The sequence below is a fragment of the Sus scrofa genome, chromosome 14 (assembly GCF_054392235.1).
Source record: "Sus scrofa isolate SSC_HxYL_T2T_F1_AM1 chromosome 14, Sscrofa_HxYL_maternal_Yorkshire_Landrace_v2.0, whole genome shotgun sequence".
NCBI lineage: Eukaryota > Metazoa > Chordata > Mammalia > Artiodactyla > Suidae > Sus > Sus scrofa.
In genome coordinates, this window is record NC_139396.1 from 143,325,181 (window position 1) to 143,613,538 (window position 288,358).

The 288,358-nt window shown below is 44.6% G+C and overlaps 3 protein-coding genes and 4 long non-coding RNA genes across 14 annotated transcripts in view; 4 read left to right on the forward strand and 3 right to left on the reverse strand.

Moving 5' to 3' along the window:
• The first annotated feature begins 15,104 nt into the window (after nucleotides 1-15,104).
• Nucleotides 15,105-94,093, forward strand: MXI1 (MAX interactor 1, dimerization protein). Of its 4 annotated transcripts, none has more exons than XM_003133181.7 (6): nucleotides 15,105-15,643; nucleotides 34,191-34,323; nucleotides 55,226-55,255; nucleotides 87,782-87,896; nucleotides 88,775-88,946; nucleotides 91,537-94,093. In XM_003133181.7, exons 1-6 carry the CDS (start codon nucleotides 15,382-15,384, stop codon nucleotides 91,698-91,700), a joined length of 876 nt encoding a protein of 291 aa, XP_003133229.5. In that variant the 5' UTR covers nucleotides 15,105-15,381; the 3' UTR covers nucleotides 91,701-94,093. The 4 variants fall into 4 exon arrangements, with proteins under 4 accessions (XP_003133229.5, XP_084850396.1, XP_020928857.1 ...); XM_021073198.2 differs by lacking the exon at nucleotides 15,105-15,643 and adding an exon at nucleotides 32,377-32,693; XM_084994272.1 differs by lacking the exon at nucleotides 15,105-15,643 and adding an exon at nucleotides 32,534-32,769.
• Nucleotides 25,442-28,783, reverse strand: LOC146397054 (uncharacterized). Its single transcript, XR_014826220.1, has 5 exons — nucleotides 28,688-28,783; nucleotides 28,285-28,362; nucleotides 28,081-28,155; nucleotides 25,772-27,864; nucleotides 25,442-25,696 (listed from the first exon to the last, which is right to left on the reverse strand). It is a non-coding gene; the product is annotated as an uncharacterized LOC146397054 (long non-coding RNA).
• Nucleotides 93,272-97,088, reverse strand: LOC146397055 (uncharacterized). Its single transcript, XR_014826230.1, has 2 exons — nucleotides 97,031-97,088; nucleotides 93,272-96,394 (listed from the first exon to the last, which is right to left on the reverse strand). It is a non-coding gene; the product is annotated as an uncharacterized LOC146397055 (long non-coding RNA).
• Nucleotides 97,089-97,177: 89 nt separating this feature from the next.
• SMNDC1 (survival motor neuron domain containing 1) lies at nucleotides 97,178-111,145 on the reverse strand. Of its 2 annotated transcripts, XM_005671451.4 has the most exons (7): nucleotides 110,948-111,122; nucleotides 109,631-109,750; nucleotides 106,253-106,442; nucleotides 104,020-104,162; nucleotides 102,980-103,141; nucleotides 101,704-101,857; nucleotides 97,178-101,004 (listed from the first exon to the last, which is right to left on the reverse strand). In XM_005671451.4, exons 3-7 carry the CDS (start codon nucleotides 106,253-106,255, stop codon nucleotides 100,867-100,869), a joined length of 600 nt encoding a protein of 199 aa, XP_005671508.1. In that variant the 5' UTR covers nucleotides 106,256-106,442; nucleotides 109,631-109,750; nucleotides 110,948-111,122; the 3' UTR covers nucleotides 97,178-100,866.
• A 103-nt stretch (nucleotides 111,146-111,248) lies between these two features.
• LOC102164743 (uncharacterized) lies at nucleotides 111,249-137,515 on the forward strand. Of its 4 annotated transcripts, none has more exons than XR_014826217.1 (5): nucleotides 111,249-111,314; nucleotides 111,561-111,659; nucleotides 119,436-119,583; nucleotides 132,661-135,873; nucleotides 137,018-137,515. It is a non-coding gene; the product is annotated as an uncharacterized LOC102164743 (long non-coding RNA). The 4 variants fall into 4 exon arrangements; XR_014826219.1 differs by having other exon boundaries at nucleotides 111,561-111,638; XR_014826218.1 differs by lacking the exon at nucleotides 137,018-137,515 and having other exon boundaries at nucleotides 111,249-111,376; nucleotides 132,661-134,852.
• LOC146397056 (uncharacterized) lies at nucleotides 121,895-132,197 on the forward strand. Its single transcript, XR_014826233.1, has 2 exons — nucleotides 121,895-121,940; nucleotides 128,755-132,197. It is a non-coding gene; the product is annotated as an uncharacterized LOC146397056 (long non-coding RNA).
• Nucleotides 137,516-277,873: 140,358 nt separating the features above from the next.
• DUSP5 (dual specificity phosphatase 5) overlaps nucleotides 277,874-288,358 on the forward strand; it is a 13,060-nt gene continuing 2,575 nt past the window's right edge. Inside the window, exons 1-3 of the mRNA XM_003359366.5 lie at nucleotides 277,874-278,445; nucleotides 282,667-282,815; nucleotides 285,919-286,138. Of these exons, the coding sequence (XP_003359414.1) occupies nucleotides 278,067-278,445; nucleotides 282,667-282,815; nucleotides 285,919-286,138 (748 nt within the window). The 5' untranslated portion in view covers nucleotides 277,874-278,066. The remainder of the gene's footprint in view (nucleotides 278,446-282,666; nucleotides 282,816-285,918; nucleotides 286,139-288,358) is intronic.

Genomic DNA, 288,358 nt, shown 5'->3' on the forward strand with positions numbered 1-288,358 from the left:
ATTCCTTTTTTTCCCCTGACCTATTTTTTTTCATTAAATGTTTTATTTTAATGTAATTATAGATTCTGTCTACCCTTTACCTGGTTTCCCTCAGTGATGACAAGAAATTTGTGAGTGTGAAGATTTTATTGTATATATATACATATATATATATATATACACACACAAAACTTTTAAAGTTTTATATATTTACGTGTGTATATATATACACACATATATATAAAACTTTTTCCCAAGCTTTATTGAGATATAATTTACATAAAAATTTAAGGTATATAGTATGATGATTTGATTGACATGTGCATATATATAGAATACATATAGATATATAGAAAGAGTTACCACAGTCAGGTTAATTAACACAGCATCACCTCACACAGATACATGTTTGTATGTGTGTTTGGGAAATACTTCTAAGATCTACTCTCTTAGAAACTTTCAAGCATACAGTACACTATGATTAACTACAGTCACCATGCTACATTAGATCCCTGGAAATTATTCATCTTAAAACTGGATGTTTGCACTCCTTGGCCACATTTACCCATTTTTCCCAAACTTGACTTTGGCAACCACCAAAGCTACTCTCTGTTTCTATGGCTTTGGGTTTTTTTGTTTTTTGCGGTTTTTTTTAGATTCCATATATAAGTGAGATCATATAACAGAGAAAGACAGTATTTAGCTCTCTCTACATGAATTATTTCATTTAGTATAATGCCCTCAAGTTTCGCCCATGTTGTCACAGATGGCAGGATGCCTTTTTTTATGGCAGAATGGTATTCCACTATATATGGAATTATATATGTGATATGTAATGTGATACCTATATCACATTTTCTTGATCCTTTCCTCTGTTGATGAGCACTTAATTTGTCTTCATGTCTTGGCTATTGTAGATAATGCTGAACATGGGGTGGAGAGATTTCTTTAAGATGGTGATTTTATTTCCTTCATATATATACACACATACACACACTCAGAAGTGGAATTGCTGGATTGTATGGTAGTTCTATTTTGAATTTCTTAAGGCATTTCCATACCATTTGCTATAGTGGCTGCGCCAACTCACATTCCCATCAGCAGTGCACATGGGTTCTCTGTTCTTTTACATCCTTACCAGCACTTATCTTTTCAGTAATAGCCATTTTAACAAGTGTGAGATGATAATCTCATTGCGGTTTTGATTTGCATTTCCCTGATGATTAGTGATGTTGAGCACTTTTTATGTACCTGTTGGCCACCTTCTTTGGAAAAATGTCTATTCAGGACATTTGCCCATTTTAAAATTAGATTTTTTTTTGAGATATATGAGTTTCTTACATATTTTGGTTATTAACCCCTTATCAGATATATGATTGGCAAATATTTTCTCCAATCCTGTAGGGTGACTTTTCAGTTCATTGATTTTTTTCCTTTGTGATGCAGAAGTTTTTCAGTTTGGTATAGTTCTATTTGTTTATTTTTGTTTTTGCTGGTTGTACTTTTGGTGTCATATCCAAAAAGTCATTACTAAGACTAAAGTCAAGGAGCATTTTCCTTGTGTTTTCTTCTAGGATTTTTATGTGTTCAGCTCTTACACTTAAGTCCTTAATCCATTTCTAGTTAATTTTTGTGAGTTGTACTAAGATAGAGTTTATACTAAATCTTGATATCAAGCAGATGAAGTCAAAATTGTTTTAGCTATTCTAATTCACTTGCTTTTCCATATAAATTTTAGAATAATCTTGTTTATACTTTTCTCTGGTTGCTTTCAAGATTTTTTCTTTGTTTTCATTTGTCATAAGTTTAATTGTGGTGTGTCTTGTCAGGGATTTCTTTGGATTTATCCTGTCAGGGCTTCACTCAGCTTCTTGAATCAGTAGTTTATGCCTTGACAGACTTGGAAAGTTCTCAGTCATTATTTCTTCAAGTATTTTTTCAGCCTTTCCCTCTTTCTCCTCTCCTTCTGGGACTCTAACCACTTTAATCTTAGATGATTCTCTAGCCATGTTCTGAGGCTCTGTTCATTTTTTGTGAAGTCTATTTTCTCTCAGTTTTTTAGACTGAATAATTTCTATTGTTCTATCTTCTAGATCATTGATTACTTCTTCTGTCCTCTCCATTCTGCAGTTGAGACCTTCCACTGAGATTTTTATTTTGGTTACTATACTTTTTAGTTGTAAAACTTCCTTTTGGTTCTTCTGTAGCTCTTTGATTTCTGTGCTGAGCCTTTCCATTTTTTAATTTGTTTCAAGCGTGTTTGTAATTATTCTCTGAAACACTTTCCTCAGGGCTATTTCTCTAATATTGAGGTGTTGGCATCTATTGATTATGTTTTTCCATTTGGTTTGAGATCTTCCTGGCTCTTGGAATAATTTTTTTTTTTTTTGGTCTCTTTAGGGCCGCACCCATGGCATATGGAAGTTCCTAGGCTAGGGGTTGAATTGGAGCTGTAGCTGCTGGCCTACCCACAGCCACCGGAATGCCAGATCTGAGGCTTGTCTGCAACCTACACCACAGCTCACAGCCATGCCGGATCCTTAACACACGGAGTGAGGCCAGGGATCAAATGCATATCCTCATGGATACTAGTCAGGTTTGTTACTGCTGAACCATGAAGGGAACTCCTGAATTTTTTTTTTAAACCTGGACACTTTCATATTATAAGACTCTGCATCTTTTTTTTTCTCTTTAGATTTCCATTCCATTAAAATAAAATTTGTTGGTGTGTAGTTAATTTACAATGATGTATTAGTTCAGGTTTACAGAAAAGTGAATCAATTACACATATACATATATCTGCATCTTATTTAAACTGTCTGTTGCATGTGGCTTCCTCTAACACAACTGTGGCAGGGGAAGGAGGGTGCTGCCTTGTTACTACTAGGTGGAGATAGGAGTCTAGGTTCCCCTCTCAGCCCAACTGACACCTGATGAGGATGGCCTTTTGTTCAGCTGTGCAGACACGAGAACTGCCCATGTGATCTGCATGAACACTGCAGGGGGAGGGCCTCTTTCCCAGCTGGTAGGGGTGAAAGTCTTGGCTCCCTGTTCTGCCATCTCTGAGACCATTCTGGCAGGGGATGTTGGGGAGCCTTATTACAGCCTGGCTAGGGTGGAAGTCTAGTCTCCCCACTTGGCCTTTACTGGTGTGAGTGTGGGTGGGGTCAGTTTTTCTGTGGTATTTGGCTGAAACAGAGTGGTTATTATCTAAAGTTTTTTGTCTTGCCAGGCTGCCCCTTTCCTGGTGCTTTGGCTAGAGAGAAGAGACTTTTGTTTGTCCTTTTTTCTTTTTTGTCTGTACTTGGCGTTTCCAGGTTGCTGGCTTCTTCAACTCCAAGTCTGGGATAAATGAGGCAAAAATAAAACCCAGAGAATTCACCACTGTGTTGTTTCTGGGATCCTGAGGTCCCTAGCTGGTCTGCCTTTCTCTCATCACCTCTAAGAATCTTCTTATGTTGGATATGTATGCACTGAGTATTTAGTTGTGCCTAGCAGGAAGAATAGAGAAGCTTGTGTCTACTTCATCCTCCTGGAAGTGGAAGTTCCTTCCTCACTGTTTTCACTTACACCTCTTAACTGAAGCAAAAACCCACTGAAATGTCCATATCATGCTGACTTTTAGCATGACTTACCAACACTTTAAAAGTGTTCGAAATCCTTTGCTAATAGAATATCGCTATGAGATAGTTTGGGCCCATCTTGCCAAAGATATAATCAGTCTCAAATTAATCAAGAATCCTCTCTGGGTAAATCTATTATCATAGTAAAATTAACTCCATCAAAGGATGTTAAATTTTGATAGTTCCATGTGGGGAAGTGGAGATAGATTTACACCCAGAATGGCTGTCCTGAAAACACCAAAACTTCATCACGGCAAAACTCTGACTGGTTGCTGACAAGTTTCCCCCAAATTAATTATCTGCAACCACTCCCAACTGTGAGGGTTTGATTTCTCAGAAATATTGCCCAAATTCCTCTTCTGTTTCTTTCAGCAGAACAAGTTACCAAAACTAAATCAGGAACAAATCTCTGAATATTATTAATAAAGGAGGAGTTTCCTTTGAACTAGAGTCTTTTAAACTGTGTTTCCCAGAGATTTCCTGTGCAGTTTCAAAAGGAGCTCATGGCCACTTTGATTAGGACTTTATCTCAAGGCCTAATGGGAGTAGGTGTGTTCTTAGTCTGTCCATCAACATGGATGTTAGCCAGCTATGTCCCCTTGTAAAAAAGCAATACAGCCCCTCCTTGGGATCCAAACTAATAAAATGATCTTCTTCATCAGAAGTGAGAGTCTGCTGTTTCTCTAACTCTGAGCCTTGTGGCAGGAAAACTTCTGAAAAACCAAGGAAGACTTTTCTGTTGTTACTTTGTTCGCTTGTAGGTCCATCCTGATACTGAACACACATGAGCAAAATGCCGTCTGCTGCAACCATGTTCTTTTATTGCACTATTATTTCAGTCATTTAGGGGTTTGGAGAAAGATGGTGGGTGGGGGAAGGCTAATAGAAACAGATGGCTAGTGCAATTATCACCTGAAAAACAGGTTTGTCCTTCAAAAATGACAACAGCAGTGGACTCTCAATGGCAGGTAAAATTTGAAAAAGGATTAGTAAGGGATTACATAAGAGAAAAAGAACAGGTGTATAGGGTACTCCAGTTGGAGGGGGTGCTTTAGCTTTTGATGATACCCTCAAAATTTCCCCTTCATATTTCAGTTCCATTTGTGCCCAGGGATGTTGGCAATGGCCAGAGGTGGTGAGTTTGGGGTCATCTAAAAGAAGAGCAAAAGATAGAATAAACACTGAAGTTTGCCTTCAGTCTTTGGAGAGAAAACCTGACTTAAAGGGGAGGGCATGTTGGACTTTTTAGCAAAGTATATATGCACCTGAAGAGAAGGCAAGAAAGCCATAACTCTCAAGAATCTCCATCCTTCATGAACCCTGAAGCTCCACTTCAGAACCCTGGGAATAAGTAGAAAAAGAATCTTAATTCTTTGAGGAGGGTGGCCATGGAGTCAGTGCCAGAACTTTTACAAGTGAGCTGATCACAGAGCATTATGGCTGGAGGTGAACATCTGGTCTATATCCATTTTATAGATGATGAAACTGAGCCCTGGAAGTGCCATGACTTGCCTAAGATCCTGACCAGTTAGTGACAAAGCCACAACTGGAATTTAGGGAGTTGGGTCCCTTTTGTGCAACAAAGTCCTTTCCCTTATGCTATGAATGATCCTGTCTTATAAGGCTTATCCAGGGCTCAAAGCCAGAAGAGTGAGAAAAAGGAGATCTGAGCCCACATTCTGTCCAGCAGAGGGTCTTCTTGGGAAACTCTGGGTTGTACTGAACTATACTCTTCTATACTGTAGCACCACCTGTATGATCTTCTTTTGCTAAGCAGCCTTGAAGATCTGCAGGGAGCATCTGGGAAAGGTACAAAACAATACCTATTGAATTCTTCCTCCATGGTAGGCACTGTGCTAAGCACTTCCTCCACGGTAGGCACTGTGCTAAGCACCCCAGCTCTGCTACTTGCCAGCTGTGCCATCTGAGGCATTATCTCATTTGATCCTCACAATGACCTTGTGAGATAAGTGTAGTTATAGTTTCCATTTTGCAGATGAAAAGCTGAAGTTCAGAGAGGTTATGGAACTTGCCCAAGCTTGTATACCTGAATCAATGACCAAAAGAGAATTTGAACCCATCTCTTCTTGGCCGTGAACCCCAAGCTTCTAACTTATTCACGGTTTCACTTCTCAAAGGTAGACTATACTCTGAGGTGCCCAAGTCACAGTAGAAATTTGTGCCTGCTTAATTCAGATACACAAAGGAAATGAAATCTGATGCATGCTAGCCTAGCTGTTTCAGGATGGAGGTGGTAGGGGGAAGACTGGTATCTCTGGAGAATACTAAGCTCTCTAGAAATGATGCTGAACACACCGGTGTGGCTCTGAAGACGCAACGCTGGTTGCACAGCTCTGCTCCACTCTGACTCTGTCTGGCCTGGTGGCTGGGATGTGATCCAGTGGAGCTCCTTCAAGGCAGGCCATTGGATAAGTGAAGCTGTCACATGTCTCCACCACTTTCGGCTCGGGGATTGCCCACCCTGGGCCGAAACCCATTTCCCCTTCTTTACCCTTTAAGATATCAGACCCCTCCCATCAGTGACGCTCAAGCCTAATTGCACCTGAAAATCACCTAAGGAAACTTTTAAAAGTGTTGGTATCTGAACCCTATTTCCAGAGATTCTAATTTAATTTTACTAAGCTAAGCTCCCCAATCAAGGTTTCCAGATAAAACACAGGACACTCAGTTAAATTTGAATTTCAGATGATCAACGAAAAATTTTTAGCAGAAGTATGTCCAAATATTGCAAGGGTCATACTTAAACTAAAATTTGTTGTTTATCTGAAATTCAAATTAAAGTGGGCATCCTGTATTTTCGTTTGATAAATCTGGCAATGCCATCCCCAGGTCCTTCTAAGGCACGGGTCCAGGCTGAGAACCTCTTCACTGTGTGAGCAACAATTCTTCTAAATGTACTTAAGTGTTGCATTCAGCTTCACCATCTCTGGTGTGAGTGATAAATATATGTGTTTTCTTGGGGCCTTCTGTGGCACGGTGTCGGTCCTCCAGCTCAGCAGTGAGGCTAGTTGTGTAAAAGGGCAGACAGATCATGAGAGGTTAGCTTGGGTGCCAAGGGGAGATTGGCAACGTCTGGTAAATAACACCAAAGTGCTGCCTACACCCCGAGTTGGTCCTGTACACAGTTCCTAGTGATCAAACAATGCGTACTTCACAGTTATTTTATGCAGGACACTTGTTAAGCCATGGAAGCTGTGGCATGCAGGAGATGCCATGGAAGCTGTGGAAGAGCTCACAGCCTGGGGAGGGAGAAAACTTACTGGAGAAATTTTCATCCTACCATCAAATGAGGATTTGGAACAAGTACTCTTGTTATGTACATAAACCCAGTTAGCAAGACTGCATAGGAGTTCCCTGGTGGCTCAGCTGTTTAAGGATTCAGTGTTATCACTGCTGTGGCTCAGGTTACTATTGTGGCACAGGTTCGATCCCTGCCCAGGAACTTCCACATGCCACAGGTGCAGCCAAAAAAAAAGATTGTATAAACTTACACCAAAACACATGTGGCTGGACAGAACTGAATAAAGGTAAGTGGGTTATAAACAGGAAGAAGGAACTATTTTTTCTTTCTCCATTTCTTCACCTGTAACATGTGAGGGCCATGATACCAGCTCATGGAGGGATGATGAGGGTGAAATAAAATTGTGCTTGGAGGATGGGGCCTGGGATATTAAGAGTTCCCACTGTGGCTCAGCAGGTTAAGAACCTGACATAGCATCCATGAGGATGCAGTGATCCCTGGCCTCACTCAGTGGGTTAAGGATCTGGCATTGCTACAAACTGTGGCATAGGTCACAATTGTGGCTTAAATCCTGTGTTGCCGTGGCTGTGGTGTGGGCAGGCAGCTGCAGCTCTGATTTGACCCCTAGCCTGGGAACTTCCACATTCTGCGGGTGTGGCCGTAAAAAGAAAAATAAAATTAAAAGGAATTTTAGTTCTTACACTTACAGCGGCTCTGAGATGATATGGGACCCCATTACACTTACGTATAATGCACTCAAAACTACTCATGTCCAAAGAATGTAAAATTAAAACTAACCGAATGAGAAGACATTTTCCTTAGCATCAGTTCAGCCTAAGATTTGACAGAGACCAGTTCTTCCAGACTTTGAAAAGTGAACCAGGAAATGGAGAAGAATTTTCCAGTTCTAGCCTCTGGGTTTGGGACTTTCTATTCAATTCCACTTTAACAATGATACAATTAAAAATCAAAAGTCTAAGGCAGATTCTTGCAACCATAGGCCAACATGTTATTCTCATGTGCCTGCCTGTCTGGGATGGGTGTTTTTAGGGTGTAGTTATATGGAAATAGCCTCTGATTAGGTTTCTGACTTTTCCAGGTAAGTTATAATTTTAGACAGTTGTTTTGACGTGACTCTTTGGCAGGCCACACGTATCTGTGAGGTTTTCAGAACTCTGAGAATTAGAATAACATACGATTTTTTAAAAATTCAACTGTTCTGATACATAATATAGTATGCCTTAGTATATGGAAACATGCAAAGGGTCAGTGTATACAAACAAAAGTCAATTTCCAATGTAAGCAAGAGAGAAAGGGTTTCCAACGAAGGCAAACCCTTCCTTAGTCTCTATTATGACTATTTCCGTGATGCCTAAGATGGTCCCTCAGTATGAATCCCTATTGCTCTGGTTCCAACTTCCAACATGGGATTGACATTTCTTTCTTTTTTCTTTTTTCTCTTTTTTTTTGGTCTTTTTAGGGCCGCACTCGTGGCATACGGAGGTTCCCAGGCTAGGGGTCTAATCGGAGCTATAACTGCTGGCCTACACCACAGCCACAGCAACGCCACACCTGCAACCTACACCACAGCTCATGGCAACACCGGATCCTTGACCCGTTGAGCGAGGCCAGGGATCAAACCCGCAACCTCATGGTTCCTAGTCAGATTCATTTCCACTGTGCCACGACAGGAACTCCTGGAGTTGACATTTCATTTTCTGAAAGACACAGGGGGGAAAGGGCCTTTGTGTGCATGTCTGTGCCTGTGTGTGTAGCTGCATGCATACCACTGATCCCATGTCACAGGTACACCTGGGTAAGAAACAAGTCCCATGAGGGTCGGGGTTTCGGCTCTTTGCTCACTGCTGTGTGCCTACACCTAGAAGAAGACGATGTCTTCTGACACATGGAAGATGATGACTTCTGATGGAATGAATTAATCTGCATGCTGAGTATGTGCTCATACATCTGTTATTCCTGATATATAAACCCACTGCAGTGCTCTTCAACCTTTTCACCCAGGAGAACTGAGCTCTGGTCAGGAAGAGAGAGGGCAACCTGCAGGCCTCATGCAGGAGAGAGGGAAAAGGAAGAGAAAAAAAAAAAAAAAGGCTTCAGAGGGGAGGAGAACATGAGTTCTGAGCAGGTGTCCAGGCAGAAGTTCAGGAACTAGAAGCAGCACCATTCTGGGATGCTTGCCTGTAGATTTTGTGTATTCCCTGATGTAGGTGCTGCTTGCAGCATGTGGAAGTTCCTGGACTAGAGGTCAAATTGGAGCTACAGCTCCTGGCCTACACCACAGCCACAGCAACATTGGATCCAAGCTGCACCTGAGATCTATACTGCATGTTATTGCAAAGCCAGATCCTTAATCCACTGAGTGAGGCCAGGGATCAAACCCCATCCTCACGGATATTGTGTTGGGTTCTTATCCTGCTGAGCCACAACAGGAACTCTTGCTTCCCAGATCACTGAGTCCAGTGGTTCACAGACAGGGGTCCTGGTGCCCTAGACCTCCTTGAAGACAGGAATAGGTCTCTTCCAATTGTTTTTTGTTTGTTTTCCAAAAAAAGGATCAATGGGAAGCCAATTTTTCCCAGAGATAAGGCAGATTGGGTGACCTAAAATAACAGTTTCTTTATTTTTGGCTAGAATTTTACCAGCCCATGGGGTCATCCTGTTCGCCCATGCTGACCTAAAAATTCCCATGGGTAGTGACATCCTCATCTGTGATTAATGAAGATAGGGGAAATGAATTAATGATGCTTTTTGGAATGGGGGAGAGGTAGACTATACCAGTGGAACACAACCATCATAGATCAGGACATTAATACTGCAGATGGTGAGGTTATTTCTCCAAAATTACACAGTAGTGCAGTGGAAGAGGTGGCCCCAAACTCTGGGGTTCTAATTCTAGCTCCCACTTTTTTGTCATTGCTTTTGTTTTTTCCTGAAAATCTTCCAGGACTCTCTCAACCTCATACTATCCTTACATGTGCACAACACTTTACAGTTTCCAAAGTTCCTTTATATATAACCCCTCAGTAAGACAAATATTGTTTTTCCCACTTTGTGAATGAGAATTCTGAGGCTCCGTGTGATGTACACAATCAGCCAGCTAATCATCAGGTGGAAGGTCCTTTGCCATCTGCCTATTTTCCCTTCCATCTCCTGAAGCCTAACATTTTCCCTTTAGACCTGCATTCCTTTAGCTAAAGGCATTGGCCATCTTTTAATTCCAAATGATTCTGGAAATGGTCATATTTGAGTTAGTGTCAGTCACTGGTACCTTAACGTAACTGAATTTAGAATCTTTATTGATCATTTTTAAAAAGGAGATGTTGGAGTTCCCATTGTGGCAAAGTGGAAATGAATCTAACTAATATCCATGAGGATGCGGGTTTGATCCCTGGCCGCACTCAGTTAAGGATCCATCGTTGCCATGAGCCATGGTGCAGGTTGCAGATGTGGCTTGGATCTGGCACTGCTGTGGCTGTGGTGTAAACCGGCAGCTGCAGCTCTGATTCGCCCCCTAGCCTAGAAACTTCCATGTGCCTTGGCTACAGCCCTAAAAAGGAAAAAAAAAAAAGAGAGAGAGAGAGAGATTAAAGAAAACAGAGGTCTGAAGGATTCCCCATAGGAGACCCCAGAATAGGAACTTGTGAAAAAAGTAAGTTCTGTATGATTTTCACTTTGGTCTCAGGCCACTGCCTTCATTGCCTGATGATTCTGGAAAATTCTACATTAGCGGTAATTTATTACACTGGAGACCCATCTTGTCACCAGATATGTACAGCAGTAAGAACAGGGGCAAGGGTGATTGAGCCTCTGAACTTTTTAGGAAAACTTCAACCATCTGATGCAGTGGGTTTCTGGCTTCTCCACAGAGGAAGCATTTCAATATTTAAGCTTCAGGGTGAGTGACTCAGGAATAGCTTTGCAGACAGTGACAATTGCTTCTTCTTGCCACACTGGAACAAGGAAGCCATGAAGGGCTAGCACCATGGTTCCGGCCAGGCAAGGAAAGGCCATTCATCCCTATTACCCTCCTGGCCTAAGCCTTCCTTTCATGCCATACTTGTTCCATGCTAGGTGCCAGGGGCTGGGATGCTGGGGGAGCGAGGTGTGCTTCCTGCCCTTGATGAGCTCATAGTCTAATGAACCCTGTAAGTACTGGGCGTTGCATAGGAGAAGCTTAGGAGCTGGCTGAAACAGGAAGGGCCTGCCAACCTCAGAGGTCCAGGAGAAGGTAGGGCAGAGTCCAGAGAAGCAGAGATAATGCCCAGGAGCAGGTGACATCTGTTTGAGCTCCAATGTAGGGTGGAGGCTCTTTATCCTCTGCCCATGTCTACACCCACTGGTGAGTGTGTGGGTGGGAGTGGGGACATGGGGAGTGGTTGAAGGAGGCCTGGTCAGCACTTTGAAGCCTATGCCAGGAGCCAATGCCAGAGTCGGACTCTGGGAAGCAGAGTCCAACTGAGTCCCAGAGTCCTAGTTCCTGCCATTCTGCTTGGGCCTCATCAGTCCCTAGTCCCCAACTCTTGGGCTTTCCTTGAAGCCACTTCCCCCTTCTGATAGATGAAGGCAAGATAAAGGCTCCCAAGGAGAAAAGGAGCCCTGAGCCAGCTCCTCAGATCATTGCCAGACAATCCCTTTCCAAAGGGAAATGTGCCCAGGAAAAACTTGGCTGGGAAAGCCTGGAGGATTAGGCCTCAAGTGACAATGCAGGGGACAGAAGATCTTTTGATGGTGTTTACGAAGCCTTAGTGCAAAGACTGCAGGTCAAAGAGCAGAGAAGAACCTGACCTAGCTGTGCTGAGGTCTAAGGAAAAGCTAGATGTTGGAGGGTAGCCTTAGGCAGAAAGAGTTAGCGAGGGGAGAATGGGTAAGGAGGAAGGCAGGGCTAAGGACCCCAGGAGAGCTAAAGTGGTCCAGGATGGGGAAGAGCATCCCATACAAATGCAGGATGGGGAGGTCTGGGGGCAACTCCCATATCACAGCCTCAGTAATTAACCAGCCTCTGTGTACCTGAAGACATAATTACAGGTAAAACAACATCTTTGATGTAAGAGTGTAGTGGAGTCTGGGGGGAAAGAGGGACAAATAAAAGAGTGATTTTACTTTAATATGCAAACAAGGTTGATGGAAAAATAATACTAAGCAAGCAAATAGGCCAAACAAAGAAGCAGAAGGTTGGGAAAACGAGACCCAGACTGAGTGGGAAACCAAGACATCTAGGGCCCCTACAAGCATCATGGCCAGCCTCACCAGGCACCTCAAGAAGTTACTGCCTTCCTTTCAAAGAGTTCATATGTTCTCTTCATGCGGGTTGCCTTCTCATCCCTACCTGTTCTCTGCAGAAATTCTCAGCAAGTTTCCAAAGAGCCTGTTTATTTTCAGAGCCAAAGCCCCAGAGAAAGAGGTGCAAAGGGTTTGAACAGCCACTTCTGGGAAGCAAAGGTAATTGGGAATGGAGCTGAACTAGTAACCCAGCATCCTGGATGCCTGTCCCATGATATATAAACCCTGAAACACCACTCGTTCTGTTAGGGCCAACTTTATTAGAGAAATCTATTAATTGAGGATGGTGAGGCAGGTGGAAGAGACCAATACGATGCCAAGATGATTTAACACTTGATGGGCTCTGAAGCAAAAAATACGGAAAGGCCTTTGAGCTTTAGCTCAGCACATTGATCGTTCCACAAACATGCTACCAAAATGAATATAGGTAACTCATACTGTATGTGAGACTCTCGGGCACAATAGTATAGACTTTGTGAAACAAAAAGGCATTTCTCCTCCTTCCACTGTGTCTCTTGTGGTGCCATTGTCTGATGCTCAGAACTCACATAATAACAAAAAACAATGCCCTTATGATGGGGTGGGGGGAGAAGACTTGATCTGGCACCAGCAGTGGTGTTTTCCATGGGAATGACGGTGGGGGCTGTGGCTGACTGTGGGAATAGTGCAAATCAGCACTTTTTTTGTAGATTTTCTTCAAGCCATTGTTTATTTTGGCTTTGGTCAGATCCGTGGCCCAGCTTGAAGATTCCCACTGGGCTTTCTGAAGCTCGCAGACCTATGAGACATGAAACAGGGATTAAATAAATAATGGCAAAACACCCTACCCCCACCCTGGCACTCCTGTGAGGGGTGTGCCTATCTCGGTGGGTATGTATGTACATATATGAAGGTCGCAGTGCTGCATATGTGCACATTTGGCCCGTGCCTCTACCGGAGAGTTAAAGAGACCAAAGTTTTCTCCAGGCTTCAGTGGTTCGTTGCCTCTCTATCATCTTTCATCTGGGGCAAAGGAGATCAGGACTGTCTCACACAAGCGCCAGTTTGTGCAAAACAGCACTGGATAAAACTTGTCTGCAACTGTACTTCCTAAAGTCCTTAGATGTTTATAGATTTTTTTTAATAAAAAAATGTTTTTTAGGGCCTCACCCACAGCATATGGAGTTTCCCAGGCTAGGGGGTTGAATCGGACCTGCAGCTGCCAGCCTAGGCCACAGCCACAGCAACTCGGAATCCCAGCTGCATCTGCGACCTATACCACAGCTCACAGCAACGCTGGATCCTTAACCCACTGAGCAAGGCCAGGGATCGAACTCATGGATACTAGTCGAGTTCATTAACCACTGAGCCGAGAGGGGACCTCCTATAGATTTTTAAACATGAGTAACTCAAATTATGGTTCCAACAGAACAAAAAGTAAGTAATTATTCTGGTAGTGGAAGGTGAATTTTCATCTCATAGCTTTATGAGAATCTCCTTTACCCTAACCAAAGGGTGCAGAGACCAACCAAGATGGAAAATGAGCAGAGGGTATGGGTAGTATGATTATATTATGGGACAAAATGTGAATATATTGGCTATAAAATGCCAGTTACTGACTGTTCCTGTTATATCAGCAGTGGGTTACTGTAGTCCAAAATCACACAAGACTTTCCTGAGAGTGTGTGTACTGTTCTACATGGAAGGGGCTTCACAAAGAAATGTACTTTCTCTCCTTTTTTTCCAAAAAGTTTCCATTTCCAGTAAAATTCTTCCTGACGAATGTGTACAAAGCTGTCTCTAAGTAAGGTAGCTGGGTGGCACAAATCCATGGGCAGCATTCATGATGTCTTCTATGTAAATAGTTCCCCTGCAGGAAAACTCCAGGTGGCCTTGCAAGGTGACAATATTTAGAAGGGCTTATTGCAAAGATGTTTTCCAACAAAGTGCAGAAAAGTCTTGCTTCCTGCAACTTATTTTCCTGCTTAGGTGCAGGTAGGGGACTCAGCCTCTTCTCTGGATCTATACTGCAAGCAAAAGCTCTTACTAGGGGCCAGGCAGCATCCTAAGGGCGATTATAATTTAATTAATGCATTATTCTTATCAGAGTTTTCATGGATGGGGACACTTAGGCCAAGAGAGGTTAGAGGACTCATCCAGGCTCACGCAGCCTATACAGAGCAGAGCTGGGACTTGAATCCTTCTCTGTGGCACTTCCCAAGGGCCCTGACTCCCACCACACACCCCAGATCTGGAAAGCATCAATGGTTCCTGTACACCCTAACTGTTAGCTCTGCTGGAGCAGTGAAAACTATGTCAACTTGGGTGGGGCTCTTCAGAGCCAAAAGGTGGAATTCAGCTGCGGTAGAGGTGGGAGGTTCCTGGGCTGCCATTTCTGCCTTTCTGTCAAATAAAAGAGGGCCAGGTGTGGAGGCATCCTACTGTGAGCTTTGCACAGCTGGACTAAGGCTGGGAAAGAGGAGTGTAGATAGAGATGCTTGCATCTCCTCCCCCTTCCTGGAAAATAACATTGCATTTGAAGGGAGACAGAAAGAGTGAGTAAATCTGTAACTGGGATATGGTGGCCTGGGGATTTCATTTGGTCCTGTGAAGGCAGACACCCCGGCCTCTGTGAATGAGTGTGTGGATTGGGGGGAGAAAACTGAGGATTACATATGATGATTTTTTGGACTTTTTTTTTTTTTTAAGTCATAGCAGCTACCATTTATTGGAAACCTACTATGTGTCAGGCATTATTATTTTTATGTAAAGAAAAAATAGCCTAGTCGTTTGTTTTTTTGCAGGTGCTTTCAGAGCCATACGTTCTACACTGTGGTGAGATTTGGGGAGAGGCGGGGAAGTACGCAGGGACTAGCAGGGGGCGGTCCCCGCCGCGCTAGTCTCCACCTTTTATTTTGACCGGTCCGATGGCGACAGGCTCGCACTAGGACCCAGGCGCCAGAGCGCCTCCGTCCGTCCTGTAGGTTCATTCAATCTCCCATACACACAGACCCACTGCGAGACCGACACACACACACACACACACACACACACGCACACACACACACACACACACACTCAAACACACAACTGCACGCAGAAGGCTCGGGAAGTCAGGTCGCCTCTTCGCCTCGGCGCTTTAGTTGCTTCAGCCAGCCGGGTCTCCCCTGGGGCCCGGAGCTCGGCCGAGCCGCGCAGCCCCAAAAGAGGACGAGCTTGGCGGACCCCGGTCCCTCCATGGGCAAACGCGGGCGGCCGCGCAAGGAAGCGCGCTGCGAGGGCGCGGGGCTGGCCCCCGCCGCGCCCCCGGCGGTGGCCGCGCCCCAGCCCCCGGCCCAACCAGAGGAGCCCGCGGGGGCCAAGCTCAGGTGCCCCTTCTCGGACATTTTCAACACCAGCGAGAACTCGATGGAGAAGCACATCAACACTTTTCTGCAAAACGTGCAGATTCTGCTCGAGGCCGCCAGCTACCTGGAGCAGATCGAGAAAGAAAACAAAAGTAAGTTTGGGGGCCCCGGCTCCTCCTCGGCGCCTGGCTCTTTCTTCCTCGCCCACTTGGGCAACCCCTGTCGCCTGCTTGGCCCCCTCCCTCCAACACACACATCCAGCCCTCGGCATTAAAGCCGATGACACCGGAGAAAGGACACGCACGCACAAAGCTGCTAAAGATGTAACAAAGACGAGCGGGGGCGGGGGGGGCTGTCGGTGCGTCTGTCTGTCCGTCTCCTCTAGGCTAGGAGGACCGCTGGGCCGAGGAGCCGGGGGAGTGTTGTTGTTTGCTGACAACTGAGCCGAGAGCTCATCTCTTCGAGGTCGCCTTTCTTCCTTTTTTTTTTTTTTTTTTTTTTTTTCCGGAGCCTTCTCCGGCAGACAAGTGTTGTTTTTCTGAAGCTCGTTCTTGGGTGGGGTGGGGATTAGAAGCCGAAAGTTGGAAACCATAGGCAGAGCTCAGCGGTTCCAGAAAGAAAACACACAGACACACACGACAACGATAACAACAACAACCAAACAGCCCTCCACAGCGTGGGCTCGGGCTGGCACGGCTCTGCTTCTCCCTCCTGTCTACTTTGCTTTTTCCTCTCCTCTCGCAGCAGGGCTGGGCTCACGCCATCGCGTCCACGGATACAGTCCCCCTGCGCCTCTGTTGCCCTGGGGTGTACCCCCCAAAGAAACAGGCCGGTAAAGCCAGGCAGAGCCAGCAGCTTGCCCCGGACCCGCCATCCTACGCCCGGGAAACTCGACGAGGGGGAGGCAGCTAGAAGGAAACTTTGGGATCTCTCAGGAAACAATAGTTGGGGAAGAAGGTGTGGGCTGCTATGTGCGGTTTCTTTATTTTCCGGGAGACGGCTCCCTAGTGAGCGCGTTGGGCGAGGAAGGCAAGTGCCTTGCTGGTGGATTTCTGCTGTTCCCCCCACCCCCACCCCAGATTCAGGTGGAGAGTGATGTGGGGTGGGGGTGTTGGGAGTTCCACACTGGCCTGGCCTTCTTTTTTGTATTTGTTTGATTTTTGCCCCCGCCAGCTGGGTCCCCCAAACCTCCCCAGGCAGTCGACTCAGCGCCCTAACGGGGGCACGCGTGTGCGCCGTCTCCAGCACTATCCTCACAAATAATAGCTGCGAGAAGGGGGAAGGGGCTGAGGCAGATAGACAGACGGACTAGAGAAAAGCAGGCTGTTTAATCTGTCCGAAGAAGTAGGAAGATCAGTGAGATGGGGGGGGTAATGGAGGGAGAGAGAAAGAAGGGGGGGAAATGGTCCGATTGCAACGTGTCAGATCTTGCAGCCTCCTCCCCCCCAAAAAACACAACAACCCTCAAACACAAAAACACCTTAGCTAACCAACAACCCAGGCCCTCGGGGTTAAAGTAACCGTGTGATGGCAGCGAAATCGTGCAGCAGCTTAAGGCAAAACAAGGATTTGTGTTGGGAGGTCGGCGGTGCGTTCTTTTCTTTTCTTCTCCCCTGTTTTCTCAGAGTCCCTGGTTTGCGAGAAAGGCGCATCGCTGGCGGTGTAGCCGAGTCAGTTTGCGATTATTCACGGGGCTTGGGGGGGGGGCAGTGTGCATTCGTCAGGAGGGTAGTTTCTGAAAAGCCAGAGCTGGTGGGAAGCTGGGTAAAGACGTGGTTTTGTTTAGTGTGTTTGCTTTTGTTGGAGGGGGGAGGGGCGTAATTTCTTTCGCTATCCCCTGCCCGGGTCCCCAGAGTCTGTCCCGTGGCGCCGACTCTGGCGGGGGAGCGGGGGGGGCCGGTACACCCAAAGAGGGCACCTTGGCAGTGTGTGGCAAACCTGGTTTGCCCCCTGCCCTCTCCCACCCGTCACAGAGAGGTGTACTAAGGAGGCGGCTGGAGCTTCCACCGCGTCCCGTCCCCCCCACCTCACATTCGCAGACAATCGGAGACCTCCGCCCCCTACCTCCCGCCCCCGGCCGCCTTGGCCGCCGCCACCTCCTTGTTTACCCGGTGCCGGAGCTCCGGCGTGGCCACCAGTCACGTAAGCAGAGGGCCGGGCGCGCCGGGCCGGGCTGCCCCTCACGGGGCGGGCCATCGGCAGTGGAACCGGGCTCCTGAGACCTTGGAAGCCAAAGGGCTTCCTCCAGGTCCCTTTACCGAGGCGTGTGCGCTGCAAGCCCCCGAGAGGGGCTCGGGAACCTCAGCGCCCCAGTCAAAGTCAACTTCGTGTGCGTAATCAGCCCCTCGGCCCCGCTGCCCCCCTCCTTCGGCCGGCTCCCCGCGGGAGTATTTTTAGCTCTCTTGCTTCTTTTCGCCGCGGCTGTTTGGCTCAGCATGACGTGATGCCAGCGGCCCCCAGATTTCCCCGAGAGCGTGGGGCGCCGCGCTCGGCTGGACTGCGGGGACCCTGGCCTAGGCCCTCGCCCCCTCCCTAACCAGCTCACGCAGGCAGGGTGACCTCCAGCAAACTATGGGCGACCATCACCATCCTTTATTATCTTCCCTGCAAACAGGAACGGCCCACGGGGGCCAGTTTATTTTTCCCAGACTCGACCTTCCTCCCTCCGGGTCTGGGTCTCCTGGTATGGAAAACAGCGGGCTCTACGTCTGTTTCATTTTACTGGGGGCTTCTCTTCGAGCTGGCGGCGCTCGCCGTTGTTTTCTGCTCGCTGCACACAATGCCCGCGCGTCACGGCGGTCCGCGTGTGCACAGCAATAACGCGAGTCGGGGGGCGGGTCGTGCGTGCGCCGGGCTCGGGCACTGCGGGTCGCTCCGCGCGCGCGGGGCTTGTTTTGCTTCAGAGCCCCGCTTTCTGAAACGCTGACATCATTCCGTCGTTGGGGGAGGGAGGGGAATCTAGGCTTTCTGATAGGATTCCAGCATTTCTCAGGTCTCTGGTTTTTGGAAGAAAGCAGGGACCCTAGCTTTTTTATTTTTATGATGAGGGTGGAGGGTTCGAGTTTTGTTTGTTGGGCAAGGGTTTTTTTTTTTGTTTTGTTTTGTTTGTTTTGGTTTTGTTTTTGTTTTTAGGTCACTACTGCAAAGGGCATTACTGGCCGACTCAGGTGCACAACCTCCCCGCCTTCATTTCAGCCAGTTCTCCAGTAATCACTTGATCTCAGTTTCTCCGCCTCCTCCTCTTCCCCCTCCCAGCTAGAGACACATGGTTTCCACATGGAGACAAACTTCTTTCCTCTGACTGGACTTGACCTAGCGGCGTCGCTCAGCCAATCGACAGCTTCAGTTTCCTCTGACGTCACGCGTTGCTGAGGCCAGAGACTGGGGGGTGGAGCCAGGAAGCAAGCCAGAAAATCTCTGGGAGCTGTAGTGTGGCCAGCTGGTACAATTCCTTCTTAGAGGGACGCTCTTTACCCCGGAGGTGCTTGTTGAGCCTCATTTCTCCATTTCGGGTTCTGTGAGACATTCTCGAAATGCACTCTTAGAACCTGGTCACGAGTTAACACGTTCCGTTTCTACTGTTTGCAAAGTACTTACTTGGCAGGAGCTGGCCTTATTTTCCATTGTCGCCAGAACTGCTTTCATTGCCTCCTTGAGGTTTCTGAACTAGGAGTGCTCCCTGAATGGGTCTACAGTACTGAATTATTCCCATCTAGATATGATGAGTTTTCTTGGGGGTTCAGATTAAGTCACTCAGTATTGACTGACCGCTATGTGCAAGGCAAGGATTTTTAGGATATGCAAATACATTCTCCCAAAGTTCCAACTGATGTGAGTCCCTAAGAATCTCAAATTAAAGGCCTCCAGAAATATTCATCGTGGATACTGTGACCATGTTATCACAAATTGTGTATAAATAACCTGACATAATCACCTATATCCATTTGAGGTGCAGTGGAAGGTTAGCAATTTAGAAATGACTGTTTATTAGAACAAATATTTACTTCCTGTTTTGGTAAAGATTAAAACTGAAAGAGGAAAAGAAAGAAATTCACAAAGGGGTGTTCTGTGCATAAAACTTGGTCAGCAGGCAAGTGGAAACTATTGTAACGGGTAAGGTCTACAGGACAGAAATGGGCTTCCCAGTGTCTAGGGAATGTGGGCTTTGGGGCAATGCTTAAGATAGAGAAGAATGATTAAGTGGGAGTAGAAGCCATGCATTTCTCTCTGGAGTAGACTGCCTGGGTTTGAGGGTGAGGTGTTTTCCTAGGGACGTGGACAGGCCAAAGAGCAGCTTCTTCCTTCTGATGGAGTGAGCTGCTGCTGTGTGGTGTCATTTGGCCCCACCCTGCCTTCCTGACTTAATCTCTGCTCCCTTCCAGCAGGCCCACCAACGAGCAGGCTTCACAGTCATGGTGCTTGACTCAGACTCTTCCTTCTGTCTAGAATGCCTTCATTCTCTTGCTCCCCTGGGGTTACATGCATCTTTCCCACCCTTCAAGGCCTAGGTCAGCTACCACCTCCTCCAGGAAGCCTCCCCTGGCTGTTTCTTAAGTCATGGTAGTTGAGAGAATGAAAGTTTCACAGCCACCCAGAGCAGGGCCCAAATTCTTCCTTCACTGCTTACTAGCTGTGTGACCTTGGGCATAAGCTACTTAACCTCTCTGGGGTTTCATTTCATTTTGTAGTACAGAGAGAACAACAGCATCAGCTTCCTGCCTACTGAACAACTAACTGAGGTGCTCCATTTAAAGTACCTGAAGGAGTTCCCATTGTGGTGCATCAGAGGTGGATCTGACTAGGATCCATGGGGATGTGGGTGCGATCCAGATTCAAGGCCAAGCTCAGTGGGTCAGGGATCTGGCATTGCCGTGAGCTGTGGTGTAGGTTGCAGACTGGTCTCAGGACCATTGTTGCTGTGGATGTGGCGTAGACTGGCAGCTATGGCTCCAATTCGATTCCTAGCCTGGGAACTTCCATATGCCGTGGGTGCGGCCCTAACCTAAAAAGAAAAAAAAAGAAAAAAAAAAAAACCCAAAAACCTGGAATAGGAGTTCTTGCTGTGGCACAGTGGGTGAATGATCCAGTTTGTCTCTGTGGAAGTGACCATTCCATCTCTGGCCAGCATAGTGGGTCAAGGATCCAGCGTTGCTGCAGCCGTGGTGTACGTTGCAGCTCCAGCTGGATTTGATCCCTAGTGGGGGAACTTTCATATGCCTATGGGTGTGGCCGAAAAAGAAAAAAAAAATTAGCTAAAGTACCTGGAATATAGTAGTGCTCAATAAACAATCACTTCTCTGAGCTTTGATCATCAGTACCATGAAATTCTCTACTTGTTTGCTGTGCATTAGCTTTATCTCCACAGGGAGATGATCAGCATCTTAGGGGAAAATATCACCTACAGTATTTCAGTATATGTCACCGTGTGTATAGCGTAACAGGCAGCATACAGTAGTCACTTAATATACAAACTTTGGTTGGATTTGTCACTTATTGGCTATGGCACAGCAGATTTGAAGGCCAGGGAACACATGACAGACTTTCTGAAGACCTGGAGAAGAGTTGGAAATACTGATCTCTTCCAAAGAGGGAGGATGTCTCCCATAATCAATACAGATTGCCCTTGGCCCATAAAGACCCAGGGCCTATGAGGAGATGGTAGGTCAGGCCTGGAGAGCAGAGACTGCATCAGTTGGGACCCTGAAAATGGATCATTTATTGGTTTAGAGAGCAGGGAACCAGGGTGACTTATGCTAAAATTGAGGGCTTTGGTGGCAGCTAAATGTTTATGCAGGTCACACTTTTGCATGGTGGGCATCTTACGATTCATTCATTCCACAAATACATATTAAGCATTTACTATGTGAAATTTCTTTTTTCCTAAAACTCTGTGGGTTGACTTATGATGGGCGTGGAATGGGGGTGTTTGCTTTTGGTGGGGTTGTGTAAAGGGCATTCTTAAATCAAGCTTCTATTTCCTCTGCATCCAAACTTATGTTCCCCAGATTCAACTTTTTTTTCCCCGGTTTTAGATATGACCTCTGCCCATTGGTAAATGCCAGAAGTAGACTTTTGAAGATACAGTTGTGGCTTTCAGAGTCCCAGTGCTCCCAGGGACTGTGGATACCCTGTGGAGGGGGCCCAGGAAGAGCAGCTGGACTTTAGGAAGTTGGAGAAGCTTAACTGAGCCATTCCTGGTGTGAGGGGGAAAGAAGCTCCATCAGATACAAGACAAAACTACAGCTGCTCACCTACCCACCCTCTCGGTCCCAAACACTCTCCCATTGACATACCCAGAAATAGGGGCTTTCATCTGAGGATGGCCATTATAAGTCTGGAGGGAGAACTGAGGGAAGTGAAGAGGGGTGCCAGCATTCAGCAGTAGCAACTAATTGTGTTGCATAATATTAATCCTGGCTGCCATTTCTTAAGCACTGACTATATGCCAAGTATGGGGCTAACCGTGCATTATTGCCTCCAATCTTCACAACAACCCCATGAAGTATGCAGTTTTATTACCCCTGTTTTACACACCGGGTAACTGAGGAACAGGGAGCTGAGTAAGTTGCCCAAAAGTCACATGGTTAGTAATGGCAGAACTGAGTTTGAACCTAGGCCTCTGATTCCGGAATGAGCCTGTGGTTTTAACCATATATGTGTATACACGTGCATTTTCCAGCCAAGGAGTGAAGTCAAGAGGTAAAATGACTTGCTCAAGGTCACCCAACAACCTGAGGCAGAGCAGGTGTTTGAGACACTCTGTTGATTGTCCAAGGCCTTCCAGTACACACCCTGCTTTGAAAGGGTTTAGAAGTGAGGCTGGAGGCAGAAGAGCCAACCAGAGAGGGTTTTTGTTGTTGTTGTTTTTTCAGAGTCATTCAACTCTCCTGGCCCTAACTCAAGTTTAGGCTCCTAGGAAACACCACCCCCCTCCTGCTGCCTTTCCCTAGTCTGTCCTCTGGACATATTAGAGGACTTGGGGATGTTGCTATGGTACTGGGGCCAACAGCAGGTTCATCAAAAGCTGGGTCTTTTGCCTTTAAAAAAAGCCTGGCCCTGCAAAAACGAATTGGCCACAAAGATTTGCATCAGTCATTGTGGCTTGTTCTGTTTGAGATCCCCCTGCCTCCCCACCCCACCCCCTCTTCCCTACCACCACCACTTTCTATAAATACAGTTGGATAAATATTGATTTAAACTGGGTTTCTGGAGGAGAAGCACATGGTTGCCCTGGCCTGGTCTTCACTTAGATACTACCAGTATGCCAGGCCTGACACACCTAACCTCTGACAGTTCTGGCTTCCAAATGACCCGTTCTGGGGAGGTGAGTTGTGGTTTTGTGGCTTTTGAGTTGAAAAAGAGAGAGAGAGAGAAAGAAAAAGAAGTATAAAAAGCAACAACCCAGCAAGAAATGGGAATGTTCCTGCAGAATGAAGAAACTGATTTCCAGCAGGCAGGGCTGGGGGGAGGCTTATTGGAGCCTGGCTTTTGGAATCAGCTCTCTTCCCTTTCCCATTCTTCCTTCCACTCCATTTTGGGTTTTGTTTTGAAAGGAGGCAGGTGGTAAGACAGAGCTTCAGGGTCAGAAGGAGCCCCAGAGGTCACAGAATGTCCATCATCCTCATTATATAGACAGGGAGATTGAGGCCCAGAGAGGGACAGTGGCTTGCCCAAGATGACACAGCAGAGGCAGAATCAGGTCCTTTCTGGCTGTGTTCCCTCCCAGCTGACGTGAGAATGGGTCCCAGACAGAGCCCCAAACTGGGCTTTTGTTTTACAGGTCAGGTGCTCATAAAGTCAGCAATTTTCAACCCTGGTTTACTGATCCCAGGGTGTGTCCGGTTATTGCAAAGGTCGTTGCAACATTCTAAATAGTCTTTCAAAATGAAGCTAATTTGACTTTGCCATTTAGAAAAAAACATTTTCTTTTACATTTGGGGGGTGGGGTTGGGAGGAGCCCGAAGGAGGTGACAGTGACAGGATGGCTATGCAGCCTAAACTGAGGAGGAGGAAATCCAGTCTTCTCAGAGAGGCCTCCTCCCGGGGGTGGAGGGTGGAGCGCTGGCTTACTCTGGAGAGAACCTTCAATTCCGCAGGAACAGACACCTGCTCTCTGGCTTTTCTGCTGAACTAAAGGGAAGTAATTGTCTCTGATATTATTGTCCCTGAGTGGCCTGGCTGGAGGTGTTAAAGCTGTCAGCAGCTGATTTGATCTCTCTGGCCAAAACAAATGGGCATTTGCCACCACCTCTCCGGAGCTGAGCTGGAGGTTCTTTCTTTGCTTCCCCATCTTGGCAGAGTGCTGTGCTGGGCCCCTTGCTTGTGAAATATTTTTGAAAGTTCAGGTGACCCTTGTTTTGAGCAATACATCTCCAGGAAATATATGTAAATAGGATCCCTTTTTTAAAAAAAAATTTAGGTTAGGGAACTTCTCTTTAAAAGACCCTCATGGCGAATAGTTTTATGAAATATGGAATTATGTTGTGTGCCAGGAATTCTCCCTAAATGTGTTGTGTGAGTTTGTTCGTGCATCTATTCATCACAGTGGTATTTAAGGAGTGCATACTGCTTTAGGTCCGGCTCTGAGCTAGGACCTAGAGGCACAGTCCTTGCCTTCATGGAGCTACGTACACTCTATTCCATTGCCAGGGTGTTAGAAATTCAGTAGTCTTAAAGTAAACTCCAGCAATGTGCGACTGCATCTGATTTGGGCTTTGTGTTTTTGGTTCTAGCCATTGCTATAGACAGAACAAAAATCTGTGTTGGGCACCCTGCAAAAAGGAATAGTCCCTCCCCTCCCTGCATGCACCCAGCCACCCCTAGCCTGGTATTTAAAATCCTTTGTGTTTTGTGTTTATCCTTATAATTTTTACAGATCTGACTCTCTCTCTCTTTCTTTTTTAAGCCGCCTGAGCTTAGGAAATCAAGTACTGTGTAAGCAACCTTGTAAATAAACACATTCCACTCTTAGTTCTTTACAGATGGGGGCGTTCTGCACTTGCAGGATTGTCCATACCAGTGTTCCTACCAAGCCTGCTCTCCCCTATGACATGCCCTTGGCCTCATACCTCTAAGATCCAACTCCAGTGTCTCCTAAGGAAATTTAAACACAGCAAAATTAGAAAGATAAACACAGTGTCCTGAGGGAGAGAAAGATTGGGACGTTTAAACTAAATAAACTAAAGCTAATAAAAGGGGATTTGGATTACCTGCTATTTGAGAGAATTTTACTCTGTATCTTTATTGCCATTAGCAAGGATAGTTGAATAAAGATGATTTGGGATGATTTTAATACCATTGTATTAAAATGGAGGGCAGGCCCAGGGTCTCTCTGTTTCCGTTGTTGGGTGGCGAGTGCGAGCTCACGTGGCTTGTGTTTTTATTTCTCCAGGGGCCCAGAACTACCTTATGGCGTCCCTGTGTTACCTCCCTCTTACCTCCACCCCACCCGAGCATCACTGCCTTTTTTCTTGACTCTCAAGACTGAGTGCCTTGCTGACAACTTTTTTTTTTGTTCTTTCCACCAGCTGTAACATTTAGCTCAATAAACACATCATTTTCCATCACCTGTGAGGAGCCAAGCACTGGGCTTGCTGCTTCCAAAATCCAGTATGTGTGGTTTCCAGTTCTAGGTCTCTATTCTAGTGCAAGCAACAGACAAATAGAGACCAATAAATAATTCTTGTCTCTCTCAGCCCCAAGGGGGCTGCTGACAAGCGTGATGTTGTCTCTGTTTTCCAAAGAAATAGTGACAGTGGTCCCCTTTTACTGAGCAGTTACTAAGTGCCAGCACAATGCTCAGAGCTTTATATTACATCGTCTCAATCATCCCAACAGGAGGGTGCTGTAATTATCCTCATTGTACAGATGAGGAAAGCCTCAGCTTCAGCAAGGCTAACTTTCCCTAGTCTACCTGCTAACAAAGAGTGGAGCTGAGACTCAAAACCAGGTTTTTTTTTTGGTTTTTTTTGTTTGTTTGTTTGTTTTTTCTTCTGAGGAGACTTCAGGGCTCTGAGGAAAGTGTCAGAGAGCAAGAGGCAAGAAATGGAATCTGGAATGTTTGAAGTCCAGGCTGAAGATCCCCTTGGGGCTGCCTCCCTGGAGTGAGTTCTTTTATTTCCTGTTTATTTTAGGGTGGAGATAGGGCAGCCCAAACCTTCTGGTGCTCTTTAGACGTGACATCGAAGCCAGACAGGGCCCTTTTCCTGGAAGGCAATGGTCGAAGGTGTTGCCATTTGCCCTTGCGGTACCACATTGCCCCACACCCCCAGGAAACTCACCCAACCAGTAGGGCTCCTGAGACTGCATGCTATGGTGTCAGAGGTGTGATCCACACCCTGTCAGGCTCTACTAGGTTTTCTGAAGGTGCCTGAGCTTGTATAGCAACTGGTGTGGCCCATGCTTGGCAAATGTGAGCTGCACAGATGAGCTTCAGGCCCTGGCTGCCACCTTGACAGGGTGGGCCAGCTGGTTCTGGTCAAATGGGTGGGTCCAGCCTCTTCCTCTCCTCCATCAAGATCTAGGAAACAAGAGTGATCTTACATATAACTGGTTCTGTGTCATTTACTTGGTGAAAACCCTTCAACTGTTTCTTTCCTGTCTCACTTAAAATCTAAGTTCCCTGAATGGCCTTCACCCTTACTGTTCAGTGTGAGCTCTGAAGGTGGGCAGCCTCAGTGTTTGCTGAGAGCTTGTTAGAGATGGGCCTCCCAGGTCCTACCCCAGAGCTGCTGAATCTGAATCTGCATTTTGCCACAATTCCCAGCTGATCTGTACGCTCCTTAAAGTTTGAGAAGCTGGCCTGCGGGGCCCTTGTGAGCACGCTGATTCCCCCACCTGACCTAAGCTACAGCTGTACCTCATTTATTATTTATCCCTTATCTCACTTATTACAGGTTACCATGATTTTACTGGTTCACCATTAGTCTGTCAGGCTAGAGTACAAGCACCTTGAGCGCAGAGACCAGTAGTTTTGTTCATTATTTCCTTTAGCATCTAGGTTAGTGCCCAGCACATAATGGATGCTTGAGGAATATCGGCTGAGTGAATGATGAGTTCTCTGACTTTTAACCTTCTGATCTAATGTTTTATCAACAAGGGGACTATTGAAAAGACAGTTCTTCTTGAGCAGATTAGTCTAGAATACTGCAGGATTTAACATCCTTGGTGCCTACTCACTAAATGCCAATAGAACGCCCCAGTCATTGTGACACTCAAGAAACACACCCCTACAAATCTCCAAAGCCTCCTGAGAGGATAATATTACCCCAGTTGAGACCATTGCCCTAACCAATTTTGCTTGACTATGTCTGATTGACATGCCCCGATGTATGCTAAGGGGTCCAAGAGTTAGAAACTCCAGGTTTGAATCCATTTGCTACATGTGTGACCTTGGGCAAATCACTTGACCTTTCTGAGCCTCATCTGGGAATCAGGAATCTCAGAGGTGTGTTGAGTGAGAGTTAAATGAACTGGTTGTACGAGTAGCACCATGCACATAGTTGGCTCTCATTATATAGCAGCTAGTAGGCAAATGGAGGCATATCATTCTAGGATCTCTGGAGAATCCCAGAATCCTCGAATCAGAATGCTGGAGCTGGAAGAGATGGCAAGATCACAGATGTCTTTGGGCAGGCAAAGGCCTGGTGTTTTACTCTAAACAACGTTACCTGAGGCTGAGAACTCAGCCACAGGCAGCAGGACTTAGTATGATTTCGTGTCCAGGGCCTGGCTGGGCCTAAGAGTGACCTCCACAAGTTTCTGCTGCCTGGAAGGGAATGGTGATGCCCAGAGGTAGAGGCAGCACAACTGTAGGCAGGCTCCTGGCAGAGGAGGGAGGATTACCCAGGGCTGTGGCAAGAATGTGGGGCATTCTCTTAGCAGCTGGGGAAAGTCGCTGATAATTGTTTTTTGTTTTTTAAGGCTTTAGGATCAAGTCGCATCTAACTTTAAAAGAAGAGGTCAGTGCATCCAAAACCTGATAAGTGCAACCAAAAATTATCGTGTGTTCTTGCTTTTGAATATAGATGCAAACATTCTAAACAAAATAATAACTCATGGAATGAGCAGTGTTTTCAAGAACAACATAAAATGGCTGACCAGAATACATGCCAAAATCTATCAGTATAAATGATTATAACCACAAATTAAAGGAGAATAACACATAACTACAGCAACACATGATGAAATGTCATTTGAAAAAAGTATTCAGGAGGCATTCCTAATGAAGAAAACTACTTCCATGCAACAAAGATCATTTATCTGTGGTGGTATTTTAATTAAAGCGGTGTAGCGAGGTTGGGCCCCTGGCTTGTGGTCATCGCCAGCAGAGGCGTTGATTCTGAGACCAGCCTTTCCTTAGGGAAGAAGGAACCTAGAACAGAAAACAAAACAGAACAGGCTTTGGATCCCTTTGGAATGCAACTTGATTTTGATATTTAAAGGATTGGGGCTCTACACATTTAAAAAAGCAGAGAATGTATTTTACTTCATTTATCTACTTATTTTTAAAAACAAAAATCAGCTAGAAAAAGAATTATTAGATGGGTCCAGTGCACAGGATGAGAGTCTGTAGGCTTAAGTCTTAAACCTTGCTCCATCGGTTTGAGGAAGAGCTGTGTGGCCTTGGGTAAGTTACCATACTTCTCCGAGCTTGTTTTCTCATCTGAAAAATGGAGGTTGGATTGAGGAATCAGCTTAATGATACAAACTTCTATGAAACAAACCATGAAATGTTTTTTGCGGGGAACATTCACTTGGCATGGTCCTAGCAAAATCCTCCTGAATATCTTACCATTTGCCCCCAAGTGGGGTGCTCCCAGATAAGCAAGTCTTAGATGTGCATATTAATTGAGTCCTGCAATGCAGATTTCTTCTTGGATCCAAGTTGATGCAAAAAAGAGGGAAAGGGACTTTTGAGAGATTAACACATCCATTCTAATCACCCAAGTAGGCTGCTGTTATAAGGGCCATTTAATAAAATGTAAGAAGCCCTTTTCTAAGGGGGAAGAGATAGGCCAGGATGGAAGTCAAGTGCAGCTGTTTGAGCCTCTGCCAGTGGCCTGATCTCACCAGAAAACCGAAGTTAAAAAACAACAAACTTCCAGATTCAGTGATCTCAGATTAACACTGCCTCCCCCCCGCCGTTTCCTCCCAGCCCCCTGTCCTTCCTTTCCCTTTCTCCCCAGCTCAGGCACCTGGGTCGTGGTGCTTTTCCATGTGGTTGGGATGTCAGCTGGCAGCCCTGGCGACAGGAGCCCTGGGAGGCAGCAGCTACCTCTCGGGTTTAGCATTACGTCATCCCTTCTAGACCCAAATTTATCTCGGCTGCACACAGACCCGCAGCTCTGAGCTGCCGCTGACTCGAGGAGAGCTTACGCATGAAGTTAGGCTGACTCACTCGGCAGAAGGAAAGGTTTTCTGCTGCTCTTCACGTTTCTGGGATCCGAAGGGAGAGGCGAGGAGGAGGCTGCATTGTCCGTTTTGGAGTGGGGGATGGAAAGATGTATAACTGTTTTGGTTCTTATTTAGGAGCTCAGGACTCACTCTCCCCTGTTCTCAGTCTTGATTATTTGAAGACTCCCCCCCCCCACACACACCCTTATAAAGATAATTACAGAAAACTGCCCTGCGTAGTAAGCACTTTGCAGTTTCAGGGAAGTTCTCTTAAGCACCGGGTGTCACAGCACAGTGACTTTGGACGTGTACCTTAACCTCATGGCCCGGTATCCTCTTTTCATCTTCCCAGTCTGCAGAAATGATATAACACAGACCAGCCTCCTCCATTGTTCATAAATGTGCAGTAAATCCTCTGGAAATGTACATTGAGTAAATTGTGCAGGGAAAGGACCCCTAAGAATGGAGAGCTTTGCCTGTTTCCTCCAGAAGGCAGGTTGTCCCCATCCAGGGGACAATTGTAAAGCCTGGTTTAAAAAGGTGTACTTGAAGACTAGTGAAAGACCTGTGCCTTCTGTTTGATTAGCCCAATTAGCACTATTACCAGTTGCTGGTAGCAAAGCTCATTGTGGGTTTGCCAGCACTTCAGTTTAAGAAAAATATATCTGATGTACCCACCAAAATATATCTAATGTACCCACTAGTTGTAGGGCTGGGGACTCTGGAGGACTTTTTCCATCTTGAAATGATACTCCTTGGAGAGAGACACTTTAGGGAGAGGACAGAAGAGACTGTGGGTAAGGTTCCAGACTTTGGAAGCCTTGTTTTTCCTCAGATTCCCCATTTGCATTTGTAGTGCACATTAGATTTATAAGAACAAAAGAAAGGCCATGGCTGCCTCTGGGTTCTTCCAGGCTAGGCTGGTGCTGAGGGGTGGTGTGTGGGTAGCATCACTCTCCCAAGGCTAGAGCCCCAAGCTTTGTGCTGTTGGGAGACCCTTGTGGCTAATGTCCAAGCAAGAGCTCAAGGAGTCAGCCAGAGCCAGAGAAGGACATGGCACCTGCAGTTGCTCTTAGAAAAGGCTAGATATTTCTGTACAGAAAGGAGCCCTTATCATTACCTCGTCCCTTCTTCAGCATATGCAAGTTGCCTTTTGGTAATTCTCTCACTGCTTTCCATCTCCTCATCTCTCTCTTGGCCATGGCTTTAAAAGAAGGGTTGGTTAATTCATCTGAAGGTCAGCTGTGAAAGGCCAGGCACATGCAAGCACCCTGCTTTATCTTAATAACCTGTTAGGGCTAATGATGTTGGATTTAGACCCATCTTGAACCTGTGTGTATTTTCAGTTTGTACTTTTTTTTTCTTGATTGCATGTCACCTGGTTTACTTCCCATTGGGTAGACTTTCATTTGTTATAAAGCAACCTCTTTTAAGTTCCTGGGGTAGCCCTTGGCAGTTTGGGATCTGAAGCTTAACGGGGTTATGCCAGTGGTAGAAACTAACTTTCAGCCTAATAATTTCTATCCTCAGCCTACAGATGTTCTGAGTGAACAAGTATTCTTTTTAAATACTTCCATTCTTCCCCTCCCCAACATGTCCCTTGGTGAAATGTGGAGAGTGGTTGTTACAAACACCCAATGGGAGAGACCAGATCTGAAGCGACCTAGCCAACAGCTGAAAAAGCACAGTTCTCTGTTTCAAAGACTTTATAAAAAAAAATTTCTCTTGTGGCTTGTGAGCATTTCTCATTTTTGGTCTCCCCGCTTTTGATGGAACATCTATTTGGTTCTTAAATGTGGTGCCAAGTGTAATATTTAAAAGGGCTGGCAGAATTTTGCAGCTTTTTGACCTCATTGGAAATTTTGTTCACTTTGGAAAAAAAAAGGGGGGGGGAGAGCATATTAAAATGCAGCATGAAGCCCATGACATTTTTGAGAGTAACATTTTCATCTTGAGATGATATTTTCTGCAGTAGCCACTGGAATGACCACAGGGAAGGGGAAATTGTCCCCTCACCAAGAGTTTCCTGTTATTCTGGATGTCTACCAGCAGGTTAAAAAAAATCAGCGTGGGGGAAAGTTATAGATGTTTACACAATTCCCAGCTTGCTCCTAAAAGCATTCAACAGTTATGACCCTCTTGCCCCTCCTCACCCTAGACCAGAGGTTCTCAATCAGGGGTGATTTTTGTGCCCCAAGAAACATTTGGCAATGTCTGGAGACATTTCTGGTTGTCACACCTGAGTTGGTGGTGTGCTACTGGCATCTAGTGGGTAGATGCCAGGGATCTTGCTGAATATTCTGCAGTGCACAGGTCTTCCCCCCCCCCCCCCCCCGCCAAGTAAAATTATTCACCCAAAATGTCAACAGCGCTGAGGTTGAGAAACTCTGGTGTAGACTTTGAGGACTTGTTGGATTGGGAACTTGGAAAGACAGTGGTGGTAAGAGCAGCCATTGGCAGTCTTTTAATGTGGTCCTGCTCTCTTTAGCCTCTGCTTTCCGTTTCCTCTCTGTGGAGGAGAAGGAGAGGAAGCAGTCATGATAGCTTCCATTTATTGAGTGCCATGTACTAAGTGCTGGATTTATTTCAGTTAATTTTCACAATAAGCCCTAATGACTATACACTCCTCGAGAGCAAGGTCTATATCTGTTTCTTTCATTACTGTATACATTATGGCTAGTACAGTGCCTGGCACATGGCAACCCTCAATGTTTGGATAAACATATACAGGAGAATGATGAGGCCTGACAGGTGGTGTAAGTAGCAGAGTCAGGATTTGAACCGATCCCTCTGTGGCTCCAGCACCAAATCATTTACTCATTGAATTATATCCTTCATTTGCAGCACCAGAGAGGTTTTCCCAGCCTCTGAAATCACGAGCGAGGGGCTGCGGGAGGAGAAAGGAGTTTTTAAAAAGTAAGATTAAAAAAACCAAAACACTACCTTTGTGAAAACTGAGGTATTAAAAGAGCCTTATGGAAGCCCTCTCTGGCTCTTGATAGGATCACCCCTTGTTTCTGAACAGGGATTTCTGGTTTTTCAAGTATTTCTCTGTGTGGTGTCCAGGCCGCGCATTCTGCAGATGGGGAAACTGAGGCACAGAAGGTACATGAGAAAGGAGTAGATAGGAAAAAAAAAGAAAGTAGCAGAGAACTGGAATGTGGCACTTCAGATAAAGAATGCTTCAGTTCCTGGGCGCCCATCGGGAGTCCTTGAGAAAAGGGCTTCCCCGGGAGTACACTCAGAGCGCTCTCAGTTCTTACCAGTGAGGACTTAGTCTTCCCACCTGGTTGGGGAAAAGTCGAGCGGGACTACATCTCCCGGCGGCCACTGCGGGATTTGGCAAGGCGCATGCGCATTGAGAAGCGTGTGTACTACGACTCCCGGCGTCCAGTGCGCGGGGGCGGGACTACATTTCCCAGGGGGCAGAGGAAGGGGCGGGAGGGGGCGGGTCGCGGCGGTGCTCCCGCCCCTCCCCCGTGCTCGGGCGGAGAGGTAAACAAACCGCGCGCGGGCAGCCAGCCGGGCTGCGGGGCTGCTGGGCGGCCGGGCGGCGGGGTGGCCTGGAGGAGGGGGCGGTGGGGGCGGCAGAGAGCGCGCCTAGCTGTGGCGGGGCTGGCCCGCCCGCCTCCCGCACATGTCCCGGGGCGGTGCCAGACTCTAGCCGCCTGCGGCGCCTCCTGTCGGCTGGGGAAGGGAGCGTGGAGAGGCCCCGCTCGTCACCCGCGGTGCCCATGGAGCGAGTGCGGATGATCAACGTGCAGCGCCTGCTGGAGGCGGCCGAGTTTTTGGAGCGCCGGGACCGAGGTAACGGCTGGACGCCGCCGCCTCCTCCACCGTCTGAACCCGCGCACTCCTCCGCGCGGGGCATGCGGTGCGGCGGGTGAGGGGTGCTTGTGTGAGGAGGGGGTGCGTTTGTGAGAAGTGTGAGTGCGTGAAGGGGATGTGCGTGTGAGCGGTGTGTGCATGTGTGAGGAGGATGCTCGTGAGTAGGGTGCGCGTGAGAGGGGGATGCGTGTGTGAGAGGGTGCGTGTGTGAGCAGAGTGTGTTGGGGGGTGTTGTGTGAAGATGTGCGTGTGAGAGGGGGTTGTGAGTGTGAGGGGGGCTGTGCGTGAGAGAAAGTGCATGTGTTGGGGGAGCACGTGAGGGGGGTGCGTTGAGGGGGGGTGTGAATTTGTGAAGGGGATGTGCGTGTGAGGGGGGATGTGTGAGAGAGTGAGTGTGAGAGGGTGCACATGAGGGGTACGTGTGTGAGGAGCCTGTGCGGAGCGGATGAAAGGGGAGTGCCTTGTGAAGGGATGTGTGTGAGAAGGTGCATGTGTGAGGGGGTGCATGTGAGAGGGGTATGAGTGTGCGGCTGCGTGTGAGTGGAGGGGTGCACAAGGCAGCACCTGTGTGAGGGGAGGACTATACACTAGTGCATGTGTGTGAGGGGGCAGTGAGGGTATGTGTATGTGCTTGAAGAGGTGCAGGGAGGCGCCTGTCATCTGGGGGAGGTGGAGAACAGGGGTCAGGCTGAAAGGGGTAAACCCGAGCTGGCTCAGAGGGAAAATGGACTAGAGGAGAGGGAAGGAGTGTGTTGAGGTTTGAGGTGATCTGAGGTCCTGGGAGGAAATGAGGAGGAAAGAATGGATGGAAAGGGGTGGGAGCAGTGCAGGTAGGGGTGGAGAAGACAAGGCTGAGAGCAAAGGAAGGGAATGCTTGCTGAAGAGCAGGGAGGAGGACAGACATTGGTGGGAAAGAGACCACTGTGAATTTGAAGTGTGATGTAATGAGATCCCTTTAGGAATGGAGACTAAGGGCAATACAGAGATTGGGGTATGAAGAGTACGATTCCTGGGAATTGTGTCAAGAGAGAAAATGCCCTCCTAAGAACAGGTGTTTGAATTATTTGAAATACATGAAAATGTGGCGTTTAGAAAGATATCTTCTAGAATGGGGATGGTTAAAGGAAAAGGGATTTGGAGACAAGTGAGATAATTGAGGTGAATGATAACTGGTCTCAGAAATGAGGGTGCTTGAGTCACACATTCTTGAGAAAAGGATTTTGGAGAGGGGGAGAAATTACTTGGTTTAGAAGAGGTGTTAATACACCTTCCAGTATAGGTTGGGTCTGTAAATAATGTCATAGGATTGATGTCCCAGCAAGGACTGGGAATTTTATCTTCCAGCAAGAAAGAGAGGAATTTACCTCTTTTCTTTCTCTTATTTTCAGCTACCTGTTCCTGCAAGGATTTCAGGTCTGAGGATCCATGAATTTGGGTATAATTCTCTTATATCTTTTTTTCATGTTCTCTCTTTAGAGTGTGAACATGGCTATGCCTCAACGTTCCCCTCCATGCCGAGCCCCCGGATGCAGCATTCAAAGCCCCCACGGAGGTTGAGCCGGGCACAGAAACACAGCAGTGGGAGCAGCAACACCAGCACTGCCAACAGGTAGCAAGCTGGGAAGGTTTAGAAAGGGTAGCTGGAGGGAGGGAGTGCATACTCAGGCAGAAGTGTGGGCCCTACTGATCTTAGTTCTCTAATACCAAGTCTGGAGCCACACAGAACATCCAGATGGCTGTCTTTACCACTATCCTTGGGGATTTGGCCTTTTTATTTCTTCTTTTTCTTCTATTTTTTTTTAAATTAAAGTGTAGTTGATTTACAATGTTATGGGAGTTTCTGCTGTACAACAAAGTGACCCAGAAATACACATATATACATTCCCTTTGGGCCCTTTTAAAATAATAAAGTCTAACATCACTTTGTGTAAAAGGGAAGGAATAGAAGCTGGAAAGATAAGCAAAGAAGTTCTTGCTGGGATTATTCAGTGGAGATGTCTGTAACTAAGAGGGATAGAAAGTTTAGAGACTTGGCAGCATGTATCTGTGCATGCAGCCACATGCTAAAAGTAATCCTGGGCCAGCTATAAACTTGGATGATCCAAGAATTTTTAAAAATAAGAAATATCTCAGGCAGGATAAAGGAGAATCAAGGGTTTTGTTAAAGGAATAAAAATATTTAGGTAAAGGAGGAAGTTGGTGGGCATGGTCTTTTTTTTTTTTTTTTAGGATGATAAAATTGAATTATAAGGGAGCTTTTAAAGCAAAAAAGAAAAGAAAAGATCCCTATTTGTTGATCAAAGTAGATACCTAGAAAATGCTTGTCTGGGTGTATGCGGACATAGGTAACTTCTGTTGTTTTGAAAATTTTTGGTAGTGTCCGTCTAGTCACTGTTTTTATTCTAGAGGGCCAGTAAATTCTGAAGATTGATCTCATATGAAGTTTTCAAAAGGCCATCCTTAAAAGAAAATCACAATCAACAGATGCTTGCCTTCTCTGTTGATAGAGTAATTAAATGAGACCTTTTCCCCCCAAAGTTTTGTCTAGAGAATATAAGCTTTCATTTTGGAGGGGTATAGAGCATTATCTGGGTTGATAAGTTTGCCTGAAGACTTTGGAGAACTCCAGATAGGTAGTTGGGTAGTCACTGGGGGTGGTAGGTTGGGGAGGGAGCAGGAGCAAGGGCTCTTACTCATCCATGCAGAAAACCTGAGGTTCCTGTAGACAATAGAGCTCAAAACCTTGAATTTTCCCACTCTGCATTTCTGACATCACTAAGACAAATAAAATATATTCTTTGCTATATTTTAAACAGTTTTTTAAATTATAAAAATAATTATCTATGGCATAATATGCTGTATTTAAATGTTTATGTGTGGGTCTAGAGGGTTGTTGTGGTATAGCAGTTTTGGGATGAAAGTATGTAGTATGATATAGAGCATTTAAAAAACACATATAAAAGACACATGAATTTTCTTGTTCTTCCTGGTTTCTCTGGTTAAAGTATGAGCAGTTAAGATCTGTATTCAGGAATTTTTGCTGTGACTCAGTGGTCATAAACCCAACTAGTATCTGTGAGGAGTGGGTTCGATCCCTAGCCCCTTTCAGTGGGTTAAGGATCCAGTTTGCCTTGAAATGTGGTGTAGGTCACAGATGCTGCTTGGATCCTGTGTTGTTGTGGCTGTGGAATAGGCTGGCCCTTAGCTTGGTAACTTCCATATGCCACAGGTGCAGCCCTAAAAAAAATTTTTTTTTAATATATTTTGAGATATGAGAAGAGTATCAGTTAGGAAACCAAACCTGGGTTCTGTCATGCTAGAAATATTTATTGATTGTTTCCTACTTTCTAGAAATGTATGATATTATTACATTTTTTCTCTGACTTTTACTGTTCTCATAGTAAATTGAGGATGAATTACATGCTAACCAAGGTCCCTTCTTCTAAAGTTCTGTGACACTGATTTAACAATTTTAGAAATCAGTTACTATATTGGTTATTCAGTATACCACCCCATAATTGCAGATGTGACATTTTTTCTGACAACGCAAGGATTATAGAGGTGTAAATAAGATGTGTATTTCTAGATTTTTACCAGTTATGTTACAGGTCATTAATATCTTTGTTACCTGTTGACTTATACTTTGTTCACCTTGGGGTTTTGACTGAGTGATAGTTCTCTTTCATGCTAGTGTTCCTGTTAGGATTCTGCTGTTGTTTGTGGGACCACATTGCTGTGTGTTTTAACACAGCGTATCAGAAAAGTTGTAAAACTACAAATTTGCCACGTTGTTCTTAATATGCAAGGGAAAATAATTATGTATACATTGGACCACCTACGACTAAGTAAGGTAATTTTTCATGGGATTATAAGTAGTAAGAAAGAAAGAGAGAAAGAAAAGGATATTAGAATATATTATGTCAAGGTCCGTGTATGTGTGGGGTTTAGGCTGGAGTCTTTACATGAGAAATAGTACGTTAAAGTGGAACACAAGAAATGATTTCTCCTCACCATTTAAGATTTCTGCTTCATGGAGTAGGGGGGCCAAGGATCAAATTCCAGTACTGGGGTACTTGGGAGATAGTGCTGTTAGTTTATTTATAAGGGAACACTATAGACTCTTTATTAATTTTAAGCCTGTTAATGGATTTATTAAGGATTTTCTTATACTGATTACATAAAGTAGAAAGTAAGAAAACAGTAAAGTTTGCATTTATTAGTCATCTGAAACAAGGAAAGAAAGAGAATTGATGAGTATATATGTCTTATTTTCCTGATAACAAAGCTACCTATGTGGAAGTTGCTGTTCCTATGATGCATCTTGAACATTGATTTCTTGTATATCATAAAATGACATTTATTTCCCTGACATTGTAGAATCTTTAAGATATAATGTTGGTTGACTTTCCCCCCTGATGTTCTCAGGTATAAAATGATATTCCTGTTATAAAGTTACTTTATAAATTTATGTTGGCTCATAATATTATAAATTCCTATTCCTCCTTTCTCTCAAGTCTTGGCTCTTACTTTCATAGTACAAAGGAGAGAAAATGGGTGATATAATGTGATATTGAAAATCCCAGTAATTTTAGCATTTGGGATCCTTTTGACAATTGGGAGGTGGGATCTATAATGCATAATTATTTTTTAAATTCATGATTGACTTTATTGTAGTCTTGGTCATGGTCTTCTGCCACACTTCCTAAAATCACCCTTGCTTAGATGTTACTGCTGTTAGAAAACTGGCTGCAATTGCTGTCTGGCTTATTGAGTAGTGTCAGAAAACCTGAAATTCTCAGCTTCTTTATTGTTTGATTTCACAGCTGAAAAACATAAAGATTTGTCATCTTTAAAACTCTGCTAATACTACATGGCTTCAGTACAACACCAGTTTCCTCCTGAATATCTCTTGAATCTTTTCTCTTACCTACATTACTACCCTCTTGGCTCAGGATACTATCACTTCTCACCTGGACAACTGTCATCACCTCCCAACTAATGTCCCTGCAACCACTCTTGCTCCAAATACAATTCTGATGAAATATATTGGCTGGCTGTCTTTCAGGTCTTTCAGTACACCATATTTCCTCCTACCCCAGGGTCTTTGCACCTACTCTGTTCTCTTCTGAGAATGGTTTTTTATTCCCTTTTTCCAAGTTATCTCTATTTAATAACATTCTTACTTCAGGTCAATAATAACTTCTTCAGGGAAGCCTTTTCTCATCTGCCAAAGTAGATCAGGTATTCCCATACCTTATGACATCCCTACTTTCCTTTTATAGTGTTTTTCACACTTTGTAGAAATGTAGTTAGCTGATTGTTTGATAAATTAATGTCTCAATTTATTGGACTAAAAATTCCATGAAGGCAAGGACTGACCCTCTTCTGCCTAAAGATTTATCCTTACTTCCTATCACAATACCCTGTACACAGTAGATGTTTCTTGAAGGATGGAAGGTTTTCAAACTCCAAATAGACTATCCTAAATTGGAACTGAGTTTCTCTTTTGTGCTGAGTATCATATTAGACTCTGGAAGTAGAAATAATGGAAGAATATATAACTCCTGCTTTTGCAGACTCCTTGATTACTTTGTATTCTAAAGGATATTGATGATAGTATATTTGGGAAGGAAAACAATATGTAGTATTTGAAGAATAAAGATCTTCAAACTGCCAGTTCTTTTAAACCAGTATATCAGAGTAGACTGTAGAATGCTACAATCAATTCAAAGAACATTCTTGTCATCTTGTGTAATGAGAATAAAATGATAGCAAAACTTGTGTATGCAACAATGGGGAAAAGACAGTCTCTTCAGAAAGTGTGTTTGGAAAGTTAGACAGCTGCATATCAGCCAGTAAAGTTAGAACACACCCTCACACCATACACAAAGATAAATTCAAAATGGCTTAAAGACTTATATAAGACATGACACCATAAAACTCCTAGGAGAGAACATAGGCAAAACATTCTCTGACATAAATAATACCAATGTTTCCTTAGGTCAGTTTACCAAAGCAATAGAAATAAAAGCAAAAATAAACAAATGGGACCTAACCAAACTTAAAAGCTTTTGTATAGCAAAGAAGTCATAAATGAAATGAAAAGACAACCCACGAACTGGAGGAAAATGTTTGCAAGTGATGTGACCAACAAGGGCTTAATTTCCAAAATAAACAAACAGCTCATACAACTCAACAGCAGAAAAACAAACAACCCAAACAAAAAATGGACAGAAGAGCTACATAGACATTTCTCCAAAGAAGACATACAGATGACCAACAGGCACTTGAAAAGATGCTCAACATCGCTAATTATTAGAGAAATGCACACCAGTCAGGATGGCTGTCATTTTTTTGTTTGTTTTTTGTTTTTTTGTTGTTTTATTTTTGTTTGGTTTTTTGATTTTGGTTTTGGTTTTTGTTTTTTGTCTTTTAGGGCCGCACCAGCAATGTGTGGAAGTTCCCAGGCTAGAGGTCAAATGGAAATTGTATCCGTTGGCCTACACCACAGCCCTAGCGATGCCAGATCTGAGCCACATCTGCGACCTGCACCACAGCTCACAGCCACACTGGATCTTTAACCCACTGAGCAAGGCCAAGGATCAGACCTGTGTCCTCATGGATGCTAGTCAGATTCATTTCCATGGAGCCATGATGGGAACTCCCAGGATGGTTATCATTTAAAAAGCCTACAAATAACATCTGTAGAGGGTGTGGAAAAAAGGGAACCCTCCTGCACTGTTGGTGGGAATGTAAGTTGGTTGCAGCCACTATGAAGAACAGTATTGAGGTCACTCACAAAATTAAATATAGAGTTGGTGTATGATCCAGCAGTCTCAGTCTGGGCATATATCCAGATAAAACTGTAATTCAAAGAGATAACGCACCCCTGTGTTCATAGCATCACTATAATAGCCAAGACATGGAAACAACCTAATGTACATTATAAATGAATGGATATACACACACCCACACCCACACCCCCACACAATGGAATACTACTCAGCCATCAAAAAGAATGGAATAATGCCATTTGTAGCTGCATGGATAGAAGTAGAGATTATCATACTAAGTGAAGTAAGTGAGAAAGAAATGCTATATGATATCACGTATTCAGAATCTAAAATATGACACAAATGAAAAAAAAAAAAAGACAAAAAAAAAAAAAGATTAAAAAAAAAAAAAAAAAAGAGTTAACGATCCGGCGTTGCCGTGAGCTGTGGTGTAGGTTGCGGACGCGGCTCGGATCCTGCGTTGCTGTGGCTCTGGTGTAGGCCGGTGGCTGCAGCTCCGATTCAGCCCCTAGCCTGGGAACCTCCATATGCCGCAGGAGCGGCCCAAGAAATAGCAAAAAAAAAAAAAAAAAAAAAAAAAAGGATTTAAAATATGACACAAATGAACTTATCTATGAAATAGAAACAGACTCACAGACATAGAGAACAGACTTGGAGTAGCCAAGGGGGAGGGGGAGTAGAAGAGGGTTGAACTGGGAGGTTGGGACTAGCAGATGCAAACTATTATATATAGAATAGATAAACAACAAGGTTCTATTGTATGTAGCACAGGGAACTATTTTCAGTATCCTGTAATAAAACATATGGAAAAGAAAAAGAGAAGTAGGATCAAATATAGGAGTAGGAGAAACATAGCTAAAAGGTTGGAACAGATCTTTCTGGACATTAAAAAAAATAAAAGGCTTGAAGAGTAAAAAAAAAAAAAAGCAAAAAAGCCAAAAAAAAACTTGTATGTGCAAAGAACCATAACTCTGTCAAATGCTTGAAATAGTGGTATGAGCCTGTAACACACGTATAATAATTGCATTATTTTAAGGTGCTCTAGAAAGTTATTACGTGAAGGCGTACCTCATTTTAACTGCACTTTATTGTGCATCACAGATAATGTGTTTTTTACGAATTGAAAGTTTGTGGCAATCCTGCATTGTCAGATAATGGTAAGCATTTTTAGCAATAAAGTTTTTTGAATTAAGGTATGTACATTGTTTTTTAAGACATAATGCTATTGTACACTTAATAGACTATAGTATAGTGTAAACATAACATTTATGTGCACTGAGAAACCAAAATTTTGTGTAACTCACTTTATTGTGATAAACACTTTATTGCAGTGGTCTGGAACCAAATTCATGGTATCTCAAGGTACACCTGTACCAATTTATGGTTAGATTTTAAGTTGAAAAATGTCCTCTCTTTACTATCCTTAGATACTAAAGAATCTTGCAATAGTAGCAATATTCAGTACCATCTGCTAAGATTGAGGTTATAAAAAAAAAAACAATTTTCTTTTTGCTTGTAAGGCTTTAGTTTAACTTTTCTTAAACTACAGAATAATGAAATGTTTTAGTCTTATTTTAAAGGGAATGATTGTATTATATTTTCAGCTTTATAATCTTTTTGGCTGTCTTCGTAGATTTTTAGGTTTTTTTTTCTGCAGGAGGGGAATGAATTATTTTTCTAGGATAGTTATAGAGGGTTTTTTTTTTTTTTTTCCTGGTGGAAGTAATTTCAGGAATATCTTCTATTTTTTCTATTTTTATTTTATTTTTTTTGCTTTTTAGGGCCATACTGTGGCATATGGAGGTTCCCAGGCTAGGGGTTGAATCAGAGCTATAGCTGCCAGCCTACGCCACAGCCACAGCAACACAAGGTCCCAGCTGCGTCTGCGACTTACACCATAGCTTTTGGCAATGCTGGATGCTTAACCCACTGAGCAAGGCCAGGGATCAAACCTGCAACCTCATGGTTCCTAGTCGGATTTGTTTCTGCTGCGCCATGACGGGAACTCCAATATATCTTCTATTTTTATTCTTAAACATATACTGGTTTGTTCACAGAATGAAGACTTATTTTTATTTTTGTGAAATTTCTTATTAGTTTATATTTTTCAAACTTCCATTATTAAAGAACTAGTTTCTGGGTCTCAGTCCAATAGAAAACTCCCGAAGTTTCAGGACAAAAGTGGAAATTAGTAGCAGTTAAATTCTTAATGATATTAGTGTTGTTCTTCAGTATTTTCCAGATGTTAGGGATATGATATGATATATTCAGTGATATTCTGTCTTCTACTAAAACTGAGTTTGAATGAAAAATTCTCAGGAATTATTAGTATACCTCCGCAAACTCAGACTTTCCATTAAATGCTTCATTGAAGCATAAGTTTGCTGTTGGCTGGATTTCTTAAGAGTATATTCCCCTACAGAAGTATCTTTTGAAGGAGACTTGCATGATCATTCCTTGTAAGTTAGTAGGAAAACTGCTTCTGTTCCTACTTGATGAGAGGCCTTTTGCCAGAACATTGATGTGATACTACGATATAGATCACAAATCATAGAAGGGAAATTCAGGATTTCATCTAGTATAGTTCTCTGCTTTATAATGGTAAGATACACATTTTATAGTTGAAGCACATGTGGCCTAGAGATAGTTAAATAATTTGCCTAAGCCTTATAGCTATAAGTGGTGGTTGAGTCTAATATCAAGTGGACTTTAAGCAATATATGCATAATTCTAACCAGGCAGGACAGTTGACCTGAAGAAAGCTTTCTCTTGTAGATTTCTCCTTACAGATGAACCAGCACTGCCTCCTTTTGGATATAGCATGATTCTTTGTCATTTCTTGAGTGAAGACAGTAATCTAATCAAAGAGGTTTTGTAGTGTAGTTTGGCGAAATACTTAACCTAGATTTCATTTCTGTTCAGTAGTGCTAATGTAATTTATGCATGCATATTTTTTCTTGTTCGATTGTTTTTACTTTCATTTCAGCTTCTGACATTTTAAAATACTAGCAGACTTTTTTTTTCTCTTCTGTGCATGCACATGTGTGTACATACAAATACAATATCTTCATTATCATCTAACAGATGTTATCAAATAAACATACAAATACATTATTTCAAACTGTGATGAGTTTAAAAGAGAAAAAATAGAGGATCTTGTGAGGGCCATAATGGAGGACCTGATCAAGTTTGAAAGGTGAAAGAAGGCATTTCAGCTTGAACCTTTTGCAGTCTTGCTTTCACTTATCCTGAACATTGTTTCAAGTTCATACATATCTGTTAAATCTTTTTAATTACAGCATGATATTCTGCTTCATGTGCATGCCATAATTTGTCAAGCCAATCACATCTAACATTTGAGTTAATGTTAGATTATTTTTTCATTCCAAACAGGTCTACTATGAACACTTTTGTACAGACACTTTTGTGTATTTGTCCACCTACATCCTTAAGATGAAGAATTAGAATTGTTGGATCAAAGGGTAGAATCTATCATCAGTAATAATAATATTCATTTGATATACTAAATTTATACGAAGCTCTTTAAAATATATTGTTATTTCATTTGAATTTCAGAACAATTCTGTGAAGTGGAATTGGTTTCTATATTCTTTTTTTTTATTTAATTTTTGTTTTTTTGGGGGGTTTTTTTGTCTTTTTTAGGGCCACACCTGTGGCATATGGATGCTCCCAGGCTAGGAAGCTACAGTTGCTGGCCTACACTATAGCCACAACAGTGCCAGGTCTGAGCGGCGTCTGCAACCTACACCATAGTTAAGGGCAACGCCAGATCCTTAACCCACTGAGCAAGGCCAGGGATTGAACCCTAAACCTCATGGTTCCTAGTCGAATTCATTTCTGTTGCACCACGGCAGGAGCTCCTTCTCTATTCTTTTGATAAAGAATCTGGACTAGCGGGCAAAGTAACTTTTATAGGTACAGCTATGTAAGAGAAATCTGTGGGATTTGTTTCTTTGGGATCAGCAAATAATTCTTAGTAATAATTTACCTAAAAACTAAAACTCAGTGACTGTACCCTGAAATTTATGTGTTTTCGTGTTCTCCTTTTTTTGCTATGCCAAATGCCTGAAAGGTGTGGTCTGTACCTGCTGTTTTAACGTCTTTCTACCAGAACTCTTTTTTCACCCTTTGCAGTTTTCTTCGTTTTTCACTATTGAAACCACTCTCTTAATGTAATTAGTAACCAAATTTGTCGAACTTATATTGTCACATAAAACTGTTGTTATACATGCTTCCGTACCATAGAGAAGTTTATGGAAACTTTATTGGAAAGATAGTATGTATAGTAAAAATAATAAGTCAGTAAGATGTTATAGACAGGGTCCTTTTTATTAAGTCAGATGATGGTACAGAGAGTAAATTACTTAAATTTGTAGAAAAAGAGATTATAATAGGTTATTGTAGAAATGCTATAGATTCGCAATATATACTTTTTCATTGATTAATTTTAACATGCATTCAAAGAGATATAGGGATTCCATAGCTTGGTTTTAGAGTGAAATTCCTTATGTTTTATCTAAGTAATAATTTCTTAAAAGAGAAAATATTTGGTTTAGTAGAAAATTTTGTTATTAATATTGCTGCATTCATTTTAGGAGAAAGTGTTATGGATTTTCCTTTTAGTTTTATGACATTGGATTAAAGGGTTTCCATGTGGTATTTATGTCCTTGTCTTTGTTTATCATGGCAAATATTTTTAATAGTCTTTTGAGAACACTATGTAAACAACATTTGTGGAGGCCATATGATGAGAGCTTTGAAGCTATTTGGAATGGGCATTTTTAAATTATAGAGGAACATAATTTTAGTCTTTAGTCAGTCATATATTTTGGTAAAGCAACAGATTTTCCTTTACTTTTATTTTGATTAATTAGATGAGCAATTTAGGATTTTCTTTGAGGAACTATAAAGAACTTTTTCTTTCATGTAATAAAAGAGACCAGAGGGTAAAATGTGGTGAATTTGCCTTAGTATTAGAAGAAATGTAAATTTTCAGGTTTTTAATTTTGATCACCATGGTCCTGTGTGATAGTATATGTCTTTTGTATGAATAACAGAACAAAAGTGATCCTCAGTCACCACAAAAACCCCCGGATAATATATTGTCATTAATACTTAGTCTGTTAGGATTGGTTTCTATAGTCTTTGTTGGTAACAGTAAATGTATATAAGTTACAATTTAAAATTTAGATTTTTAGGCCTGGCTCTAAAGGTTTGTTGTAGTTAATTTTATCATTTTATTGTGTTACCCAGTCAGTTGTCCTTTGGAAGGCAGATTACATTCCTGGAAAGAGCACTGTAAGTCAAAAAGAAGTATTTGAATATCATTTTTGTATAGAATCATTGTTTATTGAGGGATCATCAAAAGCTCAAAGTCTAATATGTTAATGGAATTTATCAAATACTGTATTTAATCCACACTGTCTAAAAAACAAAATTATTTATTTGTATAAAATGTAAACATTTTTAGATATGTAGAAATTACTTTAAAAGAATTGGGAGTTCCCCTTGTGGCTCAGTGGTCTTAAACACAACCAGTATCCATGAGGATGCGGGTTTGATCCCTGGGCCTGCTCAGTGGGTTAAGGATCCGGTGTTGCCATGAGCTGTGGTGTAGGTTGCAGATAAGGCTGGGATCTGGCGTTTCTGTGGCTGTGGTGTAGGCCTGCAGCTGTGGGTCTGGTTTGACCCCTAGCCGGGAAACTTCATATGCTGTGGATGCAGCCCTGAAAAGACAATCAATCAACCAGTCAATCATCAAACAAAATAAAAGAATGACATGGTGGTTATCTAACATTGTTAAGGGCATAGTGCCATATGTATAGTAGGTATATAGTTGCAATTTTCTTTTTTATTTTTGGCCACCCCATAGCATATGAAGTCGTGGGCCAGGGATCAGATCTGAGCCACTGCAGTTACAGTGCTGGATCCTTTAACCCAGTTTGCTGGGACCTGAGCCCTGGTGCTGCAGAGATGCCACTGATCCTATTGCACCACAGTGGGAACCCCCAGTTTTCTTCTTAATAAGTTCTGGCTTTTTTATTTTTTGCAAAAAATGGAAGATGAAATGTGAGCCACATGAGGGCTTATAGAGCACTTATATTCCCAGTGTAGATATGCAGTAAATACTTACTAAATGGACGAGTGGCCAAATACTGTGAGCACAGTTCTGTAGACCTTAAGGTACTTTTTAATGAAATGTTGGCATAATTTTGAGGAGTCTTTTAGAGAAACTTAGGCTTAATTGATTGCTTTGTATTAAACTGATCTAAAGATGTTTAATATCTTTATTATTGTCGTCAGTTTATTTGTAACAGGTATACTCATTGGAGACAAAGTTGTGTTTTTTTGTTTTTTTTTTTTAGCATTTGAAGTTAAGACCCATATTAGAAATAGTTGAGTAACATGTTTCTTTTATTCTTTTAACAAACATTTAAGTATCAGTAGGAATTTAATATTAATTTTGCTGAGTACCAGTATGTACTTCATACTGTTTGCTATTTTCCCAAATGTGAAAAATAACTTGGACGTTAATGGTAAAAGGTAGCAAGTGGGAGGCACTGTCCTTTAAAACGAAGGCCTTCTATGCTATAGGAGTCCACAGGACGACTTGAACATGCATGCTGTATCAAGTGAAGCAGTCTAGATCATTAGTGGTTTGTCTTTTTATTTATTTATTTGCCACACTGGCGGCATGTAGAAGTTCCTGGGACAGGGATTGAATCTGAGCTGCAGCTGCGACCTATGCCACAGCTGCAGCAATGCTGGATCCTTAACCCACTGTGTTAAGCTGGGGACAACCTGCACATCTGCAGCAGATCCTTAACCCACTGCATCACAGCAGGAACTCCTGGTTTGTCTTTTTAGATGTCCTGTTTTAACTTGAAAATATGCTCAAGAGCAGTAATTTTAGAAGTTCCTGTTGTGTCTCAGTGGAAATGAACCCGACTAGTATCCATGAGAATCCAGGTTCGATCCCTGACCTTGCTCAGTGAGTTAAAGGATCTGGTGTGGCCCCAAGCTGTGGTGTAGGTCAGATGTGGCTTGGATCTAGTATAGCTATGGCTGGCAGCTGCAGATCTGATTTGACCCGTAGCCTGGGAACTTCCATATGCCACACCTGCGGCCCTAAAAAGACCAAAAAAAAAGATTAAAATTATGTACTTTCTAGTAATTCACTCCTTCCTTTCTCCCTCCCTCCCTTCCTTTTTACTTTTTATGGCCAGCCTTACCTGTGGCATACAGAAGGTCCCAGGCTAGGGATCAAATTGGAGCTGCACCTGCAGTCTGTGCCACAGCCACAGTGACACCAGATCCAAACCTCATCTTTGACATGTGCTGCAGCTCGTGGCAATGCTGGGTCCTTAACCACTAAGTGAAGCCAGGAAATGAACCCTGGCTCACAGGGACAAGGTTAGGTCCTTAATCCATTGAGTGACAACAGGAACTCCACTTTCTAGTAATTTCTATTATTCTAGAATAAGGAATTGGTATTTTATTCACTTTCCTGGGTCCTTTGTAGTAGATTAGATTATTGCTTCAATTTCAGGATGAGGTTTATTTTGTGAGTTTAAGGAAAACAATTATCTGCTATAGTCTTTGGAGGGCTATTTATATGCAGGAGCATCCCCTGTGTAGCATGTGAGGGCTTATTACTCTTTTTTTTTTTTTTTTTTTTTTTTGGCATGAGGACTGCTGTTGATTTGAATGCTTGCTGTCTCTTTCCTCAGTGTGTGCAGGCCATTATCCTCTTGATAGGGGGTTAGAATGAGATTTATAACCCACCATAGAACTTTTCAACCCAAGCTCTATTGACATTTTGGGCCAGATAATTCTGTTTTGAGCATCATGGAATATTTAGCAGCATCCCTGACCTCTCCTCACAAAACGCCAGTAGTATCTCCATAGGGTGACAACCAAAAGTGCCTCCAGACATTGCCATATCTTCTGGTGGACCAAATAGACTGCAGTTGAGAACCATTGCACCATTGCTCGCCTCCTTTTCATTTAGTTTGCTTCTTTTTCTACTTCTGAAGGTGGAAGGCATTGATTTTGGACTCTATACCCACCCCAACACAAAAGGGTTTAAAACCGTAAACATTTTTCTCTAAGCACTGCTTTAGCTGCATCCCACAAATTTTGAAATATCGTATTTCTTTGTCATCCAGCTAAAGAGAACTATTTTCTTTGAGATTTATTCTTCAACCTATGACTTCTTATTTCCTTCCTCTTTTTTTTGGACTTAATTTCCTTTCTCTTTGTAGCTTCTTTAGGTGAGAATTAGAGCATTGATTTCTGAACCTTTTTTTTCTAGTAGAAGAATTTAAGTCTAAAAATTTCTAAGAACCACTTTAGATACATCCATCCATGATATGTTGTGTTTCCATTATCATTCATTTCAGAATATTTCCTAATTTCTCAGTGATGTTCTTAGATTTGTGGTTTGTTTTCCAAATATTGCTCTTTTCCTAGTTATCCTATTATTGATTTCTAATTCAATTTCATTGGGCTTAGAGAACCTACTCTGTATGATCTTAGTACTTACAAATCCTTTATTGAAAATTATGCTTTACAAAGTACATAACTTTAGGGATGTTTATATAGTTTATCAAAAGATTTATCAGAGACTTAGAGTGTTTGCTATATTTGAAATAAGAATTGATTTTTTAAAACCGAATTCATGTGTAATTTTTTCACTTTTTCCTGTTGTTGTTTTTTTTAATTTTTTTTTTTTTTTTTTAGGGCTGCACCCTTGGTGTATGGAGGTTCCCATATAGAGGTCAAATTGGAGCAGCTGCTGGCCTACCCCACAGCCTTAGCAATGCCTGATCTGAGCTGCATCTACAACCTACACTGCAGCTCACAGCAATGCCAGATCCTTAACCCACTGAGCAAGGCCAGGGGTTGAACCTGTGTCCTCACAGATACTAGTCAGGTTTGTTACTGCTGATTCATGATGGGAACTGCCATTTTTTCCTGTTTATTGAAAATATACATGCAGAAAAGTATATAAATTCTGAGTGTACAGCTCAATTAATTTTCACAAAGGTGAATAAATAAAATATTACAGACATGCTGTCACCCTGTCTGAGGTAACCATCAATCTTCTTTTGATACCATTAGTTTTGCTACTTTTTTTTTTTGCTTTTTAGGGCTGTACCTGCGGCATATGGAGGTTCCCAGGATTGGGGTCGAATCAGAGCTACAGCTGCTGGCCTAAGCCACAGACACAGCAACGTAGGATCCCAGCTGTGTCTGTGACCTATACCACAGCACATGGCAACACCGGATCCTTAACCCACTGATCGAGGCCAGGGATCAAACCTGCAACCTCATGGTTCCCAGTCAGATTCGTTTCCACTGCGCCATGATGGGAGCTCCAGTTTTGCTACTTTGTAACTTTGAATGGAGTTATGCAGTATGTGTCTTCCTTTTTTTCATTCAGCACTATTTTGAAATTAGGAAGATTCATCCATATTATTGCATTGTAGTTGTTCATTCTCTGTGCTCTATAGTATTACATTATATGAATGTTCCACAGTTTATTCATTCATTCTACTGTTGATGGACATTTGAGTTATTTCCAGTTTTTAGCTAGTATGAAAGGAATGAATATTCTGTGTCCTTTGATAAACATATATATGTATATTAGTTTGGTGTGTACTTATGAATGGAAATACTTAGTCATAAGGTATGCGTATATTTGGCTTTGATATGTAAGTTTTCAGAGAAAACTTTTGATTGTAGTTATTGTTATGCATCCTTTTTAGATACTTGCTTTTTTTGTGGTCTTAGTTATTGTGGTGCTGTTTTTGTCATTGTTATGGAAGAAGCAGTTCATTTCTTATGAGGCATTTGTCCAAAAGCCTGTAGTATTGAAGTTTTACTATCTTTGATGCTTTTTTTTTTTTTTTTTTGTCTTTTCTAGGGCTGCACCTGTGGCATATGGAGATTACCAGGCTAGGGGTCTCTGAGCCGTGTCTGCAACCTACACCACAGTTCATGGCAACACCGGATCCTTAACCTGCTGAGCGAGGCCAGGGATCGAACCCGCAACCTGATGGTTCCTAGTCGGGTTTGTTAACCACTGAGCCATGACAGGAACTCCTCTTTGATGCTTTTTTAAAATATATACTTTTGATAGAAACAAATGTACAGAATTTCCTCTTGGAAAGAATTACTTTAAAGAATGAGCATGATTTTCTTCTATTACAGTGTTCTTCAAACTTTATTGACCACTTTATTATATACCACTAGCAGCAAAAATTCTATATCTCTGATATATTTGTATACATTTATAATTGTGTTCATATAGCACTATACTAATATTTTATAAATATAGAATAAAGTTTAAGAAGAATAATAAGCATAAATAGAAGTTTTACAATTCTGCTAATTCTTTTTCAACTGCTTTTAGGTGTATACTTCAGAGATCCCTGCTCTAATATAACTGAAGTATATAAGCTTTAGGATACAGTTAGAAAATATTCATTTAGGTTCACTGAACGTGCTCTTTTCATTGTGTAGAGTTCAACATCCATTAGGCACTTTAGTATTAGAAAGTAAGTGAAAGGAAAATGTTAACAAATTAGAGGTTGGTTCATTAATTCAACAAAGATAGAGGTCTTTTCTTTTGTTGGAAGAGAATATTAATTCTGGCTATGGGGGCTTTTATTTTCCTTCTATGGTAGCACAACTCTTGGGCCCAAACAGTACCATTTTGTGCAGTTTCAGTTCTATGCTTCATTTCATTGACTGCTCCCAAACTGCACCTTAAAGAATTAAAAGTTTATATATTAGAGCAGTGTTGCAGTCAATGAAAACTCACAGATCTCGTTGAGATAATGACTCCCATTCAAATAGGAAATGTATTAGCATGTCTCTTAAAGGGATGTTACTTGTGAAAAAGATTACCTGTGATTTGATAAAATGATAGAAATGCCTTTATCTCTGTCCTAGAAGTTGTTAGGCATTCAGAGTAAGGGTGTCTGAAAGGAAATCAGTTCATTAGTGTTTGCTCCCAGTGGTGCATTTTTGTTTGGAGAAGATAAGTGTGCTAACCAGATGGATTATTCAGAACATATAGGGAATTTATTGTAATGAAATACTTCAATGGCATGTTATTAGAAGAGCTTGGTTGGATACAGGCTCAGAGAAGCAAAGAGGTTGTTTCTTTTTATTTATTTATTTATTTTGCTTTTTAGGGCCACACATGTGACTTATGAAAGTTCCCAGGCTAGGAGTTGAATCAGAGCTACACCTGCCAACCTACACCTCAGCCACAGCAACATAGGGATCCTAGCTGCGTATGTGACCTACACCACAGCTCAAAGCAGCACCGGACCCTTAATCCACTGAGTGAGGCTAGGGGTCGAACCCTGTCCTCTTAGATACTAGTTGGGTTTGTTACCACTGAGCCACGACGGTAACTCCCAAAGAGGTTGTTTCTGAATGTGCTAGGATGTGATGTATTCAATTATTATGTTCATTAGCACTCTCTGGGTTGTTTTCTCCATGTACATATAGGTAAGCATCATTCTCTCTGTCATAACTTAAATCTTATAGTGTCCTCTCAGCTGACTAAATGACCAAAACACCTGTCTTTTTCTCAGTTTCTTTTTAATCATTATGGTTGGTTGGTTATTCGTAGGCTAACTCCAAGTGTTACTGAGAACCCTCTCAGTTTGGTGCCCCATGTAATACATGTAACATTGTTTCGGGTAGGATATTTTCAGTCTTGTTAAAAATAATAAGACTGTTTGCAGTGGCTAACATTTACTGAATACTTACCGTTTGCTAATGCCCTTACTTTGTTCTCTAATTCTTACAGTAACCCCACCAAGGCATGTGATATTCCAATTTTACAAATGAGGAAACTGTTCATTAGAAAAGTTAAATAATTTATCCAAAATTACACAGCTAATGTGAGTGATAGAGCTAATATTTAAACTCAGGATTTTTTTTTTTTTTTTTTTTTTTGCATTGTTGGTCTGTGCTTTTGCTTTGGACTTTACAGCTCTGCTTGTTTGTTTATGCTGTATCCTTTCCACTTGGAATGCCCTCTCCCAACTAGATCTAGTCTCTAGTAGTGGCAAAGACATCATGTAAGCCCCAGACCAAAAGCCTCCTTTTCTAAAACCCCATTTTCTGATAGCCGCATTTGTAAGTAAACTCTACCTCCTTTAAATTCCTACAGCACTTTGTACCTTTCTTCATATATTAATTTGCCTTGAGTTACAATTATTCCTATATATGTCTTTTTTTTTTTTTTTTTGGTCTTTTTAGGACTGTACCCACGGCATATGGAGGTTCCCAGGCTCAGGGTTGAATTGGAGATGTAGCTGCTGGCCTACGCCACAGCCACGGCAACATGAGATCCGAGCCACATCTGTGACCTACACCACAGCTCATGGCAATGCCGGATCCTTAACCCACATGGATTCTAAGCCAGATTTGTTTATGCTGTGCCACAGTGGGAACTCCCAATTCATATATATGTCTTAATCTACCACTAGAGACTGCTTTGATTCCTTGCCATCTAAGACAGTTTTGAGTACTATAGATACTCAATATTTGTTGACTTGATATTGGAGGCAAAAAGATCATCAAAATAAGAGTAAACACTACTGATGCATTTTTGTGTTTTTTTTTTTAAACTGAAGAACATGTCAGTATGATGAAGATTAGTTCATGTCTGATCAGTTTTGCTTCTTGGTATTTGGAAATCTTGTTAAATATTACTAGTAGTATATATAACTAGATAGGGCATGCATTTTCAGTTTTTTGTGAAAAAGTTCATATTCTTAGCTATCATTTTCTATTTTTTTAGAAAGAAGATAAATAATAAAAATCTGAGAGAGGTGGGAAGAACCTGCTGTTTTAATTTTGTTCACAGCAGTGGTTCAGATTATGTTCTTTTGGTGCTAGCTTTGATAATAGCCTCAATATAATATGGAATTCAACAATTCGTTATTTTTGGATGTATATCTTTTACATTTAGTGCCAGATGTAGGATGCCAGACTGTTTTGAGTAGGTATATGGTAAATAGTCTACTTCTCTTTAAACAGATTATTTCCATTTATTACTTCAGTATTTCATTATTTTGTTTTACTTATTCTGAATTTTCTTTTAAGATAAAGACAATTAGGAGTTCCTGTCATGGTGCAGCGGAAATGAATCCGACTAGCAACCATGAGGTTGCAGGTTTGATCCCTGGCCTTGCTCAGTGGGTTGAGGATCCAGCGTTGCTGTGAGCTGTGGTGTAGGTCACAGACGTGGCTCGGATCTGGCATTGCTGTGGCTCTGGCATAGGCCGCCAGCTATAACTCGGGTTAGACCCCTAGCCTGGGAACCTCCATATGTTGTGGGTGTGGCCCTTAAAAAAAAAAAAAAGACAAGAAGACAAAGATAAAGACAATTAAATGAAAACTTACTAAGAGTTTGTGGGAAATTTTATTATTGATTACCCATTCAAATTTTGAACATTAGTTTTTGCTTTAAATTTCTTTAAAACATACCTTTTCATCTTCTAAATTACTGATTTATTTTGACATTTCATTCAAACAAAAAAGAACTTCAACTTTTTAATAAATACTTATGAGGTGAAATTTATTTATTGAGTTTTGAACTCTCTGTTAGACTAGAAGTTTTATAGTTTTTTTAATTTATTTTTTTATGGCTGCACCTGCAGTATATGGAAGTTCTGGGGCTAGGGGTTAAATCAGAGCTTCAGCTGCAGGCCTATGCCACAGCCATGGCAACACTGGATCTGAGCTGCATCTGCAACATACGCTGCAGCTTGTGGCAAGGCTGGATGTTTAACCCACTGAGCGAGACCAAGGATCAAACCCTCATCCTAATGGATGGTAGGTCAGGTTCTTAATCCGCTGAGCCACAGGAACTCCACTTATAGTTTCTTCCATCTGAGTCATGCATATCTTTGCCATTAATTTGACTGAACTTTTGAAGCATCCCAAGATTTTTTTTTAAAACCTCCTTTGAGAGAGATGTTTTCTTATTAGGATAATCTCTTAAAAGTGAACATCAGTCTTTTTCATCCCATCACTTGTGAAACTGCTAGGAATGCAAAAGGTAGACAATGGAGAGTAACTCGAGGAAATCTTTTGGTCTTGAAGTAAGTGGGTAAACTTTCCACAGATTCTAATCTGTAAAATTTCCACAGATTCTAAATATTCTTTTTGTTAAAGTTTAGAAATTTGATTATTAAATGTCCATTGGAATAATAAATCAGATTAATTAGTAATCTAATATTCTGAAGGCATTTGATATTAACCAGAATATATTAAATGATTAAAGCTCTAGTTCTAATGATAGGAATTTAAAATTTCCTTGTAAAATTCCATTATTTTTAATGCTAAATAAGTGTAAAAATAATACATTTATTCAAGAGAACTTAGTATAACATAATTCTAATAGTAGTTAACTTTAGAGTTTTGTTATATTTTGCTGTTCAATGTAAACTTGTTTATTCCTCATAAGGATGATACGAGGCAAATACTGTTGTTTTTCATCTTTCATAGATGAGGAAACAGACCACAGAGAAATGAAGGGACTTTTAAAAGGCCATACAACATTTGAACTCAGGCAGTCTGGTCTTAGAGTCTGTGCCCTTAACCTCTCTTCAGTATTACTTGTCACCAAGTGGGCTTTGGGAGTTCCTGCTATGGCTCAGTGGGTCAAGAATCTGGCTACAGCAGCTCTGGTTGCTGCAGATGCTCGGGTTCAATCCCTGACCCTGGAACTTCCTATATGCTGTGGGTGTGGCCATAAAAAAAAAGATCTTGGGGTTTGGAGTAAGAAAGACCTGGGCTTAAATCATGGCTCAACTTATATTCTTAGAACAAGCGCATGCATCTTGATCTTTTTGAGCCTCAGTATTCTTGTTTATAAAACAAGGGTTATTTAGGGGTTAAAATGAGATGATGTATATTAACTGTTTAGCAGACTCTTGGCTTGTTTAGTAGATGGTAAGTATTATAGCAAATACTGATCAGCAAAATAAAAAAAAGTCACATGAAGAAAATAACTGTTGTTAGTATTTTGAGGTGTATTCTCTCAGTCTTTTAAAAATGTGTTTTTTATTTTATTAATATATCTTCTATTCATGTCATTTTTTTTTCCTTGTATAGCTTTTTTGGTTAATGTTTCACATACAAGGCAAGAAGACCTGACTTTGTCTGTATCACTTAGCAATAAGGCAAGCCTGTTTCAGATTCTGTGCTGGCCAAAACTTTTTATCTCCTTATGTTTAGGAGTGGGTAAGTGGAGATGAAAGGAGACACAGAAGTACATACACTTTTTTTTTCTTTTTAAACCAAAAATAGTATTATGTTTGAATTAAAATTTCTGGCATAATGTCTACAAATTAGTAAAATGTAGGACACTAGAAAGAAGTAGGTAAGAGAACATGCACTAGTATTGATTTTATTAAAAATAACAAGGACATGCCAATTTAAAAATATTTAGAGTTAATGAAAACACTGTATCTGAATGAACAGTCTTAATAAATGTATAGACTATTTCCTCTTGATTATAGAAGTCTGACCATATTGTATTGTTAAATAAACTCACTGGGTGTGATATAGCAGTACCTACACTAATCATCCTTTCCATAGCCTTAACAGCAAAACATGGCTAATGCTCTTTTTTTTCCCCCCTCTCCCCCCCTTGTTTAGGTCTACACACAATGAGCTGGAAAAGAATCGGTGAGTCAGTGATGAGGTGCAGCTTTTATATATGTTAAAAAGTAAACTCAACATTTGACTTATGAAAATAATACTGTAGTGCATATGTAGTTATAACTTTATTTTTTATGTATCATGATCCTGATATATGTATATTCTCTCCAAAAATTAGTAAGCTTACCCTATCTAAGCTGGAAGACATAAGTACATTTTAAGTTCATTTGAATTTTGAGTTTATGTTAAGCCTTCTTTATTTCTGTCTCTGAAAACAGGTTAATTGATAGACTCATGGTTTAAATCCTTGCTAAAGGATTAGGTTTCTGTAGTGTAGCTAATAACTATTATGATAAAATTGTTAAGACATTGAATTTCTCTTCCTTTGCACTTTGTTCATTCATTCATTCACTTATTCATGCATCCAACAGATCTTTATTTAGCACTATCTATACGTCAGTGCCAGGCAGGCATAAAGCTTTACATAGGAACTACAAGAGTATGTAAGGTAGTTTCTGACCTTAAGGAATTTATAGCTTCCTAAGGGAGACAGACAAATAACTAAAATACTGTACAGTGTGGTAAACATGGTGATGGAGAAGCATAGGGTGCCAAAAGATCATTTTGGAAGGTCCCCTGATTCTCTCTTGAGGAAGTCCTGGAAGGCTTTCCAGAGGATAGTGAACACTGTTTATTGAGGCAACTGTAAGAGGTTCAATATGAATATAAAAGATTGTAGCATAAGGCAAGTCAGAGCAGCTGTTGACAGTTTTGCTGAAGAGTTTGGACTTTTTCTGAAAGCAGTTAAAGAGCAGTTGGATGACTTTAAGGTGGCTTCTCATATGATCAGATTTGTGTTTTGGAAAGATCACATTGGCTATAGTGTGAAAAACTATAGGGATCTCAGGGACAGGAATACTCTTTTGGAGGTCATTGGAAGCCTCCAAGGTGGTAGTCATTGGAGATAGAAGTAGGCAAAAATAAAGAAATGGTATGGAATAGAATCAGTAGAAACTGATGATTAGTTGGCTCTGGAAGGTGTTAAATTTTGGATGGTATTAGAATTTACCAAGAAAAGGAATACAGGAAAAAGACCAGTTTGGGAGAGAAGATGAAATGAATAAAATACTCTCTTCTTGATGCAGAGGTTAAATGAAGCAACACATTTGAATTGTTTACATCAGCCATTTAAAAAAAATCATGTAAGTTTCAGGTGTACAGCGCTGTAATTCAACAGCTCTATACACTGTAAAGTGATCAACATACCGTTAACCTCCTTTATCCATTTCACCCTGGCCCACAAAATCCTTTCTCTCTGGTAATCACTAATCTGTTCTCTGTATCTGTAAGTTTGTTTTTTGTCTGTTTTATTTTTTAGATTCCACATATGGTAAAATCATTTGTATTTGTCTTTCTCTGTCTGGCCTACTTCACTTAGCATAAGGTCCATTTATGTTGTCACAGATGGCAGAATTTCATTCATTTTTTATGGCTGAATAGTATTCCATTACACGCACATACCCCCTCCACATTGTCTAGTCATCTGCTGATGGACACTTAGGTTATTTCCATATCTTTGCTACTGTAGATACAACAACATAGGGGTGCATATGTCTTTTCAAATCAGTGTTTTTGTGTTCTTTGGATAAATACCTAGAAGTAGAATAGCTGGATGCTATTTTTGACAAGTTTGCCCTTTTTTATTTTATTTTATTTTATTTTTTTGTCTTTTGTCTTTTTTTAGGGCCACATCAAGCCATGTCCTGCTCTTTTTTAAATAGAAGGGATCTTACAGATTGACTAACCTGCTTCATTGCAGATGAATTTAAATGTCAAATCCTCTTGAACAGGCTTAGTTAGGATTGTCCTCCAGACTGACTTAGTGGCTTTTATCACTCTATTTGCACAATGTTCTGTTCATATCTCCTATTGTAAGACTTAGTTAGTATTATAATTATCTGTTTATATGTCTTTTCCTACTGAATCATTATGACCACCCCAAAGGTAGGGATTCTGTTTTGTTCATCTTTGTATCCTTGGTGTCTAACATTTGATGCATAGTAGATGATAACTTTAATATTAAATTAAGGATAAAACTGGACAAAGTTTGGTGGTCTAGTCAAAGACATTTTTCTAGATTGAAGCAAAGCAGTTTGGCAGAAAATGCTTTTCTTTAAAGACCCTCTTTCAGCCTTATATTTCTAGTATATTAAAGGAAATATCTGGCTAGTTTAATATTGTAAAAAGTCCAAGAAATGACAGCTTCAAAGATTCTAGAAATAAAACCTTATATTGACCTTTAGATCACAAAGTATATTTGGGGGCATGTTTTTAAATTCTGATAAACATGTGGGATGGTGGGGGCGGTGGTTTGTCTTTTTTAGGGCTGCGCCTGCAGCATATGGAGGTTCCCAGGCTAGGGCTTTAACTGGAGCTGTAGCCACTGGCCTGTGCCACAGCCACAGCAACAAAAGATCCTAGCCGCATCTGCAACCTACACCACAGCTCATGGCAACGCCAGATCCTTAACCCCTGAGCGAGGCCAGGGATCATTGAACCTGCGTCCTCATAGATACTAGTTGGGTTCGTTAACCGCTGAGCCATGAGGGACACTCCACATGTGGTTTTTATAATTATTTCACCTACCTGAATGTGGTCCTTGGGAGACCTTCCTTGGAAATCTGGCAAAAACCTTTGTTTAATACTAGAGTAGAGACTTGAGTAAACTATTTGGAATGGAGCTTTTTAAATCTTTGAGTAAACTTTGTTTAATGCAGTCTGCACAGTAATTCTGACTTACCGATAACCTTATCACCCATAGTATTACTTTGATATGCCCTCTAAGTTGTTTAACACTAGTTTGTGAGGCTGGTGTCAACATGTGTGGCTTTTGTTGCCTGGACTGTACATGATCTTCAGTGAATGCTTTTTGTTCCCATTTTATTTACTTAGGTCTAAGACTTTCTGGCTGATTTCCTGTTCTACCTCTCTTAAAGCATGGTTCACTCATCCTCTTCTGTCCTCTTCTGATAGTCCTAGATGTTGTTATTTCTCAAATTATGTCTTTTCCTCCCTCCCTTCTTCCCTCCTGTTCTTTCTCCCTCTTTTCCTCCCTTCCTTCAGGTTTAATTGAAAGGTAATACAGAATTAACTTTCCAAAGATGTATTTGTTTTTAAAAGGCGTTTTCTCAATACAAGTAAATAATATAAATAATACTATAAATATTATACATATAAATAAAATAATAAATGTACATTATAAATAAATCTCTAATTTAGTGGAATGTGTCAAAAGATGAGTGTTAAAGGAAGAACCCAATTTAATTATCTGTACTCCACTTCTGAAAAGTTATTGGCTTGCAATCTAACAAAAACCAAAAATATTGATAACACAGGATGATTTAAAGGGTAGGGAGGTGTTTTAGCCAAATAGCAAGAAAGCAAAACAGGAACATTTAAAAAATTTGAGCCTATATTGTTATTACACTTTTTAAAGCCCCCGACCAGTTCTATTTAATGAACCTTTTTTCCAAGGCACCGTTTTTATTTGACATGTTAAAAAAAAAGCTGACCTAGATTTGGCATCCTTTAAAATAAATAGAATTTTGGCTTTCCCTTTCATTTGCTTTTGATTTGAACTAATATGAGGAGAATAATTCACTGTCAAAGGGTGATTTGATTTTGTTTTCACTCTGAAAAGATATTCCTGAAGCAATTCATATTTTTGAAATTTTGCCACTCTACATATAATATATTCATGTCAAAAGTTTTTTTTTTTTTAGTTTAGTTCTAAAATCTTGCATATAAAACTACTCTGAGTTAATGTTTTTTACTAGAGCAATGCATTGAGAATTAGAGTAGATGATTTAAAATTGTTAGTGGATGACAGAGTAATTCCAGATGGCTATCTTTAACAAAGCCCTAAGATTGTTGAAGCCTGGGTCTGGCCTTGAGGACACAAAAGCCAGGAAATGTTGAGGTTCATACTGCCAGATTTCAGAGGACCTGGTGAGCCCAGAATAGTTTTCTCTGGCCCAAAATTACCCCAAGGTGCCTACAGCCCACTACAGAACTTTAGGTAGTTTCAGACCTGATAAAAAAAATTCAGATTCTTTCTTGGCTAGGTCCTGGGATCTTATTTCTGCCCTGATGGTTACACTGAGCCTAGTCTAGATGGTACAGAGCACTTGTTACTTGTATACCTACCCTGTCGCCCTAGACCTACAACAGGTCATAACAGGCTCAGGAAGTAGAAGTAAAGAGAAGTAGAATACCTTTAGATATTCTGCATTCCTCAGGGACCTATGTGAGTCATCTCATGGTGAAATTAATTTTATCTTTGAGTCTTTAAGATTTGAGAGTTAAGTATTTACATTGTCCCATTGGACACTTTTTAAAGCCCCCACCCAGTTGTATTTAACGAACCCTAACCCTAACCCTATAAGTTAGGTCCTTTGCCAGAGAAGAAACCATTCAGTACAGATTTTAGATCACTTCACTGCATTTTCATTTTCTTAATTCAAATTACTAAAGATGTTTTCTAGATTCTATACCTTTAACAGGATTTTAATGGCTAAGAACCTTAGTGCTGACAGTGGGAGAGGCCATTCAACCTTAATAGCTGTTATTCCATTGAAACAAAAGGCTTACTCTTATCCAAACTTTGTCAAAACTAGAAGGACCAAATGAGGACACTGGACTTATAATGCCTTCCTAGATGGAACAGAAGTACCTGAGTTTGTGATAAAAGAAAAGTGTGCCCAGTGAATGATTAATAGGTGTTCTCCATATAGAGACAACTCATGCTTCTCAAGGAAGGACAGACATGATCATTTATGGAGTACTTACTGCATTCCTTACTATGCAGGACTATCATTATGTTTTTTTAAGTGTAGGTGATTTACAGAATTGTGCCATTTTCTGATGTACAGCAAAGTTGACCCAGTCATATATACATGTATATATATATACACATTCCTTTTCCTATGTTATCTTCTATCATAGTCTATCCCGGGAGACTGGATATAGTTCCCTGCGCTCTACAGTAGGACCTTACTGTCTATCCATGCTAAATGTAATAGTTTGCATCGACTAACCCCAAACTCCCAGTCCATCCCACTCCCTCCTCCTATCCCTTGGCAACCACAAGTGCAAGATCATTATTTAATCCTGTAAGGTAGGAAGGCAAAGAGTATAGGTCACAGTATTGTTGGAAACTACCATTTTGACCATCATAACTACAATTTGAAACAAGATGATGGGAACACAAAACAGTCCTACTCATGATCCTATCTGATCTTAGATTTAATGTCAGTCTTTCTCTTCAGTCATGTTTAATAAATACTGTGTTTGGTATTGTGGTAGATAAAGTGAAGTATAAGATACTGACCCTATCCTGTCCTTAAGGTTAAGACCATTGTAGTTTGGTGGTTACAAGTTTCTTCTTTGAATACCAGTTAGGTTACCAATGAGTCTAGAAAGATGAATTTCAAGTATTTTTCAAACTGAAAGTTGAAATCCATTAGTAGTCTATACAACCATTTTAGTGAGTCTTTTGGAAAAGAAATAGAATAGAGAAGAAAATACCAAAGTTCATTGCTTGAAACAAAGTTAAATGTAAAATTGTGAATTTTGTGTGTACCAGTTCATGATGTAAAATACTGTGGTCCAAGTCTAAAAACTACTGCCTGGATGGTCAAGGAGAATGTATGCTGAGCCTTGAAGAAGAGAGACTTCAAATCTAAGGAAAGGGGTCAGTATAAGTAGAGACATGAAAGCAGGAAGCTGGCATCATAAGGTCTGTCCAGGAAAGAGTGAGTAGAGCGTAGAGAGCAGAATAGAGCCTGTCAAATTAGTATTGGGACATGAGGCCAGAAAGGTAGTTTGAAATTGAATGTCAAGGACTTTGGATTTTATTTTGTTGGTAGTAGTGAGTTTTTGAGGCTTTTGAGCAAAGTGTGTGTGTGTGTGTGCGTGCGCGCGCGCGCGCGCGCGCACACACACACACACACACACACACTCTAGCTGTGGAAACAGGGAGACAAGTTTGTATATTTTTGACCTAGCCCAGGTAGGGCTGAAAAATAGGAGAATCACCATTTAGTTGATGGAACTGGGAACAGTGAAGGAGAAAGAGGACTAAGAAGCACTGCAAAGGAAGAATATTATTTTCTGCTAACTGCTACTACCCAGGCTAGGGGTCGAATTAGAGCTGCAGCTGCTAGCCTGTGCCACAGCCACAGCAGTGTAGGATCCAAGCCGAATCTATGACCTATACCACAGCTCACAGCAATGCCAGATCCTTAACCCACTGAGCGAGGCCAGGGATTGAACCTGCAACCTCATGGTTCCTAGTTGGATTCTGCTGTGACACAGCAAGAACTCCCGGCAGGGACTTTGTTTTATTTACCCTTAGCACATAGTAGTCATTCAGTAGATGATCGCTGAAAAAATGGTTGTATATGCTATTGAGCATATCTGTAATGAACAATATGTTATTTATTGAATTAGAATGACAAGTGAAAAATGACAAATACACAAAATACTCTTGAAGACTCCACAGATATATTACTATAATAAAACAATTTCATAGGGGGTAAATGGAAAACTTAATGAATTCTTAAAATGTAATAAACTACATGAAAAAACTTGATAACTGAGAATATACTGAAGGGTTTTTACCATGTGGGACTTTATCCTGCTCATAAGAAGAAAATCAATAACTTTTTTTTGAGAGGCTAATTGATTTCAGTTCATTAAAATATTACTTAGTACACTAAGACAAAGACAGGTAGTGTTGTAAAGGGGAACAGTTTGCCTGATGGAGTTCATGATCAGCTTGTGAGGGCTTCACTCTTTTTTTGTTCCATGAGTTGAAAGTGGTTAAGCATTTTTTTGAGGTAAAGATTTGGAGACTAGGATATCATAAATATTTCAGCTTTTTTTATGTTAGAATTTTTGATGTATTAGTTATGTTCTTCTCAGTGGTTTGGACATGATAATGTGCTTCAAAAGACACCATCAAGAATACAGGGTATTTTTTAGACTATATACATATCCCCATTTGACAGGGACATCTTGACAGAGTGATTGTTTTGGTCTACTTTATCTTAAAACAATACATAAGAGTGAATCTTTGTGACCATGGATTGGGCAGTTGTTTCTTCGTACATCACCCGACTATTTAGGATTCCTTTGCAGGAGGAGCATATCTTAATGGGTTTTAGCTTTGTATTTTGGGTGCTTCAATGACATGTTTAAAAAGAACATACATTTTTATGTACAGTGTACACATTCTAGAAAAAAAATATACATTCGTTTTGTTAGGAAAAAACAAATTCCAAGATTGGTTTGGAAAAACTTTCATTAAAACTCTTACCTCAACTGAAGTACCAAAAGGGTATCTACTTGCATTAAAAACGAGTTATAGGAGTTCCCGTTGTGGTTAACGAACCCGACTAGGAACCATGAGGTTGTGGGTTCGATCCCTGGCCTTGCTCAGTGGGTTGAGGATCTAGTGTTGCTGTGAGCTGTGGTGTAGGTTGAAGATGCAGCTGGGATCCAGCATTGCTGTGGCTGTGGTGCAGGCCTGCAGCAATAGCGCTGATTTGACCCCTAGCCTGGGAACGTCCATCTGCTGCGGGTAAGGCCCTATTAAAACAAAAACAAAAAACAAGTTATAGAGTTAGGGAAACTAAACCTTTATTGTAAGTTTGAAATATATAACTGTAGCTGGATCAAAAGTCTGCAGTTTAGGATTGGATCCAATAATTCTGAAAAGTTTAGCTGAAGTTTTTCTTAGCCTTGGTTTATTACTGAGATATAAATTTCATTATAAAGATACCTTATAGTAACTTCCTTAGCCTGATAAAGGGCATTTATGAAAAACCCACAGCTAACATTGCACTGAACAGTGAAAGACTAAATTCTTTTCCCTCAGATCAGGAATAACACAAGTATGTCTGGTCTCATGGCTTCTACTCAACATTGTATTGAAGGTTTTAGCCAAGACATTTAGGCAAGAGAAAGAAATTAAAGGCATTCAGATTGGGAAGGAAAAGGTAAAACTCTATCTATTTGTAGATATCATAGTCTTATGTATAGAAATCCTAAGGAATACACACAAAAAAGTAGAGCTCATAAACAAATTTAGCAAAGCTGCAGGTTCAGGTTTGACACACAAAAATCAGTTGTGTTTTATAGATCAGCAGTGAACAATCTGAAAATGAATTTAAGAAAACAATTCTGGGAGGTCCCATTGTGGTGAATCCGACTAGGAGCCATGAGGTGCAGCTTCGATCCTGGGCCTCGATCAGTGAGTGGGTCAAGGATCTGGCGTTGCTGTGGTGTATGTAGGTGCAGCTCAGATCCTACATTGCTATGGCTGTGGCATAGGCCGGCGGCTGCAGCTCTGATTAGACCCCTAGCCTGGGAACCTCCATATGCCGCGGGTGCGACCCTAAAAAGAAAAAAAAGAAAACCAGTCTATTAGCAATAGCATCTAAAAGAATAAAATACCTAGGAATAAACTTAACAAGAGAAGTAAAAGATTTGTTCACTGAAAACTATGAAATACTGTTCAAAGAAATTAAAGAAGACTTAAATAGATGGAGAGAGAGCTTGTGTCTGTGGGTTGGAAGACTTACTATTGTAGTACTCCCCATATTGATCTGCGGATTCAGTGCAAGCCCTGTCAAAATCCCAACTTCTTTTTAGCAAGAATTGACAGCTAACCCTAAATGGAAATGCATAGTACCCGGAGGGGCCAAAGCAATCTTGAAAAGAACAAAGTTTGAAGACCCATCATTTCCCAATTTCAAAACTTACCACAAAATTGGAGCTCCCTTTGTGGCTCCGTCGTTAAGGAACCTGACTAGGAACCATGAGGATACAGGTTCGATCCTTGGCCTTGTTCACTGGGTTAAGGAACTGGTGTTGCCATGAGCTGTGGTGTAGGTCGCAGACGAGGCTGGGGTCTTTTGTTGCTGTGGCTATGGCATAGGCTAGCAACTGTAGCTCTGATTCGACCCCAGGCCTGGGAACTTCCATATGCCACAGGTGCAGCTGTGAAAAGAAAATAGAAGGGGAAAAAAAAAAAAAAAAGAAGCACAAGCAACACACCAGAAAAATAAATGTTTGTGCTTCAAAAGACACCATCAAGAAAGTGAAGACAGGAGTTCCCGTCGTGGTGCAGTGGTTAACGAATCCAACTAGGAACCATGAGGTTGCGGGTTCGGTCCCTGCCCTTGCTCAGTGGGTTAACGGTCCGGCGTTGCCATGAGCTGTTGTATAGGTTGCAGATGCAGCTCGGATCCCGCGTTGCTGTGCCTCTGGCGTAGGCTGGTGGCTACAGCTCCGATTCAACCCCTAGCCTGGGAACCTCCATATGCCGCGGGAGCGGCCCAAGAAATAGCAACAACAACAACAAAAGACAAAAAGACAAAAAAAAAAAAAAAAAAGAAAGTGAAGACAAATTACAGAATGGGAGAAAATACTTGCAAAACATGTATCTGATAAGAGATTTGTGTCCAGAATATACAAAGAACCCTTACAATTAAGCAAAGACAACCCAATATAAAAATAGGCAAAGAATTTGAACAATATACAAATGGTCAATAAGCACATGAAAAGATGCTCAACATCAGTAATCATTAGAGAAGCACAAATCAAAAGCTACAAGATACCACTTTACATTCACTTAAATGGCTAATTGCTCACCAACTTTGTGGTCACTCATTCATCATACCATCATCATTGGCTGGGGGAGAGGTCTTAAAAAGTCCACTGACCTCACATTTTGGCACTTAAAAAGTGCTGGTTTCATCATTGTCTGATGGCATTGCACAAATGACTCAACACTTTACAATTACTTAACACGTATAATTAACCACATATAAGTTTCCAGTATTTTGAGTACTTGATCATGAGCAAAGATTGAGTTCCGTAGCATACGAAAAGGAAATATTTAAGATTTTTAAGAGCCTCTAATTAACAGTGACATCTAACAAAATTAAGACTATATACTGAAAGAATATGGTAATCATATCAGTTTCAGTTAAGGTCTACTAAAATATAATTTGATTGTATTTGTTAGGCCTTGAACAACAAAACTTGAAAAGTATAGCTGTGAGGGAAGGAGAAAGAGCATTTGTCCAGAGACCAGGAAATAACTGTTGATCTGGTTTTCTGATTAGGCAAATAAAAATGATGGCTGTTTTCTCTTTTTATTCTAAAGATGGAAAACTGACACTCTTATCTTTCAAATTCATGTAAAAGACCTGAAGAAGTTGATTTTATTCTTTGTATTTTTTTAGGCAGTGGGAGTCCAGTTACAAATTGGAGTTATTGAAGATAACTACAGAACACTAAAAAAGTAGCTATGCACTGGAAAGTAGGGGACACACTTAATAGAATTTGACTATTTATAAAGCTATAGAACCAGATAAATATATAAGTTAACATTTTCAGTGTGCAGAGTAACATCATTTGTCAAAGAAACATGTAAGGGATGCATTTATTGTTGTATGCAAGTAAATGAATATTTTAGCTACATTTTTATAGGAGCAGAAATGCTGAAAACCGTAGAGAAACTAAAAATAGCTGCCCAAGTGCAGAGATAGGTACTTGTTAGAGTTAGAATTGAATGTTACATGAGATAGAGGTGAAGTAATATGTGAGTTTTGGAGATAAAATTTATGGTTAATGGAGGGAGCATAGTCAGGATAAAATTACACATCTAAAATGCAGTCTGTGCAGTGAAGTCATTGCAGTAGTGTCTAGATAGATTCACAGTTTCTGTATTGACCTTTGTCAGAAATAGCTCATTAAGGCCAACTTTTCTGCTCCCTGACCCAGACTAGAAGTGAACAGGGACTGATTTAGATAAGGATTGCATTCTAGAAACTAAATGTTCTCAGAACGTCAGCTACTCAGTTCCTAAAGTTTTAATCAATTCTATAGCTGATACCTGGAAAGAGATGAGATCATTAGGTCTTAAAAATGACCAAGAAATAATATAACTTGAAACTCAGATTTTAACGTTATATTTAGAAATAAGTAAGTCAGACTTTAAATAATTGATATAGTATTACTGTGAAGGTATGGTAACTTTTTTTTTTTTTTTTTCCTTTTTTAGGGCTGCACCCAAAGCATATGGAGATTCCCAGCTAGGGGTCAGATCAGAGCTACAGCCGCAGCAACGTGGGATCCAAGCCACGTATGCAACCTATATCACAGCTCATGGCAACACCGGATCCTTAACCCACTGAGCAAAGCTAGGGATCAAACCTGCATCCTCATGGATCCTAGTCAGGTTCGTTAACCACTGAGCCACAAAGGGAACTCCCATGAGGGTGCAGTAGCTTTTGATTCAGGTGACTGCAGAATGCGTATCTCAAGTGTAGCTGTAAGTTAAGTAAGCACTTCCTCTCAAACTGTAACTTTGTAGTTTAAAAAAGAGAATAGTTTAATTAATAGATTTTCCCAATGTATTTTAGATGATGCAATATACAAAATTTATTTTATATCGGCTCTAAGGAATGTGTTTGATCCATAAAACTGGCTGTACCTTTTACAATGATATTCATAAAATTATACAGCAGCAAAATTCTACTAGATTTTAAGGCATTATGCTATTTTGCTAAATTCTTTTGCTGCATGTAGTAATTAGTACAGTGTATATGCTCTGACAAATGCTGGTTTAATAATAACTGCAATTCAAATACTGTCTCTTAAACTATCATCTTCATGTAAATAAATTTCTATTTTGATGCAAATTTTGGCAATTAAAGCATGCCAAGAGGTACATCAGTAAGAAGTCTTTTTATTACATGGGAGACTCCTTTAGTATCTTGCATTTATTTACCTTCAAAAGTGAAGAAATTCAGACTCTTTGGTATGTTTTAGCTGTTTCAAAGAAGAGGATAGTTTGAGTTCCCGTGGTTGCTCAGTGGTTAATGAATCCGACTAAGAACCATGAGGTTTTGGGCTGATCCCCGGCCTTGCTCAGTGGGTTAAGGATCTGGCGTTGCTGTGAGCTGTGGTGTAGGTTGCAGATGCGGCTTGGATCCCACATTGCTGTGACTCTGGCATAGGCTTGGCAGCTACAGCTCCGATTAGACCCCTAGCCTGGGAACCTCCATATGCCTCGGGTGCGGCCCTAGAAAAGGCAAAAAGACAAAACAAACAAACAGCAAAAAAAAAAACAAAGAAGAGGATAGTTATTTTTTTCTTACCTTTTTCTGTGTGTTCTAGTGAATGATTTCAAATTTGAAGTCCCATGGGTGTTAGGATTGAAAAACCACAGGTCTGGGGAGTTCCCATTGTGGCTCAGCAGAAACTAACCTGGCTAGTATCCATGAGGATGCAAGTTTGAGCCCTGGCCTTGCTCAGTGGGTTAAGGATCTGGTGTTGCAGTGAGCTCTGGTATAGGTCGCAGACTCAGCTTGGATCTGGTGTTGTAGCTGCGGTGTAGGCAAGCAGCTGCAGCTACAGTTCCGATTTGACCCCTAGCCTGGGAACTTCCATGTGCCCAGGATTTGGCCCGAAAAAGAAAAACCACTGGTCTGAATGAGGATTCAGTAATTAGGTTAGAATTTTCTAGTATGGTTATTTGCTAACCAGTTTTTTAAGACTAATTGGCTTGGGAAATAATTTAGCCCTGGGACAAACACATGAAATGTGACTTATATTCATATCTTCTAAATCAAGAAAAGTTGGGAGTTCCTGTTGTGGTTTAACAGTAATGAGCTCAACTAGTATCCATGAGGATGTGGGTTTGATCCCTGGCCTTGCTCAGTGGGTTAAGGATCCGTTGTTGCCAGGAGCTGTGGTTTAGGTTGCAGATGTGGCTTGCATCCCGAGTTTCTGTGGCTGTGGTATAGACTGCAGTTCCAATTCGACCTCTAGCCTGGGAACTTCCACATGCCACAGAAAAAAGAAAAAAGTAAAAAAGAAAAAAGTTGAAACTTTATGAACTCAAATGTATAAATGATTTCCTTGTTTTGTTGTTATTTGGGGGAAAGTTGATAGAGAAAGGTAGATTTTAATATTAAACAGGGTTTAGGAGCTAAATTGTCAAAAAGGATACCTGTAATCCAATATGGTTGACTTCTTTGGCGTATGTAATGCATTGATGAGAGAATTCCACCAGAATTTAGAAGATAATTTTTCTTTTCATCTCCACTACTGGTAGGTTGTGGATGTTATATTAGTTATCTAAATTTTTGGAGTCTCGTTTTCTTTGACTGTTAAAAGGAGGGGATCTAGAAGATTTCTGATTCCCTCCCTGCAAGAAAAGTTTTATATTCTGTGACTTTTGTAAGTTCAATAATTATAGGCATGTTAAAAACTTAAATATTATTTTACTATCTCCAAAGCATTTTCCTTTATATAAATACATGTATATGTATGTATGAACCACCCCCACACACATATAAAATGAAAGAGCAGCTGGACTAATGAGCTTAGAACTTCACCCTATTCAAACTTGAACTTTGTAAAATATCTAAAGATTATTATAATACATGGTGCTATAGCTTTATGATAAATGCTTATTTTGTTAACAAGTACCTACTTTATAATGATAAATAGTAAATGTACAACTAGATTTTTCTGTAAGAAGTATGTGTATTTGTGTATATAAATAATATTAACACATTTTCAAAGCCATATACACATACACACAAATGTAGATACAAATTCTGATATTTAAATGTTAATGAATATTAGAACTTTGTCCCTTTTTGAAAAATACTTAAATTTGACTTACTAAGGAAATGTAACAAGTTAATCTGTAAACATTATTGTGCTAAGTCCTAGTTATATTTTTTTGTGTTTATATTTGCTCAGGCTCCAGAAATCCAGTTTTGTGGTTTTAATTATATTGTGTTGCTGTATCTATTCAGTCATTTTAATAGGCCCCAGTGATCACTACCTGAGGTGCTATACCAGGAGGAAAAAGCACACTGCTGTTACACAGAATTCCAAGGAAGGACAGCTTAACTTATTTAAAACATTTGTCTCTAACAATCTGAAGAGCGAGTAGGCTGGTGTATTGTGGTCTTTCTTTCCTTACCATTTGGACAATCAAAGTACATTTTCAATAATGTCTTCACTGCTTTGATAATCTGCCAAGACCATCCCTAATTTGGGGACATCTCCACTGTCTTTTGTTTGTTTGTTTTTCCTTTTCAGAGTTAGTAAAAGGTGCTGGAAATCAGAGCTGTGCTGACTGAATTCACTAAAAACTTACGCTGTCTTTAAATGTAACTTTATGGATTGGTTATTTTCACTTCTTACTGTCTCTCTATAGCACTTATCACAGTGACTATTTAAACCTTTTTTTAAAAAAATCCTTTCAGCAATGTGGAATAAGAACTCAAAACTAGGGGATCATCAAAATCACATTCTGCCATGATCTCTAGGTCCAAGGTGATGGTGGCCCTGTAGAATGAGTTCGAAAGGTTACTTCCCCTGCAATGTTTTGGAATAGTTTCAGAAGGATGGGTGTTAACTCTTCTCTGAATGTTTGGTAGTATTCACCTGTAAAGCCATCTGGTCTTGGACTTTTATTTGTTGGGAGTTTTAAAACTATTGATTAGATTTCAGAACTGGTAATTGCTCTGTTGATATTTTCTGGTTTTTTCCTGGGTCAAACATGGGAAATTGTACTATTCTAAAAATTTGTCCATTTCTTCTAGGTTGTCCATTTTATTGGCATTTAGTTGCTTGTGGTAGTCTCTCACATGATCCTTTGTATTTCTTTCTTTTTTTTTTCAGATTAAAGTTTCTGGAGTTTTTTTTTTAAGTTTTATTGACATATAGCTGATTTACAAGGTTGCGATAATTCCTGCTGTTCAACAATCCTTTCTATTTCTATAGCGTCAGTTGTCATTTCTTTTTCATTTCTGATTTTATTGATTTGGGCCCTCTTTTTTTTGTGGTGAGTCAGGCTAAAAGATCTTGTAATAAGTCACACAGAGAAAGACAGTCATCCTGTGTTATCACTGATGTGCACAATCTTAAAAAATGATGCAAATGAACTTGGTTCATAAATACATAAACCAGAATAGTATCACAGACATAGAACACAAACTGATAGCTACCAAAGGGGGAAGGGGGGGAGTAATTAATTAGTTTGAGATTAAAGTATCCGCACTACTGTATATGAAATAGATAACCACTAAATACCTCCTGAAGAGTACAGGGAACTAACTCATTATCTTGTAATAAACTGTAATGGAAAAGAATCTAAAAAAATATATATGCATATATGTATATGTATAACTGAGTCACTTTGCTATATACTTGAAACTAACACAATATTGTAAATCAACTATTTCAGTAAAAATGTTTTAAAAATCACATTCTGGTTTACAGATACTTTAGTTTTTCTAAAATATAGTGGCATAACTGAATGATCTTTAAGATCTCTTTTAGTCTGAAAAAAACCTGAGATTTCAAATACTCAGGTCCAATTTTTACTGTCAGATCTAGTTTAAGAACCAAGGGCTAGGACCCATGTCTCCCAGCTCCTAGTCTGAAGATAATTCCCACTATATTATTGTGACTTTCATTTCCTGCTTTGCTGAAAATGGGAATGCCTCGTTTGAACTTCTTCATCTTCCTCTTTATTTTAAGCCTTTGTGCTTTTGACTTTAAGTCCTTACTTCTTCTGCCCCCATGTGTACTCCCCTTTTGCACTTCTAATGCACAGAGAGGTATGAATAAGAATAACAAGAAATGTTTATAATAACCAAAAATTAGAAGTAAGCTGAATTTCTGTCAAAAAAAGAGAATGGCTAAATAACTAATAATAAATCCAGACCTTATAGCAGGTGAAAACAATGATATAGATCTCTACGTGCATATGTGGGGAGATTTCCAAGACATATTTATTGGAAAAAAGCAAATTAAAAAATAGCATTTCCAGTATGATCTCACCTCTATTAAAAATACTGCAATCAAACATGTAAATACATTGGGAAAGTTCTAGGAGTTCCCATCGTGGCTCAGTGGTTAATGACTCCAACTAGGAACCATGAGGTTGCGGGTTCGATCCCTGGCCTTGCTCAGTGGGTTAAGGATCCGGCATTGCCGTGAGCTGTGGTGTAGGTCAAAGATGCGGCTGAGATCCCGCGTTGCTGTGGCTCTGGTGTAGGCTGGCAGCTACAGCTCCGATTAGACCCCTAGCCTGGGAACCTCCATATGCTGCAGAAGCGGCCCTAGAAATGGCAAAAAGACAAAAAAAAAAAGAAAAAAGAAAAAAGAAAAGAAAAGTTCTAGAAAGATACATGTCAAACCAATAAAGGCTTCTTGCATTTGTAAAGGGAATGAAAGTCAAGAGAAACTATCATGTCGATTTTATTGTTAGAGTTTTTGTAGTAAGAGTGTAGATTTTTTTGAAAGGCAATAAACAAGTGTAATCCTATCCATACATTTCCATAGATAATAGAGCACGGAGGATCCTTAGGAGATCATCTAGTGTTCTTATTTAATGGATAAGGAAAGCTACATCCCTCCAAGTTTTATTCTCCACCAAGATGATTAATGACAGAGTCAGGATAAGAATCTAGACTTTCTGATTCTCAAACCAGAACTTTTTCTTTTCTTTCTTTCTTTCTTTCTTTCTTTCTTTCTTTCTTTCTTTCTTTCTTTCTTTCTTTCTTTCTTTCTTTCTTTCTTTCTTTCTTTCTCTCTCTCTCTCTCTCTCTCTCTCTCTCTCTTTCTTTCTCTCTCTCTCTCTCTCTTTCTCTCTCTCTCTCTCTTTCTCTCTTTCTTTCTTTCTTTCTTTCTTTCTTTCTTTCTTTCTTTCTTTCTTTCTTTTTCCTGTCTTTGTGTCTTTTTAGGGCTGCACCCACAGCATATGGAGGTTCCCAGGCTAGGGGTCTAATCGGAGCTGTAGCCGCCAGCCTACGCCAGAGCCACAGCAACACCAGATCTGAGCCGAGTCTATGACCTACATCACAGGTCATGGCAACACCGGATCCTTAACCCACTGAGGAAGGCCAGGGATTGAACCCGAAACCTCATGGTTTCTAGTCAGATTTGTTTACAAGGGCCACGATGGGAACTCCCAGAACTTTTTCACATTGCATTTAAGGTATATCTAAAATACGTTTTTCACAAAGCCTTTTCTGTTTGTCCAGAATGATAGCTGTTCTAAATTCCTGTTAACTGTTTATGTCACTTATATGAACTTTAACCCATACTACCTCAAACTGCATTGTCCTCCCTTTCTGGATCATGTATGTTCCATGTGGAGAGGGACTGTAACTTTCTTTTCTCTGTATCTGACACAGTATCTTGCACATAACAGGTGCTCAGTGAATTAGTAATTAACATTTTTGTTTGATTTTTGTAGCAGACTATACCTTATGTTAGATTAAGAGGAAAAAAAAGTTAAATGCCAAGTCATACCTGGGGGTTTTTTGTTTGCTTTTTTTTTTTTTTTTTGGTGAAACTTGCAGCTTCAAGATAGAAAATATTTTAGGAAGGCACATGGTGAGATATTTGCTACCCTGAAAATATCTTCCCTTTCCAAGGAAAATACTTTTGTTCTCCACTCCTGCTTCAGAGAGAACAGTTTGTCCTCATAGGATATTCTAGGTAATATGACCCACTTAGGAAATATGTGGTGATTGCGCTTCATAATGGGACCTCTACTAAAGTTGTACCATTGCAAAGTATCTCTTGAGTGTGATGATTTTGTAGATGAGAGTACAAGACTCTCTGTGTCTGGATTGGGTACAGCAGACCAAGAAACTCAATTGTGACTTAAGATTTTGCTATAAGTAGTGTAGAAGTTGTGACAGATCTTTTTGTTGTTGTGAAAACATTTCCTCAAAATATTTAGAATTTATACAAGTGTCTTGCCCTTGATGTGGTTACCTTGTTCTGTCTACATAGCTCTATAACTTAAGATATTAACACCTTATTACATTTTAGTTTACTTTTTGAGATACAGACTCTTTCCTGTGATTTTTATCTGCAGTTGTGTTAATCCTGTTTGCTTCTGAATTTTTGGTAACTTGATTTATTCTGATAACTGTTTAATTTGACATCATTAAAAGCCTGTAGAATTATCTAAATAGACAACATGAAAGTTTCTATGATCATTTAGAACATCATTCTTGGGTAGTGCCTTGGGAAGACATTCTTTTTTGGAAGGCTAATGTCTTTCTTAGTTTGGAATTAATAGCTTTAGGAAAACATCATAGAATGCTGAGAATTTCCATAAATGCTTTGAGCCAAAGAGATTGTTAATGAAATGGCCAATTGGTGCTTATAGGTATTCATTTAGAGCCATTTCTTTTATGCTAGAATGTGTGTTTAAAAAAGCAGCTATGAAAGCTCTAAAATACTTAAAAGATAACACGAGTTTATTAAATAGAAAGTGAGCTATAACTCTGTTAGTGAATTTCAGATATGGTATCTTGAAACTTGTTCTTGCTCTGCTGAGCATTTAATCAGAAATTTTAAATATAATTATGTTTATTTTAGCACACTTTGATCTGCTGTGCTTGGAAAGAAAGATATTAGTAGTTAATTTTTCCCTCTTCTTTTTTTTTATGGCCACACTTGCGGTTCATGGAAGTTGCTGGCTAGGGATTGAATCCAGGCCGCAGCTTTGGCAGCACCGGATCCTTTAAGAGACTGTGCAGGGCCAGGGATTGAACCCGCACCTCCACGGTGACCCAAGCCACTGCAGTCTGATTCTTAACCCACTGTGCCACCATGGGAACTCATACCCTATTCTCAAGAATATAGATTTTTTATTTTCATACAAAGATAAATGGATTAATTTACTTGCGACAAAGTTAACAGACACTTGCTGTTGTTTTCTAAACTTTTAATTGGCCTTAGAATTTGCTACAATAAAATTCCTTTTATTTAAAAATTGTAGGAGTTCCCACTGTGGTGGGAGTATTTTTAGAAAAGAATATAGAAACACTTTTGGAAATGAATAAAAGAACTGTGTTTTATTTCTGTCTAGGATTTCTTGGTTCTAGCAAAGCTGGAGCTCATACTGACAGCTTCACTTTGCACATTGGCCCTACTTTTGCTTGGCAGGTGAAGGTTAATTGTAAGTTTCCCAACATTTTTGGTAGAGCTTTGAGTACATTGAGGACCTGGTTGGATGCTAGTATAGGTCCAACAGATAGTGGTTAGGAGAAAACAATTTAAGTCATCTTTTAGCAGCAGTTTTACTGTTTCCACTAAAGCACAATTTGGCATTTCTCTCTCTCTCCCCCTCCCCCCACCCTTTGCATTTTTACTTCAGATAACTAGAAAATATATTGAAAATTTAGGGAGTACCCTGGTGTCCTAGTGGTTAAGGATTGGGCTTTGTCACTGCTTTGCCTTGGGTTTGCTCCCTGGCCTGTGGACTTTTGGTTGCTGTGGAAAAAAAGGAAATTTAGGTTTAAGATTTGTTTCAAACTTCCTTGATCTTGAAAACTTAGAATTTGTTTTGAACTTCCTTTGAATATCAATCTAGAATGACTCATAAGTTATTGGTAATGGTCACATGTCTTTGCTAATGTCTCTTGACAGTCTTACATACTATTAACCCCAAGATCATGTTTTGTAATTTAAAATCTTTGGTGGAAATGGGAGTTCATTTGAAGTGGCTTAGTTCCTGGCTCTGACAAAGGCCTCCTAAAGATAATTACAAATCAACTGGCAAGCATTTACTGTGTGCTAGGTACTGGGGTTAGGACAGAAGAAGGAGAAATCCCGGGCCCTGCTTTTGAGGATTTATAGTCTAACTAGGTAGAAAACAAAATAAATTATAAAGCCCCTACAAACAGTATATAATTACCTGCTAAGTTGTGTGTGTTCCACATGGGAGTTGAAGTAAACTCAAAGCAGGAGATTCTCATAGGTTGAAGCTTGTATGAAAAACTTAATTATAAGTGATTATTCCTGGGACTTATATGATGCGCTGTAGGAATTTGTCTCAATTGGTTTTAAAACATTTTAAGGAGTTCCTATTGTGGCTCAGCGGAAACAAACCGGACTAGTATCCGTGAGGATGTGGGTACAATCCCTGGCCTTGCTCAGTGGGTTAAGGATCTGGCGTTGCAGTGAGCTGCAGTGTAGGTCGCAGATATGGTTCAGATGGATTCTGTGTTGGCTGTGGCGTTGGCCGGCAGCTGTAGCTTATATTCGACTCCTAGCCTGGGAACCTCCATATGCTACCAGTGTGACCCTAAAGAGCAAAATGAAAAACTAAAAAAAAAAAAACCAAAACAATTTTCAGTATGTTTGAAAGGGTTTTCAGGAGAAATGCTGCATCTGAAGCTTTTTTGTTCTGTCTTGTAGTTGTTGAACTATAGCTTGTCACTTATTCTGGGGTGAAACTGGACTTTTAGCTACTTAGCATGGATGAGATAGTTATGGGCCTGGAACTACATTTAGAGAATGTAATAAAGCCTTCTTATTCTCTTAATCTATAGTTGATTTCCTGATATGTCTCTAATGACAGCTAAAACACAGTGTCATTTTTAGTGGCTCTGTTTTCCCTATAAAGGGGTCTCTACTAGGGTTCTCCCTCTTTTGTAGTGGCAATGTAGGTGAATGCCCAAGGGTCTTGTGAAAACAGCCACAAGCTTCAACTGGGGCAGATATATCTGCTGTAGCTTTAGGTAAATAAGGTAAAAACCGAAGCTCACTTTCTTAGCTCTTAAGAGTCTCTTAGATGTCATTTTAGTTTGGAGTCCTGTTGAAGATGAAGCATGGAGTATGAGAAGGGCCAAGTAACTTTTGCGATCATGTATTTCCCCATGTAACTTATATTTCATCTGACTGCATCTCAATTTATCCTTTAATAGAGAACCCCAAACAAGGTATTTCTGTGGGAAATACTATGCCTTTGTAAGCTTTATGCCTGCTTTAGTACATCACCCTTAGATCATTGACATTTAAAAATTGCAGCATTTCAACGTATCTTTATAATTTGCTGAAACACTGATACAGAAGGTTGATATAGAATTTTATGCCATTACAAAAAAATCTATTTTTTATAGAATTATTTTCCAATACTTTTATCCCAAAGTAATTAGAGCAGTGTTGAGCCTTTAATATAATCTAAAGTTAAATGAGAAAAACATGGTCTTTCTAATTGCAAAATGCAATCACTAAATTAGAACAAGAAAGAAATGTGGAAATTAAGAAAGAATACATGGAGTTCCTGTCGAGGCTCAGTGGTTAATGAATCCGACTGGGAACCATGAGGTTGCAGGTTCAATCCCTGGCCTTGATCAGTGGGTTAAGGTTCCAGGCGTTGCTGTGAGCTGTGGTGTAGGTTGCAGATTCGGCTTGGGTCTGGTGTTGCTGTGGCTCTGGTGTAGGCCAGTGACTTCAGCTCCAATTAGACCCCTACCCTGGGAACCTCCATATGCCTTGGATGTGGCCCTAGAAAAAGACAAAAAAAAAAAAAAAGAAAGAAAGAATACAGCTAAGATTTTTTTCACCAAAATTACGGTGACTAAAATTAGGAAGTATACCCTTTTTAAACTTGGAAAACTTGAAGGAGGAACTTTCAGATTTAAAAAAAAAAGGGACAGGAGTTTCTGTCATAGCTCAGCAGTTAACGAATCTGACTAGCATGCGTGAGGAGGCAGGTTCGATCTCTGGCCTCCCCCAGAGGGTTAAGGATCTGGCATTGCCCTGAGCTTCGGTATAGGTCGAAGACGCGGCTCAGATCCCATGTTGCTGTGGCTGTGGTGTAGGTCAGTAGCTGCAGCTCCGATTCAGTCCCTAGCCCGGGAACCTCCATATGCTGAGGGTGTGGCCCTGAAAATGCAAATAAATAAATATTTAAAAAATAAATATAAGGGGACAACCCTGCTTTTACACAGTGAGTGCTAACTATATAGGTACTTATTATCCTAATAAAAAATGAAAATAAAATCAAACTAATTTAGATTAGTTCTTTGATAAAACATTGCTGTTGGGCTTTAGTAAGAAGACATTAGGGGCATGTTTCTATAATGTATTGTATTGTCATGAAGTACAGCCGTCCCTGATCCTATTGGTCTCATTGACAAAAACTTACTCTTTGGCATTTGAATCATTGGTTACTGCATTACTCTAGACATCTAGAGTTGTAATGTCTGTATGGTTTTTCTGTCTTGCTTCACTTTATTCCAGCCTGGTTCACAATTATTCCTTTACAGAACAGCTTGTATTTGGCATGGCTGTAAAAAAAATTCAGTCTCTTCTAAATAAGGTTCTTTTTCAATTGGAAATTCCATTTTCACAGTTAAAACATTTGTAAACATAACACAATTTAGATAAAGCTGAACGACTTTGCAAGACTGCTATTTTTGAAATGGAGGAGGCTTTTCCTAAAGAGCAATTTGGTGATACTAGGCTCTTAGAACTCCTTTGAAAGCAGTTAAGAGTTTACCACTGCATGTATTGGGTCAGATGAGGAAAGAAACATGTTACTTGTTGGCTTGCAATATTCAGAAAATATTGGTGTGTTTAGAAGAATACTGAATGAATTTGGGGTCTTATTTTCCTTTACTCCAAAGGATCCTTCATGTATCTTTTGTCCCCTGAGATTAGAGATGTTGGTGATTCTAAAAGATGTTTTAAGACTTTCATTCTGTAAGGTTTCTAATATATGAAAGGAACTGTAGCCAAGTTGGGCAAACTTATCCTCCAAACTCTACTACCTTCTTTGGTTGAAGTAACAGTTTTTATGTTCTTATTGTTGGAATATACTTGGGCTAGAGAACACACAGCCTCCCCTGATGAACAGCCAGGGTTTTGATTGGCAACAGTAACAAAATGGAATATGTTCCCTCAGCCTAGCTTTTCCTTCTTTTCAAATCCCCAGAACAATATAGATTTTTTTTTTTTAAGCTGTTCTCTTGGAATCAAAGTGTAAGGCCCTTTCATAGCAGTCCTTCTTGAACAGAAAACTGTAATGTTACTGAGCTGAGTCTGGAATCATACAAAATAAATATAAGATCTCTGATTCTTCTCTCATTTAATTTTTTTTCTGGGCTTTTCCAGAGGAGAATTAAACTAAGATTTAGACAAATATAAATAGAAACAAGCCACAAACAAGTCTTAATTTGAACCCAGTCTTTTACTGATAAAAGTTTGCCTTTTAGGAAACTATTGTAATTGTTAATCCTTTGAATACCTTTCCTTTTCAGAAGGCTTTTTAAAAGTAAAATAGTTCTTAAGGCATGCTCACTTTCTACCTGCCTAGAAATGCTCATCCGTCAGTGCCCTAATACAACACTGAAAAAAAAGAAAAATCTGCTTTATCAGAGGAGAGCATGCTCAGGATTGGTGCCAGGTGTTATGCCATGCTGCCTCGAAAAGTAACTCTCAAAAACTACTCTTCAGTTGGGCCCTTTGTGGTCAGAAAAAAATGAGACAGTATAATGAAAGAGAAGGACTGGAAGAGTTAAGTAACTTTGAAATAAGAACATTAATTCTCTGTCATTGTCGGGATTATGGCATGTTTAAAATTCTGTGGATCTTATTTTTCCAGGGGTTCCAAATGCCCTACAAATACCTCAGGATTAATTTATTTAATTACACACAGGCCAACAATTGCTCTTTGTTACCCTTTTTCCTGCCCCAGATTTTACCTCCCCAAAACAAAAACAAAACCAAAAAACCTACGTTTTGATTTGGGGAAATTTTGCTAAAATGGGACTTTAAAAATAATCCCTGGCTGGCTTGACTGAATTGGCAGATGTCCAGCGATGCCAGACTGTAAGCATGGTCACCACTTTTAATCATTTAGCTCTCTATTTCAGGTTGCTTATATTCAGTACAAATTGTGAATATTCATTTTCCAGCGATGCATCAATTCTTAGGCCAGAGTGTTTCTGTTCCATTTAATAAAAGATGTCTTTCCTCCTAAGTGAATACACCGCCTTAAAATAAACTATTATACTAATCAAATCTTAATAATGGGGCCATTTTTAAAAAGGTATTAGGTTATTTTCATTTTATGCTTCTAAATGAACATTTACATTACAAAGCATTTTTGGATTGTGCTGTTGGTGCTGAGTAGTAGGATAGCCATTTTATTAGAGATCAGTAATGCTATTTCTTCATTTCCTTCTTCCGTCCTGGACTGTGATTTGATATAATAAAATGGTTGTACTGAGCTGTGGGTAGGAATGGGGCTGTGAGAGTTAGACTTAAACTTTTATATAATAGTAGACTAATGCTTGTGTGCATTTTGTACACAAAACTAAAGCAGTGTCTTACAGAATGTTATCACTGTATCTCAAATCTGACTTGCTAGCATGTAGGAAGTTTGTTTTGATTTTAAAATGTACTTTACCCCATGGTGGCTGGCAGGGTACAATGCTATTGACATCACTGTGTTTCAAATAGAAAATTAACAAGTAGCTACTGTTGTGATTGCAGATTGCCTTCCCCGTCCCTGTGAGAGAATGCTTTTTCTTTTGGACAGCAACACGTCTCAGCCCCTTGGTACCATTTAATCAGCCATTGGGGGCTGCCAGAATAGGGATGAACACCAACAAAAGACTGAAGAGTAGAAAAACTGTTAATAATGTAAAAATCTTTCATCATTTTCCAAATTGATGTAAAAGATAAATAATTTAAAAAAAATTTTCTCTCCCACCCACAGCTAAGTTTTGACAATAGGCCACGTTCAGAGCCTGATTGCTCCAGAGAGGAGAATCCTTTCCCTCCACCCAATTCCTGGAGAATTGCCAAAGGAAAATAAGCTATTTTGTATTTAGAACAAATTGCCACTGTTTTCACCAGTGATGTAGCCCTATTTCCCAGACTTTGAAACTTGGAATACAGAAAGTTCTTGTGTGACCAAAGAAGAAATATGGTGAACGAGTGATCAAGTTTTTTTTTTTTTCTTTTTCTTTTTTTAAACCAATCCTCATAAACAGATAAGAGAGGGAAGGGGATGTATGCATGGAAGCTAACTAAGTTCAGCACAGAGTGGACATCAAGTGAGCAATTTCTGTTAAATCACTTTGGAGACTGGATTCCTTATGGGAGTTTCAGTAAAAGCACATTATGCCTCTGGAACTAGAGTTTAATTATTTTTTTTCAAATGAGGCTGTCAAAGATCAAGTCTTCCTTAGATTTGAATGCAGGACAATAAAAAAATTTATACTATACTATAAATTCTATACTATGGGCTTCAAGTGATCAGGAGACCTGGGATCTTGTTAAACTATGCAGACATGAGTTTCTTATGTTATCAGATGAGATAAACACTGTTCATTTGGAGTTCCGTTGTGGCTCAGTGGTTACGAACCCAACCACTATCAATAGGATGCAGGTTCAATTCCTGGCCCTGCTCAGTGGGTTAAGGATCCAGAGTTGTCGTGAGTTGCAGTTTAGGTGGCAGACATGGCTCAGATCCTTCATTGCTGTGGCTGTGGTGTAGGCCAGCAGCTGCAGCTCCAATTCAGCCCCTAGCCTGGGAACTTCCATATGCCATGGGTACGGCCCTAAAAAACCAAAAAACCAAAAAAACAAAACCAAACAAAAGAACCCATTGTTCATTTAATTTTTTTTCTCCCTTGCATTTTGAAGTATTTCTTTTTAGACTTTCCCCTCTCATATCTGTGTTTTCTGAGCAATTCTTTTTTCTATTTTCTCCTTAGTAATTACCTTCCTGTCATTATACTTGACTATCACCATTTCTTGAACCACAGCTGGAATGGAGGCCAAACTTAAATCAGTTAGATTTTCTACCTGATAGGAAATCTGTCTCTAAGGTCAGAAAGTTGACATTGGTGACCAAAAAATTGGATTTTAAAAAAATTATCTGTGAATTTTATTTGATAGTGTCCTAGCCCTCCATCACAGTAAATATTTAAATAAGTCACTCTGTTGTGATTTTTTTTTTTTTTAGAGTGGCACCCACAGCATATACAAGTTCCCAGGCTAGGGGTTGAATTGGAGCTATAGCCACCGGCCTACGTCACAGCCACAGCAACACCAGATCTGAGCCGTGTCTGTGACCTACACCACAGCTCATGGCCACACCAGATCCTTAACCCACTGATGGAGGCCAGGGATCAAACCCGGGTTCTCATGGTTACTAGTCGGGTTTGTTACCGCTGAGCCACAACAGGAACTCTTCTATTGTAATTCTTAACCCTCTGCTTCACTATTAAAAGAGATGCCCACTCTAATCAAGAGTTAAGTTGGGGATCGCCAGTTACTCTACATGTAGCCATCTTTGGTGGTGACCTCAGCTGCATATAGAAAAACTCAGTATATAGAGTTCTGGTGTCTATAAGCAGATCTCTTGTGAGTGTTAGCCTGGCATCTGCTTATACTGTTTGGAGGCCCCTGTATTATTACCTCAACTTTGGTGAGTTAGAGAGTCCCAGAAGTATCCACTAGAAATTGTTACATCCCTTCTTCCCACTGTGTGCCAGTCATTCTGTTTGGTATTGGAAGAACTGAAATGATATGGATTCAGTCTTATCTAGAAAATAATTAAAATGTAGTGTAATTAGTGTAATTAGAAAATCAAATTACAATTATCTGTGGAAGGAGTGTGGCACAGAAAGTCTCATTGAAGAAATAGTAGTTTGGCCATGGGGCTGACAAATGAGTTAGATGCCCACTAGGTGGACGGTGGAAAAAAAAGGGTATTCTAGGTATAGAATGGCAAATACAAGCCTTTGGTTTGTGGAAGAGGTTTGCAAAAGGGTATGGATAATGGAAATTGAGGCTGGAAAGTTTGATAGGCAGAAGGTCAAATTACAGCATCTGCAAAGATTACTTCTGACATCCTTTAAAAAACTACAGCATCTATTTCAGTGCCTAGGCATCTAATTGGAGCGACAGCTGGCAGCCTATGCCACAGCCACAGCAACACCAGATCCGAGCCGCATCTGTGACCTACATCACAGCTCATGGCAACGCTGGATCCTTAACCCACTGAGCAAGGCCAGGGATTGAACTCACAACCTCATGGTTCCCAGTCGGATTCGTTTTCTCTGCGCCATGATGGGAACTCTGATTTTATATCTTATTTTGTATATATATGAGCCTTTTAATGCCAAGGTGGACAAGGTGACTGTAGAATGTATTACTATAATATTACATAGCTTATATAATTTACAATTTCATTATAACACTTGTTGATATTCCTGTCTGGTTATTTTACAAGATACCAGTTGAATTAAGAGGAATATTAATGAAAGCAGGTTTTTTTTTTTTTTTTAAGTCAGAAGCGAGCTCTAGCTATCATCTTCAGTTTTTATTTTGTTGTCATTAAGCCCCATGATACCACGTCAGTTCCAGTGCTAGGGAATTGCCCCTTACCAAGTTGCTCACTAGGAGTTAATAGTTTTATTTTTTGTGAAGTATAAATATATAAGTTGTAAGTGAAACATATAATTATCAGATGCCAGTTTATGGATAGCTTATCTTAAGCTTATTTTACAAACAGTAAACTGAGCAGCAAAATATGAGATCATATTTGTTTTTGTAAATACGATTCATGAGTAGCATAAATGTGCTTGATATCTGGATTCATTTTTAATGTCATTTTTCATAAGGAGGCAGGCAGGGGTTTTTTTGGTAACTTTGGAGATTTTCAGAAAATTCTCAACTTGTTGCATTTTAGAGAAATGTTGGAATAGAAAATGTATAGGATAAGTAGCTAGCTGCTGTCATGTGCAAGAGCGTTGTGTAGGGAGTTGGGAAACCTGGCCACAAGCCACTACAGCTTTGAAGAATGTGGCTCAAGGGAGGACTCGCAGCCCATTGCGTAACATTCATCAGAGAGGAAAATACAAGCACTGTCCCTATCACTTGACTTGTTTTCCATTTTTATTTAGTTACTTGGCACAGTCTTGGTCTCCTGTAGTGGAGGAATGAGAGACAAGCAAGTTCCAGCGAAAGACTGTGCCTCCAAGGGCATCAGCCAATGGATGGTTTGTGAGGCTGGGCAAGCATTAAATTTCTTATTGTTGTTGGGCAGAGAGATTAAAGTTTCAAGGGACAACTTGAAAAACATCATCGCATGATACTTGCAGTTTTTTTTCCCTTCTCCTCCCTCAATACCGTGCGCTTCTTATGGTTGATATACCTGTGCTTTAAAATATCACAGCTACTGGCAGAGGGCATTTTATAGCAAAATCATTTCCCCTCATGTTCTGTGATACTTTGGTTTGGCAATAGAGTTTACGTGGTTTGAAATCAAAAGCAGCACTGGTTCCTTCAGAGAAAAATGATCCCAATCTACCAAAATAAAAGCCAAACAGACTCTAATTGTTCCTTGTCCCAGGAGGGGCTTGCCCTTTTTGAAGGTGTGGGTAATTTTGATAGGACCTTCTCTCTAACAGGGTTAGTCACTGGGTAAAAACCTCTTCCCCTGGGTAAAACCTGCTTTTAAATCTCATTTTAAAACAGACCTCAAAGTGTCTTTGAAAATAAAAGTACTCTGGTATTTCTCCATTCTCTTGCTCCCTCTCCCTCTGCAAGGAGACTCCAGTTTCCTCACAGGGCACCTCCTGCTGCAATGTCTAAGCCTACTCCTGCTAAATTAGGAAAGATTTTAGTTGTATAGTTTTTATTGATCTGTCCATATGTTGTGAAAATTAAGTAAATGCTAACCAGGGTGCTAAATTTTTTCCATCAGGTCTAATCATGTAAATTTTACAATGTCAGAGCTTTTTCCTTTTGATTGTTAGTCTAGTATTCATTAGAAGGTTCAGAACAGCAGCCTTAAATTAACTTTCCCCAACCTTCTTACCCTACTTTGACTAAAGATGTAGGACCATGCCTTTCCTGAATCTTTGTTCTTTATGTCAGTTCTTACACTCTTTGAAGATTTGAAAAACATCATCTTATGATACTTGCAAATTTTTTCTCAGTACATAAAGGTTTTCAAGTCAAATGAAGCTTTTTTCCTTCTCTGCCTATTGTCCTCTATTCTTCCCCCCCATGTCTTACAGTTCATGATTTGGCAACTCCATACAGGACGCTCCTGAACCACCAGTCACATGAGAATGAAGGCAAGAAAAAAAAGGACCAGATGGCATCAAAAGATATGCCTTTCTAGGTCATTGGTGGTTAAGCTTGCAATCTGGTTACCAGCAGGGAGACTGGGGGTTAAGGGTGGAGAGCAGCACAGCACCATTTTAAGAATTTTGCCATACAGCTTGTTTTATAATTTGCTGGGGAGAAAAAACTTACACGTGGAGGAGCATGAATTTTCTTATTGAACTTTCCAGTTTACAGTCACAGGGAATCCATCACATTTACCTAAAAGTGGCATATAAGCACATGTAGAAAACTGTGTGTAGTATTTAGATGGTACCTATACAAAAGTGTGGCTCCGCCTTGGTCAGCTGCTGTCTTTCAACTTGCTTTAACCCTTTGTTGTTATTTCTCCAAATGCCTGATTCAGTTACAAGTACAAAAACTGGAGGAAATGATATTTGTTGTTCTTTTTTTTTTTTTAAGGGCCATACCTGTGGCATATGGAAGTTCCCAGGCTAGGTGTTGAATCAGAGCTGCAGCTGTTGGCCTATGCCCACAGCCACAGCAGTGCAAGATCTGAGCTGCATCTGTGACCTACACCGCAGCTTACAGCAATGCTGGGTCCTTAACTGACTGAGCGAGGCCAGGGATCAAACCCACATCCTCACTGATACGAGTGGGATTCTTAACCCACTGAGCCACAATAGAAACACCTAGAAATGACATTTGGCTCCTACACATACACCTGCCCCCACAGAAGAGTAGAGGACATCATTCACCACTCATCCTTCTTACTGTTTTCTATTTTGGAGGGCTATATTTTAAAAACTGGCCTTTGTGGGACATGCTAGCTCAGGGTATGTTTTCTTGGTATAAACTGTATCTTGGAGCGCATTTAAAATTAGTTGACTGAAAGAATGTTCAATAGTGGAACCCTCCTATGCTGTTGGTGGGAATGTAAATTGGCACAGCCACTATGGAGAACAGTATGGAGGTTCCATAATTAACTAGAAATAGAACCACCATATGATCCTGTAATGCCCTTCCTGGACATGTATCCTTTACTCTTCTAATTACTTTGAAGATCCTTGCTTTTTCACAAACAAATTTAGTATCCCTCAAAGTCAAGGTTTAGCATCTTTTATAAGGCTACCTTCTCCAATTACAATCTCTCCTTTTATTCAGATTCTGTTGCCCTTGATATCTATATGACTTACTTCATTGTGAACCAAATGAAATAAAACAATATGTTTTGTTCTGTAGTCTAGATTATAAATTCTTGAAATTTACATTTCTTTTTTTTTGCTTCTCTCACTCAAATATCTGGAACACTGCTGAGTATACAAAAGTCATGTAGTAAATATACAACTGAATATTTTTTTAAAAAGAAAAATCAGACATTTTAATATTAATTGATTTCTGCCCAGATTTTAATATGACCTTAACTTAGATCTCACAAAACAGAAAATCAATCCACCCATTTTTTTCTTTATATGAAACTATACTAAGGAGTCATTCTGAAGTTTCTGAACTAAAAGATGTTTCCTAAATATGCATTGAATTTCTGGGGTTAAATAATTTAAACAAAATTGACAGGTTATTCCTATGGCAAAACACTTCTTTGAGTTGCTTTGTTAACTTTTTTAGATGACTGAATTCAGAGCCCCCTTGGGAGCCTCTAATTATTGCAAGAGAACCACCAGTCTCTCTCTACCCTCCAGTCATATCATATGAGTTCATTTGTTAGGCATATGCTGTAATAATCCTAATGAAGAGTTTAAAGGTATCCTTTACTGTGGATTTTTTGCTTAGTTTCAGTCTGCTCAGCAAGAGCACTCTGTGACCATGAGAGTCCTCACCTGGAGATTTTCCAGTTAAAAATGGAAATTCTGCTAAAAATCCTATGATTTGGGGTAGCACAGCCGGGGAGGAGCATGACTCTGAAATTGTTAAATCTCTCTCCTTAAAGGGAATCCATTGATAAACCCTTAATTTAGGGAAAATTAAAATTTTTTTCTATATCTACATCAGGTATGTCAGGTTTCAGCCTGGAGCCAATTACTAGATTTGAGTTATTGAATAAAGAGATTTGGAATGGAAATGCTAATGGGCCTTTAACTATAGTTGGGCTATTGGGTCTGGGAAGAAATCTTGGCAATTCATCAGCCAGACCTCTGACTTCACTAACCTTAATTGTCTTTGCTTGTCACTGACATAATTGGCTGCTTTCTCCCATCCCTCTTTGAAATTGCCAGCATTTGAGAATTTCTCTTTACATTATTTCTTGTGTATTAAGACAGAAAACACATAGTTTGGTGGGTGAGCTAGTAAAACCATTTTGGCCCTCTCTGAGGAGAAAATGGAGAATGTGTTTGTGCCTGGGGCAGTTGAGACAGTTACTATTAAGGAGTAGGGCTCATCCATTAACACATTTGTGGGTTTTCTTTTCAGATATACTATTAACTGCTAAATTATGTTATAGTTTTTGAAGCATAGGACCAAATATGTGAACTAGTATTGTTTCAGGGTGAAAGTATGTACCCAGAATGCTTATCATGGTAATCATAGTTCCTTTAGGGTACAGGGAATGTAAATCCATGCTCTGGAACATTCCTAGAGAAATTTCTCTAACTTAATGGGTGCATTAAAGAATGCTATGCCATTTAATGAAGAACTTTGTCACCTGGCTTTTTCCATGTCTAGGAAATTGGAGGTGAGTAGTGAGAGAAAGAGAGAGGAAAATGAAAAGCTAATGATAAGTGGTACACTTAGATATTAGGAACTGGGGAACTGTTTTATGGGTTGCTGTTTCAATGGCTGGAATTAATCTCAGGGCTGTATATTTTGCCTAACCCTATTCCTCACTGGTCAAAGAATTTTGCTGTCTCTCTTGCATTGTAGCATATGAAGTTGCCATTTTTATAAGTGAGAAATGGTTGAATATTTTATATGGTTCATCCTAACATAATAACATAGGCACTGTAAGATGGCTGTAATTGCAGAGAGGGGCGTGTGTGTGTGTGTGTGTGTGTGCGTGTGTGAAAGAGAGAGAGAGAAAATGAAAGGTGCAAGGGAGGAAATGGAAATTTGTGAGCATTTTGGGATACTGAAGCTGAGAACATTACTCTAGTCTGTGGTTTTAGACCTTCAGAATCAAATATAGTAGAAATTGACATAACACTGTAAACCAACTATAATGAAAAAAATAAAAATCATTTTAAAAATGAATAAAGAAAAAAAAATCAAATACAGTTGTCCCAGTAGTACTTCTACTTTAATCCAGTTGAGACAGCTTATGGGGCAGGTTAAAATTAAATCACCTCTGACAGAGATTACTATTGGGGATAATAATCTGAAGTGACCGATGTGTGCAGAGTACAATAGAGATTGAAAACCAGTAGGTACACCTGTACTTGCATGTAGATACTTTGTTGAAACTGAAGAATTAGGGGTGTAACATGGTTATAGATTGAATAATGTACAGATTATTATTTGTCTTAAAATAGGTTTTAGAATGTTTTTTACTGGAGTGTTCAAGCTGTGCTTATTTGACTGTTTTGTCTTTCTTAGACGAGCTCACCTTCGCCTGTGTTTAGAACGCTTAAAAGTTTTGATTCCACTAGGACCAGATTGCACCAGGCACACAACACTTGGTTTGCTCAACAAAGCCAAAGCACACATTAAGGTGAGAATTTTTACCATCATAGTTTCACATGATTCTGTCAGTCCTGGTTTCTTTTTTTTTTTTTTTTTTTTGCTATTTCTTTGGGCCGCTCCCGCGGCATATGGAGGTTCCCAGGCTAGGGGTCAAATCGGAGCTGTAGCCACCAGCCTACGCCAGAGCCACAGCAACGCGGGATCCGAGCCGCGTCTGCAACCTACACCACAGCTCACGGCAACGCCGGATCGTTAACCCACTGAGCAAGGGCAGGGACCGAACCCGCAACCTCATGGTTCCTAGTCGGATTCGTTAACCACTGCGCCACCACGGGAACTCCAGTCCTGGTTTCTTTAGCAGTGATTCCTATTCATATGTATCTGCCAGCTCACAATGTCCTCCTTTAACAACTGACCTCAAGAGAAATTTTACGAAAATTTATCATCTAATCTGATGGGAGCAACATAACCTGATTAAATTGTTGTGACAGCATGGCCATTTGAAGAGCTGGGAATACTAGGAAAATAACAATTACTCTACTGATACCCTGAAGTAAGGCAGTTGTGCCCTCTGGTGGAGATGACTTCATTTGGCTGTGTCCCTCAGTATTTTTCCATCGAACTATACTGCAGAGCAAGTCTCTCTCTTTTGTGGAGATAACTTGACAGACTTCGAAAATTCCATACTGTTCTAGTAGCATTCGTTACATACACACACACAGTAAAGAAAGAACTATTTTTGATGTTTAAGAATACCTATTTATGTTTGTTTACATATATATACATGTATTTATATAGTTATTCATGATTTGTCAAAGAAGAAATCTTTTGAAATATTAGGTAGAAATCAATGTTATTGTTTGTACTGGACTACACACAAACCTAAATATTGCTTTTTCATATTAGAAACTTGAAGAAGCTGAAAGGAAGAGCCAGCACCAGCTAGAGAACTTGGAACGAGAACAGAGATTTTTAAAGCGGCGTCTGGAACAGCTGCAGGGTCCTCAGGAGATGGAACGAATACGAATGGACAGCATTGGATCAACTATTTCTTCAGATCGTTCTGATTCAGAGCGAGGTAGGCAGTGTGGTTCTTCTCTAATGAAACACTAATCATCCTTGTATCTGGATTTAGAGGGTAAGTTGGGAGGCACTGTATTTGCTTTCTTCTTTTTCATCAACACTGTATGTAACATTCTAGAATTTTGCAATCACAACATTGTCTAGCAGTGCCTGTGTGAACTACAGAACTTTTCCCCTTGATTTTATTTATATATACATATATATAGTTAAAAATTTCTACTTTGGAACAATTTTAGACTTACATAAAATTTGTAAGTTTTCTGTAGAAAATTGTAAAGTTTTCTCATACACCTTCACCCAGGTTGCCCTAATGTCAATATCTTATGTAACAATAATACAGTCCTGGATCAGACAGAGGACATTATCAGAAAAAGTGATGAAATCAGGTTTTATGTGAAACTCGGTTTTGAAGAACAAAAGTTTATCAGAAGTAGCAGCAAGAAACTCGGTTTTGAAGAACAAAAGTTTATCAGAAGTAGCAGCAAGCAGGAAATGCTACATTTATGAGTGAAAGTGAGATCTAACAAAAATAACCCTGAATTAGGAGGCAACCTTTGGTGCTAGTCTTCTGCTGCTTTTTAGCTGTATGATGTTGTCAGGTCTTCAGACTTTAGCTGCCCCTCCTGCTGTTAACTCCTCCTTGTACACAACCCACTTCCAAATTTCAGAGAGGGTGTGTCTTCATCATTATCGTTCATTTTTTTAGTACTCTCAGAATGCAAGTACCTTACCGAGTACAAATTTTTCCCTCTTTTCCAGTGTTACAGGGACTTTCGTAACATCTCTAGTCTATTTGGCTAGAGCAGTCTCTCATTTTACTGACTTAATTGAGTTCAGAATGCTCTGTTGGATAGGGTGTCTTGATTTTGTTTCCCAAATGTAGGTTGGATGAGTGTTCTGTGATACTGGGAAACACTAAATAGCCTATGAAGCTATTTTTCATATATATATATGAAACAAATTGTTAGGAATTCATGGGATTATTTGTACAGCTTTAGACAACTGCCTACATTTTAAAGACAGCTTAAACTTTTTAAAGCAACAAGCCCTTTTGAAAATTACACTCTTTTTCTTTTGGCTGCCCCATGGCATGTGGAGTTCCTGGGCCAGGGATCAGATCCCAGGTGCAGTTGCACCCTAAGCCACAGCTGCGGCAACACCAGATCTTTAATCCACTTTACCGGCCAGGGATCAAACCTGCGTCCCAGGGCTCCCAAGATGCTGCCGATCCCATTGTGCAACAGCAGGAACTCCTGAAAATTATACTTCTTAAAATAACTTATTCTGTCTTTTGGGCTCAGCAAGAATCCACTTCCGTAAAGTAGCTGTGATCACTGTGAACTGTTAAAGTCAGTGCCAACTATGAAACATCAGACTTCGAGCTTCTTTCAAGAGAACAGAAGAATATTGAGTTCTAACTGTTGTGGGAAAAAACAATTGTTCAAATGCCTTTTTTATGTGTGTTGCTTTTTATATGTTATTGATGATTGTATATGTAGCATTTAACAATTAAAATACCTATAGATAGCTGGGTCATCTGTGTATTTATATTTTTTAAAAATCATGTTTGGTTTATGAAGTTAAATACCATCACTGAAATGCCTTTACTGTAATCTTTACTATAGCCCTCACTATAATCCAGAGACTCTTAAGACTCAGGCCCTCATTTCAAACTATATTTGATGCAAGAAAATTAAATTGAAGACAAATCTCTCAGCATCCACTTTATAATGACTGGCTTATTTTGGATACTAAATAGTCAAAGATCTTTTTTTTGGCCACACCTACGGCATGTGGAAGTTCCTGGGCCAGAGACTGAAGCCGTGCCATGGCAGCAACCCAAGCCACTGCAGTGACAACATGGGATTCTTAACTTGCTGTGCCGCAAGGGAACTCCTCAAAGATCTTTTGATGAATCCTAAAAGTCTGTAGAGAATGATACCACCAAAAATCCAGATGGATATATTTTCTGGTTTGCCTGTATTAAGTTTATGCTTTTTTCCCCCTTTAAGGCAACTCTGGTCAATAAACAACATTGAGAATTAATTTCTAGTTTAATGCAAAACAGATGTTGTTAAACCAGTTAGGTTTGGGACCTTTTAATTAAACACTGGTGTTTCTGCTGTGGCATGATGGGATCAATCAGTGGTATCTGCAGCACTGGGATATAGTTTCAATCCCTGGCCCTGCACAGTAGGTTGAGGAACCAGCGTTGCCACAACTGTGGCATAGTCATAACTGTGGCTCGGATCTGAGCCCTAGCCCAGGAACTCCATATGCCATGAAATAGCCAAAAAAGAAAAAAAAATTAATATTAAGCATTATTTCCCAAACAGGCCAGTTGTTTTCGGTGGGAGATCTTGACAGACTGACCTAAAAGACTTAGTAAACTTGCTGTTTAACTTGAGATCACCACTGTATACCAGACATTTCCCTTTGCAAAATCCCTGTGTCACTTCACCTTTGATTCCTCTGTTCTTCAGAGATCACAGTTAATAGCTTGTATTACAATTATTTTCATGCCCTGTTCTTGAAAGTGCACATATACCAGATTACTAATGTTCTTCCTTTTTTCCATTTGGCAGAGGAGATTGAAGTGGATGTTGAAAGCACAGAGTTCTCCCATGGAGAAGTGGACAATATCAGTACCACCAGCATCAGTGACATTGATGACCACAGCAGCCTGCAGAGTATTGGGAGTGACGAGGGTTACTCCAGTGCCAGTGTCAAACTTTCGTTCACTTCCTAGAACCCAGCATGACATAACAGTGCAGGGCAAAATACTCACTGGGCCAATTCAATCCAAACAATCTCTTAAATTGGGTTCATGTTGCAGTCTCCTCTTTAAAACTAAACAAAACTATACTTGAACAAAAGGGTCAGAAGACCTCTATTTAAGCAAATACTTAGCAAAAAGTGGGGCAGAGCCTCCCCAGCAGAACAAATATTCATAATATTCATATTTGAAAATCACAATTTCTAATGGCAGCAGAAAACTTGTGTGAAATTTTCTTGATTTAAGTTGATTTGAAAGAGGACATTGGAAATTCCATCCTCTTTTTCTTTTCTGGGTTGCTCATACTACATTGATTGAGTAGACACATTTAAGGATGGGATTATGAACCCTTCTAAGTTTTTTGGTCCTAAAAACAAACAAATATCAAACCTATAGTAATGACAAGACAAGATAATCAGGCATTAACCTTGGATAGCTAAAGAGCTATTAAAACTCAGCCTGGGACAGCTTATCATGAAGCCTGTGGATGATCAATTCTTAAAACAAAAAACAAAACAAAAAAACACCTCATTTCATGCTCTGCAAAAGGAGAGACTCCCATGAAGCCTTTTAAAAGGGATCATCATATGCAGCTCAGCTTTCTGTTGGATTCCATGCTAAGCAAGCTAACCTTATCCTGCATTGTTAGCACTAGGGCAACCCAACCTCCAGCTCAACAGTCAGCCGCCCTTAGGCCCATGGGCAGCATGGGGCAGTCCATGTGCATGACAGCCTCTACCACGCAGGGCCTGAGTTTGGATTGAGGGGCCAGAAGGAAAAAGCTCCACGTGCCTCTGTGTCTGCGTGAGCCAGAAGAGTTGTCCACGCAGATTAGCAGGCCAAGGTCTGAGCCACGGCAGCATTTTTATTTTCAGATTTTGATAACTGTTTGTATGTGTTAAAAACCAAAATGACATCTTTTTAAAGCTTGTCCATAATAGACGTCTTTTATAGTGAAAAACACATGGGAAAAAAAAATCATCTATTTTGATGCAGCATTTGATAATGATAAAACACCTCACACCTCACTCTTTATAGTGCACAAAATGAATGAGGTCTGGGCTAAGTAGAAAAAAGGTCAATGCTGTTTTTGTTTTGTTTTAGAATCATTACCTTTTACCATCTTTTAACCATCTATAGTAGACACACTATCATAGTTAACATAGTTAAGTTTGGCACTTGTCTCAATTTATGTGAAGATTTGCTTCCGTTTTCCTACAGGCAGTCTCTCTACTTCCTCACAATCCCACTGTGCAGGTGCTATTGTCGCTCTTGTCAATATTTTCAGAAATGTTATTTTCTTTTAAGTGAAATTTCTAGCCTGCACTTTGATGTCATGTGTTCCCTTTGTCTTTCAAACTCCAAGGTTCTCCCCTGGCCCTTTCCCCGACCCTGGGAAGCCTTGGAAACCTTACCTTGGCTCTTTGGACTTTGTATACTTTAAATAATTTAACTACCCTTAATTACTTAAAAAAGAAAAAAAAAGCTTTATGATTTTCATAACTTATTGCTGATTTTAATGGGTTGTTAATTTCAGTCCTGTAGTTTTATTTTGTTTAGATAGGGCTGGGCAAGGAAAAAGGAAATAAAGACAACCATATTTAGCAGTGCAGATGAGTTGTGTGTGTAATGTTAGACTATCCTTTGTAAGTAGCACTTTAACAGCTCTCACTGCTTCTATATATGAAGTGAACCATCTTGGTCATACACAAGGCCTCATCATATATTTACTTGTCCTTGTGCTCTTCCTGTGCCTCCAAAAATATTTTATCCTTGATTGTGGTATGTATGAGTGGAAGAAATTCTTTGAAATAGATGTGTGAAAAACTGCATGCCTTTAGAAGCCCATTATTAGAACTTGTTACTTCAGGTGCTGGGGACTTAATGAAAAACATGATAAATTCATTTCTGCGGCCCAGGTAAATTATTTCTGGTTTCATTTATAATTACTCCTGGCCAGGTCAAAATGTTGCCCTATATATTTGTTTTCCCAAGGGAGACAGTTTGAAGACTGCTAAGTACCTTGGAAAGTAAATGGAAGCCAATGACAGAATTTCCATTTTGTTGTTCCCAGGGCATTCATTTGCATCACTTGTCTAGGGCTGGAATTTGGGACTTTATTCAGGTGAACTTGAGGTGCTGCCATTTTGTTGTGTATGTACAGGATGGTGGGCTGGGAAGCCTTTGTCACAAACCTATAGTACTTATTTCAACTCCCCCCTAAATTACTCCTTCCCTGGATTTGTTTTCCTTGGGGGAGGGGAATGGATTGTATGATGAGTAAGAAGTATTAATTTTTTAAAAGACAAATCGACTTTGAAGATACAAAAAGTTAACTGCAAGAAATAAAAATTGTGAATGAAAAATACCTGAGTGCTTTTTGTACCACCCTTCTCTATGAAGGAAAAAGTATCAGTGAGCATCCATACCTTGAGGTCCAGCTATCTTATAAAATGTCTGTTGATACTACTTCAGTGGTCCGAATTAATGGCAGCTTAAATCATTGCCACTTCCTAGCCTGTAAATAGATACCTTCTTGACTAAGAATTCCATGTAATTTTGTTATTCCCAGGGCATTCATTTGCATCACTTGCCTAGGGCTGGAGTTTCAGACTTTATTCAGGTGAACTTGAAGTGCTGCCATTTTGTTGTGTATGTACAGGATGGTGGGCTTGGAAGCCTTTGTCACATATAGGTGATTTAATGCACCCGAAATTATTCTCCAGATAACATTTTAGAGAGTCCCTTTAGCTATGTTATTTCTCAAATTGAAAATTTAGTCGCCATTTGGAGTTCCTGTCGTGGCACAGTGGAAATGAATCCTGACTAGGAACCAAGAGGTTGCAGGTTCGATTCCTGGCCTCACTCAGTGGGTTAAGGATCCGGTGTTGCCATGAGCTGTGGTATAGGTCGAAGATGCGGCCTGGATCCAGCATTGCTGTGATGTAGGCTGGCAGCTGCGGCTCTGATTTGACCCCTAGCCTGGGAACCTCCATATGCCGTGGGTATGGCCCTAAACAGCAAAGGAAAAAAAAATTTAGTCCCCATTAACCTGAATTAACTGTGCCCCTTATGTAAAATGTCTGACTGATACATTAATAGGTACAGGTAAATCCTGTATATGTGCATATTTATATTACCAAAGATTCTGATGAAGTTACTGTGACTATTAGAACAGGGGTGAGAAATTCTGTCAGAAATGCCTTTTCCAGGGCCATATCAATGACCCTGGAAGGTGAGGATTGCTGAGGTAACACTAACCTAAGGCCACACTGCTTCCTGGGTCATTTCTCAAGAGAAAACTGTTTACCTTCTTGGAAGTTTTTTCAGTTTTTCTTCCACTTGAAGAAGCAACTAGCTGCCCTTTTTCTTTTTTCTTATATCATCTCTTCAAAAATTCCATACTCCCTTCCAAAAATAGCGTAATAGGGGAAAAACAAGGGTTTTCATCACATTTAAATAGCAGTTCTAACATCTGCTAAGAACCCTGGGCAAGTTACTAAATTTCTTCATGAAGACTGTTTTCTCCTGAAAAGTTGATATAAATACTACCTCTATCTTGAAAGATAAGAATATATATCCACCCCACCCCCACAATCTAGGCGCTTTTAGCACCAAAAGGAAATTAAGAGGTGTTACTTCTGTACTTTCTCTGATGAATGCAACCTTCTAATCTCTTCGTCCTTAATCTTGAATTTTAGTTACCCTGACTCAGACTTCTATTAATAAAATGGTTCATTTTCACAAAAATTCTGTGGCAGGTTATATATATTGTTAAGAAGTCAATTTTGACATCCTATAGAAATTTTTAAATAAAGGCTTTATAAAGATTCATATATCACCGGTTTTAGTGATTACCTGATCTTTCTTAAAGGAAAGGACCTGAGCTTAAGTATGTTATACACTGAGAGCAATTGCTGCATAATAATTGAGTGGCCTAGTTAATATTTTAGTGCTGGCCTTACCAAGAAAAAAAATCTTACTGGCCTACGTACCAGATCTAACTGAAAACTGGTTTTCTTGTGGAATACATCTAATTATTTTAAATAATCAGTGCAGTTAAAATAAATGTACTAGCTGACAGCTTCAGTTTTTCTACCTTTCTATGCAGTAATAAATTATCAGGGGAAATAGCTTCAATGAAGCTCTTTAAAAGTACTGACAACTTTCTATAATTTTGGAGTATTTTCTATTTCCTGAAGTTCTTAGCTCTTTGCTTTTAAAAGGAATGCTTTTAAAATCTTTGTAAGTAGGACAATAATTGGAATATTTTAGATTTTCACACCAGGGCACAGAATAACATTATAAAAACATTAACAAAAGCCATAAAATATCTAAAATGTACATTAAAAAATATAAACTTAAGTAATTGTTTCTAAATTAGCAACTTCATCACACTCTGGAAGCTAGGTCAACTAAACCTGACGGTGTTTTTGGGGAGAAAAACTCTGGGCAAAAGAACCAAAGGGATACTTACTCCTCTTTCCTGCATACTTCTGAGCAATGAACAACTGGACAATTACCATCTATTAAAGACTAGCCTAGCTGCGGATCTCAGGCTTCAACTCTAGTTTTCTCAGGATACAGAGTCAAGGGTTTCCTCCAAGCCTGAATTCTTTGTTTCTCTGGTCAGAAATTCACTGCATCTTGCTAAAGTAAGTACAGGGCTTGAAGGGGGGGAAAAAAGCATATCAGTTTCACCAAGAAAGGAAAATCATGAGCCAGCAAAATAATAACCATGATTTGGGGGCCCCAAGTTGAAAGTAGCTCTTCAAACAAAAAGCAAACCTTTTCCTCTAATGAGCATAACCATGGCTTCTTTAGCTGTGCTCTTAAAAACAAGTAACCGGGGAAACATTACAATTTTAACAATTTAAGTCCATACTCATTTTGTAAAAATGAGCTGGTAAGTTGCTTGATGGAAGTAAACAGTTTTTATTTCCTGGGAACTAAAAGATAACTTAATACCAAATTTGGTATTTTTTAGTTAGTTCAGCTATCAACTATCACAAGCCCAGCATTATTCTCAGATCTGCTTTACCCCACTCAAGGCCACAAAAGAACCTTTATATACGTAAGCTGAAAGGCAGAAAAGGTGAGTGAAGACTCTCACAGAAAATACCTTTATCTGGTTTTTTTACTACTTACTTTTGGCTAGGTCAAAAACAAATTAACATGTCAATATTGGTTTCTGAACCTCTTGAGATGTTTCTTAAGAACATCATACACAAAAGATACACGCTTTTTTAAAAAACCATAGTCTAAGGGAATGAACTTGGGTTTTGTTTAAACAATGGTATTACCTGTTATTTTGCCTGCTACACTCTTCCGCTCCAGTTTAACTTGCAACTCAAAAATCCTAGATATAAAGAATGTTTACATTTACTGTTGAACTTGTAAATTACCATTTATACTAATTGGTTATTTCATAGTATAATACAAGTACTTAATACAATTCAACATGTTTATTGAGCTCTCTATAAATATTTTAACAAATGCAAAACCTTGTGGGTTTTTACAGATTTTCTTCCTTCTTTTATATTTCAGTTAATACCAAGTTGAGGCAAAAAGCCAAATCAAAGCTTTAAAAATATTTTTTGGCTTACTTTGCAAGTGATATTTTTCACCTTATATGATCACAATCTATAGACACACACAACTTACAAAACTATGATTTTCCTTTGTTACCTGATGGTTTTCCCTTGATATTTTAAAGGCAGACACACTTAGCATCAAAATTCCATTACAATGTAAACACACACATACATGCACACACACTCTTTGTTAGGAAAAAATAAGCACTTAAAAAAATGAGCTCTTACAATAAATAGATGTATTTCATTTTGGGTAGAAGCCTAAGTCTTCATAATTGGGCTCAGAAAATTGCCAATTAAGGAAATTTTTACTTCATTTCAAAAATCAAACCATTTTCACATCTAACCTAAAACACGGTGTTCAGTCAGGGATGTACATCAGAATCAACCACATTTGTCAAAAAAAAAAGACATATCTTTGTCCTAGATAGGTCTGGGGTAGGACCCAGATCCAAGAATTCCTCTTCAATTTTAAATAAGAATTGGTGGAGTTCCCACTGCAGCTTGGTAGGTTAAGAATCTGACTACTATCCATGAGGATGAGGGTTCAATCCCTGGCCTTGCTTAGTGGGTTAAAAGATCCAGAGTGGCCACAAGCTGCAGTGTAGGTCGCAGACGTGGCTCGGATCGAGTTGCTGTGGCTGTGGTATAGGTCAGCAGCTGCAGCTCCGATTTGACCCCTGGCCTGGAACTTACATATGCCATAGGTGCGGCCCTAAAAAGACAAAACCAAAAAATAAATAAGAATTAGGGGTTATTTTATGACCTGTACCCCCTTCCCATTAAGAAACAAACCCTAAAATATTCCAACACAAAAATTTAAAACTTTAACCAGCATATACTTAGTATGTCTTACAACTTTGGTAATGGGTAACACTTCAGTAGTACTTATAATTAGGAGCCTCAAATCAAAAGCAATTGGGTAATATTTCCATTATAATGTGAATTGTTTTTCAAGATAAGGAAAAAAGATCAGATATTCATCATTACATCTGCACGGTAGTAGCAAACACTTACCTATAGTGCTTACAATATGCCAGGTACTCTACTGAACACTTTATACATACTGACTCATCCTTAAAACCTAATGAAACAAGTATGAATTTCATGCCATAGCTGAGGAAAGAGATGCAAAGAGTTTTGCACAGAGATAAGGAGGGAGCCAAGATTCAGAGCAGTTTGGCTCCAGAGTCCTTGCTCTTCCAATATATGGCCTTTCTTGATGTTAATTAAAATTTTTCAATCTGTGATTATTAAAATTATTTACTTGTTTTGGGGTGTTAGGACTGTTCTTTCCTTGCAATGGTCAATAACAAAGTCAACAAGTTTTGAGAAGACAGATGCAACCATAGCAACGTGTGGGCCATTGAGTACGGTTCAGTCTGTCAGTTTCAGAGCTTCAAGTCTCCTTTCTTGACAGAGGGGAAACTCTAAATTTTGTAACACAGTTTCTTAAGACCAAGCATCATATTTGATTTTCGCATACTGAGAGCTCGGCCACCTGCATTTGTAAAGTACCAATGGTATGCTTCTCAATAAGCATCTTCTCAGCTTAAGCATCACACTACCACCCATGACTCCCCTGGATTCCTCATCTTTAACTTTAGTCTAGAGACTCTATCATCCTGACAACAGAACTTTTCAAAGGGCCACACCTAGGTCTTTGATACAAAGGCTCTTGATTTCATTCAATACGCCTATTTTTGAGAAATATTTTCTACCACATAGTCACTTTTTTCCTCCTTTTCTCTCCTACTGCAAAGCCCTCCAGGGAAATTAATGTGCAGAAAAGGTAACAGAGCAAGGTAATCTCATCAAAAACTATTTTGTGTAGTCACAGAATACATCAAATTTCTTTTCAGTCCTGTTTAATAGCTTCCCTTGTAATCCTTTAAGGATACTACTGACTTATATAGTTTGTTATACTAGTAAGAAGAATATCAGTATATTTTATTTAAAAGTTTTTCAGGCTAAGTAGCCCTTTTTCTACTGTTATTTGTGACTTGTATTGAAAAACACTTCACCTTCCATTTTGTCCTATATTCTCTACCCTGGCCATAAATTACAGGGGGGAAAAACAGTTGGAGAGAGATAGAGGGATGACATGAGAAGTTCTCTAATCACTGTCCTCCTGTAAGTTTCAATTTACAAAAAATTTAAAATTCATGAAATGAAAATGTTACCTCCCCCTTCTACCAAAAATTTACAAACACCTGTATACAAGTGGCAACCCTTAAAATAAAACTGGTTTGTCTTTTAGGATCCCATTTCTTATGTCCAATATGAGTACATAAGGATTTATCAAAACCTTTATCACATGCTCAATAATCTTTTCTGTGGAAATGATGTACGCTTAATCACTGTATCAGTGATGGCAGCTAAGCCTTCACCTTTTTGTTAACACACCCTGGAGATTTTAAAAACACTTTATTTAATAAAAGTTAAACATACAAAAACTGAATTAACACATCCTAAAAATCTCCATCTTCCATTAGCAGGAATACCCTTTTCTATGCACATATTTGGCTTAAACTCAACTGGGGAAAATTGTGATGTTCACTTATAACCAACAAATGCTGACAACCTGATCTAGTTAACAAAAATTACAAACTCAGCTACATGAACATAATATACAGGGAAATTATGGCCAGATTAATGCACAAGAAATACAGAAAAAATTTAATGATGAAACACTCAGTACTCTTGTTCATTAATTTAGCCTTGGGTTTTTTTGTTTTCTTTTTTTACAAAAATAGTATCTACACTGTATACAGGGCTATACATCAGCTTTTTGTTTTCTCATATAAACATTACACATCCAAAAAATGGTACCACTATCATAAGTGAAAATCAACACAGGAGAAAAGCAAACATACAAACAAAAAAACCCAAAAACCAAACCAAAAACATTAGAACAGGTAGCTGGTCCTAAACATGGTTTGTTACATAAAACTAAAATTCAATGAAAAATAAAGAGCTGGGTCAATTTTAGAGACGGCCTAATAGGCTTAGGAAACAAGTTATCAAGAAAAACATCAAAACAAACTTTGCCATTACTACTACTTTAGGCTTAAATGGGCAAGAGCTAGGTTTATGCTGAATATAAAAAAATTAACAGAAATTCACTTCAGCAGGTTGGTGTTCTGCCTTGATGTCCCAGTGAATTGCTAGAGTATGTGGCAAGGTCAAAGCATCTGAAAATTCCCAGTTAGGACTTTACAAAAAGTAAATGTCATCCACTAAGTGGGGGCCTGATATTAGGAAGATCAATAATTCATCTAAGTGCTGTATTTACGCAGCATCTACCTAGAAAAGTTGCTTTATCCAAGAAACTTCCAGGAAACTGTGGTAGTAGTAATGAAAAAAGTTTAAATGAATAGCAGTTATCAAATACAATTTCTTCAAGTTTCATTCTATTGAAGTCAAATAATGACGACAATGGTATCTTCCTTACTCATCTAACAAATAATTTACCTTTAGAAAAATATAAGGATAAAAAGGTAAATGTAAAGCCCTGCAGAGATGAAATCCAACAGTTTTTCTGATTATTGAGGCATCAAATGCCTAACATTGTATTTGGAGGTATCTTGATATTGTGTCATAGGTTTATCAGCAATTCCACATGTTCCAACTCCAACTTTGCCAGTTACACTCTCAGGTGAAGCAAAAATACTCCTCTTTACCTAGGGAAAATGAAATAGAAATCATTCTTGATTAGTCTTGGAAAAAATTAAAATTCCAAAATATACCTATAAGGAAAAGTACACCAAGGGAGCCTGAGTGCTTATAAACTCTAGCAGTGATACCCAAAATAAGGCATGTTAACAAAGCAGGTAGGATTCAACACACTCTAAGTGGTACGTAAGACAGCAAATAATTTTTCAAATTTTAGTTTATTAAAAAAAAAACAATCTTGGCGTTCCCGTCGTGGCGCAGTGGTTAATGAATCCGACTAGGAACAATGAGGTTGCAGGTTTGGTCCCTGCCTTTGCTCGGTGGGTTAATGATCCGGCGTTGCCGTGAGCTGAGGTGTAGGTTGCAGATGCGGCTCAGATCCTGCGTTGCTGTGGCTCTGGCGTAGGCCGGTGACTACAGCTCCGATTCAACCCCTAGCCTGGGAACCTCCATATGCCTCGGGAGCGGCCCAAAGAAATAGCAAAAAGACAAAAAAAAAATTAAAATAAAAAATAAAAAAAAACAATCTAGATCTTGTTGTGATTCCTGATATAAACTCAAAATGAAGACTGATGAGGATTCTGAATTTGAGATGCAGGTAATTTTTTTAAATCTGTGAACCTTTTTTTTTCATTTTAAAGTTATGTTAATGACAGTTGCACTTTGCAAAAAAAATCTGCAAAAGTATGATGAAAGGATTTACTAACCTGGCCTTTTTTATTTTTAGAATAGGCTCTATTGTTGAACTGTTGCCATTTCACCTTCTGGTCTTCTCTTTCCTGCTCAAGTTCTTTTATTCTCTGTGCTTTTTTCAAAGCTTTCTTCTTTTTATATTCACGCTGCTGGGCAATCATTTCTTTTCTGTGTAGACAGAACAGGTTAAATGTCAACTCTTAAAATTTAGAAGGTGAATTCCTCAAAAATATTTAGCAGTTCAACACCCCTCCCCTTTATGTCCCCAAACCCAATAAACTTACACACTCTTCCCTCCATGAATAAAAGCACTGACATCAATGCCAATCAGTCAAGACTACTAAGGAATAAATGTTATTTGAAACATACAGCATCCTTGGAAGCTTCTGAACATAACTGTAGTAATCTATTATCCATTTAAATCAAATATTTCGACTATGACTTTTTATTTGCTATTTACAAAGCTTTTGCAGTTGTGTTTGAGAAATGAGTTTCAACATTAAAAGCTAACTAAACTTTTATCAGTTTCTAAATGGGCAGTTAGTATGATATGCTACATGTGGAAAAAGCGTTATGAAGAGATTCAATGCAGATATAACTATTCTATATCGGAAGAGCACAGCAGCACAAAGGGCAACCAAGAGCTAACAATTCTTACACACACACAAAAAAGGGGGATTTTCTAAAAACACTTACTCTAAATAGGATCAGAGTCTAAGGCACTCTCAATAATTTCTGCTCAGTTAATATTGACTTATTGCCAAAAGAAGGATGAAGAAAGGGTCTTTAAAGATAAGGCAGTATGATCCAGACTTCTCTGTATCATATAATCACCACTATGAAGTGTGGGTTTTTTGTTAGTCTATTTCTATGTCTGTGTCACAGATACATAGGCAAAGAATGACTGACTGACTGATTCTTTTTCAGCTGCAATGCAGCATATACAAGTTCCTGCAGCATATGGAAGTTCCCAGGCCAGGGACTGAATACAAGGGCTAGGGATTGAATCTGAGCAGGTGCTGCAACCTATGCCACAGCTGCAGCAATGCTGGTGCTGGGCTGGGGACTGAACTGGCACCTCCAGAGACAAGCTGGATCATTATCTCACTGCACCACAGTGAGAACTCCAGGTATGGTTTTTATACAAATTTCAAAGACTAAAAGTAGAAAGGTCAGATCTGACCCCTGGCCCAGAATTACATACGCTGCGGGGCAGCCAAAAAAGGATAAGAAGAAAGCTAAAGTCAAAAATCACTTACTTTTAAAAAAAAAAAAAAAAAAATCACTTACTTTGACATGGGTTTGCTGCCACTGTCCTCCTTTGCCTTCCTTCCTTCTTCTACAGGCTTGAGGTTCAACAGTGGAGTCACTTCAGCATTGCCATAGCCAGCAAAGGTGATTGCAGCGGTGCCGTTTTCTTCATCTATCTCCTCAATCTCCGCTTCATAACACCTGTAAAGATATCATGGCTGTAAGCAGGTGAGTAAAGGTTTGGTACTCAGCCTACAAGACTTATACTGCAGTGATTCAACTATTAAATGTGTTTAAAACAAAACTAGCTATAATCAAATGTCCTTTTGGCAAAGATAATACAAAAGAGTGGCCGGAGTTAGCCATCTGCTATCAAAAAAGGAAATCCTAATCAAAATATTGCCAGGAAAGTATCTTACATGTCCTACTAAATGTGCGTTGGTCCATCTCTTAAAGATACTCCTTACACAAACTGGAAAAGAGTTCCCGTCATGCCTCAGTGGTTAATGAACCTGACTAGCATCCATGAGGACGCAGGTTCCATCCCTGGCCTTGCTGTGAGCTGTGGTGTAGGTCACAGACGTGGCTCAGATCCCTCGTTGCTGTGGCTGTGGTGTGGGCCAGAGGCTACAGCTCCAACTCGACCCCTAGCCTGGGAATCTCCATATGCTGTGGGTGAGGCCCTAAAAGACAAAAAGACAAAAGAAAAAAAAAAGTTACTTCTTACAGGAATAGTTTCAGTGTATGTGCTTCACTGAAGTCTAGGACAGCCAACCTCACTCAATTTTCAATTCAATGAAAAAACAATTTAGACTCTTTTTTAAAACTCTGCTTTCATCTTCCTCTACTTTCATGTTTATTTCCTCTAGGATTCAAGCCATTTTTCTATGCTAAGACTTAATTAAGGTAAAGCTAAAAACTAAACTGTATTACTGGTAACCACCCAGGAATCAAACTGGCTCTTTAAGTCATATTGGCTATACAGAAAGATTAAAATAGGGTAGTTCAAGCTGAATAAAATCATCTTACCATGGTATTTTATTATTTCATGTTATAGTTAGAGTTTTTTCTACACTTACTGTCCATCTTCACTCCAGATTGCCATACACTTGTCTCCTACTTTCCACGAATGTGTGGGCTGAGTAGAAGCAAAACTGTCTGAACTTGCAAGAGTTTCAGAAGGTTGAGTTGACAGAAGGTCTTTGGTTAATTCTATAACTTCCTAAAAAGGAAAAACAAAAGTCATTAACATTATTTTTATAATTCACATTGTCACCTACTTTCAATAAGCAAATTCTTTTAATTTTTGGTAACAGCTCTCATACCACGTAGTACTCAGTAAATACTCTGCACATATGTATTTGAAGTTCATAACAACACTATGATGTACACACTGTTATCATCCCCATGTAGAAACTGAAATAGAGCATTTTATACAGTGGTGTTGGGATTTAAACCCAGATGCCTTTCAATTTAATTAACATCAAACACTTACCAGAAATATAGGGTAGACTTGAATTTATACTGTACATTATTTTTAAACACCTATTTTAGCTGCAGAGATCTCTCTAAAGATGAGAAATCATCAACTGTAGGTTCAAGATTACTTTTGTCTCATATCATTGTCATACATTTCATTGAACTGTGCTTTTTATAGGGCATTACTTGGCAGTAATATTAACCACCTAGCCAACAGATGCCCACCCCCCGACCAAAAAAAACCTTGAAGCAACCTGATTAGTAATAAAAATGTCCCTGCACATACATATTTTTACTAAAATACTATAGGCATGTATTATAAAAAACAGTATAGTCTTCCTATTCATTTATTATAAAACTTACCCCATCTGGATAAGCAAATTACCAAATTAGATTTTAAATATCCTAGTACCTAATAATGTGTTATGTACATTAGCACAGCTTCATTTAAAAGGAAAAAGTAAAATAAACGAAACATACACAGGCAGGCAATACCTGTCTGTGGCAAATCTATTTTCTAACTCAGGCTTACATTTATTGGCTTCAAAAGATGTTCGGCAGGGTTGGTAAAAGGAAATAGAACAAATCAGTAAGATTCTGCTACCATTTTATTCTGATGAAGACCCCTATCATGTATCATCTATCTGATTTAAGAACCCGCATACCTGTTATTCCACTGTTGCATATAAAATACCTTAAATGTCTATGCTTTGGGAGAAAAATTAGTAAAGTTATACTCTGTACTGAGATTCTTCTGGCTCTGATTGAGGTTTTTATAATAGTAGTTCTGGTTCAATAGCCAAGAAAGTTAAATATTTCTTCTCTCCTAAAGATTCTAAATCTTCCTGGCTATTTCTGAAAACCTAATATTTGAGCCTTAAAAAGAGGAGGGGGGAAGCATTCCCTGCTGGCCTCGTGGTTAGGACTCAGCATTTTCACTGCTGTGGCCTGGGTTTAATACCTGTTCTGGGAACTGAGATCCCACATCAAGCCGCTCCATGCTTTGGCCAAAAAAAAAAAACAAAAAACAAAAACAAAAAACCCCCCTAAAAACAAAAAGCGAACAAACAAAAAAAAAACCCCTTTGTAATAAACAAGCCTTCTATTAGGAAAAGAAAAAGAAAAAGGAACATTAAAGCCCTTGGAAAAAGATCAGTTTTATGAATAAAAAAATTTTATTAATAAAAAACTTGAAGACTCAGATTTAAAAATTCATTAGATTAGTATCTTTAATGAAGCTTTTATCAGATGCAAAACAGCCATTCAAATACCTTTTAATTAGACAATCCTTTGCAAATAAAGCAAAGAACTTCCAAATAAACAGATCATGTACTACACAAAGAAGGAGAGTAAATTATCCAGGCTTCTTTTCAATTAACCACTTTTAGGGCCAGGAGAGTAATCCAATAAGCCACTCAAGAGCCCACACAATTCCTGTCATTAAATAATTCAATTTACTTAATGGAACTAGGGATCATTTAACATTTAAAGCATAAAGTCTGCGGGTGTTGTAGGTCTCAGATTTAGAACTCTACTTCTCTTTGGACAAAACATCTTCTCATTATGTTTTCATAAAGAAATACATTTTTACCAAAGAAAAGGTCCTGAAAAGCTGTGCATGTTGTAATTTCCAGAGCCGTGAAGTGAAATGACCCATTAAAAAAAAATCCAGAGCATTCACCCCAGCTGTCTTTTCACTTTGCCATGTTTTACATACCCCTCCCAACCCAACTATAAAGACCCTTCTAAATGTTTTTTTTCTTCATTTGCGCAAATGCACCAAAGTATTAGAGAAACTATTTTATGTATGAGGGAGTTCTTAAAGGTACATACCATTAATTACTTTTCCTCCCCCAAGTCTGAGTTCTGAAACTGCTCCTTCATTGACAGATGGGCAGCAGTTACAGTAATCGGCAATTCCAGGAAGCATCAGATGTTGTGATCTACATATCAGCAGGTCAAAGGGGGTGCACTCAAGCACTCTGCTTACTGAAGGAAGGCGTTTCGGGGATGCAGAGAGCCACTGTAATATATGAGACAAGTGACTTGACCCCTGCCTCCTTTAGAACCAGTTTATTCAGCAAAACAGCCTAATAAATTGACTATTTTTGTGATTATCAAAGACTGTCTGGGGAGCTAGTCAACTAGCTAGGCTGCATTTTACTAAACCGACTTTTTTCTTTCTTTTTTTTTTTTCTTTTTAGGGCCACACCCATGGCACATGGAGGTTCCCAGGCTAGGTCGAATCGGAGCTGTAGCCTCCAGCCTACACCACAGTCACAGCTACACCAGATCCGAGCTGTGTCTATGACCTACACCACAGCTCCTTAACCCACTGAGTGAGGCCAGGGATCGAACCTGCTTCCTCTTGGATGCTAGTAAGATTCATTTCTGCTGAGCCATGACAGGAACTCCCTAAACCCACTTCTTTAAAATGAAAAAGAAAGGCAATTAAGACTTCAGTAGATTAATTTGCTGCCTGCTGAGTAACTTTATTCTGTATGAAAGATAGTACATAAAGAAGTAAGTTGAAAGCCTTGCTGGCAAAATGAAAGTCACTGAAGAAAAATGCAGAAAGAGCATTTTGTCATAAATGAAAAGGCAAACAAATTTTTAACTAGAGTAATCAGGATATTCCATAAAAGGAACAAACAAAAAAAAAATGTGGGCCACAAACTTAGTCATCAGTCTGAACAGACTTTTCAGCAAATATAAAAGGCAGAATATCATGGCACAAAGTATATCCCAGAAAGCTGAGAAGAAAAATGATTTTTGTTTTTAAAACCTATGACAAAATAGCGCTGTAACTATGTCAATGGAGACAGCAATTACTAGATGGAAGCAGGTCGCCACATACTTTTCAGAATTTTATCTAATTTTTTTGTCTTTTTTTTTTTTAGGGCCACATCTGCAGCATATGAAGTCTCCCAGGCTAGGGGTTGAATAGGAGCTGTAGCCACCGGATCCTTAACACAGCAACACCAGATCCTTAACCCACTCATAGAGGCCAGGAATCGAACCTGTGTCCTCATGGATACTAGTCAGATTCATTTCCACTGAGCCAACACAGGAACTCCTGAATTTTATCTAATTTCAAATGATGTCTTTCATCTTTGTTTTCAGTTCAAAACAGAAGATTATCTAGTAATCAAAATCATTTTTTCCCATGATAGAATAAGAGGAAAAGAATCTGTGATCAAAAAAAATTCTGTATTATTGCTATCTGAAGTGTTAGGACTTAAGCTTCTAAATCTGTGCCATCCAATATGGTAGCGACATATAGCTATTTAATAAGGCAAAATTAAAAATTCAATTCTTCAGCCATTCCTAGTCCTATTTCAAATCTTCAACAGCCACATGTGGCTAGTGACTATAACACTGCACAGCACATATAGAACATTTCCATCACCACAGAAAGTTCTATTGGACAATGCTTTTCTAAATGGTTATAGAAAAAAAGATGTTTTACAGATAAATAACCAACCCTCAGGTCATTATTAACTGAACCCTAAGTAAGCCACTTACATGATCACTACAATGCCTGCCAAAATGGTCTCTCTCCCTATAGTACTTCCACTACAGACCACGTCCTAAGACAATTCTGCCCAGACTCTGAGAACTTATTCTAGAAATAAAAAATTTTAAAAAAACCACCTTATAATAATGCTTTCAGTCTTCAGCTCCAACTACCCCCTTCCATCAGTTCCACATATACCCCTTCTCCAAGTGCCCAGGAAACAACACACACAACTTTGGCGTACAATGCTTTATTTCCTTCAAAGAAAAAAAGGACTCTTTTTTAAGTTAGTAAAAGAAAAAAAGATGGATGGGGGCATGCCAGGATTTCTCTGTGAGGCAAGCAGAAAGTTGGCCTGAGAGCGGGAAAAACCACTCCCCAAATATCTCTTTCTTATTGATCAGGACCCTGAAATCCACTGGCCTGACTTATACATATTGAAGTTTCTGTATTTTTTTTACAAAATAACATACTATTGAAACCTCATGCAAGTCTATTCTAAATCTAGAATTTGAACCTGAAAATATTAACTCATCTTAATTTTGCCCAGGTAAGCTCTTTCAGAATCTTGAATCTGGGCCCATTTCAAATAAGCTTCATTTGTCTGCCATTCTAATATCCCTAAAATAGTAACAGTTTAAATGGGCAAGAGAATGATATAAAGGGAAGGAAAGAATTACTTAGATAGAATGAAGATGATTCAAGTTTTGTTTTGAATCAGTGAAGACAGACCATCTAATCAAAACACCTTTTAAAACTTTTCAAAATTCCAGTTCAGAATTTTAAGTTCACAAATCTCTTAAGATGAAAAGTCACACATATTTACGAATATTATATAGGGTGTTTTTACTAATCAACCTAGTGTTCTGAGAAAATACAAATATTTACTATAATTATGGTTTTATGTTTTTCTTGAAACCCCAGAGCAAGTTCTAAAAAACAGGTTTAATACTTACTGAATGCTCCAATGACAAAAACAAATTAAAAATCTCCTTTCCCATAGGTTTGGTTTAATTTCAAGTTGTTAAAAAGGGTCAACAACTACATGTTAAACCTAGCCTTAAGTTCAAACATTACGTAATGTTTACGCAGAAAACAGGTTACCTCTTTAGGTATTTTTATAATGTGTTTTCAATACAAGGCACTAGAGCTAGCTTTATTATATACATGCACACACAGTCTCTTTTGCACACTCCTGCTCATGCACACTCTCTCTCTCACCCCTCAATTTCATTTTCAAAGAATCTTGTGTCATTAAAAAGAATTTTAATTAGGTTATATTTTTCCCCTTTAAATTTAGTTACCCTTTGGACAAAATTTGCTTTTCCAGATCTTTAAAAATAGAAGTGCTAGCCATTGTAAAGTTATATGTACCTCTTTCTCTAGAAAGTTTGAGATTGACTTCTAAAACTAACTCGCTTTTAAAACTTTTTATGAGCGTACAAAATTGACGTAACAAAAAACAATGTTTCAATCATTTTGATGTACACAAACTGAGGAAGCAATCCTACTCCTGGAAGCCATGTATGCCTATGTGCATACCCACATGTACATACAAGAAGTGTGTATGTGGAGAGAAACACTCCCTCCAAAGAGTGTTCTGGATACCTACAGATTCTAGGCAATAAATCATTTGTAAAACACAGAAATATTCTTTTCAAGCAACATAACCATAAGTGTCCCCTCTTACTTACCTGTAAATCTTTCTTTAATTTTAGCAAATCTTCATTTTCTCCATTTCCAGAGAGAGCAGCTTCAACTTGTTGGAGTTGAGCTTTGTAGCTTGCCAGCTGCTTTGCTAGATCCTCTGACATCTGGGGAAAATGAAAAGAGTAAGGCCATAAAAACAAAACCAAAAAACAAACCATAAAAAATAATTTTTCTCTGTCTGAATTAACCCTTACCAATTTTGCTCCCAACCCATTATAATTCATTGTAGCTTAATTTATCTGTGTTACCTTTACTTTCAGTTCAGAGAAAAGTTGTGAGCCAAACCACAAACTCCAAGGCAACAGACGCTCAAGATTATAAACATATCAGAAAAACTCCATATAGTAACAGAAAACCAAAGGTAAGAGGGAAAAGGAGACTTTCTAATTTTCTTTAAACTCTTGTTAACAGGGAAGACACACAGGCTCAGTTAACAGGGTTGTTATATAGTCACCAAAAGAAAAGGGGGAAAAAGTACCAAACTGTTAAAAGAGGCGAGACTTTATTTTTTTGAGCGCTAAAAAATACTTCCCAAACCAAATATAAATGGCTTTTAGATTAACTACGCAATTAATTCTCTCCACAAGAGCTATCCAATTAATACGAGTGTGTTTAGAAACTCTTCTCCAGAGCAAAAATCTTTCATCCAGTCGCTTAAATATTGCTGATGGTTTTTCTTCAGTAAAAGAAACAGCACAGATATTTTCCTTAGGAATTCTAAAGAAACGTGTCGTTCACCAAATCCCGCTCGTTCTTCTGAAAATAAGATAGGAGAGAATTCTTTCCCGCTTTCTTAGCAAACACAACGGGTTTCCGAGGACCCGTCTGTCTCACAGTTCTCGTCCAACTACAGCCCAGAGTCTGGAAGGGCTCCAAAGAGGTTAGAGCGAGCCAGGCTGTTCTCCCTCAGTGACCAGTACCTCAAAGCCCGCCACAACTTGCTCTATTATTTCAGACCTCGAAATTCAAACAGCTTCCAGGGAAACCGAAACACGAACGGAGCGGAGGCCAGCGGAGCCGGAGCCCCACACCCGCAAACACGCTCCGCACCGAAGGGCCAGGGCGTCTCTAAGACGCCTCCCGCGCCCCTACCCCACCCATTGGGTGCCCAGGATTAGTCCAACCCGGTCCGAGGCCGTTCCGGGCTCAACTCTAGGTGGGAGAAGAGACCGCGCCCCTAACACTCTGGCTAGGACCCGGGCCCTCCAGCGCGGCTGGCTGCTGGGCCTCAGGCCTCCGCTTCAACTCGGGAGAGGCCGAGGCCCGACGAGGCCTCACTCGCTCCCTCGTCGGTTTGTTACCTTGTGTGGGGTTGGGGTCGGGGCAGTGGGAAGGGGTCGGGGCAAATGAGCCCAGTGGCGGTGGCGGCGAGAGTGGCAGCAGCAACAGCAGCAGGAAAAATCTCAGCAGCGACAAGCTGTCTCGGTCTGAAGAGGGAAGAAATCTACCGGCCGCGAAGAAGAGTGGACGAAAACTGGGCACTGGAAAGAGGAAAAGACAGAGGCGGGTGAAATCTCGCGAGTAGTTAAAAATCCTCGCGAGACGTCGCTCGATCACGTGATTCCTGGTACCCTCTAGACTGCCTGCATTTAATCAGGTTAGGGACGTGAAGTGGGCGGGGTTACTAAGGAAGGAAATGGCGTAACTATGATGCACAAGTTACCGGATGTACGTTCGTCTTGTCTCAGTTCTGGCTCAGTGAGGGGAGCTTTTGGATTGTTAATTTAGGGGTGGGTGCTGTCCGGCTTTTCCAGAGGTTCGCAGGGTGCTGGGTAGTGGGAGGAAAGGGGTTTAATGTAGCATTCATACTAGCGGTTGGTTCTCATGCAGTCGGGGTACCAGCCGCATCAGCATCGCCTGGTTTTTATTTTTTTACAATAATTTAAAATTTATTGCAAAAATTATTTATTACAGATTCTCAACCTCAGGCCTCTGAATCAGAAACTCAACTCTGAGGATAGGCTCAGCAACCTGTTTCATGGAGCCCTCCAAGTAATACCAAAGTCCGGGCAGGTTTGAGCTGTATATAATAATAAAAGTCTTGGAGTTCTCTTGTGGCGGCAGCGGGTTAAGGATCCTCAAGGTTTCCGCGTTGTCAGTGCAGCGGCTTTCATTACCGTGGCTCGGGTTTGATCCCTGACTCAGCAACTTCCACATGGCTCTGGCAAAAAAAAAAAACAAACATAAAAGGTCTTTGTGGCTACAAAAGCGCTGATTAGGTTATGGCAGAACCCATTGGACAGGAGAATGGTTTATTTAAAACCCATTTGGGGAGTTCCCGTCGTGGCGCAGTGGTTAACAAATCCGACTAGGAACCATGAGAACCATGAGGTTGCGGGTTCGATCCCTGGCCTTGCTCAGGATCTGGGTTGCCGTGAGCTGTGGTGTAGGTCTGCTCGGATCCCGCGTTGCTGTGGCTCTGGTGTAGGCTGGAGACTACAGCTCCCATTCGACCCCTAGCCTGGGAACCTCCATATGCCGCGGGAAGCGGCCCTAGAAAAGGCAAAAAGACAATAAATTAATTAATTAATTAAAACCCATTTGGGGAATTCCACTGTGGCGCCCTGGGTTAAGCATCCAGCATTGCCACAGTGCTGTGACAGGTTGCTGCAGCTGCAGCTCAGATTTGATCCCTGGCCCAGGTATATTCCATATTCCAAGGGTGTGGCAGGAAAAAACCCAAACCTCTTTTGTTAGCCCTTACCTGGTTTTCATTACGTTATGTAGGTTAATATCGCCTGAAGGGGAACAAGTTATAATCTTGGGTGATAAGCAGAGTGGTGTGAATACTTCCATTTATGTTTAAAAAGAAATGTGCATCAAGTGTGTAATCTTATGTGCTGTTTATGGACTGATAAACAAACCTGGAGATTTGGAATGAAAGCAAAATGTTTTCACTGATTATGCTTTTTACTTTTTAATCCTCTTTTTTCATAGCATAAAAGTTTTTTCCAAATTAAAAAATATATATAGTTTAAAAAAGGGTAAAGGCCTGAGACACAGAGGCTATATGAATGCCAGGAGAGAATCTTCCCTGGAGGATTGGGGTCTTGCTAGAACTTTAAGAAAGTCCTCCTCTAATGTGGGCTAACTCTTCTGGATTGTGACAACATCTTGCTTCAGTGCCTTCTTGCCTTCTCTTTTCTTTTGTTTTCTTTTCTTTTCGAAGAGGTCTTAATGTGTTCTTCTCTATGTACACACTCATCCCTCATGTTGAGTCAGATAACTATAGAGAGAAAACCAGGACAGGTTTGTTATGATTGAGGTGATAGTCAACTTGCAAGAACTGAAAATGCTGGAGTTCCCATGGTAGTGTTAATGAACCCAACTAGTATCCATGAGGACTCAGGTTTAATCCCTGGCTTTGTTCAATGGGTTAAGGATCCAGTTTTGGCATGAGCTTTGGTGTAGATCACAGACGCAGCTTGGATCCCTAGTTGCTGTGGCTGTGGTGTAGCCTGACAGCTCTAAGCTCTGATTCGATCTCTAACCTGGGAACTTCCATATGGTGTGGACGCAGCCCTAAAAAGACAAAAACAACAACAAAAAAACCAAACCAAAAAAAAAAACCTGCTGCAGAGGGCAGCAGTGTGTAGCTAGAATTAAGAGGGAAGACAAACCAGAGAGGATGTCCTCTCTGGTTTTTCCTTAATATAGTAGAAATCTGTTTAAAATATAATGTAGTTTTTGACAACTGCCGTTATTTTAATTGTGTATGTTTAAAAGCTAATGCCAGAAGGATCTTCCTTGAATATTAACTTTATAGTTGTACAAAAATTTCTCAAATAATAATAGATGCAAACTATTGCCTTTGGAATGGATAAGCAGTGAGATCCTGCTGTGTAACATGGGGAACTATGTCTAGTCACTTATGATGGAGAATGATAATGTGAAAAAAAAGAATGTATACATGTATGTGTAACTGGGTCACCATACTGTACAGTAGAAAATTGACAGAACACTGTAAACCAGCTATAATGGAAAAAAAATCAAAATCATTATACAAAAAGTTAAAAAAAATTTTTCTCAAATAAGAACTCTTCATGAACCCCCTAGATCAGAAAATAGGTGAAGATTTATAGGAGTTCCTGTTGTGGCTCAGCTATAACAAACCCAACTAGTATACATGAGGACTCAGGTTCAAACCCTGGTCTTGCTCAGTGGGTTAAGGATCCCATGTAGCCATGAACTGTAAACTGTGGTGTGGGTTGCAGACCTGGCTCAGATCCCACACTGCTGTGGCTGTGGTGTAGGCTGTCAGCTGCAGCTCTGATTTGACTCCTAGCCTGGGAACTTCCATATGCCTTGGGGGTGGTCCTATTGAAAAAAAAAAAAAAAAAAAAAAAGGACAGACAAAAGATTTATAAGCTCCAGTATAGATTTTTTGATAACTCTTGTTTTCAGGATTGCTTTTAATCTATCCCTCAGTGCAACATAGATTATATTTGGAAAGAAAAGATATAATGAATATTATTAGTTCTCATGAAGAGATAACAGGCACCATTCTAATCACTTTACATGTATTCATTTATTTTTCACTATGAGTCTGTGTACTTTTAAAGACCAAATGGGGAGTTTCCGTTGTGGCTCAGTGGGTTAAGAACCTGACATAATGTCTGTGAGGATGGGGGTTCGATCTCTGGCCTCGCTCAGTGGGTTAAGGATCCAGCATTGCCACAAGGTTGAAAATGAGGCTCGGATCCTGTGTTGCCATAGGTTGAAGATGAGGCTCGGATCCTGTGTTGCTGTGGCTGTGGCGTAGGCTGGCAGCTGCAGCTCTGATTCAGCCCATAGCCTGGGAATGTTCATAGTGCAGCCCTTAAAAGCAAAAAAAAAAAAAAAAAAAAAAAAAAGTAGAAGAAGAAGAAAAGAAAGAGACTAAAAGGAGTAAATACTAGCTTTGACTAAGATTGTTACTTCAGATAGCCATTCTGACTTACCATCTCCTTTGACATGTCACAATCTAGTTTCAATGTCTGATATTTCTTAAAGCATTCTCACTCAAATTTAATCATGTTTATTCTTCAAAAAGAACTGTATCTAAAATGTCATTGACACAGGTTTGATCCCTGGCCTTGCTCAGTGGGTTAAGGAGCCTGCGGGGCTATGGCTGTGGCTGTGGCTAGGCCAGCAGCTATAGCTCCGATTTGACCCCTAGCCCAGGAACCTCCATTTGCTACAGGTGTGGCCCTAAAAAGACAAAAAATAAAATAAAAATAAAACCTCTTTTTCTTCAAACCCAGTATTTATTTTATTGAAACTCAATAAGTAAATAAAATTTAAAGACTTCAAATATATATACAGCTGTTTCCTTTCTCTGCTAAAGAAAATTAAAGTATAGCAGCTGCCTTTGGAATTTACCAAGTCACTGCAGAACATGAGTATGAAATTAATATGTTTTAATTAAAGGGGAGATTGTGTTCTTTAGCTTAGCTTTTATTGTATCCCTTCTCGACTAAAAGTAGCCCCAGATTTGCCTGCATTTTTTGCTATCTGTACAAATGCCTAAGGTGATGAATTAGAGATGTGTACATAGTCATAATAACTGTCTATGCCCTTTGCCCTTTTTAGTCATAATAGGTGTTGTGAGTGTTTGTGTGGACATTTGCTGCAGGGCAAGCTGCTGGCTTTTTCTGCCTATTGAGTGTTTTGGGGGACAGTGTAGTGAAAACTTATCCTGGAATGACTCTTAGGTGGCATCATCCATTTAAGTCTGATGGACCTTAAATGAATGCTGACCAGTGCAGGTGCTCATCAGTCATAACAATCCTGATTTGTCCACTGAAATCTGTACTGCCTTGCTAGTCTTAGAATGTACATTTTTAGCTCTTTTGTGTTTTACATGTACCACTAAAGAATGGAAAACATACCACTAAAAGCAGAAAATAAGGGATTTCTTTAGTTTGGAAAAGATGATAATCTAAGTCTTTAGAGGGATCATAAATGGCCGAGTCATCAAAGTTCTTTAGACCTGTTTGAAATTAGAGTTTAATAGTACTCTTACGTTCTTGGGGCAAAAAGGACAAAATTCTCAAACATCACAGATTTATTGTTAATAGTTAATTATATTAATTGGTAATGTAATTTTAAAAATTGTTTATATCTACTCTAGATAAAGTGAATGATTAATAGATTTTTGTTAAAACTGAAAGGGAAGAAAATTATGTAAAATAAAAAGGTTTGGAGTTCCCAATGTGGCTCAGCAGGTTAAGGACCTGACATCTCTATGAGGATCAGGTTTAAGAGGAACAAATGAAATGACTGTGAGGAAAGAATCAGATCCAGAGTGTGGTACATAAGAAAATTGGCCAAAATTCTTCAGGAGGTCAGTGTCATTGAAAAGGGTGGGGATGGAATTCCCGTCGTGGCGCAGTGGTTAACAAATCTGACTAGGAACCATGAGGTTGTGGGTTCGGTCCCTGGCCTTGCTCAGTGGGTTAAGGATCCGGCGTTGCCATGAGCTGTGGTGTAGGTTGCAGACACGGCTCAGATGCCACGTTGTGGCCCTGGCATAGGCTGGTGGCTACAGCTCTGATTCAACCCCTAGCCTGGGAACCTCCATATGCCGTGGGAGCGGCCCAAGAAATGGCAAAAAGACAAAAAAAAAAAAAAATTGAAAAGGGTGAGGACTATTCTAGATTATGAGACAGAAGACCTAACAAATGCAATGGGTAAATCTTGATTGAGTCTTGGTTTGGAAAAATAAAACTATTAAAGATAATTTGAGGAATTCCTGTTATGGTGCAGTGGAAACATCCAACTGTATCCATGAGGATGCAGGTTCAATCCCTGGCCTCAGTCAGTGGGTCAGGGATTCGGCATTGCCATGAGCTGTGGTGTAGGTCACAGATGAGCCTCGGCTCCTGTGTTGCTGTGGCAGTGGTGTAGGCTGGTAGCTGTAGCTCTAATTTAGCCCCTAGCCTGGGAACTTACATGTGCTTCAGGTGTGGCCCTAAAAAAGCCAAAAAAAAAAAAAAGAAAAATTGAGGACACTGGGAAATTTGAATACGGACTGGATATTAAATTATATTAAATTATGGTTAATTTTATTAGGTGTGGAGTCACTTAGGTTACTTAGAATGTCTTATTCAGGTATTTTGGGATGAAGTGCCATTATATCTATAACCTACCTTCAAATAGTTCTGCCAAAAAACTATATAAAATTTTGCAAAATTCATTGTTATTATACATGCTATGTATATATAATACATAGTGTTGTTATACTTACTATGTATATATATGGAGAGAGAAAAAATTTAAATGTGGCAAAATATTAAGTCATTGTAGAGGATATCTGTGTTTGTTCATTGTACTAGTCTTTCAACTTTTTTTTTTTAAAGGGCCGCACCAGAGGCACATGGAAGTTCCCAGGCTAGGGATTGATTCAGAGCTACAGTTACCGGCCTATACCACAGCCACAGCCACTTGGGATCCAAGCCACATCTGTGACCTACACCACAGCTCATGGCACGGCCAGATCTTTAACCCACTGAGGGAGGCCAGGGATTGAACCTGCATCCTCATGGATCCTTAGTCGGGTTCGTTAACTGCTGAGCCATGAAGAGAGCTCCCTAGTCTTTCAGCTTTTTTGTGTGTTTCAAAACTTTCAGAAGAAAAAGATGGAGAAAAGTGTTCATAGACTGGCTAGAATAGTTTTGGTGAGTGTTGTGTGTATTGGGGCAGGGGGGTTGGTGGGGGGAAGCATCGGGTAGGTGAGAGAAACTGCAGAAGCTAGCAGTAGCTTAACAAGCTCAGAAGTAATAATAGGAGATTACAGGAGCATATATGACTGTCAGAAACAGAAGGCCACAGAAAGCCAGATGGGTCAAGGCGTAGCAGGAAGATGTGGGCAGTAGAGGCCAAAGCAGTCATAGGAGCTCTTTGAAGGCCAGGAAGGAAAGCATGAGAAAAAATTACTTTGACTTCCTCACATGCAGGAGAGAGGCCAGTGGGCCTTGCTCTCTGATGTGGTGACAGGAGCTTTTTTCATTTTTGGGCTCTGTTTGGCTGTCTCATATAACAGCCTCCAGCAGTAGTCTTAAGATGGTCTTTTAAACCCTGAATTAATTAGATTCATCTGCATCACAGCCCCTGCAAGTGCCCTTTTTATCTGGGTGTTTCCACCCCCATATTCATGTTGCCTATTTATTTATTTATCTTAGAAAAAGATTATCACAGAAAAAGCAGGAAAAGCCTAGTACATTCCACATAACTTTGATTGCACAGTGGATAATAAAACGATCTTTTTTTAAAGGATACTTACACCAAACAAACATGGGTGGTAGAGGGATGTATATTCCCAAATGTAAAGAGGAAAAAACAGACAGTTAATATGACTTTTTCCAGATGCCAGAATGAGCCCAAGTTTTTCCATAGTGAAGCTAGTGGTCCATAGCTTGAGATAGTCACATGTAGCCATGTTATCTGTATAGTGTTAGCAATTGAAAAAAAAAAAAAGGAACTACAGGATGGAGACCTCGGTTCTCAAAGGAACCAGTAGGTGGCAGTGGAGACACAGGCATCTTTTGATATGTGGCCCTCCCCCCTCCCCCCAGTGATGATGGAGCCTTAGTGAAGGAGATTGCTTTGTTGGGGAGGAAATACGGAAAAACAAACAGCAAAAAAAACCTATGGTTTATAGCAGCCAAGTGATGAGGACCTGCTAGTCATCTGTACTCAACTCCTGTTCTTGGTTTTAACGTATGCATTTTTATTTGTACTTGGTATGATTCTTTTGATACAACAACTTTGTATCCAAAATCCTTTAGATCACTTGTGTGCTGTTTACAACATCTCTCTTGTCAATTTTAGAACATAAGCTGAAACATAAGTAGGAAGTTTGGCTCCTTTTGTTCAAGGCCCAATACATTTAATACACGCTTTTTTTTTTCTTTCTTTTTTTTTTTTTTTTTTTTTTTTTAATGGCCATGGACGCAGCATATGGAAGTTTCCAGGTTGAATCCAAGCCACAGCTGCAGTGACACCAGATCCTTAACCCATTGTGCTGGGCTAGGGACCAAAGCCACATCTCTGCAGCTACCTGAGCTGCTGCAGTCAGATACTTAACCCACTGCACCACAGCAGGAACTCTAATACATACTTTTATAGTGACACCTTCATTCTCTGTAATTAGTGCCCATGAATTAGGGCTCTTTCTGGTCCTGGCAGGTGACATAAGTTGGGATTCCTAAGAAAAGGACTCAGATTTCTGTGCTAGAGGTTTATTGTGATGAACCCTTGGGAACATCCCCTGTGAGAGGTGACAGGAACAGGTTGGGGCAGAGGAAGAAAGGAGCTGTACCACAGTTCCAACAGAGGCCTCAGCTAGTCCTGTAGGGGCTCTGGAGCAGGGATGGCCCTTCGGAGATGCTCCCCAGCTTCAGTCAAGGGAGCCAGGGCTTTATACCCACCTACCCCAAACAATCAGTCAATAAATAGGGGCTGCCCCTGGGAAGGGGGCTAAGAGCAATTGAACTGAAAACTGTCGGCCACCAACAGTCCCTGCTTCTGGAAGATCAAGCACCTCAGTACTGAAGAGGAAATCTGAGCAACACACCACAGCATCCACAGTAGGAAAGAAGGCATACTTCCCACATTGCATCCCTTATTTTTGGCTCCTCTGATGCTGCCTCTCTTGCAGAAGCTACCGGTTTTAAAAACCATGAAACAATGTCACCTTACCATCTTGTTTTCCCTGTGTTAAAAGCTAATGGAAAAATGCCTGGGCACTTCCTGCAGATGAGTTTTGTTTCCAGTTGATTTCTGATATGTTTATTTTTTATATTATAGGAGAACTTGCTTGTGCTTAAGCATCTCAGGTACAAAGATGAAGCATTTCCATTGTTGAATGATGCTCCAAAACTTTTTGGCACAGTTGGAGATTGTTTATACGAGCACATCAAATAGGGCAACTTTTATAAAAAGAAAAGCCACTGGGGTAAGTTTTATGTTCTTTTTTAAAAAGGGGGAATAAATGATATTTTCTGAAAGTAGCCTCTTTGTAGGCAGAAAATGCATGATCAACTATTTATAAAGAACTTTTTTTTTTTTTTTTTGTCTTTTTAGGACCATACCCCACAGCATATGAAGGTTCTCAGGCTAGTTGAATCAGAGCTATAGCCACTGTCCTACATCACAGCCACAGCAACACCAGATCCGAGCCACATCTGCCACCTACACCACAGCTCACAACAACACCAGATCCTTAACCCACTGAGTGAGGTCAGGGATCAAACCTGCGTCCTCATGGATATTAGTCAGATTCATTTCCGCTGAGCCACGATGGGAACTCCCAAAGAACTTTTAAAAATTTATATTTTTGCCTGACTTTGCCTTTTATATTCTGTGCTACGGATGTCCTTCTTAATTTTTTTTTTCCAGTTTCAGCTACGGGCATCACTTTTCACACTTATAGTAATTTGACTAATTCTACTTGCTGAATGTCTTTTGGATGCATTCCCTTTTCTCCATCCCATTGCTGCAGACCAGGCTGTCATCATTTCTCACCTAGCTCGATCCAGTAGCTTAAGATGGGGATCCTTCCATGAGATGCATCTTCCACACTTGGCTGCCAGATTGATCTTCTGGATATGCCAATCCAAGCATCACCACACCCACCCCTCAAAATTCCCATTTGTTAGCCTTCCATATAAAGCCTTTGGTGATTGGGCCATAGCCTGCTTCTCAGCCTGAGCCCTGACCATACTCTCCATGTATGAACCTACCCTCTTCTTTCATGCACTACAGCTTTGCCTCTAATATCTGTTCTACATTCACATGCCTTTCCCCCACTTTCCTGCCTGGAAGAATATCTTTAATGACCCAGTTCTGATGGGGCTTTGGTGACTGCTCACCAGCTTTCACAGAGCTCCTCGCTTCCCATTTCTTCTCCCTTAGTGTTTTGAATCTAGTAACAAACACCCTGAGCTATTGGTGTTTAGAATGGAGCTATTCTAGACATGATATCTAAGGGGCAATGATCACATCTTGTACTTTTTCGCATCGTCAACATTTGGCAAGATGTCTCCGGGACTAGTAGAATCCAGTCTCCTTGAGAATGTGGAGGAAGCAAACTTTAGATAGCAGTGAATATTATGTTTGACTTTGAAGAATGTTCTAAAGACTTCTTGTATTTAGCATTATGATATTTCTCTGACACATGGGCACATGATATCCGTTGCTTTATAAGGTTATTACTATAGTAAGATAAAAGGAGTTACCATTTTCTTTATTTTTAAAAAATTTTTATTATAGTTGATTTACAATGTTCTGTGAATTTCTGCCATACAACATATTGATCCAGTCGTACATATATATACACATTCTTTTTCTCATATTATCTTCTATCATGTTCTATCACAAGTGATTAGATATAGTTCCCTGTGCTATACAGCAGGATCTCATTGCTTATCCATTGTAAATGTGACAGTTTGCATCTACTAACCCCAAACTCTCAGTCCATCCCATTCCCTCCCCCTCAGCAACCACAGTCTGCTCTCCATGTTTGTGAGTCTGTTTCTGTCCCATAGATAGGCTCATCTGTGCCATATTTTAGATTCCACATATAAGTGATATTGTGTGGTATTTGGGGAGATAGTGTTTTGAAGCATTTTCTTGGTGGAAAGAACTTCTAATTGATCCTAAGTAATGGTGTGTCTCTTGGCAGGCAGTTGAAAGTGATTTTTACATTCTTGTTTGCTGGTAAGGATATAGATACAGACAAAAGCACTATAATAGCTTGATTATGAGCACTTCAGTCAGTGTATCTCTGTTTTGTCTTTTTTTCCAGTGTTACTGATTAGGTACCTTTTTGATGCTTTTTCCATAGGCAGAGTGAAGTAGAACCAATTAATCTGACAGTCAGTAGAAGAACCAAACTCATGTAACTGAGACAAGAAAGTAACTACAATTTATGGATATATGTGGCCATTCATCTTGTGGTTTATTTAGAGAAAATACTAAACACAGAGCCCATGTTTATTTATTCTCATTTTTGCTGTGTCTTCTAAAAAAGTGTCCTGGGATAAAGTACTGTTTTCTGCCCTATCTAAAGAAAACGAGTTTAACCATATTTCCTGTATCCTTATAAGGCAAACAAGTTGATGTGAATGTAATAGCTGTTTCTAACAGTTTGTGAGTTGTGAGCCCAGATTAAATGATCGTGGGCTTTCATTTTTTTGTTTGTTTGTTTTGGTTGTAATCGATGTTCTGTGTGGTCTTACTCAGTTTTTCATTTGCATTGCTCTCAGATTTCTATTTTATGATCAAAAGAAGACACATCAGCTTTCTTGACTGGTAGGTAAAACAGCACACTTGACTGCAACCTAAAGTTCTAGTGTGGATTCTACCTCTCACTAGCTGGGAGATCTTCAGCAGGGAGACCTTATGGATATCAGCCTCCATTTCTTTATCTGTTTTTCTTTGCAGCATATGGAAGTTCCCAGGCTGGGGGTCAAATCTGAGCTGTAGCCACCAACCTACATAACCACAGCCATAGCAACACTAGATCCCAGCCACATCCTCCACCTATACTGCAGTTTGCGGCAGCACTGGATCCTTTAACCCACTGAGCGATGCCAGAGATTGAACCCGCATCCTTATGGACTGTAGTCAAGTTTGTTTGCGCTGAGCCGCAATGTGAACTCCCATGTGATTCTTAGTTTATGGGAAGTCAAGAAAGTCGACATCAGATCTTCCTTGATTAATCCAGTCCATAGATAATTACTCAGTCCTACCCCCATCTCTCCTTCCTCTGAGCTGCTACTGAAGTATATCAGGCTATACAGTCTAACTCATATTAGTCCTCTGATGGTAAGCTCTAGGAAGGCAGGGTTCCACATATGAAATTTCATACCCTCCCTTCCCTCCCTGGCCCCACCCTGGCCAACTCCCAGATCTAGGCCTTTGTTGTAGAATCAATTAATATATGTTAGCTAAAGAAGGAAGCTCAGGGACTCTACAGCTGTCTATTAAGAACTGATTTTTTTTACGATACAGAGAAAAAAAGGTCATTTGGCAAGAATTTCCTTTGATAACTTCCCCCTCCAATACATACATCTAAAAATATTTTATGTTAATTCACCCTTGAAAAGATTGAAAAAATATGGCTATATTAAAATGTAACTCATGCATACAACCAAAAACATCATTACAAAGTTAAAGATAAACCCCAGACCACAGAAAATATTTACAGAAAGAAGTAGTAACCAGAATTAAAAAAAAAAAAAATCCAGCCCATCCTTAAGAAAACAGATAAATAACCCAACAAAAAAGTGAAAACAATGGGGAGGAGAATGAGTTCTTACTGTGGCACAGTGGGTTAAGGATCCAGTGTTGCTGCTGCTGGGGCATAGGCCCAGGAACTTCCATATGCTGCAGGTACATCTGAAAAAAAGGGGGGAAAAAATAATGAGGAAGAAAAAGAAGAGATGATATGAACAAGCAATTTACAAAAGAACCTAACAGCCAATAAACATATGAAAGATACTCAAGCTTATGATTAATCAGGGATATGTCAACAAAAACTCATTAAATGGAAGAGAAAAAAAATTTTTTTTTTTTTTGCTCTTTAGGGCTGCACCTGAAGCATGTGGAAGTTCCCAGGCTAGAGGTCGAATCAGAGCTGCTGCTGCCGACCTACGCCACAGCCACAGCAACGCAGGATTGAGCCACATCTACAAACTATACCACAGCTCAAGGCAATGCTGGATCCTTACCCCACTGAGCAAGGCCAGGGATCAAACCTGCATCCTCATGGAAACTAGTCAGGTTTGTTTCCACTGTACCACATTGGGAATCCCCAGGAGAAAATTTAAAAGTTGAAAGCAAAAAAAACAAACAAACCCCAGAAAATGGTAACACTCATGCATAATTGATGGGAGTACATGTTGTTTTATCCACATTGGATAAAGTTGGCTTTATCTACTTAGGCTAGACTGACAGCAACAGTTTTAAAAGTAGATTTGTAATAGTTACATGATGTTAAGGTCTATGGAGAAAAAAAGGAGCTTAAGGGGATAGTTAGTGCAAAAGGATGGCATAAATTATATTCATTTTATAACAAATGGTCAGGAACGCCTCCTTGAAAAATTGCCTTTGGAGCTGGTATTTGAAAGGAGCAAGAGGAGTTCCCGTCATGGTGCATCGGAAACGAATCTGACCAGGAACCATGAGATTGTGGGTTCAATCCCTGACCTTGCTCAGTGGGTTAAGGATCCGGCATTGCCGTGAGCTGTGATGTAGGTCATAGACGCAGCTTAGATCTGGCGTTGCTGTGGCTGTGGTGTAGGCCGGCAGCTGTAACTCCGATTAGACCCCTAGCCTGGGAACCTCCACATGCCTCGGGTGTGACTCTAAAAAGACAAAAAGACCAAATAAATAACTAAGTAAATATGAAAGGAATAAGAATTGAGAACCATGTGGATATCTAATAGACCATTTCTAGCAAAGGGAACAGCAAGTATAAAGACTCTGAGGTGGGAGCGTCCCAGTTTGGCATATGTTAAGTTTGAAAGGTCTATTGTATATTCAAATGGTTCCCTTTTATAATTTCTGTTCCTCTACTGAAGAACCAAACAAAAATTCTGGAAGAGAAATATACAATATCTAATTCAGTAGATCAGCTTAACGTGGCTAGAGATGTTAAAGAGTCAGTACACTTGAAGACTGATCAATAGAAATGATCAAAACTGAAAAGAGGAAAAAAAGCTTTAAAAAAATTAATAAAGCCTCAGTGACATCTGTGTCAATATCAAAAGTGTCAACATGGTTGTAAATTGTTATCCCCAAAGATGAGAGAGAAAATAATTCATAAAATTTTTTTTAGAAAATAGTGGCTAAAATTTTTCCAATTTTGTTGGAAGACTTGAAATTACAGATTCAAGCAGCTTAGGAAATGCCAAGCAGAATAAGTACATTAAAAAAACAAATAGGAGTTGTCCTGGCTCAGTGGAAACGAATCTGACTAGTATCCATGAGGATGCAGGTTCAGGTAGTGAACCAGACTGGGAACCATGAGGTTGCGGGTTCGGTCCCTGGCCTTGCTCAGTGGGTTAAGGATCTGGTGTTGCCATGAGCTGTGGTGTAGGTTGCAGACACGGCTTGGATCCCACATTGCTGTGGCTGTGGTGCTGGCTGGCAGCTGTAGCTCCAATTCGACCACTAGCCTGGAAACCTCCATATGCCACTGGTACAGCCGTAAAAAAACAAAAAAGACAAAAACAAACAGACAAATAAAGCAGAGTTCCCACTGTGGCCCAGTGGTAACGAAGCCAGACTACTATCCATGAGGATATAGTTTGGATCCCTGGCCCTGCTCAGGGGGCTAAGGATCCAGCATTGCCATGAGCTGTGGTGTAGGTTGCAGATTTGGTTTCAGATCTAGTATTGCTATGGCTGTGGTGTAGGCTGGGAGCTGCAGCTCTGATTCAACCCCTAGCCTACTGCAAATGTGGCTCTAAAACAAACAAATGAGTAAAGCAAACCTATACACATCATATTCAAACTGCTAAGAGCAAAAGATCCTGAAAAATACAGAGCACCTACTGAGTGCTAGGTGCAATTTTAAGCCCTGGAATAAAATAATGAACAAGACAGTTTTAGTCCTACTTCTAGCCAATACATTTTTTTAATGTATTTTTTTTTATTTTTTGCTTTTTTAAGGGCCCTACTTTCAGCATATAGAAGTTCCCAGGCTAGGGGTCCATTCAGAGCTGCAGCTGCTGGCCTACGCCAAAGCCATAGCAGCACGTATCCGAGCCACGTCTGCAACCTACACCACAGCTCATGGCAACACCAGATCCTTAACCCACTGAGCAAGGCCAGGGATCAAACCCGAATTCTCATGGATCCCAGTCTGGTTCACTACCTGAACACAATGGGAACTCCTAGCCAATACATTTTTTAAACAAACAAAAAAAAAATTGTTTTTGTTGTTGTTGATTTACAGTGTTGTGTTAGTTTCTGATGTACAACAAGCTGATTCAGTTTTATTTATTTATTTATTTATTTGTCTTTTTGCCTTTTCTAGGGCCGCTCCTATGGCATATGGAGGTTCCCAGGCTAGGGGTCTAATCAGAGCTGTAGACACTGGCCTACGCCAGAGCCACAGCAAAGCGGGATCTGAGCCATGTCTGTGACCTACACCACAATTCACGGCAACACCAGATCCTTCACCCACTGAGCAAGGGCAGGGATCGAACCCGCAACCTCATGGTTCCTAGTCAGATTTGTTAACCACTGTGCCACGACGGGAACTCCTGATTGAGTTACATATATATATATATATTATGTGTATATATTTCTATCCATGTTGCTGCAAATGGCACTATTCCCTTTTCTACACTCCCTCTCCAACATTTATGTTTTTATTTATTTTTTAGCTAAAGTTTATGCTTTATTCAGATTTCCTTAATTTTAACCTAATATCCTTTTTCTTTTTTTAACTACTTTAAAATTGATATAGGAGTTCCCATTGTGGCACAGTGGAAATGACTCTGATTAGTAACCACGAGGTGGGTTCAATCTTGGCCTTGCTCAGTGAGTTAAGGATCCCTGGCCTCGCCGTGAGCTGTGGTGAGGGTCACAGATGCAGCTTGGGTCCTGTGTTGCTGTGGCTGTGGTGTAGGCTGGCAGCTGTAGCTCAGATTTGACCCCTAGCCTAGGAACCTCCATGTGATGCAGGTGTGGCCCTAAAAAGAAAAAAAAAAATTTTGGTGTATATTTAATTTACAATGTTGTGTTAGTTTCACGTGTATAGCAGTGATTCAGTTCGATATATATTCTTTTTCATATTCTTTTCTGTTATAAGTTATTATAAGATATTGAATATATCTCCCTGTGCTATATGGTAGGTCCTTATTGTTTATCTATTTTAATTCTTTTTTTTTTTTTTTTAAGGGCTGCACTAGTGGCATATGGAAGTTCCCAGGCTAGGGATCTAATCAGAGCTGCCTTTGCCGACCTATACCACAGCCACAGCAATGCCAGATCTGAGCCATCTGTGACCTACACCTCAGTTCACTATAACCCTGAATCCTTAACCCACTGAGTAGGGCCAGGGTTTGAACCCTCATCCTTATGGATACTAGTAGGGTTTGTTACCTCTGAGCCATAACGGGAACTCTTGTTTATCTGTTTTATAAATAGTATGTGTATACTAATCCCAAAGTCCTATTTAAGCTCTCCCCCCGACCCCCACCTCCCACTATCCCCTTTGGTAATCATAATTTTGTTTTCTATGTCTATGAGTCTATTTTTGTTTTGTAAATAAGTTCATTTGTGTCTTTTTAAAGAATTAACATGTAAATGATATATGGTATTTGTCTTTATCTGACTTACTTCACTCAATATAATAATCTCTAGGTCCATGCATGTTGCTGCAAATGGCATTATTTCATTGGTTTTTTTTATGGCTGAGTAGTATTCCATTTTATGTATATACCACGTCTTCTTTATCCATTCATCTGTCAATGAACACTTATGTTGCTTCCATGTCTTAGCTATTGTAAATAGTGCTGCTGTGAACATTGGGGTGCACGTACCTTTTAGAATTATGGTTTTCTCTGGATATATGTTCTGGAGCAGGATTGCAGGATCATATGGTAAATCTATTTCTAGCTTATTACAGAACTCCCATACTCTTCTCCATAGTGGCTGCACCAATTTACATTCCCACCAACTGTGCAGGAAGGTTCCTTTTTCTCCACACCCTTTCCTGGCATTTATTATTTGTAGATTTTTTAATGACAGCCATTCTGACTGGTGTGAAGTAATACCTCATTGTAGTTTTGATTTGCATTTCTCTAATAATTAGTGATATTGAGCATGTTTTCATGTGCCTGTCGGCCATCTGTATGTCTTCTTTGGGGAAATGTCTGTTTAGCTGCTGCAGTGACAATGCTGGATCCTTAATCCACTGCACCACAAAGGAACTTCCATTTCATAATTTTCTTGCTTCTTGTAGACTTTTCTTTTCTACCTAGAAAATTTCCTTTAGCATTTTTTGTAAAGCTGGTTTATGGTGTTGAATTCTTTTATCTTTTGCTTGTCTGTGAAGCTTTTGATTTTCCCCTCAAATCTGACTGAGAGCCTTGTCGTGTAGAATATTCTTTGTTGTACGTTTTTCTATTTCGTCACTTTAAGTATATTGTGCTTCTTCCTTCTGGCCTGCAGAGTTCTGCTGAAAAGTCAGCTGATAGCCTTATGGGAGTTCCCTTGTATGTTATTTGTTGCTTTTCCATGGTTTTTTTTAATACTTCTTTATCTTTAATTTTCTCATTTTTTAATTTTTTTATTTTTTATTTTTTAGGGCCACACCTGCAGCATATGGAGGTTCCCAGGCTAGGGGTTGAATCGGAGCTGTAGCGGCTGGCCTGCAGCACAGCCACAGCAATGTGGGATCCAAGTGGTGTCTGTGACCTACACCACAGTTCATTAGCCCACTGAGCGAGGCCCGGGATTGAACCTGCATCCTCATGGTTACTAGTCAGATTCATTAACCGCTGAGCCACGACGGGAACTCCCTAATTTTCTCATTTTGATTATGGTGTGTCTTGGTGTGTTCCTCTGTGAGTTAATCAATCCTATATGGGACTTTCTGTGCTTTAGTCTATTGTTTACTTCTAATGTATTTTTCATTTCAGCTATTGTATATTTTTCTGTTTGGTTGTTCTTTATATTTTCTAATTCTTTGTTTAAAACTTCTAATTTCTCATTCTGTGCATCCATCCATTCTCCTCTCTTATTATTCTTTGATCATCTTTATGATCATTACTCTGAACTCTTTCTCACATAGATGGACTATCTCTACAACACTTAGTTTTTCTTCTAGAGTTTTAGCTTGTTCTTTCACCTGAAACATAGTCCTCTGTCACCTTGTTTTGTCTAAATTGCTATTTTTATTACTTATTTATTCTTGTCTTTCTAGGGCTGCATCTGCAGCATATGGAGGTTCCCAGGCTTGGGGTCCAATCGGAGTTGTAGCTGCTGACCTATGCCACAGCCACAGCAATGCCAGATCCTTAACCCATTGAGCAAGGCCAGGGATCAGACTCGTTTCCACTGTTCCACGATGGAAACTCTGCTACTTTTATTTTTATGTTTGTTGTAGGTTAGTTACATTTCTCGACCTTGGAGAAGAGGCCCTCTGTTGAAGACATCCTATGTGTCCCAGTAGTGCATTCCCCTTTCATCCCCCAAAAGCCAGGGGCCAGCTGGTCCCAGGGTAGTGTCTGACCTGCATTGCAGACTCAGTCTAGGCTGTAGGACTGTGATTTTCTTGCTTTTGGTGTCAGCGCCCAGTGGCTGAGGCTGGTCTAGAGGCTTGAGCAGGATTTCTGATGGAAGAGGCTGGTGTCTGCCCACTGGTGAGTGGAGCTGGGCCTTAGCCCTCTTGTAGGCAGGGCCATGTCTAGGGGTGTGTCTGGAGGCAGCTCTGGACTCAGGAAGTCTTTAGGCAGCGTGGCTGCTGATGAGTGGGCTGTATCCCTTCCCAGTTAGTTATTTGGCCTGAGGGATCCCTGCACTGGAGCTTATAGACTGTTGGGTGGTGCCAGGTCTTGGTGCCAAGGTGTTAGCCTCCAGGAGAGCTCATGCAGATGAATGCTACCTGATATATCCACCATCAGCATCCCTGTCCCCAGGGTTAGCCACAGCTTCCCCTTGCTTCTGCAAGAGACCCTCCAAGACCAACAGGTAGATTTGACCCAGGCTCCTGCCATATTTTTGCCTTTTCCCTTGGTCCCAGTGCATATGAGATTTTGTGTGTGCCCTTTAATAATAAAGTCTCTATTTACCCCAAACCTGTAGGGCTCCTACAATCCAACCCCACTGGCCTTCAAAGCCAAATGTTCTGGGGGCTCCTCTTCCTGATGCTGGACCTCTGGGCTGGGGGGGTCTGACATGCAGATCAGAACACTCACTCCTGTAGGAGAATCTCTGAATATAATCATCATCCTGTTTGTGAGTCACCCACCCAGCTCATATGGGATTTGATTCTATCATGAATCTGCCCCTCATACCTATATTGTTGTGTTTCCATCTTTGTATCTTTAGTTGTAGATCTTTTTTGGTAGTTTACCCAAAATGTTATCTTTTGTTTGCAATCATTTTCTGCTCATCATTATTACTGATTTCAAATCTACCATGAAAAGACTATAGAATCAATACCAGAAAAATTATTCTTCCTGAACTTAGAGACCAGCTTGAATCGGAAAAATAGAACCCACAGAAAGGTTTGGCTCTCCCAGCTGAATAGGTGTGCATCATCTTTAACTTTGTAAGGAAGCCTCTACTATCTCATCACCACCCACCCCCCCACCCCCTGCCATACACACACACATTGTGAGCTGTCCTCTCCAACATTCCTGCTCCTGCTTCTGCTCTGTCTTCCATCCTCCAAATCTGGTTGGGTACAGAGCCAGGAACCAGGTGAGCCAGCTCTTAACCTCTGCTTCACTGGCTTATTCCAATCCGCTCCTCTGTGGCCTAGTGTTCTTATTCTAGGAGCTTCCAAACAACCATTCTCTTGTAAAGTTTATAGAATGAACCCCATGTGAAAAGTATGCACATGTTTCATTTTTTTCATTGCTGAAGCTAATTACCCCATTAATACTTTCTGTAGATACCTAGTGACCTACCCAAAGTTCTCACCCTAAACTCATTTGATAAATAACATAAGAAGGGCTCTTGAAACCTGACAGAGGCAATATTCCTTGAGAGCATCTAGCCCAAGACACATATGGCAAGTCTGTGGCCAACTCTCTATCTCTGATAAACTCCTTTAGCATGAGGGAGACCCTTTTAGAGTTCATTAAAATGAAATTTAGATGCAGCAGTAATAACAACAAAGGTATACCAAAGATGAAAATAAGTTGTTTATAACAGTGAGTGATGATAGTGGTTTTCTTTTTTAATTGACATCTGTTCACATATTTCTATGCGTGAGGTGCATCTTTCAAAGTGAGTGGGTGACATTTGTCCCAGCCCGGCTGAGCAAGCCAGTGTTTCATGACTCACTTTCTGTGCTATCAACAAACCACCAAGCTTCTTACCTGGGCGTTAACAAACTCACTAAGGAAACTGTTCTAAATACGTCACTATTGAATCTTTAAATGTAATCCAGTTGCCTGTCAACTTACAAACTTTCCCCATATTCTTCAGGTTGTTTCTAACCTTCCTCCTCATCGCTTTTGCAGCCTGACTGGATTTTTATTGGGTTGATCTTAATTTGCATTGAGAAGAAACTGAAATGCCTTCTTTAAAAAGATCATTGTGCATTCACCACACGCAGGTTAGATAGAGCAAAGAGGTGATCTCATAGGGTTTTTCCACCCAATGATTCTGATTTTTGAAACACAAATATGTGAAAGCCCCAATCATTGCCTCTTAAAATCCCCTTTGTGCTCAAAGAGGAAGCTTGGTGCATAGTTTTAGCAAAGTACCAGGAATATCAGATAGCACTGATTCACCAAGTTCTGAAAACAAACCTCAGTTTCTTCAATCGTTGGTTCAAGATGAGAAAACTTCCCTTTGTCTCATACTATGGCATAATATGGCAACAAACCAGATATCAACCTGTCCTCTGGCAAACATGACACATGAATTTGGCAAATGCTCCATCTTTGTCCCCCCGACTCATTGTGCCGTTCTGGCTACAATGCTCCCCAGGTTCTCTATTCAAGTCTTATTTATCTTTGGAGGTCCCACTCTTTCCCAGTAACTTTCCCCAGTTTACTGGTTTAGAGGGACCTTTTCCTCCCCGAACTCCTCTGGCACATATGTCAGAATCTCTTATTCACACACCTATGGGGTAGTGGTGCCTAGCTTACAGTACTGGTGAGCTGTGTTGGCTGGGCATCAGAATCACCCATGCAGCTTTTAGGAATTACAAATGTCCAGGTCTCACAACAGACCTTCTGAATCAGACTCATTACTTAGGTGATTCTGAATTAGCCCTGAAATGAGAACTACCACTTTTCCATCATTGTAAGGATTACATGAGCTAATGTGTTGATAGGCACCTTTTTAAAACGATACGCTTTCATTATAAATTATCATTCTGACTTGTAGTGAACACTGCGGTGTTTCCCTAGTTCCACCTTTAGCCCTTAGCTCCTATTCCCTTCCTTTCTACCAAAACCTCTATATGTTCAGAGGGCCACCCCTCCTCAACACAGTCCCCTTGCGTCAGAGGAAGCCCACCCCTCCCTCAGTGTGAGGTGAGGGACTGAAATGATCGAGGTCCATTGTTCAGGAATGGGTGTGTGCCCCAGTGGCCCAGTGCTGGCATTGAGAAGCAAGAGAAGTGCTAAAGACTTCTGGGAAGGGTCTTCCTCTTGTGGGAAGATTTACTCTTTCTCTTACAATTACCCTAGTTGTTATTGGCAGCCACACTATGGACTTTCTCTTCTCCTTTTCCAGAGTGGGGAGTAAAGGTTTAGGATGACGCTATGAAATATCCTGGATCCTTAATGGTGGGGCAAGCAAACCTGAGATTATCTAAATTTGGACTTCCACTTATGTGCACCAATAAATGCCTAATTGTTTAAACCAGTTCTGTTACTTGTGATTGAAATATCCTCTCAGATACATTGGCTTTTATTCTTTGATCCCAAGTATCACCTGGCACAATGCTCTCTTTAGTAAATGCTCAGTAAGTATTTGTTGAATGATTAATGAATGAGTGATCAAGTACTAGAGATATAGTAACTAAACAAAGTCCCTGTCTTCTTGGATTTTATATTCTGGTGGGAATAAAACTACCTTCGTAGGTCAGGTTAGCAGCTTCTCTACAGAAACAAGCTTTATGTTTTCACTCATGTAAGGAGATGGGTTCAGTGATGTTAGAATAAGAACACTTGTACCAAAGAGTCACTGTTCAGGAATTCACCTGACCACTAAAGTGACTTTCCAAAGTTAAAGAAAAAGGAAATGACAAGCAGGATCATGAAGAATACTTTGTTTCAAGTTTATGAGTCAGAGGAATAACTATAGTGCTCTTATTACTGTATTTCAGCCCCAGAACATAAGTCAGATAATTGCAGAGGACCAGATGGGAAGGCACTGAAGAGCTTAGAAAACTTGATTTTAATAAAGTGATGGAATTTGGAAAAGGTAAAACCAATGACCTACGGAGTTTCAGTCTGGGAGTGTGTAAAACATAATCATGAGAGGTAGCAATTAGCTCATTTCCAGGTCTCCCCTCTGCGTGAAAGCAGGCAAAGGGAGGATGTCTTCCCCCCAGAGATTGTCCAGTGCCAGCTTGTACTGGGGACAGATCTTCCTTAGAGATATTTTAGTATAGGAGAGATCCTCATTTAAGTCTGTCTTCAATGTATTCTTCGTGTATGTGAATATCTCATTCCTTTTCTGGGGAAGTGAACACCAGTAAGGGTGAGTGCAGCCATCACTGAAGATTAAGGAAGGAAGCACCTGATAAGGGAAATGACTGATGTGAAGGCAGAGTCTGGTTAGAAGCAGGCCTGATGGATTCAGCCCAGCTGGTCAGAAAGCAAATTCAGAGGGTGGGGTAGAAAGGAGCAGTCCAACAAAATGAGTTGAGGGGCAAAATCAGAAAGATTAATGATGATGCAAAGCAAAGGTAAACACTCTAGGCCTTGGGAGAAAGGGCTTTAGGGAGCAGGGCTTAGGAACTTCGAAGGCTGACACCAGAGAAATAAAAGTCAGGGACATTGACCCTAAGGTTCTGAGGTCAGGTCTCAGTAATTAAACTCAGCACCATCTCACAGACAGGAGACTGACAAAGCATGACCCCTGCCAGAGTAGGTGTCCCACAGGCCTTGTGAGATAAGGTAATGGTTAGGGCTGTGTAAACGTTCCATGGGGAAATGAGCTCACCAGGCTGTCCTATGAGATGGCAGCAATCAGGCAGTTCTTCATCCTTAAGCTCTAAAACTACAGTTTCTTCTGGAGCTGGCAAAAATTTCAGTTCTCTGAGACAAAAAAGACAATTGTAGTGGACATCTTTCTTTCCCTCCACAACTTCCATCCCTTCTCCTGGTGGTAGCTTTGCAGTTTCCTTTGGGAGACCACTCCTCTGTGGCCCACAGACCATGTGACTCAGGTGAAGCCAATTCCCAGTCACACTCTCCCATCTAGGAGTGGGTGCGTGACTTGGCTTGACTAATTAGCATATTCTATCCCTCTAGACACAATGATTGGTTCAGGGAGGGCATGTGATCCAAGTTGGCCCAATGAAAATCAATTCTGAGATTTTTGCAGGGACTACTGGAAAGGGACAGTTCTCTTTCTGCTGGGGCTACTGAGCTGTGCACTATAGAATATAAACACAGAGCTGGCAGGAGCCACTGCATGGAGAGGACTTGCCAGCAAATGGAACCAATCCACAGGAAAGCAGAGCAGAGACAGAGAGTGAAATTATTCTGGTGATATAATTTGAATCTCTGGTATACCAGCTTAAGTGCCTAATGACAGACCTACTCCTAGTCTTTGTTACTATTGCTTAAGACATCCTGAATTGGGTTTCTGTTACCTGTGACTTGTCATCCTGAAATAATATACAATGGAGACCTTTTATAAATAACTTTGCTTTCTCATCTTTTCAGATGACCTGATGAGATCCAGCCAGTTAACTTATATTTATGTTGCACTTTCTATACTGTGCCAAATATTGTTCTGAGCCCTGGGGATATAGCCATAAATAAAATAAGAGTCCTGGCCCTGAAGGAACTTACCTTCTAGCAGGAGGGGGCAGCCATTAAACAAGTCCACAGTAAATACATAAGAATGATTTAGGTATAGATAAGAGCAATCAAGAAGGTTAAATAGACTCATGAGTGGGAGAGGCTGTTTTTAGTGAGAGTAGCCAGGGAAGGTCTCTTGGAGGAAAAGGTGACATTTGAGTTGAGGTCATAATGTTAAAAAGAGGCAACTGTTCAAAGATCAGCGAAGAATGCTCCCAAGAGAAAGAAGAGCAAATGTAAAGACCTCAGACAGGAACAAGCCTGGCCTGTTCAGAGAAGAAGGTGAGTATGGCCGGAGTGTCCTGAGTGATGGGACAAGTGGAGAGAGAGAAGAAAGGTAAGCTGGGGCAGGCCCCTTGACCTTGTGAGAGTTTGGGTTTTATTCTGATTGCAGTGGGCACTCACAGGAGTGGTAACAGAACCTGACCTACCTCTTAAAAACATTATTATTGGTGGGTGAAGGTTGGACTAACAGAAGACAAAAGGGAAATAAGAAAGACCTATTAGAAGATAATGCAATGGTCCAGGCAAAAGATGGTGGAGGGACTGTGAACTAGGGTTGGAGCAGCAGAGATGGAAATGGAGCAGCAGAGATGGAAATGGAGCAGCAGAGATGGAAATGGAGAAAGGTAATTGTATTTAGAATACACTTTGGAAGCAGAGCCAATAAGGTGTATAAGTTGGTTAGAAGCGAGGTATGAGGAAAAGAGATTATTCAACATAATGACGTAAGTTTTAGCCTGAACAGCTAGGTGGATGATGGTGCCATTTCCAAAAATGAGGAAGCCAAGTTGGGGAGATTTGGGGTAGGAAAGATTCTGTAGTTCTGTCTCAGCTGTGTGAATAGAGACATCAAGTGAGCAGTTGGCTGGCCACATCTGAGTTTGGGGGAGATGTTTAGGCTGGAGATACTTATGTGCAAGTCATAGACATATGGATGGACAAGATGAGTTCACCCAGCTAAGGAAGAGAAGAGAGTTGGTCAAAAACAGCTCTGCCCTGGGCTCTGCACCATTTAGAGAAGAATGAAAATAGGCCAGTGAGGTAAGGTAAAACCCAGACAAATATGATTACAGAAGCCTAGGTAAGGGTTTCAAGAACAAGACAGATGTCATCTAAGTTGAATGCTGTCCCGAGATTTGAGTACAATGAGGACAGAGGACCCATTGTTGGCTTTGGTAAGACAACCCAATATAAGGGGACTTTCAGTGGAGGAATAAGGATGAAAGCAATGAGCAGAGAGTGGAGGAAAACACCCAGGTGGTGCTCTAAGTCTTGCTGGCCAGGTCTAGACACATGGGATGTGTTGACAAGCCCTTGTTAGGGATATGCTGGATTCTTTTATTTTTTAAGAGTCGAATATTTTTAGTTTTTTAATTTAATTTAATTTAATTTTTTTGGCCATGCCTGGGGCATGCAGAAGTTCCAGAGATCGAACCCGCACCATAGCAGTGACCCAAGCCACAGCAGTGACAATACCAATACTTAACCTGCTGAGCCACCAGGTAATTCCTATAGTTTATTTTTCATTTAAATGTATATACAATGAGGAGTTCCTGCTGTGGTCCAGTGGGTTAAGGATCCAACTGCTGGTGGCTCAGGTTGATGTGGAGGTGTGTTCAACCCCTGGCCTGGCTGAGGTGGGTTAAAGGATATGGCATTGCAGCAGTTGCAGCTCTAATTCAACCCCTGGCCTGAGAACTTCCATATGCCATGTGTGCAACCATTAAAATATATATATATATATACACAATGAAATGCACATAGCTTAAGTGATGAGTTTCTTTAATTGAGGTAAAATTCACGTAACATGAAGTGAATCATTTTGGAGTGACCGATTCAGTAGCATTTAGTTCATCACAATGTTGTGCAACCATCACCTCAATCTAGTTCCCTAACAATTTCCTCGTTTCCACGGGAGACCTCATATTCCTTAATGGGTATGGGGTTGTCCTTTTGGTATAGGCTTTAATATACCATTTAATACACTCCAAGAAAACAGGAGATTTGGGCTTTTTAGCTCTAACTAGCTAAACCCCACATAAAACAGTCTTTGTTGAAAGAACACGGACCATGTAAGAAGTCAGGATCCTGGAGTTCCTGTCGTGGTGCAGTGGTTAACGAATCCGACTAGGAACCATGAGATTGTGGGTTCGGTCCCTGCCCTTGCTCAGTGGGTTAAGGATCCGGCGTTGCCATGAGCTGTGGTGTAGGTTGCAGACGTGGCTCGGATCCCGCGTTGCTGTGGCTCTGGTGTAGGCTGGCAGCTACAGCTCCAATTCGACCCCTAGCCTGGGAACCTCCATATGCCGCGGGAGCGGCCCAAGAAATAGCAACAACAACAAAAGACAAAAGACAAAAAAAAAAAAAAAAAAAAAAAAAAGTCAGGATCCTGGTGACCCCTGGGGAGGAGAGAGTTTGTAGTGAATGGATGGAGAGCATGGGGGCGGGGGATGCTAGAAATTGTTTCTTGACCGAGGTGGTGGTTGCCTGGATGTATTCACTTAACGATAATTATTCAAGCTGTACAGTTGTGAAATGTACACTTTTCTGTATATACGCTTCAAGTTAATTTATAAACATAGCTAAGGAATCAGGAGGCCTGGGCTTCCATTCTAGCCCAGAGTTGACTAAGCTGTGTGATCCTAGGCAAGCCAGCTAACCTCTCTGGACCTTCATCTGTAAATGAAGAGGATTGAGCTAGATGCCCTCCAAGGTCCCTTCCACCCTCATGGTTCCACATGTGATTTCCTCCATTCGAAGCTGGACACCTGTTCTGCTGAAATCAGCCTGAAGCCCTCTCTGACCTTGGCGGAGCAGGTGCTGGGCCTTTTGTACCATCCTCCTTTCAGAAACTAACAGTTGCAGCTGACGTCTCTGTGGTACCACTTGTCACCGGCAAGGCAGCTGTGAAGTTAATGAGAGTGCAAATAAAAAGCTGCTAGTAATTAGGCGCCTGGATGTTCAAGCATTATTGTTATTTTAAAAAATCAATTAGCCGAATGAGAAAATGCCATTGAGACAAATGTTTATTTTTCTCCCTAGCGTGATTCCAGCTGGGTAGGAGGATAATGTGGTCAATACCTGAAGGCAAAAATATGTTTCTGATATATTGGAACTAATATATATATTTAAAACTGCATAGGAGAAGATAGAGGCTTTTAATTTTTTTAAGTTTTATAGGGAAAGAAGAAGCTTCACATAATTACTTGTGATTTGTATCTGCTGCTGTCCTATTAGCAAGCCACTGGCTCTGGCAATGAACACATCCCCAGTCTTCCTTTTAAACAAACTTTATATTAAAAAAAAAATGCTTCTAAGACATCTGGAATGTTACCAATTAGTATTCCTGTCTCTGGGGGTAGACCTGGACAGTCTATGAAACAAATTAGCTGAAATGACAATTTTTTTTTCATTTGCTACCCTTGTTTATTGTTCAAATAACTGCCTTTAACCAAGCAGATAATATGTCTATTTGTTTAAAGCTTTCTTCTGAAGATTGCCTAGGTCTGTGTCCTGCATTAGCCAGGTAACTTTGGGCCAGTTACTGAAATTTCTTGAGCCTAAGTGTTCTTATCTGGGAAAGGAGATACTATTAGTACCCACCTAAGGGTGTGTGTGTGTGTGTGTGTGTGTGCACGCGCATGTGCATGCACATATCCATACATACAAATTAGTTTATATAACCCATGGAAAATGCTTTGCTTAGTGACTGACACAACAGCCACTCAGTATATATTAGGTATTTTTACTCTGGGGAAGAAGAAGCAGTTCTTATGCCTGTGGGGAAGGCGCAGGGCAGAGTCAGGCAGCAGAAAATGGCTCCAACCATTTTCTTTTTGGTGGCCTTGGGGACTCTTGCACAGCTCTTGACCACTGTGGCTCTCATAAGACCCCAGCAGGCCTTTCAGACTTCTCTGCACTTGTCCTTTTTTAGCCCCTGCTTGTTGCACCCTTAGAATCACAAATAACCCTGGAGAGAGGGAGTCAGAAGTTCTGACTCTTCCCCTGTAATAGATGGTGACCACACCCCCTGCACCACAGCTGGTGACACAGGCCTTTAGCATAATGGAAGGCATTTGGGGATCTATTTTTCTCTCACTGCGCAGAGCATTACTCACCTCACTCCTCTGTGTCACAAGGAAGGGGGGGACACAATAAATTGGCAAGGATGAGTCAAGTTTCAATAAAGCATCTTTGCTCAGAAGGCAGCAACTGCTGTTTCTTATGCATTCCTGAGATTCAAATTGCAAAGCAAGTCCCAAACTCATGTTTCTTTCCTCCTTTTTTTTTTTTTCCTTTCCAGGAAAGAGCTGCAATTGGAACTGTATTTTGATTGTGTTCTTTCTGGGTTAGAGATGGAAGGAAAGTGATACTCTCAGAGCTGGCTTCTTTAAGGGCCTCTGTGATTCTTGATCCTGAACCAGACTCCTTCCTTGCCGCCTCAGCTCTCACCTTCTCCTGAGACATCAACCCTGTCCAAGCTCCTCTGCCCTTTTTCTCCCTCCTAGGAGTAGCCACGATCACAGTGGTTTCTCAACTGGCTCTAGGTTAGAGATGAGTATGGAGAAAGTCTCCTTCCCTGAGCAGTGCACAGAGGAGCCCTCTCTGCAGGTGTACCCCTGAATCTGTTACATCCATTTCAGTTAAGAGGCTGGTCGATTCCTACATGGGTGTAAGTAGGATGGCTCTGATGTCCCTCTTCTCGGGGTAGCATGAAGTTTTGTTCCCTAGGAGGTGTCGAGAGAGGAATACTAAAGGGAAGGAAGAGGTGGGATCAGTTTTATGATCATTTGGTGTTTAAGCTTAGGGGTTTTTCTTATAACCCCTTGTATTTGCATATATTTTATTATTTCTGTGGCACAAAGCAATGGAAGGATCAGAAGGACAATAAAGGATAGGGCCAAGTTCAGACATTAGGGCAGGAAAGGGAGCATATGACATTTTTGTTTTGTTTTGGGCCCTGCCCTAGGTATATGGAAGTTCCCCAGCCAGAGATTGAACCCGCGTCACAGCAGTGACCCAAGCCACTACAGTGACAATGTTGGATCCTTAACCTGCTACACTGAAAGAGAACTCTTCATCATTGTTGAATTAACCAGCCTTCTGTCTGGCATGAGACATATTTTGAGCATCTCCAAAGACCACAGGAAACAGCATCGCAGAAAACATTGATTTTAACTGAATTTGTGTGTTTGAGGCCCGCAGTTCCCGAACTTGCCTGGTCACAGGGAGTTTGCTGATGATACAAGCTCTGGGCCCCCTGCCAGGGAATTCTGAGTCCCCTGGTCTTGGGTGGGAATCTTTATTTTAGAAGTTCCCCCAGCTGGTTCTGATGACTGGTCAAGTTTAGGCCACATTTTCAGGGGAGATGGTTACACATCAATAAGACAGTTCAGGTTTATTTCTAAAACTCTTGTGAAGTGTAACACACATTCAGAAAAACATACAAATCAGAAACGTGGCTCAGAGCAAACCCTCAAGTGTCCACTTCTCAGTTGTAAAGCAGAACATTGCCAGCATGTGTTTTGGGGGGGCAACTAAACAAAATATGGAAAATGTTTCTGTTTATAATGCATTGGAGCTATTCCATTTCTCTAAAACCTGAATTGTGAGCATTGGGTTTTAGGTTTATCTCTGAAATGCTCAGGCTTTTCTCTGATTTAAGGAGCTGACCTCTCACATTTCATAAACTTGTACCCAATCTTTTTTTTTTCTTTCTTTTTATGGCCACACCCTTGGCATATGTAAGTTCCCAGGCTAGGGGTCGGATTGGAGCTGCAGATGCCAGACTATGCCACAGCCAGAGCAACGCCAGCTCCAAGCTGCACCTGTGACCTACACCACAGCTCATGGCAACGCAAGATCCATAACCCACTGAGCAGGGCCAGGGATTGAACCTGCATCCTCATGGATACTCGTCAGGTTTGTAACATGCTGAGCCACAACGGAAACTCCAAATCTTATAAAATAAACCAGGAGTCAGAATCTCGCTTCAAACACCAACTCCTCTGCTTGCCTGCAGTGTGGTCTTGGGTGAGATACTTCACATCTCTGGCTCTTCTATTCCTCATCTATAAAATAAGAAGAATAATGATATCTACCTCGTAGGATTTTGTAAGCATTAAATTCACTGAGCAAATGCAATCTACAATTTTTCTTTCAGAACCCATTTCATTTTGCTCCTGTCCAAAAATTCTCTTCCTGGAAATTATCTCCTCTCTCCCCTGCATCTGGGTCCTGTACCAGAGTCCTGTGTCATTTCTACCCACATGGAGACGTACTCTCCTACCTCTTCCTACTTAAAAGGAAACAAGCAAACAAACAAAAATGTTTCTGGATCCCGTATCTCTCTCCTGCCATCACCTTATTTTTCTGCTTCACTTCATGGCAAAATTTTTGTAAGTACTGCTTATTCCCTCTATGTTGTCTCCTTTGTGCTTGAATTTGGGCTTCCTTCATCCCTCAGCCATTGAGACTCATGCCTATCAAGACGACAAGTATGGTCTGCATCGCCCTGTCCAAGGATGACTACTCTATCCTTGGTTGGCCTTTCAACCAAGCAGAGTTGACCCTGCTGAGAGTTAGAGGCAGAGGAAACTGCACGTGCAAAGGCCCTGAATGGGGACAGGTTCAGTGGGTTCAAGAAACGGAAAAAAGGCTGGTGTGGTCGGATCCCAGAGAGGGAAGTGTTGGAGCTGAGAAGACAGAGGTCTTCAGGGGCCCAGCCTGTGTCGACCAGAATGAAACTTCAACACCTGGACTGCACAGAGCAGGTGCCCAGTGTTTGTCATTGTTATTATTAAGAGCTTAATAGTACCAAGTGTGAGAGAAGTGGGACAGGGACTGGGCAGGGAAGAAAGAAAAAATCCCAAGTCTTGAAGAGCTTTCTGCCTAGCTGAGGGTCTAGAGAATACCCATTACATAGGTCACAGGACAGGACAGCCTGGGAGCTGATTTATCGATGGTCAATGTGTTGTTATCACCCTCCCTCCCCCCCACCACTTTCTTGGCGAATCATGTCCCATCTAGTGATTCTCTCTGTATAATTAAGGTTTAGTTTTTAACTTAAAAGGGAGCAAAAGTAGGCTATGAGTCCCAGGGAAGAAAGAGATAACTAAGAATATACCAACCATGACATCACAGTGTAGGCTGGGGACAGGGATCAGACCTGGTGTCCTCTCAGCTTTTCCAGACCATTCAAAGTAATCCCCTCCAAAGGCACAATAGCCAGTCTCTGCCATTTCACTTGTCCGAGGCTGCAAATCACACAAAATAAATCAGACTCTGAAAGTAACCGTTTGGATTCCTGGTGCAACACATGTGACCTCTGGGTGTGTTTTTATCCTTCTGGTGTCCTCGCCACACACAACCTTACCACAGGCACACACACACACACACACACACAAAATCTACACACAACATGCGGTTAATACACTCGACACACATACTCATCATGTACAACATACAAACACAACACACATACTCAATATACACTCAACAGATGAGCACACTTGATACATACACAAACTCAACAGATACACATGGGCAACAAACACACACACACACTCACACAAACATTCGTGCACAATCTGAACATTCGTGATCCTGGTGGATTATGAGACTTCCCCTCTCTATACCTTTATTGCCCAGCAGCTGAAAGTGGAACAGTGTGGAGAACTGAAGTGAGTCAGGGAAGACTCGCCACTTTCGATTATAATTTTGTGACACTTATCTGCCAGATCAGAGTCTGGTGGAAAGGCGATTGAGAAAAAAATGAGCAGGTAATTCTTGCCTATGACGGTGCAACTGACATAGTGCACTCTCCTTTTCTGTCTGTCTCTATTTCTATCTCTGATCATGTTGGCCCAGAAGGGTGACGCATTTAGATATTAGCTCATCAAAAATTGATGGGTACTATAGCATTTAAGGGGACATGTTTGAAATAGGCCACCTTGATTTTACTCCCACAAAGCTTTAAGGTTTAGAGGCTACTCCAGACACCATCTAGACCAATTAATTGATGTTGAATAATGTGAAAACCAAAACTTGAGGGAAGAACCCTATGAATAAATGGAAGAGATGATCTTGCTGTCTGTAAAATTAATGTGCTTTCATTTCCAAATTCTGACACTAGCAGAGTTCTTCCCCCAAATGATAAACTCGTGGAGCATTCTGGGTGATGTCATATAAACAAGTAAGATCACAGCGTTCCCTGTTCTTGATTCTGGAGGACCATTCATATGGCAAGAAACATGCCAGGGAAGAATGTATTCCATTCTTAATCCGGTTGTTTTCTGATTTTTCTGCCTGAGGACATTCTGTCCTTACGCTGGTTTTCTAGTGTTCCTCTTTTTCATGTCTGGGAGCCCAATTTTTCTTTTCTCTGTCATGCTCCATTTTCAGCACTCCAGGACAGTGTGGTATCTTTATCCTTTTCATTTTAGATCCTAAAGCATCTGTTGAGTGTCTAAATGTGTCTGGCTCAATACAGGTGCTTCACTGAAGAAAATCCAATAGGGTGTTAAAAGTTAAAGTCACAGAGAAGGACTCGGCAAGATCTCCTTGACAGTTTTTTGTTTTTTACATTTTTAAAGTTTTATGGAAGTATAGTTGCTTTACAATGTTGTGATCATTTCTTCTGTACAACAAGGTGATTCAGTTATAAGATTTCCTTGACAATTTTCTTAGTACTTTTAATGTTTTTTAAAAAACTTATTTTCTGGAGTTCCCGTCGTGGTTCAGTGGTGGACAAATCCCACTAGGAACAATGAGGTTGCAGGTTTGATCCCTGGCCTCACTCAGTGGGTTAAGGATCTGGCGTTGCCGTGTGAGCTGTGGTGTAGGTCACAGACTTGGCTCGGATCTGGCATAGGCCGGCAGCTACAGCTCCAATTAGACCCCTAGCCTGGGAACCTCCATTTGCCGCAGGTGTGGCCCTAGAAAAGACAAAAAACAAAACAAAACAAAACTTAATTTACATTAATCTTGTTTTAGAGCATGTCTACCTGCCACTGATGGAAATGGAAAAACAAAACTCGTTCATCACCCGCAGGCAGTTTGAGAAGCATTGAAGTAGACAACATTAAAACCAAGACAGGAGTTCTGGTTGTGGTGCAGCAGAAATGAATCTAACTAGTATCCGTGAGGATGTGGGTTTGATCCCTGGCCTCATTCAGTGGGTCAGAGATTCGGCGTTGCCGTGAGCTGTGGTGTAGGCTGACAGCTATAGCTCTAATTCCACCCCCTATCCTGGGAATATGCATATGCCATGGGTGCAGCCTTAAAAAAGCAAAAATAAACAAATAAATAAAAATAAATGCTAAAAAAAAAAAGACCCAAAACAAAAACAAAACATTCAGTTCATGAAAAGACACACGTGGAAAAACAAACCCCAGAATGGAGAAGCACGTTAATTGTTGAGGGAGTTATAAGAATAAATTCAAATAAAAATGGGCCCAAAACATGACCAAATCCTAATGCCTGGTGAGCACCTGAGGAGGGGTCAACCTCACTATCACCAGGAAAAAGAATATGAAAGCCACAATGAAAGCCACAGAGCCACCAGCTCAACAGACACAAAGTCTCATAATTCCAAATTTGGTGAAGACACGCTGAGCAGCAGGAGCTCTCAGGTGGGAGAGTAAATCAGCCAAAGCCTTTGGAATACTCTTTGGCAGCATTTACTAAAGCTGAGCATAAAAAGCAATTCCACTCCAAGCCCTAGTCCCAGGAATTAACAACAACGTGTGCACAAACCCGATGAAGAAAGCAGCATGATGGGTGATGGTTGCAAAGTGGAAACAAGCCAAATGACCACCAACAATTGAACAAATTGAATAAATAGATGCTGTGCTCTTCACACAGTGCAAGAGTAAACAGCAGCAGAGCCCATCAAGCCACAGCTTCAAAGAATGATGCCTCCTCTGTTGGGGCATAGCAGGACCTTGTGCAGGATGTTCCAGGACATTTCAGGGTCAGACTCTCCTATAAATTCAGTAACGTCCTCATGCTGGAGTCACTCTTGTCTGCAGAGCCCCTGCTTGGTGCCCAGATGTCATGGGGGTGAGAGAGGGTCCTTGAGAGGGTCCTTGAAAAGGTCTTGGGTGAGAGGAGTCACGGCTGTGGTTGTTGTGTTGCTCTTGTTGAGAGCATTTGAACTGCTGATTCTTTTTTTTTTTTTTTTTTTTTTTCTTTTTAGCTGCACCTGTAGCATATGGGAGTTCCCAGGCTCAGGGTCAGATCAGAGCTGCAGCTGCCAGCCTACATCACAGCCACAGCAGCACCAGATCCGAGCCATGTCTGTGACCTACACCACAGCTCATGCAAAGCCGGATCCTTAACCCACTGAGCGGGGCCATGGATCAAACTCACATCCTCCTGGACACTAGTCGGGTTTGTTACACTGCTTCTTGAAACACAGGTGCTTGTTTGATTGAGTTTTTCAGCCGTCCTGTTCCTGGTAGGCTGGCTACCTGCCTAGCTCCTTCTGCTGTTCCCTACTGTGGACCCTGTGTTCCTGGGGTCACCTCTTCTGGAGCCTGGTGATGGTGTGGGACCCATGGGATTCTTAGGGGTTTTTTGGTTTCTTGTTTTGTTTTGTGTTTTTTGGCTGCGGCCTTGGTATATACAAGTTCCCAGGCCAGGAATCGAACCTGCACCACAATAGCAGCCCAAGCCACTGCAATGACAATGCCTGATCCTTAACCTGCTGTGCCACAATGGAGCTCCAAGATTCTTAGGTCCTTACATCCTTCATTTCTCTGTTCACTCCCCTTGAGATGAGCACATTTTAAAATAGTTATTCTCACACAGTATTTCAAGCTTATACTCCTCCACAATAAGGTCCCCCCAGAAGCATTAGAGAATGAAGCAGTCATGGACCTAAACTCTGTAGACACAGCCCAGATTGATGACTGGGTGGATGACATACAAGGAAATGTTAAGACATTGAGTGACTGCAGAGTACCGAGCACCTACCTTTTCCTCCTGAAAACAACCAGCCCCCACAGCTGTACTCCTTAGCCACGTCTTCCACCCCACTCCAAAGATTTCACTTAAAGTTTGTCTCATTTCTCCAATAACTCTTGTGGGTTTTCTCCTTTGAAGAGCTCTCAAAATTGACTCCCAATGTGCCCCCACCCCCAATCAGCATCCAATGAGAACAAGCCACAACCCCAGCTTTTGGAAAGAGCCAAGTCACAGATCAGCTCAGAAACCTGTGGTGGCTTCACACTGAAAGGGGTATGTTTCCATAGTTTTTAAATGTTGTATTGCTTTCCCCTCCCCCCAAGTTAGTCAATCTAATTTTACAAATATAAAACAGGCAAAACATGTACATTATGTAAAATTCAAAAGGTAAAAAGGGGATATGCAGTGATTTAAAACACCTCGCGCTCTCATTCCTGTCCCCAGCCTCCCAGCCCCCTCTCCAGAGGCAGCATTGTCATAGTTTCTGCCAAAGTCAGTCTGCGGATGCAAGATGACATGTACATAGATAGCTCTTTGCTCTTTTAAAAAACCTCGAACAATAGCATACTACGTACAATGTTTGCCTTTTTACTTGACAGTTCTTGGCAGTTGGATATTTGGCTCTATCTTTTTTCTTTTTTTTTAAATTGTCTTTCTTCTGATGTTTCTAAGCTTAGAGAATATAGGTTACTGACACCCATCATTTTCACAGTACAGGAAGACTTTAAATTAATTTGTTTATTTAAATTTTATGGTTGGGAGTTTCCATTGTGGCACAGTGGAAACGAATCTGACTAGGAACCATGAGGTTGCAGGTTTGATCCCTGGCCTCGCTCTGTGGGTTAAGGATGGGGTGTTGCCGTGAGTCATGGCGTAGGTCATAGACATGGCTCGGATCTGGCGTTGCCGCGGTTGTGGCGTAGGCCAGCAGTTGTAGCTCCAACTCGACCCCTAGCCTGGTAGCCTCCATAGGCCGCTGGTGAGGCCCTAAAAATAAATAAACAAATAAATTTTATGGTCGCATCCAAGACACATGGAAGCTCCCAGGCTAGGGATCGAATGCCTGCCTCCATAGCGACCTGAGCTGCTGCGGTCGGATTCTTAACCCACTGTGCCATGGCAGGAACTCCATAGCTCTGCCTTTTTAAAGGCATCATTCTACTCCACTATATAGAGATTCCAATTGCTGGACACTTGGGAGTTTTACTGATTTTTTGTCTATTATGAGGCTGCAGTGAATAAGAACCTCTTTGTTTCAACTGGCCTCCTCCAGACTGAATTTCCTTGGGTAATTATTAAAATGTTTAATTTTTCCTTTCAAGAAAAGGGGATGTGGAAAGGGAGGGGATCATCTGTGGGCCTGCCGGGAAAACAGGGCTCTTCTGTCTACAACCATGTCCCCTTGGGAGAGCTGCTTGTCATGTGGAGGTGACGTGGAAAAACTCCCAGAAGAGTTGCCTGCATGCAATGTAGTAACACATTGGTCAAGTACTTTAAGAAGTTAAAAATATTGGAGTTCCCACTGTGGCTCAGCAGAAATGAATCCAACTAGTATCCATGAGAATGTGGGTTTGATCCCTGGCCTCGATTAGTGGGTTAAGGAGCCAGTGTTGCTGTGAGCAGTGCTGTAGATCTCAGACGAGGCTTGGGTCCCTCATTGCTGTGGCTTTGGTATAGGCCAGCAGCTGCAGCTCCAATGCAACTACTAGCCTGGGAACTTCCATATGCTGAGGGCGTGGCCCTAAAAAGCCAAAAAAAAAAAAAAGAAAGAAAGAAAGAAAGAAAAATTGGAAATATTTATTTTTAGAAAGTCTTGGCACTGTTATTTTTTTATTGTTCCTAGCTTGATATTATAAACACAAATTATTTATGAATAATGTGCACATTATACTTCTGAAAAAACATTTGAATACAGTAGACTCTCTTGGAATTGCTAGGTAAGACGTAAACTCAAAATGAATTATTAGGAAATTATATGTTGATTAGCAAATAAAATGAAAATGTCCTTAACCACTGATACAGTGACATTGTAGCAAAAATTTTATTTTTTCATTTTTATTATTATTTTTTAATAGTTATTTCTCCAATACAATTTTTTTTCTACTGTACAGCATGGTGACCCAGTTACACATACATGTACACATTCTATTTTCGCATATTATCATGCTCCATCATAAGTGACTAGACATAGTTCCCAGTGCTACACAGCAGGATCTCATTGCTAAAGTAGCAAAAATTTTATATAACAACCTATTGATTGAAATGAAATTCAGGCTTGCACACAAAAATAGGATGAATCTGCTCATGACTAATAAAAGCAAGAAGTTGAAAATATTTAAAATTTTGTTTTAATTTTAAAAAATAAGTTAAAATTTAAAATTTTTTTTAAAATAAAACAAGTTTTAAAGAAGAAGTTGAGAACATTTTACAGCTATAATAAGGTATGACTTTTAAATAATGAGACAGCTTCTCCTGTAATCACGTACTGGAAGCAGCCACGTGGCTGTACGCTTGAGGAGATGATATGCAGAAACCTGAGAAGACCTGATTCAGACTGACTCAGGAGAAAACTGGAAATGTATTGTCTTGTTTACAAGTCCATAGCATAGGGCTGGCTTCAGGCCTACACCAGATCTGAATGCTCAGATGAGGACCGGGCGACAGAGACTCAATTTCTCTATCTTGGCTCTGCTTTCTGGTATATAGACTCTCTTCTCAAGAGGTCTCCCCCTTGTGGGGACAAGATGGCCATAGCAGCCCAAGCCTCAGGTCCCCCTCAGCTTTTTTTTTTTTTTTTTTTTTTGGTCTTTTTGTCCTTTTAGGGCTGCACCCGCGGCATATGGAGGTTCCTAGGCTAAGGGTCTAATCAGAGCTGCAGCCACCAGGAACCACAGCAACGCCAGATCCAAGCCGCATCTGCGAACTACACCACAGCTCAAGGCAATGCTGGATCCTTAACCCACTGAGCAAGGCCAGGGATCAAACCCACAACCTCATGGTTCCTAGTTGGATTCGTTGCTGTTATGCCACAACGGGAACTCTGCCCCACCTCCACCCCCACCCAGCTTTCACACAACAGGAAAAGGAGAGATTCTGCCTTCCTAGTAGTTGAAATTGAGTCTTCTTGACCCTGATTTGTCAGTCTTTGGTCAGGGGGCTCTCCCTGAACCAGCCAGAGAATGTGAGTCCCTGGTGGTCCCGACCCAGATGTAATACCGTTTCTGAGAGTCAAGGCAATGTCAACTCATCTGGAATCCCTTGGAGGCAAAGGATGGATATCTGAACATAAACCCAGTGCTGTTCTGCCATGAAGTGAAAAGAACACTGGGCCATCAAGAAGTTACATGTTGGAGTTCCCACTGTGACTCAGCGGGTTAAGGACCCGATATTGTCTCTGTGAGAATGCACATTCGATCCCTGGCCTCACTCAGTGGGTTAAGGATCTGGCATTGCTGAAAGCTGCAGCAAAAGTCACAGATGCAGCTCCCATTTAACCCCTAGCCTGGGAACTTCCATTTGCTGCAAGCGTGGCTGTAAAAAAAAAAAGCAGAGGACACACATTTTTTTCCCCTTTTTTGGGGGAGGTGGGGGCGCAACCAAGGCACGTGGAAATTCCCGGGGCAGCAGTGACCCTAGCTGCTGCAGTGACATCACCAGGTCCTTAACTGGCTGTGCCACAAGGGAACTCCAAGAAGGCACACATTTTCACCACACTTGGGACTCACTATTCATGAGCCTGTCATTTCAAGCTTGGTGTTCAGAGAGCTAAGTAATCTTCAAGGAATAGCTCTGCATTCTATTTTAAGGGGTGATAGAAACAAGCAATTAGATGCATGTGTGTGGCAAGAGGAGTGTTTACATATTGAAATGACCTTTAAAAATGTTTCCTCCCTTATGAGACAGAAGAAAAGTCTTCCTCCTGTCAAGTGAAGAGGTTTGCCCTCTAAAGAATGGTTTAGTGGGGGTTTTTTGGTTTTTGTTTTGTCTTTTTGCCTTTTCTAAGGCCTCACCCTCAGCATATGGAAATTCCCAGGCAGGGGTCGAATCAGAGCTGTAGCTGATGGCCTACGCCACAGCAACATGGGATCCAAGCCGCATCTGTGACCTACACCACAGCTCACAGCCACACTGGATCCTTAACACACTGAGTGAGGCCGGGAATCGAAACCACAGCCTCATGGTTCCTAGTGGGATTCATTAACCACTAAGCCACATAGGGAACTCTCAGCATGGCTAAGTTCTTAATCAGAGTTGCAGGGGAAGCAAACACAGGAAGGCTGAGCATCTTCCCCCTGCACAACTGAGACAAGATCGGGTGCCAGAAACCCCGCAATACATGGAAGGACATTTAAGTCAGAGCAAAGAGGGAAAAGGCAATAATTGTTTTCTGACCAAACATCACTGCATTTAAGAAAAGCTCAGCTATGCCTTTGCTGTCACAAAAGGAGGTCCCCCGATTGGCTCCCCTACCTTCAGGCTTTGAAAGAGCTAATGGTGGGATGAGAACGATCCAAAATCGTGCTAGGAAATCATGCCAATTCCTTTTTTTTTTTTTGTCTTTTGAGGGCTGCACCCAAGGCACATGGAGTTTTCCCAGGCTAAGGGTTGAATCGGAGCTGCAGCTGCCAGCCTACACCACAGCCACAGCAATGCCAGATCTGAGCCATGTCTATGACCTATACCACAGCTCACAGCAATGCTACATCCTTAACCCACTGAGCAAAGCCAGGGATCGAACCCGCAACCTCATGGTTCCTAGTCAGATTCGTTTCCACTGCGCCACGATGGGAACTCCAGAGTGTGTCGATTCTTTAATGTATTTTCCCTGCTTATGCGTCTGTTCTAACTCCTTTCTACATCTGTTTATTTTCCCAACTCTTCAGCTCATCAGAGTTTGGGTCTCTCTGAGCACAGGGGAACCCCGCAGGGCTTGCAACCTGTGGACAGGCCCTCCTGAGCTAAGGGTTGTGGCTCAGGGCCCTTTTCCCATCTCACCATTCCTGCAAGTCAGCAGCTGTCATCCTGCCCTCCATTCTTCTTTCAGGGAGATCAGGGTGACTCTGGGGGCAGGTGAGCCCCAGTAGGCAAGGTGGAGGGGGCCCGAGGCAGGTAGGGGTATAGAGCAGACAATCTGACAGCCACAGGGAGGAAGCAGGTCCAGAGGGCTGTCCTTGGCTCTTTTTCTGGCTCTATAGCCAAGCAGTTTCCAGCTCCCTCCTCCGCATTCTTGGTTTCCAGGCAACTTGTTCCCCTACAATCAAGTACTCCAAACTGTGGTGACCCTCACATTTTGCTTTGTTTGGCCAGTAACAGGTTTTAACATTTTAAATTTAAATGCATTTGGGTGGAACGTCCGCGCGTGCTTTAGTTTTCCATGGCCCCCACCACTCCCTATGCCTTTCAGGGTCCTGTTCTATAACCCCTTAACTGACTCTGACCTTCCGCTGGTGGGTGACACATTAACCTTTTGTTTTGTTTTGTTTTGTTTTGCTTTTTAGCACCACTCCTGCGGCATACGGAGGTTCCCAAGTTGAATCAGAGCTACAGCTGCTGGGCTACACCACAGCCACAGAAACGCAGGTACTTCTTCAACCTACATCACAGCGCATAGCAATGCTGGATCCTTAACCCACTGACTGAGGCCAGGGATCAAACCTGCGTCCTCATGAATACTAGTCAGATTTGTTTCCGCTGTGCCACAATGGGATCTGCAAACCTTTCATTTTATCACCTTAATTTTCTCCCTCCTTTCTCCCTCTGTGACGCGAACAGCCTCAAGAAATGACAGTCTTGGAGTTCCCGTCGTGGCTCAGTGGTTAATGAATCCGACTAGGAACCATGAGGTTGCAGGTTTGAGCCCTGACCTTGCTCAGTGGATTAGGATCTGGCATTGCCGTGAGCTGTGGTGTAGGTCACAGACGCGGCTTGGATCTGGCATTGCTGTGGCCCTGGTGTAGGCCAGCAGCTACAGCTCAATTAGACCCCTAACCTGGGAACCTCCATATGCCGCAGGAGCAGCCCTAGAAAAGGCAAAAAGAAAAAAGAAATGACAGTCTTGAATGTATACCCACTCCTGTGCCTCCTCTACACTTGGCCCCACTGGGCTCTGCTCTCCATGTCTGCCTTTTGGGTCATTAAACAAGCCATCCCCCTCAGATTTGCACACATTCTGGCTCTTCTTCCTGCCATGCCCTCTACCTCCTTGGAATGAATTCACACTCAGCCTCCAGAGCTCCATGCAAATGTCACTTCCTCAAGGAAGCCCATCCTGACTGCCCCAGACTAGGACAGATCCCATCACACGCTCACCCTGCGCTTCTGCTTTGCTGAACTTACCATGATTTTCTTGTAACAATTAGCTGTCTTATGAACTGATGTCTGCCTCCTCCCTCCCCCACCCCTGACCTCCACCATCTCCCAAACAGCAGCTCCCGGAGGGCCGTTCTTCTGCTTATCTTGTTCATATCTGTATCTCCAGCTCCTGGCACAATTTGAGCACCCATTACATGTTGTTCAGCGCGTGGGTGAGCCCACAAATGAAAGGATGGTTAGGATGTCATCAGGCTGAGATGGCAGGAGGCGCATTTTGGGAGAAAAGTCAAGTGACATGGGGCACGTGAGGGTATCCTGAGGGGTCTAGTTCATTCATAAATTCCAGCCTCCATGAGTGAGCTGGACTCCCCTAAAGGCACCTCAGGGAGCAGGCAGCTTTTGGACCATCATGCTTTCCTTCACCACTGTGTCCTGAGGGCCCATCACGTCTGGACAGAAGATGGGCCTTTTCACTTGTCCCTGGTAAGTTCCCGTGTGCACTCCTGCCTGGTAAGCTTTCCTTACCTTTCCCACTCTGTCAAAGTCCCTTACTCTGCTCCCTCTTGACATAAAGACCATTTGGTGCTTAGTTTCTCTAGTTTCCCTCTCAACTCTGGCCCTTGACAGCACTTCTATTTAGTTGGGTAGGGAGAACAGTCTTCCCAGGACAAGTTTTTCTAAAAGTTTGTGGTTTTACCGGAATTGTTTTCGTTTGGGGTTTAAACCGATCCATTGATTTTTCTGACCCATTCAGGAACTTTGCTATTTTTAAATAAAAGAATGATGTGCTAAGTAATAGCAAGCTGAAATCATCTCCACTGGTGAAAATCACCTTTAGGAAGGACAGACCACCTCTTGGAGGCCTGGCAGTGCAATGGAGAAGCTCTAGCCTGGGTGCAGGAGAGCTGGGTGCTGAGCCTGCTCGGCCCCCAGCCCCTGGAGGGTGGTCTTGCCCGTCACTGGCCCTCTCTGCACTATGAGGGGGTTGGTCAGGGGATGGATTTCAAGTCCCCCTCTAACTTTGAGCCCAGGGCTAGTGGATGTCACTCTTTCCCCCTGCACTGAAGCCCAGGAAAAGCCCCAGACTATGAGTCACCAGGTAGCAGCTTTGATGGACTTGCCTGTGTCCTGGGACAATCATTCTGCCCATCTGGGGAGGGGTACATTGTGAGGTGGGGATGGAAGGAGTTTAGAGAGGTGGTTCTTTGGGGAGGGGGGTTCATTGTGAGGTCGGCATGGAAGAAGGTTAGAGAAGTGGTTCGTTAAGCGTTCCCTGGTAGCTCAGCAGGTTAAGGATCTGACATTGTCCCTGCTGCAGCTTGGGTCACTGCTGTGGTTCAGGTTCAATCCCTGGCTCAGGGACTACTGTATGCCTCGGGTGCAGCCAAAAGAAAAAAAGTGAGAGAGAAAGAACTGGTTCTTTCTGTGTTCTGTGACGGCTCTAAATGAGCCAGCATCTCACTTCCCCTGGGCCTGTCAATCAGAAGTGGGCCTCATGGCTGGTGCTATGGATTACACGTTTGTGTCCCTGCCACTGCTCATGTGCTGAAATCCTAACCCCCAATGTGATGGCTTCAGAAGATGGGACTTTGGGGACGTTATTAGCTCGTGAGAGTAGACCTCTCATGAGTGGGATTGATGCCTTATAACAGAGAGCCCAGAGAGCTTAACTCACTGTCTTCCTGCCATGTAAGGACACGGAAGGAAGTGGGCAGTCTGCAACCTAGAAGAGGGTCCTCACCAGAACCTTACCTGCCGGCACCTTGATCTCGAGCTGCTGGCCTCCAGGATGGTGAGAAACAAATGTGTGCTGTTCAAGCCTCCCAGTCTATGGTAATTGGGTGTCGCAGCCTAAACGAAGACAGCTGGGGCAGGCGAGGGATTCTCTGCCTACACAGGGTCTCCCCCTCATCCCTTCAGGGTTACCCACATCTTCTCCTTCCTCCAGCTCTGGACTGTGCTGATGTGGTCAGGCAGAAAATGGGAGCCGGCTGCCTCCTCTGCACCCCTGTTCTAACCAGAGTGGCATATTAATCACCAAAAAGGACACAGGCTTGGTCAGTCATTGGGTGTTCCCCCTCCTCTGGGGAACACATTGTAGGAGAAGAAATTCCTGGAAGAGTCACTGGCTCAGGGACACACAGCCTGGACAGTTCATCATAAAACACTAGGTTAATGCATCCCAGGACCAGAGCAAGTAGGATCCATTCACCCCAGGGTTCTGGGAACAATGGAAACCACTCAAAAAAAAAACTTGGAGCTTGGGAGTGCCCATTGTGGCTCAGCTAAAACGAATCTGACTAGGATCCATGAGGATGCAGGTTTGATCCCTGGCCTTGTTCAGTGGGTTAAGGGTCCAGCGTTGCCGTGAGCTGTGGTGTAGGTTGCAGACTTGGCTTGGCTGTGGTGTAGGCCAGCAGCTGCAGCTCCGATTTGACCCCTTGCCTGGGAACCTCCATATGACTGGGGTGAGGCCCTTAAAAACAAAAACAAAAAACAAAAAAACTTGGAGTGCTGAGGGTTGAGTGTTGGGCATTGGGAAGAGATGGTGGATGGAGAAGGTCATTGGACAGGGGCTCAGAATTCCATGTGCCAGGTAATGTAAGTCCTGCCACCAAGTCATGCTGCCATGCCACATCTGCGAAAGGGGATGAGATTGACAGCTCCAAGCATGGCTGGCCTTCTGGCCCCAGGCTTGACCCATTTGAACCCTTCTGCTCTTCCTAAATGCCTTTCATTGGCCTTTCCCTGATCATAAAATTTTATGAGTCTCTGGTTTTCTAAAGCAAAACAAATATGACCTCCCCTTCCAGGCCAGTGCTCACGGCTGTCCTGGTCTCCCATGAGGGAATCTCCCTAGCCCTTTTCACTTCTGCGCTCCATGCCCACCCACTCCTTTCCAAGGTCCACTTCTGGATCATCTTCCTTCCTAAAGCCTCCCCTATCCACTTGGTCCCGTTGGTCTCTTTTCTCTCCAAACTTCGCCATAGAAATGAAATGCTGCATCCCAGTTCTGATCCATCAGATTGTAAGCATATGAGGGCAAGAACTATTCCTGCATTGTTTGCCAATGTATAATTTCCATCGTCAAGGACAGTAGCCAGCACATGATAGGTGCTTAATAAAATTTGCTGATTTAATAAATTCCAGGTTTTATTTGTTTTGGTTCATGGATACAATTTGGTTGCCCCACGTACACTGTAGGCTCTTCAAAGCTTAACTCTAGTTCCATAACAGATACCTGTAAAATTCTTGTCAAATGATGAAGGTAGCCATCGGAGCCTAGAGAGAGTAGGAACTATGAAGGCTTGGGTAAAGTTGAGTGTCTTTGCCGATGCTTTTCCTGGAATGCGATTTGAAATACAAATCAAGAACCTTAGGAGTTCCCACTGTGGTCAGTGGTTACGACGAGACTGACTAGCATCCATGAGGACATAGGTTCAATCCCTACCCTCGCTCAGTGGGTTAAGGATTCAGCATTGCCATGAACTGTGGTGTAGGTCACAGACGTGTCTCAGATCTGGCGTTGCTGTGGCTGTGGCATAGGCTGGGAGCTGTGGCTCTGATTTGACCCCTAGCCAGGGAACTTCCATATGCCCTGGTGCGGCCCTAAAAAGACAAAACAAACAAACAAAACAAAAACTGTCCCCATCCCTGGACTTGGGAATAGTATTTCTATCAATTCAACCTAAGGAAATTAACTGAGATGTCATCTATAATAATAAAACAAGAGTGGCTGTAACTTGCTAAGCACTTATATGTGCCAAACAGTCTGCTCCTGGCCACTTTGCATCTATTCTTTCCTCTGAGCCTGTGAACCACCTCATGATCCTCCTCCCCCCTCCGCCCTCAGTCATGCCCACAGCATGTGGAAGTTCTCAGGCCAGGGATTGAACTCCCAAAGCAAACATTTCATACCCATTTTGCAAATATGTAAACTGAGGCTCCAGAGATATTAACTATCTTGCTCAAAGGTATGCAGCAGGACAGAGCTTAAACCCAAATTTCCTGCCCCGTCTTCCTTTGATACTGGAGCTTCCTCCAGACTCAGTGCTAAGGAAGTCCAGGGAGAGAAAAGAGAAGTATGGCAGCAGGGAGCCAGGCAGGGTTCTTGGAAGAGGTGGAATTCAAGCAGAGTCTTGCAGAATGGTAGAACCCCAGTAGATCAGGGGCTGGCAAATTATGGCCTGAAGGCTGAATCTGTTTTTATATAAAGTTTTACTAGAACGCAGCTTCATTCATTTGTTTACATATTGTCTATGCTACAACCATAGAGTTGAGTGGTTATAGCAAAAAACGTGTGGACTGAAGTCACTAAAATATTTATTTGTCCCTTTACAGAAAAATCATGCCAACCTCTACAAGAGATGGGTCCGTGTGTGTGGGAGGAGCTTGTGGGGATGGAGGTGAATGCCTACCAGATAAGGAAACCCACTCCCTTTTCAAGGAGTTCCTGTTGCAGCTCAGTGGTTAATGAACCCAGCTAGCATCCATGAGGATGCAGATTCAATCCCTGGCCTCGATCAGTGGGTTAAGGATCCAGTGTTGCCATGAGCTGTGGTGTAGTTTGCAGATGCGGCTCAGATCCTGAGTTGCTGTGGCTCTGAGGTAGGCCAGAGGCTACAGCTCTGATTCAACACCTAGCCTGGGAACCTCCATATGCTGCTGGTGCAGCCCTAAAAAAGACAAAAAGACAGAAGAAAAAAAAAAAGTAATTTCCAATTCACCTTGGAATAACTATCTTTCTAGTTGTAATTATAGCAAACAGTTATGTGGTGCCTATTATGTGCCAGGCAGCATTTTAACTACTCCACACATGTAACTCTTCATTATTATTGTTAGTATTGTTTTTTGGCCTCTCCTGGGGCATTCAGAAGTTCCCTGGCCAGAGATTGAACCTGTGCCACAGCATTGCCCCGAGCCACAGCAGTACAATGTCAGATCCTTAATACTATGCCACCAGGGAACTCTTTGTTGTTGTTGTTATTATTATTATTATTATCCCCATTCTATAAATGAGGAAACAGGGACAGAGAGGTCAAGTAGCATGCCCAAGCTTGCACAGCTAGCAAGTGGCAGAGCCCGTGTCCAAAGCCAGGCAGTACCTGCCAGCAGTTGTATGCAGAACCACTTTCATATTACTTCTCACACCCTGAGGAATCCCGGGCGTTCATTAATTCATTCAACTAGAATGTACAGAGTCCAGCTGTGATGCAGACCCAGTGCTTGATGCTAGAAGAAGAGCCAGCTGTTTCTTTCTGCTCAGGTATTTCCTATCATTTTCCTGACAGCCCCACACACCCTGCCTCTCACCTGGGAGCAGAAACACTATTCATGGTATGGTGACACTCTTTTGATGCGCTGGCCTTGGGAGGTGAGGGAAGCTATGACAGAGCAAGTGCAAAGGCTTTTCCGGAAAGAGACAAAGTGCTAAAGCCATGATGCTGTGATCAAACACAGAGTCATCAGCTGAATAAGGAAGGGAGGGAAGCTGTGGGGGAGTGGGGGGCTGTCATGACACCCAGGGACTAGTCACCCTGGCCTTGAGGATGTCTTAGATCCACTGAGGCTGCAGGACTCTGCTGAAAGCCACACTGTGGTTGACTGGAGAGGATAAGAACGATGGGCAAGTCACTAGCTTCAGCATTGTACCCCGCCCTATCAGCTTTGTTCAGCTGCCTACATAGCCTAGTATGGCTTAATTCTTATCCCTCTGCAAAGCAGATTGCTACAAGAAAATTAAGTATCTGGCATTTTGTCCAGAGACAGAAAATTTCATCCTGATAATTTCATCTGATGTTGGGGGTGGAAGGAGGCAGCTCTGTGGGAGTGTGTTAACAGGAAACAGGGAGCACACTGGGGCAGGCACCCACCTGCAGAGCTGAATTCACCTGTCTCTGGCTTCCTGCCACTCCACCCCCAGCTGCCCGGGAGACGGAGGGGGAAGGGAAACTGACTGCTGGGGGGAATTTGTCTAGAGTCGATGTCAGCCCTCTCCGCCCACAACCCCTTGCTCCCCCTGGCAGGAGAAAAACAGGTTGTACCTTAGTGCTCCTCTGTCACATGAATCCCGCCCCTGCCACCTCACCAGCCCCCTACCCAGAAAAAGAAAGGAATGATAGAGGCTCCTCGGCCCTGGGGAGACATCACATACAGCATCAGTCACGAAGTCGTGGGTGTTGAGTAGGAAAAAAAGAACATACTCCACCCCAAACTAAATGGAATGAAAGAGAAAAATACTTGGGTATGAATAACAGGCTGCCCTCCCAAGATAGCTGCCCAATCTGGAGGTGAGCCCAGGAGGCAGGCGAAGGAGCTGTTTCTGATTTTCTTAATCATCCTCGGAGTGAGGCGGCCAGCTGGTGGTGGGGAGGGGGGTCCACATCAGCCATCAGCCCATGACTTCCACTCGCAGACCCTGGCACAACTGCTGGTGAACTGGTTGGCTGGGGGGTCAGGGGATCCTCACAGCCCAAAACTGAGAAAAGGATGGCGCACCAGAATGGATTTAAAGACACACACAGCCTGGCTTGTACCTCAGCACCTCTGTACCTGCTTGCTGGTGCCTCTGCTCTGAGGGGCTGAGCACCATTCACCGTGCCAACCACTGGCTCTGTCCCTTTGTGATGAAGCTAAAGGTTTAAGCAGGCTCCCAGCTGCAGGCAGGACTTCCAAGAAGTCCAATAGGCATTTGTTCTAGGTACCCCAGTCCAAACCAGCAGAGGCCACCATTTATTTAAATCAGCAAATGATGGAGTTTCCACTGTGGTACAGAGGGTTAAGGATCTGATGGGAGTGGCTCAGGTCAGTGCAGAGGCATGGGTTAGATCCCAGGCTCAGTGGGTTAAGGATCCAGTGTTGCATTTTATCCCTGGCCTGGGAACATATGCCATGAGTGCAGCCAAAAATCAGTCAATCAATCAATCAATTAGTCGATCAGCAAGTGATGATGGAACCCAGACCTTGTTCACACAGAGTTTCACATCTAGTGGGGGGACATGGAGCTGAAACAAACACAGAACTGTAACAGACACTGTGCTCTGAAGGGAAAGAGCCAGGTGTCCAGAGGGGCGGTACCAGGAGACCTCAGTTCGTCAGGGGCTCAGAGGAAGTGTTGAGGCAGCTGTGCTATTTTGTGGCGGGTGGGCTGAGGCTGGGATGTGGCAAGCAAGCTATGCAGGCAGAAAAAAAACCATACCTGCCAGAAGAAAGCACACAGCTTAGGCCAGCCACCACCCAACCTGGGTACAAGGGGAGTCTTGGCATGAGAAGCAAACCACGGGCTCAGACAGGCCCCCAGCTTCCCCAGGGCTCAGGTCTCCAAGTACCAAACTGGGCAGCCCCAGGTTTTGTTAGGATATTTGCATGTCGTTTGCTTGCTCTTTCTCAACTTTATATTTTTCATTGCATTTAAACCCAGACCCTGCAATCTCTTTCTGTCTGTGTTTCTGTGTTCATATTTCAATGCCATCATTTCTGCTCTCCCTGAATTGTACTAGGCAAAAATAAATGTCTAGGAAAGAAGCCAGAAGACAGGAGAAAGACCCTCTGAGGGGCCCTAACTTGGAGTTTCCTTCCCTGGAGACCTTACTTCATGTCCAGTGCCAAAGGGGCAGTTCTGACTCTGCTCCCAGCTGGCTGTGTGACCTTGAGCAAGTCACCCACCCCTCTGGGTATTTGCTGCCTCATCTACGAAATGAATGGATCACATTATTTCATGGGTGCCTTACCTGGGATCCACAGGTAGGCTCTAAGTGGATCCAAGGATCTCTGGAATTATATGTAAAATCCAGTGGACATGAGTGTTGTGCATTTTTCTAGGGAGGATCCATAGCTCTCATTCAACTCTCAGAAAGGACCAGGATCCCAAAAGGATCGAGAACACCTGCCCTGTGAGATTCTGTGCACCCACAGCTTTCATGATTGTTAGGTTGTCAACTCATGTTGCATTAGAGGTGCACTTACTATAAAGCCCATGAGACATAAACATCCAGGGCCCTGCAAGAGCAGGGGATGCTAGGAGTGTTCTGGGCAGGGAGTAAGTCAGTTACAAACAGGACATGTTTCTGCGCGTGCATTTCTGACAAACTGCCTAAAAGGATTACTGAAGATATAGATCGAATCTGCAGGGTGTCAGCAATGTGCTGAGATTACCACCCCCACCCCCACCTCCCATCTAAATAAATATTTGCTTGGTATTTAACGTTGTTTTCATAGTTTTGCATTCTTTTTATGAATGAGTGCCCCCAAATTGTAAGTCTTTGGGCACCACACCCCCTGGATTCGCTCCTGGGTCTAGAATGTAACCAAAGCTGAGATGACCTAAGGACACAAACATTGGACAAGCTGGTGGCGGTCAGACACCCAGGGTGGTGATGGGGATCCCACATTCAGGTGCCAGCTCTCCTCAGCTTAGCCACCCCGGTTTCTGCTTCCTTCCCTTCCCTTCCCTTTCTCCTTTAAGGTGGATTCCAGGGAGTAGGTCGGAAATGACCTGAACTAGGGACAATGGCCGGGTATTCTTGACGTGGGAGTGGTGAGTGGTGTCTGCTGTGACTCAACCCCATACAGGCCCAGGGACGACACCTCCTTCAGAGTAGCCGCTGTGTTTCGTTTCAGGCAGCCCAGCTGTGTTCTGCATGACCGAATTGGACACCTCTCACTTCCTCTGCGAACGGAACTTGGTGTTTAGATGACGTGCAGGCAAGTCGGTTGTGTAAAATAGCACATCTCTACCTCGGTCCCCCGCCCCAACCCCCAGGCCTAAAAAAAGACAAGAAACAGCAAAATGCAACACCTGAAAGGAACTGGGCTTCCAGCAAGCACAAACTTTCGTAAGAGCCACAAGCACTGCCTGCAGGACTGGAGAGTGGCCTTGGTCACTCCTGAGACCTGCTCAAATCTCAGGTCAATGCATTCTTGGGTGTGGGACCCAGGCCAGAAGGAGGGTCCCAGCAATTGCAATAACCCTGTCATCAACTTGCCCAGCAAAGAGCACTTGCTCTGAGCCCCTGGGTCCTCATCCTCACAGGGACAGTGACTTGCGTCTTTGTGAGGCATAACTGGTGGCCCAGGTGGTGTCCAGTTCCCAGCAGGCACCTTGGGGGGTGGGAGGGGCAAAAAGAGCTGGCCTTGCCGGAGGGTCGAGCTGCTAAGGCACCGTCCTCCATGGAAGACCCTCCAGCCCACACTGCTTCCCACCCCAAACGCAGGGCAGTCCACAGTCCAAGCTTCAGGCCATCAAACCCTCCAAGTTAGAGGGAAGCCCGGTCTCCATGTGGACAGAAGTCCCAACTTTATAAGACGCACAAGAAGACAGATGTTTGATCTCTGCACCTGCCACTTCCTTCCTGCTCACAGGCTCAGTGGCTAGACCGTGACACATCGATGAACAAATCCTCCAGGAATGATGCGCCTTGGAAGTTCTTGGCTGAGTGAAAATAAGCAAATACGTGGAAATATCTCCAAGTCATGTGAGGCTGCGTTGGTCTGTGGCAGCCGAGAACAATTTCTGCCAGGTGGGCTGCATTCATGCCACAAGGGCCGGACTCCCCTCCCACAGGTCTGCTGGGCTGAAGACAGTGGGAGATAAACAGGCAGAGGGCACCGTGGGAAAAGTCGGAGGCTCACAGCCCGAGAACTGGGGCATCACTGCCATTTGCTGGGCCTTCTTTTCCCGTCTGGGGGTGACTCTAGCCCCCACCTCGGAGAGATGGTGGGAGGATTATAAATGACCACAATTTAGCATGGTTTCTGGCACGCACTGGGTGCTCAGTGCGTATTCATGCCCCCCTTCCATCTTTCTGAGCCCCTTCCCCTTCTTCCCACTGCTCTGTCTCCCTGACGACGGTGGTCACCTGTGGGACCCGCCAGCCTTTCTGGCCCCACTCGCTCTCATCACCTTCTTCAGCAGCTGCAGAGGCCTGTGGGTCCTCTCACCTTTGCATCTTGCTTTCCTGTTTCTTCCCCAAACACCCTGCTGTGGCAGGTCTCTTGTCTGGTCTGGACGCCCGCATGCCTTAGGCTGGTTCTGTGCTCCGAGGCCGGATGCTGTTCTGCCAACTCATGGACTTTGCTTTGTTTATGCACCTGCCCTCCTTCCCTTGCCGAGGAAGCTCCCCTAGGGTCCTTCCCCGGAATGGGGTCAGTTCCACAACAGGCACCCCTAAGAGTCCCCAGTGAAGGATTCAGCCTCTGCCCACCTGCCCATCACAACATGGAGGCTCCAGGAACTGACATCTTCCCAGGAAAGGCCAAGAGTCAGAAATAGCAGCTGAGCCTCCACTCCTACCCCAGGCAACTTCCTCATAAGGAGGAAGGGGAGGAGCAGGAGGAGTCCCATCTTTCCAAGGCTTGTTCCTAGGATGTTCTAGCGGAAGGAACCCGAGGTCTGTCTTCAGGGGCTTTGTGCAAGACCTGGGGTGGAATAGGGTTACCTCCAGCCTGCATCCCTGGCCCCCTCCTCTGCCATCCACCACCACAGATGGCCGGGAGCACATTCATGTAGCATTCCACGTTACCACCAGGTTGAGTTTGCATCATAAGCCTTGGGTATGACATCCTGGAATGCCTTCTAAATTTGCCTGAACGATGTCTTCCTCTGGTTTTGAAGTTTCTGCTAAGAAGGAATGTCACTGGAATGCAGCCCCTACTGACATCTGGGCTGCCGATCCCCAGCTGGCTCACCCATCAGATGATGTGGCCTGCTAGGGATGGGCCAAGGGCCCTCTGATGAACCAGCCACACTACCCCAGGGAGCATATCTCCAAGACGGGCGGCCCAATTAAAGACACCGTCTGTGGCTGGGATGATCACAACAACAACAAAAGTGAACGATGGTGGCTAGCTTCCTAAAGCGTGTCCCATCTACCAGGCTCTGAGCCAGTCACAACCCATGTGGGCTCTGATTTCATCATTTCAGTCAACCCAATCAAATAGTAATATCCACAATTTTACAGACAAGAACACCCAGACTCTAAAATTGGGAAAATGTGCCCAAGTTGGATCTGTGTAACAGGGAGCCCAGAGCCTGTTCTAACCGCCGTGCTCAGCTGCCTCATGGAAATGGAGGGAAGCTGGTTCCGAGGCCCTGGAGAGCTTTAAGACCGCAGGTTTAATCAGCGCAAATGACTGAGTGTGTTCGAGCAAGGCTGCCAGTGACCAGCACAGGTATTCCCTCCACCAGGGCCCCAGGTGGGAAAACAAATGGGAGGGAACGGGCCACTTCCTGCCAACCTCCCCATTCCAATGCTCTTTCCTCTCCCACTTGCGTTCTTTTTTTTTTTTTTTTTTTTAGGGCTGAACCTGAAACATATGGAGGTTCCCAGGCTAGGGGTCGAATCGGAGCTGTAGCCACCGGCCTGCGCCACAGCCACAGCAATGCCAGATCCAAGCCACGTCTGCGATCCACACCACAGCTCACCAGCAATGCTGGATCCTTAACCCATGTCGTGATGCCAGAGATTGAACCCGCAACCTCATGGGTCCTAGTCAGATTCGTTTCTGCTGCACCATGATGGGAACTCCCGTCCCACATGCTTTCTAACCACCCTCCCACCACCTCCCAATGTCTACCAGGAAGGAGGAGAGAGAGATTTGAGCACCTATAGCATGGCAGTTTCTCTTCTTCATACATTTAATCCTCATCCCAGCCCTTTGAGTTTGGGTATCATTCTTCTCGTTTTATAAATGGAGAAGCTGGGGCTCCACAAAGGCAAATGATTTGCTCAAGATCACTTTGTTGGCAGGACTGGGCTTGAGACAAAGCTAATCCAACTAGAACCTGTGTTTGGTTGCCACACCAGGGAAAAAGAGAACCCAGGGAGTAAGAGAAACCAGGGAGATCCCGATGTGGCTCAGTGGGTTGAGAACCCAACTAGTATCCCTGGGGACATGGGCTCGACCCCTGGCCTCACTCAGTGGGTTAAGGATCAAGTGTTGCCACAAGCTGCGGTGTAAGTCACAGACATAGTTCGGATCTGGCATTGCTATGGCTGTGTTGCAGGCCGGCAGCTGCAGCTCTGATTCAATCCCTAGCCTGGGAACTTCCCTATGCCACAGGCACGGATGTAAAGAGGAAAAAAAGTAACAGACTTGAATGCAGAAGTTTGGAAAGCTGACTAGGAAGGAGGGGGTGGCCAAGAAGAGATGTGACCTTCCCTCCCTGGGGCCAGCCTATCAGCCCCCTGCCGAAGAGGAGGAGGACGCCAGCCCTCCAGCCTCAGGAGTCTGCAGGGTGAGCCACTGCAGACTCCTGTGTACCACCTACCCTGTGATACACTTAGCACAACGCATTGGGAAGCACCAGGCCAAGAGGCTAGACTTCTGGAGGCTGCTGCCCACAGGCTGCTCATCCAGCCAGGGAACGCTCAGCTTCCTAGGACCTCAGATTGAACACTGTGGTCTACCAGGCTCCCTAGCAGCTCACCCAGCTGGCCAGAGGTTCCCACACCAGAGAGCTGGGTTGGGCTGTGAGATTTCCCTTTAAGGAGATGCCTTGCTTGGGGCCACCCAGACCACAGGCATTGAAGCACTGGTCTGCTGCCTCTCACTGTAGAAACAGAGGTGGGCAGGGACAGGGTTTTTGCACAGGGCTTGAGAAACTTCACAGATATACATGTAGCCGTGGAGCCAGGTGGCCCTGGGTTAAATCCCAGACCTCCTTTCACCCATCATGTGATCCTGGGCAAGCTTCCATGCCTTGCTATGCCTTAGTGTTCACATTGGAAAAAGGCATCCATAATACCTGTCCACAGTTTTGGTGGAATCAGGAAATTTACATAGGCATCTATCCCCAGGCCTGACACATGGTAAGGACTCAAAGCTTTTGATTTTTGTTTTAATACTAAATGTCTCCAAGATTCAGGCTGTCAGAAAGAAGCGCTCCAAAGTTATGCCACATGATGGAGCAACAAAAGTCATAGACTGGGAGTTCCTGTTGTGGCTCAGCAGGTTGAGAACCTGACTAGTACCCATGAGGATTCAGGTTTGATCCCTGGCCTCACTCAGTGGGTTAAGGATCCGGCATTGCCATGAGGTGGGCATAGTTTTCAGGTGCAGCTTGGGTCTCCCTAAAGGCTGTGGCATAGGCCGGCAGCTGCAGGTCTGATTTGACCCCTAGCCTGGGAACTTCCATATGCCATGGGTGTGGCCCTAAAAAGAAAAAAAAGTCACTGACTGACATGTTCCCTGTGACTAAGAATGAAAGGACGGTTATTTAGTATGAAAGTAAGAGGACGGCGATGTCAAGAGAGGAGCCATGACAGGAGCCAACACATCTTAGGTATTGTGTTTGCACCATAGTGTGTGTGTGTGTGTGTATGTGTGTGCTAGGAGGGGATACAAAATCAATAGACGAAAATTTAGTCCCTACCCTCAAGCCCTTTGTACAGAAACTGGAGTACAAATACGAAGAAGAAAAAAAAAGAACGTCAAAATCAATGTCCTTGAGATACAAAGTGCTTCAGGCAGGCAGAGGTGGGAGAGTTCACTTCCCACTCAGGTGGGGCCCTGGGTGATTTGCCATGCTTCCTGGAGGAGGTGTCCTTTGAAGTGACTTTGAAAACAGGCCAGGATTTCAACAGGTGGCAATGGAGGTGAGGGAAGGGGGCAAAGAAGATTGTTGAGAAAAGCCAGGGAATGGAAGAAAACAGAGTGTGCTCAAAGGAATTCAGGTAACACAGAAAAAATACCAAATATCAAAATAGTCTTACAATTACCTCTGTGTGGGAGGATTGATTTTTAGTTTTATTTTTTGTGCCTTTCTGGATATTCTAAATTCTATACAGGAAGCATGGATGATTTCATATTTAAGGAAAACATTATTGTAAAAATCAGCATCTATAGCAAAATCAACAAAAAGACCCTTTGAGGCTAAAGGCAAGGACGTAAAAGTTTTCAAAATTCTAGGCAAGGTGGCAGTAGAGAAAGGGGCTGGCCTTTCACTGGGACCCTAACCTCAGCACTACTGACATTTCAGGCCGGATCACTCTCTGGTCTGTGCTTGAGGCATCCTGGCCTCAGCCGGCTAGGTGGCTCCTGCCTTTCCTCCTGCCCCAGCTGAAACAACGAAAACTGTCTCCAGACATTTGCCAAATACCCACAAGGGGCAAAATGGGTGAGAGCTATTGTTTTAAGCTCCAGAATCTTGACTGCAAGGGACTAGTCATCCTTATGTAATTTCCTACAGGCTCAGAGAGTGGGATCCCATTACCATGTCCTTGCTCTCCTGAAATGCTTCCTTCTTTCATTAACCCCACCCCAGTCCAGGAGGCAAAAAGCCTGAACTGAGGTCTCAAGTCTTAACACCACCAGCTACATGACTTTGGGTGTGAATGGCCACTTTGTGCCTCAGTTTACTTATCTGTGAAACTGGTAGACTACATGACCTCCAAGACCCCATGAGCCTATATGTCAATGCCAATACCCTTATTTTGGAAGTGAAGAAAATGACATTCAGAAAAGTCCTTTTGCTCAAGGTCACACACCTAACCATCGGCAGAGCCATTACCAAAATGCAGCTCTCCTGATTTCTGCCTGTGCCGCCTCCCACCCCATACTCCTTCTTCCTTGCTCTCCCTGGATGAGAAGCCTTGCTTCCTTGCGCCAAAAATAAGAAAACAGAGAGTGACTGGGCCAGCTCACATATAGGTGCCAGTGAGTGAGCGAGGCCACAGAGAAACCTCCTCTTCGTAAATAACAACAGCACCGATGATGTGACTTTCCAGATGAGCCGATTCAGAAACACAGGGCTAATTGGCTCTTTCAAGACAGTGGAGAATCTGGGGGTGATGCATTGTGTGCTATTCAATGCGGGTTGCTGGAACAGAGGGCTGCAAATGCCACTCTGGGGATGTGTTAATGAAGGCTCGGCATGCACAACACGAGAGGCAATTATTCTGCTCTCCTGGCACTGACTCCTCCTGGCAGGAGAGCTGCCGACAGGGTTGGAAGGAGTTCAGCGGAAAGTTCACCAAGAAAGCCAGATGGAGAAGGAACAGGACTTGCCGTCTGGACCAGCCATCGCCAAACAGATGGAGCGCTTGCCCATCTGTGCTGCCCTTCTCCTGGAGGACATGAGGAGGAGGAGGCATGGTGGAGGAAGAAAGGAGACCCAGCTGGCAGGCGGAAAGAGATCCAGGCTGCTTCTAGCTGCATAGAAGCCCCCGACTCTGCTGACTCTAAGCCTCTGGGGCTGTCTTCCCTCCTGGCCTGGAGATACTACCTAGATGGGGTGCCAGGTGCCATCCTAAGATGAAACACGCCAGGCAGGTGAGTCAGGAGAAGAGGGAGCAAATGCAGATGTATCTGCAGATGGGTTGCATGGCACTCACTTCCTGGGCAGACACAGCTTCTTTCTCCCAGACTCCGGTGGGGGAAGGCTGGCCAGGGAAGAGACTCTCAAAGATGCTGGAGGGGAGAGTTTGTCACTTTCCTCTCCTGCTTGGGACCAACCCTATTAGTGGCATTATTCAGGCAAATGCAATCCTCACCCCACACAGGTCAAGTCAGTTTGGAAGGAAGGGCAAAATTAGGAGGTTGGGATTAATATATACACAGTACTTTACATAAACTAGGTAAGTACCAAGCCCCTACTGCATAGTACAGGGAAATCTCCTCAGTGCTGTATAATCACCTGTATGGGAAAATAATTTGAAAAGAAATGGATGGATGGATGTACATGTGTAAGTGACTCTCTTTACTGTACACCTGAAAGTAACACACCCTTGTAAGTCAACTACATTCCAACAAAATTAAAAAAATAAAAATATCATTGAGGGCAGCTATGAAAGCCAGTTGAGTCACAGCGCTTTGGGTAAGTAGGTCCCACACATTTATGAAGGGGGGCGCAGGAGCCGGTGTGGGAGTCTAAGGAGGGGCCTACAATCCCCAGGTCTTAGCAGCAGCCTCCCTACCCTACCTGCTAGCATTTCTAGGCCAAGAGGGATGGTTCTGCTCTGCTGTGTCCCAGCTGCTTCTTCCTCATTGAGTCAGGAAGGCCTGTCTGGCTTGTTGTGTATCACTTGGCCTCAGTCACATGCCTCCCTTCTCCGTTCTTTTTCTTTTCTTTTTTTACGGCCACACCTGCAGCATATGGAAATTCCCAGCTTGGGGTTGAATCAGAGCTGCAGCTGCGGCCACAGCCATGCTGGATCCAAGACACATCTGTGAACTACCCCCACGGCTTGCTGCAACACCGTATCCTTGACCCAATGAGCGAGGCCAGGGGTTGAACCAGCATCCTCAACACTATGTCATGTTCTTAACCTGCCGAGCCACACTGGGAACACCTCCTCGAGGTTCTGATTCCACAAACCTAGGCAGGAACCCCAAACTCTGCATTTTTAGCCAGCATCGTGGGAAATCCCCAGGGCAGGTGGTTTCTGGATTCCACTGTGAGAACCCTGGTTTCATGGCTGAGAGTTCAGATTCTGAAGTCAGATGAGCATTCAAATCCCAGCTCTGCCGCTGACCAGCTATAAGACCTCTGAGCCTCAGTCTCCTCACCTATATAATGGGAATGATGGTGGTGCCATTCTCATGCGGTAAGGATTAAATGAGATATACAGGCTCACTTAATTATGCCTTAATAGTGTAAAGTGCCTAGAAGGCAGTGAGCAGGTAATAAATGTTGGTTCCTATTGCTGGTGGATCCCGACCCCTCCCCTACCTCACCACACACAGGTGCTCCAGGTACAGTGACACATGTGTATGACTGACTCAAAGCTGTCCTCTTCTTTAGGAGAAAGGATGCCGTGATGATCTATATGGGGGTGATCTGCTCCCTGTTTGAGAGCTGAGCCTCTTTGCCACCCCTGAGGGTGGCACCCCATTTTCCCATCCCGAGGATGAATGCAAATCCTAGGTTGCACCACTTCCACATAGAATAAAGAGATAAAAGACTTCCTCCTGACACCTCCACCCAGCCAGAGCCGTGATGGAAAAGTCTCCCTGACAGCTTGATGTCGTTTTTGGCCTAGAAAAAAAAAACAGAAGTCAGCTTATGACAAGTACCATCACAGACCTCAGAGCCCGAGGGAGTGGGCAAGGCCGGGCCGGGTGGCCGTGCCAAGCGGGCATTAAAGCAAGAGCCTGTGAGGAGGCTAAAGCTCTCCACACGGAGGCTATTGCCAGCTAAGCCCTCTCCAAACCATGGTGTTCTGGGCTGCGCTGCCCTCAGATGAATGCCCCTGCCCTCCAGGCATAGCCCAGGCCCTGCTCTGCTGGGCTCCCCTCTGCCAGCTGTGCTCTCCTCCTCCTCTCTGGCTATTCCTTGCCTCCATGCCTCAGGAGACCAAGTTCCAGGCTCTTCTATTCCTCTTGCGCCACTCACTCCTTGATAACTCTGAACCTGGATCCACAGGCAGCAGCTTGTCCACACCCCAGGGCATGTTGGTCTTCTCCAGACCTAGGGCCCTAAAGCTGGCGGTACTAGAAATGGACCATTCCCTCAAGGATCAGGACATCAGGAAAGGCCACTGGACAGGGCAGGAGTCAAAGCAACCAGGAAGCAGGGGTGGGGGTGAGGGGCTCAGCTTACAAAGCTGCTCAGAATTCCTGTTTGGCTGCCCGACCTCCCAAGTTTTCTCAAAAGCTTCCCTCACATTTCTTCCATGGATCCATCCAGTAGACTCTGAACTGTAAGACCTGGGCATAGTTACAGAGAGTGATGAGCTTGTGCTTAAAAGCACCCATCCCACCTGATGCCTGAAATTGCACCACTGGCGCCTTGACCTCTCATAGGCTTTGGATGCCATTCGCCTCCACGTGATAACACGGTAAACTCTTACCAGAGCATTTGATGGATGACATATGTATGCCTGGCATACAAAAGGTACTTAATAGTCACTAGCAGAAGTAGTGAGTGGTAGTTATCATAATGGTCTTTAACTCTTCAGTATCACCGAACTTCCAGTGCTTTGCAAAAGGCAAAAGAAAAGAGCATTAGGGAGTTCCTGCCATGGCTCAGCGGTAACAAACCCAACTAGTATCCATGAGGACACAGTTTCGATCCCTGGCCTCGATCAGTGGGTTAAGGATCCGGTGTTGCCGTGAGCTGTGGCTTAGTTCACAGAGGCAGCTCGGATCTGGCGTTGCTGTGGCTGTGCTGTAGGCAGGCGGCTGTAACTCTAATGTGACCCCTAACATGGGAACTTCCATATGCTGTGGGTGTGGCCCTAAAAAGACAGGAAAAAAAAAAAGAGCATTGGGTGTCTGCAACAAGAGAAGGAAAGGACTCCATGAAGTCTGCCAAAGAGCCTGCTAAACTGTGTGGTCTCCGACAAGCCAGCCCAACAGTCTGTGCCTCAGCTTGAAGATAAAATGAGTCATAGCTTTCTATGGGGTTTGGACCCATAATTACCATATGAACATATAACAGCAAGGGGGTCTGATGCATAGCCACTTCTGTTGGTGTCAGCACCCAGATTCTGCCAGTGTCTCTACAGCCCATGGACACCGAGGGATGCTGTGTAAACCAGCAGACCACCAGCTACATATGGGGGGCAAGGAGGTTCTGTCCAGATTCTCTGCCCTGCTTACAAGTCCCAGCTCCTGCTAGTGGCTGACGTCACACTCCCCTTGCAAAGATGGAAGAGAAACCGCAGAAGGAGGCATCTCACGGGCAGTGAGCTGAGTCGTTAAGAGCACGGGTTCTGGGGGGCAGGTCTCAACTCCACCATTTACCAGTGGCGTGACCTTGGGTAAGTTCCTCACTATCGCTGAACCTCAGCTTCCTCCTCTGTCAAATGGGGACCCGGGCTGGGCTGTGGTGGAATTCACCCAGGGCCTGCCTGCAAAGTGCTGAGCTCAGACCTGACTGAGTAGGTGGAAAAAACTTCATGTCCATTGCCGCCCCATCTGCCTCCTCTCTCCTGCCTCCAGGTCCGCGTTCATTCAGCATATTTGTATGTATTCCTCTACGGGGAAGGAGAAGAGATGTTCAGGAAAAGAGATTGGATTTCTCAGCGTCTCAAGCTCACTGAGAAGCCCCTGGGGGTGGGAAGAGCTAACATTTGCCCTGCAGGAAGCATGAGGGTGCCTTCAAAGGAAGCCCTTGGAATTTTCTTTTCTTGTCCCCTCGGGCTCCAGGGAAGTGGCACGAAACAGTTCCCCGGGAGAATCCACAGCTGTGTCATCACTGGTCCTGCAGGGCCGAGGGCCCTTCTCAACCCTGGGCTGACTCACATCCACAGGGCAGGAGCTGTGCCCTGGAGACCACTGCCCTTTCAGAGAAAAGCCCCTCCTGGGATGTGGAAAGGGGAAATAGAAACTCACTGACCTTTACCTAGAAACTCCCTGTCTGCTGTGTCATTATTGGTTATTTAATGCCACTCTCCCTTCCATGCTCCCAAGGCCCACCTTCCTCACCCTCTTAGCACTCAGCACAGTGGGTTCTCCCACAATTGTTGAAAAAAAAAGTGAATTGATGGATCGGTAGACTGATGAATGGATGAATGGAGAATTATGGTGCCACCACCTTTGCCCTGAGCAGGTCACAGGTCAGTTGAGAGGTCAAGATACACCCAAAATAATTTGCAAATGCAGAAAACAACCTTTGTTTAAACACCAAATTGAGGGTATAATTTATAGAGTCTGGTACTTTGGGGCGGTGGGGCAGTGACAATGAGCCTCACAGACCTCCAGCCACAGGAAGCGTATTTACCTGTGGACTCCGGCTGCTGTGTTTTGAAATCCATCCCTGCGGAGGCCAGGCTTCCCAAGGGCTGGACAGCCAGTGACAGGGCAGCAGGGGTACCACTGCAGGCTCCTGGGACTGTTGGCTTTGGCTGAGGACACCGGCAGCCTTGCCAAGCTTTCCTTAAACACTCAGGGATGTTTTCACCCAACCTCCCTTCCCTCCATCCTTCACTCAGAGTAATACTTGCATTGAGGTTGGATAGCCCTCCCAGCCTTTCTAGCTCGCTCTCTTTTTATCCTTACATAGGTATTTCCCAAGTGAAACCCTGGCATGCCCAATCCTGTCTCAGCATCTGCTTCTCAGGGGACCCAGACTAACATACTTAGTTACCAAGGCTAAGTGGGCCATGAAAGTCACAACAGGATTGATGAGGAGCTGGCACTTCATGGACTTTCCTGGCAGGCTGCAGGCAGCCAAGAGGGCAGATTCCTGGTTTTGGGTGGTCAGAGGCTCAAGCTGGACTGGCGGCGCTCTGGAGGAAGAGACTCCCTGCATCACTCACCCCACATCTCCCTCATCAAATGCAGTGCCAAGCTCATAGTGGTCAGTCTCTCGCTGACCTTTTTTTTTTTTTTTTTTTTTTTTTTTTAAGGTGGAGGGTGCTCCATTTGGAAGTTCCCAGGCTAGGGGTGGAATTGGAGCTATAGCTGCCAGCCTACACCACAGCCACAGCAAGACCAGGTCCAAGCCACATCTGCGACCTACACCACAGCTCCACAGCTCATGGCGACACCAGATCCGTAACCCACTGAGTGAGGCCAGGGATCGAACCCTCATCCTCACGCATACTAATCAGGTTTGTTACTACTGAGTCACAACAGGAAGTCCTATATGGTTTTTAAGACAGCACAGACGGGCTGGGTAGGGTTTTATATTACCTTTTTTGTTTTCTTATAAGAAACTGCTTAAAAGATGCTCAACATTGCTAATCATCAGGGAAATGCAAATCAAAACCATAGTGAGATATCACTGCACACTTGTCAGAATGGCTGTCATCAGAAAGAACACAAATGACAAATGATGGTGAGGATGCGGACAAAAGGGAAACTTGTGCACTGTTGGTGGGAATGTAAATTGGTGCGGCCACTGTGGAAAACAATATGGAGGTTTCTCAGAAAACTAAAAATAGAACTACCATATGACCCTGCAATTCCACACCTGGGCGTATATCTAAAAAAAAAACCCAAAAAGCACTAATTTGAAAAGATACATGCACCTCAATGTTCATAGCTGCATTATTTATAATTGCCAAATTATGGAAGCAACCTAAGTGTCCATCAACAGATGACTGGATAAACAAGATGTGGTATATATACAATGGAATACTACTCAGCCATACAAAAGGATGAAATTTTGCCATTTGCTACAACATGGATGGACTTCAAAAGCATCAGGCTAACTGTAATAAGTCAGACAAAGACAAACATTGTGTGCTATCACTTATAGGTGGAATCTAAAACATACAACAAAATAACAAATATTACAAAAAAGAGGCACACACAAATATAAAGAACAAACTAGTAGTTACTGGTGGGAAAAGAGGAAAGGGGCAACAGAGAGACAGGACAGTAATAGGTACAAACTATTAGGTATAAGTAAGCTACAACGCTATATTGTACGTAAAATAGAGAATATGGTCAATATTTTACAATAACTGTAAATGGAGTATAACCTTGAAAATTAAGAATCACTATATTGGACACCTGCAACTTATATAATATTGTACAGCAACTATACTTCAATTAAAAAAAAAATCCTGGAGTTCCCATTATGGCTCAGCGGGTTAAGAATCCAACTAGCATCTATGAGGATGTGGGTTTGATCCCTAGCCTCGCTCAGTGGTTTTAGAATCTGGCATTGCAGCTCGGATTGCTGTGTAGGCCAGCAGCTGTAATTCCAATATGACCCCTGGGCTGGGAACTTCCATATGCTGCAGGTGTGGCCATAAAAAGAAAAAAAAAAAAAAAAAAGATCCTGCTGTATAGCACAGGGAACTATGTCCAATCTCTTGTGATAGAACATGATGGAAGATGATATGAAAAAAAGAATGTATATGTATATATATGTATGACTCAGTCACTTTGCTGTAGGCAGAAATTGATGCAACATTATAAGTCAACTATAATTTTAAAACATTTTAAAAAGAAAAAAGAAACTGTTTTCTGGGGCAGGAAGCATCTCTAGGGGCCCTGTTATCTGGAGAGGTCACCCTGGCTTGACCTTTCTTGCTTAGATAGGGATCTACCACAGAGGTCAGGAAGGACTGAGAGAGCTACAGCCCTCCTCGTCCCACCCACATCAACCCAGAGCTGGGACACAGGATCCCTCCTGGGGGGAGACCTCACACAGCTCTGCCTCCAGTCTCCGTGGGAGCTGATGTTACCTCCTCTCTACGCCCCCCGAGGCTGCCTGCAACCCGAGGGTCCCAACCTGACAGTTCTACATACAAGCAACCTCTCCTCTGAGCAGAGGCACCAGTAATCCCCCCCAGCACAGCAGCTATAACCACCATTTAGCATTTAGTCCAGGCCAAGCCCTGTGCTAAGCACTTCACACGTTAGATCATTCATCATTATAGTAGTGTAAGAGACTGTTATTATCCTCATTTTGCAAATGAGGAAGCAATGGCACAGAGAGGTTAAGTAGGTAGCTCAAGATCACACACTTAGCAGGTAGTGGAAAGAAGCCCTTAGGTCCTAGGAACCCAGGACAGTAAGTTGGATGCTCTCATAATTGATGCCTCTACAGCCTGTGCAGAGGGAGGGAGAGAAGGAGGAGGCACGCATGTGAGGGAAGATGGGTGTAAGAAAAGTAGTCACATGTTAACATCAGAGGCGTCACTGAGCACTTAGTGGGTCCTGGGCCAGGTGCTTTACCTGTACTTCTCACCAACACCTTGATGAGGGATGTACCACTGATGCCATCGTTAGGAGAGGTCCACCCTCCTTTCCTTCTATCCCTCATCACTCCTTGAGTTCTTACAGGGCAGTTGTCCCCACACTGTGGTCCAGATGTCCAGCAAGAGCAGCCTCGCTCTGGCCTGAGTCCACTGGAAAGAGACCTCCCGCCAGGTGTGCTGCACAGAAGCCTCAGGCTCTCAAGGCTCAGGCCCACCTGCCGAGCATCTCCCTTGTCCATCTGTACTCTCTCCTCTCTCAGGACCAGCTGCCCTCCTGGCCCCACAGCTCCTAGAGGTTTCCCTGGTTCCTCCCAGGCAAACTCCCCAGCCTGCTCAGTGCCCATCAGCTCCTACCCCACCTGCCCAGCCTGCCCACCAGTGGGGCAGCTATATATCCCTCCCCTCACCCAGCCAGGGTGGCGAGCAGAGTTGAAGGCAGGTGGGAAGTTATAGCACGTGTCCCTGAGGGCATGCTCTGTCCAGGCTTTGTTTAGGTCTTGGCCAAAGGGCTCGAGAGACCCCACTGCCCAGGCATTGTCACCCCTGCCCTCTTCCCCAAGGCTCGGCGTCCAGGTGTCCAACCAGGAAGCTCATCCTTCCTCCCCAGGCAACCTGGCCTTGGCCAGGGAGCATCCCGGAGTGTGACTTCCGTCCAGCTTTATCCCATGACTGCTGTGCCATGGAAACACCACCCTCTGCTCCCCCACCCCCCTCCCCTGCCCTGGCGCCACCTCAAGGCCACTTCCCTTTTGACCTTCCTGCTCCTGGGATCAGTCATTCCCACACTGGCTGGGTCCCGGCCAGCCCCCTTCTGTCCCTTCCTCCCTCTCTCCTCTGTCCCTCCCACTCTCCGGAAGGGAAGAAGGTCTGTCACCAGGCCCCACGATTGATTAATAGCCCAGCTTTCACTGATAATTCCACCCCTGAGGGCTGCAGCCCAAAGCTTTGAGTAAACATAGTGATTTTCCTTAAATAAACATCCTCCCCACAAAGCAAAATTGGTGACCAGGCCAGCTGACCCCACAAGTGTTTTCACCTCCGTGTCCTGGTCCTCTCTGCTCTGCTCCCACTGCCATCACTTGGATGTGGGAACGGCCTGGGAATTGATTCCCAGTGGGCCCTGGGCCCTCACCCTGTGCCAGCCATAGCCTCCTGAACCCTCTCTTCCACCCAAGGAAGTTCCCGTTCCCCAACACCACACGCCTCCCCTCCACCTGCAATCCCTAGCTATCAGTTCTATAGGCTGACAGCTCCTGACTCTACTACTGCTGACCCTTTAAATGGCTTCAGCCACCACCCAACCCAACAAGTGGCAAAGGAACTCAGACAAGACCAGCCTCCTGCTCCATGTATTTCCTTTTTTTTCTTTTTAGGGCCACACCTGCATCACGTGGAAGTTCCCAGGCTAGGGATTGAATTGGGGCTACGGCTGAGGCCTACATCACAGCCATGGCAACACCAGATCCAAGCCACATCTGCAAGCTACACCATAGCTTATGGCAATGCCAGATCCTTAACCTACTGAGCCAGCCCAGGGATCAAACTCCCAGCTTTACAGAGACCATGTCAGGTCCTTAACCTGCTAAGCCACAGTGGGAACTCCCTGTGTGTTTCCATTTTAATTTGCATTTCCTGGCTGCCCACTTGGCTTTCTTGGACTTGGGAGCCAAACACTCCTGCTTCTCATCTCCCACCTTCTGTTTCATCCCCACATTTTCTCTAAAATGTTCTGGACCCACTTTCCTGCCTCTACCTTCATGGCCTCAGTTTTGTAACCTCCCCTCTGATACCTGACCCTGCTTCAAGGGTGGGTGGAGGCCTGGGGATGCACATTCTGTAGGACTGAATGCCTCAGGGGCAGGGTCTTGTAGGGGACAGGGCCTTGGGCCAGCTTGTGACTGAGGGTCCCACAATGACGGGTGGAGTGATCTTGGGCCTGTGCTTTTCAGAGGGACCCTTGGGTGAGACCTTCACCCTGTGGCCTTACTGAGCCCATCTCATCAGACGCTGTGGTCACTTATAAGCCTGCATATTTTGAATACTAACTGTTTTTCCTCTATATGGTATTTCTTTTTCCTTTCTCTCATTCAAGCAGGAGTCATTTGACATTTGTGCTGGATCTTTGTTCAGAAATTGAGGACAATTTAGGGAGTTCCCATTATGGATCAGTGGAAACAAACCTGACTAGTATCCGTGAGAAGGCATGTTCAATCTCTGGCCCGGCTCAGTGGGTTAAGTATCTGGTGTTGCCGTGAGCTGTGGTGTAGGTCACAGATATGGCTCAGATCTAGCATTACTGTGGATGTGGCACAGGCCAGCAGCTGTAGCTCTGATTCGAACCCTAACATATGCTGCACCTGTGACTCCAAAAAATAAATAAATAAAATAAAATAAAATAAAAAATAAAAATTGAGCACAATTTAGGGAGTTTGCAGAGGAGCTAAATGGAGATGATTGGGATGGACAGATGTCCTGGGGGAAGCAGTGGAGAGCAAAGTCCCCTGCATCACCTGCTCTGAGACAGGAAAGTGAGTCTTCCTGCAGGAGACGGGGGAGGCCACTGGCAGCAGGAGCCCCACCCAGCCCTGCTTCCTGGCAGGGTGTGTGGAGACAGCAAGACTCCAGGGAAGAGTGCCCCTCCACCCCCCATACCCCAAGTGCATCAGGCATGTGGAACCATCAGCACTGGGGTCCTGGCCTTGACAAAGACTCCTGCATAACACGGAGGTAGGGAAGTCAAAGACAGGTACAGTAGCATCTCTGGGCAAAACTATGGAGACTGATGGCTGATCCCACATCTTGGCACAGTGCCTGGGAACATCTTACAAACCTAAAAATACCAGGAATGATAGGGTGACATCTTCTGCAGCCTGGATGAATGGAGCTCAGAATCAGAAATTAATTTCACTTATAAAAAAAATCACTTCCAGAGTTTCCTGGTAGCTCAGCAGGTTAAGGATCTGGTGTTGTCACTGCTGTGGTTTGGGCCACTGCTGTGGCACGGGTTCAAACTCTGGCCCAGGAACTTCCACATGATGTAGGCATGGCTAAAAAAAATTAAAAATAAATCACTTCTGAGTTTGTGCCCCAATATTTATACCTGTAATGATGAGAGCACTTGAAGTGGTAGAGTACACCACGCTACCATCTTCATGCTGGGCCTCTGCATGTGCTATTCCCTCTGCCTGGAAAGCCCTTCCTTACCACTCCGTCTGTTTGATGAATCCCATTGGTTCTTCAAAATCAGGCTCAGAGCATGCCTTTTTCCTGGAAAACCTCTCGACAAAGGCATAACTAGCCACACCCTGCCTCCCTTTCCGTGTGTTGCTTACCTCTACATTGCTGTATATTTCTTTTTATTTCTTTATATTGAGATATATTTCACATACCATAAGCCACTCTTTTGAAATGCACAATTTAATATCTTAGCATATTTTTAAAACCATGAAACCATCACCATTAATTGCAGAACATTTTCATTATCCCCCAAATAAAACCCACACCCACTAGAAGTCACTTCTCTTTCCCCTCTCTTCCCAGTCCTTGGCAATTATTATCTACTTTCTCTCTCTATGGATTTGTCTATTCTGGATATTTCACATCAATGGAATCAAACAATATGTGGCCTTTTGTGTCTGCCTTCTTTCATTTAGCATAATGTTTTCAAGGCTCATACATGCCGTAGCATATATCCAGTACTTATTTATTTATTTATTGTCTTTTGTCTTTTTAGGGCCGCACCTGTGACATATGGAGGTTCCCAGGCTAGGAGTCCATTTGGAGCTGTAGCTGCCAACCTACACCTCAGCTCACAGCAACACCGGATCCTTAACCCACTGAGCAAGGCCAGGGATTGAACCCGCAACCTCATGGTTCCTAGTCGGATTCGTTTCCACTGCGCCACCATGGGACCTCCTTTATTTTTTAAGATAATATATTTTATTGTTTGACCAAGCTATTTTTCAAAATGATTGTTATTATACAGTAGAGAAACAGCAGCTTCCTAATCAAATTACTCTAGATTTATTTAACAAGTTGTGTTTATATAGTAAACAATTTAAGTATCAAGTATAACCACATTTTTTTATTTTGTTTTTTCTTTTTTCTTTTTAGGGCTGCACCTGTAGCATATGGAAGTTCCCAGGCTAGAGGTCGAATTGGAGCTGCAACTGGAGCCTATACCACAGCCACAGCAATGCCTGATCTGAGCTGCATCTGCAATCTACACTGCAGCTCACAGCACCACTATATCCTTAACCTACTGAGTGAAGAGGCCAGGAATGGAAGCTGCATCCTTATAGACACCTTGTCAGGTTCTTAACCCACTGGGCCACAACAGAAACTCCCCAAATAAATTTTACATCCATCTCACACTTTTTTTGTCCTTTCCTACTAAGGTAAGTTTCTATACAGTTTTTCTCCCATATAGGTTCCTTTTGGGCGGGGGGGGGGGGGGGGGGTTGGTTGTTTTTTCGCTTTTTAGGACCTCACCTGTGGCATGTGGAGGTTCCCAGGCCAGGGGTCTAATCGGAGCTACAGCTGCCCGTCTATACCACAGCCACAGCAACGCAGGATCCGAGCTGCATCTGCGACCTACACCACAGCTCACAGCAATGCCAGATCCTTAATCCACTGAGCGAGGATAGGGATCAAACCCACAACCTCATGGTGCCTAGTCAGATTCGTTTCTGCTGTGCCACAATGGAAATTCCACTCCCATATAGTTTTTTCCAATCAGTTTCCATATAGTTTTTTTCACTATGTATAAATCTTGATAAAATTGAAAATGAGCATTACAATTTTTGTTTGGCTTTTTTTTTGGTTCTTTTTTGTTTTGTTTTTAGGGTGGCACCTGCAGCATATGGAAGTTCCCAGGCTAGGGGTCAAATTGGAGCTGCAGCTGCCGCAGGCCTCTACACCACAGCCACAGCAACATGGGACCCAAGCCTTGTCTGTGACCAATACCACAGCTCACAGCAACGCTGGATCCTTAACCCACTGAACTAGGCCAGGGTTCAAAACCGAGTCCTAATGTATACTAGTCAGATTTGTTACCACTGAGCCACAGCGGGAACTCCTAAGAATGACAATTTTAATTCACGGAAAGTCTTTATAATCCAGAGACCAGTATTTGTTTTGAATACGTGCTCTTATTTTTGTAAACATAGTTCACCGTCACATCTTCCCATGTGATTTTGTAACCACATTTTCTTGGAATTTAAGGGCAGGATAAGAACGCTTCAAAGACTTTCTTTTAAAGACAGCATTTCCTACAACTAATAAAATGGATGACTTCCACTGTACCTCTTTGGTCATAAGAGGATTAGGAGGAATAATAAATTCTCTGCATACTTATCAACCTCACCTAACACCATCAGAATGAAGGGTTTATGTGAAAGATTCAAGTTAAAAAAAATAAAATGTCATCTTCCTAGATAATCCTCTAATATTCCTAGTGCTCTCACTTATTTACCATGTGGATTTTTTTTTTCCTTTAAATCAACTGGAAGTATATTTAAAAAGAAGAATCCAATGGAAAGTTGATATGTGTTAAAAAATAGAAATTGGATAAATAGACATTGTAGCTGTTAAACTCTATTATTATGGAGGACAAAGAGAATACATTTTCAATTTAAAGCCTTGGGTTTTGTTTCTTTTCAGAAAAATTACCCTGATAGTGTTCACTCATACTTTTATAATTTTCATTTTTAAGAAATTAATTGCTTTACATTCCCCCACATGGGAAGAAAAAAAGAAAACTTACTCCACTGAAATAGCTTCACTATGATCAGTTGAATGCACTCCAGTCATTTTTATGGTTAAATAATAATATGGTATGGATATACCATATATTACTTATCCATTCATCTTTTGAGCAACATTTGGGTTGTTTTCACTTTGGGGCTCTTCTAGATCACGCTGCTAAGAACATTTGTGTGCAAGTGTTTGTGAGGACATATGCTTTCAGTTTCACTGGGTATATACCTAGGAGTAGAATTGCTGGTTCATACACTAATTTAACATTAGCATAAATGTGTTTAACATTTTGAGGAACTGCCACACCCTTCTAAAGTGACTGCACCATTCTACCCATCAGCCAGCGGCTATGAAGTTCCAATTTCTCCACATCTTTCCAGCATTTGTTATTATCTTTTTGATTATAGTCATCCTAGTGGGTGTAAAGTGGTATTTCATTGTGTTCTTTTTATTTGTTTGTTTTTTTATGGCCAGGGATGTCCTATGGAAGTTCCCAGGCCAGGGACTGATCCTGAGCCCCAGCTGCCAGCTACCTCTCAGCTACGGCAATGCTGGACATCAAGTGTAATGGCCAAGAGGCAGGATGTGGGTCTCAGGCTGTCATGCTTTGGCGGCATGGACAAAGCCAAGTTTCTTAAGCTCTCCAGCCTCACTTCCTCATCTGCAAAATGGAGACAATACCACCCCCTTCTCCATGGAGTTGATGTGAGCCGGAAATGAGGCAATGTTTCCCAGGACAGTGTCTGGCACAGACAAAAGCCCCCAGCAATGGTAGATTATTGTTAAGAAGACTGGAGCTCTGGGTACCATACAGGGAACTGGGGTACTCATTTTCCTTGCCTCCTTGGCCCCACTGTATAGGCGATCAACAGCGAAGGGCAAGTGACTAAAACAGGAGTAAAATGGATGTTTAACAGCACCGATTCATGCTCTGATGCTATGGGAGGGCTCAGGGGGTCGAACAGAAGATCCTGCTCTTGGGGAGCTGGCAGCGAATGGAAAAGTCAAGACAAAGCCCCAGGGAACCAGGGGACAACAGGGTCCATTGAGCCCGAAGGACTAGAGTCTTGGCTACTTAGCACTTGAGCCGCCTGCTGTGTGCCAGGGCAGCTGGGGCTGATTTTGTGTCGTTCTGGGGGTAGAGATCACGTCAGGAAACGAATGTTTCTCCCAACCCTAGATCCTGTCCAACTCCCATTTGATAACAAGATCCTCTTTCAGGTTATCTCCGGAAGCTGCCAGAGTGGGGCAGGAAGTGTACCGACCTTGGAGGCTGCGGAGACCAGGCGTGACTGCCGTCTGCTGCCTGCAGCCCTGGGCAGGTCACAGGTCCTCTCTGCACCGAATTCCTTCATCTGCATGAACGCACAGAGGGGCATTTTCAGAAGAGATAAAGGCTATTCAGACTTCAAAGAGGAAAGTATACAAGGCAGGACGCTGGAGTCCCCCCCAGAGAATCTGAGCCTGGGTGTTGAAGGTCCAGTGAGTCTGGTCAGGTGAAGAGAGACAGGAATAGCATCAGGGCAGGGGGCCCCGGGGGCCCCGTCACGAAGTTACCCGCTCCCCAGTGGGTGGAGTGGAGAGATGTTCTGTGGGGCAGCTGAGAGACTGGTGGTGTCCCGAGGGGGCTCGGGGTGGGGGGCATCGGAGCCACTCGTGACATTCCAGACCAATCTCAGATACCGGGACACCACGGGAAAGAGATCCAAGTTTGGTCTCCAGGAAATCACGGACTAAGATGCCTTGCATGGTTGGCCCAGGGCTCTTGTGTGAGCTCTGAGATCCGGGGCGAATGACTCACATTTTCTGAACTTTTACCTCATCAATGAGGACAGTGACTGGACTTCCTCATGGGGTGGACTGGAGGAGTGACAACGGGTGATATGATGATGGAGAATGTTTCGCATTCCCGGAGCCCTAATACATGGCAACCCTCTGTGGACATTCATTCATGTTTGCTCATAAGCTTAATAAAGTAAACAGACATTTTCCTAAAGAAACTCTTCTGCATGTGCACAGAGGGATTTATGCTGAATTGTCTGTTACAGCCCAATACTGAAGACAGCCTCTGTCCAGCAGCGAGGGACTATTTAACTAGGATGTGTGCGCGTACTCTGACCGCCTGCGCCGCAGTTTAGAATGAAGGCGACTGAATGAACTGGTGTGGAAAGAGCTCCAAGAAATAGCGCTAAGAGGCATGTTGCAAGATAAATACGGAATGGTTCCATTTCTGTGCAGCTACAAAAAAAGATCCAGAAGGATCCACATAAAGTGATTTCACCATGGTTATCCCCAGGGGAGGGGCTGTGGGTAAGGATGGTAGCCCGAAGGGGGTTTCACTTTACCTGTATTGTTTCAATTCAAAAATACTTGTTATAGGGAGTTCCCTTTGTGGCTCAGAGGTAATGAACCCAACCAGTATCCATGTGGACACAGGTTCGATCCCTGCCCTTGCTCAGTGGGTTAAGGACCTGGCGTTGCCGCGAGCTGTGGCATAGGTTGCAGACGCGGCTCAGATCCCCAGTTGCTGTGGTGTGGCATAGACCAGCAACTGCAGCTCCAATTTGTCCTCTAGCCTGGGAACTTCCATATGCCACAGGTGTGGCCCTAAAAAGCAAACAAAAACAGACAAAACAAAACAAAACAAAAACCTGTTATATAAAAAGGAAAACAAAACAAAAAGAATATTTGTTATACTTCAAATATCAAAAAATGATTTTACAAACTGAAACTCTGTACTCATTAAACAATAACTCCCCATTTCCCCTCTCCTCCAGTCCCTGGTAACCACTGTTCTACTTTCTGTCTCTGCGAATTTGTCTATTCCAGCTATTCTATTCTTTTTTTTTTTTTTTTTTTTGTCTTTTTGCCATTTCTTGGGCTGCTCCCATGGCATATGGAGGTTCCCAGGCTAGGGGTCAAATCGGAACTGTAGCTGCCAGCCTACGCCAGAGCCACAGCAACAAACTACACTGAACGGCGTCTGCAACCTACACCACAGCTCACAGCAACGCTGGACCTTAAGCCACTGAGCAAGGCCAGGGATGGAACCTGAAACCTCATGGTTCCTAGTCGGAATCATTAACCACTGAGTCGTGACAGGAACTCCCCAGCTATTCTTTATAAATCGAATCCTATTTGTCATTTTTTGGTCTGGCTTCATTTAGCACATTATTTTCGAGGTTTACCTATGTTGTAGCCTGCCTCAGAATTTCTTTTCTTCTTAAGGCAGAATACTGCTCCATTATTATGTACATTTGTACAGTGTACATTTGTATGTACATTGCATGTACTTTTTCTATTCATCTGTCAGTGGACATTTGAGTTTGTGTATAATGCTGTTATGAACCTTAGTGATTGAGTCTCTGCTTTCAATCCCTTTGTGTAGGTGTTCCCAGTGCGGTACAGCAGTAAGGAATCCAACTAGTAACTGTGAGGTTGAGAGTTCGATCCCTGGCCTCACTCAGTGGGTCAAGGATCTGGTGCTGCTGTGGTGTAGTTTGCAGATGTGGCTCGGATCCTGCCTAGCTTGTGGCTGTGGTGTAGGCCAACAGCTGTAGCTCTGCTTCGACCCCTAGCCTGGGAATCCCTATATACTGTGGGTGTGGCCCTAAAAAGCAAAAAAAAAAAAAAAAAAAAAAAAAAATTCCCTTTGTGTATGTATCCAGAAGTAGAATTTGCTTTTCTTTTTAGGGCCATACACACAGCGTATGGAAGTTCGAAGGCTAGGAGTCAAATTGGAGCTGTAGCTGCCAGCCTACACCATAGCCACAGCAATGCTGGCTCCAAGCCGCGTCTGTGACCTACACCACAGCTCACGGCAACACCAGATCCTTAACCCACTGAGTGAGGCCAGGGATCGAACCCCTGTCCTCACGGATACTAGTCAGGTTGGTTACTGCTGAGCCACGACAGGGACTCACAGAAATGGGATTTCTGGATCATATAATTAATTTTTTGAGGAACCTCCATATTGTTTTCCATAGAGGCTCTACCATCTTCCATTCCCACCAGCAATGCAGAGGGCTCCAGTTTCTCCACATTCCTGCCAATACTTGTTTTTCTGCCTTTTTTTTTGGGGGGGGGCCACACCCGAGGCATATGGGGGTTCCCAACTGAGGGATCAAAACCGAGCTGTAGCTGCTGGCCTACGCCACAGCCACAGCTGCGCAGCATCCGAGCCACATTTGTGGCCTACACCACAGCTCATGGCAACACTAGATCCTTAACCCAGAGCGAGGCCAGGGATCAAACCCATAACCGGTTACTGGTCGGATTCGTTACTGCTGCGCCACAACGGGAACTCCTGTTCTCTGCTTTTTTAATAACAGCTACCATCAGGGGAGAGAAATGTTATTTCATGGTGGTTTTGACTTGCGTTTCCCTGATGATTCGTGACATTGAGTGTCTTTTCATGCGCTCACTGGCCATTTCTTTATCTTCTTTGGAGAAATGCCTCTTCAAGTCCTTTGCTCATTTTTGAATTGGGTTGTTTGTTTTATTGTTGTTAAATTTTAGGAATTCTTTGTATACTCTGGATATTAATCCCTTGTCAGATATACAATTTGCGAACATTCCCCTCCCTTTCTGTGGGTTGCCTTTTTACCTCGTCAATCATGTCCTGTGATGCACAAAGTTTTAAACTTTGATGAAGCTCAATTTATCTAAAACAATGACTTTAAATTATTTACAATTAGGAACTATGTCTAGTCACTTATGATGGAGCATAATAATGTGAGAAAAAAGAATGTATACATGTATGTGTAACTGGCTCACCATGTTGTATGGTAGAAAATTGACAGAACACTGTAAACCAGCTATAATGGAAAAAAAATAAAAATCATTATGCAAAATAAAATAAAATAAAAGATTTACAATAAAAAAAGAAGAAAAGAAACAAGAAAGAATGAGGAGATGAGGCAGAGACAGGTGGATCTAAAACAGATTCTGTGGTCCTTGGCCTTTTTTCCTTTCCCAGCATCACCTGCATGTCAGACACCCCAGGCCAGGAGCACAGGTTGAGAGCAGTGGATGGAGGGCACAGCACAGCCTCCTGTAAGCCGCAGCCCGGGCCCTGGAGCCTGCTCGCTGGGAGTGGGCGTGTGTGTGGAGGGGCTTGTTACCCTGGGGTTTCCCTGAGGTCTGCACACTGGGGAATCAGTGGGTGGGCCCAAAGGCAGGAAATTCTCAGTAAGGAAACCCGTGGGTTTGCCCACCTGCCTCTGTCAGCCTCGCTAACGGCAGGTTAAACTCCAGGCCCAGAGCCATGATTTCAAAATCGCCTGTCTCTCTGCCCTTTGCTCCCTGCATATCTTTCATCACCTGTCACTCCTCACCTATCCTTTGTTTCATGACTTGTTTCCTTTTTTTTTCAGATTCTAAAAATAATACCCCCATAGCCAAAGTGACCAGAATATAAAAGGAAAAAACTAACCACAAGGCCACCATCCTGAGGTAATAACAGCCACCTGTCATCAAGTGCAAACCTTGTTCCAGGAACTGTGCATCAGGCTCCCCCAGCCTTCCCCACCAGCCCCTCCAGCCCGTTGATATGAAGCCCGTTTTAGGACTAAAGAGCCTGAGCTATAAGTGAAGGGCTGGTATGAGTAGAGCAGGGCTCAGCTCAGGTTTGTCTGGTTCTAAAGTCCATTTCTATGTTAGCCTCTATCCTGCTACTGTTAATACTTGGACTTATTTTTCCTAGCCTTAAAAATAATAGCTTTACATTTCAAAACTCTTCTTAGAAATATGGAGTGGTTTGGCTATTTTAGGCATAGTAAGAAAAGCTATTTATAACATCGTTTACTCATGAAATGATCACATTGGGTGTTGTTTAAACTTGTTTTATAAAGAAGCAGGCCCATCATTGCTGCCGTCTATTCCCACCCCAACCCCTGCCCTGCTGGGGCCGCCTGCACAGTCTTTATTCTGCCCATAAAGTGTCTCAAAGGGCAGGTCAGCCGAGTTTGAAGCCTTACATATTCTCAGGATGTTGATCATTGGGTAAAGCATCCTCACCGCACCCCCACTACCTTCTGGAAAGAGGCAAAAGATACAGGTTTCCAAGAGGCTGCTGGGAAGTTGCCCCGCTGGTTTCTGGTGGGGTCTCTTCCAGCCTCCCCTTGTTGCTGGTGAGTGGGAGAGGAGAAATCTGTGCAACTGCTATGTTATAAAATTATAAAGGCTTGTGCTGTTTGATTTGTTAATTCTGCTTCTAGGAATTTATCCTACAGATAGACCCGCAGGTGTATTGATAATCATGGTAGATGACAACCTAAATGTTCACCAAGATAGATTTGGCTAATAAATTAAGAGATGTCCACACACCAAAATACTATGCAGCTATGAAAAAGGTTGGGAGGCTCTCTGTGTACTAATGCGACAGAATCTCAGATATTAAGTGAGAAATGGTGCTGGGATTTTTTCCACCACTGCCCAGGGGGCTGGCCAGCTCTTCCTCAGAAACTGGTCCTGGAGATCACAGCCCCCTGAGGTCCCCCATCTCCAGTGAGCTCTCCAACCCAGCACTGGCTTTGAAACCCATTAAAACATTGGGTTTGCCTACTTGGAGCATCAGAGACAGGGACAGAGGCCGCCTCAGGGCACTCACCTGCTGGCTAGCCCTGGGCCCTGAACTGTCACTGCTCAAACCTACTGACCCTTCCTTGCTCGATCCTGACTTATATCCACAGGCTGAGCCAAACCTTCATTCCTTCCCTCCAGGAGGACCCCCACTGGATCCAGTTTTTTCCCAAACACAGCCTCTGCCACCTGGGGCTGGGCTAGTTCCCAGAAACACTTGCCTTTCCACTAAACTTCCCCAGGATGAGTCACCCAGGCCCCCGGGAGGAGGATGCTCCTCTGTCCCCTCCCCAACCCCCTCCTTCCGTTGCATTTCACAAATCCACCTTCTCTTAAGAATTCCGAGAGCCTAGTAGTTATGCACAAGGGCTCTGGTGGTCAAGTGCCTGGGGTCCCGTCTTGGCCCTGGGATCTGCTATACATGGGAGCATGGCAGAATCACCTGCTCCCTCTCTTTCAAGGAATACAACTGCTCAAACGTCTTTCTTTAGGATCTCCTTAATAGCACCTGTCATAAATACCCAATAAATGTTACTATTACTTTATGTGCCACTGAGAAGCTAGCGGGAGTCAATCCTCAGTGTGTTGAGAGGAAATTTTATTTCCTCAAGAGGAGAAAGTCATTTGGCAGCACCCCTGCCTGACACCCAACAACGGTGTTGGGGGAGGCGACCCCGTCTGCCTTGTAGGGCTTTGCTTGTGCTTTTAGAGGTGGGGCTAGAATTCAGAGGAGGCCAAGGGCCACACCCTCCCCCAGGTCAGCCAGCCCTCCCTAGAGGGACAGAGGCAGGGCAGGAGACTCGTCTCAACTGGGGCCCGCCTGAGGCTGAGGGAGAAGCAACCAGGAGTGGGTGGGGCTGAGGGGCCCAAGCAGCTTCTGTTATCCGGTGGGATTGTCGTTGTCTTCTGTTTGTTTATTTATTTATTTTTGTCTTTTTAGGGCGGCACCCACGGCACATGGAGGTTCCCAGGCTAGGGGTCTAATCAGAGCTGTAGCTGCCGGCCTACACCACAGCCACGGCAATGCCAGATCCGAGCTGCGTCTGTGACCTACACCGCAGCTTACGGCAACACCGGATCCTTAACCCACTGAGCAAGGCCAAGGATCGAACCTGCAACCTCATGGTTCCTCGTTGGATTCTTTTCCGTTTAGCCACACAGGAACTTCAGTCTTCTTCTTTTTAACAAGTAAGGAATGAATTTATAACCGTGAGGTCTTTGGAGGAGATGGGTTAGGTAATCTGAGAGAAAGTACGAGAATAGGGGGAAGGAAGGAATGCCTTCCCTGTGAAGCCACTGAGATGACAGTCGGGCCCATTTTTTGTTTTTTGTTTTGTCTTATTAGGGACATACCCTAGGCCCATGGAAGTTCCCAGGCTAGGGGTAGAATCAGAGCTTCAGCTGCTGACCTATGCCACAACCACAGCAATGAGGGATCTGAGCCATGTCTGCGACCTCCACCATAGCTCACAGCAATGCCAGATCCTTAACCCACTGAGTGAGGCCAGGGATCGAACCTACATCCTCATGGATACTAGTCAGGTTCTTAATGTGCTGGGCTGCAACGGAAACTCTCGGTGGGCCTTTTAATTACAGCCTTACAACTGCCAAACAGGTAAGGGAACCTGGAATGGAGAAAGGGACAAAGGGATGCAGGTGCAAGAGGAGGCCCCCACCCTTGTCCAATCCTGCTGTGGGAGCATAGAGAACCCCGTCCCCTCCCCCAGGCCCAGAGCTCATCCCCGCAGGTCCTACTGCCAGAATCTGCCCTGAAACCTCAGAACGGGCCAGGTCACCCTGCTTCTGGGCAGGAAGCCCCTCTCCACCTGCCCCGTCCTCTTCCCCCCTCCCCTCCTCCTGCCTCTCTCTCTCTGCCTCTCTACTGCCTCACTTCCTCCCAGCTTCACACAAAGACACAGGCATTTTTCTCCCCCTTTCACAAAGGGGCCCTGTGGCTCTATTATTCTTACGGTGCCCAGATTCTGACATCAACACTGTGGAATGTCAGGTGCTCGGAGGCGAGGACCTTGGTGTGAAGACACATCTGCCCTGGAAGCTGCTCTGTGGAAGCAGAGGATGGAAGTGTCACCAGCAAATTTCCTTTAAAAAGTCCAGTAAATGTGAGCCAGGGGCTTTGTGCTGCCAACCAGTTTGAAGCTTCCTCAGCTCTGAGAAGGCTGATGGGATGGGGGAGAGACCCAAAGGGCCACATTCAACTCCCCCAGCCTGGGGTGTTAGCCAAGTATTCACTGGGAATTAATTGAGGGCAATTTGAGCCCTGGGAGGGGAACTCTTGCCCTTGGGGTTGTAATGGGTGCTGACTAAATACACGGCTTCATCCTGGATGGACACACTTTGCCCATCACTCACTGGGTCCGAACTGTACACCCTCCTCTCACATCACCATGGGGACCCATCCGCTAAACCCAGGGGACATTGACACTCCTCAAATTCACACATTCAGCAGGTAGTTCACCCCCACACCCAGCCGCTTCATGCAAAGCAGACTCATCAAGGCAGCCACGTTCCCGACGCAGCCACCCCCACACCTGATGGAGTCGAATGGCATCTACACACAAAACAGCTCCCACAGACGAGAGATCATTCTCCACGCACACCTCTTACCTCTTTCACTTCCACCCACGATGTGCACACACAGCAGATTCACAGCCAAAGAGATAACTCCAGGCCCCCGCCCTCCCCATACAAACACCGGCCACTTTTGGACCCAGCCCTGAGCCACATCGATAACAGACCATTCTTGCAGCTCTCACGCGTCCATGGGTGGCCACTCAGGCCCGAGTTTCACACGCCCTTTCTCTCAGCATGTTGGGGTACCTGTCCTCCGGGAGTGTGGGTGCTCTGGACTTCTAGGAAAGCTGCCCTGGGAAGCAGCCCCCACCCTTCTTGAAGGCAGGGGGGTTCTGGTCAGGACCTTGCTCCCACCATCCAGTCACCACCCACCCCCCCGCCCCGCCAGCCCAGGGTGAGCTCTGAAGACTCAGGGAATGGGGTGACCAACTCAGCCTGGTTTGCCAGTGTCCCCAGGACCCCTTCAGTTCTGAGCAAACCCCCATAGTGATCACCACCCCCAGGAACCCAGTTCAGGTCTGGCTGGGAACAAGCAGCCCCTGCCTCAGCTTCTAAGTGACTAACTCCTTTCCCCTGAATTTGTCCCTGCATTTACAGGTTTGCAAAAGGAGTGTGGCTTTTCCTCAACAAGTGGCCTTGGGCCCTAACTGCTGTCCTCAACCCCTGGCTACGGTCCCCTCTCTGCAGAGGCCTCCAGCCTTCAGGCAGGGACGTGCCCAGGCAATCTGACAGGCAAGCCCTGGGTTTATGGCCCCAGAGCTCTGGCAGGAAGCCTGGAGGCCGGGCAGGGAAAGCCGGACAGGCAGGCCCAGCTCCAGAGGTAGACACAGCTCCATAGATATGCTCTGAAGGGTGTGTTCAGGTAGGACCTCCCTCCCCGAAATGCCACCCACCATCATCCATTATTCCACCATAAAACCTTAGGGTTTTGAGGAATTGTCTGTCGCCTGCCTGGTCAGACATCCCCCTACCTGCTTCCTGCAGAGGTCACCAACCACTGGGCTGCCTCCATCCCGCTCTTCAGGCCCATGAAGAGTGAAATGGGGTGGGGGGGGCAGGGGGGGCAAGAGCAGCCAAAAAGTCATCCTCCCTCTGCTGGGTTTTGCTGAGAGGGTGGAGCATTGCCACGGGCTGCCCTGGGGCTTGGAGTATAGAGACAGGCTTTCAATGAGGCCACTCAGCTCTGGATCCTGTCTTGACACTTGGTAGCTGTGGGACCTTGGGCAAATGTATTGACCTCTCTGAGCCATTCTTCATTCTTAAAATGCAGAGGCTATAGAGTGGAGAATGAATTTGGGGAGTACATCAGTTAGTGCGCGTCATCTTTCAGTCCGGTAACGGCCCACACAGGAAGTGCTCCGTAGGTGGTGTCTGTGGTTCAAAGCATCTTCAGGCCCCAGGGTGGGAAGCCCCTGCCCTTTCCTTTTCCCAAAGCCTGAGGGATGCTGCATTTCCGCCCAGAGCCCAGGCTGGGAGCCTCTGCGGGTGGCAGTGTCTCCAAAAGCCAGGCCTAGGGACCCTCCATCAGGGTGAGCTGGGGTGGGAAGGCGTGGAAGCCAGGGGATCAGCAGAGAGGGGCTTTCCTGTACACCCCCTTCAAGGGCCTTGACCTGTAGGGTCCTCCTTCCCCCCTCTATGCTGCACGTCAGCTTGCTTTGTGGACTTCATTTTTTTTTTTAATCATAATCTCACCCAATTCTCACTGCTGCCCTTTAGAGGTAGGAATTTTGAATTTCCATTTTTACAGAAGAGAACCAGAAAAGTGAAGGGACTCACTGAGATCTTGCAACTATTAGTGGCAAAGCTGAGAGTCTAAGCTGGATCTTCTGGCTGTGATGCCAACTCCCTGCCCATCAGGCCAGGGTGTCTCCCGGCTGTGATTTGTCCTCCGGAATGGCAGCCTTGGTCATCAACTTTATTCAGTAGCAAGACCTTCACCCTCCTGATGCCCCCTCCCCCCTCTCCCCATCACTATCAGTTCCTTTGGGTCCACCAAGGAGGTGATGGCAGACAGAGTCTCAACTCCCTATCACTGCAGCCCACCAAGTCCTCCCCTCCCTTCCCCATCCCCTGGGCCACCCTGAGCACTGGAGGACCCTGAGCCCCTCATGATGCCTCCTGCCTCCTTGCCTTGGCTCACACACTTCCCTCTGCCTGAAATGCTCTCACCTGCATCACCCACCTGGCTGACTCCATTTGTCTCCACAGTCAGCTCAGGTGCCCTCTTCTATGGGGAGCCCTCCTGACCCCTCGCCCTGAGCAGCTGGGCCACATGCCTCGCTTTGTGCTGCCCTCTATCTGGGCATTACACGTTCACCATCATATGGCCCTTTTCTTATCCCCCCTAGAGTCATCAGTGGTGAGCTCCACGGGGCCACAAACCTTGCCTTACTCTCTCGGGTCAGCAGCACTGGACAGGAGGGCTCTTTCTCTGCAAGTGTCAGAAGCCCATCACACACTGGCTTAGATAAAGGGAATCGGTTAGCTACCATGGACTGAAAAACCAAGAGAGTCTGTCTGGCTTTAGATAAACAAGGAAGCTCAAAAGATGTGATCAGGAATTTTCCCCTCTCAGTCTCTCTCTCTTTCCCTTACACACATACACATACTCTGCTGTTACTAAGCGGGCTTCATTCTCAGATTCTTCACAGTGGTGACTCAGGTGGTGGCACCCAGCTCCCAACTTCCTTCCTACCGCTGTGTAACAGCTGCTTAAAGAGGTCTTCTCTTTCCCACCTCTTCCATCCAAAGTTCCAGGGTTGGTTCTGATGGGCCAGCACCAGCTTTCCCGCCCCCTTGGGGATGTGGAGAGTGGATAAGCCCCACTGAAGTACCTGGAGCTGGGGAGGGGGCGGAGGAGGGTCCGTGATTCTCCCAAAGAAAAGATCACTTTAACCAAAAGACAGGAGAATGGACCCAGGGCAGCCAAAAACCACGTCCACTAAAATGGTGCTTTCCAAACTTCCATAAGCACACAGGTCTCTTGGGGAATCTTGTTAAGATGTAGATTCTGGTTCAGCAGGTGTAGGGTGGAGGTCTGAGAGTCTGCATTTCTGACAAGCTCCCAGGGGATGTTGCTGCTGCTTCACTGGGAACCACAGTTTGAGTGGTAAGGGCCTTAATGCACATAACACCTGGCTCCTGTGTATTTAATGTGCAACAAGTGAGAGGGACCAAAATGCTGATGGGTCCTTGGTGTCCACCTTTGTCCTTCCTATACCCCGGGCCCAGCCATGCCCCTTAGATTGCTCCTCGCCATAACTGATGAGGCAAAGCCTATTTATTCCTATTTTGCAGATGAGAAAAAAGAGGCTCGGGAGTTCCCATTGCGGCTCAGTGGGTTAAGAACGCAACTACTGGAGTTCCCGTCGTGGCTCAGCGGTTAACGTATCCGACTAGGAACCGTGAGGTTGAGGGTTTGATCCCTGGCCTTGTTGAGTGGGTTAAGGATCCAGCGTTGCCATGAGCTGTGGTGTAGGTCGCAGATGTGGCTCAGATCCCACGTTGCTGTGGCTCTGGCATAGGCTGATGGCTACAGCTCCGATTTGACCCCTAGCCTGGGAACCTCCACATGCCGCGGCAGCGGCCCAAGAAATGGCAAAAAGACAGAAAGGAAGGAAGGAAGGAAAAGGGAAAAAAAGACTCACATAAATCCTGTGACTGTCCCAAGTCACACATATGGCAAGGAGTTGAGCTGGTCCTAGGCACCTGCCTACACTGAAGGACTATGCTCTCGCAAGGCAACCCCCTCCTCCTACAGGAACACAGCCCTCACCAGAACCCCTCCTACTCTTCGGAAAGGGTTAAAGGGCTACCAGGACAAACAGAAAGAGAAGTGGCCCACCGTGTTATGATGATATTTCCCGAGGATTGGAAATTCCCAAGTCACTGAACAGAAAGCTGTGTCAGCTGATTGGGGTGATGAGGTTTTTATGGCCCAGGTGACCTCCCGGCTGTGCTGTTTGTAAACCAAAGTTGCAAAGGGCAAAGGTCATCTGGGCAGGTTATTTTTAACCTTTTTCTCCCTTATCACTTTTCACCTTCCTGCTCTCCAGTTGTTATCTTTAACAGAGGTAGTCTCACTGAGGGTGGGGCCAGTCACACCTGGGCTTCTAGGAAAGCAGTTGGGTGTCTCTGGCCCCTGACCCCATCTTGCAGGGGTGCCCTGGGCATCTGCAAGCGACTTGAAGAAGGAACCCTTAGTGGATCTATGTGCTGGCCCAAGAGGAAGATGGCTAGGGTGATCCAAATATGGAATGAGCTACTGGACAGGGAGGGAGTTCCTTGTCTGTTACAAGGTGAGTTGTGTGCCCTGAAAATTCCTGTTGAAGCACTAAGCCCCAGTACCTCAGAATGTGATCTTATTTGGAAATAGGGTCTGTGCAGATTAAATTAGTTAAGATGAGGTCATCCTGGAGGATGACCCTAATCCAACACAACTAGTGCCCTTAGAAAGGGGGTAAATTTGGACACAGAGACACACACAAGGAGGACGCCATGTGTGGGTAAATGCAGGGACTGGGGAGATGCAGCGGAAGCCTAAAAACACAAGAAAACCCCTTGGGCGAGAGGCGTGGAACAGGGTCCCCTCAGCCTCAGAAGGCACCAGCCTTGCTGACACATTGTTTCAAACTTTCAGCCTCCAGAACCACAAGGCAAGGAATCTCTCTTGTTTAAGTCACCAAGTTGGTAGCATTTTGTCATTGGTAGTCCTAAGAAATAGATACACCATCTCTAGGGGTATTCATGCCAAGGCCGATAGCCATTTGGCAGGGTATCATCTAGCGGAAATATCATGTAAGCCACCCACATAATTTATAATTTTCTAGGAGCTAGAAACTTTTTTCTAACAAAAAAAGTTAAAAGAAACAGATTAAAATAATTTTAATAATATATATTTTATTGCCCACTGTAAATCCCAAATAGCATTTCCATGTGTAATAAGTACGAAAAAGAGGGTTTTTTTGTTTTGTGTGCGTGTGTGTGTTTTGCTTTTTTAGGGCCACACCCACGGTATATGGAAGTTCCCAGGCTAGGGCTGAATCAGAGTCTGCCACCTACACCACAGCTCATGGCAACACCATATCCCCAACTTACCAAGCGAGGCCAAGGATAAAACCCACATCCTCATGGATCCTAGTTGAGTTTGTTAACCGCTGAGCCATGAAGGGAACTCCAAAAAGAGTTTTTCATGAGATGTTTTATACTCTCTCTTTTTTTTTTTTTTTTTTTTAGGGCTGCACTTGTGGCTTACGGAAGTTCCCAGGTTAAGGGTTAAATAGGAGTTGCAGTTGCTGGCCTATACCACAGCCACAACAACAGCAGATCTGAGCCATGTCTGCCAACTATGCTGCAGCTTGTGGCGATGCTGGATCCTTAACCCACTGAGTGAGACCCGGGAGAGAAACTGCATCCTTGTGGACACTATGTTGGGTTCTTTTTTTTTTTTTTAAGTGAGCTACTTTTTTTTTTTTTTGTCTTTTTGCTATTTCTTTGGGCCACTCCTGCAGCATATGGAGGTTCCCAGGCTAGGGGTCGAATCGGAGCTGTAGCCACTGGCCTACACCAGAGCCACAGCAACGCGGGATCCGAGCCGCGTCTGCAACCTACACCACAGCTCATGGCAACGCTGGATCCTTAACCCAGTGAGCAAGGGCAGGGATCGAACCCGCAACCTCATGGTTCCTAGTCGGATTCGTTAACCACTGCGCCACGATGGGAACTCCTATGTTGGGTTCTTAACCCGCTGAGCTACAACAGGCACGCCCTATATTCTTTTTTGTTTGTTTTATAGTGAGTGTTTGAAACCTAGTGTGTTATTTTCCACTAACAGAACAGCTCAGTTGGGATTAGCCACATTCCAAGGGCTCCATAGCAACACACACAGCTAATGGCCATCATATTGGACAAGGCAGGTCCATTTCCTTCTCCCCTCTGTATCTGTGCAGCTTTGGGCAAGGTACTGAACCCGATAGAGCCTCTGTTTCTTCACCTGCAAAATGGGGACAATAAGATACCTCCACCGCAGGGCTGGCATGAGGAGTAAGCATGTGTTCCCAGCACGGGCTAAACCCCTGTAACTAAGGGCTGTTCCTATGGTAAGGCCTACGGGTATCAGACTGGATATTTAAGGACCTTCCCATTCCAAAGGGTCATCCATCACCACATTTCTCACTAGCTCATCTTGACCCTCCTCCACACTCAGGCCCACCTGCAGGCTCCACACTCAGACCAACGTGAGTACACATTCTGCAGGATGCCTGCCTCGGGGCCCCGGGCCCCACTTAAAATTCTCAGAGCACCCAGGGAAGGTCCCACAATTTAACACTTAATTGTTCTGTTAATTGTGTTATTACTTGTGAGTGAGGTTTTAAACCCCCTGAGGTTGGGATTTACCTCTTCTGGTTTCCCCTCTGGCCTCTGAGTCCTGGACCTGTTCAAGCATCCTGTCAGTCTTGGTGGGTCAGACAATAAACTTTTATTCAGCACCTAGCCCGACTCAGCCACTGGGCCCAGCCAGATTTAAAGCAGGTGTCAATTAACTGCTTGCAGGCCTCAATCACCCATGAGCACGACTCAGTAGCCCTCACAATGGGGTCTCTGGGCACCAAGGCCCATATCTCAGGCTAGAGTAGCTGTACCTTGGACCAGCCCACAGTGGAGGTCGTGGAACCTTCCAGGAAAAAGAGGTCAGAAGTGCTGGGAGTGAGGCTTTCTGGTGGGCTTCACCCCAGGCTGGGCAAGTTTTCCTGCCGTGGGGTGGTGGGCCTCACACAGGGGCTCAGGGTAGCTCAGGACGTCGGGCTGCAGAGGCCAGGCACCCGGATGAGACTTGGGTCTGGCCTTTAAGCCACCCTCCCGCCCCCATCCCCCCTGCTTGTCTGGATGGCCTTTGGGGGCTTGTTGACTACAAGTTGCACCCTGATAGAGGCCCAGCTGGCTGGGACAGGTGATGAATCACCAGCTCCTCCACAAGAGGCTGGTGTGGGCGAGAGTCCTCGTCACGCCAGCCCAGCCTGGCCCCTCCTCATCCACTGCCCTCCACCCCCAACACACACAGGAGTCGTAAGGGTTGAGTGTTAACTCCTAAGGGGTGAGTGTTGACACTAGGGCTGTGCCTGTCTTGGGACAGGGAAAGGCCAACTGAAAAGACAAGTCCTGTGGGCCCGCAAGGCCTCGCCCACTTCTGCTCCTGTGAGCAGCATCATTTCTTTCCTGCCCACGCTCTGACGCGGCCACCCTCCATACAGATGACAGAGGGGGTGTCTGCCCCTCCCCCCCAGCCAGTCCCGTAGACTCACCCCACCCGGTCTTCCTGTCACCTCCTCTCTTATTCCATGGGGGCAAAACACCTGGGTGTGACTCAGACTATCCCCTCTTTTAGCTGTGTGGCCTTCATCAAATTATTTAACCTCTCTGAGCCCCCAATTCCTCAACCGTAAAACGAGGATGGCAATAATCTCTACCTCGTCCGATTGCTGTGAAGCTTGAATGAGATGATTTCCATCACGTGCTTGGTGCAGTGAGTGGCACATTCACAAGTGTACACGTTAACTGTTCTTTTATGATCACAGTGATATTATCTTTTGCTTGTAAAGCATGACAGGAGGCTTATTCTGCTACCCAAATGCGCATTCCAATCCATAGCAAAGCTAGGTAAAACGTCAATTTTGCCTGCTTTTTTGGGGATTTGGTAGCCTATGACTTTTTGTTGAGGAATTTGTACTGATACAAGGCAACTCATTCATTCTACAAATATGTCCAGAGCACCTGCTAAGGAGGTGACGTATTCTTGGCCGTCCCAAGAGCAGAACTGGGCGATGTAGACAAGAGGCGTTCCTGGCAGCAGCCCAGACCCACATCATGAAAGTCCCTTTCATGCTTTGCTGAGGTGATGACAGGTTCTTTGTGTCCCTATATCTGGCCTAGCATGGCCTGGAGGTCATGTCTAAGGAGGTGATCAAAAGGAATCTGGGCCAGCTTTGGGGTTTGGGTTCCAGCTTTACCTCTTTTTTTTTTTTTTTCTTTTCTTTTCTTTTTAGGGCCACACCTGGGGCATATGGAAGTTCCCAGACTAGAAATCAAATTGGAGGCAGCTGCCGGCCTATGCTACAGCCACAGCGACGCCAATCCGAGGTGCATCGGCAAACTGTGCCACAGTTTGGGACAATGCCAGATCCTTAACCCACTGAGCGAGGCCAGGGATCATACCCACATCCTCATGGAGACAAGGTCAGGTCCTTAACCCACTCAGCCACAATGGGAACTCCCAACTTTACCTCTTTTAACTCTTGTGACTGGGAATGTCAATTAGTCTTATAGAGCCCCGGTTTTCTTCTCTATTAAATGAACAAAATGATACCTAGCGTGTGACTTCACAACGTGTTGCTCTCTCCAGAGGCAAACCAGCCTCTGGATGCCCAGGTTTCCACCGGAAGACGGAGCTACCAGACAAGTTCCTGGGAGGGGCTGACCCTTCCTCAGTCCAGCCCTCTGGGTCCAACTTGGTCTGGGTGAGAAGCAGCCCAGGCTGCCAGGCAGATGCCCAGGGTGGACCTCCCTCTTCTTGGACCCCAGCCAGCCCAGCCAGCGGTCCCAGCTGGACTCCTGACCCTCAGGTTTCCCATTCCTTGCACAGGAAATGAGCTCTGAAGGAAAAGGGCTGAGTGGGCTCCGGACACACCCACACTGAAGGCAGGAAGTAGGAAGAAGGGGCGGTCCTAGCCCAGTCTGTCCTCCTGTCTCGGAAAAGCAGTGCTTTTAGACAAATCTCCCCAGCAGGCTTCCGTGGGGAAAGGACTGGAACCTATGGCCACTCCCAGTTGCAAGAAAGGCTGGGAAATGGGAGCAGGGTTATCATGACTGGCTGAGACCAAAGGCTGGCAAACTTTCAGTTAAGGGCCAGACAGTAAATATTTTAGGCTCTGTGGGCCATACCGTCTTTGTTGCAACTACTCAACTTGGCTTTTGTAGCATAAAATCAGCCCTAGACACAACATTCACAGATAGGTGTGGCTGTGCCCCCAACAAAACTATTTATCAATGCAAACTTGAATTTTGTATAATTTTCATGGCTCACAAAATACTTTTATTTTTCTGATTTTTTTTCCAACAATTTTGAAAATGTAAAAAAAAAAAAAAAAAAAAAACCATTTGGCCTGTGGGACATACAAAAACAGGAGGTAGTTAGATTGGGCCCTCAGGCTGTAGATTGCCAATCCTTGGCTTAGATAAATCATAATCCATTCCTTGGAGCTGGGCATACTGGCACAGCAATGAAGGGTGTGTGTGTGTGTGTGTGTGTGTGTGTGTTTACTAACAGGCACTGGAGATGGGGGTGATGCCAGGCGTGCCGTACATGAGTGACTAACAGCAGTCACCACAGGCTGTGTCACTGCACAGGAAGAACAGGAGTTGAACCCAAACAAACCAAGCCTCAGAGGCCAGCCTCTTCACTGCCATATTACTATTTTCTGCTCAGCTGTGAAGGTTGGGGGCAGGGAGGGAAGGAGAGAAAGGGAGGGGAGGGCAGGCGCGGTCAGCGTTGTTGCCAAGATTGCTCACGCAGGAACACAGACCTGTAATATATACTCCTGAGACACTTCAGCAGCCTCTTCTCTTTGGACTACCCAGAGGGGAGATCACAGCTGGGGGACCTCCCCACTCCCTCCCTCCTTCCCTCCACAAGCTCGCGCACCTCCCAGGGGTGGGGGATGGGGTGGGGGCTTCCCTCCGGCCCTGGGGCAGGATTTCCTTTTCCCTTGACATTAATAGACAGGAAATTGGGTCTTATTCTCATGGTAAAAGAAGAAGCCCTCCCCCACCCCGCCCCCAGCCCTGCCCCCCAACTCTCCTCTTTCTCTCCTCTTCCCTTCCTGCTCCAGCACGAAAGAGATTCAGGGTGGGATCTAATACCCCCTAAGGGAGCTTGAGAAAATCTGAAAACTCGAGAGATGTCATCCTTTCAGCCATTAAAAAATCTTTTCTTTAGCTTCTACTATGTGATTTACTTTTTAAAAAATTCATTCCGTTCCCCAGTTCCCAGCACAAGCCAGGCATTCTTCCAGGGAATTCTACATTCTTTGGTTCATGTGATCCTCCCAAGGACCCTGTGAGGTAGGTGTTGTTAGACCCATTTCATAGAGGTGGACTCTGAGACCTAGAGAATTTACAAAATCAACAGCGGAGCCAGGATTTAAGCCAGGTCGCACTGACTCCAGAGTCCCTTCTGTCTGCTGTGGAGGCTGCCTCTGCCCAGCAGGACGCGTGGGAAGAAGGGAGCAATGAAGGATCAGAGCTCAGGGCTCAGGCACTAGAGTCAAAGAGAATTGAGTTCAAATCATGGCTATAGATGTATACTAGTTGCTGCCTTGGGCAAGTCATTTAATGTCTCTGAACTCAGTTTCCCTCCTATAAAAAGAAATCCATTCTGTCTCTAGCACCAGGATTTCTCCTGAGAAACCACTATTCCCCCACTCTCCATTCCTATGGTTCTCCTGGCAATGACCCCACTTGCCAGCAGTAGGAGTTGGCACACGCCCTATACCCAGCCAATCAGAGCATCTTCTTCTCCCAGACTAAATGATGTGTTCAGGGATAAATACATGAGGCTAAGTCCAGCCAATGAGAGTAATGTTTGGGATTTTTGCTGGGCCCATTAAGAAAGAAACACTTTTGGAGTTCCCATTGTGGCTCAGCAGTAATGAACCTGACTAGTATCCATGAGGATGCTGGTTCTATCCCTGGCCTCGCTCAGTGGGTTAAGGATCTGGTGTTGCCGTGAGCTGTGGTGTAGGTTATAGACATGGCTCAGATCTGGCATTGCTGTGGCTCTGGTATAGGCTGGCAGCTGCAGCTCTGGTTCAACCCTTAGCCTGGGAACTTCAATATGCCACAGGTATGGCCCTAAAAGGTTAAAAAAAAAAGAAAGAAAGAAAGAAAAGAAAGGCTTTCTTTTGGCTTATTGGGAGGTATGCCTGGAGCTGCTGGTGGCTATACTGTCACTGCACAGGAAGAGCCTGCTTGAGAATAAAGCACAGAAAGGAAGGAAAAAAAAAAAAAAGAAAAGAAAAGAAAAAAGAAAAAGAGGCAGAACTAAAAGACCCTAAGAGGGAGAAGAGTTCCAATGAGATGACTCATCTGAGCCCCTGGCTCCCAGGAGGCCCAAGATGTACCCTCTGTTGTCTTGCATGTGTCCTTGTCTGTCTAGGCCAGTCTGAGATGTTTCTCTGACACTTGCAGTCAGTCAATAGCAAGAAAGTCCATGAGGGTAAGGGGTATTTTCTTCTATATTAATATACCATTTCCCATCTCCTCTGCCTGGAACAGTGCCTGGCACATGGAAGGGTCAATCAGTATTTGTTCAACAAGTATAACACCCTATCTCATGGGATGCTGTGAAAATAAAATGGACAGATGAATATCCAAGGTCAGCCCTTGTGCCTGGCTTGGTGAGCTTCAACAACCATGGCTCTGAGCCCAAACCCCTGCCTTCCAGCAGCTTCCAGTCTGCTGGATGGTCCTCTCCACTGGCCTCAGGCAGGTCAGGGCAGGGGTGGTTTAAGTAAGAAGCAGCAATCCAAGACTATGAGTGGAAAACCTAGTACTCAAAGCTGTAGGAAACACAAATGATGCTGCAGACCTGCTACCTGCCCTCCAGGACTCTGCTTGGCACCCTCCAGTCTCTATGGCCCCCTGCCACGTGGCTACCCACTGCCCTGAGCTGGAGCCTCTGAGCTGCCATTGTTAAATACCACACTCTGCTTTGGCTGCCTCTGCAGACCTCAAAGCCACTATTGGGCACTACCTTCCATGCCCCAGGCTCCCTGCCACAGCCCCCTGGACTTCTAGTGCTACCCTCCCTTCTCTGGTCCCCCCGACTTCTCTGTGCCCTCTCTTAATGTTAGGACATTCTTCCTGGGTTACCCCAATAGCCTTATTGCTGATCTGCTCCATTTCTACCTTACTTCGAAGTAAGAATTCCTGCATACTGTGGCCAAAGTGGTTTTTCTAAAATTCCTAAAATCCTTCAAAGACTGCTGATCACCTACAAGACAGGTTAGAGATCCTCCCAGATCTGGCCCTTGCCCCCTCTCCCAGCATCATCACCTCCAGGGTGAGATGAGATGCCAGCATTTAAGGAGGTGCTCACTCTCAGGTTTCTGCAAGAACCCAAGATGCCTCATTTGCCTCTCCCTCGTCCTGGTCTGGATGAGAATCATTCAACCAGGTGTCCTCAGAAGGCTCAGGCTATCACGACCTGCCCTGCTTTTGTTCATGGGGCTGCCCTGCCTTGGCCTGAAGTGCCCTCTCCACCACCTTCCCTGCCTGCCTAACTTCTTTTCCTTTAAGACTCAACTCAAATATCACCTCCTCTAAGAAGCCTTCCCTGAATCTTCCTGGTCCAGTTTGGCCACCCTCAGCTCACCACACCATTATTCTATCCTACTTCTGTACCATCTTCTTACCACTGAACTGCAGACATATGAAAGCAGAAACCAAGTCGTAATTTGTCTTTGTTGCTGCAGCACATTTACAAAGTCATTGATGTAAAGCACTTAGCACTGTGTCTCGGTTAAAATGCCCTTGGCTGCAGGAACAGAAAACCTTATGCCAAATGGCTGTAACCACACAGAATGTGTGCTGTCACCTCACAAGAGGGCCTTGGGTAGGGTGCTCCAGGGTTGGTTAATTCAAGAGTTCCATAGTTTTGTCCAGGCCCCAAGTCCTTCCTGTTCTACCATCCTAAGAAATATCAGCCCCATTGTCAAGGGGATCCCCTCATGGTAAAAGAATTGCAGCCAGAGTTCCTGCCCTCAAACCCTCTTCCCAAGACACATCAATATCTGGTAGCAAAAGGGGACCTCTGTTGCATGTCTCATTATGAGAATCCCCATAATAACCTTTCCCAGAATCTGCTCCCTGTCTTTTTTTCCACAGCTCATTGGCCAGTTTGGCATCACAAGCCCACACCTACACCAATCTCTGGTAAGGGAAATGGGCATGTGGCTTTTCCAACTGCAGAGGGAAAGATACGCACGTCCAGTCAGGAATGGGGAAAGTCATTGCAGGCAACCATGTCTACTCCCAGCAGGCATGTAGAAAATGCAGAAGAGTAGCTATTGGCTTTTGGATTTGAGCAGACACAATGGTGTGGCAAAAAGAATACTGGGTTGAGTGAATTGATGAAGAGACATCACACTACCACTAAGGACCTGAGGTCAGAAAGTCTTATACTGGGTCCTCCTCTAGTTTTTTGTGCTTGGGAGAGACTCTCCAGCCCAAGTTTGGGTTTCTCCAGGGACCACATGTCTACTTTCTCTCACCCCAACGCTGCCTGGCACAGAGCCATGTGTACTGTGGGCTCACAGATACACAGACGCTCTAGCTAGAGAGCCAAGATATTTGTCTCCACCCCCTGCCTGCCACCTTCTGGAAATAAACTGGTTCCTGTTCCCAAGAAGCACCCCAAAAACTTACCCTCTAAACCCTGTTCTCCTTGTCACTTTCAATCCAGGTAATTAAACTCAACACCTCCAGAGTGATTAAATATTAATTCTGCATTCAACAGACCTGGAAATGAAATGCAGTGGGAAACACACTTGGCATGCCTTCTTAGATGTAATTAGAAAATCGTCCTGCTAGGTAGAGTAACGAAGGCAATGTTGCAGCCACAGAAGTGTCAGTTTGCAGGGTAACAAGTCTCTTCTCAAGCTTTTCATTACTTTCTCTTACTCAGCTGTTGCTGACAGTTGCATCTCACAAGCAGCTGGTTTACAATAAAGGTTTTCAGTCCTAAATCGGCAAGTGTTCCTAGGCACCACTTCTGCCCAAGCCTGTTGGGGTCTCCACTTTGCCGTCTGTGCACGCATCCCTCCTCGCCTGCTGGCAGCCCCTGCCATCCCTTCCCTCCCCCTCCCCTACACCATCTGCAGCAGGCTCCATCCTGGCCCTTCTACACCCTGGCACCATCCCAGCATCTCCTCACCTTCTGCCCCCAAGGCACTACCCCCTCCCAGTTTGGTCCTCTCGGCGCTCTTCCCTTCATTTCCAGCTACTGTCCTTCAGGAGTGGTCCCTGCTGGAGGTTGGCTGCCCCCTGAGAGGTCTTCAACGCTCCTTGTCTGCCAGGCAACAGCCCGTTGCTTGGGATGCCGGCCTGGAGGCTGGTATTCTAGGATGTTATAGAAGGGCACTTCCTTTCCCCATCTCAGAAGCCACCAGGGGCCTTCGCACCTCCCAAACCATCCAACTTTCCCATCTGGTACCTCTGAACACCGCGGGCAGCAGGGAATGTCTTGTTAACCCTTGAGGCTAAAATGCCTCATTATTTTGAATAGCTTCAGGGGCCTGCAGCAGAAACTGTGTTTGGCTCAAAATGATCCTTGTTCCTTACTATGAACCACTGAATGGCAACAAGGCATGAGGGGAAATTCTGGGTCTTTCTGGAAAAACTAGGACAGCGCCGTCCAATACAGTAGCCACTAGCCACAAATGACCATTACATGTACTTAAGTTAAAAGTGAATACAATTAAAAATTCGGTTCTTCAGCTGTTCATATGGCTGGTGGTGACCATACTGAACAATGCAGATATAATATTCCATCATTACAGAAAGTTCTGTTGGATGGCACAGCCCTAGCACATAACCTTTAAGAGCATAGGTTCGAAGTTGGGCAGACCCTCTGCTGTTTACTCTGTGACTCATTTAACTTCCTCAAGCCTCTCTTCACTTCTTCATCTATAATAGCAGCTATCTTGGAGAGTCATGAAGTCCAATGAGAGACTCCAAGTAGAACTCAGCAGTGTTTGAAAATAGGAAGAGCTGAAAATGGAAGCTATTGGCTCTTGGACTAGAGGGTGCAGCTTGGTGAAGCAGAAGGTCTTTAAGACAGAGGAAACTGAGTTCTAGTCCCAACTTTATCACTGTCGAAAAGCCATGTGTGAAGTGTGACCCACACAGCCCAGATTTAAAAGCACAAGTGGAAAAAAAAATCAAAATGAAATGGAAAACTCCAGTATAGATTTTCCTCTGGACCCTGGGACCCAACATCCAACTACCTGTTGAGAAACTCCTGTTAAATGCCTTCCAGGGTCCTTAGAGTCGAGAGTGACAAATGGGCAGGAGCATTTTCTACCCCAAACCCACCTGCTCCTCCTGCATCTCCTAGCTCACGAATAGCACCAGCTTTCCAGAAAGCTAGAAACCATATCTGCTCTGTCTCCTTACTTGATAACCCTATGATGTAGTTAGAGTGATCACCGCTTTACAGACAAGGAAACGGAGGTGTGGAGAGATTATGTATCTTGCTAGTTAGTGGTAGAGGCAGACTTCAGAGCCTGTGCTCTTAAGCAGTGTGTGATGCTGCCTCTATCCACCAATGAAACCCCTAACTTTACCCCTTCAGATCTGTCCACTTCTCTCCAGCGCCATGGCCAGCACCCTTCCCTGGCCATCATGGCCTCATGCCTGGCTCAGAGCAAAAGACCCTCACTGGTCCCCAGGTGTCCTGACTGGCTCTCATTCCTCACCCACCCCCAGCCTCAGTCCTCGGTGTAAGCTGACTGTTGGGTGGCACCACGTTCCTGATGGAAATCCTGCATAATCTTGTTCACCATTGTGTCCCTAGAGCCTGGTCCATAACAAGCAATCCCCAAATAATCGGTTGAGTGAATGTATGAATCTTTTGAAATAATTCAGTCCAAGAGACTATTGGGAATATGTGGTCCAAACACTTTGGGAACATTCAGACTCTAAGAAAGGTGACTCAGCAGAAATGAATCTGACTAGCATCCATGAGGATTCGGGTTCGATCCCTGGCCTTGCTCAGTGGGTTAAGAAGTTGTCATGAGCTGTGGTGTAGGTCGCAGATGCAGCTTTGATCCTGCATTGCTGTAGTGTAGGCCAGCAACTATAGCTCCAATTTGACCCCTAGCCTGGGGACCCCCATATGCTGTGGCCCTAAAAAGACAAAAAATAAATAAATAAGCAAGAAAGGTGATCTGGCTGAAAACTCAAGGAGGCCTGATGGATGAGTTATGATAAAGAAAGTATAGATTAACAAATCATACATTTGTCCCTTCCAAGACAGATGGTCCAGAAAAGATAGGGGAGAGGGACTTGTCAGCAGAGCATCCAAGAGAGGAATTCAAAAAACAAAATGGTGGAGTTCCCTGATGGCTCAGTTGGTTGAGAATTTGGTGTAGTCACCACCATGGCGCAGCACTGTGCCTCTAAGACTATGTGAAAGAAAGTGTGGGAGTTCCTGTTGTGGCGCAGTGGTTAACGAATCCGACTAGGAACCATGAGGTTGCGGGTTCGGTCCCGATTGGACCCCTAGCCTGGGAACCTCCATATGCCGCGGGAGCGGCCCAAGAAATAGCAACAACAACAACAAAAAAAAAAAAAGACAAAAAAAAAAAAAAAAGAAAGTGTGCCGAGCAGCCTCCAGGGAATGATGAAATTGATTCACTGGGCTGTCCCATCACCCTTAGTACAAAGGATTCAGGTTTAGATTTTGGTCTCCAGTGTTTGGTTAATGTCAACCAGGTCCAAGATCTCAATCATCACATAAACTCTACAAACCTAGTGTATACTTCTGAGAACTCGGGGAGCAGCCCCTGATGTGTGGGATAATTTCAGAGTGCTCTGTCCAGTCCCCACCCACGGCTCCCAGATAAGACCTCTCTAGGCAGTCGAGCTGATTCTCTCTGGGAGACACCTCGAGCTCACGAGCACTTGGACAAGCCATTCGTTGCTCTGGACCTCAGTTTCCTTTTGGGAAGCCTGGGGTTGATCTTGATCTAGTTGACTTCTACAGGTCACTTCACTTCAGCGTTAAGGACTGGTGCCTGCAGAGGATAGCTGTGTCCCCTCGTCATCCCTCCCCCTTGGTATTCCAAGCCTCTACTGAGGCAGAAACGGACTCTCAGACTGAGAACTTGCAAGGAGATACAGACTTTCTCCCGAAGCGGTCTCAAGGACTAGACCCTTCTGAGCATTTGATCAGAGATGGCCAGAGGCAGGGCGTGGGGTGGGCACCAAGCTGGGCATCAGGATGACCTGGGTTCTGTCCAGCCTCTGCCCTGCCACTGACTTTGGGGGGTATTTCATGTATTTCTCTAAACCTTAATTTCTTCATTTGTAAAATGGAGGTAGAAACTTGGATACTAGGTCAGCGATTCCCAACCTAGAGTCCCCAGAGAATTCCAAAGGGGAACAGATGTTCAAAACGGAGAAATCTGGTAGATACCACCACTTAGGCAAACTTAGCAGCATCAATAATGGAACAAACTGGCATTACGAGCTTCCTGATATGATGCAATGAGAATATCACCTATGAAGTAGTCTTAACCCCCCCCCAAATGTTTAATCTAAATCTATCAGGAGACAACCAGACAGAGCCAAAGTATATGATATTCTATAGCACCACTGGCAGCGACTTCTCAAAAATGTCACAGCCACAAGAGAAAGAAAAGGCAGGAGTTCCTGCTGTGGCTCAGCGGTAATGAACCCAACTTGTGTGCATGAGGACGCAGGTTCAATCCTGGCCTTGCTCAGTGGGTTAAGGATCTGGGGTTGCCGTGAGCTGCGGTGTAGGCTGCTGACGTGGCTTGGATCTGGCATTGCTGTGGCTGTGGTGTAGACTGGCAGCTGCAGCTCCAATTCGACCCTTAGCCTGGGAACCTCCTTATACCATGGGTGTGGCCCTAAAAAGCAATAATAATAATAATAAATATAAATATAAAAAGGATATTATTGAGACACTTTGAGAGAGTTTAATATGGAGTACATACCAGATTATATTATGCATCAATTTAAATTTATTGAATATGATAATAATTGTGGAAAATGTCCTCGTTTTCCAGGAGATAATAGCTGATGTATCCAGAAGTAAGTGGTCTTCATACTTGCAACTCATTTGATGAAGAGGGGAGAGAGAGATCGAGAAAACAAATGTGGCAAAATGCTCATGAGTCATGAATTCAGGTGAAATCAATAAAGATGCTCATTGTATTAATTTTTCAACTTTTTTGCAGGTTGTAATTTTCCAAAATAAAAAGTCAGGAGGGGGAGTTCCTGTTGCGGCGCAGTGGTTAACGAATCTGACTAGGAACCATGAGGTTGCGGGTTCGGTCCCTGCCCTTGCTCAGTGGGTTAACGATCCGGCGTTGCCATGAGCTGTGGTGTAGGTTGCAGACACGGCTCAGATCCTGCGTTGCTGTGGCTCTGGCGTAGGCTAGTGGCTACAGCTCCGATTCAACCCCTAGCCTGGGAACTTCCATATGCCGTCGGAGCGGCCCTAAGAAATAGCAAAAGGCCAAAGAAAAAAAAAGTCAGGAGGGAAAAAAAGGCTTAACAGTAATTGTATCTGTGATAAGGCAGCATTGAATTAATCACTAAGAATCCGAACAAACATTTGTTGAGTTTTTACCACGTGCCAGATACTGTCAAGAGATTTATGTAAATACTTTCACTTAATCCTGACATCAATCTTATGAGGTGGGACTATTAATACAGTAGATCCTCAGATACAGAGGCATGAAGTAACTTGCTGAAGTTCACATGGCTAAGAAGCAGCTGAGCCCAGATCGGTGGCCCCAGGGTCTGTTCCCTTAATTACTTTGTCTTAGATTGTCTTTCAAAACATGGATCCTCTGGGGTGAACATAATAAAGAGAATTCTGGAAGAAGAAAAGACCAGCGTTGCCAGAGGTTAGGAAGGAGAGAGGGATGAATAGACAGAGCTGAAAGGATTTTTAGGGCAGTGTAATGACTCTGCATGATACTATTTTGGTCAGTCTATGCCATTATACAGTTGTCAAAACTCATAGAATGTGCAACACCAGGAGTGAACACTAATGTAGAGAAACGAATCTGACTAGGAACCATGAGGTTGTGGGTTTGATCCCTGGCCTCGCTCAGTGGGTTAAGGATCCGGCGTTGCCATGAGCTGTGGTGTAGGTCACAGATGTGGCTCAGATCCTGAGTTGCTGTGGCTGTGGTATAGGCCCCGAAGCTGAAGCTCCAATTTGACCCCTAGCCTGGGAACCTCCATATGCAGCAGGTGCAGCACTAAAAGGCAAAAAAAAAAAAACACAAAAAAACAAAAAAACAACTGAACACTAATGTAAACTATGGACTTTGGGTGATTCTGATGCATCAAGTTACACAATTACAAACTGTGTAATTTGTGCCAGTGACAACACATGTATACCAGTCTGGGCTGTTAATAGTGGAGGAGGTTGTTCATCTGTGAAGCCAGGGAATATATGGGGACTCTACACTTTCAGCTCGATTTTGCTGTGACCCTAAAAGTGGTCTAAAAATAAGGCGTATTTAAAAAACATGACTACATTTCCTAGGCCTCCTAGATTCCAGATATAATGCAACTCTGACCACATGATTCAAATATTTGAAAGTAGAAGTAAGTTGGTAGCTGAACTTCTTCCTACTTCTCTTTTTGCTGGCAAGCCTGGTTTTACCTCAAAAGTGTCAGCCAACTCAGGTGTTGCTGGTTTGGTGGGTGTTGAGGGGCAGGACATGGGCACTCAGCCTGCCTGGATTATGTCAGGCACAGGTGGTTCTGGAGCTGGTGGAAGAGTGGCTCCATGATCTTGGTATCTTCTGAATGTGTTATGGTGATGCTTTCCAGTTGCAGAAGAGGTAGCAGCTCTCTTGGCAGCCCAGTTCTGCAGTGTGACTTAGGGGTCATTCCTGAACGCTCAGCCTAAAGTTTGTTTCTTCAACCTTCTCAGTGAGTCTGCAAGCCTTGCAATACCCTGTCATAAACACCTCCTCTTTGCTATTTTCTTTTCGTTTTTTGTTTTTTGCTTTTTTTGTCTTTCTAGGGCCGCACCTGCAGCATATGGAATTTCCCAGTCCAGGGGTTGAATCGGAGCTACGGCTGCTGGCTTATACCACAGCTCATGGCAACACCAGATCCCTAACCCACTGAGTGAGGCCAGGGATCAAACCCGCATCCTCATGGATACTTGTTGGGTTCATCACTGCTGAGCCATGATGGGAACTCCCCCATTATTTCTTGACAGCTTGGCATCAAATCCTGCTCTACCACCTGGTAACACTCTGACTCCTACCCTCTCTCTGAGCCACAAAGTCCTCTTGAATCAAACAAACCTAATGGCATCACTTTCCAGGGTTGTGGAGATGAAGATAATGGTGACTTGTTCATGCTTTTGACTGACGAAGAGAACAGAATAGGGAAGTAATATGCGATAAGGACAGGAAGGATAGGAAGGTTCATTTACTGAGCACTACCACGAACTTTGTACCAATTTTCTCTGGTCCTCAAAACAACCCTGGAGGGTATGGCCATCCTGTTTTCAGACAAGAAAACTGAGGCTCAGAGAAGTGAAGCAACCAGTCACACAGTTGACAAGCACAGAAGCTATGATCCAAACCGTATCTAATTGACTCCACACCCATGATTTTTCCACCATAATGACCATTCCCTGTGGACAAGGGCTGAGATCCCTGGGGGCCTCCAGTGCTGGCCAAAGAGAATGACCTTTCCCTTGTAAGTAAGAGCAAGTAGCCCTGCCTGGAGCAAATACTGAAAAGAATGTTTCTATCCAATGCAAGTTGGTTAACAACTGGACTAGGTCGGAGTTCCCCCTGTGGCTCAGCAGAAACAAACTCAACTAGTATCCATGAGGATGCGGGTTCAATCCTTGGCATCACCCATTGGGTTAAGAATTTAGCGATGCCTCAAGCTGTGACATAGGGTGCAGGTGCGGCTCAGATCTGGCATCGCTGTGGCTGTGGTGTAGGCAGGGAGCTGCAGCTCGGATTTGACCCCTAGCCTGGGAAATGTCCTTATGCTGCAGGTGAGGCCCTAAAAAAAAAAAAAAAAAAAAAAAAAAAAAGTGAATTAGGTCAAGTATGGCAGAGAGAAGACATTTCAACCAGTCACCTCCCCAGGCCAGACCCCAGCAGTGGGAGAGGATGGTACAGACAAGTCCCTAGGAGAAGCACAGAGGAAACCCAGCATATGGGATGTGGCTGGTCTGAGCTCCTCAAACCAGAGGGGCCTGGGTCCCTGGGACCAGCTTCATTCTGGGAGTGATGCAGTCCACATTGAGAGTGCCCCATTGTTTGGGCTCTGGGGAGAGGTGGGGGGTGGGGTGGGGTGGGGTGGTGGCCGGAGGGCAGGCTGAGCTGGGAACACTTCTCAGTGCCAAGGAGGAAGATTTGTGCCTGTGCTGAGGGAGGAGGTGGATTGTGGAGGGATGGGTGTGATGGTTGTTTGTGTCTGCTATTCCTTCTCCATTAGCCTTCTCCTTCCCTTGTCAATAACTGGTAGAACCTGCAGGGCTGATGCCCAGCCTGGGCCCCTTCCTCTGACTCAGTGGGAGGGAAGGGGAGTGTCCATGAGAGCTGCCAACAACCCTGGCCCACAGTTTTGCCCCAAGGCCTCTGTGTCCACCAACTTCCATTGGGTGCAAACAGGACTGTTTCCTCTTTACGCTTCTCCTTGCATGAGAAGGCCTCCAGGCACAGATGCGTGAAAACCTCAGGTCTCCAGCAACCAGGATAAGGAGGGTTAGCAGGGCCTGACCCTTGGGCAGCACTTTAGCCTTTCCCCAGTTCATCTGTCTGCCTCACCTGATGATTCCCACATCAACTCTTGAGGTGAAAGGCATCAGAGCCGTTTTAGAGAGGAGTAAACTGAGGCCAAGAATGGGAAAGGAACTAAGGAGTGGTCTGGCAATGACTAGATCCAAATCTTTTTTTTTTTTTTTTTTCCTGCTTTTTAGGTCCGCACTCAAAGCATATGGAGGTTCCTAGGCTAGAGGTCATTCGAATTGGAGCTGCAGCTGCCAGCCTACACCACAGCCACAGCAATGTAGGATCCGAGCCACGTCTGCAATCTACATCACAGCTCACAGCAAAGCCAGATCCTTAACCCACTGAACAAGGCCAGGGATGGAACCCAAGTCTTCATGGGTACTAGTCCGGTTTGTTAGCACTGAGCCATAACAGGAACTCTTAGATCCAAATCTTAGACCCCCTAGTCTGAAGTTCTTTGTCACAGGTTTGGTTTGGTTTGGTTTGGATTGGTTTTTTTGGCCACGGGGGTGGGATCTCTGTTCTCAGACCAAGAATTGAACCCCCAGGTAAAAGTACCAACCACTAGACCACCAGGGAACTCTCAAGTTCTCTCTGAAGTTCTTTTCACCATAGCCAGGAAAGGCACCCTCCTCTCTGTTTGGGACCTCAGTGGACTTGCCCCGCTCCCGCCCCAGGTGCCCGTAGCCAGTCTGGTGATGTTTCCTCTGCTCCACATCCTTGCTGATGTTGGCCGTGTACTGGGCAACTGAGGCAGGGACCCGACCTCTCTCACTGAGGACCACGATATCCCTGCTTCTTAGACTGTGACACTGGCACTGGCCCAGAGGGCAACTCCTCAGTCACTACAGCACAAGGGTTCTGGGCTGTGAGCCAAAGTAGGCAGAAAGTTCCTGTCTTTAATTTGTGTCCCAGTCTGCATCCTGGGTCCCAAAGAAGCCCCTCAGCTTTTTCCTGCAGCCTTCTCTCTAAAGGGAGAGAGAAGGCCAGTGTTTTTTGGCATCCTGTCCCTAATCACTCACTTGCAATAATAGCTGCTACTGAATTCATATGATTCCATGAAATTGCCCTGATCACCACCATGACCAAACCACCTATATACATCTCTGTCCTACACACCCAGATCCAGGTGGAGACTGTCATACTACCTCACTCCCCCTCCGATAGTATCCTCCATCCCATGGCCACACTCATTGGTGAAAGGATGGGTACATGACCAAGTCAGGCCAACCATAACCAGCAAAAGAGTTCTAGAACTTTGAGCTGTCAGAGAAGAACACTGGTTCTCTGCCCTGGTACAGGGGCGTGAGGCTCGGAGCTCCTGCAGCCACCTTGTGCCCATGATGTGGAACCTGGCTGTGCTTCAGCTGCTGCCTGGAGAAGAGTTGAGCCAAAGAACCACAGAGAGCACCAGGTCACAATGTGACATCATATAGAGTCCCTGATTAAGCCTCTTCTGAATCAACCACACCCTTGGACTTCGGTTCCCAGGCCAACACATTCTGGTTTCACATTAAGCAAAAAGTTGGGTTTTCTTTCATGTGCAACCAAAATTCTAGTAATACAGAAGGTCAGATCTGGGCCCCTTGCTTTTCTCCCTGCCCCACCCCAACTGCCTCATCAACTTCCTCCCCAGAGGCCTACATCCCCCATGCGAATTGACTCATACAAATAGATACCCAGAGCCACACGCCACTAGCCCATAAGTGCCTTTGTGCTATTTAGAACTATGTGTTTTATATAGAAAAAGTGGTCTCAGACAAAGTCCCTTCTTGACTTGGTGAGCTAAGGGTGGGGTAGGGAGTAGAAAAGCCAGCAGAGAGAATGAGGCACAGTGGCAAAGGCTGGCTCTGCCTGATGGATGCAGACCCAAGTCTGTCTGGTCTCCTGAGAAATGGTGCCCACAGCTGGACTTAGCCCAGGGCTCATGAAAGGCTTCCTGCCTGAAGGGCCTTTTGGGCCTCTTATTGCTTCCAGGTGAGCTGTTGGGTCAGAAGAAAGAAGAGACCACCAATGGAATTGTTGTTTTATTTATTTTTATTTTTATATTTTATTTTATTTTATTTTATCTTTTTAGGGCCACACCCATGGTACATGGAGATTCCAAGGCTAGGGGTCAAATCAGAGCTACAGCTGCCAGCCTATGCCACAGCCAGCAATGCCAGATCTGAGCTACGTCTGTGACCTATACCACAGCTCATGGCAATGCCAGATCCTTAACCCACTGAGTAAGGCTAGGGATCGAACCCACAACCTCATGGTTCCTAGTTGGATTTGTTTCTGCTGTGCCACAATGGGAACTCCCTGGAATTGTTGTTTTAAACTGGCCCCTTCCCAGGACGACTGATCCCTGAGCCAAGAGGCCTTGGAGCACCCTTGTTTCTCACTGCGTCCTCTGGCCTGGCTTCCTCCCAGCCACACCCCCAAACAAGTCCTTCCCTTCTTAGAGCAGAAGCCTGAGAATGAGTCAGTGCCTCGTTCCATTCATTCCCGTCCCATTGGTCAGGCCTCACCCCTTCCTTGGTCAGCCCCTCCTCCAGGCAGCCATCTGTACCATGCTCCATGCAGGCTGTGCCCACAGCGCCACTCAAGGGTCCCCTGAGTGTGAGGAGAGGTTGTTGACCTCTTAGCTCCTGAAACGTTATGAGAGATCTGGGGCCACCCAGGATGAGCCACAGTGACTGGGATCTGTACCAGGTTCTAAAGAAGGGCTGTTTCTGGGAGTTCCCGTTGTGGCTCAGCGGGTTAAGAACCCAACTAGTATCCATGAGGATGTGGGTTAGATCCCCAGCCTCGCTCAGTGGGTTAAGGATCCGGTGATGCCGTGAGCTGCGTTCTAAGTCGAGGCTCAGATCTGGCGTAGCTATGGCTGTGGTGTAGGCTGGCAGCTATAGCTCCGATTTGACCCCTAGCCTGGGAATTCCCAACAGGGCCTATCTTCCTCCAGTGTCAAGGTCACTTCTGTATCTGTCCCAAAGGAGGGGAATGAAAACACCATGAACTTGGAGTTCTCATAACAACCCTCAGCGTGGTGAGCACAACCGCACTCCAGAAGGAGACTCTGGGTAGTGGAGTTCACCCCAGCTGCCAACATGCCACCCCTGCTTGCTCAGCCATGGGGCACCACTCTCCAGGGGCTGCCGCTGTCCAGGTCGTTCCATTCCCTCTCCTCCCCCACCTCCAGCAAGCTTTCCTCAGGCCCCAAGCCAAGAGTGGATTCTTTCCTCCTCTCTGGTCTAAATCAAGCTGCATCAGGAGCAACCCCAGGGTCCCTCCTGCCTTATTTGGAAGAACAGCAGGAAACCAGACAAGAAATCGACGATGCACCAACATACCTCTTCTTATGGCCACACCACCAATGCCCTCATTCTTCAGAGCAGGGGGAATCTATGCGCCAGAGGTTCCTGAGCTGGGATGTCAGAGAAAAAAACAGCAGGGCTGCCTTGTACGGCCCTAGAGGAAAGGCACGTGTTTGTGGATATAGTCATTTTCTCCCAGCAATTAAAGGAATGCTTGACTTTAAAACAAATGAAAGGTAAAGGGGACTTGGAAGCTATGGCGAGCCCTGTATGGCCCTAGGAAGGTTTTCTGGGAGGGGGTGGTTTGAAAGGAGGGGTCCATTCAATCTGGGGCAATTCTCAGAGCCAATACTGGGCCTGCTTGCACAGTATTAAATTACTGAAAGGACAGTTTAATCAGTACCAGGTAACTCTGGCATTGCCAAAGAGAGAAAAGCAGTCTGGGACCCTGTGGAATCTTCTAGAATCAGTTCCCAGGCCTGGCTGAACTGTAGAATCACCTGAAGGAGATTTTTAAAATACCGATTCCTAGGCTCACCCCAGACCAATTGAATCAAAATCTCAGAATGAGAGCTGGGCAGCTGTATTTTTTAATCTCCTCAGGTGACTCTACTAAGCTGGATTTCTCAAAATTCCCTCATGGTAAAAATCACCTAGAGGGCACATTAAAAAAAAAAAAAAAAAAAAAAAAAGACTGGGCTCCCAACCAATCAGACCCACCAAATCAGAATCATTGGGAAAGAGGGCCTGGGAATTTATATTTCTCACTCTTACCTGGGAATCAAGTGACTTACAATGACCAAACCTGGGAACCCAGTGATCCAGGGCAAAATCCCTAGGTGAGCCAGCCTCACTCGAGCCAACCCTTCCATCCTTAGCACTCCACGGAAGACTTCCCTCTGACTAAAAACAGCACCCATTTTCTTTATAGCATTTATCACTATTTGCAGTTGTATTTATCTCTGTGTTTCCTTCATGCCTGCCTCCCTACTAGGCTGTAAACTCCGTGAGGGCAAGAACCACGTCTGTTTGGAGCGAACTCTGAAGCTTGGACGGCCTGGCCTCAAATCCCAGCTCCCTGACTCACCTGTTCTTTGTTCTGAGCCAAGTTGCTTCTCTTTCTGATGGCTTAGTCCTCTTATCTGTTAAATGGAAATTAGAATAGTAACACCTGCCTCATGCGGTCGATATGAGGCGTGAATGAGATGATCCATATAAAATATTCAACATAGTTCCTGGCACAGAGGCAGTGGTCAACAAACATTAATTGTTTCAATTACCTTTTGCTACATAACAAACCACTCCAAAACAGTGGCTTAAAATGACCACCATTCAAGAGTTCCTATCACGGCTCAGCAAAAACGAATCTGACTAGTTTCTTGAGGATGCAAGTTCAATCCCTGGCCTCACTCAGTGGATTAAGGATATGGAGTTACTGGGAGCTGTGGTGTATGTCACAGACACAACTCAGATCCTGCGTTGCTGTGGCTGTGGTGTAGGCCGGTGGCTATAGCTTCAATTCAACCACTAGCCTGGGAACTTCCATATGCCTCGGGTATGGCCCTAAAAAGACAAAAAAAAAAAAAAAAGACCACCATTCAATGGCTCACAGTTCTCCTGGTTGGGTCGACTACTTGGGCAAGGCTCAGCTGGGCTGGCTTGTCTCTGCTCCATGTGGTTTTGGCTGGGATCACTCTAGCATTTGCAGCCAGTCTGCTGAGAGCTGGGGGCTCCAAGTGGCCTAACTCTCAGTATTGGCATCAGTGAGGGCGCCTCAGTTCTCCTCCATGTGACCTCTCCAGCCGGCTAGCTCCGGCTTCCTCATGTAGCAGCTGGATCCCAAGAGTATGAGAATGAAATCATGTATCACTTTCTTGACATTCTGTTAGCCAAAGCAAGTTACAAAGTCAGCCCTGAGTCAAAGGATGGAGAAATAGTGCCAGTTTTCTAGGGGTGTGTGTGTAAAGACTTCCTGGGCATTTGTTATCCTCCATAGATACTATTTTCTTGAATCCAGCATGGTATGCACAGGTGTCTGGTCCAGTACGTGTTTACTATTCATTTACTGAATAAACAAACACATGGATAAACGGGGAGAAGCTGGCGACCAGAGAGGAAAATGAACTTGCTCAAGGTCACACAGCAAGTGAATGGCAGAGCCAGGACTAGAAACAGGTCTCCTGGTGCCTGGTCCCTCCTCTTCCCATTACATCAGGCAGCTGCCTGAAGTGGAGCTGAATTCTCCAAATAATTTCCTCACTCCTCAGCTTCCATGGAGCCTCTACAGAGGTATCTAGAAAGCCAGCACTATGCTTGCTTCCTGAGGAGCCTGGGAGGGGAGAAAGGAGCATTTCTCATTTCCCTGAGCATAGAGGATGGTCAGGGCATCAGTAGCCGTGCTCCAATCCCAATGCATGTGCGTGAGGATCTGGGGTGAGTCAGAGACAAAGGCAGACACAGTAGAGACACTGGGGGTCCTGTTTATCCTCCCGCCAATCAGATACGGACACACACACACACACACACACACACACACACACACACACACCCTCCTCTCTCTCCTCTGCCTTTAAGCCCTGGGATAAAGCTACTTCAGTTTGGTTGGCTGGACTTGTGGCTCTGATTTGGCCTGGACCAGCAAGTTCATGGCTTTTGAAGAGTGAGTTTGGCGTAGAGGAGCAGGGAGGGAGTCAGTGTGCTCAGGAAGAGTTGCCAAGTATAAACTATGTTTCTGTCCCTGTCAGCCCCTTCCTATCATCCTGGTACTTGGGGGAAACCAGGGCCCCTGGCACCACCTTATGTCCACCAGGAGCTTTCCTTGGGCTTGCTTAGTCACCCACCTGCTGCAGGGAAGGCATCTATTTTTAGCCTTAATCAAATGAGCTCTGCAGTCGCCCAGACCACGTTCCCTTGCGTCTCTTTGTCACAGCTGGTATGTGGCTGGATGGGAAACACGTCACAGGAGACTCCCCACCCCCAACCAATGTACCTCCATCTCTTCCTTTGAGAAGCCTCACTGCATGGCAGTCACCCACATAACCGTAACCAAGTATGGCAATGGCAGTGGGTGGGCCCTCGGTGGGGGCAGAGAGAGCAGCCTACCTCTCAGAGGGGAGTATTTTATCACTGATATTGTTTAGAAATCTTATGCATCACTTTCAGTTGGTTTCCTTATTGTTTTTAGCTTTTCTGTAGACAATATGTACCCCCTCCTTGTGCCCGGGTGAGCCACTCCCATGACCCCAGCTTTGGAGCTGCCCCTGCTTGGAAGCTGAGACGGCTCATTTGCTATTTGACTTGAGCAAGACCCTTAGCCACTCTGACACCTGACCTCTCCCAGATCACCCAGGCTGGTGATCAATTATAGGATGTCAGATCAGGAAAGAGCACCTAGATGTCATCAAGTTCTCCCCTCCCCCACACCTACACTTTATTGATGGGGAAACAGAAGTGGAAAAAGCAGGGGCTTGCATGTGCCATGTGCCAAAGTCCCCTCTCCATCATTCAACCAGGGCCAACCTGTGGATGAAAAGCCAGTAAGAAGCAGTGCTGAGAAGGTGTCTGTTGGACAGAACTATTTGCTCCTCAGCCCAGTATCCCCACACCTGGGACCCAGGTGGTACAATAGTTCTCTGAGGACCACCTGCATCAGTATCACCCGAGTCACCCAGGTGCTTATCAAAAATGCAGAGCCCTGGGCTCCACTCCCAGCACTACACTCACTCCCTTCAGGACCTGAGGGTGTTTCCTTCCCTATAAAATGAGACTGAGCCTCTGTTGTGTAGATGTGAGGGACAATGCATTCCCATGGGGGAGATGGCAGCACAGTGCCTGGCACAGCGCCTGGCACAGCGGAACCTCGCAGCACATGATTGGATCTCTTCATGTTTGTTTGTTTGTTTTTTGTTTTTAGGGATGCACCCACTGCATATGGAAGTTCCCAGACCAGGTAGGGGTCGAATCAGAGCTGCAGCTGCCAGCCTATGCCACAGCCACAGCAACATGGGATCTTTAATCCACTGAGCAGGGCCAAGGATCGAACCCACATCCTCATGGATACTAGTGGGGTTCATTTCTGCTGAGCCACAAAGGGGAACTCCTTTATGTCTACTTCTGATCCCAGGCTTAGGTGCCAGGGCCATGACGCCAGGCAACTCCTGGGAGGCTCAGCTCCCTCCCCCTAATGCTGAAAGCAGACCCTCCCTCTTCCTGGTCAGTCTGCTGGCAACTTCCAGAACTGCCCCTGCATATCTCTGCCAATCAGTGGCACTGTTGGGACCTGGGCTCAGATCTCAAGATGTTCCACAGCCCACTGAGGACCTCCTCCATGCCCACCCCCACCCCCCAACACAGCTGCTGGACACAGATGACATCGGTCAGCAGAAAGGCCCTGTCCTATCCTTCTCCTGGTTTCTCCTGGTGACCGAGTTCAGTATCTGTCAGAACTTTTTAGAAGGAGAACACTTTTTCCTAACAAAATTTGACGGGGCATGGGACCCCAATGTATATAACCAATAAAAGCTGTACTTGGTTAGTTTAAATTTATTTTCTAAGTCCAAATTGCAACATAGTGTGGTGTTACTTGTAAAACAGTGTGAACACAAGTGGGCTCCAACGTGTGAAAATCATGTATCCCTTCTAAATGTTCATGTTGATACTTATGATAAATTTTCAAGTAGTTTCAAATATACCTTGGAAATTGCATTTTCTTTAAGCCTTGGCAAAAGCCACACCCCAAGGCCTGGGGTGAGGAAAGTAGCAGGTGTGTGGGCCCCTGACTGGGAACAGGAAGTGATGATACTAAAGGGTTCGAGCTTATTGGGGGCTAAGCCTGTGGTCCAGCCAAATTCCTACTCTGCAAATACCTGAGTTTTTCAGTGCTTTGAAATCCTCAGATAAAAGGCTCCAAAGAAATGTAAATTATCATCAGCCTGGATGACAATTCCCTTCCTGACCAGCAGCCTGCTGGGTTGTCCCCCGTCTGGTCCCTGAACACTCCGTCCCACCTTCCCACCCCTGTGTGAGAGAAGATAAAGGATGTGCAGAGACATGGCCTCGGGCCAAGCCCAGGTCATCCTCATCAGAGGAGAAGCCAGATGTTTTCTACGGCATCCCACTGATGCACCGAGCACAGGACACTACTTCACCCTGTGGGAGAGCAGCAGCCAAGGTTCCAGTAACTGCCTGGGTGTCAGCTGATGATCCTGACTCGAGAAAGGTGCCCCAAGAGGGTGGGGCCAAGCACCCCATGCAAACGGATCTGTGGTGACCCACCTGCTCCTAGGACAAGGTGCCTGCCAGCAGGGGGGATTCCGCCCAACTCTCAGCCTTAGCTCCCTGCTGGGGACCATCTTGTGGGGGCTCAGTGTAAGGGGCCCTTGTTGGAAGAGGCGTCCAGCTCCATCCACAGGGGCGGAGTTGCGGGAGGGGAGTCTTGTTTTCTCTTTACCCCTCCTCTCCAAGGCCCGTCAGTGCTTGAAGACCCTCCCACTTACTTAACAGCTTGTGGACACTGTTTGTAAGTGGCCTTTTTTCTTTTTTAAAGGTACATGCAAACAATTTTTAAAAACTGAACAGAAATTACACTCATGCCTCTCTGATCCCTTTAATCCAATTCCCCTGTCCCCCTGTTGTCCTGATACCCCTGCTGTAACCAGCTTGGGGGTATCTTGTCAGAAATATTCTAAGTGTATGTGTAAGTACACATATGTGTATGTACATCTATCTTTTTATTTTTCATGTAGTGTGAACAAACTACATGTATTTTTCTGGAAATTTTCTCTCTTTTTTTTTAGTTGTGCCCGAATCAGGTGGAAATTCCCAGGCCAAGGATTAAACCCGTGCAACAGCGGAGACCCAAACCGCATCAGTGATAACTCGGGATCCTTAAGCTGCTACACCACAAGGGAACTCCTATCTCTTTTTTTTTTTTTTTTTTTTTTTTTTTTGTCTTTTTAGGGCCACACCCTTGGCATATGGAAGTTCCCCGGTTAGGGATTGAATCAAAGCTGTAGCCACCGGCCTAGGCCATGGCCACAGCAATGCGGGATCTGAGCCATATCTTTGACCTATAACATAGCTCACAGCAATGCCAGATCCCTAACCCACTGAGAAAGGCCAGGACTCGAACCTGCGTCCGCATGGATACTAGTCGAGTTCATTAACTGCTGAGCCATGATGGGAACTCCCTTATTTTTAATGATGCATTTTAGAAATTGGTTCATATTGATAGCTGGGAATCTTTGTCTTCCTTTCTAGTGACTGTAAACAAGCCCCTAAACTACCAAGAACTTTTTTAAGTTTTTAAAAGATTTAATTTTTTAGGGCAGTTTTAGGCTCCACAACAAAATTGAGAGAAAGGTACAGAGATTTCCTATATACCCTGTTCCCTCTCATGTGCATAGCTTCTCCTATTGTCAACATCAGCCACTAGTCACAGAGTGGTACATTTGTTACCAAGGATGAACCTGCTTTAACATCATACACACCGAAAGTCCATAGTTTACTTTAGAGTCCACTCGTATCAAAGGCCCCTATTGATAGACATCTAAAGTGTTCCCAGTCTTTTGCTCCTTTGATGAACACTCCTGTGATTACATCAATCTGAACTCTGTCCTGCCTGCATTTCTGGGGTGCCTGACACACCCAGGACACTAGGGAGGGGACCACAGGGGACGAGGGCAGGGGGGTCACACTGCACAGGCAAACACCTGGCTCTCAGGAGGGGAGGCGCCCCACCTGTGACCTTGAGGGAGGCCTCAGGGGAACAAAGTTGCAGAAGGGTCTTAAAGAGAAAAAAGGCAGGGTGGGCGAATAAGCTTCTTTTCTGAAATTATTTGAACAAGTTCTTTACTCATCATAAAGTAAAACATATTCCTTATTGGAAATTTGGAAAACACTGGATAGATGTGAAAATAAATCACCTGGAATCCCACTCATCCGGAGGTAACCACTCCTGATGTTTAGTGCATTTCCTGCTAGTCTGTTTTCTAGATACAAAGGACTTCTGGTGGTCTCAGTGGGGCATGAAGGAAGGTCAAGGGCATGGAAGGTCCTCTGGGGGCAGGGCACACAGCAGACCCTTTCAGAGAGAGAATGACAGAGGAGATTGGAGGAGGACAGGGAGGGCAGGGGTGGGGGTCCTGGGAGTGTCTGGCAAGAGTTTGTCCCTAGATCAATGGGCAATGGGAGCCACTGCAGGCATTTGCTCACAGGACTGGTGAGATGCCTGGCAAGAGATCTGAGGACTCCAGCTTTGAGATTTTGGAGGACATCTAAGGAAAAAATCTCAGCAGGCCTTTCAAGGGAGGTCGTTTATGAAAATATTAACTAGGGAGTTATAAGAAAAGAGATGAGGGCATTCCCATTGTGGCTCAGCAGGTTATGAACCCAACTGGTATCCATCAGGATGTGGGTTTAATCTCTGGCCTCACTCAGTGAGTTAAGGATCTGGCATTGCCATGAGCTGTGGTGTAGGTTGCAGACACTGCTCAGATCTGGCATTGCTGTGGCTGTGGCGTAGGCCGGCAGCTGTAGCTCCAATTTGAACCCTAACCCGGGCCCTTCCATACACCACAAGTGTGGCCCTAAAAAGCAAAAAAAAAAAAAAAAAGTAAAAAATTAAAAAGAAAAAAGAAGAAGAAGAAGAGAGTTGAGGCCAGGGTGTGAGTGAGACAGATAAGAGAAAGGTGTGGCTTTGTTGCTGAGGGCATACACTTGGAAATAGTAAGACCTCAGCTGAATTCAAGATACCACTTACCAATGGTATGGTATCGCACAATTTATACATCCTCACTGGGTCTCCACTTCACCATCTGCAAAGTGCAGATGAAACTAATATTCCTGCATCAAAGGGCAGATGTGAGGATTACAGGAAGTGACACAGCTAAGAGGCTAGCTGGTGCCTGGTACACAGAAAGAACCCAAAAATTGTTGAGAACTACAGAATGAGAGCAAAGAAAGAGCTGAAATCTGTGGCAAAGGGGTCTGGGAGAAAGAGACGCCATTCAGGGTTCAGGAAGAGAGCAGTTTTCTGGACAGGTAGAGACACCCACCCCCATCGACAGAGCAGGGCATTAGGGTTTCAGGAGGAAGAACTGGTGACAATGCCAAGCACTACCTGAAGCCCAGGAAGAGCTCAAGGCCTAGAAGGTCTCTGGTGAGTAGCAACTTCAGAGCAGTTGCCATGGTGATGTGGATGGAAGGCAGAGGCTGAGAGGTCAAGGGGTGGTGGGAGATGAGGAAGTCTAGGGGGTGAGTTTACAAGTCTTTCAAGAAGTTTGGCAGTTAAAGGAAATAGAAGAGTCCTACCCCAGGGGAAAGATTGTAGGGAAGGGGGACAGAGGTGCTTTGTTTTGTTTGTGTTGGAGGCTATTTCAAGATGTTTATAGGCTAAAGAGGAAATCAACAGGAGTTCTCAAAGAGAGGAAGTGATGAAAGATGTAATTCACTTCTCTAGACTTCGGTTTCCTCATTTTAAAAATCAGGGTAGATAGGGATTTCTGAGGCCCTACTGGCCTCTTTTAGCTCTTTGATTCATCCATATGTCCATTCATCATTCATCCATCCCTCCCTCCATCCATCCATCTACTCATCCATCCATCCTTCCATTTGTCTGTACATCCATCATCCATCATCTTTTTAACACATACTGTTGCAGAAACAAAGGCCCCTCTTTCCAGGGGTTTGTTTGTACAGGAAAAGTAGAGAAGACAATCAGGCAATGACTTAACCACATCACAGAGAGACCTTGAAACCCACATGGTTGAAGCCCTTTGAAATGACATTCTAGCACTTATCCAAACCCTTGCCTCTGCTTCATCGATGTATACCCCTCCCCAGTCTTTAAGAACCTGCCTTTATCTTACTGTTCCACTGACTAGCCCCCATACCTGCCATTGTGCAGGGCCCACATGAGCAATTGGCAAATTAGGACTTGTCATGTCCATTTATTCAACAAGTGTTTATTGGTCACCTACAATGTGCCAGACACTGGGAGACAGCAGCAAGTGAGTGAGATCTCTGCCCTCCTTGAATTAGTCAAGAAACAAGATCGTCAAGCAATTACACATAATTCTATAATTGCAGCAGTGATGGGAGAGAGCAGGGCTTTCTGTGGGCAGGGAGATCAGAAAAGGCCCTTCCTGAAGAAGAAACTTGGGACCTGAAAGAACAGATGTTCACCAGGTGCATTAGTATTCCAGGTGGGGACACAGATGGGACAAGCTTAGTGTAAAGGCGGGGACAGAAGGAGGGAGGTATGGAGGGAGAGAGGGAGGACAAGGGCCTGAAAGAGAGGCAGTGAGGCTGAAGTAAGAAGGTGCTGGACCAGACAGGAGAGGCCCCCAGGGCTTCATAGCTGAGGGCAGGAGTGTTCTTTATCTGAGAGCAGTGCAGAGCCTTGGGAGTGGTTGACCCATGGAGATGACTTGATGGGCTTTGGTTTCCAAGAAATCTTCTTGAAGAAGCAAGTTGCAGAGGAGTACATGCTGTGTACTCATACAATCTATCAGGACTGAGATGGCTTTCACCTTTACTTTAGACATGTTTGTGTTTTGTTTGTTTGTTTGTTTGTTTTTAAGGGCCGCCCCTTCAGCATATGGAAGTTCCCAAGCTTAGGGTCGAATTGAAGCTGCAGCTACCAGCCTACACCACAGCCACAGCAATGCCAGAGCCAAGCCACGTCTGTGACATACACCACAGCTCACGGCAATGCCAGATCCTTCACCTGCTGAGCGAGGCCAGAGATCGAACCCACATCCTCATGGATACTAGCCAGGTCCTTAACCCACTGAGACACAACAGGAACTCCTGTAATATTTTTTAATAATGAGCCCATTCTACTTATGTTATCAGGAAAAAAAATACTTAAGATGATAAAACTACAGAACAACTTGGGGAAGGACTGGAGTGGATGCCTCGAGGCTGCTGAGGGGCCCCTGCCAGCCTGGGTTGGTGTGGACTGTAGCAGGGGTGGGGGATGGCTGGACTTTGGAGCTGGTGTGAGCTGGGTTTGGGGTCCACTGGACCCTCCCTGCCCCTCAGAGGCCTCTCTTGGGGTCTGCTTGTACAAACCAGCTCCAAGGGGGCTCTCTCTCCACTCAAATAGCCCACCCTTCTGAAAGTGTAAAAGGAGACCACATTTTCTGATAATTGTTCCAAACACCAAGGCAGCAGGAGCCACCTCCCAGCTACCAGCCCCATGTCTCCCTCTGAGCCAGCCTTGGGAAATGGGGCCTCTCCCTGGGAGACCATTGTTCTGGGTCCCCAGCTAGGGCTGGGCCAGCGGGGAGTGTTTTGTTGACAGTGCCCAGCAACCAGGGCGGCTGTTTTATCAGGAGGTTGGAGTCCCAGGGAGGAAGGCCTTGCCCAAGGAGTTCCAGGTTCCATGGAGCAGAGAGCAAGCTGACAGGGCCTGGGTGGGTGTGCCCTTTGTTCTCCAGTGGCTGTCGGGTTGAGAAGGCTGAACACTAACCACTTGGTGTAGGTCCCCAAAACTTGGTCTCTTTGGAGAAAGAACTCAGCAAAGAGACTGAGGGTGGCGAGACAATTGTTTATTTAAAGAGAGAAAAGAAGATTTCCCATTGTGGCGCAGTAGAAACGAATCCAACTAGTTCAGATTCATGAATCCAAATGCATCCATGATGATGTGGGTCCGATCCCTGGCCTCACTCAGTGGGCTAAGGACTGTTTTCATCTACATTCTGTAGAAAGCTACTTTCTAGGACTCTGCTCTACAAAACACCTGCACAAACACGCAAAGGTATACTCATGAGCATACTCATCACAAAACTGCTTGTCGGGGTGAGAATTGGAAGCCATGCAAAGCAACATACACAGCATGCTGCCAAGCGTACCTAGAGCAACCTGGAAAGAGGTCCATGATACACTGTTACATGAAAAAGTAAGTAGCAAAATTGACTGTATGGTGTGATCTCATTTTATGACTATCTATCCCTTGTAATACATAACTGAATATAGTGTATGAACCAATTTTACACACATATTGTGAAGCATAGAAAATAAAATCCTGGAGGAATACACAGCAAACTGCTAACAGCAATCACCTCTAAGCTGAAAAAAACATTTTTAATTTTTCCTTTGTGTATTTCTGCACTGCAGTGTTTGAATGTCTTAAAATTAGTACATGTTAGAGTTGATTTAACACCTCCCCCTCCACCCTACCCCCGATAAACAAGAAAGGAACTGGAGGGGGTCAAACAGTCAGTCTTTTCCTAGGAGCAACCAGAGGAAATGAGACTAATGTGACACAGTCCCTGTTGCTGGTAATGCCCTAATATCAGTTCCAGAGAGTGAAGTGGGGGCTGTGAAAACAGGGAGGGAGAGACCATTCCGTTTTTCTGTTTTTCTGGTAACCCAGAAGCCCACCAGTCTACACCTGCACCTCCCAGCACCTGGCTAGGGTCCCACTTATAATGCTCAGGGACTGCCCTCTGCAGAGAAGATGGTCCAGGAAGGCTGGCTCTTCAGGACAGGGAGCACATGACTGTGAACCACTTGCAAATGCTGCACATTTTTGAAGCATGCTAATTCTTCATTCTGGGTTTGCACTAATAATTAACCCAATGGTAATAGTAATACCATTTGTAACGCTTTTCTTGTGTCAAGTGCATTATTTGTATCCTCTCATTTCATCCCAGAGTCCTATGAAGTAGTTGGTTTCATCTTTTAATTTCATTTTACAAGTAAAGAAACTGAAGCGCAGAGGGGATATGTAACCTGTCAAAGGCCATGGAAAGATGATGAATTCAAACCCACACACTCTGACTCTGGAATCCACCTCATAGCCACCATTCAGTGGTCTTTGCATGACACATAAAGCAAGTAGATACTAGCGATTTTTTTTTTTTTTTTGGACCAGGTCTTGCTGGTAAAGTCACCATTTGTCTGACTGCAGATGTTTCACAAGAAGAAACTGAGAGTTTGGTTTTGTGATGTCAGTGCCTGAGGTTAGTTGAGCCAAATTATTAGGCTGTGATGCCTGAAACAGCCCATGAGCTGATTACTATGCAAATTTCAAGGAAAAGATGGGAAAAAGTAATCTAGTCCATCATGTGGCTCTGATGGTCATAGTATTTTCATGGTTATACAGGGTCAACAATAAATAATGAAGCAACTCAAATCATCATATATTACAGTATTGGGAAGATAGTAGCAAGGGAGTAGATTTGATGAATGAGGGTGGTGAAAGAATTCCTCATCTCTCAGGGCAGGGAATCAATAAATTATTCCTAAAACTGTGAAGATCAAGACAAAACCATCTGAAATGTTGCTTAGAGATATGAAAGTGAATGTTCCAAAGAATCAGCTTCAAGAGTTGAAAGTGGTTACCCTTGGAGATGGATCAGGGCTGCAGCTGTTCATGACAAACTTTGTAGAGATCTCTGATGCTCCATATTACATTCCTGGGTGACTGTGATTTTTCAAAACAACAAATTAATTTAAACCTGAAGTAAAAGCAAGAAGGACAAATCTGGCCCCAGATGGGGTGGGATGGAGATAAATGGGCTGCCGTCAAGAGAATGGGAGCCTGGGGGACAGGGCACTTATTGGTCAGTAACATAACAGCTGATGGAGCCTCGACGAAGGCTACGGCTTTGGAGGAGAGGTAACTCGAATGGCTGATTCACTTGGAACTGGTGAGGTTACGCGAAGGTGGGAGGGTTTTTAAAAAAGAAGAACCAAAGGAGAACAAGAAACCGCGGTTATTCCACAGGCAAGGTTAAGCTCCTCTGAGATCTTTAGCCCTTTGTTGGGAGAAATGACTGAATGGGCCCTTTGGTTACACAAATGTAAAATAAAGGTGTGGTTTCTCCACTGAATGAGGAAGTTTCCACCATCAAGCCAGTGTGTCACTGAGCAATGTGAATTATCCGACCCAACCATCCCTGGCGGGTTAGGCTCACACACTGGACACCCCTGATATTGATGGCTGTAGGGTGTGAACGTGGCATCAGTAGCCATCAAGTGTCTTAAGACAGGGTGCTCTTGTGGGTTCCTGAAGACCAAATGCCCACAGACCCAGAAGGAATCCACGGAGGAGGAGAAGACTGGACTTACTCCCCCAGACCCAGGCCTGAGTCTCTCTGAAAAGACAGCCTCCCACCCTTAGAGAAACTGAGCTAGCCCAGAGTTTGGGCCCAGACAGTCCAACGCCTCCAGAATGGCCTGCCCCTTCCCTCCTCCAGAATCACACTGCTTTCTCCAAGAAGAATTTTCCAATGAGCTCATCAGCTCATACCTTGCCCTTCTGTAACTAGCTTCTTACGCTCTGACCTCTAGATGTTTAGTCTACAAAGGATACCTCGACCCTGTCTGAGAGGTGCGTGGCACAGTGGGGGAAAGCCCAGGGGCCCTTAGAGTCCCAGCTTTACGTCTGAATCTCAGCTTTTCCACATGCTAGTTGCATGGACTCTTTGAGGCTCACTGTCTTCATGCGGAAACTAAGGATCGAAAAACTTACTTCCTAGAGCTGTGAGGCTTAAGGGTGCTGGCCTGGGCTGAGAGTTGGCCCCCAAGGAGCTGGGCCGGAAGAATGACAATGACTCGGGCTAGAGTGGGTCTGGGGTGAGGTTAGTGATGGTAACCCCCTCGGGGGAAACTGCAGGGGCCATCCCTGCTCAGGCAGGAAGTAGGGCTGGACACCCTCAGAGACCCCTCTGGCTCAGTCCTGCTCCTGTCACTCTCACAGGGGCCCTGAGCCCTCCTGGCTGCAGTTTCTCCAACGATTATCTACATGCTGGAGGAGAGGCTGGTGCTGGTCAAAACCCCCATAAGATGCTGGCTCAGGACAGCTGTCCCTAAAGTTCTCTAGGCAAGAGAAATCTGTCTTCTGAGCCCCATTCAGATGGAAAAAAGGGTAATTGCAGTTCCGATTCAGGTCAGGCTTTGGTATTTCACTGGTGCTCTCTCTCTCCTCTCCCTCCCCGCTCCCAGATATGGATTCTGATGGCACATGCTTCCGCCTACACTTGTCCTGTACCTTCTCTGGCTGCCCCTGTGTCATGCAGCCATGTCACTGGGGTCTCCAGCCAAGGTACCTCAACACACACACACCCCCAAACCGCCCTGATTCTGACTCCCCCTCTGTCCATGGGGCTCACCAACACACTTTCGCATCTTGCATTTTCACCACAAGCCTGGGACAGATGTCAGGGAGGGACGGTCCTCCCCACTTTAGAAACGAACAAACTGACTAGGGAACCAGAGTGACTCACCGTTCTCGTCTGCCTGAGTCTAATATCTCCACCCAGGCTTCTGTCCCCAGAGTTACCTTCCTAAAGCCAGATGGGCCTTGTCATTTCCCCATTCAGATCTTTCCGGTGATTTCCCAGTGGCCAGCAAGTGCAGAGGCGTGGACTGACCTGCCCCGTGTCATTGCTCCCCTGTCCCACCATCCACCCTCTACTGCATCAGTCCACCGGCCATTTCTACTCTGTTTTCCCACCTCCGTGACTTCGCGCACTCTGTATCCGCTGCCTGGTATTCTTTCCCCTCCTTCTCTGAATGTCAAAGCTGAATTAATCTACTAAGGTCCAGCTCAAATGCCACCACCTCCCTTGGGGCCTCCTCTGCCATCCCCAGGAGCCATTCATTGCTTCTTTCTCTGAGCTTTCCAGGCGCTTTGCACTTACCTCTCCAGGTCCAGGTCTGTCGACTTCATTCTGCCCAGAGCTGCCAGTGGTTTGCACAAATTAGTCTCTCCCAGGGTCTGTGAGCAACTTGAGCGCCAGCACCACCACATAGTCACTTTGCTCTATGACCTTGGAAAGTAACTTGACCATTTGTGGTCTATAAAACAGGGATACCATCAGCTTTTCCCGGTGGGGGTGAGGATGGAGCAAAACGCCCAGCCCAGTGCCTCCGGTACCCAGTGGGGAATGATGACTGTGAAGCAAGTCAGTTAAAGCCAGGTGTGGCCAGGCCTCCGCAGCCCAGGAAACACTGCTGTTCTTGCACTGCCTTCCTCAGAGTGTTTAAACCTACCTGGAGAAATGAGACGGTTGTGATTCTTAAAGGCAGATACATACTGGAATCACCAGTGCTCTGTGGCATCAGAATCCCCTGGGGCTTGCTGAAAATGCCGAGTACTAGGCCTCACCCAGACCTGTGGAATCACCCCCCGGCGTGGAGCCTAGGAACCTGTGTTTTTTTGTTTGTTTGTTTGTTTGTTTTTTGTCTTTTGTCTTTTTTGTTGTTGTTGTTGTTGCTATTTCTTGGTTCTTGGGCCGCTCCCGCGGCATATGGAGGTTCCCAGGCTAGGGGTCGAATCGGAGCTGTAGCCACCGGCCTACGCCAGAGCCACAGCAACGCGGGATCCGAGCCGCATCTGCGACCTACACCACAGCTCACGGCAACGCCGGATCGTTAACCCACTGAGCAAGGGCAGGGACCGAACCCGCAACCTCATGGTTCCTAGTCGGATTCGTTAACCACTGCGCCACGACGGGAACTCCTGGAACCTGTGTTTTAAACAAGCTTCCCTGGGGATCTGTTGCAACAGCTCTGGCCACACTGGGCCATAGTAAACTTGGAGGCCAGATGTGTGGGGCATAATGTCCACACCTCCCCCTTTGCTTAGGTGACAACAGAGGCCAATCTGGGGACTAATGATGCAACAGCCAGTGCCACTCCCACTCCCCAACTAGCCTCTCTTTGAGCCCCAGCACAGAGCTGGATATAGGGCTGACCAGCAGTCAGACTCAGTTTCCAGATCACTTTCATCTCCCAGCCATCAGTGAAGTACCTGGCCCAGCCTGGGTGCTCAGCAAATATTTGAGGCAATGGAACTTCCCTGGGGCCACCTCTGGTAGGAGACCAAGAGGACTCAACCTGCTGGGCTAGGCCCCAGCTGCTGCCCTCACTCTGCCTCGCTGTCTCCCCACACAGCCAATGGTGGAGCTGCCAGACTGGTCCCTTGGGAGGGTGTGTTGGGGAGTGGAGGGTAGGCAAAGGGAGAAACTTTGGTCCTCAGGCCAGGGAGCTATTCCCCAAGGAAGAGAAGCTGGAGGCAGGGGTAAATGTCTGCTCCCCTCCCTGTTAGAATTAAAGGCAGACACCATTAGCAAGAATTTACTGAGCTGAAGCCTTGGGCTCTGATTTAGAGCCTCTCAATCCAGCTGCACATTAGAATATCTGAGGAGGTTATCTGAGGGCTCAGGCTCACCTCAAGTCAAAAGAATCAGAGCCTCTGGAGTGGTGCCTGAGCATCGATATTTCTATAAAGCAACCCAGGTAATTCTGTTGTGCGGCTAGAATTGAAAAACTGTTGGACAGGAGTGCCTATCGTGGTCGGACGGAAACGAATCTGACTAGTATCCATGAGGACACAGGTTCCATCCCTGGCCTCGCCCGGTGGGTTAAGGATCTGGTGTTGCCATGAGCTGTGGTGTAGGTCGCAGACACAGCTCGGATCTGGCGTTGCTGTTGTGGTGTAGGCCAGTAGCTACAGCTGCGATTCGACCCCTAGCCTGGGAACTTCCATATGTCTCGGGTGCGGCCCTTAAAAAAAATAAAATAAAATCGAGAAAAACTGCTGGACAGGCCCCTCCTTTCTTCTCATTTCTCTTCCCAATGCTTGCAGTCTCACTTACCCAGACATTTGTAATAATGACGGCAAACTGTAATTAGTGAGCCCTTTCTCTGTGTCCAGCACCACACTGGTTACTGTAGGTACAGCAGGGAATATGCTGGACTCGGCTCCTCCCCTCACAGGGCCCATAGGCTAGTGCGGAGGGCTGATTGGTAAAACACACTTGTGGGCGTGCCCCAGAGAAGCCCCCACCTCAACTGCTGAGGGTTGGCCAGGATGAAGGGAGGCTTTCTGAGGGGGGCGGGGCTTACACAGAAGTCGGAGGGACAGGTGGGACAGGTACGGGTTAGGCAGGGGGAGGGGGAGGAGTGAGTGAGACACGCACGTGCAAAGCCCCAAAGCAAGAAAGAGCTTGCTTCATGGAAGGAGCGAAAGAAGTTCAGGCTTGCTGCACTGTGGGTGGAGAGGGGGGCTTTGCAGACAGGGCTAGACCAGACAGAAGTTTGTAAACCATGTTAGGGAAGCCAATTTTGATGCCAAAACTAGTAAGAAGCCAGTGGTGGGTTTGAAAGAGGGGAAAGGAGAGGTTGACATGCACAGATTTGCGTTTTACTTGCTGCTGGGTACAGGATGGATTGGAGCCAGTGGGACGGGGCGGGGCGGGGCGGGGAGGCTGGAAGACTGTCGGGAGAGGATGGAACAGTCTGGATGGGAAAGGACAGCTGCCTGGACTTAGTAGTGGGAGCAATGGCGGTAGGTAGGTGAATTCAAGAGCTATGGAGGCGGTGGCCTTCGCAGGGCTTAGTGCTTTACAGGAAAAGGGAAAAGCGAGGGTGCCAGGGATGATTTTTCTAGTTTGCACAGTCAGGGGGGTGGAGTGCCGGGGACTGAGCTATGCAGCCAGGTAGAGGAACAGGATGAGAAGGGAGATGAGGGGTCTAGCTGGAAGCCTATTAAGTTTCGTTTTGTTTTGTTTTGTTTTTTCTTTTTAGGGCTGCACTGGAGGCATATAGAAGTTCCAGGCTAGAGGCGGAATCAGAGATACAGCTGCTGGCCTACACCACAGCCACAGCAATGCAGGATCCCAGCCGCATCTGTGACCTACATCACAGCTCATGGCAACACTGGATCCTTAACCCACTGAGCGAGGTCAGGAATAGAACCTGCATCCTCATGAATACTAGTCGGGTTCCTTACTGCTGAGCTATGATGGAACTCCAAGCCTATTAAGTTTGAGGATCAAAACTGTTTTGGCTATAGCTGTTCCTCCTCTGACAGGCACAGATAGGTAGCCACGTAGTCATGGAGGAATGGGAATGAGATGTCCATGTGCTAGGTTTATGACTCCTCGTGTGACCCTGGACAAGCCCCTGACTGTCTCTGGGGCTCTCATAACAGGAGGGGTGGGCCTTCCAGGTCCTGCATCCCTTGGGCCTTAGAGGCCTATCCCCATGAGCAATCCTACTGGGACAAGCCTCTACATCCAGGATGTTAACTAGGAAGGGACCTGTGCCCCAGGGAGCCAGTGAAGTGCAAACAACTTTGAGTTGGCAGCAGTGCCCTGCTCCTCCTGTGGAGCATCCCTCTGGGAGGTGAGCTCCTGTTGGTCCCCAGGCAACCTTGCCTCAGACCCAGGAGGCCCCAAGTGGGGCTCCAGTGCCAGGGCTACAGAAGGAGCCTGGCCTGACTGAGTTCTGCTCCTGCTCCTTCAAACACCTGGGCCTTCTCTCCTCCACATCTCATTCTCCTGGCTGCCCCAGAGCTAGGATTGCCAGATTCTGTGGGGAGGCGGGGGAAGGATACCCATTTAATTTATTTAGTTTTTAAAATTTTTCCATTTCCTATTTATCGTAATTTTGGTAAGATTTTTATTTTTTCTGTTATAGTTGTTTTACAATGTTCTGTCAATTTTTGCTGTATAGCAAAGTGACCCGATCACACACACATATATATATACATTCTTTTTCTCACATTATCTTCCATCATTTTCCATCACAAGTGCTAGATAAAGTTCCCTGTGCTGTACAGCAGATCTCATTGTTTATCCACTCCAAATGCAATAGTTTGCATCTACTAACCCCAAACTCCCAGTCCATCCCACTCCTTCCCCCTCCCCTTTGATACATATTTTGCTTAAATTTCAGATAAACATGAAATAATTTTTTTTCTCTTTCTTGGGCGCACCTGTGGCATATAGAAGTTCTCAAGCCAGGGATTGAACCTATGCTGTCTTAGAGACAATGCCAGACCCTTAACCCACCATGCCACAGGGTGAACTTCTGAGGTAATTTTTTTTAATATAAATAAGTCCCAAGTAATATTTGGGACTTTTTTTTTTTTTTTTTTTTTTTTTGCCTTTTCTAGGGCTGCACCTGTGGCATATGGAGATTCCCGGGCAAGGGGTCTAATTGGAGCTGTAGCTGCAGGCCTACACCACAGCCACAGCAACGCAAGATCCTTAACCCACTGAGTGAGGCCAGGGATCAAACCCGCAACCCCATGGTTCCTAGTTGGATTCATTAACCACTGAGCCATGACAGGAACTACATTATTTGAGACTTATATTAGGAAATAAATTTGGCACTTATCTGAAATTCAAATTTAACTGGACATCCTGTATTTTATCTGGCAGTCCTACCCAGGGAAGACCCAGGAGCCAGCCAAGGATCCCAAGAGAGGAAAGGGATGGTGCTTCTCCCCACACTGTGCCCCACCTGCTCCAACCAAAGGCTGGTGAGGACTCGCCATTCCACAAATTCTTGGCAAGCTGCAGCCTTCACCAGATGTTAGGGCTGCCTTTGGAAAGATGTCGCGTCTAATTAACCTAATAAGCAGGTTATAAGCTCAGACCGGAACTGGCGGAGGATTCACCCTGACAGATGGGGAGGGATGGGTCACACCTGCTACAGGCGCCTGCCAAGAAGCTGCTGGTGTAGCCAGTGGAAGAACTAATAAGAGGCTTTGACTGCACATCAGATACGGGGCAAGGAGAAGTTACACCAATATCATATTAACAGTGGTAATAACCACCATTTACGGAGCCCTTACTATGTGCCAAGCACTGAGCAAGCATTATCTCATTTAATTCTCACAACAGCTCTAGAAGGCCAGGGCTATTATTATCCCCATTTAAAAGATGATGAAACTGAGGCCACAAGAGGTTGAGCAACTTGCCCAAGATCACACAGCTAAAAAGGGGAAGAGATGGAGATTCAAACCCAGCCATTTGGACTCTGGGGTCTATATTTTAGCCACTGACTCCTCAGTTCCTTCCCCACATCTTCTCTCCACTCCCAATCATTTCCAAAACATTTGGTGAATGACATATAGATAGTGAGGTTGAAGGAAGCTCTATTGATTCATCCCACCAACTTTTGAATCATGGTCTGTGTTTAAGACAGGAGAGGTGAGTATCGATAAATTATTGTTAAAGAAGTGAAACAAAAATGTTTGGAAGTACCATTGTGGCTCAGAGATAATGAACCCAACTGGTGTCCACGGGGACGTGGGTTTGATCCCTGGCCTGGCTCAGTGGGTTGGGGATCTGGCATTGTGGTGGGCCATGGCAGGTCACAGATGTGGCTCAGGTCTGGCGTTGCTATGGCTGTGGTGTAGGCTGGCAGCTACAGCTCCAATACAACCCCTAGCCTGGGAACTTCCATATGGCTCTGTGTGGCACTAAAAAAAAAAGCCAAAAATGTTCAATGAAATAGTATACATTCTATACCACGATGTCGCTGTCAAGAGAAACAGTAGACCGTGGTGGTCAAAAGCTTGGGCCCTGCAAACAGGCTGCTTGCACATAAATTATGAGACGTATGACATTGTCAGTTTCTCTGTACCTCAGTTTCCCTGTCTGCAAAATGGGAGTAATATTACCCACCTCACCACGTTGTAAGGATTAAATAAATTAATACTTGAAAAGCACTTGGATAGTGCCTGGCACCTAGTAAATACTTTATTCAAAGTACTTTCTGAATGACTGCAATGTGCCAAACACTGGTCTTGGCTCTCATAACACATCAGTGAACAAAATAGACAAAATTACCTGCCTTTGTAGTGTTTGTACTGTTGCTTACCTTCTAACGATAACTATTATTAGTTTTAAATGAGCTATTATTACATAAATAATGTTAACATCATTTTAAAATTATTATTATTTTTTTGGCTGCCTGCATCATGTGGAAGTTCTCAGGCCAGGAACTGAACCCATGCCACAGTAGTGACCCAAGCCCCTGCAGTGATAACCCTGGGTTCTTAACCTGCTGTGCCGCAAAAGAACTCCCTCATTATTATTTTAAAATAATCTGTTATTATTTAATAAGTCTGGCTCTGCTGATCTTGAGGGGGCACAAAGCAGAGAAATAGTTAACCCTCTGAGTTGGTCCAAGGACATTTCCTGTGGTTTTAGAGGTGACTGGGTGATTTTATTTTAAACCCCCATTGGGTTTGGGGATGGGACTTGAGGCTATTGATAACTTACCAGCCTTGAGGCAGATGGACTGAAAAGCTGGGGAGCAATGGGGCTTATAGTATCATGGATTGGGGAGCCCAGCCATCAGCAGCCAAGTGGGCAGAGAAAACATAGGGGTGGAGGGTAGGGGTGGTCTGCATCCTTGGGCTGAGAGGATGGCAGGTCTTTTTCTGAGAATCCTTAAAGTCTGGCCCGGAGTAGGTGGCTAAAGTTGGTAAGAACTAACATGGTAAGTGAACTTGGCATTGGGACAGGGGAGGAAATCAGCCACAGCTTCTGGCAGCCTTGACTAACTGCTAAAAACAGGGTTCCAGCCATGGGATCAGATGCTCCTGGGCCCCAGAGGCTTCTAGGAACTCCCACCCCAACCTTGGCCTCCCTGCCCTGCCCCTGAGCCCCGGCACACACCTGTTCAGGAGAGAATGACTTTTGATTTGTCACCTGTCATGCTGCCTGCCTGCTCCAGAAGGTAGGGAGGGCCCCGGAAGCCCTGTGGGAAAACTGAAGCTGCTATGAAGATTAGAAGGGGGGGGTGCAGGGGAGGCAGGTGTGCCTGGGGGAGCCCCAGGATCAGGTGTCAAGCTCTCACGCTCTCATTGTCCAGAGACGGAAGGAGCCTCTGGCTGACAGCAGGGATGTCAGGTGTCCAGCTGGGCAACCCCCTCCCCCATGCATGCAGGGTGTTGTGACTTGTGGCCCTGTAGAGTGTTTAATTTGTAGTAAATGAGGGCCCGAGAGAGAGTTCCTGCTCTGGCTCAGAGGGTTAAAAATCTAACATGGTATCCATGAGGATGCAGGTTCCATCCATGGCCTCACTCAGTGGGTTAGGGATCTGGCATCGCTGCAGCTGTGCATAGGCTGCTTCTGTGGGGTAGGCCAGCCACTGCAGCTCCAGTTCAACCCCTATCCCAGGAACTCCATATGCCATAGGTGCATCCCTTAAAAAAAAAAAAAAAAAAAAAAAGGAGGGCCTGAGAGTGCTCTGGGACTGTTTTGTTTAGAAATACACACTTCAAACCTCCAGTTAATGGAAAGTATCTTTGGCTCAGGGGGATAAGGGGGAATCCTGGCCCACTGGTAGCTGATCCCTGCATATGTGCAAATATGGCCTCCTGCACCCAGGGCACACGTCTGCTTTGCATGTCTGCGTCCATCTCTGGGTGGATCTGTGTGTGGTGTGTGTGAGCCTGTGTACACACATGAGTATGCTTTGTGTGTCGGGTTGTGGTGGGCAGGAAGGAGCTCCACAGAGCAAGTCAGGACATGTAGATTCCCTGGGGTGTCCTTCCAGTTAGGCCTCTCACAGAGCGAGACCTTAGGGTCTGTCCCTTCTGTTCTTGGGGCCTCCCCTGACACAGAGCCTGTTAGTCAAGCTACCTTGGCTGGTGCTGGTGACCCCGAGCGAGCTGGGTTCTCTATGCGGAGGCCTGGGTTCTCTATGCGGAGACCCACTCCATGCATCAGCATGGGATGCACCCCAATTGGTCCCTTAGCATGGACCTCAGGCGCCATAGACCTGACACTGCTGCCCCTGCGCCTGGCCACACCCTCTCAACCTGGCTGCTCCAAGGATAGGAAGAGAAGCTCTTCCAGCCCACAGGCCCACCCAACCAGGAGCCAGGCTAGGAAATCAATCAGTATTCAGTGCTCAGCCTGACCTGGTCTCAGCCTGCTCTGTTGGAGTCAGCCTCCAGGCTCCTTGACCTCATGGTGAAAAAATGCTGTTTCTAGAGAAGCTTCCCAGCATGGATGTTAGCAGGGAGGGGGTCGAGTGTGGTAGCCATCCTTGAATCCAGTTGGCCAAGCAGGATCTGCAGAAACAAAAAAATCCATGCCGCCTACCCATTTCTGCTCAGACTTCCTCTGTCTCTATCTCTCCCTCTCATACTGTGCTAGTTGTCCTATTGGACAAATTCTAGAGCAAATGCTGTCCAGTGGAACTTTCTGCAATGATGGAAACATTCTCTGTACATGCTGTCCAATATGATAGCCACCAGCCACATATGGCTATTGAGTACCTGAAAGGTGGCTTAGTGTGATTGAGGAACTGGGTTTTTAATTTCATTTAATTTTGGAAAGCACAGCTCTAGTACACCAATTCCTACAGAAGGAGCTAAAAATGCATCATCTAAGATGCATGCTTGATGCTATACCAAAGCCACAGTCCTTCCATGTCCATCCTGACTAGAGCCTCAGAGCAACTCTGCCAGGCCAGGGCAGGAACTACTAACCCCACTGCACAGAGGCTCTCCCCCATTAGCAGGCAGGGAAGTGGGGCTGGAGCCCATGTCTTCTTGTTCTAGAAGCAAGGCTCTCTCCATCACTACCCTCTTCCCAACAGAACTTCAATCGGCCACTGAGAATCAAAAACAATGACTGATGCTAGAATTTCAGGCCCAGGTTTGACCTTGTAGATAAGAGGTTTTAGGAGTGGTATTGGAACTTACACTGCTCCCTCTGTTTGTAGACAAGACAAGGAAATATCGCTATGTCTCGGGGGACTTGTATGCCAGACACTGTGTTAGGTTCTTTACAAATGTTATTTCCTTTGCCTTCACAATATTGGGTATTATTCCCCCCATTTTACAGATGAGAAGATAGAGGCTCAGAAAGGTAGCTTGAATTGTCCAAGGACACACAGCAAGCAAGTGGCAGAACTGGGCTTTGAACTAGGCAATTCATCTCTAAAGTTCTCTCTCCCACTACCAGCTGGCTTGGGATGAAGGCCTGACTTAGAAGAAAGTGATGGTGTGAGTCAGACAGCCCTCTGAACTGGGCCTCCACTCTGTGCAGATCTCTGAGGTTTCTCTGGGCAAAAAGGACAAGGTCCCCTGAGTCCTGGCCCTGGGAACCTGCTGCCTTGGCTCAGGAAACAGACGCAAGTGAGTCAATTAATGGCCATGAACAAAGAAAAGGGACTGGAGTGGCCCAGGTGAGCCAGGTTGGGGTTGATCCACCTGGAAAGGCTTCTCCTAAGAAAAAAGGATCTAACTCAGTGATTCACCTGCATTTGAGGCTTTTATTCATTCAGCATCTCCAAGGGCAGCTTTCTGACCAATTTCTGTTTCAAGTATCAAAGTATCCCAAATTCAGTGGCTTAAAACAATGACAGTCAGTCGTTTACTTGTTCATGACTGTGCAGCCTGGGCAGGGCTTGATGGAGACAGCACACATCTGCTCCCCAGGGCACCAGTTTTATCTTCTAAAGCTCCTCCCCTTGATGCTCGACTCACTGCCTAACTAAAATGCACCCACCAAATACACCTATGCCTCGGAGCCTCTGTCCACTCTATTCCCTGCCCGGCATGCCCTTCTTCCAGTTGTTCATCTGGCCAATCCTTGCCAGTTCTCCTCCTCCCCAGGGCCTTTCCCTCCCCCTTCTCCCACATCTGGTATCCTCTGCTCTTCCCTCCAGCCATTCATAGGTCACAGTGGCTCACCTGGATGGTGGAGGCAGGTTGAGTTTTTCTCAGCAGCCCCGAGAGAAAGACCACGCAGGGGCCTGGCCTTGACAATGACAGTGGGCCCCAGTGGTCAAATACAAAGGCTCTGGAGCCAGGCTCTGTGGTTCAAAGCCCACATCCAACTTAACTTTTTGTTACCTCCGTTTTCTCATCTATAGAGTGGTGATAAAACAGTACTTAGCTCCTGGAGTTCCCATGGTGGCTCAGGGAAATGAATCTGACTAGCATCCATGAGGATGCAGGTTCGATCCCTGGCCTCACTCAGTGGGTTAAGGATCTGGCGTTGCCATGAGCTGTGGTGTAGGTTGCAGACGTGGCTCAGATCTGGCACTGCTGTGGCTGTAGTGTAGGCCAGAGGCTACAGCTCTGATTCGAATCCTAACGTGGGAACCTCCATATGCTGCAGATGTGGCCCTAAAAAGAAAAACAAACAAACAAACAGTACTTAGCTCCTAAGTTTGTTGTGAGAGTTCAGTGAGAAGATGACATGGAAAGCAGCTGTGTCTGATGCAGAGTGAATGCTCCTGAATTGCCCTTATTATTATTAATACACGCTCCTCTTTGGCCTGGCTGTGGACATCTGACTCCCTCATAAGCTGGGACTGCATCTCGGCAGGAGAGAACCAAGGCTGACCCCACTGTGACTTTCAGTCACTCCTCCCTCCATCCCTCCCTCCTCCAGCCATGAGGTCAGCTGGAGCCACAGTGTGAAGTGTCACAAGGTGCCCTGCAGTTGAGCTCCCGGTCCCCAGCCCCCTGTCAGTGCCTCCAGGCCTGAACCTGCCCAGCCACAGACCTCAGGCCGTCTGAGAGGTGTCAGAAGCAGGCCACCGTCCTCTGTCCTCTGTGCCACAGAGAAGGAAGGGCATGCCACCTCCCACTCCTGGCTGGGCACTGCTCTTTCCTCTCTCCTGAGAGGTCTGGCAAGGGGGCTATTGAACAGAGCGAGGCCTGGGCCCCTTTCTAAAATCGGACTGGTGGCTCAGTGTTAAGCTCACACCATTTGTCACAGGGTCCTGAGCTGAGTTTAGGGACTGTCAGCCTCAGAGTATGAGATGGGCCTAATGTCTAATCAGTCATTTTTGTGGTCCCTTTCTTTTCTTCATTCCACAGAGGCTTCCTGAGCACCTACCAGGGTACCAGAGACTGTTTTAGACACTGAGGATACAGAGAGAGCAGGACTGATAAAAATGGACCCCCAAAAGAAGTGTCCCACACCTGTGAGTGGGCAGCCACTTTGTGCTTGTGAGTTCTGGGGGTGCTGTTTGATCCCCTCCTTCACATCTACCTCTGTTTGGCACAGGGGCTGAACATAAGCTTAGGACTCCACCACAGTCTGATCCCAGTCTGGTTGTGCCTCTTACTCATTGAGTAGCAAGTTGGCTCAACTCTCCAAGCCTCAGTGTTCTCTGCAAAGTGGGACTACAATTAGAGGGGGCAAGTGTAAGGAGCCCCTGCCAAGGATCTAGAACTGTGGCAGAAGCTTCTTAGCAACAAACGGCCTTTGCCCCCCTCTGCCATCATCAACCATCAACTACCAACTCCTTGGGCTGGAATCTTGCCCCTCCTTCTGGCTTCCTGGGCTGGACACGGTGTTGATGACACTAGCCAAGTCACCTTCTGGACCCCGGAGGATGTCGGAGACCTTTCTTGTGAGCCATTTGCCCCCTGATGCCGGGGTCACAGAGGTCTTAAAACCTGAGATCAGAGAAAGAAGAGGAGGAGGGTGACAGGGGCCATATATCAGGGGCCTGTCCCAGATGTTAGCAGGGATTCCTTCCCAGCCGAGGACAGATGGACTGGCCTCCCAGAGTCAGGATCTGCTGGGCACCTGGGGTGGGAGCCGACACCAAGGATGAGGAATTCATGTGACCCTATCATCTCCCATCAGGAGATTCCCACGCTCTTCTCCCTGCAGCCAGGAAATGAAGTGATAGATCCTTCTGAGGGGCAACTGCTGACAGGCCCTTCTGTAACATTGCTTTAGAACTGACAGTCCTGTCTCCTTCCAAAAGGGGCTAAGGGACTTTTCAGACCTTTATGGGACACCTGCCAGCTAACCAGGCCTTCCTGCCTTCACACTAGCATGGAATCCCCACAAGAACCTCCATTTCAGCAATAAGGAAACTGAGGCTCAGAGAGGCAAGGTAACTTGCTGATGTAACCCAGCTAGTCCAAGGCAGAAGAGCATAAGAAACTTGGTTCCTCTGACTGTTAATTTTCATTTTTTAAAATATTATTTATTTATATTTTTTGGCCACGACATGCAGTGGCTTGATGTGGGATCTCAGTTCCCAGACCAGGGACTGAACATGGGCAGCAGTGGTGAAAGTGCCGAATCCTAACCACTAGACCACCAGGGAACTCCTGTGACTGTTGCTTTTTAAATGTAGATATGACAGAACAACAACAAACAAAACCATAAACCTATCAAAGGACAGAGAAACAATGTTAGAAGGAGAACCTTCTAGGAAGAGGATATACGTAATGCCTTTATAATGTTGATGAATTATTTCAACATTTTCTGGAGGGATAAGAAACCAGGAACAGCTTAGACCTTTAGGAAGAGAAACTGAAATGGGGGAAGGAGCAACGAGAGAATTTTACTTCTCATTTCTGGGTCTTCCTGCAGCATTTGAACTATTTTCCACATGCAGTTAATAAGCAGAAACAAGCAGTCATCGAAGTGATAGGAGTAAGGATCATTTTTCATTTCCTTCTTGATTTTTTTCTGAAATAAAAAAGGAAATAGGAGTTCCCATTGTGGCTTAGCAGAAACGAATCTGACTAGTATCCATGAGGACACAGATCCGATCCCTGGCCTCACTCAGTGGGTTAAGGATCTGGTGTTGACGTGTGACCTGTGGTGTAGGTCACAAGACACAGCTCGGATCTGGCATTGCTGTGGCTGTGGTGTAGGCTGGCAGCTGCAGCTCCAATTTGACCTCGAGCCTGGGAACCTCCATATGCCTCGGGTATGGCCCTAAAAAGAGCAAAAAAGTAGAAATATATTTCTTAAAAAAAAATTAGATAAGCTGATAAAAAAAAAATTAGATAAGCTGATAAAAAGCCTCCCAAAATTTCATAAATACATTTATTCATACAACCAAGAACTCTTTGTAGGGAAGACTGGAGGGAGTAATTATACTTAAAAGCTGGGCTGAACCAAGATTTTTGTGACTGAAAGCAGGATACAGTTCTCTGATATCTGTATTGAAGCTGCTGTCGTCAATAATTAAAAATGGAAAAACTAAAACCGAGGCTAATGTGGTTTCTGGAACCAAACATTTCATTTCACTTCGAGCTCCATGCCTGAAATGGAGCCTGGAACACAGTAGATGCCAAAAAAAAAAAAAAAAAAAAAAAAAAAAATCCATTGGTCAATGGATAATTGTCTATTGCATTCACTGGCTTCTAAAGCAGGTACCCAGCAGGTACCTGTTAATGGAAACCAATACTAAAATGCTATCAATCCCAACCACTACCCATGGACCCCAGCCGTGGGGACACGGATGGGCATGGTCAGCACTGGGCTGGGTTGTGAGATGCTGAGCTCCCCTCCCCCACAAAGGGAATGAGTCACCTGGGGAATTGACTCCTGTCATGGTCCAGAGTCTGGGAGTGGTGAGCACAGGCAGGGCTTCCCTTCCTGAAAGCTCTTTCTATACAGTGCACGGAGGACGTGTGGACTCAGCCTCATTCAATATTTACTGCCGTTTCTCAGCCTATGCACCCTCCTCCCAGCACATACAGGTGTGCAGAGGCTCAGACTGAAACACCCATTCTCACATCTCTCTAGGAGCCAGGATCCAACCCCCACAGGATTCCCTTCCTCAGACCCAGGAGATGAAATAGCATCCAGAACACCGTAGGCACACCCTTGCTTCAATGGCAGCATAGCTCCCCCTGAGTGCACCATCTTCCTTCAAACCAGAGTTTTCAACTTGCCGCTCGGAACAAAGCCCCAAAATCACCCCATCACCCAGGCCTATGGCCTCAGTCTCCAACCCCCTCCCGCGATCCAGTCACCAGTCACCAGGTGTCAAGAGCTCTTCCTCCACCAGGCCCACATTTCCATCCCCTCCAATCTTACTGGCAGCCCCCTCCCCAGGTGGCCAGCAGCCATCTCATGCCTCGACCACTGCAGCAGACTCTTAACCTGCCTTCCTGCTCCCAAACCCTCTATCTCCTATCCAGCCTGCACAGGGATGCAGTGGAGTCAGAGTAGAGGACCGTTTTTATCCATGCCCAGTCATACCTAGAAACAGCCGAGAGCGTCCAGCTGCCTTTAGGATGGAGTCTCACTTGCTCACCAGCATTCATGTTTAACTTGACCAGCATCTAAATCCTACTCACTCTGGACCTGGTACTATTTAGTCCAAGTGCTTGCAAATACGGGCACATTTCAGCCTCAGGAAATGAGGTTGGTACAATTAGGATCACTGTTTTGCAGATGAGGAAATAGGCATGAGAGATAAAGCAAATTGTCTAAGGTCACTTTCTCAGTAAATGACAGAAAACCAATTTGAACCCAACTAGTCTAGCTCAGGAGTCCTCATTCCTGTCTTTGGGCATCTGATGCTTGGACCACTACCCTGTAGAACCTTCCATAAGCTGGTGTCCTCCTCGGTTTCCCAATGCCCTCTTCCAAGCCCTGGGACTCATCAAACTGACAAGCATGACTGTCTTCTGCTCCTTTCCTTCCCAGGATGTGTTTGTTCTATGTCCCTCCAACGTGGAATATCACTCCCCATCTCCCCCACTGTCTGGTTCTTGCCCTGTCAAGGCTAAGCTCGGCCCATTTCCCTGACCCCCACCCTCTAACCTCAGTCATCTATACCTCCTGTGACTTGCCCTCAGCCCTCACGTGTTGTTCTTGTCCACAGTCCATATTGCCAACCCTCTCGTGGAGTCCAAATAGACCTATCTTCCCTGTTCCTCTGGGGCAAAGAGAGAGCATGTTGCAATTCTCGGTTCTCCCCTAACAACCCATTGCCAGAGGGAGCGGGGAGAACAGAGGGAGCTGGTGAGATTAGACCAATAATGAGGCAATGACAGGAGGGGTGGGTGTGGGCTCCCTGGAGGTGGTGGACATGCGCCAACTCATCAGGCCCTGCAAGGAGCAAAGGGAAGGTCCCCAGGACTAGCCACCCTCTGCTTCCCTGTTCCACCTCACGATATTTCCATCGCTCCTCCTCATAAATTTCCTGGCCTCCTGATTCCTATCTCGGGCATTTGGGACTGAAATGCTTTCCCCAAGGTGTTTCCAAGCCCAATCCCTGTTGTCTTCATGGTGCAGCTCAATAATCACTCCTCTTAGAGGCTTTTCCTTTTTTTTGTTTTGTTTTGTTTTGTTCAGCCACATCCTTGTCATGTGGAATTTCCCGGGACAGGGATCAACCCTGAACCACAGCAGCGACCCAAGCTGCTGCAGTGACAACTCCCAATCTTTAATCTGCTGTACCACAAGGGAACTCCTCAAGGCTTTTCCTGACTCTGCTCTCCCCAGTGTTTCTAGTCTCTCCTCCTTCTTCTTCTCTCTCTCTCCCTATTTTATTTTATTTTTCTTTCTGGTATGTAGTTTTCAGTTCCCAAAGATCTTTACTTCTTTCCCTGTTGCTGTTTGTGGTTCCCACTCTCCATTTAGACAGATCTTCCTTATTCACCTCTGAATTCTAGTAATTTGCACAGGCCCAGCACATCGTAGGTCATTAAGAATTATTTATTTAATGAAAAATGAATGAAGGGTCAAACAAGAGAACCTTGTTTGCAGTGGACCAACACAATCACGCATAGGCTTGTGCCTCTCCCCTGCCACTTTGCCTGGGAAAGACCATCTGTGCCCAAACGTAGCTGTAACACCAAATCTCCCCCAAATGAATGCCTTCAGCAAGACCCCAAAGAGACACTGTAGGCAGATCTGGAGCAGTCAGCGCACAAGGACTGGGGATAAGGGTTTCCAACTTCAGTGGAGTGAATTTTTTGAGTTTTCTGATGTAAATCTTTAAAATAGGTAGGTTATTTTGACCACTGTGGTAGGCAGTGGTAAGTTTAATATAGGCATAACTACCTTAGGGGTCCCCAGAAGTAAGCAAGAATCTGTCTTATTGGAAGGTTCAAAGATACTAACATAAAAAACTCCTCAGTTCTAAGTTCTTGTCTTAGATCAGAATATCAGTGAATGATGTTTGATCACGTCATTCTTATTGGGGGAGGGGGGTCGTATGTATAGAAGAGACCCTAAGGAGAGGCAATATTGATACCCTTTAACCTTTAATCAAGCTGTTTCTATGTGCCAGGCACTTGTCTGAGACACTTACATATAGAAACAGATCTAATCCTGACGCTGCCCTGTAAGAAAGGAACAATTGTAATTCTCAGTTAACAGATGTGGACTCTGAGATACAGAGAGGGTAAGCAACTTGTCTAAGGAGACATAGCTAACCAGTGGATATGACAACAATAGTAATTCTTTCCAAATACTCCATTGGCTTCCCTTTGTTTCCCACCCTCTTTCTGTCAGGCTGTGACTAGTTCTAGCCCAAGAAATAAGAGTGGAAGGGATATCTGTCACTTCCAAGTGGAGACAGTGAAAAGCCCAGGCAGGATTCTCCAGTATCTCCTTTCCCCCAACATGAAAGGGTGGAGGTGTGCAGATGGCACCTCCAACCATCTGGTCCCTAAGTGACTGTGTAGAGCAGAGTCCCCCCACTGCCCACATGTGACATACAGCATGGAAAGAAATAAACTTGTATTGTGTTAACCACAGAAATTTGGGGGATTGCCCATGTATCCCCTAGTCAATCAGCAATGTAATCAAGGCTTAACCCAGCTCTGAATTCTGAGGCTCAATGCTTAGACTCTCTGGGTATGACTCTTACCTAGTAATGGCCACCAAGAACAAATTGGGCTGCTTCTCTTCTTCCCCTGCATGCCACAAATTTGGAAGGGACATATTTCGTGGAGCCCCTGGGCATCTTAAAGACTTCTTTAGTAACAGTGCTCTGTCTGTGTGGTTCTGCTGGAACCCAAGACCCAACCTGGCCAGTAAGAGCACTGAATCCTCCTGGCCCCAGTGACTGTGCACATGACTCCAGTTGATGCAGAAAGGGAAAATCCCAGGGCTTGTGTGAGATCTACCAGGACAAGAATCACTCTCTTTGGCTCATCCTTATGGGGTGTAGGCCTGCGCGAATAGACAATTTGCCAAACCCCATGGTGAGTACTGAGCTGAAGAACAAGATCTGAAGGTGCCCCCCTGACCACTGGATTCAGCTGTGTCTGAGACTAGCTCTACCCAAAGCAGTTCACATAGAAATTTTCTGTCACTTGCAGCCAAAAGGTTCTGAGTGGGATGTCACTGTCCCCTCTGCCTCTGCCATGCTGTAGAGCACTGGGGGGCGGGGGGCGGGTTCTGGATGGAGGCAGAGAAGATGCCTTGGGACCCAGGTGACCAGGAGCAGGGGGCACCATTAACAGTCAGAGAGACATCTGGAAGAGATGGTGGGCTTAGGCACAGCAGGGCTGGGGTGCTGGCAAGATGCCTGGATAGAGGTACCCAGCAGGTGGAGAAGGAACAATGGAGGCCAATCTAGAGCGTGCTAGAGCCTCTGCTCCAGAAAAGGGAGACGGCAGCTGAATGTGTGGGAGGATGTGCAGCTATGGGGTGGCGGGGAGGGAGGCCAGAAAGAGAACAGAGAAGAGAGTGGAGGCCAGACCTTAAGGAGTGGGGACCTCACCGCAATGAGACAAAGAGTTAATTAAGTAGAAGGTATGTGGCCAGGGCCAGCTCCTGAACTAACCTCTCCCTCAGTTTCTTTTTCTGTTAAATGGCTTCACAGTCTCCCTGTGTTGGACCACAGAGGATGGGGGATTCAGGGCAGCCCACCTCTGAATGCCAGAGCTTGGCGAACTGGAGCTGGTATTAATTAAATGGGAGAACAGAGGTCGAGGACCCAGTTGGCTGTGAAAGGAGTGGCATTTCCAGGAGGGGTTGCTTCCTTCCTGGTGTTCCCTGAACTCAGCTCTCACAACCCATTGTACTGAAATTGCCTTTTGCCACCTGGAGCCCCTTATGTGGGAGCCGGGACCTGTTCTCTTTGTGTCCCAGGGCCCGGCTGGCACAGAGCAGGCACGGTTGTGGGGAGGGGGCAGTTCTGGGGGCTCACTGTCCTGCTGACTTTACAGAGGAGGAGGGGGCAAGGCCCAAGAAGAAGTTGTGCAACTTGTCTCCTAAGAAGTCACTGGTGCTGTTGGGCCTTACTGGGTTGCAACTGCCCCGTGTGTCCCTGTCCCTCCAAAGGTCACTGCCTACCACCAGCAAGTGAAGGGAAGTGGGAGACAGGGGAGTATCAGGCTGCACCTCTCACTGAGTTTCCCAAGGGCAGATCTGACTCTCCTGTTCAGGCCCTTTCACGACACGTCACCAGCTGGCAGGTAGCCAAGGCTGCCACCACCTCAGTTTGGTGAGGGTTGTTATCTCCAACTACTGGAAGAATTTGGCACCTTTGGCCTCCTTTCATCTCTCCCCTGGCAGGCTGAGATGCCCAAAATGGTAGCTGGGCTCATCCCCAGAAGAGTCACCCACCTACAGGGGGTGGTGGCACCAAGGGCACTTCCCCAAGGCAAGCCCCCAGGGAACCTGCATCTTGATGATACCCCCTGGGGCCTGAGGAGAGATGTGGGAGGGTTCATCTGATGTAGGCTTGAGGGATCCCTCTGCCCCTTGTACAACCTTGCCTGTCCTGAGGCCCTGCATTCCATCCCGGGGGTTGTTGTGAGTCCTCTTTTAAGACAAAAATACTCCCAGGCTGGGATGCATTCACTGCAGGGAATAAAAACAAACCCCACAGCCCTGGGGATACAGGGAGAACTGGGACTTGCAGGAAGAGAAGCTGCAGAAAGGGAAGGAATGGGAAAGGACCTTGGCAGGGGGGTGGGGCTGAGCACCCTCCTTCCTTTCTCCCCTTCCTGACTCCATGCCAGGTGCTGGGTCAGGTGCCAGGGACACCCAGTTTGTTCAGTCAAATCCCTTGAGGAGAGAGTGAGGTGAGACCCGCCCTCTTCATACTGGAGACCTGCAGAGCCTGGAAGAGAGGAAGGGGAAGCCAGGCACGGAGGCTCCCCCACCTTGCGTCCCTCCCCTGCCCCTCCCCCGCCTTGTAGCCCAGCCTCATCTCAGTGCAGAGAAGACACAGGCTGAGGATCAGTGCTCTGAGACCCTGGCAGGCTGACCACTTGGGAGAAGCCACTCCTGCCTCACCCCTGGATCCTCAGTCCGTAGGTGGAGGGGGATAATCTCTAGGGGGGGGGTGGTCCCTTCCAGCCGAGACTATCACAACCCATCTCAGCATCTCCTGACCCCCAGGAGATTTTGCCCTTCTTCCTGCACCCAAGTGATCCCCAGGGTACTGTCCTCCATGCCACCACAAGGGTAAGGGGGTAAGCTTTTCTTTTAGCATGGAGCCCCTCTCTGGAGCCAGGTAAAGCCTGACCCTCCCTTTTACCTAGAGCAGTGACTCAAAGTATCGCAGGAGGTGATTCTGATGCCACTTGTTTGAGAATCCCTGACCCAGAGAAGACTTAGGCTGGAATTTGCAGGGGGACTGGGTGTGGAGTGGGGACAGGGGAAAGGAAAGCCCTGTAGCCTGACTGGTGGCAGCAGGTGGCCTTCTCCACCGGAAGGAGCTGGCTCAGCTTCAGGGCTGGGGGTCTGGCCCTCCCCCCAGGCTGAGGATGCTCACGGTGGGCAGGACAGGGGGTGAGGCAGTCCACAGATTTCATAAGCTATTCAAAGGGATCTGAAATCCCAGAATACCAGAGTCTTTCTTCCGAAAAGATTTTAAGTTGTTGAATACACAATTAACTTTCAAGAGCATTCTCACCAGAAAAAGCCAAACCATACCAAAACAAAGGGAATAACAAGGAAAATTCTTCCCACGATGTCCCTAGTGCTAGACCCCTCCCCAGCAGCAGCCACTGTTATCTGTTTGGGGTTTGTCCTTCAAGAACTCTCTGTACATGTATTTGCACACAAAGAAATGCTTGGGTGTTTTTGTTTTTTGCTATTGTTTTTTAGGGTTCTTGGTTTTTTTTGGGTTTGGGGGGGCGTTTTTTTGGGGGGGACATAGGGCCTGCGGCATATGGAGTTCCCAGGCCAGGGATCAGATTTGAGCTGCAGTTGCCACCTAAGCTGCAGCCGCAGCAGCACTGGATCCTTAATCCACTGTGCTGGACCAGGGATCGAATCTGCCTCCCAGTGCTCCCAAGACACCGCCAATCCTGGTGCACCACAGTGGAAACTCCAATTGGGTGTTTTTACATAAACCGGATAATGGAGGGTCAATTATATTAAGGATCCATCACAGAGCTCCTCTTCTCAATTGTGTCACTGGTGTGGTGACTATTGGGGCAAGAGAAAAAACATGTTCACACCACATCAGAGCACCCCCCTTTCCTTGGGCCCTCCATACACCCCCAGTCATGCCTATCCCACCCCAGCATGCAAGGTGCACACGCACTCTGAATTGAGGTTAATCTCCCCCATCCTTGCCCTACATGGCACTCCCTGAACTACCAAGAGCCAGAGCGCAGAGGACCTGGGGCCTCTTTGGCTCTAGGGCAGATACCCCATGGCCCCCAGGAGGCCCCCCTGGAACCCAAGAAGGGATGGGCATGGGAAAGCAGCATTGCCACTTAAGGAGCTGTGCCTGTTTGTCTGTTCATTTATCCTGAGTCAGAGTTCAAGGTTTTCCCTCAGTCCCAAAGACCTCTGAAACCCCAAAAAAGGATGAAAACCACAGTTGTAAATTGATTGCCTCTTAATGGGGAAGAGTGTATTAGTAAAAAGTAATTCAGTTCTTCGTAGAGCACTTTTTAATTTACAGTTGCAGGCAGTAATGGCAGCCTCGCCCTCCCCTCAAGCTGGGGGTTGGGCTCAGGAAAGTGGGAGGAAAGGAGTGAGAGGGAGGAAAAGTTAACAGCAGGGGGAGGAGTGAAGCGGATGAGCAACCCAAGGGAGAGCGTCCCCCCCGCCCCCAAATCCCCGTCCTTCCCGGAACCTCAGAATGCAACCTTATTAAACAGGGTTTTTGCAGCTGTAATTAAGTTAAAGTGAGGTCATAGTGAAGTAGGTGGGCCCTTAATCCGATAGAAATGGTGTCCTTCTGTGAAGAGAAGAGCAGACACGGAGGTCACAGAGGGGACAGTGCCATGTGACTATGGAGGCAGAGACTGGCTTAATGCAAGCTAGGAACCCACAGGACTGCTGGCAACCACCAAAAGCTGGGGCGGGGGGAGAGGCAGGAAACAGCCTCAGGAACCAACCCTGCCTCAATCTACCTTGATTTGGAAATTCTAGCCTCCAGAACTTCGAGAATACATTTCTGTTGTTTAAGTCACCCAGTTTGTGCTACTTCATCATGGCAGACTTAGGGACCTAACATACCAACATAGGGGTGGCCAAAGGCAGAGCTCATCAATGACTTCCAGGGAGACCCTGAAGCCCCCCCCCCCCACCAGAGTCCCCAGCTCTTGGTAACAGAAAGGGCCAGGCCTCTTTGGGTCAAAGACTGGGCACTCTGTCCACCACCAGCTGGGGCTGTGTTCACTCAGGTGTGCGGGCAGCTCTCAGCCTGGAGAGACCTCCCCTAATAAACAGCAGAACCAAACACATGTTCCCCACCAGGACCCCGAATCACCTGCCACTTGGCAGTGAGAGGACGTCAGCCCAGTTCCTGGCTGGCAGCGCTGACAGGCGCCCATCTGCTCCGGAAGTGCCCAGCCTGGGTAAACACAGCCAGGCTCTGCCTCCCACGGCTGACCAGCCGGGCCAGGCAGGCTGTGCGGAAGCCCTGGGCCTCAGGCCCTCTCAGGGTCACTTTCTACCCCAACCTGGCCATGGCTGATTGCCCCTGTAGGAATGGCATTCCCTGGAAACTGGGAGGAAAGACGCGAGAAAGGAGGAGTGGGGGCTCATAATAGGACTCAGCCCACCTCCCAGGTCACTTCCTTGAATCCCTCCCTGCTGGGCCCAGGGTCACTGCCCCCTCCCACTCACCCTCCCCTCCGTGCTCACACCCACGTAAAGCCATCTGCCACCCTCGCCCCCTGGCAGGCACCACAGCCTGTGACTCAGCGCCCAGCCCTGAGGCTGCTCTGTGGGTGGCCGCTCCGGAACCTTGATGGGGAGGGAGATATTGGGCTCGGGGCCTGGGCTGGAGGTAGGGGTGAGGGCTGGGGGTAGGGGTGAGGGCTGGGGGTAGGGAGACATGTGCAGACCCCAGGTGGCCTTTCCCAGGGCACCAAACTCTGACCACACTGCCTTCATCCGGTTCTTAAAACAGACAACTCTCTAGCAGAGGTGTTGCCTAAAATGTAATGGTCTCATTAAAATGCACCTAATTCAGTTCCTTTTTTTCCTCCCAGTTCCGCCACCTGTTATCTAGGCTCTGCCCCCGGGCCAGATTGAGACCTGTTTCTCTAGTGTATTCCACCTCAACCTCAGGTGCCACCCCCAGTCCCCCCTTGCAGCCCCTGGAACAGCCCTCAAGTGGATCAATTCCCTAGAGAGTTCATCTCCCTGAAGACTTGAGCAAAGGGCTTGATCCTAAGTGCTCGTGCCAAAGGAAGAGCGATAATGGTGAGACAGCAGGTGTCATTCTGGGGAAAGGAGTACATGAGGGTGGAGAATGTCACCCCTGCCAGTGACAGGACAGGGGGCTGGTCTGCACCCTTCTGCATCTTGGGAAGGTGGCTCCAGGTCTGCTTCTGAGTCACGAGGTCTTTACCTGTGTGTTATTTTCCCTCGGGGGGCCTCACCCCTGGAAATTGGCTCTGTGGGAAAAATCTGGAGGCTGGGCCTGTCCTATAGCTGGAAGACTGAAATTTGAAGCCTGGGGGTGAGGATAGGCCTGGAGGATCCAGCCCCTGGAGGCCTGAGTTCCCAGCCTGCAGGAGGCTGCTCTGGGAGCTATCTCAGCTCGCTCCTGCTGAGCCCCTTCCCAGAGGGTCCAGCCTCTTCCAGGGCCTCTCATAAGCTGTATGAGGGCTTAGCCACCTTGCCTCAAAGCTGACTGGCAGTCCTCAGGATTCGGCCCATGTTCCCTCCCTTAGCTGGCAGACCCTGGAGCCTACCTCAGGAATCCCCTGCAGAGCCAGGCAGTGGTGCCCCACCTTCTTTTCCCAGCCCTGCTTCTTCCAAAACAAGCCCACAGCCTCTTTTCCTTTCATAGTGGTTGTTTTACTGCTGGGAACCACAAGGAAAAGACCGAGCCTAGCAAAAGCAACGAATCCTGGAAAGCTTCAAGAAATCTCAAAATTGCAGCAGGAAAAGTCTGAATGTGTTTGACTCCTGGCTTTGCAGTCACGTGTGAACTTGAGCAAGACACCTTCTCTGCGCCTCGGTGTCTCCAACTCCAAGTAGGGGATAACATGAGTATCTGCCCCAAAGGGCGGTTGTGAAGGTTCAATGAGGCAGAGAATTGTAAAAATACACAATTTGAGATAGTTAGTCTGGTTCCTTCCTTCATGGAAATGTTCACATCTATTACTAGTAGTAATTAATCACAGTCACATTTATTATTCCTTTTGCATTTTCTGTGTCCACATACTGAGTGTCAGACATCGCCTGAGGATGTGCCTCCCCCAAGTCTATGTTCTTTTACCCCCGCCTTTCTTCCCACGCTTTTCCAAGGAACAGTTCAACACCCCCAGATGCGTGCCTCTGGGATATTGGAATATTTTCCAGGCTAATCCTCTCTGGGGGAGAGTCTCCCTGACACATAAAGCTGCTTCCCAGAGCAGGAAAGTGGGTAGAACGGCCCCAGCTGGAAAATCAGAGTTTGCGTTTCTGCACAACTTCTTCAGAATAATAGACTTGGAGGAACAACAAGAAAAAAGCTCCACTCAGACAGCAACAGTCTCCCAGCCTGCCTCATTCACAGTTGCAAGAGCCGTGATATTTCCTGCAGCCACACAGCAAGTTAGCAGCAGAGAGTCCGGCAACGCTAAGCACCTGCAACACGGCAGGTACTGTGCCCAACACGGCAGGTACTGTACCGTCCACGTCATAAACACCCATGGCACCCACACCATGCTCCCGGCACTGGTCAGAGCACTGGGGAGGTAGAGATGGAGAATGGCATTGACATTCTATGAAGAGAGATCAGCCCCCACACAAGTCAAAAAGGTCACTGGTGAGACTGATAAATGCTAAGAAAGAAATGAATCTGAGTTCTGGACGGAGCTGTGGGTGGATTTAGGGGAGGGGTGCCCTTTATACCAGTATAGTCAGGGAGGCCTCTGAAAAGTGATAGGGCGCAGAAACTTGAAAGATTTGACATAAGTATGTGAAGAGCTGAAGGAAGAAGCATGCAGCCAGAGAGAACAGCAAGTGCAAAGGCCCTGGGCCAGGAAGGAATGTGCTTGGACCTTCAAGGAACACAAAGGCCAGTGTGGCTGGAGCAGCAAGTGTGAGGGGCATTGGAGGAGGCAAAGAATAGAGGGAGGCAAGGGGCCTCATAGCCACAGTAATGAGCCTGAATTTTATTCTAATGGCAACAAGAGCCACTGGGCAGTTTTTAAGCAGGCCAATGACCATTATGATGTATCATGTACAAAGGTCACTCAGGCAGCTGTGTGAAGAATGGATGGAAGGGGGGCAAGCAGCTGTGAGGAAGTTTCATTGGCCTGGACCACTGTGCCAGCTGTGGGGATGGAGGGAAGTGAAAGACAGACAAATACCTGATACTAACACGTGAAGCACTGAACCCTGGCCTAGCATGCACCAAAGGATACTCAACATACATTTGGGGACCCGAGATGAAGGGGTGCTGGCAGCTAGATATATGGTCAGGATTAGGAGACTGGGGGCAGCTACAAGGAGTTGGGGAGCTACCTTTCTTGGGCTGAAGGCCACAGGAGGCCAAGAGCCCTGGTGGGATCCTGCAGGGACAAACTCTGGGGCTCCCACATCCTCCTTTCAGTTCCCTAATGGTCATGATGCTTTTCCATTCTTTTTCTTTCTTTCTTTTGGTCATGCCCACAGCATGTAGAAGTTCCCAGGGCAAGAATTACACCTGTGCCACAGCATCCACCCAAGACACAGCAGTGACAATGCCAGCACCCAAGACACTGCAGTGACAATGCCAGATCCCTAACCCACTGTGCCACAAGAGAACTCCATGCCTTTCCATTCTTAAAAGTGTAAGCCCACCCTCACTTTCAGAGCTACTATTTGTGACATATAAGTGTTTCAGAAATAAAAACCTGGAAGTAATTAGAATAAAAACAGCTTACTATATTCATTTGTGTATTTCAAAATTTTAACTTGTACATACGGGTGATGAAAATTGCAGAGTAGGAGTTCCCGTCATGGCGCAGTTGTTAACGAATCCAACTAGGAACCATGAGGCTGCGGGTTTGGTCCCTGCCCTTGCTCAGTGGGTTAACGATCCAGCGTAGCGGCCCAAGAAATAGCAAAAAAAACCAACAACAACAACAAAAAATTGCAGAGTACAACAGCACACAGCAAGAGATAACTCTTCCTCAACCCCATCCTAATCCTTAGAACATATTCTCTGCCCTCTACTCATTTTTAGTATTCCATAAATATTAGCATATACACATGTATACATTACACATCCTGTTTTTAAACACGGAACTAGCATAGTATACTGTTTTGCATCTTTTTTTCACCAAACCATATTTCTTAAAGATCATTTCATATTGGCCCATGAATCACTATTTTATTCTTTTTTGGTGGCTTCATGTTATGCCATTACAGAGTTGTATCCTATAGTAAAGTAGGTATTCAGATGGTTTCCAGGTTTTGGCTCATATAAACGAGGTAGCAACAAACATCTTCATATGTAGTTCTTTGGATTTTCCATTGGATAAATTTCTAGAAATGGACTTTCTAGCTCAAATAAAAATTATATATTCTTCTGTTTGAATAAATATTGACAATTGCTGTTTAGAGAAGTTGGACCACTCACTCCCCACTCTCTCTCACCCCCAGGTGACCCTAACAGCATCCCTTCGCAACGTCAACACAAGGCATTGTCCAAATGTTTCATTTTTGCTAAGCTCATGACACCTGACAACTTGCAGTGTTCGGTATAAGCCCACTTTTTTTCAAAAATTAAAAATGAGGAGTTCCCTTGTGGTCCAGCAGAAATGAAATCTGACTAGTATACATGAGAATGCAAGTTTGATCCCTGGCCTCACTCAGTAGGTTGGGGATCCAGTACTGCCATGAGCTATGGGCTAGATTGCAGATGTAGCTTGAATCCCACGTTGCTGTGGCTGTGGCATAGGCCGGCAGCTGTAGCTCTGACTTGACCCCTAACCTGGGAACTTCTATATGCTGTGGGTGCAAACCTAAAAAGACAAAAACAAAAACGAACAAAGACAATGTTCAGTAATGCCCACTAAAATGAACAGTAAGCCCACTTTCATTGGTATGGCAGGTGTTATCACCCCCATTCTGCAGATCAGAGAGCTTAGTTTGCTAGCCCCAGGACAAAGCCAGTGTCTCAGCATTGCTGTGAACATAGAGATGACAGAGAGCACAGGCAGGAACAGGATAGGCAAGGCCAGGAGTGGGGAAGCTGGGGCCAGGCAAGGCTATGGTTGCCTCCACAGACACTCAGGCTCTGGCAATCAAGACTGCAGAAGGGAACATAGAGGTCAGAAGCCAAGAGACCAACCAATGGTCAGGTCTATAAACTTACTCTACTAAGACCAGGGACACAGTGCTGCCTCTTCTGTGCTTGAGCCTGGGCCAGCTTGGGCCCCGAATGTGGGTGTCAATGAGCCATATTAGGGCAATGGGAAGTAGGTCACTTGCTGGAGGAGTAGGGAATTTAGGAGCAGAGATAAGAGTGGATGTTGACATCTGGGACTCAAGGCCCAAGTTTCCTTTCTTCCCACCATGAACAGGTTGGCAGTTGCAAAGCAGGAAGATGCAGGCTCCATTAAAATTGAGAGAGAAAGGTCCTTGTCAATAAACCACAGTAGCCAAATGAACCTAAGTTTAGCATCACTCTCTGAGCCCATTTGAGAGCCTCTTGACTTTTCTAATGGGCTTTACTTCCGTGAACTCAAAGGTAATGGAATCAGCTTCAGAGAAAACAATGTTCTAAATAAAGAGATGCAATCAGAGCTGCTGACCTTTGACAGAAAACTCTTCTCATAGGCCTTGGACTTGAAGTAAGGAATGTGGACTTTGAGAGGGGGTGTTTGCGTGTGTGTGTGTGTGTGTGTGTGTGTGTGTGTGAAGATTTGAATTTCAGATGTGGTTAAAACCAGTGAGAAATTTCTAACATGTTACAAAGATTGGCCTATATAAAAACCAAAAGCAATAACAACAACAACAACAAAAACTTTTAAGAAAAAAAGTTAAAGTAAGGAGGGCAGGGAAAGCAAGCTATTTCAAAACTGACATTAGAGCCCATCCAGGTGTCAGGGGCCTTATTCTGAGACAGGATGCACAAAGGAGTGGGTTTCCAAAGCCCTCTTCCCAGACTCATGGCACAAGCCTGAGCAGCAATCTGAAAAACCCTCCATGGAATGATTCAAGGAGGGCAGGACCAGGCTCCCAAAGCAGGCTCATCCTAGAAGCTTGAGTCCATAAGGAGAGGACTTGCTAGGCACTAAAGATCAGAGTGAGGCAGTCATGAAGACCTTCAAGGGGGTCCCAGGGTATCAGCCCAGAGAAGCCCAGAGTGTGGGCTGAGGCCAGCACTATTGTTTGAGATACTGAAATTTCCAGTCGTTCATCTTCCTGGGTGAAGATGGTCTCTAGTCCTCTAATTTTCTGGAAACTTCCACGGTCTTCCAGGCCACCTACCCATCCTTCCCATCCATTCCACTGTCTCAAGCAGCCAGTAAATAGAGCTTTTTTTGAGCCTAGGACAAATTGAAGACCATAAAAGGCACCATTTGGGATACAGAGTAGGGCACAAGTGGCAGTAGGATGCTGGCACTGGGGGGCTCTTACACAAGGTCATGGGGAGTATAAGGTAGGTGTACTCACTTTGGAAAACGGTTTAGCACTATTTGCAAAGTTGAACTTGAACACCAATAATATAGCAGTTAATTTCTCTCCTACTACAGACCCCTGAAACTCTTGCACCTGTGTGAAAGACGTGTACAAGGATATTCAAAGAAGCACTGCTCACAATAGTAAAGTTATGAGAAACCCAGAGGTCCATTAGCAGGAGAAGGAACAAATCATGAATTATGGTCTATTCCCACAATGTAATATTATGCAGCAGTGAAAATAAATGAACTGTACTTACATGTAATAAGATGAATCTTAGAAACAAATGATGAGTTTTTAAATAGTAAGTTTCAGAAGACTATATACACTATACCATTTTTTTCTAAAGCTTAAAAACAAGCAAAGCTAAATAACATTTTCTAAAGAAATCATGCAAATGTGTCTTAAAATTTTTTTTAGAGCCAGGGAATACTGAGCATAAAACTTAGGATGGGATTTTCTGTCATGGCTCAGTGGTTAACAAACCCGACTAGGATCCATGAGGATGTGGGTTTGACCCTTGGCATTGCTCAGTGGGTTAAGGATCCGGCATTGCCCTGACCTGTGGTATAGGTTGCAGACGTGGCTCCAATCCTACGTTGCTAGGGCTGTAGCATAAGCCGGCAGCTGCAGCTCTGATTGGACCCCTAGCCTGGGAACCTCCACATGCCACCGGTGCGGTCCACAAAAAAAACCCCCAAAAAACAGGATAGTTGTTATCCCTGGGGGCAGACAGGTTATGAGACAGGGGAAAAGCCCATTGTAAGAGTCAGTGATCTCAGTCATGTTCTAGTTCTTGGGCCACATAGCAGATTTCAAATGTTCATCTTATATTTCATTCATTGCATATGTTCTTTGATATAAACAAAATAACATTTTTTACACAATTTTATTTTTGTCTTTTTAGGCCCACACCCACAACATATGGAAGTTCCCAGGCTAGGGGTCGAATCAGAGCTCTAGCCTGCCACATCCACAGCAATGCCAGATCTGAGCCTCATCTGCCATCTACACCCCACTGAGCGAAGCCAGGGATTGAACGTGCATCCTCATGGATAGTAGTCAGATTTGTTTCCACTGAGCCATGATGAAAAGATCATACAAAAAAAATTTTTTTTCCTTTGTCTTCCTGCTATTTCCTGGGCCGCTCCCGCGGCATATGGAGGTTCCCAGGCTAGGGGTCGAATCGGAGCCGTAGCCACCGGCCTACGCCAGAGCCACAGCAACGCCGGATAGTTAACCCACTGAGCAAGGGCAGGGATCGAACCTGCAGCCTCATGGTTCCCAGTAGGATTCATTAACCACAGCGCCACGCACGACAGGAACCCCCACAATTTTTTAAATTTTCTTTTTTTGTTTCTTCTTTGGGCTGCACCTGCAACATATGGAAGTTACCAGCCTACACCACAGCCATGGCAACACCAGATACTTAAACCACTGAGGAGCAAGGCCAGGGATCAAACCCTCATCCTCATGGATACTAGTCAGATTCTTAACACACAGAGCCACGATGGGAACTCCCATAATGAACATTTTTAAGCAAATAACTTCTACTTTGAAGGAGATTGCCATTTATATCAGAAAATAGAAGCACAAACAGACCCCCCCCAAAAAGGGGGGCATTTTTTTATGTCATAGTACAAGACAGAACCTTAAGAATGACTACTTGTTTGCTTATTGCAAGTGACCGAAACCAAATTCAAACTAGTTCAAGCAAAAGCAAGTAGTAAGTAAATAATAAGTAAGTAAATCCGGCTCATTAATTAAGGTGGGGCCAGGACCAGGAACTTTAGTCTAAAAACTCAAATAATGAGCAACTCACTTCCTCACTCTCTCTGCTTCTCTCTGTGTGTTGGCCTCATTTTCTTCCACTATGGCTGGGTAGCTTGGGGAGATTCCAACTGGTAAGGGGAGGAGAAGAAGGAAAGCAGATACTGCCAGACGGGTTTGCATCAGGTTGGTTTGACAAACTCCAAGGCGTGAGAGGTTTTACTCCCTACTTTCCATACACAAAATCCCAGGCAACAATTCCAATTGGCCTGGTTTGGGTCACATGCTCATATGTGGGCCAATCAGGGGCAGCCAGGAGAAAGACTCTTCTGTGATTAGAGGCCCCATCAAGTCGCCCGAAGCGGAGGAGGGTTGGTTAGGCGGAGGAAAGGGAGGCCTATCATCAGAGGAAGCAGCGGAAGGGATGACAAGACAGACAAACATGACAGATGTCCACTCCCAGGGCTCAGACAGCAACGGAATAAGAGTTCCGGGTGTGGGGACCAGAGTGAGGCTCTTTGGCAGAGAAGGTCCTAACATGTAGGCTGAAGAAGGAGCAGAACCCAAGGCCTTAAGGAAGGAGGTGGGCTCCAGCCAGACCCCAGAGGCCCGAGGCTGACTGTGGAATGTAGGAATGGCTCCGGGTGATCCCAGGGGAGCCATTTTAATTGTTCTGTGGGCTGGTTGGCTCCAGGGTGTAAAAACAAACCCTGGTGGGAGGGATTCCCTGGAAATGGAAAATAGGTAGCAGAAGGCAGAACACAGGATGTTGCGGAAGCCCAGAGGACGCCCCCACACAGGCCTCGGGCTGAGTCAAGCGGACGTCTGGGCCGTGGAGGGGGCAGGCTGTAGGCAGCTGGGAACAGAACACAGTTCTGGGCCAGGAGCTCTTCCCTCTAGAAAAAGTTACCTGGAAGGATGGGTTCCAGCCCGGCTGATCTGGCTCACCACCCCTAGACTGTAGTCCTCAGGAATCCCACACAAGTTCTGTGCCAGGGGGTCAGCCCTGAGGGTGGGGACCAGGGCCCAGCAAGCCCAGTGAACGTGTTAATGGATTAAAGAGAGGTGGGGCCTTAGGGCCCAAGAGTTCCGGCTTTAGACAAGTAGGAATGGGGGAGGAGCGCCAAACCACGTCAAAATCAACAAAGCCATTTAGCCATTATGAGTTCTAGGCTATAGCATTTGCCCTGGATTCAAATTCCTGTTCTGACATTTGACAAATATGTGACCTGGGCAACGTGGAGGCATTCGAACTGCTTTCCTACCTCAGCGCCTTGGTTCAAGCTGTGCCCCCACACTTGGAATATGATTCCCTTAGATCTTATAGGGCTGGCTCCTTGTCATCCGGGTTTAGGATAAATATCGTGTCCTCAAAGAAGCCTCCTCTGATCACCCTCCATCCAATTACTCTCCTTTATGATCTCCCTGTCATTTATATTAATGTATATATTTTATTTGTTTATAATCTGACTCAACTGTGGAATATAAGGTCACTGAATACAGACACCTGTTTCCCCACTGTGTCCCTAGCCTAACATGGAACAAGACAGGTACTTAAATATTTGTGGAGTGAATACATGAAGAATGCTCTGGTAGTACTCTGGCCATGTATTTAAACTAGGGCTAAGAGAGGTTCTGTCACATTTCCATGGCCTTATTTATATCCAGCTTCTCAGAGCTCCTGGCTGTGAAGTCTTGGTTCAAGTCAAGCCATGGAGATACCAGAGCTGGGCACCGCTTCCAGGATCCCCATGTTAACCTGGCCCTTCCTGGGGTTCACGTGATCAACCCAGAACCTCTGTGTGGGCTTGGGGCTAGCCAGGAGGAGCTTAGCCAGAAAACCCATCAGTCTATCAACAAACATTTGCAGTGTCTCACTACCTGCCTTGGGGACTATCCTGGTTTGACCTGGGGAGATAGGACCTGTTGGATATTATTCTTGGCTGCTGTACTGAGCCTTGTCCATGGCACCTACGGGGTGGTATGCCTAAACGTCTAACCCTGAATGACAATTTATGATCTCACGCTGAAAATTCACTGAGATCCAAGCCTGACACTCCAGTTTGCTGATCAGCATGCTCTTCTCTCCCTGCAAAATGAATGTTTTGCAAGACATGGTGTATGGCCCATCTATAATAAGTCAGGAGATGCTTATAAAAGGAAAGAAGGAAGGAAGGAAGGAAAGAAAGAAAGAAAGAAAAAGAAAGAGAGAAAAGAAAACTACACTGGCTTCTAGCCAGCCTAGACATGCTAGATCAGAATCTCTCTACTGCAGGTTTTGGAGGCAGTACTTCTCTAAAGAGTAAATAACTGGTGCAACATCAGGTAACTAGTGAGTGGTGGAGGCAGTTGGGCTCCAGAGCCTGGGCTCCCAACTTCTGCCTAATGGTACCTCTCCATTCCCCACAGACCCACAGCTTCCTGCCCTACCAGGAACTCAGCAACATTCACCTCACTAAGTTTCATTTGCACCCTTCCAATGAGCAGACCCAGCCCCCTGCTGAGGGCCCCCTACTTTCTTTGGCTGCATATGGTGAAGTCTCCTGTGAACCCGAAGGTCTGTCTTTCTTCCCTGTGACCTCAGAGGGCAAACAGTAATTTGGGTCTTTTCTGCAGCCCTGGATGCCAGGACAGAGCCTAGCCCAGATTAACTGTGGGTTGCAATCGATGTTTTTGTAGCTACCATGGCCGGACCCTTTCTGGGCACTCAGGATGTAGCAAACCAAACAAAAGTCTCCTTCCCTCAAGGAGCTTACATTCTACAGGTAAAATGAATATATGAAAAAATAATGGTCTCTGCAAGGCCACTGAGTGTAAGAAGGTCTCAACCCACCTTTGCTGGCTTTGAAGATGGAGAAAGAGAACCTCAAGTCAAGGAATGAGACAGCCTCTAGCAGCTGAAAAGGGTAAGGAAATGGCTTCTCTCCTGGAGCCTCCAGAAGGAATGCATTCCAACTGACACCTTGCTTTTCACCTAGTAAGACCCATTTTGGACTTCTGACCAAGTTCTCTCCTACCCCTCTCTCTCTCTCACCTATTAAGTTCCAGCCATAGTAGTATTCATGAATCCTCAAACAGACCACACTGGTCTTGGCCCGAGGACCTGGAACATTCTTTCTGTGATTCATACATGGATGGCTCTTTTTGATCATTCTATCATCAGTTAAAATGATGCCGCCTCAGAAAGGCCTTCCTGGCCTCCAGCTATAATTGCTCTCCCTTCTCCCCAGCCCCTACAACAAAGGCTGGCTTTGCTATGTTTATTTGAGTATTACCTGTCTTCCCCACTAGAAGGAAGGTCCATGGCAGCAGGGAACCCATTTACCTTGTTTACCACTGAATTCCTAACACCTGAGCCAGTCCCTGGCACACAGTAGGTGCTCAGGAAATTAAATAAAAAAGAATGCTAAGAAGACAACAAATAATACATGTGGGTAATAATGTGGAGAAAAGGGAACCCTCATACACTGTTGGTGGGAATGTAAATTGCTGTAGTCACTATGTAAAACAGTATGGAGGTTCCTCAAAAAAAATATAAATAGAGCTATCATATGATCCAGCAATCCCACTCCCAGGTATATATCTGAAGAAAATGAAACTAATAATTCAGAAAGATACAGGCACCCCAAGGTTCATAGCAGCATTGTTTACAATAGCCAAATGTGGACACAACCCAAGTGTCCATCGGCAGGTGAATGGACAAAGAAGATGTGCTAGATATACATATAGATAAAATTATGATGGAATATTAATTACTCAGCCATAAAAAGGAATGAAATTTTGCCATTTGCAACAACATGGATGGACCCGGAGGGTATTATGCTTAGTGAAATCAAAGACAAATACTGTTTGTTATTACTTAAATGTGGAATCTAAAATCTAAAACAAACAAATGAAGGTAACAAAACAGAAACAGACTCACAGTTATAGGGAACAAACCAGTGGTTTCCATTGGGGAGAGGACTGCGAGGGGGCAAAATAGGGGGAGGGAACTACGAGGTGCAAACTACCGTGCATAAAATAATTGCACCAAGGATACATAGTACAGCAGAGGGAATATAGCCAATATTTTATAAAACTTTAAATGGAGTACAAGCTATAAAAATATTGGATCATTATATTGTCCACCTGAAACTAATGTAACACTGCAAATCAACTGTACTTTAATTTAAAAATTTAAAAAAATGAATGTCATTTAGACAAGAAAAAAAAGACAGTCCTTGGTTTATGGTCACAGAAATATAGAATCTGAGTGCTATCAATCAGCTCCCCTTGAATTCACTGAGCCTACTATGTACTCTTGTGTGGGAGGCAGATGGGGAGAAGCCAGCCAGGAGCTCACAGCCCTGAAGCAACTCATGGGAGGGGAGAGACAACTGAGAGCTCAAAAGCAAGGCCTTTTGGGTAAATGCTACAGAGTGGGGGTGGGTGGGGTGAATATCCGGAGCTCAGGGAGGACTGGCTTCACTTGGGAGAAGGGAGGAGAAGGAGGAAGACATACTATTTCAAGGGCTGGGGGTCCAAGAGCTGGGGAGAAAGGTCCAGAGAAAGCCCTCTTAGCTCTGAGAAGGCAAGCATGGTTAATTCAGGAAAATTCTGTCTGAAGAATATAAACAGCCTGAGAGCCAACATTGGCCCCCAGCAGTTTGCAGTCTAGCTGCACAGCAAGCACAGAAGTGCCCAACAGAGCATGGGAGGGACAGCTTCTGACCTTGGGGTTGGGGTCAGGCAAGTGTAGGTTTGTGTCCCCCTCCTGCCACTCACCCCTGTGCCTAATGTTCCTCATGAGGAATTATCTCCTTCACCAGGTTGTTGCAAGGCTTTCGAGGAAGGTAATAAATATAGAGTACTCAGCACAGAGCCCTGCACACAATAAGTGCTCAACAAAAGGCAGCTGCTATTATTAAAATAAGTGGGTGGTTCGCTGGGTGAGAATCTCTTAGTGTTTTTGAGATTCCAGGGGTGAGTGGGGAGGTCAGTGTGGCCAAGAGATGAATGTCTGGGTCACAGATAATCCACCGACCTGTGTATCTCCAGGTGGGGTCCTCGGCAGACAACCCCGAGAAACTGCGAGGCAAAGGGTCCATGGCAGGATCCAGAAATCCTCAGTTTAACAACCCTACCCCCACCCCCACTGGGCTGCTCAAGGCCAAGAACCATTGCCTCAGTGTGGCCATACTGAGCAGGCCAGACTCCCCTGGTTTTTGCCTTTCAAAGCAGCATTGGGATGGCTTGCTCTTGGAGGCACCATGGAAGCTGGGTGCCTTAACCCTGCCTTTCATTTCCTGGAGCTGGGGCCTTCCACATGCAGAGAAAGTCCTGGTTTGTGGATCTCTGAGGACTGTGTAAAGTGTAAGTCTTAGACTCAAGGAGACTTTCTGAAAAAGGATGGAGTTCAGAAACCTACAGAGTTACATACAGAACTACAATATGACCCAGCAAGCCCACTCTTGGGCATATGTCTGGACAAAACTTTCCTTGAAAAAGACACATGCACCCATATGTTCACTGCAGTACCATTCACAATAGCCAAGACATGGAAACAACCTAAATGTCCATCGACGGATGAATGGATTAAGAAGATGTGGTATATATATACAATGGAATACTACTCAGACATAAAAAAGAACAAAATAATGCCATTTGCAGCAACATGGATGGGACTAGAGACTGTCATATTAAGTGGAGTCAGAAAGAGAAAGACAAATACCATAAGATATCGATTATGTCTGGAATCTAATATACGGCACAAATGAACCTTTCCACAGAAAAGAAAATCATGGACATGGAGAACAGACTTGTGGTTGCCAAGGGGGAGGGGGAGGGAGTGGGATGGACTGGGAATTCAGGGTTAATAGATGATGCAAACTATTGCCTTTGAAATAGATTAGCAATGAGATCCTGCTGTATAGCACTGGGAACTATATCTAGTCACTTATGATGGAGCATGATAATGTGAGAGAAAGGAATGTATATGTGTATGTGTGACTAGGTCACCTTACTGTACAGTAGAAACCTGACAGAACACTGTAAACCAGCTATTGTAAAAAAATATTTTTTTTCTTAAAATAATTAAGAAAAAAAAAATTTTAAGGAAATCCACAGAGCTGAGCTTCCAAAATGCTTGCTCACTATGCCTACTGCTTGGGGTCCCCCATAACTCCACCTCCTGAGCTCCTCTGCAATAACCCCTAAAACTTCCCTTGTTTAATTTTTCTCCACAGCATTGATTTCACATACCCCAAGTCTTACTCATCTTGTTTAGTGTCTATCTACCTTCATTAGAATGTAAGCTCTCAGATGATGATGGCTTTTGTTTATTTGATGTTTTGTTCTGTTTGGTCTACTTTGTTCATGCTATATCCTTAGGCTTGGAACCACTGACTGGCAGACGACAGGCCCTCAATAAATAATCACTGAATGAGCGAATGAGTTGGGCAGTGCTAATTCCTTCCTGTTTCAGACACTCCTGGTTTAAGAGACAGGACAAATCTGAGTTGCTTCTCCAGCCTTGTCACCAGCTAATCCCTGGGGCAGTATTGGGGGTGGGGTGGCCTTTAGACATTGTCCCCTTTCTTAGGCCAGTGTTTTCTTTAATGGCCCCTCTTGTGAGACTAGAGAATATCACATGAGGCAGGGGGCTTTCAGAGCTGGATAATCAACAGGCAGTTGTTCCTTTTTCTTTCTTCCTTTCTCACATTCCTTTTTATGAGAATGAGTGCATCATAGGAATCCATGTGCAGTCTCAAGATACCCCGATCTATGTTTATATGCATATTTATATGTACTTACATACATATTGTTTTTGTTGTACAGGTAATAACAACAACTGACCTTCACTGAGTGTTGACTGAATGCCAGACATTGTGTTAAGCATATGCATCTCCTTATTTAACTCTCTAGGCAACCTTGTGAGGTCGGTTGTGTTATTACCATCCTCCCACTTTTACAGATAAGCTGCGAGAGCTTCACTCTCTGATCTGGAGACACAAACCTGAGCTTGAAACCAAATAAGATGGTCTGATTCCAATATACCATTCCCAACTGCTATGATGACTGCCTCTCTCAAAAGATGTGTTCGTGGAGTTCCCATTGTGGCTCAGCAGTTAACGAACCCAACTAGAATCCATGAGGTTGCGGGATCAATCCCTGGCCTTGCTCAGTGGGTTAAGGATCTGGCGTTGCCGTGAGCTGTGGTGTAGGTTGTAGACGAGGCTTGGATCCCTGTTGTTGTGGCTGTGGTATAGGCCAGCAGCTGTAGCTCTGATTTGACCCCTAGCCTGGAAACTTCCATATGCCACCAGTGCAGCCCTAAAAAAGCAAACAAACAAACAAAGATGTATTCATTATCAGAAAGTCAAACAAGAATGAAAGTAAACAGGGAGAGCTCCCCTCACTCCCACAAAGATGCTGCTATTCACCTTTTAGACTAGGGAATTTCTTCTGCCAGCAGAATGTATATAAGTACATAAAAAGAAGGTCTACATGTATATAAAATACACACCCATCTAGTTAAGCAGGTTTTTTTCTTTTCCCACAATAGTAGTGCTAGACTTTTTGTTCCACTTAGTTTTTTCACTCTCTAGTAACACATTTTGGATCAGATCTTTAAACGTCACTAAGTGATGCCTCCCCTTTTAGAAGATTTAGGTTGATGTTCTGGATGCCAAGGCTAAGGATGAAGTGATATGATGAAGCCAAAACTATGGATGAAGCTATGGACCACTCCAGGAGGTCCATGATGTGCTGGCCAGACAGCAGCTAGATGGGTTTGGACTCTTGCAGGTTTAGGATCTGCCTTTAGAAAGGGAACTTTTATGTCGTTGTTCTTGCTAAAATTTAGCTTAGGTGGCTTCAGGGTACCATCCCGTTGGCTGAGAAATGAATAGGCTTTCTTGCCTGGATCAGAGGCTCTCAAGACACACTCTCCTGGGCAGCCTCAGGAAACCTCTTGGAGAAGGGGCTAAAGGGAGCCGAGGGGCTGCCCTTCCTAGGATCCTTAAGGATTATACCCATGACTCATCACTCAGTTTCCAGGCATAGCCGCTGTGTTAGGAGCCAGACTCATAGCAGTAGTTCATTTAATGTGCACAACCCTGTCAGGTAGGTTTCACCGACCCCAGCTTACAAATGAGAAGCTGATAGAAAAGTTAACAACCTACTCAGGATCACACAGCTGGTATGAGGCAGCACTGTGTCTTTCTCACTAACGCCTCAAAGAATCGCCCCAGAAGGTTAGAGCTGATTGCAATCTTCTAACTCCGAGCCCTTATTCCATATAAACACAGCACACAGCCCAGAGCCCTAACAAAGTTGACCGCAGGCCACACAGCAGGTGTAAGGAATTGGCTGAGGTTCCGGTTTTTCAAACTCTATTTGTTATAAAGGACCCCCAAAGCAGTTGGTAGAATTGAATGAAGCAGAGTCAGTTCTGCATCCTGGCAGCCCAGAGGCATTGGAATAAACTCACTTCCTGAAGAGGATTTGCCCACAGCTAAACAGAATTAAGCTGCATGTCAATATAAATCAAGGGCAAGGGGGATCCTAATCTATAACTTCCCCCAAAGAGAAAAGCCCTACACCTGCCAAGGGGGGGGTCAGTTGACAGAGCTGCCTGGAATGGAGTGTGGGTGTGGGGATATTATTATCAGAAACTCATCCTGCAAACAGACCCACTCACTCCAGATGGCCATTTTTACCAACAAGGACCATCCTTGAATCTGGAGCCTATAATTAAATCCCCCCCAGCCCTAATGGGCCAAATCTACACATCCAGCCACCTGGAAGTGCTTTTTCCCTAGTCTATTCTTTTCTGCTATAAACAAAAAAAGCCCTCTGCCCAAAGGATTGTCGATTAGGATGTCTTTCAGTAGGTACATAAATTATGCCAAATCCATACCATGAGATGGCCTGAGGCCACCCAGAAGAATAAAGGGCCTCTGGAAGATGATAATATCACTGAGGCCTACTGGTAAATGGAAAAAACCAAGTTACAGAATGATAAGAAGAATACGTAACTGAAAATACAGAGAGAATACAGGAAGAGTATCACAACTTTATAAGGAAAAATTTGGAAAATACAGAAAAGTAGAGGGGCTCACACCCCCACACAGACTTCTCATCCTGAGCAAAGAACCACTGTTAATATTTGGTATATTTCTCTCAGGTCTCCTTGCTAGACGTGGGCATGTTACAGAAGGTGGAGGTTGGCACACACTAGAGTGAATATGACCCGAGCTGGAATCCCAGCTCTTCCACCTCCTGGCAGAGCCTCAGTTTGCAAATCTGTTCTGTGCAATAACTCCACCCTCTCGGGGTTGTTGTATTGATTAAATGAGGCCAAATACAGAAAGTACTGAGTGCCTAGGAAGCAGCACTCCATAAATATACCTATTGTTATTATCTGTCACCTGCCATTTCCCTCAACATTTTAACATGATTGATTTCGAATGTTATTCAGAATCTTTGAAAACATCACATGTAATGGCTGCTGGATGTGCCCATTTCTTACCCATTCTCTTATGAGAAATGTTTTGGTTGCTTCCACTTTTACCTTTGTACAAATAGTGCTGTGATGAACACTGTTGTGAATATAGCTTTACCTCCCCCATATTTGGGAGATTTTCCTTAAGATCATTTCCCAGAAGAGGAATTACTAGGCCAAAGGCTAATCGCCATCTTTAGACTTCATATGCACAAGGCCTGATTGCACAAAACAGGTGTTACTTCCCGGACCTGAACTCCGCCACCTCCTTATCATCCTCAGAGCCTCCCTGGCCCCCACCAGGATGGCCTTCTCCTCCCTGGAGAGGACATCTGACTGCCTCCACCTCCCACTCCTGCCCCCTGCCTCCTTCCTCTGCCTGTGTCAATCCTGTCTTCAGTTCTTACACCTCTCCCTGGCCCACCCTGACTGCTGGACCCTCAACCATCTCCCCTTCCTCTGGTTTTACCAGCCCCTTTAAACTATTACCAAACCCAGCCTGACTCATGAATCTTCTTTCCCTTTCAAGATACGGATTGGGGTCCATAACAACCAGACAGTAAGCCCCTGAGGTCAGGGCCCTTCTTCCTTCCCGTCTCAGCTGTGGAGGGAGCAGTGTGATGCCAAGACCTGAGTTCCCATTTTGTGTATTTACTGGGCAAAATGCCTTACTAGGGCCAGCTGTAGGCGAGGGACTATGACTGCAGGGACCTTCGGAACTGGCTCCTTGGTCAGGGGGAGAGAGGGAAACGTAAATAATCAAGTGTAATCATGAAGGATGGGGGCTTTGATACAAACTCATAAAAAAGACAGAAGGGAAAGGTCAGCTCAACCTGTTGGGCTCTGCTCAGGGTGTGAAACTCACTGCATGTCTTGCTATGTGACCCTGAACAAGTCACTTAACCTCTCGGAACCTGGATGCTCTCATCTGAACCAGGCCCTCTTCACTGGGATGTACTGAGGTTAAATCAGTTATTCAGGTGAACATGCTTAGCCAGAAGCATACAGCAGGTGCTCAATAAAATGTTTGCTCATGGTGAGCGCTCAATACAGACTTGTGGAATAATAAAGGAACTGCACTGGCAGGATGCATCTCAGCAGGCCTATTCTTGTTTGGGGACTAGGTTACTGGATGCCCATTTCTTCCACTGAAGGGCGAGTTTCTTGTAAGTTCTGGCCACCTAGATCTCCACTACAGAGTCTGGAGGGATACATGGAAGGGCTGGAATCTGCTGCACCTGATATATGCTTACAAGGAGTTCACTCATGAATCACCTCTGCTTCCAGTGCAGTGAAGCAGTGGGATGGAATGTTGAGAATGCTTCCTTTTACATCCACTTTCTGAGCACGCTGCAAGGCTGCTCCTGTTCAGGCTGCAAATCATTCCCCTCCCTCACCACCCCCGAGCAGGCAGAACCTCACATGAGGCCCAAGCAACAGAGGCTTCCGGGGGTGATGTCACTCAGAGCTCAAGGAATGCCAAGGGCAGCAGGCTGGGCTTTCCAATTATTCATCCTCCCTGCAGTCAAGGCAGGCTCAGAGCAGGCCCATCCCTGCGAGAGATGCAGCTCAAGGTTATGGCCAAGGTGTCCTTTGGTGGTAGGGGTGGTGCAGAGATTACTGGCCTCAAGTTTAGATTTAAAACTGAGAGAATTCTTTTTTTTTTTTTTTTTTTTTTGTCTTTTTGCTATTTCTTGGGCCACTCCCACGGCATATGGAGGTTCCCAGGTTAGGGGTCCAATCGGAGCTGTAGCCACCAGCCTACGCCAGAGCCACAGCAACGCAGGATCTGAGCCGCATCTGCAACCTACACCACAGCTCACGGCAACGCCGGATCGTTAACCCACTGAGCAAGGGCAGGGACCGAACCCGCAACCTCATGGTTCCTAGTCGGATTCGTTAACCACTGCGCCACGACGGGAACTCCAAACTGAGAGAATTCTTAGACACCACCTAATTCAACCATCCTCCCCTTTGTGAAGGGGGAAACTGAGGCTCAGAAAGGTCAAGAGATCCTGCCAAACTCACACAGCTATGGCATGGGTTATAAAGCTAGGATTTGCTCTTTCAAAACCCCACAGGTTGGAGTTCCCGTCATGGCTCAGCGGTTAACGAATCCAACTAGGAACCATGAGGTTGCAGGTTCAATCCCTGGCCTTGCTCAGTGGGTTAAGGATCTGGCATTGCCATGAGCTATGGTGTACGTTGCAGACGTGGCTCGGATCCTGCGTTGCTGTGGCTCTGGAGTAGGCCCGTGGCTACAGCTCCAATTCGACCCCTGGCCTGGGAACTTCCATATGCCACAGAAGTGGCCCTAGAAAAGGCAAAAAGACAAAACAAACAAACAAAACACCCACAGGTAAGATAATTCTCATCATCCCCGGCTCTATCAGGGGTTATCGCTCAACCCACCCCTAGCCCCCATATACACCAATCACTATAATATTGACAACAGTACTACCATCTATTGGATAAGTTCCTGAAGGGCACACAGGGCTAAAGGTTTAGGATGTATTATCCAATTTAAGCCTTTTAACACCACTACTCAAAGTGTGGTCTGTGGACCAGCAGCATCAGTCACACCTGGAAGATGGCTGGAAATGCAGAATCTCCAGCCCCAGGATGAGAATTTGCATTTCAACAGGCTCCCAGGTGATTTTATGCACAATCAAGTTCCAGAAGCACCGCCATCACTCATCCCACTTTAAAGACAGGAAATGGATACCTGGAGGAGGGGCAGTGACTCCCGCAGTGTCCCACAGCAGGTCATGGGTGAAGCACCAGGGGAAACTTGGGCAGTGCCCCCCACTCCAAGTCTTGAGGTTTAGAACTGTTTTTCCATTAGTTCTAGGCCAGAGGAAATAGGATTCCAGACCCTACCTTCCCCAGGAGTAAGGAAGTTATTGATTAAAGGAATATCCCAAACATTTTACAAGGTACTTTCAAGTCTATTTTATTTCTACTTTTCAACTTGTTAATTACCCCAACTTTACTCAAGAAGGAACTGTAGCTTGGAAGACTTTAAGTCACCTGTACAAGGCTACACTGCTGGCCACTTTCAGGGTCTGGGCGTGGAAGCTGGTCTCCTTTGTTTCAGAACCCAAGCACCACGTGGCATCCTGGTAGCAGGAGTGGCAACTATAGGTGCTATACAGATGAATGTCTCCCATTTGAATTGTCATCTATTTTAATTTCTACTATAAAAATATAGAATTATTCAACCTAAGACAAAATACAGGTACAGGTTGTTTGTTTGTTTTTTCCTTTTTAGGGCCATACCCACTGCATGTGGAAGTTCCCAGGCAAGGGGTCAAATCGAGGTACAGCTGCAGGCCCATGCCACAACCACAGCAACATGGGATCCTAGCTGCGTCTGAGACCTATGCCAAATTTTGCAGCCATGCTGGATCCTTAACCCACTGAGTGGGGCCAGGGATTGAACCTGCATCCTCATGGATACTAGTTGGGTTCATTACTGCCGAGCCACAACGGGAACTCCTTTTGTTTGTTTTTTAATGAGTCTCTGTAAAATTAATTTCAGGAGTGACAAAGGAGGTGGTATTCAGATATTGCAAAATCCATGAGGGTGGTAAAAGACTGGAGTCTGGGAAACATCTCCAGACACCACACTGGGGGCAGTGGGGGAGAGAAAACCAGCAGCCAGAGAGCTCTACCCTGAGGCTGTTGACCTTTTAAGTATAAGTTGGTTTTCTCCCCATGGCCTACCCATCCTCCAGCCTGCAGGGTCTTTGTATGGAGCAAATATGCTGCTCACTTAAGGGCATGCACTCCCCATTAAAAAAAAGAGAGAGAGAGAGAGAGACCCTGTTTGTCAGCCATTTATCTCTCTAGACAGAATCTCTATGGTGAAGCTGGAGAGACTATAAACTTGCTCCTTCTAACATTTCTCCCAACCCCAGCCCACTTCCTGTAGCTTTCAGGGAGGCCCCCTACCCATCCAGAGCAGACTTGAAATGCTGGATAGGGGAGGCTAAGAATGGGGGGTAAAACTCCCCTCCCATCCTTCAGAAATAGACTGTGGCTCCTCAATGGAAGGAAAGAACTGCATCTTTGCTTTCAAGTATTTGCTCTCTTCCATCTCTTCCTTTCTCTAACCATGTCCAAGGCTCTTAACAGCCACTCTTTTTTTGTCAGACCTTTAAACTTTGAGTAAATGGACATCTCAGCTGCATCCCAGTTCCCTTCAGGGATCACAAGTAAAGAGTTCTGGCAAATAAACGAAAAGTTTTCTAGGAATCTGGAAAAGAGTTATGGTAAGGAACAAGGACTTTTATCTTAGAAAAGGTAAAGTGGGGGAGGGACAAGATGACCATCTTCAAATATTTCAAAGAGGATCTAGAATTTATACAGTATTTCTCCAGACCTGGAAGCAAAGAGTAGAAGAAGGGAAGTTGGCTTCAGCTCAGTGTCCTTGAACAACTGTAAAATGGGGGCAACTGTACTTACATCATAGAGAGGTTGTGAAGATTAAGCGACGTGCTCAGGACATACCTGGCATCTCATAAAACTCCCAGGATATGCTTGTTTCCTTTTTTGGCCTCATTCAAAAATGCCTCATGAGGTGGCAAGATCCCTCCCTGGAAAATTTCAAGATAGAATTACAATTCCTTACTGCCAAGATTCTGTGCTTTAGTGCTGTCCGTGACTTTTCACCATGCTCCAGGCACGCAGAGAAGGGCTTTTTGTGGGTACTTCATCAAATTTTCTCAACTCTGTGAGGTAGGTACTATTATTATCCCTCACTTTTTTTCAGATGAGAGAACTGTGGCTTAGAGAAGCAAAGTAACTTGCCCAACATTGCACAATCAGTAAGAGACAGACCAGGGACTTAAATGTCACACTCCAAAGTCCTTGCTCTTAGAATTGGAGGGGTTATTTATCAAACCTAAACTCCCCTCCCAGGCTCCCCTGCTCAAATGCTTCAGGCTTTATTGATCTCTCTCCTGTAAAGTTTCTTCAGGTCTCAGTATCAAAACCACCCAATTTAGCACTTATTACTGTGTGAATGGCTTCTTGTTCTTCCTAATTTACTGTAAGTGGGTCTGGGGATTTTGACTCTTTAAATATAATCAGTAGGCCTTCAGAACAAGTTCATAGGCTTCTAATAATTTTTTTACTGCCTGCTGAATTAGACAGCAAGTAATTCCTTCTTCCCTGCCATGCCTACTCCCATCCTTTTTTCCCTGCGTAATCAGAAAAGCCTTTTCTTGGCTGGAACAAATACTACAGTCTGTTCAACTGGTTAACATTTATTGAGCTCTTAATATGCACTCGGCACTGTTCTAAGAACCTTTTGTGACAGTAGCCTATGAGCCAAGTCCTATTTTCACTCCCATTTTACGGAAGAGGAAAATGAATGTACCAGTGCATCAGGATTTGACTGAGTAAAGGAGTAAATGCCTTGCTGATAGATAATATTATTAGCAACAACAACCATATACATGCCTTATGCTTGCAGCATGCTACAGATTTACATCCATTACGTCATTGTCACTCACCACTAACAGATAGGCACTAATGTCCCTAATTTATAGAATAGGAAACCATGGAGGAAACAAGAGCAATTCTCAACAGTCACACAGCAAGTGTTGCCTGTACCCTTGAGTGAACACTGTATTCACTCAACTCTGAGATCCTGGGGGCAAGGGAGATGGGAGGGCTGTGGGGAGAAAAACACCTTACACACAAAAGGCATTCTACAAAAATTAGGTAAACAAAAGAAGCTGGTCAGAGCAGAGGCTAGACAGGAATCCAGATCTTGGACTCCTAGTCCACTATTCTTTCCATTTACCAAGATGGCAGGAAGCAGGTCTTTCGTCCAGATCCCAGAGCGGTATTTATTGGGGAATCTTAACATCAAAGAAAGTAGTGCTCTTTAAAAAAAATTTTTTTTTCATCACTTTTCTGCTTTTTCTACAATGAGCACACACTACTTTCACAATGAGAGACAAACAAGCAAATGAAAAGAGGTGGCAAAATGAATCCATCTGAGGGCTGAGGCTGCTAGAGGACCCTTGGGTTGGCTTGGAGATGGCCCTGCTCTGGCATTCGGGTACATTCTGATCCATCCCCACAGGCCACCTGGCCCCACTTTATGGGCAGATGGGAGAAGCAGGGACAGACACGGGAGTTCCCAGGTCCATGAAATTCCCTGACATTGGAAGCTGAAAGCTGTGTGTGCACTTCTCCAAGGAAGAGGCCCCCCCCCCTTTTCAAAGGGGCACCATGACCCTCCAAAGAGTAAGAACACCAGATCACAGTGATGAACCAGGGCCTGAGGGTTAGTATGACCAGTCAAAGGAGGGTCAAGGAACATAGAAATCTTCTTGCCCTACTCTGAGAACTGGAGGGGGTAGAGGGGGAATGATGAATAGAACAAGGTCACACCTCACAGATTCATAAGGTTAATTTAAACTCTGCTTTCCCCCCAATCCCCCCACTCCCATTTCAAAGCGGGCAGGTGGGGGGGGCACCACAGGTATGATTATTTACACAATTACAGTCACAGACACCCTCCTCTTCCTCTTAGGCCTGTGGCCTATGCATTCTAGTCCCTGATCCTCGGGCCTGTGTGTCCACAGCTTCCTACCTGGTCTCCTGACCCAGGGTCTAGGGCCTTGGTTTATCCTGTGGCCACCTTTTTCTCCAGGTGCCTCCTAAAAAGCCAGCTGCTTTCAAGTCTGGGCAAGCAATGGATTCCATTCCACCAACACTGGCCTGAGCTCCTACCATGTGCTGGGTGTTGAGATGGAGTCACAGATGGTAGGATAAGCCCTGAGTGTGCCCTGGAGCCTTCAGACTAATGGCAGGACAGATAACACTCACGTGTCAGGTTGGGGGAGGGGGAAATTGCACAAGTGTGAGAACCCCCAGGAAGGCAACTGAAGCTGGGGGATTAAGGAGTCAATGGGAGCTCTAGAGCTGGTGCATGAGGTGGACAATTCCTCTACAAAGGAATGGGGGAGGCTCTCAAGGCCTTTGGGGGGGGCAGTAAAATACTGGGCAAGTTTAGGAAATGGGTAGTTCCATGTGACTGGAGCCTTGGGTGGGAAGAATAAAGAAGAAAAACAAGGTTAGGGGTGGGTTATGGCCAACTGGCCAGAACAAGGACCTTGGTGTTCCACTAAGGAATCCGGATTTTACGTCAGTGCGTAGGTGTTTCTGAGGGTTTTTGAGCAGAGAAGGTGGGCTCTATGCTCTGAGCTAAACTTAAAAAGATCACATTGACGAGGGCAAGAGAGCAAGAAGATGGCTTAGAGATTGGGAAACAGGATGCTACTGTAGGGCCCAGTAGGGGTGGCAGTGAGGGTGGGCAGAGATAATGGGACCCTCTATTTATAGCCGTGGGCAGCACTGGCTACATAATTTGTGGGTCCCAGTGCAAAGGGAAAATTCAGGGTCCCTTCTCCAAAAATTATTAAAGAATTTCAGGAGAGTGACAGGAGAGCATTAAACAAAGCACAGTGCCCTTTTAAGTTATGGCCCCATGTAGCTACAAAGGTCACCCACACACCAAGCTGGCCTCGGCCACAGGACTAGAAAGTGTAGATTAAGAAAGAGATCTGGAGAGCAGAGTCCTGGGAGTTGGTGATCTGTTGGGCATGGGAAGTGACAGAGCAGTCAGCTGAAGGTTGACCTTCCTATACTGCTTGCCAGGCCACCCCACCACTACCCAGTGGGTGGCCCATGATCAACTCTCCTTTATTAATATGTCTAAACCTCACCACTACCACCCCACCCCCACTACCCACCCAGATCTGTTCCCGTAGGGTCCCTATCTAAAGGTGTCACCATTCACTCAGCCACCGTCCACTCCTCTCTCCCCATCCCATCCCTTCCGGCAATTTACTTCCTAAATGTCTCTCCCATCTGTGTGGCCTCTTCAATTGCTGCTATCACTGCCAAGTTCCGGCAGGCCCTTATCAGCTCAGGCCTGGATTACCCACAAAAGCCTCCTATCTGTCTCCCCGACTCCGGTCTGGACCCCACCCCCACTCACATAAAACATCCCTCCTCCACAGTGCCACCTCAGTGAGGTCCCCAAATGCTCACCTGACCAGGTCACCGAGTAACACCCTTCATCCAGGGCTGCCCCAGCCAAAGGATAAGAATCCAAATGCCTTAAATGGCACCCAAGTCCCTCTGTCACCTGACCCTGCCTAATTTTCTAATAAATGCCAGAAATGCCTTAGTCTCCCACGTACCTCCAGCACATACCATGCTCAGCTCTCTTTTTTTTTTTTTCTCATTTACCTCCAGCAGTTTTCTCTGCCTGGAATGCCCTCCACCCTCCCCCTCCATGGCTTGGCTCACCTCAATTCATTCTTTTAAGTTCACCTCAGCTCTCCTCTGCTCTGGGAGGTCTTCTCCAGGGCACCATTCCAGCCCCACCTTGCAGACCGTGGATGTTCTTCTGCACTGACCACAGGACCTTAAAGTGGCCTGTGACTAGTCTAAGCCTCCTCTCTGAGCAGGGGGCAGCTGGAGGAGAGTGAGCCTGCTTACTTTAGTTTCTAGCAACCAATACAGAGCCTGGCCATGTGGGTGCTCAATGTGTGTGGAGGTTGGTCTTAGGTTGAAATGTCAGGGGGTGGATGGTTCTGGTGACACTGGAGGAGGAGCAGAATGCAGGGAAGGCTGGCACGGATAATCCCCAAAAGAAAGAAAACCCTTGCTCTGCCTACAACACATATTAATTAAGATGCCACTGACAGAGCAAGGACAGCACCTCTTAACAGAGGGCAGCTGAGACCCAGAGGCAATAGCTGGCTATCTGTGCCTGGTTTGATTGCATTTGATTTCAGAATTTGATTTCTGCTTCCTCCTAAAAACCTCATTCCCCTCTGTTGGTAGTAAACAAGCCCCTCCTTGGTGTTTCCATCAGGCAGCCTCCTTCCTCATCACACTCACGACAAAATGGTTGGTCCTGATTTTGGGATAGAAGCTTGTTTCCCTCATGCATGTCCCTGCAGCTGGTAGGGCACAAAGCTGACCCTCACTAAATACTTGCTGAATGGGTGAATCACGTCCAGTTCCCCAAGATTGGGGATGGGAAGCCTGAAGCTGCTGGGGACTGGTGGGGTCAGACAGCCTGAGATTATACTTGATCCACAGATAATCCCTCAAATCCAGAAGCCACCTGGACAGTTGGCTGTGCTGAGCTCCATCAACAGCGCATGTTGATGCTGCAGCTGAACTCAGGACGGATTTTCTGGGAGGCAGAGAAGAGTTTCTCAAAAACAATTATTCTAATTATTATTGGGAGTGTGACAAAGGACCATCAATCCTTTGAGGGCAGAATCCATTTGGGGAGATTAATTTTTGGCTCTTCTCTCTCCATTTTTACTTCTAGGTACTTTTCTTATGGGAAATTTCAAAATATAAAGGAAAGTAGAGTAAACAATATAATGAATCCCCAGGTACCCATCACCAAGCTTCAATGATTACCAAAACAAGCCCAATCTTTAGTCATCAATAGCCCAGCCCTTGGAGCAAATTCCACCATCATCTCATTTCCCGCGTAAAGACCCGTAAGGATCGAAATCTACTTCTGACTCATCTGGGGGCACTAGCCGAGGGCTCCCCTTGCTCTCCCTACAGCAGTGCCTGGCATGGCCCCCAGCAGGTTCTGAACCTACGTCTATGAAACTCAAAGCCCGCTGGTGCGGCGCCGGCTCTGCCTCCTCCGCTTCCTCCTCTTCCCGCACAGCGTGGGTCACCTCGGCCTCGTGGCGTTCCTGACACCCCACCGTCAGTCCCCGGTGATGCGCGAGTGAGTGTCTCCGCGCAACGCCACAGAGAGCACAGGAGGCGCCTTCCACTTCCTCTTTCTCCGGCTGACTAACGCTTGGCGACCGCCCCGCGCGTCCCGCTCCCTGGGGGCGTGGCCACAGCCCGAAGGGGCGGGGAAATACCCATATTTGGCCTTATATGGGCAGCCACGTCATAGGCCACACACCCATTCACTTAAAACCCAGCGCCGCCGGCGGAATCCCCGGCTTCTGGGGCGGCGAGTGGCCGGGCCGGGCGCCGAGCGTAGGGGGCGGGAAAGAAGAGTTGAGCTGCCGCTCCGGCGCCGGGCTCGGTCGGCCGGCCGCAGCCCCGCGGGTTGCCCTCCCGGGCCTCGCTGGCCGGCACCCTGGCCGTCGGCACCTGCGGGGTGCCCGGCGCGCGGCCGCTGGGCGGCGGCATGAAGGTCACGTCGCTCGACGGGCGCCAGCTGCGCAAGATGCTCCGCAAGGAGGCGGCGGCGCGCTGTGTGGTGCTCGACTGCCGGCCCTACCTGGCCTTCGCCGCCTCGAGCGTGCGCGGCTCGCTCAACGTCAACCTCAACTCGGTGGTGCTGCGGAGGGCCCGCGGCGGTGCGGTGTCGGCGCGCTACGTATTGCCCGACGAGGCGGCGCGCGCGCGGCTGCTGCAAGAGGGTGGCGGCGGCGTGGCGGCCGTAGTCGTGCTGGACCAGGGCAGCCGCCACTGGCAGAAGCTGCGCGAAGAGAGTGCCGCGCGCGTCGTGCTCACCTCGCTGCTCGCCTGCCTCCCCGCCGGCCCGCGAGTCTACTTCCTCAAAGGTGAGTGAGCCAGGGCCGCGGATCCCCCGTCACTCTACCTGACTCCTCGCCGGGACGGCCCCGGACTCTGAAGTCGCCTTCTGGCGCCGGCCGCCCTCCTCCACCCTGGAACCCGGGAAGTTCTCCACTGGCGGGAGTCTGCACCCTGGGGCTTGACGTGCTCCGGGGAGGGCACCGCCAATGTCAGCGCTCACGGCTTTCCCCTCCCCACCCGCGTTCCTCGAAAGCGCCTGACGGTCTGCCCGCCGGGGAAGATGGGGTCGCTTACGCAGCTGGGGGCCCGCTGGCTTGTGCTGGGCAGTGGCCCCGTTTCCTGGCGCGGGCTTACCCGCTCTCGCTGGGGCCTATGCTCCGGAGCCGTCCTAATGGACGGACCTGGCGGAATCCGCAGGTCGGGACCACCCCCTCCCCCAGGAGCGTGGCGCCGCGGTGTCCCCTTTCCTCCCTCCTGGACAATTAACCTACGTTAGGCTGTGTCTTCATCGACCCTCTTGCCTTTTGACCCTGGCAGTCCCTCCCCTTCCTTTCCATTTCATTTTATTGCTTTTTATTGTCCCTCAGCTTCCCCTTCTCGCCTCCCAGGCTTTTCTCTAGCTCAGTTTGGAGCTGACAGCCTTCCTATCTCTTTCACCTTCTCGTCCCCTTTCCTAGACGGGTCGTGGCCCAACCCAGCGACCCTAACACTGTCTGCCAGCGCGGGGGAGGCTGGCCCAGCGAGGCAGGACCTAGGAGAGGTGCCACAGGGTGGTTGCGAAGGGGGTTGTGTCGCCTTTTATTTGAAACTCTCAAAAGCTGTGTCACCAGTCTGCCCATTACACCTGCTGGGGGCAATGGCTTCGGTGGTGAGTGGGTAATTTACTCTCAAACTCCAGAGCATGGATTTCTGGATCACTTGGTATGACTGCTGCCGCCTGTTTTTGAGTCCTTTGGAACCTCAGATGTATGGAAGGCTTAGCTTGTAGGGCAGAGATGAGGACTTAGCCCAGGCCGTGCTCCAAGGCCCAGCCTTGAGATGTAATTCCTCAAAGGGGCACCTTGAAATGTAGCATTGATATGGTTCTAAACTCAGGTGCAGTGAGCTGAGAGAGGGAGGGCGCTATTTTAAAACAATGCAACTTGGGCAATTTTACACACTCCAGGCCGGAAGATTCAGAGGCACAGGGGCAGCTCCCAACTCTATTAGCACCTCTTGCAGACTGTCCCCTGTTGATTCCTCTTAGGGAAACAACAGGGTCAGAAGATGATAATCTTCCTCCCCTAGCCAACCACAGCCCCCAGGAGATGGAGCATGCCCTCCAAGCTCTGCAGAGGTTTCGTACACATGGCCCCTGACTTCTTTGTCTTCCTGATGTGCTTTTTCGTCTCCTGTTCTTAGAAGTGAGTCCAAGAAAAGCTTCTGCCTCTCCAGTAGCATGAAAGATATGTTCCAGGAAGCCACTCCTGGTGCTACCTCTGCTCCCCACCTCTCTCCAGGGGCTAGCAGTCTGGAAGTCATTGCCACAGGAAGTAGTCAGCTTTGTAGACTCACATCTCAGGAAAATTAATGTTTAAAAGATTTTTTTTAAATGAAAGTAACATAGATTGCAAAGACTGTACAATGAAAAGTGAATCTTTTGCATACCCTAGAACCCAGTTCCACTCCCCAGAGACAACTGTCAACTATTTCTTGTTCATCTTTAGATAAATTTTCCATGAGTATCTTTTAAAAATAGAAAGATCGATCTCCTATGTTTCCTGTTCCTGCCTCCTTTACTAAACTATTAACTAGATCATAGAGATTTGCCCATATCAGAGCATACATGCCCGATTCACTTCTTAAGCCCATCTCCTGGTGATAGCCAATAGGTTGCTTCCAGCCTTACTATTTGAAGCAGTGTGGGAAAGTATATCTTTGTCTAAATGCTTCTGGATATGCACTGTCTTTAAGTAAAATTATGAGAATTGATTTCAGGTTTTTAACCTAGTGGTGTCTCAGATCAGATCATGCGGGCAATGCTTTTCATACTCCCCCCCGCCTCGGGAAAAAACCCACTAAAATGAGATGATGACCCAGTGGCATTGTCAGTGCATGTGTATGTATAGTGCCCATGCACTTTCTCCACTCTGCTCTCTTAGTAATGCAGGGTGATCAAAAACAATCTCTGTGAAGAGGAGTGAAGCACCCAAAAGAATGGCCACAGCTCTCGCAGTTCAAGTGAGGCACCAGAGAGGAATGTTTCATCTCTCCACCCCTCTGATGAGAGTGGGTGAAGGACAGAGACCATCTAATTTAGAGGACTCCTGACCCCAGCTTGAAGAGGCAGGGCCCTGTCTGTCGGTCCCTCAACTACACTGAGACTCTTTGTCTGCCTGCCTTATTTTGTCAACAGGCAGACAGGTCCCAGCCCACACCCTCACCTCCCGCCTGTCCTCCTGACAGCCATCTCTTAAGTGCTCTATTTAAAACCAAGAGATGGGGTGGCCTGAAGGCTTCTCTTTCCCAAGCTTAGATCCGAAGTTTGAGAGGGCCCAGGCCACTCTTTTTCCAGATTCCCACCCCCTATCATTGTTTGTCTCCTGGAACCTAAAATGACGAGGCTCAGGCACAGGAAGGGATTTGCTAACCAGGGACACCTCTTTGGAGGAACTGAGGGTCAGTATAAAGTGTGGCTTTCTGCCCCCTAGGCGAGAAGGGGGCTATGATGGGGAAGGAGGGGAAATTAAGCCACAGACAATTCTGAACTTTCCACCTCTGCCCCCTCTGTCATGGCCTGTCATCATGACCCGGAACGTGGTCATTGTGGAGATCCAGAAGCCCACTGGGGAGGCCCAATTGGCTATTTGTTGACTTGACCACAGGGGAGATTGGGGTGTGCTAAGTGGGGGCGGGGGCAGTTCCAGCAAGCTGAGAGGAAGCAGTAATGGCAAGATGACTCATTCGAGGAATTGGCTGCAGCTTCTGGGAGGGAGCTGGAGGCTGCCATGTAATCCATTAACCATTTGTTTACTGCAGGGGTTTAAGAAGCCACTATGTGCTCCTCTGTGGGGCTCTCACAGCACCAAATGGTAGAAGAAGAAAGGGAGGCCTTTTTAGAAAATACATGGTCTCAGAATCCTCATTTCATCTATGGTTTGACCCCAAGTGAATTCTCTGGCTCAGAAAAAGAAGCAGGTTTTCTGAAGGTTCTAGGAAATGCCTTAAGTCCCTTTGGATTGGAAGCAAGGGGTTTCCCCATGCAAGGCTGGCCTGTGCACCCAGTGGCACTTGATGTTCTGAGCCTTCAAGGCCAGTTTTTCATTTGGTTCTTCCCCATTGTGTGTATGGAGCTGACAAGGGTTATTTATATGCTCCAGTTGCTGTGACTTGATCAGAGAGTGGTTCTCACTTTAAGTAATTCATTTGGAGAAGTTTAAGTATAATAAGGAATTTTTTTATAGAATCATACCTTGCGGTAGTTGGCTTATCAACTTTAGGGTGTGTGTTGTGTGTGTGTGTGTATAGTGGGGAGAAGGTTCAGGAGGGGAGGGTAATAAGAAGATAGAGAGAGGAAGAGTATAGGTAGTTGTTGAGGGGAGGGGAGTTTTTACCTGAGAGTGAGAATTAAGTTCAGAATGCCTCATTTTTCCAGTTTGGTTTGAACGGTAATTAACTTGATTACTCTAAATTGGACCTATCCAGAGGACTGGCAGCAGTATTCTTAGCACGTTGAGAGAAAGGGTAGGGCTGTTTTATTGCCCCGAGTTTAAACCTCAGGTTAGCCCCCACTTCCTTGTGAATAGAGGGAGTTTCATCTCTAATCCAGTTTAGTGCTAATGGGCTAGGATGAAACAGACCAGTTTAGGAGTTTCACAACTTAATGAAATTCTGCATACTCACACCTGCATGTTAGATAAACAAGAGAAAATAGCTTTTGTTTTCTGGGGGGATTTGGTTAATATGTGCCAGATGTCAGATACATTTCCTTTCACAGTTTAAGTTGCTTGTGATAGACACAAAAAGTTAATCACTGCCTCTCTGAACTATAGCTTTTAGAACAGTGAGTATGTGTTTGTGTGTGTTTATAGGCCATTTCTGTTTTGAAACTATTACTTATATTGGCTCAATTTTTTTACATGACCAGAATAGCTTAATATTTTTGATTATTCCACACTCGGGGTAGTGATCAATTCTAGGCATTTTCTGACAGCCTGAGAAAAATCAATGCTTACATCTCTCTTGCTTTTTCTTTCTTTTTCTTTTAGGGGGCTATGAGACTTTCTACTCGGAATATCCTGAGTGTTGTGTGGACGTAAAACCCATTTCACAGGAGAAGGTCGAAACCGAGAGAGCGCTCATCAGTCAGTGTGGGAAACCAGTGCTTAACATCAGCTTCAGGCCAGCTTACGACCAGGTACGTGGTGTGGAAGTGGCATCCAGTGTGGAAGTGGCATCTGGCCCCCAGCTGTGTTCCTTGCACGGTGCCCTGACTCTTCCTTTCCCTGCTCAGCAACGCTGGTTGGTTCTTTTGCGGATCAGGGAGTTGGCAGAGGCCTCTAGCTTTAGAGAGCCTCTGATGCTTGCCAACTTGAGTTTCTATCCAAGAGTAAATGGGCTTCCTTCCAGCAAATAAGCTGACAAGAGCAAATGAGCCTCAGGATGCTTGGTGGCTTCTGGAGGAAAGGGGAAGCGAAAGATGCATTATTAGTAGCTGGCCTGGGAGGTAACAGAGAAGCTTCGAAATCTCCATTTAGGTTTCCCTAAAGACATTTCAGAGCTGACTTTCAAGCTTCCTGTGTTGATCTTCTGCATAATTGTTCATGCTCTGCAGTTTCTGCAAACCAACTGTGTACCTGTTAAGGCATGTCTTGTTGGTATTTTTAACTGAAATGGGGCAGGAGAAAGATTGGGAGAAGGTTATAGAGTAACTACTGTTTGGCTGGCTAAGCAGCCTCCTCCAGGGCTTTCTGATGCTTACAATTCCATATATTCTGAAACCAGAGATTAAGAGACACTAGAGGATTTCATGTGTCTACAAACATGTGGGTTTTTTTTTTTTTTTTTCCTTCAAAGAATTACACTCTCTGGCAATTCATTGAAGGAAGAAAAAGTAGAAGGCTCAGTCTATTACCTGCAATGCAAGAGAATGAGGAAAAACCAGGCAAGAACCCACATCTGTGGAAACCAGAGATCAAAACCCACCTTCCCATTTTATAGAGGGAAAACCTGTTGAAGCTGGTGGGATGATTGATTTTGCTGAGAATCCTGCAGCTGGGTTCATGGTGGCACTAGGTCCAGAACCACCTTCTCCTAACTCCCTGTCCTGCTTATTTCAGTGTCTTGTTCTGTTTCCCACCTGCCTTCTTTTGGAAGAGGCCCATTCCAGGCACCTGCCTTGGTAGGAGGAGCTTTCTATGTTCTTCCCACAAAATAACTACTTCTCCAAATCATAAGGAACACTTCTAGATGTTGCTTAAGATGCCAGCTCCTTGCCATGAGCAGAGCTCTGCCCGTGGGAATGAACTTCCAAATACAGCCAAGTAGCCTTTTCTTGAATGGGATCCTTGGTCTGGAAGCCTATTAGCTTGGCAAGGGGTCAGGATTATTATTTTGTTTGTTTTCCTTTATTAAAACTGCAATGTATGGTGAACCCTTGGCTTTCAAGCCGTAGGCATCCGGCTTAGCTGGATGTCTATTTTCGTTTGTTTGGGTGGTGTTTTCCCCCTCATTTCTCAGAAAGTGAAAGAGAAACGAGAATTGGCAGGATGTTGTGAAAGCACAGCTGACCTTTGGCCAAGCGAGGACTGGGGAGGCCCTGATGTGTCTCCAAGGTTCATTTGGGGAAGCCCCTAGTACTGTTTCTTAGAAGCGCCTCTGCCTTGAGAGAAGCCAGGCAGAGTCATGTTAATCTTTGGCGTTTCTGAAAACCTTTGGTTTCCTTCTCTTGAGTCTAAAACGAAGATTCAAAAAAGGAAAAACAAACATGGTTTCAGGGGTGTTGGGCTAAGCTCCAGAAGAAATTGGATCTGAGGTGTGTCAGCATTTTCCAGGCTCTAAAGAAAAGGAGAGATCTATGTAGGTACATTTAAAACGTTAAGTTCAGGGACTAGCTAATAAAAATACTGGTTATTTTCTAATCCTGCCTTTTGTGACATCCTCTGTAACATTTTGGGAGCAGCCAACCTGGCCTTTGGCTTAATAAACTTCTGACTTCTCAGGAAAGAAAAAAAGCAAACACCACATGGGGGGTAATTTGAGAATTGATCTACTGCTGGCCCTCATCCCAGGCCCCTTTCCCTATTACGGATCTAGCAGAGAGTTTCCGTTCTGCTTTTATTCCAGGACAGGAAATGGAAACACAGGAAGCGGATGGATGAAATGGGAAAGGCTGCCAAAGACACAGCCACTGTCATCCCAGCCCAGTGTTTTCCCTCTAAACCCCCAGGGCTCCCATTGTTTCAGCTATGGAGCAGCGAATGCTTTTCTTGCCACCCTGGAAATGCGACTAGCTGGCAGGCGTTTTTTTTTTGCTCTGCCTCAGGGTAGATGGTCTTTGGTTCTAATTGGGATTCTCCTTAACTAGAAACCTGGGGTATAGGTAGCTTCACAAAAGTGTGAGGATGTAAGTATCTCACCAAAACTCAGCCCCACATTAAAGAAGATCAGGCATGGGGAGTGCCCGTTGTGGCGCAGCAGAAACGAATCTGCCTAGTATCCATGAGATGGATTCAGGTTCCATCCTTGGCCTCACTCAATGGGTCGGGGATCTGACATTGCCTTGAGCTGTGGTGTAGGTCACAGACATGGCTGGGAACCTCCAAATGCCTCGGGTGTGGCCCTTAAAAAAAAAAAAAAAAGACCAGGGATGGAGGAAGCCCTTTTGCTCATGCTCAGTGGCTTTTCTTTATTTGAGGATTCTAGATGGGTAGTGGTTATTTTCACTTCTGAAAAGCATACTTTTGGAGGGAATGGGGAAGCACATTTTAACATCTCTGAGATCCAGATGCATCTTAGGATCAGCAGTGTCCTAGGTTTGATGAACCACATTATAAAACAATGTCAGGACCACATAGGTGGGGGTCCACCCTTTTCCATTTTCTTAACAAGGAAACCGGGACTGCCCCCAAGGTTAAAGAGTGCGCTGGCACTCTCAGGGCAGCTAGAACTTCAACCGGGCCTCTCAAGTCTTCCATCACACCACACTGCTTCTCATCCTTGTTGACATAGGCAGGCTGCTGGCATTGCCTGCTGCCTCAACATGTAAAAAAAATGAACATCTTAGCTGTGCGGGATTTGCTGTCACTGAGTCACAGGGCAGGAATGGAGGGTAGAGAGTTTGCCGGGATGGAGGTTCCACCCACACTCTGGGTTGAACTGGCCTGGTTCTGAACCCTCTACCTGGAAACCAAAATGGGAACCTCCCACCTTAAAACAAATAGGTCGGGGCTGTTTTTTTCTTCTTCCCAAAGAGCAACGTAATCCAATATTTCCTGGTTGTCCTTTGCCCCTGCTTCCAGGGCGGCCCAGTTGAAATCCTTCCGTTCCTCTACCTTGGAAGTGCCTACCATGCATCCAAGTGCGAGTTCCTCGCCAACCTACACATCACAGCCCTGCTGAATGTTTCACGGCGGACCTCCGAGGCCTGCACGACCCACCTACACTACAAATGGATCCCCGTGGAAGACAGCCACACCGCTGACATCAGCTCCCACTTTCAAGAAGCAATAGACTTCATTGGTAGGTGCAGCCATTCACCCTCAGCTGTTTTGGAGTCCCCCCTGGGGCGTGTGTTCTCAGATTTTGATGTACCGCGGGGGCTTTCTTCACTGAGAAAAAAAGTGCCTTGTTTGTGTAGCCATCACAAGTTGGTGCCAAGAAGGAATGCGTCCACCAAAAAGGCAGAGGGGAGGACTTGCGTTGCTATTAATAGGAGCTTTAATTTGCAAGATAAATGAATTAATATAATTTTATGGCAGTGCTCACTGCCGCTCTTGTAAATGTTTCTGGCTGGGCGGGAAGCCGGGTGCGTCCGTGTGTGACGCTCCACGCCAGGGAAGCAGGGGGAGGGAAAGAACCACCCGAGCTGTGCTTCTACGTAGGTTGGGATATTTTTAAAAGCAAACAGAAGGATTGAGAGAGCACTCCTTACGCACTGAGCCCCCAGGGCCCCGGCAGCTTTCCACGGGGTTTTGGCAAACTGCTGTGGGGGCAGTTTGTTTTGCATTTTCAGTTAATTTTGGATTAAAGCTAGCACTTGTCTCAAGCTCCGTGCTTCTGCACAGAAAAGTTGGCATCTCTCTGCATCCCCTGTACATTCTGTGAGGCAGCTGTTTACTGCATTGTGTAGGCCTGGACACCTCTAGTCCCTCTGCCTTGAAAGGGCTTCGGACCTCAGGATTCCAGCTTCTCAGAGCAGCCCAGATTGCTCCTTCCTTTGACATCTTCTCTTTCCCCCATCCATCTCCCTTGGGGGCTGGACTGACTTTTTTGTGTCTGAGATTTGCAAGCCCCGCTCCCATCCTGGTGGACTTGCTTCCCTTCCTGGGGGTCCTTCTTTACCTTGAACATGCATAGCTGTTGAAGCTGAGAGATGATCTTCTTGCTCCTTGCTCTGAGGGATGTTGGCAGGGGAGAGGCAGGTGTTGGTTGCAGCAATGATTACTTAGCACAGGGAGCCCCGAAAAGGCCCCCTACCACCACATAGGAGACCCTCTCGGCTCCCCTACAAGAAACTCAACAGAGGTAAAGCCCTCCCTCCCTGCCCCCTGAGCCTCTGGGCTGAGATGATTCCTCTGGAGTCTCTGAGAAACAGCCCAAAAGATGGCTTCTGGGTGGGAAACCCTTGGCTTGGTCTCCCTGTCCCTGGGAATGCTTTGCCCTTCTCAGCCTGTTATTTAATTACCTAGATAGCTACTTAATGAGGTCATGAAACCCGCCCCCATCCACTTCTCAGAAGCCTCCTCTTCATCCTGTATGTTCATTGTGTCTGTTTGTGTACACAAATGCACAAACCCACAGTATTCTGATTGCTTTTCCCCAGACTTCTTGCCCTGCTGAAGCAAGGAGGAACTGAGGCTAAACCAGGCAATGACCCTTTCCAAGGGCCACGTGGAAGGCAAAACCCAAGGGGTGGCGTGGGATCCAGAAGCAGCACACTATAGGCCCTTTGCTCTTGGAATGTGGCTCTGGGTCAATTAAACGCTACACCACAAGGAAGCCAGTGGAGGAGCAAAGGAAAATTGGAGTCACAACCCTGTAATCCTAGGAATTTGGAGTCCCCTTTGTACTAATTTGCATGGACTTTTTTTTCCTTGGAATGAGAGACTGTACTGGGGACACCTCTAGTGAGCTACCCTGGGGTGTCCTTTGGGGTTTTCATTATGATGGGGAAACTCCGGGGTTCCTCCCTGACTCCTCAGAAACTTGATTTTCTATATCTTAGAGATGCATTTGCAAACTTTTTGAACTTGAGGAGGAAAGGAGATAAGGGGGCTGACTTCTTATTTGCCCTTCAAAATCTTAAATGGTTTTGCATAGCGTGGCCTTATATAGTGTCAGCTACATCTAACTTCCTGTGATGTAATTGTTTCCTCACTCGCAAGAGAAGGAATTGGAAAGATTCTTTTTTGTGGTTTTTATTTGAGGTGTATATATGTGTAACTTTTTACCCCTGCCCATTTTTAACAGCTGAAGCTCTCTTGGGGGGAGGAGTGGAACAGAAAAGGAGGGCATCCTGCTTTTGGACGTATTTAGCCAAAGAATGCTAACCAGTGGTGGTAGCTTTATAGCAGTGACTCCCATTATTGTGCAAGATGGAGTTTGCCAAAGACATTTATATCTTCCGACTAGTAAGCATCACTTAGCCAAGGCTATAATTAGTGGCTGTGCACTGTTTATTGTATGTTTGGTTGGTGGGAACCCTTGGGGTTGAGCCAAGCATCCCGTCCTGCACAGCCA

Coding starts and splice junctions, on each gene's coding strand:
- MXI1 (XM_003133181.7), top strand. CDS start 15,382: ATGGGCAAACGCGGGCGGCCGCGCAAGGAAGCGCGCTGCGAGGGCGCG. Junction 34,324..55,225: donor AACACCAGCACTGCCAACAG/GTAGCAAGCTGG, acceptor CCCCTTGTTTAG/GTCTACACACAATGAGCTGG. Junction 55,256..87,781: donor AATGAGCTGGAAAAGAATCG/GTGAGTCAGTGA, acceptor TGTCTTTCTTAG/ACGAGCTCACCTTCGCCTGT.
- SMNDC1 (XM_005671451.4), bottom strand. Junction 103,142..104,019: donor ATCTGGAGTGAAGATGGACA/GTAAGTGTAGAA, acceptor ATATCTTTACAG/GTGTTATGAAGCGGAGATTG. Junction 101,858..102,979: donor GGCAGCAAACCCATGTCAAA/GTAAGTGATTTT, acceptor CTGTCTACACAG/AAAAGAAATGATTGCCCAGC.